This window comes from Neofelis nebulosa, chromosome 16 (genome assembly GCF_028018385.1).
Source record: "Neofelis nebulosa isolate mNeoNeb1 chromosome 16, mNeoNeb1.pri, whole genome shotgun sequence".
Lineage (NCBI taxonomy): Eukaryota > Metazoa > Chordata > Mammalia > Carnivora > Felidae > Neofelis > Neofelis nebulosa.
Window position 1 is genome coordinate 46,796,208 of NC_080797.1, and position 286,269 is coordinate 47,082,476.

General features: G+C 46.2%; 5 protein-coding genes and 7 long non-coding RNA genes across 19 annotated transcripts; 4 read left to right on the top strand and 8 right to left on the bottom strand.

The window, feature by feature from the left end:
* Positions 1-354: 354 nt before the first annotated feature.
* Positions 355-9,867, bottom strand: MRPS23 (mitochondrial ribosomal protein S23). 2 transcript variants are annotated; one of them, XM_058704381.1, is made up of 6 exons: positions 9,729-9,867; positions 9,000-9,170; positions 6,893-6,970; positions 6,519-6,645; positions 5,957-6,092; positions 355-619 (listed from the first exon to the last, which is right to left on the bottom strand). In XM_058704381.1, the coding sequence occupies exons 1-6, from the start codon at positions 9,770-9,772 to the stop codon at positions 609-611; spliced, it is 567 nt and encodes a 188-aa protein (XP_058560364.1). In that variant the 5' UTR covers positions 9,773-9,867; the 3' UTR covers positions 355-608. The 2 variants fall into 2 exon arrangements, with proteins under 2 accessions (XP_058560364.1, XP_058560363.1); XM_058704380.1 differs by lacking the exon at positions 355-619 and having other exon boundaries at positions 5,603-6,092; positions 9,729-9,864.
* Positions 9,868-10,009: 142 nt separating this feature from the next.
* LOC131497806 (uncharacterized) lies at positions 10,010-28,464 on the top strand. The gene is made up of 2 exons (XR_009255167.1): positions 10,010-12,601; positions 22,933-28,464. It is a non-coding gene; the product is annotated as an uncharacterized LOC131497806 (long non-coding RNA).
* CUEDC1 (CUE domain containing 1) lies at positions 20,695-104,149 on the bottom strand. Of its 3 annotated transcripts, none has more exons than XM_058704367.1 (11): positions 103,847-104,142; positions 39,309-39,952; positions 35,029-35,156; positions 30,047-30,173; positions 29,125-29,317; positions 27,906-28,013; positions 25,723-25,794; positions 24,803-24,896; positions 24,043-24,101; positions 23,157-23,227; positions 20,695-21,036 (listed from the first exon to the last, which is right to left on the bottom strand). In XM_058704367.1, the coding sequence occupies exons 2-10, from the start codon at positions 39,657-39,659 to the stop codon at positions 23,160-23,162; spliced, it is 1,200 nt and encodes a 399-aa protein (XP_058560350.1). In that variant the 5' UTR covers positions 39,660-39,952; positions 103,847-104,142; the 3' UTR covers positions 20,695-21,036; positions 23,157-23,159. The 3 variants fall into 3 exon arrangements, with proteins under 3 accessions (XP_058560350.1, XP_058560351.1, XP_058560352.1); XM_058704368.1 differs by lacking the exon at positions 103,847-104,142 and adding an exon at positions 49,401-49,592; XM_058704369.1 differs by lacking the exons at positions 24,043-24,101; positions 24,803-24,896 and having other exon boundaries at positions 103,847-104,149.
* A 15,290-nt stretch (positions 104,150-119,439) lies between these two features.
* Positions 119,440-134,972, bottom strand: VEZF1 (vascular endothelial zinc finger 1). 2 transcript variants are annotated; one of them, XM_058704688.1, is made up of 6 exons: positions 134,678-134,972; positions 129,269-129,963; positions 128,435-128,498; positions 127,154-127,355; positions 125,743-125,889; positions 119,440-122,864 (listed from the first exon to the last, which is right to left on the bottom strand). In XM_058704688.1, the coding sequence occupies exons 1-6, from the start codon at positions 134,708-134,710 to the stop codon at positions 122,437-122,439; spliced, it is 1,569 nt and encodes a 522-aa protein (XP_058560671.1). In that variant the 5' UTR covers positions 134,711-134,972; the 3' UTR covers positions 119,440-122,436. The 2 variants fall into 2 exon arrangements, with proteins under 2 accessions (XP_058560671.1, XP_058560672.1); XM_058704689.1 differs by having other exon boundaries at positions 127,154-127,337; positions 134,678-134,966.
* A 128-nt stretch (positions 134,973-135,100) lies between these two features.
* Positions 135,101-135,900, top strand: LOC131497951 (uncharacterized). The gene is made up of 2 exons (XR_009255233.1): positions 135,101-135,362; positions 135,696-135,900. It is a non-coding gene; the product is annotated as an uncharacterized LOC131497951 (long non-coding RNA).
* On the bottom strand, positions 135,644-144,240 carry LOC131497949 (uncharacterized). The gene is made up of 3 exons (XR_009255231.1): positions 139,614-144,240; positions 136,267-136,409; positions 135,644-135,854 (listed from the first exon to the last, which is right to left on the bottom strand). It is a non-coding gene; the product is annotated as an uncharacterized LOC131497949 (long non-coding RNA).
* Positions 144,241-150,224: 5,984 nt separating this feature from the next.
* On the bottom strand, positions 150,225-154,018 carry SRSF1 (serine and arginine rich splicing factor 1). 3 transcript variants are annotated; one of them, XR_009255230.1, is made up of 5 exons: positions 153,697-154,018; positions 153,103-153,287; positions 152,552-152,724; positions 151,668-151,786; positions 150,225-150,746 (listed from the first exon to the last, which is right to left on the bottom strand). XR_009255230.1 is itself a non-coding variant. In XM_058704691.1 (4 exons), the coding sequence occupies exons 1-4, from the start codon at positions 153,888-153,890 to the stop codon at positions 151,748-151,750; spliced, it is 591 nt and encodes a 196-aa protein (XP_058560674.1). In that variant the 5' UTR covers positions 153,891-154,018; the 3' UTR covers positions 150,225-151,747. The 3 variants fall into 3 exon arrangements, 2 of the variants coding, with proteins under 2 accessions (XP_058560674.1, XP_058560673.1); XM_058704691.1 differs by having other exon boundaries at positions 150,225-151,786; XM_058704690.1 differs by having other exon boundaries at positions 150,225-152,350.
* Positions 154,019-154,382: 364 nt separating this feature from the next.
* LOC131497950 (uncharacterized) lies at positions 154,383-158,187 on the top strand. Its single transcript, XR_009255232.1, has 3 exons — positions 154,383-156,212; positions 156,453-157,366; positions 157,588-158,187. It is a non-coding gene; the product is annotated as an uncharacterized LOC131497950 (long non-coding RNA).
* A 40,762-nt stretch (positions 158,188-198,949) lies between these two features.
* LOC131496997 (uncharacterized) lies at positions 198,950-201,375 on the bottom strand. The gene is made up of 2 exons (XR_009254708.1): positions 201,238-201,375; positions 198,950-199,742 (listed from the first exon to the last, which is right to left on the bottom strand). It is a non-coding gene; the product is annotated as an uncharacterized LOC131496997 (long non-coding RNA).
* Positions 201,376-201,392: 17 nt separating this feature from the next.
* LOC131496995 (uncharacterized) lies at positions 201,393-218,578 on the bottom strand. Its single transcript, XR_009254706.1, has 8 exons — positions 218,533-218,578; positions 206,672-206,906; positions 206,069-206,287; positions 203,900-204,144; positions 203,619-203,757; positions 203,084-203,224; positions 202,395-202,490; positions 201,393-201,705 (listed from the first exon to the last, which is right to left on the bottom strand). It is a non-coding gene; the product is annotated as an uncharacterized LOC131496995 (long non-coding RNA).
* Positions 210,032-227,322, top strand: DYNLL2 (dynein light chain LC8-type 2). Of its 2 annotated transcripts, none has more exons than XM_058702859.1 (3): positions 210,032-210,055; positions 223,187-223,325; positions 225,263-227,322. In XM_058702859.1, the coding sequence occupies exons 2-3, from the start codon at positions 223,194-223,196 to the stop codon at positions 225,398-225,400; spliced, it is 270 nt and encodes an 89-aa protein (XP_058558842.1). In that variant the 5' UTR covers positions 210,032-210,055; positions 223,187-223,193; the 3' UTR covers positions 225,401-227,322. The 2 variants fall into 2 exon arrangements, with proteins under 2 accessions (XP_058558842.1, XP_058558841.1); XM_058702858.1 differs by lacking the exon at positions 210,032-210,055 and adding an exon at positions 220,012-220,281.
* A 1,798-nt stretch (positions 227,323-229,120) lies between these two features.
* Positions 229,121-229,686, bottom strand: LOC131496996 (uncharacterized). Its single transcript, XR_009254707.1, has 2 exons — positions 229,565-229,686; positions 229,121-229,467 (listed from the first exon to the last, which is right to left on the bottom strand). It is a non-coding gene; the product is annotated as an uncharacterized LOC131496996 (long non-coding RNA).
* Positions 229,687-286,269: the final 56,583 nt, after the last annotated feature.

A 286,269-nucleotide genomic window follows, 5' to 3' on the forward strand; every position in this document is an offset into this window, starting at 1 on the left:
GCAGCGCCACCTAGTGGTTCTTGGGCCAATGGTCCCTGGCGGTGACATTTTCAAACAATCAATATCTCATTATTAACCATAATCACAACCTGATGTTTACTTTTGGAGAAATGTTCAGCGGCAAGGGATACACATGCACTTTTCTGCATGTTTCAGAGGGCTGCGATCTAAATGCCACAATGACTATTAAACAGTGTCCTGCCCGTGAGCAAACAGGAGGGAGCAGAGATTGATTGTATATCTTTTTCATCTAAGCTACTCACCAAAAACAAAGCATCCGTTGAAGCCACTGACCTTTCACTAACTGCTGGAAGGAAAATGCTTGATAAATAATAAATAGACCACTACTGGATGTTGCTTAGAACCATCTTTTAATTAAAAGAACGGAACAACTAGAAGGTCAGGTGACTGACATTTAACTTCCAGTCCAAGAAAAGCATCAATCGAGACTAAAACTATATCCAAAACGTAATTTCATTGTCAGCTACCATTCAGCAAAAGTCCTCTTCCCGTGATACGTCTGGCCGGAGAGGTCAATGCTGGGGACATCTTGGAGAAGAGGTAGCACTCACCTTTACCGCCTCCTTTGCCTTCCCCTAGCAACCTTTTCATTTGAGTGCTGTAGCAAAAACAGGAAACAATGGTTGCGTTTGGCATCTCCCCAGAAACCGCTCCAGCACCAGACTCACCCAGCCACAGACCCAGATGCCCCACGGAGCACTACCCTAGGAGTGACACGGAAGCCATTTCCCGTCTTGCCCACGGGAAGGCAGGTGCCCTTCCTCCACCACTCAAGGTGACCCCAAGTGGCCCACTGAACTTGCTCAGGCATCCATCTCACTGAGCACCGGCCAAGCTTCAAAACACGTGACCAACCCCGCCAGTCAGTCCTCTACCTTTTGGCTGTTCTGGAATAGAGCTCAGGAGCATGGAGACCCAGAACAAAGTCATAATCGCATGCCCCGGCCCACGCACACACACATACACTCACCTTTCCTCATTCCCAGCTCCGCATGCCTCTGAGGCAGGACCAGCACCTGTCAGAGCCACATCATGTCATATGCCCTAGTGCCCTGGCGGTCAGGAAAACTGACAGCTCAGTTCAGAGCCATACTTGGTCATAGCTGTGTGCCTGTCTGGATTCCCAAGGGCAGAAGTGCTAGGCTCAGAGAAAATCTTACCCTTCCACTTGAATGATTTTATGTTTTTATTTTATTTTTTTACACTTGAGACAGAGAAAGAGAGACAGCACGAGCAGGGGAGGGGCAGAGAGACGGAAACAGAACCTGAAGCAGGCTCCGGGCTCTGAGGTGTCAGCACAGAGCCTGATGCGGGGCTCGAACTCACAAACGGTGAGATCATGACCTGAGCCAAAGTCAGAAGCCTCACTGACTGAGCCACGGAAGCTGTAGGATGTTTTAAGTGGCAAGCCACCATTTACGTACAGGGAAGGCTATCATTTTAATAAAATCAGGAATCCTATGGGAGCACTGATTTTTCTGTAAAACCACTTTCATTATCAGAAAACACGACACTAAATATTACACAAAATTAGAAAACCACGGGGCGCCTGGGTGGCGCAGTCGGTTAAGCGGCCGACTTCAGCCAGGTCACGATCTCGCAGTCTGTGAGTTCGAGCCCCGCATCAGGCTCTGGGCTGATGGCTCGGAGCCTGGAGCCTGTTTCCAATTCTGTGTCTCCCTCTCTCTCTGTCCCTCCCCCGTTCATGCTCTGTCTCTCTCTGTCCCAAAAAAATAAATTAAAAAAAAAACGTTGAAAAAAAAAAATTAAAAAAAAAAAAATTAGAAAACCACTAGGGCTTGCCTTTTAAGGACACATGATCAAGAATCAGGCCTGCTGAACAAAAGGAAATGAAGAACTCTATAAAACCTTATGAATCCAAAACCACTTTAAAGTCTTGCTATGTAGACGATGGAAGATGTGGGACCTATTGCCTTTGTTGGCTTTCTTGTCCCTTCTGTCCTTTAATTAAGAGGATGCACCTGGTTCAGCCCCCAGCATCCCATACCTCTCTATCCTCCCCTTGGAGAGCTCATTCATTCTCCCACCTCCAACCTTTACCCTTTGCTAGGGACTTCCTCCCCATCTCCCAGACATCTAACTCATCTCTATCTGCCACTTGGATGATGCAGCATCACCCCCTAACTCAGTGTGTTGAGGACCACCCTCTTCCCAACCTTGCTGCCTGTTAGTGAGGCACATATTCCTCTGGTCACTCGGGTTTGTGACCTTGGAACCCGCCTCCAGCTGGGATGGCTGCAGAGACCAAGTCTGACGGGCCTCCTCTTCCCTCCCTCTCCCTTCCCTGCGCACTCCGCCAATCCCATTCTTTGCATCACATCTGAGCAAATCTTCCTTCCACCTGACGCTGCTTTCACTACATTACTTCCTGCTCAAACTTTCTTACAGCCAACGGAACAACTCTGAGTAGTTATTGGGGCCACGTGGTCTGACCCCAGCCTATCTGTTCAAACCTTTTCCCACTACTCCTCAAGAGTAATGAAAGCATCTGTAATATTACAGGTGAGCTTTACAGTCTGTCTCAATCTCCACAACACTATCTAGAAGCCAAAGGGGCAAACATTACCCCTATTTTGTAATCTGAGACTGCGATAGGCACGAGGTCACACCAGCAAAAACTGGAGGAACCAGATCTAGTCCCGGATCTTCAAACTTGTCTTCGTAAACTGCACTGTAACCTGGACGTGGACCCTTCTTGGCTTGAGTTCAGCAAACCCACATGGAGGGCCTGCTCTAGAAAAGCTCTGTTTAATGCTTTAGTGGGTACAAGTAAGAATTTCCACACTCGTTTACACTCTGGATGGGAAGAGGGACCCTGGGGCTCCTAGGCGGCTCAATTGATCAAGTATTTGACTCTTGATTTCCACTCAGGTCACGATCTCACAGTTTGTGAATTTATCCCTGCATCAGGCTCTGCTCTGACAGCATGGCACCTGCTTGGGCTCTCTCTCTCTCTCTCAAAAATAAATATACATTAAAAGAAGAAAAAACTGCTAGAAAAACAAAGGGAATGGGAGGGGAGGGGAGGGGAGGGGAAGGGAGGGGAGAGGAAGGGCTAGAGAAAGGAAGAAAGAGGAACCCTGGAATGACAACCAGGTAAGCAAGGACTGTAAACAGCGGGCCAGGTGTGCCAACTGAATGATGGGCATGAGTGCGGCCTGGAAGGGACTCCATAAGGGACTTGAGATCTGACTTGAACATCAGCTAACGTTTCTGAGCAGACATCACTTGGAAATGGCAGTGAAGGTACAGTTTCTGAAGACCGTGGTGGCAGGGAGGGCACTCCTGGCAGAGGAGACAGCATGAATTCTCCAACTGCTCCCACCTTGCAAGGCCCTCTGTGCATATTCCTGAACTGGTCCAGACCTGGCTCCTCCCCCCAGCTCTACTGTAATTTTCTATCATAATTTAAAAGGATTCCTGTTCATCTTATGGCTTCCAAAGTCACTCTGGTCTCCCAGCTGGATTTTAAGCTCTTTAAGGCAAGAATGAGGTCACACTTCCATTCTCTCCAAACATCCCTATAGGGACCCGACGGTGGCTTTTGCCCCCACAACTGTGGGGAAGAGCTCTGAAATCCCCGATAAACTTCACGACTTTCACCGTGTTGACCACTGAGATTCAACCTAAAGGAAGTTTGCCATAAGGGCTAGTCTCTCTCCCTTCTATCAGGCTTAGGGTGTCCTCACGGAAGAATCCTTGCCTGATTTAACAAGACTGGAATGTACTGGTGAGGATGTGGGGATACAGGCATCCCCCTATATTGCTGGCAGGAGTAGAACTGAGCAGTTTCCATGCAGGGCAATATCAGAAGTAAAGACGAGCTATTCCCGAGTCCAGCAGCACCACTGCTAAGAATGCACCCACAGCAACACTGGCCTGTTTACAGCACAAGAAAACACACAGCCACTTTTGTCACCTTGGCACTCACTAAATCACTGTGCATCCATACAGAGGATGGGAGAAAATGAGGTGCAGGATGGCAAGCATAGTGTCCCCATGCATATGCCCAAAATATTTCTGAACAGGGAATGGTGATGATGGTGGCCTTGAGGGAGCAAATAGGTGGCTGGGAACAGGTTTTGGAAAGGAGACCAGCTTTTTACCTTTAAATCTTGAACCATGTGCATGTATAGTTTTTTTAAAAAAGTACGTGAAGGGGCTCCTGGGTGGCTCAGTCAGTTGAGCGTCCAACTCTTGGTTTCAGCTCCTGTCATGATCCCAGGGAGTGTGGGATCAAGCCCCATGTCTCTCTCCCCCACTCCCTGCCCCCTCTCCTTGGCTCACTCTAAAATAGAAAAAAAAAAAAAAAAAAATTATGCAACAACTTTCTAAAAATGTTTTCATCACTATGGCAAAGAAACTGCCTTTTAAACCCCAGAAACCTAAGGTTTAGAAAAATAATGAGTGACTCTCCGGCTGTTCCTCTGAGAGCACGATCATCTTTTCCACCTGCTTAAGCCCTCCTCCCAAGGCTTGGCACTCACCGGTTGTCTACGGTTGTTGAATGGATGAGATTTACTTTCCCATCTAAAAGTAAAGCATCCCCAGGGTGCCTGGGTGGCTCCGTCAGTCAGGCATCTGACTCTGGATTTCAGCTCAGGTCAAGATCTCCCGGTTTGTGGGATCAAGCCCCGTGTCAGGCTTTGCACTGGCAAAGTGAAACCTGCTTGGGATTCTCTCTCTGCCCCTCCCTCTGCCCCTCCCACCCCTCAAAATAAATACACTTAAAAAATAAACAAGTAAATAAAATAAAAGTAAAGCATTCCCAAACAAGAGGAATTGCCAAACAGTGATAAAGGTGGCAGGAGGATGCAGCGTGGCTGAAAACTGCTCCCAGTCAGTGGGTTCGAGCCCCGTGTCGGGTTCTGTGCTGACAGCTCAGACCCTGGAGCCTGCTTTGGATTCTGTGTCTCCCTCTCTCTGCCCCTCCCACACTCATGCTGTCTGTCACTCTCTAAAATAAACATTAAAAAACAATAAATAAAATAACATAAAATAAACAATTTATGAAGCAGCTTATTACTAGTAGCTGAAAACCACTGGCCTGATCACAAATAAAAGGGCTACAAACTGAAAGGAATATTTCACATATTCAGTAAAAGATATGAAAATGAAGAAAGCAGAACAGTTGACAAGGTCGTGTAAGCACATTACACCACCAGGGAGGCAGGTGAACACTGGTGGACAACAGCATCTAAATTAGCTGGCCCCCTCTTGGCAATCCAGGTATCTACAGAGAGGTCCTCTGAGTTCAGTCTTTAGCTGGATGTAATCGCTTATTCACTCAAATCTCTACTGAGCAGACTACTATGTTCAGGCCTATGCTAACTGTCTCCAGCACACTCAATCTATGAAATTAAAGTTATGGTTCTGACCTTTGTCCATCGTCAGTGACAGATTCTCACTCTTACTACAAAGCACAAGTCAGCTTAGCCTCTCAAGTTGAAGATCAAGATAGTTCTAGAGCAAAATGTAAAGATTATCTGCAGACAGAAACAGTTGGCCCAGGGAACATACCACATGCACAAGTGCCTGATGGAAAAAAGACACCAGAGGATCAAATAGAGCCAACCCACATGTTAACACAGAAATCCAAGCAAACCTACTCAGAACGAGTCTCATTCAAACAATACTTACAAAGGTTTCCTTATGCTATTTACAATTTTAAAGTAAATTTACTTTATAAGCAGCCAGGGAATTCTTTATTTAATACCATCCTAACATAAAAGTTCATTCAAACCATGAAACTGAGTTTTATGACAACCTAGAAATAGGAACTGAAAGAAGCCAAACATAATGCCTTAGAGATCAAGAAACATTTACACAGTTCCACTGTTAAAAACAGTTCAACATTCATCCAGTGAATACAGTTTGGATGTCAGTATACACGTTTGTCAGGGAGGTGAGAGACCTTTCGACTGTTCCTCCGACGGCTCCATATGCTGGCCCTGTAGAGCTTCCGGCAGAGGCTTGTTGTTTTCCAACACTGTTTGGGATTTCACATCCGAAGGTTCAGATTCCCAGGAAACGTGACTACCTGCCTTTTGCTTAAAAGACCAGACAGAAATATGTCACACAGATGCTGTCATTTTCAGTCCACTGACTGGCTGAAGCTATATGACTAAGCACATTCTATCACGGAGTCAAAAACGGAACATTTATATTCCAGGTCAGATTCTATTATAACAAGCAATACCCATGATAAAAATCTCTACAGAACCATAATTTCAAAAGTCCTAACGACAACTCACTTGTTCCAAGCAGCAGTCATTATCACAAAATTTCAGTGTATATACGTGTGTGTGTGTGTGTGTGTATACATTTTTTTCAAGTTTCAGTATATTTAATCTACCAGTATTTGACCCGGTGTTCAGGGACATAAACCAAGGTTGGGGAAGGAAAACCAAGCCTTCCTTTAACCTCTAACGAACAGGCAGTTAATCTAACAACAATTTTAATAACAAAATACTCACAGTCCTTGTTTCTCCTACTCGTCTTAAAATGACACCTTCTGCCAATAAAGCCTTTCCTGTTTCCACAAATAATTTCTCTTCATCCGTTTCTCCAAGCTTCTGTAGCTCAATGTACTTCTCCACAAACCTGGAATTCCAAGCAGTCACATCTTAGGTCTGTGCATGGAGAGTCATCAAGATGTACACAACATCAAGCGGCTCAACAGGTCCGCCTACAGGAACATCTTTTTCCTCAAGTGGAATTCAATGAAACTCCTCACACTGGGAACTAAATTCCTTACAACAACAACAACAACAACAACAACAACAACAACAACAACCAACACAACAACAACAACAACAACAACCAACACAGGACCTGTAAGATGGCTTACTGTTGACAGGTAGACTTGAAGTTTGGATTGAACAGATCAAAAGCTTTCTGACCAGATCCATAGGCCGAATAAAATTTCCTAGAAAATACGAACAACACAATATAAATTTCCAACTACAGATCACGGCCGAGAGCAAAGTAAAGAAAAATTACTAGGCTAAGCAGAAGCTTTTTTTTTTTTTTTTTTTTTAAGTAATGCATATGGTAAATATAACAAATGTTACAAAAAGGTAGCCAGTGAAAGTGACATTCCTGCTCACCTCCTCCCACCCCCAGTACCCTCCCAGGAATCAATACCAATCTGTTTCTTCTGCATTCATCCAAGAATATTCTCCTAACATATAAGCATATACACACCTATCCTTCCCTGTTCCAAGCTGCGTAATTTAACCCAAAGGACAGGAAACACTCTAGTACATCTTGCCTCTTCTCCTTTTTTTTTTTTGCTTTTGTTTCATTCACCAAGTTTATTTTGAGTCTTACTAGGCATTGTGTTCAGCCCAAAAAGAATCAAATATTGAAGAATATTTCTATTGCCCTGGCTTGAACTATATTAAATTTGTTTATGGTGTTATAATCTTTATCAAAGACATCAACTAAAATATCCAGTCATGATAAAAAGGTATTTACCAGGAAAGGTATTTCTAGAGGAAATAAAAGGAGTTTCTCCATGCAATATTTTTAACTATCCAAGGGCAAATCTGAGTCTTGGAGAAAATTCTTCTAGCTGAGAGAGCAAGACAAAGATCACTAAGTTATTTTAATTAAAGTGATTCATTTGAGGACAAAGGGACAAATTCTATGGAAGACAGAACCCCAGATTTCAACTCCTGTTGTCAGTGGTGGATTCCACCTCAGAATGAGAAGGGGCAATTCATATTCTAAGCTAAGAGCAAATAACTTTAATTAAGCCTTTGCCTCTTCTCCTTAATAGTTCTTTTTTTTTTTTTTTTTTTAACGTTTATTTATTTTTGAGACAGAGATAGAGAGAGAGCATGAACAGGGGAGGGTCAGAGAAAGAGGGAGACACAGAATCTGAAACAGGCTCCAGGCTCTGAGCTGTCAGCACAGAGCCCGACACGGGGCTCAAACCCACAGACCACGAGATCATGACCTGAGCCGAAGTTGGACGCTTAACCGACTGAGCCACCCAGGCGCCCCTCCTTAATAGTTCTTAAAGATCATTTCAAATCACTGAACTTTTCTGTTTCCAATCCTTTGCTACTCTAGAGAGTGCTGCAATGATTACCTTTATCAATATTTCTTAGTACACTATGCAAATCTGGAATAGATTCATAATTAACAGTACTACTAGCTCAAGGTATGTGCATTTGCAATATGGCCTTGCAAACTGCCAAATGCTTCCAAGTGTATGCAATGAGCCTGCGCAGAAAAGTGCTGTCAAAGTATTTAATACCCCCAAAGATCTCATGTCCTACTCTGAAAATTTCCAAGTAGAGCAGAACATACTTGTTTTACTACCTCAAGGAGTGTCGGGGGCAGGGAGGGGGGTAGAGAGGAGATTCCTCAAAAGAAAGGGGCCTGGACCGCAAATGAGAATATAATGACTTTATAAGTTTTGTTTTCTTATAACCAGAAATAGAGATAAGAATAAGGCGTATATATTCAATTGACTAAAGTACAATCTCTGATCTTAATATTTAAGAGAAGCAGAATCTTACAAATTCTAGGTACTAAAAACTGGCATCAACATTTGAGGGAAAAAGTTCTTCCACTGAATTCTCAGCAAGCTCACTTCCTTGAACCCCATAGTCCTATGAATAAAATGGAGACAAAATACTGTAGGGTTAAAGTAAGGCCTAAATGAGAGAATGTTTTTGAGGGTTTAGCATAGTGTTAATCCATGCACAGAAACAGGCAGCTATAATTGCAATGATCAGTCCGTTGCTGAGCTCCAGACTCTACTTCCCAGAACTTGTTTCTCTCACATGTGGGAGGGGCACTGGTTCCCTCACCAGGCTAGATATTCAAGACTTTCTCCACAGGGAAAGCCCTGACTCAATTCCTGCAAGTCACCCGACTGCTAGCCAAACCTTTCCTTCTGAAATCGCGCTGCCTCCTGTCCACCACGGGGGCTTTGCACTCACGCTCTAATCCGATCCTCGGGGTACAAGATGTCCTGGATGGCAGCTTTGGCTTTGCCATATCTCAGGCGGGGCCTTCGGAAGACCGGCTCTCTCAGTGGAGGAAAAGCGTTATATATGTCAAACCAGAGGGGCTTCTCCTTCAACACCCCAGCCCGAATCAGGTCCCGAGTCCTTAAGGAAGGGAAAATAACGAAGGTCAGCCAGTTACAACAGCCCGTCTAAGCCCATGAATCAGTGTAGTGACAGCCTGGGGCATCAGTGAGATTGCGGAGTCCGAAACACAGAACCGGAAGGAGGCCGCAGCACGGGTGTTCCCCACCTACAGGTAAGATACTTCCATTTTCCAAAACCAACCTAACAACGCTCAGGGGTTAAGTCCTTCTATTTTCTCAGGTGCGTCCCACGCCTCCTCCCCCCATCCCCGTCCAGTCAAGGAAAACAGAGGCTCCAGCTGGGCCCATCAGCATCTTCCTCCCCTCCTCTTCCCAGAGACCTCCACCCCGGCAGGGGGAGAGGTGCAATCTTGAACGAGAAAGGTACATTCGGGGAGTGATGTCAAGTACACCTATTCAGAGACGGCGGACAGCACGAGAGGGCATCACCCGGCTCCCACTCCGCACTCTGGAGAATGCCTCGCCCTACTCACACCCACCCAGAAAAAGCGCGACCGGTCAAGAGCCCCCATCCCGGGGGAGGCGCCCCCAGCCCACCCCGCCTCCGAGCACACACCGCGAGAAAACGCTCCCCACGGTCTGCAACCGGCTCCCCGCCATGGCAGGCGCCTGGGATACACACTGCCAGCGGCTACCGGAACCGGAAGCGCCCGCGGCGGCGAAGAGGGCGTAGGCTGCTGGCCGAGCCGAGGATCGCGGCGCCCTCTCCGCAGCCCCAGCCGGAGAGCCGAGCCAGGCAGAAGCAAAGGATGGGCCGAACTGGCGCGGCCCTCGGCTCCCGGCCAGATTCAGACGCGAGCACTCGATAGCCGAGACGAAAGGAAGGAAGCCGGCCAGAGCCGGGCAGAAGCAATAAATGACCGATCTCGAGGAGGGATTCGCGCGGGTGACTGCTTTACCCTTTCTGGCCTTGCTGAGCCACCCAGTCTGGAAGGTGGGGCGGCGCGGAGGGAAGACGAGGGGGAGGAAGGAGGGAGGCGCAGCCTACGTCCGGGGAACCAGCCCGGCCAGGACACACGTAAAGGCACAGATAGAGGTCACGCTGGCGCTGGGCCCGAACTGCGCCTTATCTTGCTTGGAGCCACAGACTCCGCAGAAGGAAACCGAGGCCGGGACGGGCAGTCACTGGCCTGGCGTGACACTGGGACGGGCAGGCACTGGCCTGGGGTCACACTAAAGCTCAAGCGTCTGTCCTCCGTGCCCTGCTGTGCAGCGCGCCCCGTGAGTCCTTAGGCCCTGGAGTGCCTCCTGCATCTGCTCCCTTCGGGATGCGCCCGGCAACTAGTGTTTTCTCCGCGGGAGGCGTCGCGGGCTCGCTCCTCCGTGGGGCTGGCAAAGCGAAAGTGAACGAAACAAATTCCCAGACGGAGACCCAAAAATCTGGGAAAAGTAGCCTCTCGGGGTTACTTATTGGTCCAATAATCGTGCTTCGGGTAAAGTACCCCCAAAGAAATGAAAGCACAATTTCTTTCATGAGGATGTTTGTGCAAGGATCGTCACTGCAGTAGAGGAAAAAAATCAAATGGAAAATTATGGTTCGTGTGTCCCATGCAATCCTATGCAGCTGTTAACAATGAACTTGTGAATGCCCATGACTTAGAGTTAAATGAAAAGGAAAGTTGCAGAGAAACATCTTTTAGTGGGATCCTAACCTGTTAAAAGAAAAAAGAAAACACCTGTACATGCGTTTGTGTTTCTATGAAGATAGAAACTACTGTAGAAGGCCCACAAGGCTGTGAACCTTGGTTATCTCCAGTGAGACTGCCAGAGAAGACAGCATTTTTTCTTTATATTTCCTTCAGAGTTTGATCGGTAGAGTTTTTATTCGTGTTTGAACTTTTTAATCCAGTGCAATGTTTTGAATTGCATACACACAAAATATCTCCCCGGGCCCATTATCATCTTTGTCAGCCAGAAAGAGCAGCAGGTCATTCCAGAGCACTCCCACTCTATGGGAGGCTGGTGAGGAGGAGGAAACTAATGTTTCAGGAGCAGTTACTGTTTGTTTGTTTGTATTGTCTTGGATCCACACACCTAACCAGAAGGTAGCTATTATTAGCCTTATTATAGATGAGAAAGTGAGGCCATAGCAGGTGAAGTAACCTGTCAGACACCTAACTGACAGAGCCAGCTTTCCCACACAGCCTGGACCTTTTCCAGAAACCCACAACCCTCCTTAGCTATGTCTCAAGCTGGAGATTGGTAGACCTATGAGGTCAGCCAAAACTGGCCCCAGGGGCAGGAGAGGAGGGATTTGAGGCCCAGGGCTAACCTGAGAGGTGGGTTTCATGGCTGCTGCAGGACCCTGTGGCACAGGGAAGAGAGAGCACAGTGCTGGCTGCTGGGCCAGGTGTAGAGACTCCAGTCTCCCAGTCTTAGGAAGGTCTGGAAGGCTTTGCTCTAGGTCGAGCAAATATACTCCCAACTAAATATAGTCTTCCCAGGCCTCATAACGAGTTTCTAATTCTGTCCAAGTCCCAGCTAGCTGCCAGCCCAGACCACAGACACACTTCCCTTCTCCCACTCAGGCCTGCTCCCCTAGGCCACTGCAGTTACCACTGGTAAAGAATTAGGAGAATTTATTCAGGGAGGAGAGCCAAGGACCCAAACCCTCAGTGGGGGAGGAATTGCAAGATTGGAATTTCTCCTCTAGATCTTCTTAGGGAAGTTACTTCCTCTTCTGAGCCCTTCAGGTTTCCCCTCCTTGAGGCATCTGGGTGGCACAGTGGGTTAGGCTTCTGACTCTTGATTTTGGCTCAGGTGATGATCTCATGGTTCGTGGGATCAAGCCCTGAGTCTGTCAGGCTCTGCGCTGACAGCTCTGAACCTGCTTGGGAATCTTTCCCTCTCTCTCTCTGTCTCTCTGTTCCTCCCACTTGTGCACACGCACACACTCTCTCTCAAAATAAATTAATACACTTTGCAGTTTCCCCTTCAGCATCCTATTTAATGCCTCTGTGACTGAGAGAGTGCAATGTTGGTGGGTAGATAGGAAGACCTTGGGGATGTGACAGCAGGATGAATTGGGAACCCTCTGACCCTGCAACAGGAAGTGTGTGCCCAAGGGAGTACTCATTCATGAAAAGGAGGAAGCTGTGGGGCAGCCGGGGGCAGGCAAACTGGACATTAGAGGCCTCTGTCTTCTCACCAGGACCTCTCAAGGCTGCAAGGGGCTGATGCACTCATGCCTTGCACTGCAGCAGCAATCTGGATTTGTCCTATTCAATTGTTCAGCTACCTGATGCCATAGGTAACGTCCTGACAAATCTCACACAGAAGGAAATAGAACTTGTCAACTCTCCAAAAGGCCGTATTCCTTCTGCTACCCTGCTCGACCCCGCTAGATGTGCCCGCTAAATACTATCCACTACCTGCGTAGCTTGCTGCAAGAGTAGAAGCCACCATTCTGCAAAGACCAAACGAGGGCTGGTAAGTAACAAGTCTGATGGCAGTTACAGCATCGCTGTTGCTCTTGTGTTCTGATTGCCACCTGGGACTGCAGCATTTTGATGATATTTTGTAAATTGCCTTATTGTTTCATTGTCTTGTTAAATGATCCCATCCAGCTCACAAGCGCTTAAGCACCTGCCTGGCCCTGTGCCGAGTCCTGGACAAGCTGACTATCCAGTGGGGGAGACTGGCAAATTCATAACTGAGAACTTCTATGTTGAATAGCATGTGGATTATATCAGTTTGCTAGGGCAGTCACAACAAAGTACCACAGGCTGGGTGGCTTAGGCCACAGAAAGATACTTTTGCACTATTCTGGATGCTAGAAGCCCGAGATCAACTTGCCAGGGTGGGTTTCTCCTGAGGCCTCTCTCCTTGGCTTGCAGACGGCCACCTTCTCCCTGTGTCCTCGCATGGTGTTCCCTTTGTATGTGCCTGTGTGCTCTTATGACACCAGTCATATTGGACCTGAGCCCAACCTAATGGCTGCATTTTAACTTCAATACTTCTTTAAAGACTATCTCTAAACACAGTCACATCCCGAGCTACTGGGGGTTAGGACTTCAACATACAAATTTTGAAGGGACACTGTTCAGCCCCATGACACTGACTGATAAGTACTTGGCTGAACAGCATCCATGTGCCCTGCCAGGTGCACACGCACTCTGTGCTCTCCTTCACCCTGCTCTGTTCCCCGGGAGGCTGACTTCTAGGAACCGCAACCACGGCCCTCTGCTTCCAGTTGGGTTCCAGGAGGTACCACCAGTGGGAGGCATTGGCAGGGGAATGGAAGGAACGAGGAGAGTGAAGGTAGTCTCTATTCCCCTGGCTCCCTCCACGTACAGTGCAGGAACATAAAGTCACAGCTCTACAGGGCAACCTGTTCACACAGAGCTCTCACCGGGTTCCAGTCACTGTTCCCTCCCTTGCCCCTGAAGGGCGAGACTCAGCAAACTGTGCCCCTCTGTTACTAGCCATAGGTTCTAGGCCGTCCTTTGTGGCTTCCCTACACTCTGCCCACGTCTTTATAAATAGCACCCTTATTTAAGTAGTGCCTGGGAATTTGTCAGACAAAAAGTGGAGAAGCATCCCCGATGGCAGAACGGCCTTGGTGAGTGAAAATCCCAGCGTATTGATGAAATCATGAATACTGTTACCCATCTTTGGCAGAGAGCCAGGATCAGGGAGAAATTAGCTGCTCGACTCAAAAGAGGAGGAAAACAATAGTATACATTCAATACACAGTACAGGGACCAGGGGGAGGAGCAGCAGCAGGGGAGATGTGCAAAGAGGAGGCCGGAGCGTCGTCTCCCACCTCCAGGCTGTTGTGTGCTCTCTCTCCTGGCACGCGTGGGTTGGAGGCCCACACCTGCTCGGAGGCCCACGCCTCCGCTTCCTTTCGAGGGTCAGCCAGGAGGGCACATTGGCCCGCAGCGCACACTCTGCCAGACTCTGCTCCCTCGCTCCCTAAGCTTTTCCCTCTCGGAATGTGGTGTTGTAACTGTGTTCACTGGTCTGAGTCTGTCTAACTGGGCCTCTCTGAGGGCAGGAACTGGCTGTCTTATCTCTGCCTCCCCACGCCTGGGCTGCTGCTTGGCTCAGAGGTGGCTCTCAGAAAGTTTTGTCATCAACAGCATGGCTGAATCAGGCCAAGTTAGGACAAATGAGGGAGCCACCCCGGCCCTCCTTTCTGGAGGCCTTCCTCAGACACGCTATGGGTATGTGGGCAAAAGCTGTGGCTGAATGAGGATAACCCTCCACTCCTCCAAGAACCTGGTCATTTCTAGTCCTGGCTATCCTCTGTGGCCCACTGACAGATCGAGTTTACAAACCTCGGGGCCTCAGCTCCGTTACCTGTAATATGGGCATAATCGGATCACCCACCCTGTAGCCTTCTTATGAGGAGTCAGTGGGTTAATATCTGCCGAGTGCTTAAAACAGTGCCTAGTGTACAGGCTCAATAAATAAGAGTGATGATAATAACGTTTTCTGACCACTGCACGTTTAAGAGCAACAAATCACAATTTATTAAATCACACCTACAATTAAGTCACACCTAACAATTTGCAAGGCATGTTCACACAGCTGCCTGTTCATTTCTTCAGCAAACAGTCTTACCCCCAACAAGAATCTAGTTCAAGCAGAGGAAAGAAAAGCACTTTATGCCACTACCAGCCCTGTATCACTGTGGCTCCTTTTGTAGCCAAGGAAACAGGAGCCAGCTGGGCCTGAAGCAACAATCTGGCCTTTTATTATTAGAATTAAAGGCCAATTGGAATCACTCTGGAGCTTTCCCAGCAGAGGATGAGCCCCTTGCAGGCAGATGTTGCAGGCTGGTGTGGGCCCCCCTCTTCTTGTGGAAGGCAGAGCAAATCTATCTTTAATATGCTCTGGAACCTCCTGGATCTTGGGAAATTCAGATTCTGACTCGAGCGGTCTGGGGTGAGGACTGAAACTGAATTTCTAACAGTCTTCTTCCAAGCCGATGCCAGCGCTGCTAACCTGCAGGTAAGGTAGCCAACTGGCCTAAGTTTGCCCAGAACTTTCCCAGTTTTAGCACTGAGATTTCCGCATCCGAGGAACACGCAGACCTGGAAAACCAGGACAGTTGGTCACTGGAGCCACAGAACCACACTTCGAGTAGCAAGGACATAGCCAGCTGAGTTTGTACTGAGCTTTACAGCCCTTCACTTCAGAGTCCCCTGAATAATCCTCTTGACCTGATAAAGAATTGTGACTCTTTAATCTCTAGAAATGACAGGGTAGCTGCTGGCTCTGTAGGGCCTAAGGTTTATATAATCTTAGTGGCTCTTTTAAGAAAAAAAGTACAAAAATATCTTTGTTTTACAAAATTTGCAAAACATATAACCATGCAAATAGAGTAAATTCCCTTCTGTCTCTTTGGCCTCTGGCCAAACAGGTGCTCACTTCCTTCTGGGAAAACGGTGTTGGCCTCTCAATGGCCAGTTCTGTGAGATGACCACCAGGTGGCAGTAGATTTACACAGCCCCGTTTCAACCACCCGCCCTGCTCCCTACCCGCTCCCCCCCATCTCCAGAAATTTCTAAATCTTCCTCCAGCTGGCCTAGCCAGCTAATCCAACAAATTAATCTATGCTCTGATAATGGGCAAAGGAGTTCATGTGCTTCTCTCTAAATAGCATATTTTCCATTCAATGGGAATGCTAAGATCATTTTTAAAACCAAATAAAGAATGCTAATAATAGGTGACGTCCGAGCACACTGTTGGATCAGACATCACACTATGGAGATGTTTTTAAGCAGGTAGAACTTTCTGTGTTCGGCAGATCCTGTCTATGGCGAGGTTCTAGTTCTTACCACCTCTTCCCCCGCCCCAGCGTATAGCTTAGTGTTTAGGTAACAACTTTGGAGTTTGGCTGCCGGGGTAGTAAGTACTACCACTTACTGAGGGGCATGTGTGCCTCAGTTTCCCGATCTGTGAAATACAAATAATAATACTGATTTCATATAATAGTTGTGGGGATTATGTAAAATAATGTACGTAAAGCTCCCCAGAAAAGTTGCATACAATAAGCACTCAATGAGCAGCCATCATCTTCATCATCCTATATCTTGCCTGTCTTCTGCCTTCTTCAAACCAAATTGTCCTCCTGTCTTTCTTCCAATCTCAGGCCCCTACCAGGTGCCTCAAGTGAACAGAGGAAGGGTTGAGACTCCAGGTTGGTGATAAGCAGGCCAGTTCTTCTGGGCACAGCATTCTTCAGACCCATGATCTCTCAAGTTGGGGCTGAGCCCTGGGGACACTGAAGCAAGGAGGAGAGGCACTAGCTGGACCAGACTCCAGACAGCCCAGCTCAGCACTTTAGCAGGTCACTCTCCAAGGATCACTTTGTGGATACCAGGAGCCCAACATTTGTAGACGAGCCTGGCATGTGAGGGCAGATGGATAAGGGGGTTGCCTGGCCCAGCCTGACTCCCTCCTAGGTCCTATAAACACTGTTTGGCCCAGAGGGACTCATCACGGAGCAGAGGCTTCATCTGCTGTGCATCTCCATTTTCCAGGTGTATCTGGATCGCTTTCTTTGCCTTCTCTCCCCACATCCCCTCTCTGGATACAATTACCTTCAGTCAGTTAACTAAAAGGCAAAAGAGTGGATGGTTCTCAAACTTTGCTGCATATTAGAATCACCTGAGGCACTTTTACACTCTGATTCCCAGGCTAAATCCCAAACCAATGAAATCAGAATCTTTGGGAATGGGACCCAAGTTTCAGCAATAATTCCAGTATATGGTGCCTGGCTGGGAAGAGCAATGGAGAAATGTGCAACTCTTGACCTCAGGGTCGTGGGTTTGAGCCCCACATTGGGTGTAGGGATTACTAAAAAAATAAAAAAACTTGAAAAAAAAAAAGAATTCCAATGTATATAGCAAGTTTGAGAACTGGTGTTCTAGAGTAGTGTTTCTCCAGCTTCAATGTGCATTCAAGTCACCTGAAGAGTTTATTAAAATGGACATTCTAGGGGCACCTGGGTGGCTCAGTCGGTCAAGCGTCCAACTCTTGATTTCAGCTCAGCTCATAATCCCAGGATTGTGGGATCGAGCCCCACATCAGTCCCCATGCTCAGCATGGAGCCTACTTCAGATTCTCTCTCCCTCTCCCCCTCTCCCCTGCTCTCTTTCTCAAAAAAAAAAAATTACATATATATATGTGTGTGTGTATATATATATATATATATATATATATATATATATATTAAAGTGGACATTCTAGTCCAGTAGGTCTAGGGTAGACCCTGAAATTGTGTGTTTCTATCAAGTTCCAGGTGATACAGATGGTGCCGGTCCATAGACCAAATTTTGAGTAGCAAGTTGTGGAACTGTGCTTCTCAAACTTGGCATGTATCAGAATCATCTGGAGGGCTTGTTAAAATACTCCCAGTTTGAGATTCAGTAGATCTGGAGTAGGGCCCCATAACATGCATTTCTAATGTGCTCTGTGATGCTGATGCTGCGGGTCCACACAGCACACCTTGAACAGCATTTGGAGTCAGGCATCCCTGGACCGTGTTTCTGGCTTCACACCTTGCTACCTCTACAACCTTGCAAAGTTACTTTCTGAATTGTCATTTCATCATCCGTAAAGTGGCCATTATTGGGTCAGATTAATTGAGCTAATATGAAACACTACCAGACTGCCCAGTGTGCTGGTCCTCAAACTTGATTGCAAATTTGAATTACATGAGGAGCTGTAAAATAAATCACCCCATGGCTGTTGATTTAATTGATATGGGGTACTGAGCATCAGGATTTTTTTTTTTTTAAGCTACTCAGGTAATTCTGTGCAGCCAGTAGTAGGTAGGGGCCTGGCACTGTGGTTCCCAAACACAAGACTCAGATTGCTGGGCTGCACTCCCTGAGTCTCTGATTCAGTATGTCTAGGGTAGAGCTGAGAATTGGCATTTCTAACAAGGTCCCAGGTTACACACCTGAGGGTTACACACCTATCAGTAAAAAATGCACAACACTGGGGCACCCAGCTGGCTCGGTCAGTAGAGCATGCTCCTGATCTTGGGGTTGTAAGTTCAAGCCCCATGCTGGGTGTAGAGATTACATAAAAATATTTTTTTAGGGGTGCCTGGGTGGCTCAGGTCATGATCTCGCTGTTCGTGGGTTTGAACCCCATATTGTGCTCTGCACTGACAGCTCGGAGCCTGGAGCCTGCTTCAGATTCTGTGTCTCCCTCTCTCTCTGCCCCTCCCCTGCTCGCACTCTCTCTCTCTCTCTCTCTCAAAAATAAACATTAAATATATATAATATATATTATATTACATATATGTTATAATATAGTGTGTGTGTATATATATATATATATATATATATATATGTTTTGTTTTTGTTTTTTTTTAATGCACAGAGCCAGGGTTAGAGGATCAGCTTGGTTTGCCCACATCCAAACAGTATGTATGAAGAGCATCACCCGCTGTCTTACCTTGGTCTAACTGGGGGTGAAGGAGAACCTGTTTATAGGAGAGCAGGGAGAACCTGCATTGTTCCTCCAGACTGAGCTCAAATGTGGCAGCAGGAGTTAGAGCGGTGGCCTTGGCCTGGGTGACTGAGAGCCCAGAATAAAATGTGAGTGAAAGCCACAAGGAGGCCTATGGGCTCAACACAACAAAGAACCTTTTAACCTTCAGAACTGCCCTGTCTGCAAAGGGCACCAGCTTCCTCTTTGGGCTGGGAGTTCCCTGGCATGGGCGGTAGTCCTACACTGCTGGGGAGTAAGGGAAAGAAAGCTAGAGGTCCTTGAATGGGAAGATCTCTACGGGCCTTTGCACCTCCCTGCAGCCTCCCGTCAGTGTCATTCCTGAAGCTTTCTGGATATCTGGGTAAGCTATCGCCACACACTGGCTTTTGCCTTGGAGTTTTCCTTTGCCGAGGAGCTAGGGATTTTCCCCAGGGCAAACAGGAAGGCGACTGCGCAGAGCAAAGCAGCAGGTGGGCGAGGTTGCCCTGCGGGCGGCAGGTCTCTTCTCCGGAGTGCGCTGCGGAGAAAGCTGAGCCCTCGGGGCCTTACAGACACTGCGGGTTAACTGAGGCAGGTGACCCTCGGGGGCGAGGGGGGCTCCAGGGGCCAAACCCTGCCCAGGACAAGAAGAGAGGAGGAAGGGTCCAGCCCACACTGCCGGCCACATCAGAGCACCAAGAGAACACCAAGTCTTTATTACAGGAATTCCTATGAAACAGCTCCAAGAAAAAAACCCACACATAGGAGAAAAAACAACTAACAAAGCAACACACACAGACGTGGGGCTGGGGCTTCCCCGCCATGCGCCGGGAGGGTCACGGCCACAGCCCAGAGGCCCCTCCTCTGCCCCCCGGGCCCAGGCTGTTCGGAGCTCGGGCTGGCGGCCCAGGGGCTCCTCGGGGGCCACAGGCGGGTCGCAGGGAGCAGCAGAGGGCGGGCGGCCCCGCGCCAGCGCCCTAGGCCCCGCGCGGGTGCCAAACTTGGTCGGGCTCCGCGGCGGCGCTGCGCGTCCCGATCCCCACCCCCACGTCCTCCGGGGGCCGCCTCTTCGGAGCGCGCCGGGAAAGCTGGGCCACCGAGTGCGCCCGCCAAGTCCTCACTATCTAGGGGCGACTTGCGGCCACCAGGGCCCCGCCGAGGCTTGGCTCCCACTTCCAACCTCCCCACCCCGCGCGGTTGGGCTGGGCTGGTTGGTTCTCCACTGCGGGGGCCGCGACGCCTCGTGCCTGCGCAGGCTCCCGGGTTCTCCGGAGAGGTCAGCGCGTTCCCGTCTCGAAGTCTGGCCGGAGAGACCGGGCCAGCCACCCTCCCACTGGCAGTGGTCGGTGCCCGGTAAGGCTTGTAGAACCGGAGTGTGCCTCCTCGGATCATTCACCTTCTTGTTCTAGGCAAGAGACGCCCAGCAAGCCCTTCTGCCCCAGGCGCCCCGCCCCCACCCAGGCTGGCAGCCTCATCCCTCACGCTCCTCAGTCCTGCACTTTCTCAAGGATCACTTCAGAACCTGCTGCTGCTCACCCTTAGTGTCAGCAGGACTTCTGCTCAGGGCCCCCACCCCACCCGTGAACCGCACCCCCCCCCTCCCCCGCCTCCCTAGTTCCCATCCAGAATTGGTTTTTGTCTCCTGCCACAGTAAAGAATCCTCCTGCCTGGCCAGAGTCCTCCAGCTCCCTGGGGGCCACCCTCCCCGTCCCTGCTGGGGGCCCATGCAAACCCCAGGAGCAGCCGGAGGGGCGGTCAGTAGATACCTCTCTGCGGTGGCCCGTAACTACTCAGAGGGAGCCTGAGTGACTGCCCAGGGCTCTCCTACCCACGGATCTGTGCAGGGATGGTACCAAGGGTCAGCAGCCCTGGGGAAACGGCTGGGATGCAGGAAATCATGGGAATCAAGGGCCCAAGGTGCCCAAGAGGGAGCTGAGGATGGGGGGGGGGGGGGGTGTCGGGCAGTGTCTGCTGCCCAGAAGGAGAGATGGGGAAAGGAGAGAGGAAGGGGTTCTGCCTTCGGGGCTTCACCATCCTGCCCTCTTGGGCACCCCAACCTTTGCCTATTTTCCAGGATTTTTTTAAACAAGGTGGGTGGGGGGGGGGGTCAAGTTGATGGTGGTTCCTGCATTTCTGCTCATTGCCCATAGAACAGCCTGGCTACAAAAGGGGCCATGATTGGCTGCTGCCCCTAGGGGCCCCAGGTCCTTCCTCCAATCACAGCACAAAACTCCAAAGTTCTAAGTCCCGTGAAAGTGGCAGTGGCAGTGGCAGTGGCTGGGCTGGACTGGGGCCGGAGAATCACGAGGCCTCAGTACTCAAGCACCATCTGTCCGGCTGCAGCTGGGCCCTTCAGCTGGGGGCCGGTTTTGCTCTCCAGCCGCCTCTGCCAGGTCAGATCTTGTCCGGTGAGGAGGAACTGCTGGCATCTGGTGGGGAAGAGGGATGGAAGAAGTGTTTCAATGGTGCCCAGGGGGTCTTTCCTTGTCAGTGGTTCCTGGAGAGACAGTTTGGGGCAGAAGATACCAAAGACAGGTGCCATGTCCTTCCTCCGGGGAGTCTATGCCAGCCTTGAAACTCTGCCTCGGGTCATGCCCTACCCCCCCAAATCCAAGCTCCTACAACAGTGAGAGCAGAGCCTCCGGCAGCTAGAGATAGAGTAGGGGGCTGGGGAAGCAGCTGGATAGGAAAGGCCGAGAGGTGGGGAAGGGGCCAGCCCATTCCGGGACGCAGCTGTAGCTCAGATAAGCTGGACCCAGGGGACCTGGAGGGGCAGAAAACTAAACTGGGGTCAGAATTCAGCGGGCCACACACACCAGGCTGGGAGTTTGGAAGCCTGTACTCGCTCAAACAGCAAGAGGGGAATGGCAGGAGAGTGGTGTCCCGGAGATGGGGTGAGCAGAGCAGGGGCAGCGAAGAGACCAGCAAGTGTTAACCAGGCCGTGAGAGTTTGCCAGCGCGGGGCTGAAAGGGGTAGAGGAAATGAAATGGGGAAGTCAGGAGGAAGGTGTTGTTTGGCTGCCAGTGAGTTCATACCCAGGGCTGGAAAGACAATCCTGGGCACGGTGGGGATTCAGGGTGGATGTGGCAGACTGAGAGGGAGATTCAGATTCTGGAGCCCACTGCACAGAAGTATTGCTGTTGCTGTAAATGAGCATGGTGGACTGCCAGAGAGGAGTGAGAAGACTTGGAAGAGAGTCAAAGGTGGACCTCGGGGGAGAGCTGGGGCGGAGGGACCCAGAGGGGCATCAGGAGCAGGAAGCACACAGCAGAGAGGAAGAGAGGAAGGCGGCCCAGGAGCCCTGGGCCACAGAAGCAGGGTAGGGGGGCGGGGCATGGCACAAAGATACAGAACCGGAGAAGGACCTGGTCCTGCCGGTGACCTTCCTGGATCAACCTGGGGATGGTGGAGAGGAGGCCACTTTTTCACAAGTCGGGCAATGAAGGGAAACGATGAAATCGCTTGGCTTTTAAGATGAGGAGGAACAGGGTATAGACTTGAGGAAGAAGCTGGAAAAGGAAAAGCTCGAAGACTTGGAGAGAGAAATAAATGATGGCAAGGTCCTGATGTGGGGGGTGGCTCTGGACCAGACACAGTTTCCCGGAGAGAAGTGGAAAGGAGACCGAATGGCAGCAGCGGTGGGGCTGTGGGGGCCCTTCCCCGGCTGGCCGTATTTGAGCATTCCGGACCAGTGGAAATCGTGGGTGCAGCTCCGTGCATGAGGAAAGACTGAGTGTGTCCACATCGTGGGGGGGTGTGACAGGCAGTCACCTTGAAGTGATGTGAAGGCCAGCTGGCCAATCTCCCTCCACTACAACTATCCTGAGGGAGGCAAGTATTTCTTCAGTCAAACAGGGTCATACCTGCCACACCGTCAGCTCAAGGAGCCTTGTAGGACAGCGGCTAGGGGAAGGAAGCATGGGCAGAGAGGGAGTTGGAACAGGGACAGGTTCCACTGAGCCCTGGAGGAGGTGTTGACATTCCCTGATCCACACCCCCACCCCCACCCCCACCCCCCGACCCCCACTCCCCGCCAACCCCGGGGATGCACAGGTTAAGAGGAGGAAAAGCAGCCTGAGGGCCCAGGGCTGCAGCCAGAAACAGAGCTGCCTCCAGAGAGGCTGTTTCTTCATCTGGTTTTGGCCGATCCTACACCACCCAACCCAAGCAGGCAGTGGGAGGGTTCCGTGTGCTCGGCCGTGGTGAGGCCATGTCACTTTTTCTTAAGTGGCCCTCCCACTGTGCAGTGTGTGTCCTGGACTGTCTTCTCAATTTGGCTGTAAACTCTCAAGGTCAAAGCTGACTTTCCCCCCCTTCTTCCCAGGATCTGGCACAGGCAGGTGTGATTACTCTGCTAGAAGGAAGGAAGGAAGGCAGGCCAAAGACGAGTTCCATGCAGAAGACCATGTCCCCTCTCACAACAAGGGAAGAAAACCAGGACCTGTGCCATCCAGTTGCCTGAGCCCAATGCCTCCGGAGCCCTGGGAAGACACCTCGAGGAGGGCATGGCAGGCCCGGTCTCTGGGCAGCTGTGACTCCAGGCCTTACCTCTTACTGTCCTTCCCGTAGGGCTTCCTCCATCTTGGGTGCGTCCTGACGCCTTCCCCGGAAGTCTTCATCTGAAAAGCAGAGGGAAGTTGTCTCATCCTCCACCGTGCAGGGTGTCGCGCAGGCACGTCCTCCAGGCTGGGCAAGGGAACTGACCCAACTCTCTCCATCCCCCTTGTTTGCTGGGGCACAAGCTGACTCTGGGGTGGGGTGGGGGCGGGGGGATACGTGGGTTTGGTGAGGGCACCAGGGCACAGTGTGGAGTTAGAATACCTAGCTGCTGGCCTGGCTGCATCACTGAGCTCTGAGACCCTGGACAAGTTCTTCCCTCAGCTTCCTCATCTGTAAAATGGGTGCGGAAGTTGCACCCTCCATATGGCCTCTAAGACCCCCCTGGCCCTTGCTTCTGGGTGTCTCCTGACCAAAGGGCCCCTCTGCTCTGAGGCCTAAGGATCAGGTTCAGCTATGGGCCTGCTAGCATCTAAGGCAGTGTCTTTTGGGAGGGACTGCATGCACGCTGAAAGGTGTCTGGGCCCAGAGACTAAAACTGCACAGCGCTTGGTTCTCAAGGGGAGGCCCCTCCACGTGAGTAGGCCTGCCTGCCCCCTCCCACCCCAGGGAAGACTCCCCAGAAACAGCACCTGACACTTTGTGCTCCAGGGAGAGATCTAGGTGGAGGTGCAGCCGGGGCCCCCTTCGGGGAGTGGAAGGGAGAGGTGACAAGAACCAAGCAGGAGGACCCATTTCCTTGGGTCACCTGCCCACCTATCCATGATGTATCCCCCCCAGGTTGGGCCCACCCATGAAATAGCAGGGCCCTCCTCTTGGAGGATCACCCATCACAAGCCAACTTAGAGCTCCAGCTTCCCTGCCCTCCTCGCCTCACCACAAGTGTGACCCTCCACGTCGTCCAGCAGATTAGCCGTTGACACCGCAGCTCCCAGCCTGCCAGGCCATTCAGGAAAACGTCTCAGGGGTGGGGGGCACCGCCATCGTCCTCCAGTTGTACCGCCCCCTGCCCCTGGCTGGCTACCACCCACTGCGAGCCCAGGAGACTCCTTCCCTTCCAGCCTTCTCCCCCAGGGCTCCCCAAAGCCTCCTTTCCTTGGGGTGGGGGGAGACTTTCTCACCCAGCTCCCATCTCTGGGGTGGAGAAGGGGCTTCCTCCCTGCTCCCCACTGGCCGTTTCAGCTTCTAGTAGCCTGGGTCCCATGTGACAAGCATGGGTGGGAGTCTAGGTTAAAATGTGGAAAACCCTATTTTTCCTCAAGGAACCACTGAAAGCGAGGAGGCAGGGGACAAAGAGGAAAGTGGGGAGGTAGCAAGAGCTACAGATCAATTCAACTCAGGAAATCAGGGAGAGGTTTGCTGGTTTCAGTGGAAGAACCAAGTTTTCTCCCAAGAGCAGATTAGCCCGGCCAGAAAGTGGAGCTCTCTCCTTGGGAGCCCACAGAAGGCAGCAGGAGACGCTGGCCTGTCCCCAGGGCCGGTCACGGTGGTCCAGGCAGGGCGGTGGGCTGGCCTCGGGTGCGCGGAGGAGAGGGGTGGCCGCAGAGCCGGTCCCAGCCCCAGGGAGAGCGCAGCCCCGGCAGTCTGGCCAGGGGGTCGGCGCCCGCAGCCCCCCAGCGCCAGGCCGGAAAGGATACGACTGGTGCTTGGACAAGTGTTTCCTCTTTGACTTCCTCATCCTGGTCTTCTCGGAGAAGGCCCTGGCCAGCTCAAACAGCTTCCTCCGGGTGGCTGGGGCAGAGAGACCCGTGAGCGGAGAGCCGCAGCCACAGGGCCATCCCGCTTTCCCTCCCCCGGGTGGGAGGGCGACAGGAACTCAGCGGCGGTGGCTGCAGCGGCGGCGGGTGGCCGGGCATCCCCAAGCAGGGAGGCTGCCCTCCCAGCCCGGCCTGCAGGGGCAGCAAAGGCCACCGAGAGCAGGACCAGGCCCGGGCAGGCAGCCCGAGATCCGGGTATTCCTTCCCCAGCTGTGACAGACACCGATGCGTCTTGGCTGTCTTTCCCGCCGCCGCCTCTCCCGCCCCCTTCACCACCTCCAGAGTCGGTTCTGGGATTTCCATGACTAATCCGAGATTTTCCCTGAAATGGAGTCTGGAAGGATGGCAGCCTCATTCACACGTGGTTGGGTGGTGGGGAGGGGAGGAGGGGGGTAGGTTCGTCCTGGCCGCCAGGACTCTGCGGGGAGAGGTCACCGACCCCTCTGGCCTCCTGCCTGCAGACAGTGGGCTTAACACGGGCCTCCCCACTCATCAGGCCAAGTCCCCTCAAGCCACAAAGAACGTGAACTCTGAAACAGGGACGGGGTGGGGTGGGTGCAGCACATTATTATTTTTCTGCAGACAGCTGGCTCAAGAGGATTTAAAACTTAATTTGTATCCACACTCAGCCGCAGAGAGGGAAGCGAGGCAGGAAGGCTGAGGGAGCCAGCCTGCGATTAAAATGTCACTTTGGTTCACCCAGAGTCAGCTACCTTAAAAACACCCGTGCCTCCTTCCCTCCTACGAGGCCACAGGGCCTGTCTTAGAAGAGATGGGGAGGGGGCCTAGGCAGGACTCACATTTTCCCATGTGTTTTAACTTGTCCCTGAATAAGGCATCTTCAGACACAGCAGGATTGGCATCACCGGTTCCTGGAAGGGGAAGACACCTCTGAGGTCCGGCTGCAGAGGGAGAGTAGCTGCCCAAGGCCCCGGGGCTGGGGGCCCAGGGGAAGCAGGTCAGGGCTGTCCCCATAGGACAGGGGACGGCCCCAACCCTTCCATTTGAGGAGAGAGGCAAAAATCAGGCTTCTTCCCTAACCAAGAGGGAGCTTTAAGAAAGGAGGACACTAGGGGCACCTGGGTGTCTCGGTAGGTTCAGCCTCCAACTTTGATTCAGATTACGATTTCACAGTTCCTAAGTTCGAGCCCCGTGTCAGGTCTGTGCTGACAGCTCAGAGCCTGGAGCCTGCTTTCGATTCTGTGTCTCCCTCTCTGTGCCCCCCACCCTGCTTGCACTCTCTCTCTCTCTCCTTCAAAAATAAATAAACATTAAAAAAATTTTTTTAATAAAATAAAAAAAAAAGAAAGAAAGGAGGACACTAGGGGTTTGAGGAGGACTTCTTTATCTGCCAAGCCCTGCTTTGCTTTTTTGTGTAAAAGGCAAGACAGTGGTATGTCCTGTGTGCGCGGCTCACACACTCTTCCAACCGTCCACTGCTCTGACCAACTCCGTGTTCCGCAAAGCCATGCTGGTAGCTTGAAACCAGTATGGTGGGAGTGTTTACATCATGGAAGTCACAGATGCTAAGCACTGGGGCTGCCCCTGCACCCTGATCTGGCTGTTAGATACTCACCAGCACACAGAGGCTGGCCTGCAGCCCGACCCAGTGAGAGGGTTAATAAGGGAATGGAGACGAGGTGTGGGCACAGAGCAGACATTTGTCCGTGCTGATTCCCTTCTCCTTCCTGCCTGGGTCAGCTCCTCCATTAACTCCCTCCAGACAGGGAGTTCCTGACTCCTTAGACAATGAGTAGGAATGAGAATAGGGCCAGTTCCCAAGTCAAAACCCAGTTGGCCACCTAGAGTCTCCCCGATCACTCAGCACCCACTTGCATCTCTCGCTGCCCTTCTAAAGCCCCTGCTCTCCACCCTGCAACTCGGCTAATCCCGAGTCACCTTGCCTGCTAAGTCCCCTGTGAGTCATTATGATCCATCCCAGCAGCCCTGGTGTGTCTAGTTAATTCAGGATCAAGGACAAGAGACTGTCGTTAAGACTACCAGATGCACATCTGGTGGGGCCTAAGCTCCAAGCCTGTTGCTTATGAATCAGTTCCACAGGATTTTCTTCCTCTGAGCTGGGATCAGCTGAGCTCCCATCCTCTGCTCTACCACCCCACTCCACGGCGTGATGTGAGGTGCGTTTTGGGCAAAAGCCGCTGCTGCTTCTTCCTCTGAGGTGGGCAGCCTACGTACGCAAGGAAGAACTGACTGGCTGGGGTCCCGACGCACACACAGGGACACATGGGCAGGGTCCAGATGTCAAGTACGGAATCTAGGCCTCCTAGACCTCTCTGTTCCCATGTTCCCAGCTCCAGCCCGACGCTTCTTCGTGCATCCCAACAGCCTGCTGTCCCTTCCTGGCCCACCTCCAGTGGGTTAGGGCTCCTGGAGGGGCCTGCCCCTCTTTTGAGGCCGTTCTTGCTTCTTACCACCTTGTACATGAAACTCAAAGTTCTCTTCTTCCAACACTAGGGCAGGGCCTGGCTACGACGGGTCTTCCCCCAGCGACTGAATGAATAAACCCTTCCCTGCCCTTCTCACCATGAGCATTTGCTATAATCAGTGTGTCCTCAGCTTTGCTGGTTGGTTCTACCCCTTTCGGGGATGTTTCTCCTGCATTCCCCAGGGCGGAGATCAAGCCTTAGAAGTCTTTGAGTCCTTCCTGAGCCCACCCACCACGGGACATATGTGATGTGGTATGTCCCCTTCTTGGCCATGCTCCAGGCACTTTCTGAGCTCAGCCAGCCTGTTAGCCAATCCCAGGGGGGGCTCCAGCAGCCACTGGATTGGTAAGAGTCCAGGCCTGCTAAGTGGAGGGCCATGTCACTCACAGTTCTGACGCCACAGTGCGGTGGTGGGGTCAGAACCCTCCCCTCCAGCCTATTTCCTCACTCTACCTCTAAACTCCAAACATGCAAAGCACAGCTGGGGTGTGAGCCTCTATGCCCTCTGGGCCTCTCTCCTAGGAAGGCAAGGTTACCTGGGGCAGGAGAGGGAAAGCCAAAGTCATTTCCCACAGCCACGCTGCTGCTGCTGCTGCTGCTGCTGCTGTTGGATTTGGATTTCTGGGACTCGTATTTCAAACGATCTGGAAAAGGACCACATTCCTGTCAGGACAGTTAGCTCTCTCCCAGGGGCACCCTGGGCTGAGACACAGGAGGTCGTTGGCGGCTAAGGCCCCAGATCTCACATGACACACACAAAATATGTGCACACACACGTCAACCGGCTCTCAAAGAACCAGCCGTACCATAGAAACTACTGCCCTGACAAGCACGTGGATGGAATGTTAGAACATCAGAATTAGAAGGACGCTGAGAGATCATGTAGTCCAACCCTTCATTTAAAAGGAAAGGCCCTGGGGCGCCGGGGTGGCTCAGTGGGCTAAGAGACTCTGGATTTCAGCTCAGGTCATGATCTCACGGTTCATGGGATACAGCCCCGCGTCAGGCTCTACAGCTGACAGCATGGAGCCTGCTTGGGATTCTCTCTCTCCCCCTCTCTCTCTGCTCCTCCCCCGCTTGTTCTCTCTCTCTCTCTCTCTCTCTCTCTCAAAATAAATAAACTTTAAAAAAATAAAGTAAAATAAAATAAAATAAAATGCCAGGCCCTGAGACCCCAGCACCTGTGCTGCAGGTCTGGAGCCAACCTTCTCTCTGCACACCTTACTCCTCCCCAACCACACACTGTCAGTCACACACACACACACACACACACACACACACACCCTCACAAGACAGGCCTCCCACAGGCCTCTCACTGCACCCCACCACAAACACACTCCCACCCTGAAGGAGAAAGGCAGCCAGACTGGGAACTACAGTCCCCAGCCAGAGATAACCCAAACTGCCAAAACACTTGAGAGGCCCTGCTCTGATGTCCTCTGCTCAGAGAGCCCCTATAGACCCAGCTCCAGGCCACGGCCAGTGCCTGGCACAGGGGCAAAGAGAGGGCCTAAGAAGGCACATCCCTCTTGCTCTGAGTCCCAGGGGAGGGAGAAGAGTTGGCCACTGACCCATGTCCCTGTTGGCAGAATCCCAGAATCCCGGGGGGGCTAACTTGGTGGGGGTCATGTATCAACAGGACAGAAGCCACCTTGGCCTCCAGCTCAGTGCCTCATCTGAGCCCCAAGGCTAAAGCCAACTCCAGCCCCCTTCCCCACCACAGAAGTGACCGTGGCACCACGCCCGGTGCACCACCTCTCTCCAGCGCCAGGAGGAAGTCCCGGTTGCGCTGCAGCTCCTTCATGAACTCCTCGTTCTGCAGGAAGAGCGCGATCCTCTCGTCCTCCAGGTACTGCTTCCAGCGGTTCTCCTGGTCCCGGGACCCGGGCCCAGCCACGGGGGGCAGGCCTCTCTCTCCGCTCGTGGGCTTGGAGCCCCCAGTGTTACCCTGACGGGGGGGCAAGTACACCGAATGGCTTCTCGCAAGGGCACGTGCCGCACAGACATCCACGCACATCTGGGTGCACACGTGCTCTTTCCCAGGAGCCTCCAGCCACACCCTGGGGCCTGCACCTGCTACTGAGCTCTAGGGGTCAGCCAAAATCCAACTTAGCAGGCCAGAGGCCTCTCTGCGGGGAAAGTGGCTAGGTCTTAAAAACTATTTTTCCTTCCCCTTGGACCACCCCATCCCTCGTCAGTCCCGAGGGATCAGTCCTTAAAAGTGATCTGCAAACTGCTCAATAGCTTGGCTAGCTCCACATGGATTCCCAAACTCCCAACTCCCCCTGTCCTACCTGTCCCAGGGCGAGGCCCCCTTCTGCAGGGCCCCTCGGGCTGTGCCAACGTCAGGGGCAGAAGCTGCCCCTGGCCGTTTCCCACGGGAGGGAGGGAAGGTGCTCTGCCCTTCCACGGCCAGTTGCCCCCAGGCCCACCTCCCTCCAGCCTGAGCTGATGGCTGCAGCCACGGACTCCTCAGGGCTGTCACGTTTCCTGGGTGGAATAGGAAACCTGCAGGCCCAGACAGGAAATGAGGCTTTGGGCTCAGCGTTTTTTCCTTGCGAACCCAAGGCAACAGAAATAGCTCACCCGGGCTTAAACATCAGGAAGTAAAAACGGCTGGCACAAGCCATGGGCAAGCGGAGGTGTGGCACAGGCAGCTAGGGGCTTCCCCCGTTACCTGAATGCTGTCCAGCTGCTGGGGCAGGATGCGGAGAAAGTCATCCGGGAGGTTGCCCAGCAGTGGTGGGTTCCAGTTACGATAGTGCCTCTGGCTCGAAGCAGGTCCGGAGCTCAGCACATCGATGCTGGAGGATGAGAGGGAACAATGAGGAGGGAATGGTCAGACCCAAACACGGGTGTCCCGGCCCATCACACCGGGAAGCTGCTCAGAATGGTGTTTCTGCTCTGAAGCCTCCCAAGGCCTCCACTGCCTCCAGAACGAAGGCCGAGGGCTCCAGTTCATTTTCCCAATCAGGCCTCTGCTAACCTCAGTCTCTGGCCCCAGGGCCTAGCCTTCTCGTGCTCCAGACAGTCCCTGCTCTCCAGCCACCCTGTGCCCTCAAGATTTCTAGGCCTAGAGCACTCTGTGTTCACGGCGCTCAAGTTGCGTGTCATGGATTCACAGGTAGATGTTTACGAATGTCCTCTAAACACAGCAGCATTTCCCTAGCACCCAGGACAGTGTGCCCTCACGGCTGCTGAGAACAGGTGTGCTCCCAGTGACCAGACACATAAACCACCAAGCCCAGTCCGCCCGAATGTTGGTTTGCCGGGGTGGGGGGGACATGGGGACGGCAGGATCCCTACAGAGTAGAGCAGATCCAGGCTCCAGTTCTGGCTCAGTCAAAGCCAGCAGGACGGTCCTGGGCAAGACCTTGCTCCCCTCTGGGACTCAGCTTCCTCATGGAAAAACTGCCTCCCTGCCCAAGCATACAGGAGCCCCTCATGAGGCTCTGAGGCTATGTCTTGAACAGAGTTCTGAAAAGGCACATTGAAGGTGGGAATGGAAAGTTTCTTGTTCCAAGAGGTGCTCAGGAGCGGCTCCTCATTCGCAAGGTGCCTGGCAGGAGGTCCGAGGGCCAAGGCAGAGGCCAACGGTGGAGGGGAAGGTGTGTGCAGGCAGAGAAGGGGGGCCATGGGCCCCCCCTGACCCCCAGCCTTCTGCCCTGCCATTCCGGGCCTGAGGGCAGCCTGGGGCCAGGCCAGGAGCTCCCCACAGCTCCTCGGCAGCCTGCAGCGTGGCAACCGCAGGACACGTGTTCTGCTGAATCAGGGAAATGACACACACAGAAGGCAGTGGGCTGGGGGTGGCGGCCGCTCTCGCCTGGCTTTGATTTGTCTCCAGCTCCAGGAATCCCGCCCGCCCCCTCACTAGAGGGGAGCTTTTCCGGGCTGCCGCTGACTGTGGAAATAACTTCCTTTCCTTTTCTATTTTGGGCGGGTGGCCTGGCAGGACGAGGGGGGGTGCGGGGGCGGCAGCAGACGGGATAACAAGCTGCTAAGTGCGCGGTGGGAGCCAAGGAAACCAGCACGCTGTCCACCCTCTCGTGTACAGGTGAGGGACCGCTCCAGAAGAGCACACATCGCCACCCGGGACTCTGAGTCCTAGGCGGATCTCTCTCCACATCACTCTGCCACCTGTCACTGTTGGAGGCTTCATTTCTCCCAAGGGCCCGAGGCAGAGGAGAGGATGTCTCTTGGGGACTCGCAGACCACCCGGGTTGGTCCCAGCACAGAGAATTCCTCTCCAGCATCTTCCCCTAGGACACAGGTACCCACCCCAACTCAACCACACCCAGAGCCACCCAGGCAAGGGCAGAGAGAGACTCCCAGAATTGCATTGGGACCCCTCTGGCCATTAGTTACTGAGACCAAGAGGCAAGGGGGGACAGGAGCCGGAGGCCCCCTCCTCAGCCCCATTTCCCTGACTGCTGGGCCCGTGGTCCCAAGGAAGGACGTGCCCAGTCCCTCCCCAGCCCTTGCCCTGGCACCAGCAGAGATGAGGTCAGCCACAGCTGTGAGAGCCGGGGGGGGGGGGGGGGGGGGGGGGGGGGGGCTGAGCCCAGGCAACTCCATTGTGGTCGGAAAGGAATGTCAGAAATGAGCTGAGAGGCAAATAAAAAACTTCTAAGGCTGTAATTTCAATGGAAAAACAGCAGGTGGCCAGTGCGGAGGGGTGCCTTTGGGTTTGAGAGACCTCTTTCATCCCTCAGATAGAGGGAAGGGCAAGCTGGGGGAGGGGAAGGAGAGAGAAGGCTGGGAGGCTCTCCTGGCCCCTAGACCCCAAAACTAAAACCGCACACCCATCAGACCCGCAGGTTTACCCAGGGAACATCACACTCGAGGAAGATTTCAGACATAAACCTCCCAGGCAGGAATTTTGGTAAACACTGGACACTGAGGCCCAGATGGATCCAGGCCCTGTCCAGGGACACACAGATGGGGCCAGTGAAATCTGGGCCTAGGGGTCCTGACTTTCCGGGCACTTACCCCTCGGATCACCCTGCCTCTCTGTGTCTGAGCAAGGCAAGCTCCCAAACCCTGCCGCCCTGGCTGCAGTCCCTCAGGGACCTCCTGCTATTCCTCCCCCAAACCCCTTCCTGGCAGCCAGACGGAGATTGTTAAAACACTAACCTGATCCTGTCACTCTCCAGCTTAAACCTGCTGGCTGCAGGATAAGGCCAAAGCTCCTCAGAGGACCCAGAGGCTCCCCATGACCTCCAGCCTTCAAGGTCATTCCACATTTCCCGGAGTTCCCCGGACTCCTGAAGCTCCTGGATGGTTCCCCCTTTCCTGCCTCCTGGCTTTTGCACATGCTGCTTCCATTGCCTGAAATGCCCTCCTGTCCTCTACCTCTCCAGGACACAGCTCAGACATGAGTTCCTCTAGGCAGGCTTTCTTGCCCCAGCCCTGTACCTCCCCCAGACTCCGATCTCCTTGGGGGTCAAGGCAATGCTGTATTCATCTCAGCGTCACACACATGGTTCAGCACCTGCATGTTGCAGGTGACTCAATAAATGCTGGAAATGAATGTTCTAGGCCTGGAGATGACCTAGGGGCATATCTGGGCTATCCTGGGACAAGGGGGCACACGCTCAGAGCCTGGCCCCGCTTCTTCTGAACACTGGCCCCTGAGAGAAGCCTCACCACTGGTCTCAGTGTTCCACATTAGAGCTCAGAGGCCAGTGGTACAGCCAGGGATGGGAGGGAGCAGGAAACCACAGACAGTAGGTCTGATTCACGCCTGGGACTGCTAAGTGCTCCACGCACGGTATCTCTTTTAGTCCTTACAGCAGTGCCGAGGCCGGGATTAGTAGTCCCACTTCACATGTGAGGGGAGCAAAGCTCAGAGAGGTTAGGTAGTGAGCCAAAGCCCACACAGCAGAAGCACCTAAAGTATCAGAAGTTGGGCAGCTGAAAGACAGGGGTGGGAGAGCACTTTCCTTTTTTCTGACTGCACGACTCAAGTTCTCTTCCCTGTATCCTTCCCAGGCCTAGCGAAGCCTTCGTTTCCAGGTCTCAGGCCTCTGGAGCCTTGGTCTAGTGCTGAGGTCATCCTGCCCCCAACAGTGGCTTCAATCACTGAGCTGCACCGCCCCTGCCCGCAGCCCTACTGCACCCACAGCAGCTGAACACCCGGCCAAAGGAGAGGAAGAAGGATGTGGCCGAGGTCCCCCTGGCTTCGTTCTGGGATCCCATCTCTTACGGCCTCAGTTTTCGCTTCTGAAAAACAGGCAGAACCACTTTGCCTGACAGAAACTGCACCTTTTGTGAAAGCATCTCGGCCTATTTTTAAAAAAGAAAGAAAAGTCGAAGGAAAACTATTTAGCCCTGGGTTCCATGACCTGTGCCAGGCTGCCAGTCCTGCCGAGGCCTCACCCAGACCAACCCACTTACTCCCTGCCTCTCCCCCGCCCCACACTGCAGCCTCCTGGTACCCCCTGCAATCAAGGAAGGACCCAGCTCTGCTCCTGCCCCTGACTCAAGGCATCGTCCCCTCTGCCCTGTAAACGTCTAGGCCTCCATCAGCTCCTCTGAGCTGCAACCGCAGAGAACGTTCTCATAAAGGGAGGCAACAGACAGCAGCAAGGACATTGGTTGTGGACTCAGAACCAAATCAAAGCTCGGCTCTGTAGTCTTGAGCAAGTTACGAAACCTCTCTCAGGCTTCGCTTCCTCCCCTGTGAAATGAGGATGACAGTGCCTGCCTCCTAAGCGGCGAACGTACAAAGCCTCACCGGTTTCCAGCACTTAGTAAACGGTAGCTGCTGTTACTCTCCACGCGGGTGTGACAGAGTTCACTACTGCCATCGGAGGCTCCCAAGATCCCCAGAAGGAACGATCCACTGGCAAAGTCCCCTGTCCCATCATGTGTCCCCACTCCTCGGCACCCCCGCCCTGAGCCATTCTAAGGAAATGAAACTCCCGGACACAGAGGCACCTGGGCTCCCCCCAGCAGCCCCCCTACAGACACGAGGCACAGAAAAACAAGCCCCCGAGAGACCGCGGGACCCCGCTGGCAACGAGCTTCCGGTTAAACTTCGAAATTACAGAGTCCCTCACCTGCCAGAAGTCTCCAAGGACCCAGCAGTCCATTCCTCGGTCTCCAATTACCAGACCATCCCAGAAAAAGACTTAACTTGCTCCCATTGCCTGAAAATCCCCACGACATGCCTAGGCCAGGGACAGCCAATAGATCTCCATTCCATCAGTCACTGAGGACTCTGGGAGTGCTGTGTTGGAGAGGATTCTGAAGCTCTGTCTCAACGGAGCAGGAAAGAGCACAGTGATCAATTAGTAATGTTTGCCGACGGCTCAGGAGGGGAAGCGCCGGTACACGTTTCTCCCACGTGCATCAGCCTTGACTGTAAGATCCCAGAGAGCAGGGCTGAGCCTTATTTAACATGGCGTCCCCAGTCACCTTCAGCACAGCACTTGGCCTAGAGGATGAATTTAGTGAACATTTGCTCTTTCGATCCTTACGGCATGAAAGTTCTCCTTGGTATCTAGCTAAAATGTCTCTTGCTGCTGTAGAAGCCTGTTCTTGGTGGAATGATATACTGAGGGGTCCAGCCAAGTTTCCCACTGTGTTTGTTTCTCAAGCCCAACCCCTGATCCCTTGCCCCACCGCCCTGAGCCCGGAGAGGAGATGGATTCTCACCGGGGAGGTGGGGTGGGGGGAGCCAGCGGGTAAGGCCTGTCGAACATGTGCATGTGGTAGGCTGGCGGGGAGTATACGGGCGGGGGTTCTTCATCGGAGCTATCAGGTTCCAAAGTCCTCTCCAAGATCTATATCAGACACAATAAAAAAAAAAAAAAATGTTAACCATCCTTCCCTGAATTTACATAACATTCAGACAAAATCACAAGTGTGGGCAAGGATGCATAGTAAGGGAACGCTGTGTTGCTGGTGGGGGTGTAAAGGGACACGGCCGCCACTCTGCTAAACTGTTTGGGCTTCTGTAAAGCTAAACGCATGGCCGCCTCTGACCCTACGGTTCCAACATACTCAATGGGCATGAAAGCACACGTCCCCGAAAGAATGTTCAGAGCAGCATTACCCACCCAAGCAAGCTTTAAAAACAGGCGAAACAAATCACAGTGCTAGAAGTCAGAGCAATATGACCTCTGCGGGGGGTGGAGAAGGCTGCGAAGACACCCGGATTCCGGGCTCTGCTGATGTTTCTTGACCCGGGTGCTGGGGAAACTTCATCGAGCCACACGGCCACATGTACCCTTCGGTATGTGTGTTCCTTCTGATAAGTAACTTTAACGTCATTCATGCTCTCAGACTGCCTCTACCTCAATTAGCTCACCTTAACCTCAAACGACTTGGCAAGGTACGATAAGGATTGTTACTCCCATTTTACAGATAAGGAACTTGAGACCCAGGTTGACTAAGTGACATGGCAAAGCCATGTGTTCTTTTCAGAACTGAGTTTTCAACTTGGACATGGCGTCCACAGCAAAGACCTGTCTGTCAGGCACAACGCCTACACACCCTGGTTGGATTCTCGGGGGGGGACAGTGGCAAGGGGAGAGATCCAGGTCTCAGGGAGACCTGAGAGACCCAGAATGTCTCTCCCTCCTGGACTCGTCTCTTCATCCAGAAGCCAGAAAGAGGGGCAGGGAAAAGCCAAGGGCTGGGCCAGACCCAGGGCTCCTGCGCCGTGGACTGACCTAGATCCTTCCCCAGAGATCCACAGGGGAGTCCGGGGCAGGAGGCGACCATCAACCAGGAGATCCCAGGTCAAACCAACCCCAGCTGACCTACACCTTAGCTTCCCGTCCTCTGCTCCCCACTTCTGTTTCCATCTCCTCCAAGACCAAGGAACATGGGAAGGGCTCAGAGGCTGTCAATGGGCCTGAGGTCCCAGGCCCTGCCTTTTAGCCCCGAGCGAGTTTGCAGAAGCCACGCTAAACTGTTTCTGCGAGCCGAGGCTGCACTACCCCCTCTCTGCCCTGAGCCCACCCATGCCCAGGCGCCCAGGGTCTTGCAGGGACACCCTGGCAGGTGAGTGAGCACACACACGAGTGCATACACACTCACACACGCACTGCCACACTTCGTGCATGCACAGCCAGCCCGACCCAAGGAGGCCTCCCGCCCTGGAATGCACTAACGTTCTTTCCTTTGAGGCGGAAAGTATTTAAACAGATGCTTTTGCAGAAAAAGAAGAATGTAGCTGCTTTGTGGGCCACTGCTCTGCTTACCCCAAATTTCCACAAGAAGCGAAAAGAGAGAGAGAGAACACTGCAAGCTCCAGTCCAGTTCACTGGGGAGCCCCTGGTGCCTGGCACAGGACAGGGGCTCAGCAACTACCGGGTGCCCCCAGAGAACGTGTTGGTCCTGACCCCCAGCCCGTTCTTCAGACCGTGCTGCTCTGAGGGCCAGGGTTCCAGACCGGGGCCTTGAGGCCAGCTTCTCCCTCAGTGGCTGGCCGACCTGGCCCACTGAGGCTGGTGTGAAGGAGATGGGGGAGGAGGGGAGAGCTGGGAAGGAACTCTTCCCAGAAGGAAGCTGCTTGGGGTTTCCTAGACTGTGGCCTGCAGTGGCCGGTCTCCAGACTCAGGGAGAGCAGGCCTCGGGGGCTGCACCAGGAGGCCCCCTCCCCTGGCAGCCGCTCCGTTCCTCAGCACAGCCTCCTGGGGCCGCAAGAACCAGACGTTCATCAGAGGCTCCTGGAGCAGAATGAGGAAACGCCAAGGAGGCAGGCAGTGGGCCAGGCACGCTCCAGAAAGGCTGATCCCGAGTCTCCAGAGAGAGTAACCCCAGCCATGTTTCTGGCCTCCCTCTGCCGCTCTCCCTGCAACCCCACCAGCCACAATGAGGTTGTTCTTCTGGCTCTAAAGGTGCTGAAGTTTTCGGCTTTGTGGCCTCTTGGCTTAACTCCGTGTGGGTGATAGATGCCTGCCAGGTGCTCTCGGGGCTGGGGGCTGGGCCATTTGTCTGACAGGAGGTATGTTTCTGTAGCAAGGATCCCCCTCGGGCAGCCCACCATCCACCAGTCAGCCATTATTGTCATTCCAGCTGCTGCTCATAAATTTTCTGAAGCACTTTCCGCTGGCTCAGGAACTGCCTGCCGACGGGCCAGGCAGAGCTCCAAAGGTGGGGGCTTGGGGACACAGCCAAGGCAGGGTGCTGAGAAGGGGCTCAATTTGGAAAGCAAGGGTCTCAGAAAAACAGAAGCTCGCACAGTACAGGCCTAACTAGGGGATGGTGAAGCCCCACAAAGGTTCACAGCCCTGTGGGTGCCATGGACAAAGGAGGAAAGATTATTCTCCCCTACCTGCCAGACTGCAGGATAAATGAGACTGTGGAAGGGGTCAAAGTATGCAGAATACTTTCCTTCCTGCTCACACTTAAAGGATGTATTTGCAAACACACACCCACACCTACACACGCACGCACACACGCACACCCCTCTCTACAAAGACCATCTGGGTTTTCTAAGACTCCTTCCACTGGCTAATCCAGGCAGGTCAAAGAGTGGTCTCCTCACGAAAGAGACTAAAGAAAGCTGTGCAAAGACAGCAGCAACATTTATTCACTCAACAAACATTCCTTGGGTGCCTGCTATGTGCCAGGATCGTGCTGGGTGTTGCAGGTGACACGGGCGTGAGTCAGATGCCACTGCCCACAGAGCTTCTCCCCTGCCTGGAGACAGAAATCCCAGGCAGCACCCACTAAGGGAGGGCAGGTGGGCATCTCCCTGCAGCGCCGTGTTGACAGAAAGCGGGTGCCTGCGGGGCTGTGTTGACATTGAGACGGAGTCTGAGGCCAGAGCCGGGTCTAGGTTTTCTCTGTGAAAGAGGGTAGTAATGCCACCTCACAAAGCGTATGAGGGCTGGAAGGACCGATACATCTAAAACATGTAGGGTGGTGCCTGGCACAGGCTGGGACTCCATGAAGAGCGGAGTTAAATCCCACCTGCTCAGTCTTGCCCATGGCCACACGTCCCAGATGTCCCTGCAGGTGGTGACCTGTGTGCCCCTTCTGCACCCAGCACTGCAGGTCCTGCGGAGACTGAGGGGCCAAACATTTACTGGACTCTTGGATGCGGCCGGCTGGGCCCTGATGCAGCAGGGTGGCCCTTTCTCCCCCAGTGACCTCCCTGAGGAAGGAGGGAACCGCTTGGGCACTGCTTGCTCCCGCCTCCGGCATGGCTTGGCCAGAGGAAGTTAGTAAGTCTGAGGTCACTCCTCTTCCACGGCTCCCTGTGCTCTAAGGATACAGCCCTGCTCACTCTCAACCACCAGGCCTCCTCGAGCTGCCGGTCTCTGCTCATTCCAGGGTCCTGACAGATGGTCCCACGGCCAGCTCCCTAGTGACTCGTGCTCTGTTTCACCTCTTAACCTTTGCACGAGTGGTTCCTTCTGCCTGCACATCCTTTCCCTTGCTCCGTACTCTTTCTTCGGGCCTCAGCTTAGCCCTCCCTTCTCTGGGAAGCCACCCTGGAAGCCTCTCCTGCTTCCATTTCTCCCATCATAGCATTTGCCACTGGAGGCTGTCATTGCCTGATTCTTGTGAGCTCTGTGCAGGCCGAAACTTGGTCTGACGTGGCCAAGGTGGACACCCCAGAGGTTCGAAAGGAGCCTTTCTAGAAAAATACAGGCTAGAGGGCCCCAGCCTGGAATTGCGTTTCAGTATGTTGGGGTAGGGCCCAAGTGTCTGCATTTTTAACAAGCTCCTCGATTCTGATGACCCCTGAGTTGGCTCCAGTACAGTGCGTGGCACACCGCTGAGTAGGTATTCAATGTTGGTTGAATGACTGCATGATTTCTGCCCATAAAAGGCCACTGGCTGACTTGGGTATGGTGCTCCTAGGAGAAACCCGCTACCCGCGAGTTAGAACTCATCCAGGGGAAACAACCCAAGTCCTCTGTGAGGTTCAAACAGCGCTGGAGCTCCAGGCGAATGATCGGGGGCCGCGCCCCTACCTCCGGGGGGATGCTGTCCTCCGAGTCGGAGCTGTCCTCGTAGACGCTGCCGCCACCGCCCTCCAGGTTCATCTGCAGCAGCTGGTCGATGGTGGCGTCCACGGCGCCGCTGTTGGCGCGCAGCACGCACTCGATGATGTCGTAATCCATGTTGGGGAACATGGTCTTGAAGTCGTCCATGGCCTGGTTGAACTCGAGGCGGCGCACCTGGCGGGCGGGCCGGCTGTTGTTGAGCTCCTGCGAGGCGGGCGCGCCGCCCCCGGCCCCGGCCCCGGCCCCGCGCGCCCCGGCGGAGCCGCCGCCCCCGCCGCCCCCGCCGCCGCTGCTGCTCCGGCGGAACAGGCTGGTCATTTTGCCGAGCCGCTGGGGGAAAATGTTGGCGGCCGGCGCCGAGCTCCTGCCCCCGGGTCCCTGCGCCGTGGCCGCTCGCTCGGCGGGCTCGGGAGGCTCCTTCCCGTGGCTCCCGCTCCCCTGGGCGGCCGGGGCGGGGCGGGGCGCGCGGGGTCCCCGGGTCAGGAGGCTAGGGCGCGGGGCCACCGGCGGCCCTCGGGGAGCGGCCCTCGCGGGGCGGCGGCATCCGGGCTGGGCGGCTGGTCATCCACACCCCCGGGGCATCCTGGAGCCGGCTCCACCGACGGTCCCACCTGAAACCGAGGGAGGAGAAGTCAGGAGCTGAATGGCAAGGGACCAGGGGGGGGGGGGGGTGCTCCTGCCTCGCCCGCGGGAGAACCACTTCTTTGTGCTTTCTCTCCACCTGCAATAATTAAACAGCCACAGTTCTGTACTGACGCAGGATTGCTACCTGTTAGCCACGGCTTACTCTGGGCCAGGCACCATGGGTTCTGCGTGCGTCGACGCAGGACACCACTGTGAGGTAGGCCCTAGCATCCCCATTTCACAGGTAGGAAAACTGAGGCATAGATGCTGAGGAAGTGGAGTTAGGATTTGAACCCAGGACTGTGGCTGCTGGTTTCAATCACTGCTCCTACTGCCAAGGAGCCCTGAGGACCTGAGGGCAGGAGGGGCCTGTACAGGTCCCATCCTGACCCTCAGGTCTCCGACCCACCCAGTCTGCTTCTCACATCAGGGTCCCAACTTGATCCCAACACCATGGCCTCCAATTTGTGGAGAGTGCCATCATATCTGCGACAGAAAACTGTCCTGCCCACTCACCACCAAGCATGTAAATCACTGCGAAGGTCACAGTTTTGTTAGTGCAGTCAACTGAGAGGTGAGTACATCTAAAAACATCAAATTCTGAACTTCTCATGCTTACCCCAAGATTCACAGTAATTTTGTTAGTTGTAGAAAAGTGGCAGCTTTATTTCAAGGGACCGTTCCATCAAAGGGTATTTCCTAAGTTTGATGAAACAGGTGCAAACCTGTTTTCCCTTTTCTAGGACTTGGGATCATAATCCTTAACAGCTGACACTGAAACGTGCGTGTGAGCAAATCGACATGATGATCTTCCTTGCCATGATTCCAACAGTCAAACAGCTGATGGTATAGGAAAGACAAGAGCAGAGGAGCGTGGAAAGTGCAACAGATGGGCTCTCACTCCCTCTGGGGTCAGAAGAGCCAGCACTACTACGGATTCCCTCTCTCCCCTTAGGACAGTCTCCGCACAGGTCAAATGAGGCTGCATATTGTTCCCCAGTGCCACCATGCTGAGATTCTAACCTACTAGAAAGGTCTGCATCCTGAGAGGCACGTGGAAATTGTCCAGGGCTCCTGTTCTGGGGCCTGTCGGGTGGGCGTCTGCCCAGTCCAGAGAAGTGAGCTGTATTCAAGAACGGAAAACTAGAAGCACTTTGGCCCCATGCAACCTCTGGACACAGATGTTACAGAACTATAATCCCTCCCAGCTTCCGGAACACACCTGTGAACACTCTGGTGTATCTACATCTAGATACTTCCTTTATGCATCTACTCCCATATGTATGAATTTTTTTTCCTGAAATGTGATCAAACCATAAATTCTCTGCAACTTGTTTTTTCCGCTTAGTAATGTATTGTAGTCATCTTCTCATGTCAGAACATAGAGATCTACTGCATCATTTTTAATGCCTGAGTAGTATTCTGTTGACTGGGTAAAGCACGATTTACCATCCAACTTGTTACACGCCCTCTCTTCCCAAATGAGCAACTCACGTTCCAGAGAGGCTAGAGCCATTTCACAAGGAGAAACGGAGGGGTGACCTCAAATGATCAGTCCAGGAACTGTTATGAACATGAGCACAGGAAGGTCGCCAAGTACAACATGGCCTCCCACAGCCGGCTTTAGACACCCCAACCCCCCACGTCCACACCTCCCACCAACCCCGCCACATCGGGAGGTGAGGATGCTGGTCTGACTTTGCCAGAACGCTTTCCAGGGCGAGGCACTACCCCGAGCTCTGGAAACCTGCGCTGAGGCCTCTAACAAGGACCTCAGGGACACGGGGCCCGGGAGGCCAGTGCCCAGGGCCGCCGTCTGCTGTCCTGGTGTCATCACACATCCGAGTCAGTGCGTTGTGTGAACACCCTCTGGAGTAAAGCCACCTTCTCCCCTGCCCTGCAAGTAATTTACTAAGACAGAGACTTGGTTCTCACTTAGCCAAGGGGAGACCCTTAGAGATGGAAGCCAGGACCTGATCCACCCCTGGTGGAGGAGGAGGGAAAATGATGGGGTCCACATTTCCCCCTTAGCGGCCATCCGGACTGGCCCCTCGGGGTGTGACTGTCGGGAAGTTCCCTCACCCCCACCGTTTACAGGAAGTGCAGTGGCTCAGACCCAGGCTGCAATCCCTGCTCTGCCACTCCCCAGCTGTGGGACCTCCCAGGAGTGTCCTCTCCTCTCGGTGCCCAATGACCTCACCCGTACTTATGGGGCTTCAGTGAGAATTAAACCAGAGAGCCAGCAGTCGGGACACTGGCCGAACTACTACCCAGGGTTGGGTGGGGGGCGGGGGGTGGGGCGTCCTTCAGCCCTTGGAAGGAGTACTGATCCGTGAAGCCCCGGGGGAAGCCTGGCTGGCCTGGGCGGCTGGAGACACCGCAGGTCAAGCAGCCTCCTCTTCCATTTACCCCAGGTGAAAAGCCTGGAAAAACAGCATTTTTCTGTGTGTGCCCCAATATGTGATGGATGACAACTCTGGGCCAGCCCCACAGCGTGCTCCACATTGCAGATGAAGAGACTGACGCCCAAGACTTGTCAGAATTGCCCAAAGACAATATGGCCGGCAGTGGCAAAGCCTAGACTCTTCCATCAAAGGTCATTCTGTGAGGAGAAAGTGGCTCAGAAACGCTAATGGGAAGTGTGAGGGAACAGAGGTCGTTGTTCAGAAACACCATTTCCACAGGACTCTGCCGGAATGCACAGATCCAAAAGCCAAGTTGCCTATAATCGGCACCAGGTGGGGCCGTGCATGCCCCTCCCCCCTTCTGACAGGACCATCCCTTGCTAAGCTCAAGTGCAAACCGTGAGGCCAGGGCTGAGGTGGACTAGCACCACTGGGAGCAGGGAGAAGGACTGTCCTAGGGGTCAGGGTCATCTATGCCAGGCTGCCTTTTGCAATGAGCACAGCTCAAATGAAAAGCAATTTAAAACACATGGAAGAGGGGCACCCGGGTGGCTCAGTCGTTTGAGTGTCCCACTCCATTTGGCTCGGGTCATGATCTCACAGTTGTCAGGATTGAGTCCTGCATTGGGCTCTGCACTGACAGCTGGAGCCTGCTTAGGATTCTCTCTCTTCCTCTCTCTCTCTCTCTGCCCCTCCCCAACTCACTCTCTCAAAATCAAACTTTTAAAAAATTTTTTTTTTTTTTTTTTTTTGGGGGACAGAGAGAGACAGAGCATGAACGGGGGAGGGGCAGAGAGAGAGGGAGACACAGAATCGGAAACAGGCTCCAGGCTCCAAGCTGTCAGCACAGAGCCCGACGCGGGGCTCGAACTCACGGACCGCGAGATCGTGACCTGGCTGAAGTCGGCAGCTTAACCTACTGCGCCACCCAGGCGCCCCTTAAAAATTTTTTTAAAAACCACATGAAAGAATTAAGGCAGGTGACTTAGGTTTACAGCCCTGTGCCAGACACTTCCACATTTAATCTTTATTACAACTCCAGAGATAGACACTCTTGTCTCCATTTCGTAGCTGTGGAAACCAGTTCAGAGAAGTTAGGTAACTTGCACAAAGTCACACAGCCAGTACGTAGAGAGGCCAGATTTAGGAACCCACCTCCTAAGAGCCCAAAATGCCAAGTCAGGCTTGAAGGGCTAGGAGCCAAGGAGGCTCAGAAATGCAACCGTGTGTGGCCCAGGCTCAGGAGACAGGGCCAGGCCTGGCTGACATTCCAGCAGAGGAAATGTGACCTAGACAGCACTGGGGGAGGGAAGGGGAAAGGGTGTCTGTTGGCTCAGCCCCAGAGCTGGCTCTGTGACCTTGGGGAAACCACTTGACCTCTCTGAACCCCAGCTGCGGGGCTCTGGCAGGGCAACAGAGGGAGATAACCCCTGACCCACTTCTGAAAAAGGAAGTGAATGAAACCCATTGAGCCTGTTGGAGGTCTTGGTCTTGGAGGCCAACTCTAAGGCTCTCCTGAACTCTGGGCTGTGTGTGACCTAGGCACTGGGAAGCAGAAATCCCACACCTGTCCTCCCCCAGGTCCCAGGGAGCCAGGCCTTCCACTTCCCCATAAAGGAATCTGGGACTGGGGGGGAGGGGGGCAGCAGCCTGCCAATCCTCACTCCAAGCGTGAGGAGACAGCCAAGGCCTGAGTCACTCCTGGCCTGGCGCAGGGAGGTGGGCAGGCTGCCGGCAAGCTCGCCGCCTGACCTTGCCCAAGGTCATCCCAGCCCGTCTCCCGCAACACCAGATAGGGTCCACCTGGGAGACTTGAGCGCCTAGGAGCCAGAGTCCTGGGCTTCCATTCTCACTGGGCCTAGTAAGGCCGTGTGACTTGGAGAAATCATTTCACTTCTCTGAACCTCAGCTTCCTCATTTGTAAAACTCGGGAGAATACGCCCTGGAGGGGGTGCTCTGATGGAACTTACACGGGTGCCTGGAGCCAGGAAGCACCCAAGAAGACAGGTTGGTGTGGCCTCAGGCACAGGTCTTGGCCCTTTGCCTTGGCTACACTTGTGGCTTGAACAATGTAATCCAGTCCCATGATTTTATTTTGTAAATTTTTTTTCAACGTTTTTTAATTTATTTTTGGGACAGAGAGAGACAGAGCATGAACGGGGGAGGGGCAGAGAGAGAGGGAGACACAGAATCGGAAACAGGCTCCAGGCTCCGAGCCATCAGCCCAGAGCCTGACGCGGGGCTCGAACTCACAGACCGCGAGATCGTGACCTGGCTGAAGTCGGACGCTTAACCGACTGCGCCACCCAGGCGCCCCTCCAGTCCCATGATTTTAAATACATACCATCTACATGCTGAATAGCGGCTCCCAAATTTCTCTTGCCCTGAGGCCTCCTGGGAATATGCCCTTCAACTCTACACTTGCACATCTGACCTGCTGCCTCCACCTGGATGTCCAATAGCAGCTCCGACAGAATGGGTCATCTGAGTTTGACTCCCTGGTTCCTTCCAAGCCCAGCCTGCTCCCCCCACCTTCCCCGTCTCTGTTAACCGCAACTCCACAGGGCTCAGGCCAAAAGCTTGAGCGTCTCGAGTGCTCGAATTCTTACATCCCACACCCAGTCCCAGCAAATCCAATCTTCCCTAGCTTCAAAACCTGGCATCTGGCCACGCCCCACCACCTCCACTGCTACCACCCCTGCCTGCCTCTGTGTCCCCCATTGCCTTTCCGCAGACAACTCACCACGGTGGTCATGCCATTCCTCTGCTCCACCCCCCACAATGGCTCCTCATGTCCTCGGAACACAACCTAGAGCCTTACCGTGGTCCACCAGGCCCCACACTGTCCTGCCTGTGCCACCTGCCTTCACTGTCAAACCTCACTCTGTCCCCTCCCCTCACTCGCTCTGGGCATCCTGGATCCTGGCTCGTCACCCTGCAAGCCACACGCACTCCCATGCTGAACTTACTCTTTCTACTACCTGCCATGTTCTTTGCCCAAATATCGATGTGCGCCCTCCCTCCCCTCCCTCTGGCCCCTACTCAAGCACAACCTTACCAGAGAGGCATCACCACCCCCCTCTGCCACGTTCCCTCATGGAACAGGCCACCTGAGAGATTATTTCTCTGCTTGTCGCTGACCACCTCTGCCACTCAAATGCAAGGTCCGTGAGGGCGAGGTCTCCGTTTTATTCACTGTGCTGAGTAAAGTGCCTACAATAGTGCCTGGCACTAACAACAGAGGTTTGTTAGGTGGATAAAGAAGGGAAGGAAAGACGCAGGGGCACAATTAACTGTGGGTTGTCTTCCCTTCCCCTCCTCCCTCTGGCTCATAGCAAGATGGGGGTTAGCGGGAGGACTTTTTAGTTTCCAAAGCCCTTTCTCCTCTATGTTCTCATTTAGTCCTCACACAAAAAAGCTATAATTTCTATAGGGGCTTGCATTATTATCCCATTTCACAGACGAAACAGCTGAGGCCAAGGCAATCAGTGACATGGTTGAGGTCCCGTGAGCCTTCTGCTGCCTGGCCTGAGGGCCTCATCCCTTAAAAGGCACACAAGGCTAATGGCAGGATGGTCCCCTTTCCAAGCCAGCGTCAGTTCCAGGGGACAGGAGATCAACCCCCTCCAAGATCTGACTTGACATTCTACTGCACCCCGGGAGAACCCAACCCTGAAAGCAGGGATAGAACAGGAGGCCCTAGGAAGAGATGTGGGGCTGGGAAGCCAGAGGTCCCAATTGCCCGACCCTTTCTCTTCTAGAAGGAGGACGGACTGCCTGAGGCCAGCTCTGTCTCTGCACACCCCTGGCTCCCTCCTCTGAAAATCCCTGAGGGACAAGGGACAGACCAGGTCTTGTGACCCATCTGTAATTGCTGTGATCCGGCCCCGCAGAGGGGACTCAGAGGCCCAGCCCTGTGGCACTGCCATGCCAGGCCACTAGGTGGAGTTCTAGGGCTCAGGCCCCGGGGCTCCCAGGGAAAGGGCAAACGGAGCAGCTTCTCTCCTAGAACCCAAGAATCTGTCCCAACCCCACCTCCGACTCAAAAGGAGAGGAACCCAACCAGCCCAAGGGTCTCAGAATCCAAGACTGGAAGTTTCAAAATGACTTATTCTCCAAGTGGGAAATGCAAGGCACACAGGCCACCGATTTCCAGCCTATGTCCTTGGCAGACATCACTAATCTATCCAGGTATTCTTGTCCTCTGGAGCCCACAGAGCCCCTACCAGGTGATTAGAATTGGCAAGCAAGATAGGCCCTGCTTGCCAGCCCTTTCATTCCCATATGAGAAGCCGAGGCCCGGGCTTACTTCGTCTTATCGGGAATCCAGGCTGCAAAAGCCAGCGGGGCCAGAATGAGGTCATATGACCCCTGGGACGCTTGTGTAACCATGGTTAAGTCCCGGGGAAACCTCAGGCGGGTAATGGCAGTGCTAATGGAGAGGCTGCTGGACTCAGGGCAGCTGCGTCCTTGTCCAACTGTCACCTCAGACGCCATGGGGGCAGGGCGCAGGCTAGTCTGCTAAGCATCTTGGCTCCTGAGCCGGAGAGGCCGCAGAAGCGGGGGGAGGGGGGGGGGGGGGAGGAAGGAGGGTGGGGGCACAAGAGACAGAGAGAGGCTCTCGGGGGCTGCGTGTGGGTGCACAAGCGTATAAGCCTGTGTGGATGCGTGTGCGCACCCAGCGGGAGGAGGAGGGGCGGCCCTGACAGAGGCGCCTTGTCCTCCTGCCCCTGCACAGGCTTGTTTTCTTCCCAAGCTATTAATGTCGCTGCAGCTTCAAAAGCCGGGTGACCTTTAAATGCCGAGCCTCCTGCTCCTGCCCAAGGCGCGGAAAAGGCTTAATGGAAACTCAAACGGCCACAGCTGCTGGGGCTGTGACAAAGCCAGCCTCATTCTGAGGGACTGAGCTGCTGGGCGGCCACACCTGTGCCCACCTCTGGGTGGCACTAGGAGCAGAGAGGACCCTCAGGCATAGCCACGTTGGGGGGGGGGGGGCCTAGACCTGAGAGCAGCAGGAGAAAAAGAAGGAGAGACAGACTCAGCTCTGCCATGCCCTGCTGTGTGACCTTGGGTTGCCCACTTAGCTTCTCTGGGCCATGCCCAATCATTTAGTCCAGTCTAAGGCTGGGGCAGAAAAAAAAAAAAAAATCCCCTTTCCCCAGAAAAAAATCTTTTAAAAGTCTGTAGAAGAAAAAAAGGAGAAGAATGACATTTTCTTTCCTAATTTTTCCCTCTCTTGCCTCAACTCCCATGGCCAGGTCTGTGGCCAACAGGAACTATACACAGTAAGGACTAGGGCAAGAGGTTTCCAACGAAGTTAAAAAGGTCCCTCCCCTATGGAAGCATCTGCCCTGGAGCCTCAGTCCTAAGGACACCATCGTTCATCTCTGTCCCTGAGGCCCAAATACAGGGCTTGGCTGTGTGAACGGCACCACCAGGAAACCACTTCTGCATTCCAGCTGAAAAGGCCCAACATGAAGCTCCTCAGGCACGAGGGACATGTCACTTGTTTGGCACATCTTGGTAGGATAATGGTACATATGTTGCCTGCTTCTTTACAAGTCAGCCGTACTCCCTGTGCCTTATGCATGTTAGCTCTTCTCACCTGCTCTTTGTGCCCTACAAGGTGCCTATGTCACTGTGATTTCTACTTTACAGATTGAAAAATGAAGCACAGAAGAGTCGAGTAACTTGTTAAGGTCACACAGCCAAGCTGACATTTCAGCCCAGGAGGTCTGACTCCGGAGCCAGCACTGTAAATCCATCCAGCTCAACCACTCCTCTGTATTGCTAGAGCTGGGCACATGGCAAGAACTCGGCACCTGTGGACCAAATTGAGTCCTAACCAGGCAGAGTTGCCCTTCAAGAGGCTGGGGGTGACTGGTGCCTGTGTTGGGGGAGCAAGAGAAGAGGAAGGGGAAGTTTGCAGGCAAAGCCTCATCCTGAAGGACAGACAGAACCGTGGCAGTTTCCTTACAAAACCCTTTTCTGCACCCCACCAAGGGTGTTGGCCGGACGACCAACTGTTTTCCACTTCTCCTGAGCTGCTTAAAACCGATTTCTACAACAATCCCTCTCCCCATCAACAAATTGTACCAGCTTAGCCAAGACACTCAGCCCAGGAGACTGGGAGGAGATCAAACCTCAGTGGACAGGGCGGGTGCTACTCCCCACTGCCCTACCCAGGGGCCGTAGGCCCACCCCTCAGGGCTGGCACCAATGTATGTGTACCTGGGACCGAGTCCGTGGCCCAAACTGGGAGAAGGGAGCCACTGGCAGCTCAGGTGCAAGGTAGTAAAGCTGAGCTGGCTCCAGACATGAGCTCATGCTGGCCCAGATCCAGCGCCTTGGGAGAGATAGGCCAGCGGCCCCTCCCTGGGCCCCTCCTTCAGGCAGTCAGGCTGAAGGCCCCTCCGTAGGCAGGGCCTGTGTGGTCTGGGGCTGAGCTCTCAAGTCTAGACAGTCACAGATGTCTCTGGGCCCCTGGGGACAGATAGTCAGTCAATGATGCCAGACAATTTAGTATCTGAGCATGCCCAGGGAATCCAGCTCAAGGAACCAAGATTAGGGAGGGGTGCTCAGGGTGGGCAGAGGAGGGTCCTGGGAACAGAATGCCAACTCCTGCCCCCATTCCCTCCGCCCACTAACATACACTGTGCACCCATCCACTGATCCATGAACCCCTCTTCTATGGAATGCATATAATATGTATAATGGAATACTATACAAGAGTAAACTAAAATGAGGCATCTCTTTATGTCTCTCTGCTCAAGACCCATCGCTCAGGGGAGCAATACAAGGCCGAACACAGTGTGTACAGAACATACTATAGTGCGTTATGGCACGTGTATGTCAGTGTGTATGGAGAAGACACTCGGAAAGGATTCGTAAGAAACTGATTCCATAGGTTTCCACTGGGAAGGATTAGGTCATAAGAGACAGACCAGGAAACTTGTCTCTGTAAATCTTTGTATATCTTTTAAGTTTTGATTCACATTCATAAATTTAAAAGTAAAATAAGCAGAGGCACCTGGGTGGCTCAGTCGGTTGAGCGTCTGAGTCTTGATTTCAGCTCAGGTCGTGATCACAAGGTTGTGGGATCGAGCCCCGCGTTGGGCTCCATGCAGAGTGTGGAGACTGCTTGGGATTCTCTCTCTCTCTCTCTCTCTCTCTCTCTCCCTCTCTCTTTCTCCCCCACTCCCCTGCTTGTCTTTCTCTCTATCTAAAAAATAAAAACATAAAAATAAAATAATAACCTATAAAGAATAGCAAAATGACAGCATTACAGTGATTTTTTTAAATTTTCCTTTTGCATATGTATATTATTTACAATGGACGTGAATTACTTTTTAATAATTATAGCAAATGTCTGAATGTTCACTGTGTGCCATCTACTTTCTAAGCACTTGGCATGCATTATCTCATCCAAGCCTCAAAGTAAAGCAATTATTATACCCACTTTACAGATAAGGAAACTAAGGCCCAGAGAGTTCAAATAACTTACGTAGGGTCACACAGTCAGTGATGGAGCCAAAATCCGAGTCCAAACTGTCTGGCCCCAGAGTCCATGCTCTTCTTAACCTCCACCTTATACTGTGTCTCTAATCAAAACAAACCAGGGGCACCTGTGTGGCTCAGCCGGCTGGGTGTCCGTCTTAGGCTCGGGTCATGATCTCACGGTCCATGAGTTCAGGCCCCGCGTCGGGCTCTGTGCTGTCAGCTCGGAGCCTGGAGCCTGCTTCAGATTCTGTGTCTCCCTCTCTCTCTGCCCCTCCCCTGCTCATGCTCTGTCTGTCTCTCTCAAAAATGAATAAACATTAAAAAAAAAAAATTAAAACAAAGCAAAACAAAAACCGAATGGTGACAGAAGAAAAGTGTATGAAAAAAGCAAACCCCAGAGCCTCCAGGACTCTAGAACTTTTGTAATCCTTAGAAGCCAGCTCCATCCTTCCCGCCTCTACTATTTCAGCAGGTCTCCTGTAGTCGTGCCTCAGTGGGAACTGGGCGCCACTCCTCCCACTGCGCCCCTTCGTGCTCAGGGACCCGCGCGCCTCCTGGTGGCCTCACAGGGCAGAATGAAGGCCCATGAGCAAGGTGGAGGCCCAGGCCACAGCTATTTCAGAGGTTAGACCACGGCGTGGGGGATCCACTGGGGCAGGGCAGGGTCGGGTCTGGCCAGGAAGCTCCTTGCAGAGGGGAAACCACAGGTTGCTGTTTCTTTCTTTCTTTCTTCTTTTTTTTTTAAGTTAACTTAGATTTTTTTTTTTTTTAAGTTTATTTATTTATTTTGAGAGAGAATGTCGGGTGCTGAGCCCGACACGGGGCTCGATCTCACGAACTGTGAGACCGTGACCTGAGCCAAAATCAAGAGTCGGACGTTTAACTGACTGAGCCACCCAGGCATCCCCACAAGCTGGTTTTTGAATGGCGCGGAGTCAGGGGTAAAAGGCTGTAGAGCACGGAGGTTAAAAAGGGAGCTTTAGCTCCAAGCCAACCTCAGCTTACATTCTGATCACCACTGCTTGGGTGAGTGGACTTCCTGAGTGAGTTTCCTCACCTGTAGAACAGGACGCCTGTTCCTCTGAGGATGGGTTCCCCTCTGAGGGGGATTCATGCCATGGGCACACACAGGCTCCACACAGATGCTCTCAGCCCGGGGCGGCTGTTAGTAAGGCTCTAAGGCCACACAGTTCTCAGGGGCTGAGTCAAGCCTGGAGTTAGGATCTTGAATCCAGCCCCGAAGGGACAGCATACAGCACAAAGGCCTCCCCTCAGGGGCCTTCAGGACCTCGGGCTGAGGGGCTCTGTGGCCCCTGAGTGGAGTGGGGAGCTGGGCCAACAGCCCCACGCCTGTCCGTACTCTGCTGTGTTTCCTAGGGGGAGAAGTGACTGGAATATACCAGGGCCTGGGTCGCCCAGGCCCTCCCACTCCTCCTGGGGGCCCGGCTCTCCGGTAGGGGCTCCCTACCAGCAGGCAGCAGGAGCACAGGCATACAGGCTGAGTGGCCTTCTCAGAAGTGCCGCCTCTGGCAGCTGAGGAATGCAGGCTCGGCCGGGGAGCAGAGGCTTGGGGAGGGGGTGGTTGGCCCTGAGCTTCAAAAGAACAGGCAGCAGCTGTGGCTGGGAGGGCCGTGGCCCTCCCCCTCTGGCAGCCAAGACATCATCAGAAATTCCACCCCAGCAAGAAGGGCCAGCCCAGACAGCAGATGGGATTGTTTAGAGCCACTTAGCAGGCCAGCTACTTTCCCGACCGCAGGCTGCTCCCCTCTCCTCGCCTTGGCCCCTTCTTCATCTGTGCAGAGCAGAGCTCCCCTTCCACAGCCTGGGGCACCCAGTAGCCAGCTGTCGGGCATCCCCTCCCCACCTGAGGCCTTTACTCACCCACACGGCCTCGCCTCCAGACAGCCATGTGCCTACACATGCCCTCTAGAGAGGCCAGGCTGGGAAGGCAGAAAGAAATCTCAATGTTGTCACTTCCAGATGGTGCCCGTTGCCAAAGGTCACAGAGCCTGTGATCTGAACCCAGACTCCTGGGCAGGTGCTCTCTCCCCTGGTGGTGCACACGCTAGTAATTACAAAACAGCCCATACGTCTGCGTGTGCTATGCACACCGGCTCACCCAAACCCGTTCACTCATACAGCCACAGGACACACAGCCCTCATTAGATCTTTCCCGAACACTCCCAGCCAGCCTAGGTACTCAATCCGTTCCTCCCTTCACCTTACTCTGAAGCTGTGTTTTTAAAATTACAGCCACACTCTCCTCCCCACACACTAACTGCACTAACACCACCCTCCATCCCCCTTGCAGCCCACCACGCCAGCCACTCCCTTCACTAGGCTGACGGCAGAACCACGGGAGCCCCCAGGCCCTTCTCTCGTCCCCATCTGTGCCAGAATTTTTTTTTACAGCGTCTGGTGCAGCAAAGGTGAGGTCAGGCCGACCTGACCTGCAGCAGAACTGGCCAGAACCAGGAAGCGATGCACCCTGGCCAAGGCACTGCCTTCCCACTTGCTTGTAGGACCAGCCCCTGGAATGGAGTGCAGGGAAGGGCCTCAGGCCAGCTGGGGCTAGGAGCCCTGGCCCTGAAATCTGAAAGTCAGAGCAAGGGGGCAGGAACTCTTGGGTGTCTCATAACCAGCCTTCTTTGCCTGTAGGGGCCTCAGTCTCCACCGCCAGAGACAGAAACAGTCCCGATTCAGTCGACATTTCCCATCACTGAAATCTCCCAGGGATGCAAGGACGATGCGGGGGGGGCGGGGGGGGGGGTAGGGGTGAACTGGGGCCAGAGAAAGGCACCACTGCACTAGTTACAAACCATGATGGTATCTCTGCAGAAGGAGGTGGCTGGATCCCAGTACCCTAGGGCTGGAAGGACTGGCACCCTTTCTTAGATACAGAACCAGACCCCTTTCCCCGTACGAAATCCTCAGCAGAAGTCCATTCCATAATGACACTAAGCAGAAACCCACCCTTGCCCCCACCCCTAGCAGTTATGCATCGTCAGAGAACCTGCCATTTACTGAGTGCGGGCAATGTTGCCGGTGCATGGGGTCAGTTAATCCTCACGATCATCCAGAACTGTAAATCATCGCCCTCTACCATTATCAGAGCCACTTTCCGGAGTCATGTGTGACCTAGAGGTTGTCCAGGGCTGTGCCACCTCCAACCTGCATGGCCTTACATGGCAAAGACCAGTGTGCCTGCCAAGTCTCCTGACACCCTAGTTACCTGTGAGAGTTTTAAAGCCTGGGAGAGTAACCCCCATGCTCTCATCTCCTGAGCTGTTTGCATCTCTGCCTGTTTGCCCTACTGCTCACCACCCACTCTTTGGGAAGCATAATCGTGCCTCCCTATCAGTCTCAGAAGCAATTACTCCTTGCATTAAAGCAGCATATCCCTGGGGCACCTGGGTGGCTCAGTCGGTTAAGCATCTGACTTTGGCTTGGGTCATGATCTCACAGTTCGTGGGTTCGAGCCCCACGTCAGGCTCTGTGCTGACAGCTCAGAGCCTGGAATCTGCTTCAGATTCTGTGTCTCCCTCTCTCTCTGCCCTCCCCCACCCTGCTCGTGCTCTCTCTCTCTCTCTCTCTCAAAAATAAATAAACATTTAAAAAAAAGTGTGTCCCCAGAGGGTGGTAAGACGCATCAGACTCCCCCAAGGTGTTTGCTAAGAACACATATTCCCCACCCCACTACTAAAATCAGAATCTATGGGGGCACGGTCTTGGAATCTGCATTTTAACAAGCTCTCCCGATGATTCTGGTGCCCAGTAAAGCGCGACGACCACTACGTCCTGATGCAGTATGAAACCTTTCATTCTAGTTTTAGCTCCATCGATAACCAGCTAAGTGACCTTAGGCAAGTCATTTTACCTCCTGGGCCTCCAGCTTCCCTCCATTTTCCCAGAAAAATGGGCAGGGAGGATTAAATGATCTCCAGTCCTCTCTCTCCTCTGACATCCTCTGTGTCCGCCCTAAGTCCCCAGATGGTCCACAGGTGTATGAACTGAATTTTATGGACTGTTCATTCCCCGTAGCCTCCAACGTACACTGTAGGCACACATTAAAAAGAGTTCCAGTCTGATTGATTTAGGGAGATCTGCAAAAATACCTTATCTCTGGCTCCAGGCCCCAAACAAATGGCTTTTGGATTATCCATAACACTTCCCCCTCCCCTGAGTATCGACTTTCTTCATTCCAGCCTGAGCCAACCAGGACTCTGTAAACACTGGGTCTGCACACCTGGGCTTAGTCAACAGTCAGCACACAAAGGCCCTGCCAAGTCACCCCACAAGCCCAAACTCGCACCCGCTCTGTTTCTCAAGGGGAAGCACCCGGCCTGGGATGTGCGGACCCTGCACGCCCTTCCTCCCACCACAGAATGGTGGCTGGGTCAGATAGAGGGTATGGCCAGAAAGGCCTCAGCCATGGGAAGTGGGCCACAAGGTATCCAGACCTAAGGGGTGTGAGGCAACAGCCTGGGAAGCACCCAACGATTGCTGGGACCTTTGAAAAGCAGCTGGGCATTCCTCAGTCCCCGGAGTTCCTTGATAATCACCAGTTAAAATACAGTGTATCCAGCTAGTGCTCAAGCATTGCTTACTAGCAGCAAACATATGATTGATTTGTCCTTCAAGGTCTATGCATCTTTAACAGTGGAGTTGTGGGGATTATCAGGCCCACAGCCCATGGACACAGGGTGAATTCAGCTTTGTGCCACCTTTGCATATGGTGAACCTGTATGTGTTCTCACAAAATTAACCAAGGGGAAGGACAAACAAGAAAGGCAAGAATGAGGCGCACCTGGGTGGCTCAGTCGGTTGAGTGCCCGACTCTTGATTTCAGCTCAGGTCATGATCTCGGGGTCATGGGTTCGCACCCCACATTGGGCTCTGTGCTGACAGGGTGGAGCCTGCTTGGGATCTTCTCTCTCATTCCCTCTGCCCCTCTCCCCTCCTTGTGCTTTCTCTCTCTCTCTCTCTCAAATTAAAAAAAAAAAAAAAAGGCAAGAATGAAAACCCAACTTCTACAGTGGGAAACATCTGGGAATCACTGCTAGGGTCTGCTGATTCTACTCATTTAAGGGTACCGAAATAGATCATTCTCTCACTCTGAGCGTGCTGACTGCCCCAAATGACCGTGCCTTACATGTGCTCTGCACTTCACAGTTTATAATGCTGGAGAAAGAGTCCACAGCCCTTTCCATTCAGCCGGGCTCTAGGCTGGGCATGGATGCTCCGGTAGGGCCTCACCCTGCCACTGTGTGAGGCACTTCACCTACACAGAATCCTCGAAACAATCCTCCCAGGCAGGAAGTAGATTATTTTGTAGATGAGGAAACTGAGGTACAGAGGAATTAACTCGCCTGAGGTCTCATAGCCAGGAAGTGGTGAGTCAGGATTCTTCCCCAAAGCCCACACTCCCGACCACTTAGCGCACTCTCACTGTATTGCACCGTCAGAGGGCGTCTGACCTCTGCATGGGGCAAACAGGGAAACTGAGGCTCCGGTCAGCCTGGCAACGGTTCCCTACCCCCCTCCAGGTATCCCGGAGCAGGAGCAGAAGCCCTGCATGGAGTAGGCACCAGAGCAGGGAAATAGAAATGAAGTAGGTGCAGCCGAGCTGAGAGCTGAGCCAGTCCCGCCCATGCCTCCTCGGCTACGGCAGCCCCAGGCCCGGAGGGGACAGCGCCAGGCTCCCTCTCCCACCCGCTGCGCGACCTCCCGGTCAGGGTCTGGGCTGTCCTCAACAATCCGCTGCACGCCCCACAGGAGGAAGTGGCCACACTTGAAAATCATTAACATGCAGGGCTGAACTTGGGGCTTTTGTTCTTGAGCAAGGACTGTAACATTTCACTTTCAGGAAGGAGCTGGAAGGGTGGGGCTGGCTCGGAATTGCACAACGAAAAAAGCAGGCTCAGACACACACAGGTCCCACGTGGAAGTCTGTATAGACAAGCCCTTTGAGGAAAAGCACAAGCAAACCCACGGCCGGTCCACACAGAGGAGGCAGGCCAAGCCATCTCCACGGTCTTTTTTTTTTTTTTTTGTACGTTTATTTATTTATTTTGAGAGACTGTGTCATGCGAGCGAGCGGGGCAGGGGAAGAGAGAGAGAGGGGGAGAGAGAGAGAATCCCAAGCAGCCTCCGCACTGTCAGCGCAGAGCCCAATGCAGGGCTCAATCTCATGAAACCGTGAGATCATGACCCGAACTGAGATCAAGGGTCAAGATGCTTAACCGACTGAGCCACCCAGGCTCCCCTTCACTGCTTTTTAAATCAGGGCGTTGTAGTCAACCATCCAGGGAAGCCAAGTAAAGGAAGGAAATAACAAGGCAGCAGAGGGGGGTGGGAACTCAGGCCTCCAACCACCCCCTCGGGGGGTGGGAGCCCCAGGTCTTCCAGAGGGATGGCTCTAACACATCTGGCTGGGAGGGGCTGCCCCAGCTCTGGGAAGCCTGCCTACCATCCCGCCTCCCACCAAGCAGGTGCCACCGTGTCACCCAGAGGCAAGGGAAGTACAACAAACAGCCCTCACAGGCACCCCAGCAGTGTCTAGACCAACTTTTTCAGGGCGGCAGCTCTCCCCTGAGAGAGTCACATCCTGGCCACGGGCAGTGGCGGGAAGGGATGTAAAGTGAATTAGTTAATCCTGGGGGAGGGAGGATGAAGTTGGGGGAGGAAAGGGAGGGAAGGAAGAAGTCAGTCAGCAGGGGAAAACCTGTTTCAAAAAAAGTAATACAACAAGAATAGAACAGGTTTTGAGCAAGTCGCCTAAGCCCTTGGAACCAGGGCTGTCCCTAGATCCCTGGGAATGGGCCCCTGCTCCCCCCACCGCCACCTAGCAGGGGTCAGTCAGAGGCTAAGGTTTTCACCTGCTCCCCTCCTGCACCTCATTAAAGCTTCATCTCCAGGCCTTCAAGGAAATTGGTAGAAATGGGATCCTTGTCCTTTGTCAATTACAAAGTAAACAGCTCTCTGGGGGCTCGCCCTCCTTTGGGGGGTGTCTTCTCACACCCTCAGACAGTCCCCTAGCTCTCATCCTCCAGGGGGCGCAGTACAAGGGAATGGACTTGTTTAGGGCCCCCGCTGGCAGGGGCAGGCCACCCACCAGGTCCAGCTCACCCCCCTCGAAGGCGCTCTGTTTGTAAAGGGCTTTCGGGGACAGGAAGCAATAAACAGAGTCAAGCGGCCAAGATGCAGGGGCTGATTATGCAGTTTATGGATTTTCCAGGCCGCTTTGTACTCTCCCACCAGCTGCCTGGGGCTTTGCAGAAAAAGGTGCTGGCAAAAGACAGGCTGGTCCTTGGCTTAAAAGGTGGACTCTTGCCAGGCCTAAACTGGGTCTTTCCTAGTGTGTCAGAGCACTGGATGCCTTGCCAGCCTCACAAGCACCTTCTCTGTGCCCCTAAAAGAAACCCCCGCCCTGCCCCCCTCCGCACCAGAGCCCAGACTCTTTCCCTCTCTCCCTCTCTCCAGCCCACTGCTCACCTCTCCATCCAGCTCTAAGTTACTTGACTCTGGGAATTCCCAGAGGGGAGGGCGTGCCCGGCCAAGGCTGTCTCTTGGCTGAGGTGGGTGGCCCGCCTTCACAAAGAGGCTCACAGCTCAGCTTAGCTTAGCTGCCCTGGGAGAGGAGAGCAATTTGGGAAAAGCGGCCACTGGTGGGGAAGGTGGTTCTGGGCCGCATGGCCTCCCCAGTACCAAGCCCCGCTCACATTTTTCCCACATAGGCTGTGATCTGGTGAGATTGTGGCCCACGTGTGTGCAAAGCAGTAAGCTCAGTGCAGTTTGCTACAGCAAAGAGGGGAAAGCCCCCCACTTGTCGCTCAATACCCACTAACCAATAAATAACACAGGATACACCCCCAACACGGGAAAGCATGCAGCCGAGACGTTCAGGGGCCAACAAGGAATGACAGGAGAAAGCCAAGTTACTGGGTCACGTGCACACCCACTGTTTGCACTCAGGTGTCTTGAGTGTGTACTTGGCGTATCTAGACCTGCACAGGAAGTGCAGACACCCCAGCTACTAAGTAGCAGTTATAGTAGAGGTGGGGCTGCACCAGGGGGGATCTTCTGCTGTTTACTTCCCGCCTCCCTGCATCCTTTGAAGTTTTTCAACAAACACGTATTAGCTCTGTACTTTAAAATTAAGAATTAAAAATAACAGTAATAAAGTGCACTAGTGGTGGGAATGTAAAATGCTGCTGCGCTGGAAAACACTTTGGTAGTTCCTTCAAAAGTTAAACCCAAAATTAACATATGTTCTAGAAATTCCACTCCGAAGGTATACGCCCCGAAGAACTGAAAGCAGTGATTCAAACAGATATTCGTACACACCCATGTTCTTAAGAACATTATTCACAATATCCCAAAGGTAGAAATGACCCAAGAGTCCATCCACAGATGAATGGATAAACAAATTATAGTGTATACATATGGAACCGTGGAACATTATTCTGCCATGAAAAGGAAGGAAATTGCAATATATGCTACAACACGGACAGACCTTGAAAACATGGTAAAAGCCAGACACAAAAGGACAAATGCTGTATGATCCTACTTTTATGAGCTACCTAGAATAGAGAAATTCCGAGAGACAGAAATTAGGACAGAGGTTACCGGCGGCCGAGGGAACGGGCACCCAGTTTCTGTTTGGGATGATGACCAAGTTCTGGAAGTGGATGGTGGTGATGATCGTACACCAGCGTGAATGTACTTAATGCCACCGAACTGCCCCCTAGAAGTGGTTAAAATGGTAAAGTTTATGTTATAAAGATTTTACCACAACACGAAGTAAAGACCTAAGGAAGCCAGGCAGGAGGAGGTGGCGGAATCACCAGACAGAAGGGGGCGCCACTCGGGCTCTTTTCGGACACAGGGCAAACCAGCGCACAGGAAATCCTGCCAGCACAGAGGGACTCTGTCCCCATCTGCATGGAGTGGGCCAGGGGACAATGACACCCCTGTTGATGAGGACTGCTCACGTGGTCCTGCAGAGTCACACATGCCATGGGGCCGCGGGGAGATGGCAGTGCAGGGATACGTTCTGGAACATTCGGAATAGGTGGGTTACGACACACTGGGAAACAGCTATTGGAAAAGGTTAGCGTGCTGGAAAATGAAGCACGCGACTGAGAGCCTGGGACAGAAAGGGAGCAGGGAGGGGAGGTGGCTTGTCTGTACTGCAGGGGCAGAGGAAGAAAAGACAGAAGGAGCCTAAGACAGAGGAGGATAAGAAGAGGTCTGTCTTACAGGGTGCTCTGGCAGGGGGAAATCACTCTTTCATGCATTCAGCAAACATTACAGAGCGCTCCTGGGCGCTGGACACTGGGAACATGGGAGGCAGGGGGCAGGGGGTAAGAGAACCGACTCATCTGGTAAACATCCATGCCACCACCCATCCTGCTCAAAAATATGTACATATAGGGGTGCCTGGGTGGCTCAGTCGGTTAAGTGTCTGGCTCTTGGTTTCAGCTCAGGTCACGATCCCACAGTTCGTGAGTCTGAACGCCCCATCAGGCTCTGCACTGGCAGTGTGGAGCCTGCTTGGGATCCTCTCTCTCCCTCTCTCTCTCTGCCCCTCCCTGCTCACTCTCTCTCTCAGAATAAATAAACTTATATATATATATATATATATGGATATATGTGTGTGTATATATATATATATATATACACACACACATATATATACATACACACATATATAAAGCCGAGAAACCCAAAACTGCCTCCAGCCTCCACCTTCTTACAGAAAGGAAAAATCCTTTTTACTTGAGGGCCAAGCTGTTCAAAAGGAAGTAAGATCAAAACTGCCAGTGTGGGCGGATCACCCCGGTGACCAGGCCTCATTCACACAAGCGTTCGGGTCGGCGAGCTACCAGGCATCAACTGGTACTAGATTCATTCCTCCTGAAGGCGAGGAGCTGGGAACGGCAAGACCCTATGCCAGGGCGCAACAGCAGGCTTGTCTGCTGGATTGGGACTTCTCAGGTGCACGGTTTCCTGAGGTCTTACCCCGCCTGCCTTCAATTGTGCAAGGACAAAGGGAAGCCGTTCGTGAGGGGCACATTTGTGGTCCGTGGCTGCTCCGCCTCATTCGAGATAAGAATATTTAAACAGTAGCCTTTGTTATAAAAGGACATTGTATCCAGGGCCTTGCTGAAATGTGTAATGTGTGTATGTGGGCTTGTACGAAAGAGGGCGGCAGGCACTTCTGAAACATCTCGACGTGGCCACTATGGACTTCTCAGAGACCCATTCCTTCTAGAACTGTCCAAGAAGGTAGCCACTAGTCCCGTATGACATGTACATTTAAATTACAATTAATTAAAATGAAATAAAACTTAAAATTCCGTTCCTCAGGGCACCTGGTGGCTGAGTCGGTTAAGTGTCCGACTCCAGCTCAGATCATGATCTTGAGGTCTGTGGGTTCGAGCCCCGCATCGGACTCTGTGCTGACAGCTCAGAGCCTGGAGCCTGCTTCGGATTCTGTGTCTCTCTTTCTCTCTGCCCTCTCTTGCTCATGCTCTGTCTCTGTCTCTCTCTCAAAAACAAATAAACATTAAATTTTTTTTTATTATAAATAAAATAAAATTCAGTTCCTCACAGACCACATTGCAAGTGTTCAACAGCCACCGAGGCCAATGCCCATCATATTGAACAGTACATATTTTAGAACATTTCCAACATTTCAGGAAGTTCTATCAGTGCTATTCTAGAACCGAAAGGGGAGCCTTCCTCCTTAGCAGTGTGAAAAGCCCTGGAGCCCTTTGTTACAATTATCTGGGAGAGACCAAGGACTGTGGGCAGCTGATCCCCGACAGAGGACCAATTCCACATCCTTTCGGGAAGGGTGGGTAAGTGCAGAGACCCCTTCTCCTGAGCAGTCAGGGCTGGGGTGAGCCCTGGGACCCCTCCCCACTGGGGTCCTCACAGAACCTCAGCTGGTTCTATGAAACTTGCCAGTCTGGGCAGAGAGAAGCAGAGGTCCAGCTAGAAGCCCAAGTCCCAGGTTCAAAACTCGCAAGGCCCTGGCCTCAGAAGCCCAGATTTGGAAAAGGCCCTCCTATTTGTCTGCCGGGAGAAAGGGTGTGCTTCATATCATCAGGGCTCATCTTCTGTCCCCTTTCCTAGGTGTGCCCCGTGGTGGCCCTGGCACTGCCTCCTTGGGCTTGTCCAAAACAATAGAAAAGAGAAGAAAAGAACACCTGAGGCAGAGGGGCCACGTGTATGGGGGAAGGGGGGACGGTAAGTGCTTATTAAAGAAAAAAACAGTATTTTAAGAAAACTGATGGACCGGGCTAAGGAAAGGGATTCTGAGAAGTAAGCATTATTGGGTGTTTGGGTGTCTGTCTTTGAACCAACCGGAGACAGCAGGACTGGTCAAGGCACCCCCCCGGCCCAGCACACACCGCACAGGATGACGGGAGATGGTGTCAGACACACCTTCTCTCTTTTTTTTTTAATTTTTTTTTTTATGTTTATTTTTGAGAGAGACAAAGAGACAGAACGTGAGCAGGGGAGGGGCAAATGAGAGGGAGACACAGTATCCGAAGCAGGCTCCAGGGTCTGAGCTGTCAGCACAGAGCCCGACACGGGGCTCGAACTCATTGACTGGGAGATCATGACCTGAGTTGAAGTCAGACACTTAACTGTCTAAGCCACCCAGGAGCCCCTACACCTTCACTCTTAACGTGACCAATCTCCTTCAGAGTTCCCCCATTTCAGTCAAGGGCCATCACCGGTCTCCCCAAGCGTGTTCTGGCCTAGCCCTGAAAGTCAACCAACACGAACCATCAATCTGTAGTTTCTCCAGCAAGCGGCAGATGGAGGCTGGGGGCTGGGAGGCAGGTGAGCAGACAATGCACAAAGTGTGGGAACGATGGGGGACGGAGACCTGAGGGGAACCTCTGAGCCTGGGTTCTGCTCCTGGCTCTGCCACATAGCTCCTTGAGCAACACCTTCGTCCCCTGAACATTTTCCCTAAATAAATAAATTAAAAAATAAATAAATAAATAAATAAGAGAAAACTGCTCTAAACAAATGTAAGTTTGTTACATTCGTGCCAAGAAAGGAGACTTGGCCGGACTCCTGGGTGGCTCAGTCAGTTAAGCGTCCGACTTCCGCTCAGGACATGATCTTGTGGTTCATGAGTCCAAGCCCCATGTTGGGCTCTGCGCTGACAGTGTGGAGCCTTCTTGGGATTCTCTCTCACTCTCTCTCTCTCAAAGTAAATAAATAAACTTAACAACAAATTTATAAAAAAGAAAGGAGACGTGGCCAGCCACTCCATAACCCCTCCACATACCACACACTGACTTTTGCAGTAATCACTTCTGTGTACTTTATTGTTCAAATGTACATCCCTGGACACTGTACTTTTAGTCTTGCCTGTTGTTTGTCCTTTAAGCCCATTTTAATCTACAACTTCCCCCGTCATCTCCCCTTTTTTTCCCCCCTTATAATTTGTGAATTGATGAGCCCAGGCCATGTGACTATGGGCTTCCCTAACTGTCTGAAGTTCATGGACCAAGTTTCCTTTTCTCTCTGGGCCTCAGTTACTCCTTCCTTACCAGCAATGCCTCTGGGCAATTTACAGGGCTCTTACAATAAAAGAGACAGCCTGAAAGCACATCAGGAAATGCTTACAATATTTTGTTAAGTAAGAATGCAGGATGCAAATGGATACATATGGTATGCTTTCAGCCCTGTCAAGGAAACGCACATAGGGGGACGGGTGGCAGGAAACACGCTGTCTCTCGATAGCTGTCTTGGATGGTAGATTTCTGCGTCCCGCCCCTACCTTTCATTCCTTCTTACATTTTTTCCATGATCAGCATATAAGTGTGACAGGGCACAAGTCATTTTAAACGTTTAAAGAAAAGAGTGCTTTGTTTATTTATTTAGAGAGAAATAGACAGCAGGCAGGGGAGGGGCAGAGAGAGGGAGGGAGACAGAGAATCCCAAGCAAGGTCCATGCTGTCAGCACAGAGCCCAATGCAGGGCTCGAAATCACAAACCATGAGATCACGACCTGAGCTGAAGTCAAGAGTCTGACACTTAACCGACTGAGCTACCCAGGCGCCCTGAAAAGAATGCTCTTAAAGTGGGGCAAACCTCGTTTATCCCATGCCTGCTTCTCTGATGTCTCCTAGCGCTCTCCCGTCCCCCTCCTGTCTTCTCTCTGTGCTGCCAACAGAAGGACTCATCTACGATATGCCAATATGCCGTGTCACTTCCCAGCTCCTCTCTCCTGGAAAGACCAGACTCCTCCCTTTGTCTGCATCAGCAGTGGCCACACTCAGAGAGCATTGGGGTCACCGGCAGGGCTCTTGAACACAGGCTGCTGGGCTCTAACCGACGGCTCCTGTTCCCTAGGTCTGGGGTGGGGCCCCAAAATTTGCATGTCTAGCAAGTTCCCAGGTGATGCTGACACCACTGGTCCAGAGACCACACTTTATTTTATTTTTGAGAGAGAGACAGAGAGAGAGGGAGAGAGCGGGGAGAGAGAGAGGGAGACCGAGAATCCCAAGGAGGCTCCACTGTCAGCGCAGAGTCCAATACGGGGCTCGAACTCACGCGAGACCATGACCTGAGCTGAAATCAACCAACTGATCCACCCAGGCGCCCCCAGAGACCACACTTTAGAACACTGATTTGCACCTCTCCTCCGTCTCCTAAACAAGCCCTGTCCAGCTTTCAAGAGCTAGTGCAAGTTCCCCTTTCCATGAGGCAGTCCCTGGAAACGTCAGCCCATATCGATCTGTCTCTGTTCTTCTAGACCATCCCTAGCACTGAAAGTGTTCTGGTGGTCTGGAAAAGGGGAGAGAGCACTTAGTGGCCATGTGGATGGGCAACGTGGCACTTTTGCCATTCACTGCCTCCTTCCATCATATCAGCTCTTAAAAGCAGGGGCTGGGGGGAACATTTCTTCAGTGACCCCACATTATCCAGGAGGTATTCTAAAGGTCCCAGGAGAACTGAATCTGTTTCACTCACACACAGACTCCTAACGATGCACCCATTCACTGTCAGTCAAAAAATACTTAGGGGGCACCTACTGTAGGTCGGATACCCAAGAGGAAAATATCTTTTTTTCGTGGAGAACAAGAATTACAATAGCATACGTTGCCACAGAAGCCTGCAGAAAGGGCTCCTCCCACCTCTGCAGCCCCAGAGACGGCTACCCACACACCGCCTTGGCCTGAGAGGTGACCACAGCTGTGGTCACACCCATGTGTAGCCATGGTGAAGGTTTGCTTGCCGTTTGCAGGCTTCGTTTTTCCTTGGCTAAGCCACCCAGGACTTCCTGGAGACAAGATTTATGGGCAGGTATTGGTAGGAGAACAGATTTTCAAGAAAGTGGGCAGAACAATGGTTGTGAGATAAGGAAGCAGAAGGGACTCCATTTTAGAAAGGCTCCATTTACGCATGCTCCGTATCCCACCTTGCGTCTAGGTAAACCAGAGAAGCTACGTTCCCACTGCAAGGGGGAAACGAGGAAGTTAATCATTCTCTGAGTCTCGCCCCAGGCCCCCAAGACACTGACACCATCTAAGAACCAGATCTCAGACATGTTCCAGGACATTAGCTTCGAACAAACCTTGGCCCACGCTGGCATCAATACTCCCTCCCTTTGATGATTTATGAAACAACACCTATTGTTCACCTGACATTCACTTTGGATTGGACCCTATCCCGGACTCCTGAAGGAACACGTACCCTGGCCCCTTTCCAATATAAACCCCTAAGCCCAAGAGACAACTTTCCTTTCTGAGTCTTTCAGACAACACCGTCTGCTATACCCTATCACTTAAGCTGTTTAGTAAACCCTGCTTGCATTTGATTTCTATCCTGCATGAAGCCAAGGACCCTCTTGACTCGTCCTGTGCCCCCCTACCCCCTACTGCCCCGGGTCCCTGGACTGCTAGCCTATGTCAATTGTGATGACACAGGCCTGGAACCCAAGGGAGGGAGGCAAGAAGATACCCTGCCTTATAATAAAAAGGTAGCGAATGTCTGAGGAGCAGACCGTTGTCCCACTTCTGCAAACATCTGGGGCTCTGGGCACTGAGGCTTCTGCCTGGCGAGACATTCTGAGCAGGCTGAAGATCCCATGGATTCTATAAGGCAGATGTTGGCTTCTCCGTGACCTTGGGCAACTTCTACTTCTTTGCGCCCCCATTTCACTAGCTAACAGTATCTTTTTAAAAAGTAGTAAAGCCCCAAACAAGATGATAGAGATCCCCATTGGAAGAATAAAAGGAGAGATTTAAAAATAAGCAACAATAATGCCTCCTGTAAAAGTAAAATAAAAAAACTGCAAGGAGACCAGGCAGGGGGGTCTGTGCCCCCCGCCCCTCTGTGCAACAGGACCACGGGGTGGGGGTGGGGGGGTGCTTGTGAAAGACAAAGGTCCAGGGCCCCGTACTGAATCAGAATTTCCTGAGGAACAGGCAATTCTCATTCCCAACCATCCCCACCCCAAGCAAGTCAAAGAGGTTCAGGGTATTCTGGGGGCTTCTATTTAAAAGACACTACCCCTCCCCCCCACCCAGCTCCCCTGAAGTGAGTAGCAAATCATTATCTAAGAAGGGAGAAGGGAGGGGCAGGGGCTGTAGGGAAAAACATCACCAGAACCTAGAGATCAGCTGGAGAGGAGAAGGAATGTCAACATTGAGGTACTCTTAGTTTCCGCCCCCCAGCCCCACCCCGGGGCACACTCAGAGATCTGGTTCTGGAGAGGAGATGCCATCCTCCTAGTTCAGGTGGACCTGCCCTCCAGGAACCTGCTGATTTAGCCAGTGCCTGTCCGAGTCCTGGGCCACGGCTTCCTCTGACCACCGCTGATCCTGGCACATTTCCTGATGCTCCTTTTTTTTTTTTTTTTAAATGTTTATTTATTTTGAGAGAGAGAGAGAGAGAGAGAGAGAGAGCAAGCAGAAGTGGGGCGGGGGAGGGCAGAGAGAGAGGGAGACAGAGAATCCCAAGCAGGCTCCACGCCGTCAGCACAGAGCCTGACGTGGGGCTCCAACCCACAAACCGTGAGATTGTGACCTGAGCAGAAATCAAGATTCAGACGCTTAACCAATTGAGCCACCCAGGTGCCCCTTTCCTGGTGCTCTTAATGCCTTGGCCCCAACAGCCTCACCCTGATCAACTGCAACTCCTTGTCTCAGGATTCAGTTTGCAGTCCTCCTCCTCCAAGAAGTCTTCCCAGAGGCACTCTTTGGCTCACCCCCACGTAGCCTTGGCCCGTTAGATTCTTTTGCACCATCAGCACGTCACATATCAAGATTACCAGTGTGCGGCTGACCGGTGGCCCCAACAGGCCGGTGCCCACCTGCAGGGCAGGGATTGTTCTGGTCTCATTCAGCTCTTCCGCCCCAACACCTAGGTCAGTGCGCAGCATAAAGCAGACAAGCGATATGGGTATTTACGCTGACCAGGAGAAAGGGGGAGGGGGCTTTAAATCAAACAGCTCCACTAGGCAAATTTTTTTAGTTATAGCAAATACTTGTTTTAGCACGTCGCACGTGCCATGGAGAAGCCTGAGGCCCAGGGAGGCACAGTGGGAGAGCTGGGCAAGAACCCAGGGAGCATGGCTCCCCGCTCCTTGCTCTCAACCAGTCTGCTAGGGCATGTGGGGTTCAAAGGGAGAAAGAGTAACACCCAGAAAAAAACCTGCTACCTCCGAAGCCCTCGCTCCCTGAGGTGTAGGGGTCGCAGCAGCTCATACCTCGCGCTTTGGACAAAGCACGGATCCAGGTTGCGGAGAGACCAGGCGTCAGCGGTTCCAACTGGGAGCAGAGGTCAGGTGAGAAACAGGGACAGGGACAATGCCGTCCAAGACCTTGGCGTGGAAAGGCTTTTCTCCCCCACACCCACATCTCTTCGGGAGCAGCAGAGGGGTCGCCTGCACGTGCCCCACCCGGCCTGTCTGGGCCAGGAACAATGAGGAGGAGGTCCCACTAGCCCAGGGGCTTTACTCCAGAGAGGCTGTGCGAAAAAGCAGGAACGCTGAGTGGCATAACAGCAGGCAGGAAATAAAATGTATTCAGGCTCAACTGGAGTGACTGAAAATGAACCACAGGACAGGTGCACAGTGAGGTGTATTCCCAGAGCCTCCATTTAATTTTCACACCAACCCAATGAGACAGCTACTATACTCCTTGTCTTACCAACAGCAAACTCGGGCACTGTTCTGCGGGAAGGAGAGAAAGCGAGAAGGCAACCCTCCAAAATGGGGTGTGTCTGGCCAAGGCTGAGCAGAGATCTAAGGCCCTTTGAGTAAAGCATTAAGGATACTTGCTCTTTGTTCTCTATCTTTCCTCAAGCCAGGACAAAATGAGATGGGATTGAAGTTAGATTCCATTAGAAACTTGTTGACTATGGAGAGGCATTAGAGAGTTCACGCTCCAGCACAGAAACCTGAAAGTTGTAGCCCCACCATGTACCCATTCTGTAGGCAGGAGACTGGACAACTTGACCTTTACCACCATTAGCGAGTGTATCTCCTAACATGCTCAGGAGTCTCCTCAGGGAATTTTGCTCCAGGTCCGGTGTCGAGGGAGGCTTTCAGACAATGCAAAGCCAAGGCTAAATACAACCTTTGCTTCATTTGACAAGCAGCTGGGTAGAGTTCAGATATGAAAATGAAGTTTGGAGTTTGCTGATTCAATCAAGAAGTGGATGTGACCGGGGCGCCTGGGTGGCTCAGTCGGTTGAGCGTCCGACTTCGGCTCAGGTCACGATCTCTCGGTATGTGAGTTCGAGCCCCGCGTCGGGCTCTGTGCTGACTGCTCAGAGCCTGGAGCCTGTTTCAGATTCTGTGTCTCCCTCTCTCTCTGCCCCTCCCCCGTTCATGCTCTGTCTCTCTCTGTCTCAAAAATAAATAAACGTTAAAAAAAAAAAAATTAAAAAAAAAAAAAAAAAAAGAAGTGGATGTGACCGCCTTAAGGTTAGCACGAGTGCAGTATTGCTAGAAGCCTACTGTGTCGTCTATTGGATGACGGAGTTGGTCAAAGCAGTGGTGACCAGAGGTGACTGTGGGAAATACGGCAGGCAGGGCTCAGGCAGGACACTGCTGCTTCGAAGCCCACCCGCCCATGAACTTCTGGGAGGGTTTTGAGAACACAGAGCGGATCTGCTGTCGCCCCAGGCTGCTGGGGCCAACCCTGGGGCTTTGACCTGGAACACAAGGTTCACCTACTAGACTGTGATCAGCCAGGGATGCAGAATACCTTGGACAGGAGGAGGGGGAGCTTGGGAGGAGGGGGGCTGGATCAGAAGCACGAGGTTCAGTCTAAAGAGAGGTTCCTGATTCTGAAGGTTCATCGCAAATCAGGTAACTCAGTGGTTTGAATCAAACACAGCATTTACTCTTCACCATGGGACAATCATGTGACACTAATTTAGAAGAGTTTACCCAAATGTGGGGTTTCCTTAAGGTAAAAGGAGTCTAAGTACCAAAGAGGTTTAAAACCTCCCACCCTCTCTCTCAGAAGACACCAAGGCCCGCAAAGGTCAAAGTCCTCGCCCCGCAGGTCCTGCCAAAGGATCAGTGCTGTTGTCACCTTTCCCACCCAGCCTCCCGTCCCCCCCCCCCCCTCCGCCGCCGTGGCAACCAGCTGCCCCTGCAAATACAAACGGGGGCCCAGGAGGGATGAGTGTCTACAAACCACTGCGGGCTCCCCTCCCTCTGACAGCCTCATGATGCGGCAACCACGAAGGGAGGCCAGGCCAGGCTCCAAGTCTTGGAGTCCCCGCTGGAGGACTGATGAGAGCTCCCCACCCTTGGTGCTCCCGGCTACCAGAGTCCCCCTGTAAATCCCTGCGCTGCCCCCACCTCTGTCTTTGATGCCAAATTGGGGGGGGGGGGGGTGGAGAGCAAAGAAAAATCCCCACTAGGCATCGATTTGCCCCAGGCAAACGCAACACAAAGGCTGCACCTGTTTCCATGGAGACACGACTGGCGGAGCAAAGGAACAAAACAGAGCGAGAAACACAAACCCGTCACCACCTTCCGGGCGGCATGATCGATGTTGGCGGGCTAGAGCCCTGACAGGAAGACGGCGGAAGGATTAAAGGTAATCAGAAGATCTAGAAGCCATACCCTGAGCTTTTTCAGTTGGTAGAGAGGGAGGTGAGAAGCCTCTCCACCCCCCAGGCCTACGAACGAGCCTGGCCCCACTCTTGAGAAAGTTCCCCAACAAAAAAAATCCCGGATAGAAATCCAAAGTGAGCAATTATTCAGTTTACAAAAGGATTCTTTGCTTGACAAAGGGATTCCTTGGAACAGCAAAAGCCCATGGTGAATTGGAGCGTTTATTTTGTTTCACTATTTCCGTGTCTGAGGCTGAGGACAGAGAGCCAGGGAGTGACTTCCAGCTGAAAGTTTGTAAGAAAAGATGACAAAATTCCCAAGGGGAAGGGATGGAGGGGTGGGGACAAGACTCTTTATGAAATATCTGCTGGGAGGGGCCCATGAGAAATGGAGACGGGCCAGCTTGGAAACAGAAGGGTGAGTCGGCTGAGCGTCTGTGGCCCCACGCACCCCCAAAGAGCGCAGGAACCCGCAGCAGGAGGGGCCAGGCAGGTGGACCCCAAAAGCAGGGCACTCTCAAAGCTATTAGCTGAGGGGAAACGTGGGGAGCAGAAGGGGGCAGTCTTCAGCAACCCCCCACCCCCACCCCGCCCACCCCGGGCACAAGGCCGGAGGCTTGAAATGCTCCCGGGAGGGTGAAGGCCAGAGGAAGATGCCAACCGCAGGCTCAGCAGATGGCAGGGGCCCAGGGCAGTAATGAGAGCCCCCGGGCTGGCTCTCGTCAGTCATCAGGTGACACATATTAAGCGCCCCTCCGCACGTGTTGCCATCCTAGGAAGGAGACGATGCCACACACTAGCACAGCCCTGCCCTTGGAAAGCCTCAGCTGGGACTTCACTCCACTCAGTTTTTTTCTCCTGACTACAATTCCTACGGAGAACAAAAAAACAAGCATAACAGCAACAATAATATTTACTGAGCATGCTGTGTGGGCCAGACACTAAATAGCTTTTGTTTCATTGACCCTCTCAACCGGCCCAGGAGGGAGATACTATCCTTATCCCAGTTTCCTGAGAGGGAGACAGACAGAGAGAGGTAAGGAACTTGTCTAAGGTCACTCAGCTAGTAAATGGCAAAGCATGGTGTGCCCAGCCTCCAAGCCTGTGAACACTCGGCCAAATGCCTGCCACATCAGCCCATTTAGCAGAGATGCTGAGGACGAGAGAGTGCAAGTGACTTTCACTGAGGCAGGGGATGAGCCCTGAAGACCAGCTCTTCTGACCCACCCAAGTCTTTTTTGCCTTGTGATGCCCCCCCTGGGAAGGCCAGTGGCTTTCTTGGTGGGGTACGTGGACTGGCGTGTGGCCATGAAGTTAGTCTCCTGTTCTGGGCCTCAGTTTACCTGTAACAAGGAGGTATATAGTGTGAGCTCTTGCCATCTCACTGGGAAAAGGGGAGCTGGGAAGAGACAATGGGGCATGGGTCCAAGGTGTCACTGGGGAGCCCACAGGAGGAAGACTCCAGCTCCAGCAAAAGAGTCCCAAAGGCCCACAAGCTCTGGAGTGAGCAGTGTAACATTTGCAGAGCAAAACCCTGGGTAGCATCTCTGGTGGGGCACCTGGTTTAGTGTTCTTCCCACCAGCATACATCTGGGAAATGCGGGCACTTCCCGGGGTGTTGGCTTTCAAGGAATCAATTTCCAAAACCTCATTTCCACAGACAGTCTGCTCACTTGCTCGTCTTTTTCTTTCTTTCTCGTTCTTTCTTTTTCTTTTCTTCCTTCCTTCCTTCCAAAAAAATTTTTTTTTAATTTATTTTGAGAGAAAGAAAAAGCACCCATCAGGATGGAGCAGAGAGAAGGGAGAGAGAATCCCAAGCAGGCTCCATGCTGTCAGCACAGAGCCAACGTAGGGCTCAAACTCACAAACCATGAGATCATGACCTGAGCCGAAATCAAGAGTCAGATGCTTAACCGACTGAGCCACCCAGGCGCCCCAGGTAGTCCTTTCCAAAACGAGAAAAGACGGTGCTGGGAACCATCTGGATCTACAGCTCTCTTTTCATGATGGCCCTCCTAAACATTTCCCAAAAGAAAGACCCACCCCTAGCCATCCTAACTGCATGCTGGTGCTCTCCGGGGAGGGGGGGTGGGCGGTGAAAGCCACCAAACAAACAAAGGGACTACTGGAGAATGCAGCCCCCGTGGGTGGGTGGGGGGCGGGGGGGGGGGTAGTCCCCAGGGGATGGACATTGAGAAGGGAGCTGGCCTTATTTTACCAAGGCCTTATCTACCTCCTTACCTACCCATCTGTTTATTTCAGGGTTAGGATCGGGAAGCAAGGAAGCAGACACAGGGACACCCGTTTAACACATTTATTCAAATCGCAAAATGAAGTCTGACTTTTTCTGACACAAAGTAAGATTTGGCTGAGGGCTCGAACAACGAGGTCCAGTCTGCCCATTAGGAATTATGACAGACATTTTCCATAGTTGCATGGGCTGAGCCTGCTGTGTTAGGGCTATGTTTGACAAAAAATATATTCGAAGCAAGTAGGTGACCTACCGTCAGCCTGGTAATACACTCTACTTAAAGTTATGATAGAAGTCTTTACATGTGAATTTTAAAAATGTGTAAGGGGATACAGTTTTTCAAAATTTCCCTGGCACCACCCTCAGAGGCTCTATCTCCCGCTCCGCAGACAAGAGAAGTCAGCTACAGCGTATATACAACAAGCACCAGACCTGGAACCTGGGTGTAAGTTTGTTTCTGCTACTTCTTAGCTCTGTGGATCTGGTTAATTCACTCAAAAACTCCCCGAGCCTCAGTTCCCTCATAAGTAAAGAATACCATACAAAGCGTATTAAAAATCCTGATGATGACGATGGTGATTATGACACGGAACGAATAATGGAGAAGTGCATCAGTACAGACAGTTCCAAATACTAGCCAACCAGCAAGCGTTTTCTGTTTGGCTTAGACAACATAATGGTGTTCATCTCTAGGTCACACTAATAACTTATATTTATCGGGCGCTCACTACGTGCCAGGCACTGGAATAAATGCTCCACGTGCCCCAGATCATTTTGTTTTCACAAGAATCCCATGGATAAGGTGTCCTTCTTATCCTCTTTGTACAAGCACAGAAAGCTTACACACTTGCCCAGCTCAGTCACCTGGCAATGAAAGGCCCGGCAGGTGTGTTTGAGCCCAGGGCCTGTGCTCTAAACCCTTCCTGCTTAAAATGTGGCCTACAATTGGCAGAATCTGTGCCAACTGGGAGCTGATTAGAAATGCAGGATCTGGGGTGCCTGGGTAGCTCAGTTGGTTAAGCGTCCAACTTCAGCTCAGGTCATGATCTCACGGTTCATGGGTTGGAGCCCCGCGTCGGGCTCTGTGCTGACAGCTCGAAGCCTGGAGCCTGCTTCCAATTCTGTGTCTCCCTCTCTCTCTGCCCCTCCCCTGCTCGCACTCTGTCTCTCAAAAACAAATAAACATTAAAAAAAGAAAGAAAGAAAGAAAAGAAATACAGGATCCTAGGACCTATACCAGACCTGCTGAATCAGAATCTGCATTTTAGAACAATCTATGGGTGATTCATATGCACATGCAAGTTGGAGAATCACTGCTTTAAACCCCCAGTCCGGCTGATTTACCACCCTGGTTTTATCTTGCTGAAGGTAATATTAGAACGTTTGCTTTCTCTACACACATGCACTCACAGCTGGCAATTAAAGCAAGCAAGATGGTTAGGGATTATAATAATCCATCAGTAACACATGCAAAATGCATTTTTTTTTAACGGACTAGGAGCATTCACATCAAATTGTCATCAGTGGTTGCTTCCGAAGAGTGGGCTAGGGAGAGGGTAGCCAAAGGGGGCTATTTATTTGTATTATTTGAAATTTTTAATGAAAGTAATATAGTTGTGCATTGGCTGTATAATTTAAAAGGAAGCCATGTTTTAAAAGAGAAGTGCAGGGGCACCTGGGTGGCTCAGTCAGTTAAGCATCGGACTTCGGCTCAAGTCATGATCTCACGGCTCATGAGTTCGAGCCTCACATCGGATGAGCTCGAGCCCCGCTTCAGGTGAGCCCCGCTTCTCTCTCTCTGCTCTCACGGGATTCTCTCTCTCTCTCCACCCTCACTCACTGCGCCCTTTCTCAAAATAAATAAATAAGTAAAACACAAGTGCAGATGACTGAAACTGACTGTATTTTATGAGCTACACCTACACCAAGGCTATGACAGCATCCAGCTCCAGACCCTGGAAGGCCCAAGGAGGGAGTCACCAGAAAAGCACTGGTGGGACACAAGGACTGCTGTGCTTGGGGTCTGAAGACCCAGATTCCAGGCCAGGCTATGCCCCAATTTGCTGTGGGGCCTCAAGGCTCTCATTTAGCATCTGTGGGCCTGTGCGTCCTCTGCTACATATCGGGGGTCATTCACACACTCTTTGGGCCCCACAGAGATGGTGCAGGGATCAGCAATGCAGTGACATGCACAAAGGCCCCTGAGAATAGCAAGGTGCCATACAATACAAGGGCGAGGAGTTTTCTTAAAAAGAAAAGCAATGAAAGAAAAAAAAAAAAGAAGCAGTGAAACACCCACCCTTGCTCATTCCATTCCCTCAACGCAGCGATTCCATGACTTTATAAGGAAGATGCACACAGTAACCTGGATTTAGATTCCGTGGGAGCCTCAGGCTGATTTTCAAATCCTTATTCGAACTCAGAAGTTAGGTTTGGACATGGTTCAAAACATGAAAGAAAGGGCCATTTCTCAATGTCTGGCCCATTTTCTTTGCACTTCTCGCCTGGTTTCTCTGCAGGCTCACAACTCCCAGGGAGGTTCCGCTTCAGGGTTCTGTGTACTCCCCCCTCCACCGTGCGCTGACTCCCCCATGGCAACCATCCCCAGCGCGGTGGCCTCCAGGCTACTCCTGGAGCAGACGACTTAGGGTCTGCAGTCTGGCTTGCTTCTGGCCAGTGCCTCAGTCTCCCCACTGTTATCGTAGAAACTCAGATTTGCAGAACTGGAAGGAGCACTGCTCATCTGGAGGAGTGCGGAGTTTGGGTACACAGGGACACAGGGACTTGGTGGAACCCACCGCTAGCTTCACACAGACAGAGCTGGGCTGGGGCTCTATGACCTGTGGAAATACCTCCCTTCCCTGAGATTTCTCTATCATTGTCTGCCATTCACCCCACCCCTCCATCCCTTCATTCTTTTTTTTTTAATGTTTTTTTTTTAATTTTTTTTTAACGTTTATTTATTTTTGAGACAGAGAGAGACAGAGCATTAATGGGGGACGGTCAGAGAGAGAGAGGGAGACACAGAATCTGAAACAGGCTCCAGGCTCTGAGCTGTCAGCACAGAGCCCGATGCAGGGCTTGAACTCACAAACCGCGAGATCACGACCTGAGCCGAAGTCGGACGCTTAACCGACTGAGCCACCCAGGCGCCCCTTTTTTTTTCTAATGTTTAATGTTTCTTTTTTTTTTTTTTAATGTTTATTTTATTTTTGAGAGAGAGACACCAAGTGTGAGCAGGAGAGGATCAGAGAGAGAGGGAAACATGGAATCCGAAGCAGGTTCCAGGCTCTGAGCTGTCAGCACAAAGCCCGATGCGGGGCTCGAACCCACGAACTGTGAGATCATGACCTGAGCCAAAGACAGACGTTAAACTGACTGAGCCACCCAGGCGCCCCCATCCCTTCATTCTAGGAGACACATGAATCTGAGGGCTAAAAACTGCTGTGCCTTTCCTCGAACTAAATGATCCCCAAGCCACACCATCTGAAAGTATCATTGAAACTGAGGCAGGAAAGAAAAGAACCCGCTGCCGGATTTTCCAAGGAGAACCAGACCCATCTGAACCATCCCGAGCTTCAGTATAGCGTCTGGGCAGGCAGTTCCAGCCCCACCACTTACGTGGCCTTGGGGGCCTTGCGTCACTTCTCTGAGCCTCAGTGAGAGGGCTACAACCTTCAGGTTTAAGTAAAGATTCTAGATAAAGGTAAAGAACCTTCATGCAGGATTCTAGATAAAGCTAAAGACCTTCATCCAGCACACTAGGTAAGGGTAATGACCTTTATGCAGAGTAGAAGGTCAATAAACAGCAACTAGCACTCTCATGATCATCGTCATTTACGAACATCCATCCCAAAGATAAGGGTCTAAATTAATTCTCTGCTACAGCTGCATATTAGAATCACTGAGGAAATTTTTTTCTTTTTTAATACCAGTGCCCAGGGGAGCCTGGGTGGCTCAGTCTGCTAAGCGTTGGACTCTTGGTTTCAGCTCAGGTCATGATCTCATGGTTTAGTTCGCGGGTTAAAGCCCTGCATTGGGCTCTGCACTCACAGTGCAGAGCCTGCTTGGCATTCTCTCTCTCTGCCCCTCCCTCACTCTCTCTCTCTCTCTCTCTCTCTCTCTCTCAAGATAAATAAACTTAAAAAAACAAAACAAAACAAACAAACAAACAAAAAACCCACCAGTGCCCAGATCTTATCCACAGTGATTCTGATTCAGTGGTCTGGGGAAGGACCTAGGGAATCGGTACATTTTTTACAGCTTATACTTTTTTTTTTAACTGTATTTTTTAATGTCTATTTTTTTTTTAACGTTTATTTATTGTTGAGAGACAGATCATGAGCAAGGGAGGGGCAGAGAGAGAGGGAGACAGAATCTGAAGCAGGCTCCAGGCTCTGAGCTGTCAGCACAGAGCCTGACGCGGGGCTCGAACTCACAAACCACGAGATCATGACCTGAGCCTAAGTCAGGACACATAACCGACTGAGCCATCCAGGTGCCCCTATGTCTATTTATTTTTGAGAGAGAGATCGAAAGAGAGAGAGAGAGAGAACGAGAGTGAGTGAGGGGCAGAGAGAGAGGGGGGCAGAGGATCCGAAGGGGCTCTGCGATGATAGCAGAGTGACCAATATAGTGCTCGAACCCACGAACCATGAGATCATGACCTGAGCTGAGGTCAGACTCTTAACTGAGCCACCCGGGTGCCCCATTTTTACAGCTGATTCTAACTTCACCTGGCTGAGAACTGATCTAAATCAGTGCCTCCCAACCTCTAACATATACACGAACCTCCTAGGGATTTTGCTAAACTCCAAGTCCTGACTCAATAGGTTTGATTTGAGGCCTGAGATTCTGCATTTCCAACTAGCTCCCAGGTGATGTCGATGCTATGGATCCGTGGCCTCCAGAGGAATGGCATCCAAAACTCAAGGTCTTGGGAAGACGGCTGGAAAGTCTGTAAGATTCTTCTCTGGACACTCAAGAGCCAGCTCAGTCTAGCCAGGCTGGAGTTCAGTGCCTGCTGGAAGCAGCCAACTTTGTGACCTTAGTTAGGGTGGCAGGACCCAGAAGCAAAGCCTGTTCCCAGATGACTCTCTTGGGCTTCCTGTTGGCTTTTTTAGGTTCCAACAAGAGCCTGAAGACATGTGTGGCCACGAAGACATACTTGCAAATTAATCATGACACCACACCCAGCATTCATGTGGAGCTGCCTTCTCCAGACCAGCCAAGGATAAAGCCAAAAGGAAAAGGCCCCAGTTACTTTCACTTGAATGAGCGAGGTGTAGGAGAACATGGCCTGTCTTGGCAGAATGTCGTAGCCAGGAGCTGAAAACGATGTCAGCTCTGGTCTGCCATACTTCTCTGATCGGCCCAACAGGAAAGCTTCCTGCCTAGAGCTGGCTAAGTAAACACACAGTTGAAGAGACTCCAGGAAAACGTGAGCAGGGAGGGGACTGGGTGGGCAAGTCTCTCTGGCATTTTGTGACCCTGAACAATATCCACAAAACAACACTGAGGGGGCACCTACTATGTCACAGGGAATTTTACAGAAAGACTCTCATGCGATCCTTGTTATCAGCTTTGCAAGTCAGGCATCGCTGTTTTCATTGGATATTTGAGGAAGACTGTTTTCATTGGATATTTGAGGAAGACTGAGCAACAAGGGAACATCAGAGGACAGAGCCAGGACTGGAACCCAAGCCTGGCCAATCCTTCCTGCCTAGTTACACTATTGCACCAAACTCAAATCTCTCAACGCCTCAACTTATCCCTTCACTGGGGCAGGAAGAGAGGGAAAAGGGTCAACAGAACTAAAAGTGGCTGTGGGTCTCAAGTACAAAGGACACTGCTTATTATCATTATATTTATTATTAATCCTTATCACCATCAGATGTATAATTCTTTTTAAGCTTTATTTATCTAAGTAATCTCTACACCCAACGTGGGGCTCAAACTCATAACCCTGAGATCAAGAGTTGCATGCTCCTCAGGCTGAGCCAGCCAGGCACCCCCATCAGATGTGGAATTAAGAGGTACTGGGCGGGGGGTGGAGGGGACACCTGGGTGGCTCAGTTGGTTAAGTGTCCGACTTCGGCCTAGGTCATGATCTCGCTGTTCTGGAGTTCGAGCCCTACATTGGGCTCTGTGCTGACAGCTCAGAGCCTGGAGCCTGTTTCAGATTCTGTGTCTCCCTCTCTCTCTCTCTGCCCACCCCCACTCGTGCTCTGTTTCTCTGTCTCTCTCTCTCCCTCTCTCTCTCTCTCAAAAATAAACATTTAAAAAAAAAAAAAAAAGAGGCACTGGGAGAGAAGGCTGGTCTCTGCCCTGACATTTAGAGTGGCTAAACAAGGCACTGGCCCTAGGCAGTGTCCAGCAGCCCAGGCCACTGAGCTTCCCAGGCCGTCTGGGAAAGGGTAAACAGCACCTGATGACTCCAGGGCGAATACCCAGGAGGTCTGGAGGGATGGCTCTGCTTGTGGGATAGGGCAAGAGTCCAAAACAGCTCAAGGAAGGAGACCAAGCTGGGTCACAGCAGCATGTTCCTGGCACCTGGGCCACCATGCCAGGCCCAAGGCTGGAAATGAGACTCAACCAATTTCCTGATGGGTTCTGAGAGCCAGTCTAAACTTGTGTCCCACCGAGTTACCCCTGCATAAGCCACAGAAGCTTCCTGATGGCCACTCACATGAGTTCCCCCACTTTAAGGACTAGGAAGTTGAGGACTAAAGGGGCCATGCTAGGAACCTCTGTCGCAGCCAGACCTATACCATAGCCAGGTCCCTCCTCCCAGCACCTTGGCAAGAAGAGGCCTTGGCAGAGGTCCCAGTTCTGGATTAATATTACACCAATACAACCCAAACAAATGGCTCTTGACTGTCATGTTCCATAAAGTTCTGAGGCTCAAAACAAAGACGAGCTGGGGAGGGAGAGGTCAACAACAGTGGAATGTGCAAATAAACAATGGTATGACCATTCGATGAAATATCTTACAGCCATTTGAAACCACGTTTTTTAAAAAAATTTTAAATGTTTATTTATTTGAGAGACAGTGAGAGAGCATGAGTGGCGGAGGGGCAGAGAGAAAGGGAGACACAAAATCCAAAGGAGGCTCAGCACAGAGCCCAGTGGGGGGACTCAAACTCACAAACCACGAGATCATGACCTGAGCCGAAGTCGGACACTTAAGTGACTGAGCCACCCAGAAATCATGTTTTAAAATCATGCCATTTCAGGGGTGCCTGGGTGGCTCAGTCAGTTAAGTGTCCGACTTCGGCTCAGGTCATAATCTCAGGGTTTATGAGTTTGAGCCCTACAGTGGGCTCTGTGCTGACAGCTCAGAGCCTGGAGCCTGCTTCGGATTCTGTCTCCTCTCTCTGCCCCTCCCGACTTGCACTGTCGTGCTCTCTCTCTCTCAAAAATAAATAAACATTTAAAAAGTAATAATAAAATAAAATCATGCCATTTCATTAAAAATGCTCATTTTGCAGTTACACGAAAAAGCTACCTACAAAAAAAGTAGGTAATTAGTAAGATTACAACTATTTTTAAAATCTATGCGCATTAAAAAAAAAAAAGCAGAAGGAAATACAACCAAACGTTATCAGTGGCAGTGCTTAAATTATCAGAATGATCATTCTGTGTCAGAAATTAACCATTTTCCAGTTCTTCTTCAGTGAGCATGTAAAGTGCGCAGGAATAAGAGGAACACATTCTGACTACAGGCAGTGAGCCTGAGAGTCCGGATGCAGATCTGCGGGGATGGCATAAACCCCAGGCGACCCTCAGCAGTGACACAGAACTGGCCCAGCTGCAGTCCAGAGGCTAGCGGGCGCAATGCTGACACCTGGGCAACACGCCAGTGGGGTACCCTTCCCAAGGGGCTGAAATTCTCCAGGGAATGTTAACAAAAAGCCCATTAGCTCTTAAAGTGCTCTAAAAGATTTTGGTGAAAGACGCTTAAGTGAAACAGGGCCCAGTCAGGTGCCCCGCCCCAGGCAGAGAAGCAGAAGCCAGCTGCCACCCGCGGGGGCCCAGTGTCCCTTGGAGACCCCCAGCGGACAAGGATTCTTGCCTGCGCCACTCCCCGCCCGGCCACAAGGAGAGAAAAGAGACAAGCTTCACCATATGGGGCTCAGGAGCCTCGTGGGAATGTCGGTGGGAGTGAGAATGGCAGGTCCCTAAGCCGTGTGCAATTGTGAAGAAGGAAGGGGGTTTAAAGCAAAAAAAACTGCACCAGCTGTCTCCTGAAGAACACTAATTACAGGGGCTGTGCCGCCTGAGCAAGGCCTGGTTCTGCAAGCAGAGATGCTCCCCGGGGGATGGGGTGGGGGGGCAGCAGGCACCCAGCCGCCTGTGCTTAGCCGCCCGATGGCCGGCCCGGCGGTGGTGAGAGGGCATCTGGCTGGGGCCGCAGGCCTGCTGCCTCCCTGAGCTGGGCAGGCAAGCCCAGGTCCAGAAAGCAGATTCCACGGGTGCGCTTGCTGGCAAGCTCACGTCAGGGTCAGGAGGCCTGTGCCGCGTGCCAGGGCCGGTTGACCCTGGAATGTGGGGAGGACTAGAGAATTTCCTTCTCTGGAGTCTCAAAAGACCTAAGCATCTGGAATGGCTCAACACTAAAATGAGGAAGAAGCAGAAATGACAGCCTCAGCCCTTGAAGCTGGAGAAGGGGACAGAGTCAAGTGGAGAGATTGGAAATGCAACTTCTCGGAGGCCCCTCACTTGCAGGTCATGGCAAGGAGCTCCAGCTCACCAACACCAACAGTGCCCCTCCTGGACATCCTTCTGTGGCCAGCATTTCTGCTGAGGCACTGAGGAGGCCTGAAAAAGGGCCATGCTCATGAAGCCAAGGAGGCAGGGGGGCCTGGGAGTCCACCCTGGGTCTTGGCCTGGCTCTGTGGCTTCTTGGTCCCTGAGCTCCCCTGAATGAGGGGTCAGGGGTACCCGTCCTGGCCGCCGTACACAAAAATTCCCAGGTCGGTGAGACATGTATGGGACAGCACTTCTAAAAACTACCAAATTCTAAACAAATGGAAGGCATCATTATGATTAGTGGGGTGTCGTTATAAAGTGGGCATTCTGCTTCCCTTTCGTGACAACTTGCAAACTAGAACCAAAAACAGAAGAGCACATTAACCCCCCCACCGCAATCATTTCCCCCCACACGCTCCAAACCCAGACTGGATGGGGCGGCGTCCAGAGCGTGCGAGACGGGGCTCATATGGGCCTCCTGAACCAGAGGGGAAAGGGACCGCTCAGGGAGGCCAAGGGAGGAAACGAAACCGACCAAACCAGGGAAGAAGTAAGAAGGTTAGGACTGAGATTCCACCCTCCTGGGAATGCGCCCGCGTCCCTGGGAAAGAGGCCCAGATGAAAGGAGGCGCAGCTGGGGGAAAACAGGCCGTGAGAACAGAAGGGCAATTGTTCGGGGACAGGCCAGGCGCTGCACCCGGAGCAGCCGGCCGGCACTGCCGCTTTGTGCGTTAATGTAATTAAGGGCCCGGTGGGGGCCAATGTTTGGAGTCCTTTTACTCCTCACCATTCTCACAGAACAGCTGAGCCAGAGCGGGGAATGTAACGGGGGCAGCCTGGGTGTCTGGGCAGCTCAGCTGAAAGGGGTCGGCAAGGGGTAGGAGGGCCCCGGGGCAGCAGGAGGCGAAGCCCTCATTCCTGGCCTGAGAGGCACTTCCTCCGCCGCCTCCTCAGCACTGTCCCCAGGAGCTCCCTGAAGCCCTGCCACTGCCCTGACCCCAGTTAACACTCCCACTAATTGCTGGGGCTGCAGAGAGCCCAGGGAGCAAAAGAGCCAGAGTTAATTAAGGAGAGAAAAAAAAAAGTCTACTTCTCCATTCTTCATTTCGACTCCTCCCCAGCCTTCTGGGTTGGGCGTCTAGTTTCAGGGAAGCTCCCGAGGCAGGGATCTGTGCGCCTGCAGCCAAAACCAACAGCGCATGGCAATTACTGAACAGGAGCATCTGGGGTTAGCGGGTTTCTAGGAGCCTTGCTCCAAAGCTCCCCAGCCCTTCAAATTTCCAAGAGGTACGGCAAGGGGTCTGTGCCACCCGCCCCCCCCCCCAGCGCCCCATCCACAGGAAAGCCTCATTTTCTCAGTCCAAATACTGGATGCTGTGAAAAAGGGGTTATGTGGGCTCTTGCTACCGACGTGGGACTCCTCCAGAAGGCAATGGGACATTCTGTAGGGGAAACAATAGTGCAATATGTACATTTGACAAATGTTACCTGTTCTAATCTCACAACTACCCTACTGAGGTAGGCGCACTCTTATCCCCACTTTATCGATGGGAAAGCTGAGGCTTGGAAGACATAAGTAACTCGCCCAAGGTCAACAAGCTAGCAACTAGCAGAAGAATGATTGAGACCCCAGCACTCTGACTCCAAAGCCTGTGCATTTAACCCCTGTCCCATGCTGCGGGTCACTTAGATATTCTGGTACACGAGAAGCAGGCCTTGTGGAAGAGTCCTTGAGGGTTTGATGAGGTCCATGGACCCAACTCCCACCAGTCCCCCAAAATCGAACATAGTCTTGGTGTTTGTGTGTGCATTCACTGTTCAGGGTGGAAGGGAGTGTCAAAGTTCTCTTTAGATTATCCAAAGGGCCTGGGCCTCAAAAAGAGGCCAAAAACTGTATGCCAATGAGGTATTAGCCTTGCTAAGATGACTCTAGAACACAGATCTTCTGACTTGGGTCCTTTACATCTTCCCTTTACCTCTTTCCTCTGAAGAAATAGCCAAGAGGGCAGCCTGAATTTCCAGAAAGGAAGGATGAACTGGCAGTTTAGGATTAGGCAACTTGGCACTGAAAGTCCACCCAGGTAGAGGGAAGAGAAAGCTTTCAGAGCAAGGCCCTGCGGGACCATAGGGATTTCCTACAGTGCTTACTATTTCTTTCCATCACTTAAAAACAAGTTCTAACACTGTCCTAATTCTGATTTTGGGTTTCGCTTGGATCCATACAGAGGAAAATTCATTATCAGCAGCCCTAAACTACCAGAAGTTAGCAGGGGAAAAATGTTTCTGTCCCAAAGGAATTTGCTAGTTTTGAAGACCACTATATATCTAGAAACAAAGGCATCCTTTAACCAGCACTACTGTCTTCATTTTCAGATGTTCCAAGACATTAAACAATAACAATAGTGCCATTGGACAGCCAATATCATTAAGTGTGCATTCTGTGCGCTGGGCTCTGTGCTTCCCTCATTTAATCCTCATCCCAATCCTATGAGGTAAGGACATTATCATCTCTGATTTACAGATGACAAAATGAAGGCTCAGAGAGGTCAAACAGTTGCCCAAGAAAACACAGCAAATAAGTGAGAGAGCCAAGGTTCAAACCTGGATCTATCTGACCCTAAGCACGGGGTTCTAGACCAGAACCACTGAAAGCAAGTCCACAGACCATCCACAAACTGTTATGGGTCCCTGGCAAGTTAAGTACAGGAAAAGAAAGTAGATTTAAAGATGTTTCTAGCAATTTGACATTGCCACAGCAACCCAGCAGGTGGTGGTGGACTTGCCTCTTAGAACAGGGAACACATACAGAGCCGTTCAGACACTGTCAGACTTGTGCAGACTGGTCATACTCATTGGGACCCCATACCCATCCCTGAATGAATGAAAACAACCCATCCTTCACCTCAGCTGGTTGAGGAAGCCCTGTTCTATTTAAAAAAAAATTTTTTTTAATGTTTATTCATTTTTGAGACAGAGACAGAGAGCAAGCAGGGGAGGGCCAGAGAGAGAGGGAGACACACAATCCGAAGCAGGCTCCAGGCTGTGAGCTGTCAGCCCAGAACCCCATGAGGGGCTTGAACCCATGAACCATGAGATCACGACCTGAGCCGAAGTCAGACGCTTAACCAACTGAGCCACCCAGGCGCCCCAAAGAAGCCCTGTTCTAAAGCACTCTGCAAAGACGGGGGCATATGTGTGCGAGCCTCCAGCCATCCCCTCAGTTGTCCACTCAGCATGCAAAGTCTTCTAGCATGGTGCTTCTCAGACTTGAACGTGCACATGAACCACCAGGGATCTTGGTAAAATGCAGACTGACCCTGGCAGTCTGAGGTGGGGCCTGAGACTCCCCGTTTCTAATCAGGTGATGTGAGGCTGTCAGTCCGGAGTCTGGACTTTGAGCAGCAAGGTTCTAACTGCACAAGCACACCAGGGCAGATGAGGCAGGTGCCAGAAACTTCGCCTGACAAAGCCAGCCAGAGTCTAGCAAAGGGCCCAAGAAGAGGCTCACGACTTGGGCCTGGCTATGAGGAAGGTAGGATTGGGCTCAGCTCACAGGCAGCCCTTGAGACACACCCTTTACCACACCAGCCTGAGTCTGGGACATCCAGGGGCCCTTTTCTCCTGAATTGCACCAACAGAAGCCCTTTCTGTCCCAAGGGTTTGACTGAAGGCAGAGAAAAGCCAGCTCAGAAGCAGGAGCCGACATTCAGAGGAATGCTGCCTCTAAACATACCCTAGGAGAGGGGGTGTTTTGGCTGAACTGTGCTCACGGCCTCGCTCCGCTCGTGCCAGAGTGCCAGCCTGTGGATGTCCAGCAGTGATGCCCCAGGAGAATTACTACACGTGCGTGTTCGGACAGCACTTTTTACTCCTTATAAAAGGATATTCACGTCTACTCTAAGAGCTAAGAAATCTAATTAAAAGCTGGAAGCCTCAGAGGAGGGAACGTAATGTGGGTCACCCTGGGAGGGCAAAAATGGCCCCTCGGTGGCCAATCCTGCAGCCAGAAAAGGCCAGCTCTTCTCCAAAGAGGAACGGCCCCCACTTCCCTCAGGTGACCCTCCGGTTACGCGTTCTACTCCCTGGAAATTCTTGACAATAGAGACCTTCCTCCTTATTGCCAATCTCAGCCTCTCCTATTACAACTTATGGCACAAGGACTGAAGGACTATGTACTTATAAAAGGGGCAATTCACAGCGGAAGGCCCCGATCTTCCATTCATTCAAGGATTCATTCGTTTATTAAAAAACATGACAGACCAACTGCCATGAGCCAGGACAATTAGGAAGGGGGCAGACAGCATGGACTCAGCAGACTTGGGCCTCTCCTCACCTTCCCTAAAAAGCAGGGAGGACACGAAAGAAGGGGCCACGCACGAAGCCATTAACTAAGGCAAAGAGCACTGCCTGTTCCTGGTGCCAGAGGGATGGCGGGCAGCTTTCCTATATGCATGAGCTCAGGGAAAGCCAGCCCCAGAGTGGGACTGGACGGTACCTGACAGCGGCTCCTTCACTCACCCAGAGCGGACAGAGGCCTAAGAGTCACTGACATACACAGCCAACAGTCAGAAGGGCTTGATGTCCCAACCAAAAGTCCCTCCGACCCGATGCAAGCCCAACTCCAAGGGACACATGGCTGAAAACCTCCTTCTACGTCTCAGATGACTTTCATGCAACCATAAGCCTTTCTCCCTTTGCAAAAACCAAATCACATTCTCCTACCTCCAAACCCCGCCATGTGCTATCTCCCTGCACGATGCTCCCACCTGGCTCTTTTCCACCCGACCGCTGGTCCTTCCTGCTCTCAGACTTCTGCTCAACACAAATCTCCAGAAGGTCTGGTGCGGTCACAAGAGCAAGGTTTCTTAACATTGTCTTAACTTGACATTTGGGACCAGATCATTCTCTTTGAGGAGATATATTTCTGTATATTGGAAGATGGGTAGTGGCATCCCTGGCCTCTACCCACAAATGCCAGTAACCCCAGGAATGCCAACCGAAAATATCTCCAGACACAACCAATGTCTTCTGGGAAACAGAACCATCCCCATTTGTGAACAGTGCCCTGGGACACTGGTGGCACATGAGGAACACCCGGGGAGCTTATAAAACTCACCCACGCCAGGGCCCCATCCCACACCATTCTGATTCTGGCCCCAGATTCAACAAGCAAACAAGAATGTCTGTCACTTTACAAACCCTTAATGTTCTTTTCATGTGTTGGTTGGTTCATCCATTAGACCGGATCTCTCCAGAAGCATGAACTATATCTTCATTTTTTTTCTCTCTCTCCACAAAGCTCCATGCAGTTCCTCCTATTTTGTGTTAATCAGAAAAGTTTGGAAAGTTATTGAGCCTCCTCCACTCCATCTTCAAATGAAGAAGCCGCTTCGAATAGCACCAGCTCCCCCAAATTCAGCAGCTAATGACAAGGAGAATTTAGACCCTTCCAAGCTTTGAGAGGAGGAGGGGGCAGAAGACATAAGAGTCCATGAGAATCTAGCCACCTGCTTCTGCTCTCAGTGTCCAGCCTGTGAATGAGAACCCTTCATGCTCTCCCTTGGGTGTGAGGAAACTTGGCTGAGTGGCCAGGGCACCCACCTATGTTGACTCAACTTTGTGGATTCCCATCCCTCTTTTTTTTTAATGTTTATTTATTTATTTTGTGAGAGCGAGAGAGAGAGAATGAGAAGGGGAGGGGCAAAGAGACAGAGAAAGAGAGAGAGAATCCCAAGCAGGCTCCACAATGTCGGGGCAGAACTGGACATGGGGCTGGATCCCACCAACCTTTCGCTCATACCCTGGGCAAAAATCAAGATTCAGACGCTCAACCGACTGAGCCTCCCAGGTGCGCCCCGATTCCCACCCCTCTTGACCAGAACGTAAGGTGTGACACTGGGGGGTCGGTAGCAGTACCAGACAGGACCCTGTGGTCCTCAGACTGACAGTGACTTGAAAATAATATAAGCAGGCTCAGAACCTGCTGTCTGAATCTGAGCCTGAAAGGCTAGGGTCTTTTCTCACACGTCCCTCAAGGAGCCCCAGTAGCCTCAGAACTCACAGACAGAGGGCTGGCCAACCTTAACAGTTAAGAGAGCAGTCAGATCTGTGTTCTGCCTCCTCTCCTCCCCACACCTGCTGGATGCGTCTTCACACAAGGCCAGAGAGGAGGGCAGCGTCAAGGGGAAAGACTGGGTCACAACCCCACCTTCCCTAGTGGAAATGCATTCATCACTCATTTAGTAACCAACACACAGAAGATGCCTTATAAATGACGTGGATGTTTAGTGATCAGCCACGCATCCTTCCCGGTTTTTACACCGGGGTTACCTTAAAGACAAAATGATGGGAGGGGAACACAGGGCCAGGCTCCCCCAAAGACAGTGGAGTCTATTCAAGCTCCAAAGATCAGCCTTCTCACAAAAATTCACCGGCTCATACATAAGCATACACACTGCCCATGAGGTTACATTACACTTAATGAATGATTCGACGTTTTCTGTGAGATTACACTCATTTGATATTCATTGCCAAAAGGATCTGCTTCCGGTGGCCCTGGCTGGCTTGCTGAAATCCGTCTGGGGACTGAGGGCTTCCGTTCTGAGGTGGCCAGAGGGAGAGTGATTTTTTTTTCAAGCTTCCTTCCCTCCCCTCAATTACACACACACACACACACACACACACACACACACACACACACACACACACAAACACACACACACACACACCCTGTTGCCTGGAGACTGAACGGATTCCTGATGCTTACGCTTCTTTTCATTCCCCAGAAGCAGGAGCTCTGGAAACTGGGGCCTCCAGGAAACATTCCTAGGGCGGGGGAGAGGGGGGGACTCAGTGACACTTCCTCACCAGCACCAGCAGGCCCGCCCCTCCCCGCTGCCCTCCCTTTCCTCCCCAGGCCTGAAAAGCCCCAGCGGACTGGAACTGAAGGGCTCCCGCAGGGAACAAGGCCCCCTTTGAAAGCCCGTGTTTACGCAGCCCTGGGCAGGAGTTGCCATGGCCACGGTCCACCCCTGGCAGGACACAGCAGGCCTCAGCCCCAGGACACCCTCTCCGGGGCCCCGTAGCTGCTGGAGGCGCTGCTTTTCCTCAAGTCTTCGGCTCAAAACATAATCCTGAACCAAACGAAAGAGGATTAGGGCTTCCCCCCAGCAGCCCAGCGGCAGCCCCCCTCGGTGGCTCCCTGGAGGAGGGCAGGTGACCCGTCCACGCTGGGGGTGACACTGCCCGCCGGCCCCTAATGGGGTCACTTCTTTATGTAACTCATTATCGCCTCGCACCGGAGCCTAGCAGGACCCGGGAGGCCAGCCGGGGTCGCCGGGCTGCGGGAGGCCACCGCCGCGCTGACCCCAGGACAAAGGGGCAGCCCAGGCCGGGTCAGGGACCTTCGGCCCCAGCGGGTCCTACATTCCTCCCTAGCCCCCCTTCCCCCAGGACCGGCCGGAGGGATAGCAGCCTCTAAATAATTCAGCCCTCAAATTGCTCTGCGCTCAGAAGGGTTTCTTCATTTATTTTTCAGCTCTCCGAGGTCTGCAGTTTCACAAAGGGAAGCACTTTTAATCCCAACCCTGAGCCCCCTTTTGCACCCAGAGCCTCCCAAACCTCCGCGCACCCACCCCCCCAGGGCTGAAAGGAAGGAGCCCCCCAACCCCCGAATTCAACAAATTGCTGGAAGCAGATGGGGCGTGGGAAGAATAGTGGGCAGGCAGGCACTCCAGGGGCTGTAAGCTTCACCTGGCACCTGGCAGTGCTGGCAGAACTGAATGAATACAAGGACCTGAGCGTCAGCCTGCTAGACCTGCCTCTGTCAGCAGTCTCCCCAAGCTCCCTCCAGCCCCCTAGCCTCTCAGGACTTCTGGCTGCACCCGGCCCGCCACACCCCTATATAGCCCTCATGCTCATTCCAACGCAGAGGGTCTGCGGGCACAGAATTACCAGGTCACAGGTCCCTGCAAGTGGCCAGCTTTGGCTTCTGTTAATAGTATTAGCTGATATTTTATGGGGCACTCATTTCATATAATCCCCACCATAACCATATGAGGAAGGTACCTCAAATATCATCATTTCACAAGTGAGGAAACCCAGACTCAAGGAGGTAAAGACATTTCCCCAGCTCATACAGCTTAGCAGAGTGAGAATAAGGACTCGGCCCCAGCTGTCTTAATTCCAGACTCCAGGCCTTAACCCCACCTTGCACAGACACACACATATACTGCACTTCAGGATCTTCAGAGAACTCAGCCCAGAGAGGTGAAGTGACTCGTTCACAGTCACACAGCCAGCTGGGACAGTGCCAGACAAGGAACGAAGTGCCATAACCTGGGCTCAGTTCCTTTCCACATCACAGTTTCAGCTACAGAAGCATCCATATTTAGGCAGGTGAGAGCACAGTCAAGGTACTCTCTGTTTCACCATGTTAGGGTCTAATGGCCTGTGAACCTAGCTTGACCCTGGGCAATGCCCCAAGCCAGTCCTGTCCATTCCCTCCCATCCAGGGTCCAGGCTCCGTGACCTTCCCACACACAGCTCCTCTGCCTCTAGGAGAGTTTTATCTTTTGTTTCTGTTTCAAAGTCGGCCCCTCGCTCACAAGATTACAACCTCTCCCATCCCCCTTCGGGGCAGTGCAATCTCCGAGATTCCTAATGAGAAACCGCACACCAAAAGGCCAGCTCACGTTAACGCAGCACTCCAGATATTACCCAACCAACTCGCCAGTCCTTGAACCAGCTAAGCACAGGCCCCTTTCTGAGGACCGTCTCTACCCCCCTTCACAGGGTCACCCCCCAGGCCTTGGTGGTACTATACAGTCCATGGCCTCCCGGCTCCAGCTGATGAGACCAACAGGAGACAGCTGACACGAATGGGCCAACCAGCTTCTTTCACCAGGAATTTGAATCAAGGTTCTGAGCTGCTATTCAGCCTGATGGTTACTGGAACCAGAACCGGTCTAGTTGGAAGCTGAGGGCCCATGACCTCTGGCACACACACACGGAAGCAGTGGCGTCCTGCATTTGTAGGTACTTGGGAGGCCAGCCGTAGTCCCTGCCCTCCATCTTCCATTCCCCTGTGGTTTCGAATAGCTCAAGCTAGGTTTCTGTTACTGGCTGTCAGTAGAGTCTGAACTAAGAGATGGGCTGCGCTATTATCCTCCTTTTATAAATGACGAAAGAGGCTCACAGAGGTGAAGTGACTCAATGGAAGTCACATGACCAACGTGTAGTAAAGGAGAGGTTACAGTCGGTGCTGTGTGACTCTCCTTCAGTCCATCTCGTGCCTCCTCCCCTTAAAGGATTAAAGGAAGTGGCAGGTAAAAAACAAAACAAAACTCAGATAACTGAGGATAAGTGATTAGGCTGGGGGCACTCCAATGGACTAAAGCCACCGGCAAGAAATACAAAATCCTTGCCTCTAAACTGGGAAGACAGCCCTTTGCCCTGCTGTGTTTCCCAGCCTCGCTAGCGGTTAGGTTGAATCCATGGGACTAGTTCCCGCCAATGAAATGTGAATGGAAGTAGGGGTGTCTGTTCCTTGCGAGGCGGCTAGAAGCCAGGGGCTGTCTCCATCTCTCTTCCACTCCTGTGATAACTTTTTTTTTTTTTAATTTTTTTTTCAACGTTTTTTATTTATTTTTGGGACAGAGAGAGACAGAGCATGAACGGGGGAGGGGCAGAGAGAGAGGGAGACACAGAATCGGAAACAGGCTCCAGGCTCCGAGCCATCAGCCCAGAGCCTGACGCGGGGCTCGAACTCACGGACCGCGAGATCGTGACCTGGCTGAAGTCGGACGCTTAACCGACTGCGCCACCCAGGCGCCCCTCCTGTGATAACTTTAAAGGTCCCAGATTTCAGACGGTGTGGATAGGGGAGGACTGCTGAACGGCACCAGACTCTCCATGAGCACAAATGAAACCCAGATTGTGTCAAGCCCCTGGCACATTAGGATTTGATTATTACTACAGCACAGGTCTAGCCTCTCCTGAATGTTCACAAGTTATTCGACCTGTTGTGCCCTTCAGCACATTTGCCTGGTCTGCAGGATGCTACATTTGTTTGTTTTAACATTCATTTGCTTAACAAATATTTTTAGAGCACCAGTGCCAAATGCTGTAATGGGGAGAGCCAAAAGCACTGCACCAAAAAAAAAAAAAAAAAAAAAAAAAAAGACCCAGTCCCTCCCTCAAGAAGCTCCTCATCTGGTGACCCACATGCCCACACTGGGGCTTTTTTTTTTTTTTTTTTTTTTTTTTTTTTTTTTTTTTTTTCTGGGGCTTTTTTTAAAAAAGAACAGTTCCACAGGTGTGAAAGCAGCTGCCCCCTCACCCCCCCAACCCCCCCCAGCCCCCCACCCCCCCCAGCCAGCGCCTGGCTACACTGAGCTCTGAGAAAAGGTAAGCTGCCAGGAGGGAAAGGCAGCTGGTCCCAGCAACTCCAGGACGGTGGCAGCCAAGAGTGAGTTCACAGCAGGTTTTCACACCCTGCTCCCTCCCAGCTCCCCTCCCACTGGCCTCATGGCCACACACAAGTGCTTCCCCTGCCCTGGGCACAGAACATAAGAGAGAAGGCATCAGGGAGGAGTCACCAAGAGAGCAGGTGGCTGGTAGAAAGCAAGAGCAACGGAAGACACAACTCCTCTGCCCGCACCCTCCTCTGTAGCAGAAGGATCTCCTCTGGGAATCACCGCCCCCCACTTCATTTATCTTAGCCCCAAAAGTCTCCAACGACTACGCTTTTCTCTCCTGACCCCACATAGTTGAGGACCAACCAGAGAAATCATCATTGTCCAGAACTGGTATCTCGCTATTGTCCCCTTCCTTTATGCCAGAAGTTAGATGAGAAGTTAGCTCGTAGGGTTGCCATATACAGTTGTGTGAGCTGTTCACTTCACAAGGTGCCCATCCAAGGGGGCAAATGGGGCTGGAATCTAGCCTATGCTCTGCTTACCAAGCTCGGTCCCCCAAGAAAGGGTCCTGTCTTCTAATTCACACGGCGGTATCTGCTGTATGCTGAACCCACAGAAGCACAGAGACAGTGCTTCTCCATAAATAAAGCTTGGAGAAGTCTGATGATGAGGATATGCGAATGTACTATACTGGTCTCTCTACTTCTGTGTATATTTGAAAATTTTCACAATAAGGGGCGCCTGGGTGGCTCAGTGGGTTGAGCATCCAACTTTTGATTTCAGTTCAGGTCATGATCTCACAGTTCATGAGATCGAGCCCCGAGTTGGGGTCTACACTGACAGAGCTGAGCCTGCTTGGGATTGTCTCTCTCTCTCTCTGCCCCTCCCCTGCCTCTCTCTCAAAATAAAGAAACATTAAAAAAGAAAAGAAAAGAAAAGAAAAATTTCCCAATACAAGTTTAAAACCAAAAACCATCCTACCTAGTAAATGGCTGCATTATTTGGACAAGTTACTTCACACCTTAGTCCTTAGTCACAGCTCCTACTTCTAAACAGACAACAGTCCCGGGCTCACAGGGCTGATACAGGACTAAATTGAATTACTTAAGTGAAATGCTTGACACAGAATAGGTCCTCTTATGAATGGGAGCTGTTAACAGTGGCGGCTGCTGATGGCTGGGGCAGGAAGGAAAACGAGGCAAAATGGGGACAGAGAGACATTGTTGAGAAAAGCCAACACTCTGGAAAATGTGTGCCACGAAGCCAGAGAGAGTCTGAAAACGCGACCACCCTTTTAACATTCCAGGGGCTGGTGTGAGGAGCTTCCTTGCAACCCTCCCCACCTCTCTCCAGGCAGACTTCACATTCCCCTGGCGACCCCAGCCTCAGCTCAGAATCCAAATTAAGGTCCACAAAAAGGTCACAAAGAGTGGCTCAGAAAAGGATGTGTTCCCCAGCCTCTTGGCAAACTCAGAGAACAGGGCGACTTGCCGGTGGGGCTGGGCAGGCAGGATGTGCTCACACCTGGATGCCTCCTGTCTGGAGTCCCGGAAGAGACCGAGAGATCCCCAAAGACGGTCCAAGGCATCAGGCATCAGCACAGGGAGGGCCCCTGCCACCTTCACAGGACAGGGGTCAGAAGTAGCCATTCACATCCCTGAAGGTCAAAAGCTGTTTTTGAATTGTCTAGTTTTATGTAATGAATTTGTATGTTAATGTCTTCAAAATTATCACTGCTGTGTGTGAATTTCACCAGTGGTTTGTCATTTAAAAATGACCCTTACACCCCCTATTCATTTCCCCTTAAGGCCTGTTCATTCCCCAGAGCCTCACAGGGATGGCAAGGGCTGAGGGTGGCAGTGACAGGAAGCTGGGAGCTCTTCCCAGAGCCCCTGGAGGGACCTCAGCCTTGGCTTGAACCTCAAGGCCCCTCGTGTCCGCCTGGCCTCTCTGTCTGGGGAGACTGCCACAGAAGGCTTCTGGTTTTGGTCAAATGCCATCCCACTCTCTTGCTCTCTCCTTTCTTTTTTCTTTTCCAGGACGATAGCTAATAGGATGATTCAGTCCCTTATTAAGTCGATTCATGAGAAAAAAGGAAGTCACCCAAGTTTCCAATCTTCTCTTCATTAAACGCAAGCCACTCTATGGCTCATCCCCATAAGTCCTTGATAGAAATCTGGTAACAAGGAAGAAATTCACTAAAAAGCCCTTGCTTCACCTTTCCTTTCACGTCCCAAGAATTCACTATCCTCGGCTCGTTTTCTAAGTTTCTATAGCTGTCACAGCTGAGGGCTGAGTTGGGATTTAAAGACAGGCTTCCAGATAAAATGTGATAGAAGGGGAAAGAGGCACGTGGCTCTTAAATCCATAGACGGGGGGCGCCTGGGTGGCGCAGTCGGTTAAGCGTCCGACTTCAGCCAGGTCACGATCTCGCGGTCCGTGAGTTCGAGCCCCGCGTCAGGCTCTGGGCTGATGGCTCGGAGCCTGGAGCCTGTTTCCGATTCTGTGTCTCCCTCTCTCTCTGCCCCTCCCCCGTTCATGCTCTGTCTCTCTCTGTCCCAAAAATAAATTTAAAAAAACATTAAAAAAAAAAATTTAAAAAATCCATAGACGGTGCACTCCCTCATGGCAGATAGTAAAAATCCACCCAGAAAACGTCCTTCTCTGTCCCTGCGGCTCTCCTCAACTCTGTCCCAAACTTAGAAGCAGCTGTTTCCCTATAACTCCAAAAAAAGCTCTCATATGCTCCGTCCCCTCATTCTTTCCAACACTGTGATCTGTACACTTAATCTACCTCCAGGCTCAGCTTATCCGTCCCTCGGCTCCTCAGATAAAAGGAGAGGAGCAGTGAAAGAATAAAAAGTCCAACGCTACCACAGAATAAAGCCCTCTTGTAAACACCATCTACAGACTCAGCAGCCTGGCTTTCTGGGTTCGCGGCCCACTTCCTCAACTAACTAGCCGAAGGATCTCGGGCGAGTTGATTCAACCCTCTGTGCCTCAGTAAAGTGGTGATAATACCATAGTCGTCTAGGGCTGAGTAAATAAATTAATGTGCTTAAGAAGGTGGCTGGCAGGCAACAGGCATGTAATAAATGCTAGCTGTTATTACTGGACCATCACAACGATCCTGCGCGATATGCATTATTATTCACAGCTCTGTTTAGCAGATGTGTTTGTTCAATAGGCATTTGTTGTTGTGGGTGTAACAATAGCTTAACCTCAAGAAAAGTACAAACCAAGAAGTTAGGTGATCTGCTCAGAACGACACGGTCCATTCGTGGCAGGGGTGAGACCGGACCTCTGGTCTTGGACTCCAAATGACATGCTGACGAGCTTCACACTTTCGCACGCTCCCTCCCTCAGGCACAGAAATTTAAGAAGTGCCATGGATCAGCATCAAAAACAGATTTCAGTTCCGTAGCCCCCAGAGAGTGGCAGTATCTCAAGGGAAGGGTGCAGGATTTGCCAAACAAAATCAATTTCCATTTGTTTTCATATTCCAAGAAAACACACCAAAGCGGCCTTAGGAGAAGGTGCCACCCCATCAGAGGTGTCAAAAGACCACTCACGGCGGAGGCTTGTACGGGCCTCAATAATGTTTCAGACTAAAAGGGCTCCCTCGGGAGGCTCCTAGGCTGTCAGCGATTTGCAAAAAAGGTCAGTGCAAATCATTTGGGAGCACATTTATGCAGGCCTGGCCTAAGCCGTGTGGACTTCTGCCAAGCCCATAGTTTTTTTAAACACGCACTGTCTTCACCCTTGATAAATAGCAGCCAGGCTACAGAAATATTTCCATTACGCCCAAAGCCTCACTTGCCGCCACAACTCATCGAAATGGAGGTTTCCAGTTTGAGACGAACTCTTCCACAAAAACATCAAAAAACACACCAACCTTTCCAGCAGAGGTAACCAAGCTGGCATTTAGGGAACCTCCAAACACGAGTAAATGATATTTGTGGAAACAAATTATTTGGTAAGCATATGCTCCTGCCCAAACTCTTAATTGTATCTAATCAATGGATTAAGCCCATCTCTTCTAGCTCTGTTATGAACGCTCGTTACAAGATTTCTTTCTACACATGCGCTTCCATGAATGCTCTTCACGTCGTATATCAAGACTGATGAAGTCACCTTCTGGCCATGCTGGAGAGCTAGCAATGAAAAGCGTTTCACATGTAGCCCTGGCCCTACCACCAACTACCACGTCATTTCACGAAATGATAATACAAACAACAACTGGCACCAGCAACAGCAGCTAACACTTACGTGTTAGCAAATATGCTAACTTGCAAATATGCTAAGCCTTGCGCTAAGGACTCAGTAAGTATTTGATTCACGGGGCACCTGGGTGGCTCAGTCCGTTAAGCGTCCGACTTCGGCTCAGGTCACCCTCTCACGGTTCATGGGTTTGAGCCCCGCATCAGACCCTCTGCTGTCAGTGCAGAGCCTGCTTCAGAGCCTCTGTCCCCCTCTTTCTCTGCTCCTCCCCCCCCCCCGTGCTCGCTCTCTCTCTCTCAAAAATAGAAATAAACTTTTAAAAAAAAGTTAAAAAAACCATTAAGTATTTGATTCTCATTAGCAATTATTAGGGAACAGCGATACCCTCATTGTGTGGGTCAGGAAACCGAGATTCTGAGAAACTAACTTGCCCTAAAAACCCAACAGCGACTGCAGAGGCGGCGTTCAAACTCATGTTTGTAACCACATACCATAGGTCTCTCTGAGCTGCCTTAACAACCCAGGATCACAAATTCTTCCAGGAACGGGCTGGGCGAGCTTCAAAATCCTTTCTGGCTTTAAAATTCAGTGATCCTCAAGGGCTACCTGGGTGGCTGAGTCAGTTAAGCCTCTTGGTTTCAGCCGAGGTCATGATCTTGTGGTTCCCGGTTCGAGCCCCACATGGGGCTCTGGGCTGAGAGTGCACAGCCTGCTTGGGATTCTCTCTGCCCCTCCTCTGCTTGCTCTCTCTCAAAATAAAAAAATAAACTTTATAAATAAACGAAATTCAGTAATTCTCTCTTATTTATTTATTTTTAAAGATTTTTATTTGGGGGAGGTATGTGGGTGGCTCAGTCGGTTAAGCATCCAACTCTTGATCTCGGCTTAGGTCATGATCTCACGGTTCATGAGTTCGAGCCACACATTCAGCTCTGTGATGACAGCACGAAGGCTGCTTGGGATTCTCTCTCTCTACCTCTCTCTTTCTGCTCCTCCCCTGCTCACGCTCTATCTCTCTCAAAATAAAGAAATAAACTTAAAAAAAAAAAGATTTTGGGGCACCTGGGTGGCTCAGTTGGTTAGGCATCTGACTTCAGCTCAGGTCATGATCTTGTGGTCCGTGAGTGAGTTCAAGCCCCTGCCATCAGGCTCTGTGCTGACAGCTCAGAGCCTGGAGCCTGCTTCAGATCCTGTGTCTCCCTCTCTCTCTGCCCCTCCCCCGCTCATGCTCTGTCTCTCTCTCTCTCTCTCTCTCTCTCAAAAATAAATAAAACATTTAAAAAATTTTTTAAAAGATTTTATTTTTTTAAGTAATCATTACACCCAGTGTGGGGCTCAAACCAACACCCCCAAGATCAAGAATCACATGCTCTACCAACTGAGCCAGCCAGGCACCCCAGTGATTCTCTCTTTTAGAAATAAAATGAATTTATGACTTGGAGAAATAAAATGCAATGATGTGGTGGGACTGCTAAGATGGACTGAAACATCTGTGTGTGCCTTCCCCAGATCCCACCAGCGGAGGAGAACTCCTGGTTTTCCAGGATAATGATACCCTGTAAAACAACCAGACAGGCCCCAAACCGTCTCTGGAAAAATGACAGCTTGAAGTTCTTACAGGACACCCCAAACTTGCTAGGGTCTGCTAATTCTCAACTGTCAGCGCGCAAACCTTAATTTGACTTCTTCTTCTTTTTTCTTTTTTTTTTAAGGAAAGTCAAATGCAAGAAAATGTGCACAGTGGGGGCTAGTTTCAAGGATGTCAGTCCAAGGTGTGTGTAGGCCTTGTGGCATACTTACACCTGCTCTCCTCTCAGGTCTACACCTGCTCGTGGAAAATCCACCTGACGCAGGTAATGTGTTTCACAGCTTCCCTGTGACCGCCCAGCCCGGTGGCTCAGCAGTCAGGTAGCTGCGCAACATTGTGTCCTACACACTCCTGTTGATATCTTCATACACTCCCTTCCTCATCACGCATCCCAATCCCCAGACACACAGACCCTCCACGGCTTCCTAGCCCGACTCCATCTCTGATTCATCTTCTTCCTCTCCCTGCGCAACCCAGGGGCTCCCTGTCTGGCCACCTTACCACGGGCCCACACGAGGCCAGCGGGGAGGCTCTCTCCCAGCTCACCCCTCCCGCCGCTCGCCCGAGCTCGCTGGCTCTCTCAGCTCCTGGCACAGCCTGAAACCGAAACTAATCTCAGACCTGAACAAAATGAAATCATTTCCTATGCCTGATCACCCTACATGACCACTGAAAATCTTCTCAACAGAGCTCCAAACCAGAGCTCTGGAGAATAGCCCCCTAGTACCTACTGCTTCCTTAACAAACAAGGAACAACAAGGTTAGAGGAGGAGGCAGAGTGATTTCTGTTGCTGCTTTGTTTTAATTTGCATGAGTCCATTTAAACTGATCCCAGCAAGTGAAGCCCACCACCCAGTATTTCAAAGCCACTGTTCAGCATCTGTTCATATTTGTCTCATTCTTTTTTTTTTTTTTAATTTATTTATTTTGACAGAGAGAGCACAAGTTATGGAGGGGCAGAGAGAGAGAGGGAGGGAGAGAATCCCAAGCAGGCTCTGCACTGCCAGTGCAGGGCTCGATGCAGGGCTCGAACTCACAAACCGTGATATCACGACTTGAGCCGAAGTTGGACGCTTAACCGACTGAGCCACCCGGGCGCCCGTTGGCTCATTCTTAATCAGATTCCCTTCTGAGAGCAAGCCTTGTTTCTCTTAAGAGATCTCTGTGGCCCTCTTGCTGAATGCAGTTTAGATCACTATATCCTTATGCTTTTTCTCAATTTGGAAAATTCAGCCTTTACTTTTGTGCTAGGATCAATGACAAACCCAAAGCAAACGAAAAAAGCAGGTCATTATAAATGAACATAACGTCAGCCCTTGATGTTCTTTCAAAGAACTGTAAGTTTTGAGGAAGATCCTAAACTGTGTTGTGTCAATTCCCCTCACCCCAGCACGCTTTGGGACACCTTTCTCTGCGCCTGGGGGGATTAGACAATGATTCTACTGTCGGCCTATGCTACACAGAAGTGCAAGGACAAGGGTGCTGGCCCAACAAGTGTATGGCAAAAGAGTAATGACTTCTGCTATTTACTTTTCATTCGGCAAGGTTCGCCAAAGGCGCCAAATGTGCACCCAAAGCTCTTCTGGGTGCCAGGCCAGCAGGGTGACCTGGATGACCCAGTAGCTCCAGCAGGGAACAGGCATCCTCAGAAGCATCTGAGCACAGCTGATGCTTTTCTCTAGTGCCAACAGCCCAAAGGTCAACTCCTTGCGGGTTTCCCGCAGGCCTCGTCACAAGGCTTGGACCCCACCCCGTGGGCACTCCCGGTAAGCATCCCCTCTGACTGGGATCAGCGCAGGGCAAGACCCCAGCTGTTGGGCAGATGTGCTTCGTGTCCTGGCTCACTGACTAATGGATGAGCCGCTCCGTGTTACGGCAAAATAAGGACCTAGGCCAGATTTGAGCCATCTTCTAGCTCAGAAATTCCAGCTCCTTTCACCCTCCTATCGCTGAGCTGACACAGACCTCTAGGGGCCTCTACTTCATCTTCCTGTCTCCAGATGAAATCTCTGAAACCACCAAGACAAATGAAACTCGTTCCCATTTCTAAAGACCTTCAGGGGAGGCCATTCCCCTCTGCTCCTATGAGTCACTTGTTCTCACATCTCACATCCTGTCTGCAAGGAACGTTTTCCTCATCCCTTACTCGAGTCCTTCCTCCACAGCTTACGTTCATTTGCCTCTGGTTCTGCTTCTAAGTTCGGAGAGACAGGAGTGAATCACTGTGCTCTGAGCAGTAACTCTATTTTTTTTTTTTAAAGTAATCCCTACACCCAACGTGGGGCTCAAACTTACAACCCCGAGATCACGAGTCGCATGCTCCAGTGGCACCTGGGTGGCTCAGCGGGCTAAGCATCCAACTCCTGATTCCTGCTCAGGTCATGATCTCACAGTTCACGAGCTCGAGCCCCACATCCGGCTTCGCATCGTGCTGACAAAGCAGAACCTGCTTGGGAATCTCTCTCTCTCTTTTATCTCTCTCCCCCTCCCCTGCCCCCCCCCCTCTCTCTCTCTCATTAAATAAACTTAAAAAGAAAAAAGAGTTGCATGCTCCACCGACAGAGCCAGCCAGGTGCCCCTCTGGGCAGTAACTCTTAGAAGATTTCTATTTCTTCTTCAGCAAGTTCACTGCAAGCATTACAGGAGATGACTCTTAAAAACCACAAAGACATCAAGGAAGCCAACTGCACTTCCCAGTTCCTGCCTCACCCCAGCCAGGGTGTTGCAGGATCCAGAAAATTTGACCCTCGGTTCTAATCAAAGTTCACAGAGTGGGAGAGTGATGTCCCGGAGACAGCGGCCACCTTTGCTCTCACTCGGCTCCAGTGCCCTCTCTTGCAGGCAGCCTTCCCCACCCCAGCTCTTCTGGACGGTAGAGCGTCCCCTCTGCAGTGCTTTGTCTCACAGCAGTGCTTGCCGTGGAGTTCTGGGCTAACCTGTCTCCCCTACAAGACCACAGGCATCTTGCAGGCAGGGGCCTCAATGACCTTTGTACGGGGGGGTCAGCCCCAGCAGAGTGCCTGGCACTTGGCCAGCGGTTCTCGGCAGACTGAACACTCCAGGCACCTTCTGGTGATGTCTGAGTGTGGCCTGGGCTGCCCTTCCAGCAGAGCACGAAGCCCTTTAGCCCCAGCCCCACTGTCCTCGCCTCTCTCCACCCCTAGCCCAGAATTTCTCTAAGGATGTAAGCTCTACAGAGACAGGCCTCGTGGATTCAAATCCTGGCTCTACCACCTTCTAGACATGTGATCTTGGGCAAGTTATTTAACCTCTTTACGTCTCTGTTTCTTAACTGAAAAACAGATCTGACATCTCATAGAGTCTTGTGAGAATTAAATGAGCTGATCCGTGAGAAGCACCTGGAACAGGCTTTGAGCCATAGCAAGTGCTCAGGGAGTGCTAGAATTATTCAGCAGATCTATTCCTTCCTGAAACCCCCTCCACCTTGCAGCTTCCACTCTTGACTGCATAGGGGGCCTGCCCCCCATCCCCGCTACACTCCCTTTCTCCAGAACCAATGTTAGCATCAACATAAAAGTCATGCAACTCTCCTACCTTATTATGACCCTTTCCCAACTCCCCTACTCTCATCAGCTTATTCTCTTACCCAAAAAGAAGGGAGAAGAGTCGGTTCCACAGCAGGGCTACAGATGCTGAGTCATTCTGTACCCAACTACGCTTCTCTATCATCACCCTTGACATTTCAGGCTCCCATCTCCCCACTATGCAGAACCCTTTGCTCATAATTTAAAAGCCTGAACACACTTCATCCTACTCCTCCTAAAGCCAGCTTCCACCTCTACAGTCTTTAGACTGTAAAATCTTTACCAAAGATTTTCCTTAACAACAAGGAGCCTCAGAACATTAGCACCCATGTGCAGAAATAATAACAGTAATAATAGGGGCACTTGGGTGGCTCAGTCCGTTGAGCGTTGGACTTTGGCTCAGGTCATGGTCTTGTGGTTTGTGAGTTCGAGCCCCACATGGGGTAGCTGCTGTCAGCGTAGAGCCCTCTTGGGATCCTCTCCCTCTCCCCCTCCCCCACTGCCGCACACCCTCTCTCAAAAATAAACATTAAAAAAAAGTTAACAAAAATAATAGTACTAATAGCTTCTACACTAAAGAACATTTATTCTTTGGCATACACATTAGTTCTCCTTCCACGCTTTCTAAAGCTGAGAGACTGAGGCACTTATAAAATCAGAGAGGAAGAGAGAGGGCTGGGACTCTAACTTCGGATCCTACGCTCTAAACCACTGAGCTAGGGGGTGGGGGGGGGAGGGCACCAAAGGGCCCCAACTGCCTCTGGGGGAAGGAGGTTAGAGGGAGCTGGAACTTCTTTATCCCACCAATCATTCCTCAGAGACACTTGGTGCCACCATAACAGAAATGGAAAGGCCACATTTTACAAGGGAGTTTCTGTTTACAGGCATTGTTACAGCATTTGCCATTTATGACCTGTTTTAAAAATAATAAGAGAGGCCCCTGTGGGTGGCTCAGTCAGTTGAGCGTCCGATTCTTGGTTTCCACTCAGGTCATGATCCTTGAGGCGTGGGATCAAGCCCCGTGTCCGGCTCCACACTAAGCGTGGAGCCTGCATGAGAGTCTCCCCCACTCCTCGGTCCCTCCCCCACTCATGTGCACTCTCTAAAAAAAACAAAAAAACAAAAATTAAAAATAAGCGTAATAGCCGCGTTATTAGGAGCCCATTATAACTGCTGTGACAGATCAGACGTGCTCACTGGGAGGCTGAAGGCAGAGATCAGAGAAGCACTGAGTGAGCCACCACAACCAGCATCCTCGACTCGCCAGTGCTATCCAGGGCAGCAGCAGTGAATGTGAAATTTTAGTCACTGCCACAGGACCCTGACATCTCACCAAGACAACTTCCAAGTCCCAAATTCGGGGACTTGGACTGTGGCGTCTCCAAGGCCTCCTGTGGCTCTTCCTGTAAGCAAAGGAGCCTGTCAGAGTCAATGAAATGGTGGCATCTCCTCCTCCGGGCCATTTTGCATAGTTAGAGGTGACCCCTGCCTGACTCCAGCTTCCTGCCCCCAAGGCTTTAGAATACTCCTGAGGAAATGTAGGAAGCTCTGAAGGAGGGAACAAGTGTGGGTACTGCTGTACCCCAAACACTGTGCTGGCTACTTAAATAAAGCAAAATGCCCATGAGCTACCACTGTCTCGGGGCACTTGAGCCTCAGAAGTGCTTCTCAACACCAAAGCAGAGAGGTCAGAGATGGCAACCCCTACTAAAGGCCCTTCTAGATCCGACAGCAAGCGTAGGTGCCACGAACACCTAAGCAGCCAAACTAGGGCACTTTGGTTAAGAAACCAAAAAGGCAGGCCACACTTCCTGGGGTGCACTGGGGTCGGTGACATCTGTCTCCTCTGGGCCCCCCACTGTCGTTTAAAGTCCAAAGGAACCTACAGTACCTGGATCCTGGCCTTGGACAATGGTGCCCCAAAACTCCTCAAGAGGGGCAGTGTTTTCACACTTGCACTCTCCACTGAAGCTCCTCCTTCCACCTCAAGCCCTCTTCGCCAAGAATAAGCTGGGGCTCTTAAAGCGCCTGGCTCCATACCCAGTGAAATTATACTTGCCTCTAATCCGATAGAACTGTGGTCCCCACGCAGCGCCTAGAGCCTTCTCGCCACACAGACAGCCCCTGGAGAAGCCCCCTGCCCCAGTCATCTGCCCCCATCCTCTGGCTGACTGGAGCTGGGCTCTGGTCCAGAGTTTCCAGGTCACCGTGGCCACACGCCCAAAGTTGCATGAGAAGGTCATGAGAAACAACATCCTGAGAAGTCTACTCTTCGCACACTGGGATTACTCACTGACTGGCCACAAAGGAGAGAACCGTTCTGAATGGACTTTGCTGGACCGAGACTGTAGATCAGGGGTCTTCCAAGGGGTTCCAGTTCCAAAGGGTATGGTAACATCGTGATAGCGTATACAAAATGTGTCCCTGCACACGTGCACTTTGGAGACAGCAGGAGCTGGGGCTTTCACCAGATTCTCAAAGGGGCCCATGACCCCAGCCTCTGGCCCCAAGTCCCCTCCCTAGTCATGTTACCACTGCTGGGCCATCCTAGTCGTCCAAGTTCTCTCTCCTGTTTAAGGATGTGCCCAGGCCTGACGCACCACTCCTGTTCCCTTATCTCCTGCTCCTTCCAGCAGCAGAAAGGGGACAGGCGGATTTCAAACCCAACCCTCCTGCACACACCCTTCAGCCTCCTGGTGACGTGAGCCAGGTTTCTCTCTCCATCCCAGAGATGCCACCCTCCATTCAAAATAGAGGTCCCAATGGCATCGACCCCTGACAACAGAGAGGGCCCAGTTTCACACTTGATTCCACAAAGGGGTCAAATCTCATGGTAAGGTGACCTCCTCCATGAGAATTCCCTGTGTCCCTCACTTCTTCAGGCATACATGGCTAACTCCACCAGGCGGTAAAGATGAGCATGCCTGCCAGAGAAAGAGCATGAGAGGCCCAGAACATCTCCCTGAGTCCCTTCTGCAGGACCAGGTGGCTCAGGATGCTCAGAATAACCAACAGGCAAGGTTATTCCCCATGTGGGGTGGTGTTCCTGCCTCAGGGCCAGGTGGGGAGTGAGATGGTCTCCTTGCATCCCGTACCACCTCTAGGACATCTTACATCTAAACTCCCAGTCATTCCCCTCACTCTCACCAAAATACATACATATGTGTGTGTGTGTGTGTGTGTGTGTGTGTGTGTGTGTGTGTGTGAATGTACACACACACACACACACACATATAATAAAATTAATAAAATAAAGGAAAATCTAAAACCTCCTTTCCCCTAAAACAAGTCCCTCTCCAGGAATTTCATTTCAGTAAAAATTTCCTGCAGCCAAAACTTCTTTTAAGGAGAAAAGAAAAGGCCAAGCCAGTGCCGGGTGTAAGGCAACAATGCAAGGAGAAACTGAAGAGGAAAGAATGAATAAACGCCAACACCAACCCCCTGGAGCTTAGAGCCCGGGGCATACCGAGCCGAGGGGCGGGGGAGCAGGGGCGGGGACAGTGCGTTCTGAACTTTCCCTAGCGAGCCACCGGGAGATGCAGCTCCCAGGGGACCGGGTGGGACCAGAAAAGGCTGAGCCGACCTGTGACATCGGCGGGGACGGGAAGCCAGCCTCCCCTCCTCCTAGGAGGAGCTCTGCCCTCAGCAGGCGCCCCCCGCCAGCCAGCGCCCCCAGGCCCGGGCAGCGCTGCGAGGGGCGCCCACACAAAAGGGGGAGCGGCCGGGGCAGGGGCTCAGGGCGGCGCCGGCTCAGGGAGGCCTCTCAGCCCATCCCGGCGCCGCCCGCCCGCCCGCGACCACCCCTCGAGCCCCGAGCCCCGCTCCCCGCCCCCGCCCCCCGGTGCCCGCCCGCCTCGCGCGCCCACGGCCTGGGTGAGGAGGGGGCTCGGGGAGGAGGCGAGGGCCGCGACCCGGCGCACGCGGCTGGGGCGGCGCGGGCTCCCGGGAAGCCGCGGCGGCAGCGCCGGGAATCAAACTCGCGCCGGCCCGGCCCTCCCGGCGGCGCCGCGGCGATCGGCGCCCGAGAAGGTGGGGCCGCCGGGCCGGGCCGGAGCCGGCTCGCGCGGGGGAGCGAAGGGAGGGTCTTACCGAGCAGCCGCCACGCGCGTCCGCTGCCCCGCGGGCCCGAGGGGCCGGCGGGCGGGGGAGGGGCCGCGATCCCGCGCCGGCGGCGGTGGCGGCGGTGGCGGCGGCGGGCCCGGCGCGGCGGCGCGGCTGGGGCGCGGGAGGCGGAGAATGCGAGGCGAGGCCAGCTTCCTAGCGGCGGGCGGCGAGAAATGCAGCTGTCCCTGCGCGGCCGCCGGCGGGGCCACAAGTGGGGCCGCGCGGGGAGGAGCGGGACCGCGGGCGGGGCGCCGGCCAGGCCGCGGCGCCCCCAGACCCGCTCGGAGGTCCGACCCCCTCCGAGAGAGGAGGGAAGCCGGAATGGGGGGGGGGGGCGGGAAGCGGCACAGTCGCGGGGCTGGGGGGCTCCGGGGGACGGTTGGCGGGGTCTCCCCTGCGTCGCCCCCGCACCAGCCGCCGTGAGCCCCCACCGGCGGGCCGGAGGGCGTGAGCTAGGAGCCTCGGTCTCCCCCGGCTAGTGGGGTGCGGGGCGTCCTGCCCCTCCCTGCTCGGGGACCGGCGCCGGGAAGGCGCTCCCGGAGACGGGTCGGGGTGGGGCGGGGACCCGAGCGCGTGGCTCGGAGGGCCACCTAAGAGCAGAGCTGCCCGGGCGGGTGCAGAGGGTGGACGACGCGCATCTGGGCCTGGGACAGCTGCGGTGTGGGGGAAGGGTGGCGCCTGGGAAGCTAGGGCTCCGGGAAGGAAACAAAATGCCGAGGTCGGAGGAGATGGTGAGGAGGGGGTCAGGAGATCAAAGCTGTTATCCATCACATCACATCACATCATCAGATACCTCCTGCCATCTCCCCATCTCCCAGCATCCCCGGTCACTTTTGGGGGCTTCTGAGCCCTGAGAAGATTTTCCACAGAAGAACTTGTCCAATAAATGGGAGATCAGATTTGACTATTCTTTTTCATGTGGTTTGGCTTCAAACTCCAGTGTGGGGCCGGGGGGGGGGGGGGGGGGGGACGGGGGCAGGTGGCGACAGCCCAGTATTCTGCGTTGAAGAGGAGCTACATAGGAGGTCTGAGGAGGGTGCAGTTCCAGCCCCGCCCCCGACAGCTTGCGAAGGGTCTGCACCCTCCTCTTCCACAGCCTGCCTTGGAGGCCCACTTCCCATGTGGGCCCAGACTCCAGGGAATAGCCCCTCTCCCCTCTTCCTCTGAGGGCTTCCCCCTAGCTCTGCTGAGACAAGTCAACCTGCTCAGCCACAGAGACATCTGATGGTAAAAACCACAAACCAGAGTGCCCCAGACACCGTGTGTTTCCATCATTTGCATGTCAAGGGAAGGTTTCTTTAGCAAGTTGGGAACTTGTGAGGAGGAGAAACCTCAGAACCACACCCTCCTTGGGGAGGTCCAACATCAGGTTAGCATTTGGAGTACAGCTCCAGGGTGGGGTGCCCAGACCCTCTGAGGATCTCCTCTCCACCCCACACCCCACCTCATGCTCCTTCACTTGGTGGTACATGCCCTTGCGGGGGGGGGGGGGGTGCTTGAAACCTCAGGAGGTAGTCCCTAGACCCCAGATCAAAGACCCTTAATCTAGACCAACTGCCTCCTGCCTCCCTGCTGACTCCTGGCTCCTGTCCTGAAGTTGTAACTGGGAGCTTGGGATTGATCCTCTTTGCGGGTCTTCTAGATTATGTCATCATGAGTGTTACCTTATTCCAGCCCACAGTGCGGTTCACTTTTCTGCCTACTTGCAAGATGCTTCTGCAGTTCCTCCCTGTCACCTGCAGAGCCCGGAAAACGCATCCGCAGACTTGGAGATACCGCTATTTGCATTTGCCCCTGAGTGTTCATAAAATCTTTTAATACGCTATTAATACAGTCATCAAATGAAATCAGTCACTCGAATGGACGCTCTTCATTGAAGGACACTTCTTGGGCATTGCTACCTTATCCTTCCTTTCAGGGCTGTCTTTCTGGAAGCTTTTCCTCAGACCCCTCCCCTGCCTCTGATACCCACCCTGGGTAACTTCCCTCACTCCTACCACTGCCTCTGAGCCATAAGGGCCCAGAGGCTCCCAGGCCAGGCCTGCAGGTCCCTCGGACACCTCACAGGCAAGGAGGCTAAAATCGAACTCGGAGCCTTTGCCTGTCCAATCCTCCTCCTCCTCCTCTTTGGCAGCTGGAAACCTCAGGTCTCAAGTGTCCCTTGCCCTATATTCTATTGGTTACCAAGTCCTGTTCCTTCCTCCTCCACCCCACCCCCACCTCATTCCCCCAGCTTCTGCCCTGGGTTGGGCCCCTGTTGTCCCTGCTCAGCTCAGAGGATGACATATGCTCTCAGGCACAACCCCCACGCTCCAGGAGGCTCCATCGGTTCTTTCTCCCCTTCTCTGCTTCATACCTTCACACCTGAGGGATGCCCCCCTTTTTAAGAAGCCTGTAACCCTGCCCTGCCCTCCGGCCATTGCCCTGGTTCTCTCTTGCCCATTCCTCGATAGCTCAATAAACTTCTCCAGAAAGAAACCAGACATGCTGTCTAATCCCTCAATCCCCATTGGATCCTGTAGTTGAGACCCTGCCCCCAGCATTCCAGGGGCAGTTAACACCCTGAAATGACTCCCACCCCGTGGCTTCCCACCTTTGTTTTCCTACCAGCTGCTTCCTTTCTTCAGCCCTGCTTGCCCCAGGAGCTTCTCCAGGGTACAGTCCTCTTGCCTTTTCCTTAAATCCCACAACTCCCAAGATGTTCTCCCAGTGGGGCTAGAGTGGAGCAGGTACCAAGCCCCGATTGCCCCCCACTTGCGTGCTGCATGACTTTAGGGCAGTTACTGAACTTTCTCTGGGCCTGTTTTCCTCACCTGAATTTGGAGCTCACAACAGTGCCTTACCTCCAAAGATCGGGGTGAGGTTTACACAAATCCACGCATGTGAAGCGCCCAGACCACTGCCTGGCACATCAAAATGTTCAGTGACGGCTAGCATCGTTACTGATGATAGTAGCACAGCGTCTGCCGCCAGCTGTCTGGGGTGATGACCCATTCTGGGGTCCCCACTCCCTCTCCTGAGCTCCTGCCTGGAATGTGTAACTGCCATTGGACAGCCTGGCGCAGAACCACCTCACCTTCAGCGTGGCAAGCCTGGAAGCCGTGAACTCCACATCCTCCTTCGCCAGAACTCTCTGTCCTGAAGAAGGGCACCTCCCATTCATCTGAGCTACCAAGTTCATATGCTGCGAATTCAGGGCTTTCTACTTCCTGAATGTCTCTGGAATGTGCCCCCTCTGCATTCCCACGGCTCTGCCCTTGTTCTGCTGGTGCCACCAGGGCTCCTGACTTTCAATCCATCCTTCTCGATGCTAGCAGGTTATTTTCTAAAGCTTAGACTGGTGATGTCTCTGTCTTGTTGAAAAGATACGAATGACAACCCATTGCTTGGAGAATAAAATTTGAACTCTTTCGGGAGGCCCTTCCCAGCCTGCCCTTCGCCTACACTCCAGTCCCTCCCCTTTCCTGTCCTTGCCCCTTACCCCCATGCTAGGACAGTCAAGACCACTTGCTGTTCCCACTGAGCAAATGGGAAGGTGAGGAAAGCTTCTTGCCAAGTCTGTGGCTATACTAAGCACAGATAAGTGGGAGCATATCCGCTGTGACCCACCTCTGCAATGAGGGTGAGGCTGAGCTGTGGGGCTCAGGCTCGGAAAGAGCGGGTTCCAACTGGACCCCAGGGAAAACCAGACATTGCCCTTCTGGGATTTCCGCAACCCCAGACAAATGCTGGGGCACAAATCGTGGACAAGAACACGTGGCTGCGGCTTGGGAAACAGCCCATTCTCTTGCCCTAAAGAGAAGCCTTCTAGCATCACTGAAGCTTAGTCAGGTCCAAGGTGGAAAAGAAAGTGGCGCAAACATCCAGACAACTGGGGTAATCCTATCCCTTTCTCCAGCTTCACCGATCTGAGCAGGAAACTCAGAGGACGCTGACAAGTAATTGGCAGTAACACGTGGGGGTTTTGAAAGAACACATGAGAGAAACACGGAAACAGGGGAAACATTTTTTACTCAAAATAAATGAGTACGCACCTCCCCTCCCGGGATGGTAACTAGATGGAAACCTGTGGGATTGCCAACCTGACTTCCAACTGAGAGAAGGATTCCCAGGCCCCTCACCCCTTTCCCGGGACACCAATGCCAATGTCACGCCTGTAGCACTTTCTGCGAACTCTCCTTCTCTTGAGTAGCCCGCTGCTCCCCAGCGGTCCCTCTGTCCATCCTGCCTACATACAGCTCAGGGTAAGGTAGTAGCTCTCCGCATGAGCTCCTGGGAGACAGGGGGTGTCCTCTGTCTCAGTGCTTGCACCACCCAGCCTGGCAGCGCCATGAGTGAGTACAAATCTCCCCCAACTTAGAGTAGCTACGTCCCGACAAACGCATCATAAATTGAAAGTGTCATAAGTCAAAAACACATCGAATACATCTAACCTGCTGAACATCACAGCTTCGCCCAGGCTGCCTGACCTGTGCTAGGAACACTTAACATTAGCCTACAGGTAGGCAAAATCATCTACCACAGGGCCCATTTTATAATAAGGTGCTGACTGGGGCGCCTGGGTGGCTCAGTCGGTTAAGTGTCCGACTTCAGCTCAGGTCACGATCTCGCGGTCTGTGAGTTCGAGCCCCGAGTTGGGCTCTGGGCTGATGGCTCAGAGCCTGGAGCCTGCTTCTGATTCTGTGTCCCACTCTCTCTCTGACCCTCCCCCGTTCATGCTCTGTCTCTCTCTGTCTCAAAAATAAATAAACGTTAAAAAAATTATATAATAAGGTGCTGTCTCACGTCACGTATTGAATACTGTACTGAAAGTGAGGGACAGAACGGTTGTATGGGTACAGAATGGTTATCAGTGTATGGGTTGTGACCCTCCTGATCTTGGGGCTGACTAGAAGCTTCGTCCTGCCACCGACATCACGGGAGAGCCTCGTATATCACGAGCCCGGGAAAAGATTCAAATTCACATTTCAAGGTAAAAGATCCAAATTCACAATTCGAAGTAGAGTTTCTACTGAATGTGTATGTGCTTTGCACCATCATAAAGTCGAAAAATCACAAACTGGACCACTGAAAGGCAAGGACTGTCTGTAACTATTTGCCAAAGGACTGACTTCTGACAGGTGGGTGAGACGCGTCTGGTTTGCCCTTACAAAAACCACATGTCCTCCCTTCACGGGTAGCAGTTTGTCAGGCTGCAGGGGTCCTGACCTCCTGTACAAAGTCTGCTAGCTTGTCCTCTACAAGGCAGTGGGGTGGAGATCAGGGATACATAAATGGAATTTCAGGTAACCTTTATCCAGGGGCCTCAGGTGGCTCAGTGGGTCAAACAGCCGACTTCAGCTCAGGTCATGATCTCGTGGTTTGTGAGTTCGAGTCTGGGTTGCTGCTGTCAGCACAGAGCCCGCTTTGGCTCCCCTGTCCCCTCTCTCTGCCCCTCCCCTGCTTGCACTCTCCCCAAAATAAACAAATAATAACAAACGAACAAAAAGGACATTTAATGTCTACAAAAATGTTCACAATGTGTTTGGAAAAGGGAGGCTATGAAACAGCTTATGCATTATGAGCCCGTTTATTTATTTTTATTTATTTAGTTATAAGCATAGAAGAAAATTTGCCAACATATTAACAAATTGTTGAATGAGAGTTTTATAGATAACTTTTATTTTATCTTTTTTTTTAAGTTTATTTATTTTGAGAGAGAGAGAGCACTCAAACACATTTGGGGCTCAAACCCATGAACTATGAGATCATGACCTGAGCTGAAATCAAGAGTCGGGCACTTACCCAACTGAGCCACCCAGGCACCCCAGATAACTTTTGTTTTATTAATAATTATTATTAATTAATACTTTTCTGGACTTGCCAAATTTCCTACGTTGAATGTACATTCCTTTGTAATCATATATATGTATATGTCTGTGATAGTTTTCAGGGTCACCTTGATTGGAAGGAGGAAAGTTAAACATAAATACCTTTCCCTCCGTAATTACATTTAACTTAGGCAATTTCAAGCCAGTTCTAGGACCTTTTTCGCCCACTTCCCATACTGAGACCCCCAAAATGAACAATGTCTAGCCCTTCCTCACCTCACCTCCCAAGTCGAAGGGGAAGGTAGATGTGGAGCAGCTGGCAAACAAGACAAGGCAGAGTGTGACACGAAGGTCAAGGTGTAAGCAGATCTAGGGAGGAAGGGGTTCATTGTCACGGGGGAGAGATCAGAGAGGGCGCCTTTGATGAAGTGGCTTTTGAGCCTGCACAAAGATTTCACGAGGCTAGACATTCAATCCTGGCTCGGAGCAGCAGATTCCTTCTTCCTCGTAAACTCCCTCTAAACCTGCTCCGTCCGCATAGTGTGGTGACCAAGACCTTGGCGCCAGTCAGACCAGGGCACAAGTAAATCCCTGCTGTACTACTTACTGGCGAGGTACTTAGCCTGAATCTCGGTTTTCTCATCTCTAAAACGACAGTAAGAATATCACTGTCTTCCTCACTAGATTAAAAATAATAATGGTGTGGGGCACCTGGATGGCTCAGTCGGTAGAGCATATGACTCTTGATCTTGGGGTTGTGAGTTTGAGCCCCACATTGGGCGTAGAGATTACTTAAAAATAAAAACAGTGAAATAAAAATAATAATAGTAAATGATAAAGTTTTTTGAACAATTTACAATGTGTCTGACCCTGTTTTAAGCACTTTGGCACATTTTACCTCATTTAATCCAGAAACACCCTAAGAGGCAAGTGTTGTTTTTCACTCCTATTTCACAGATGTGGAAACTGAGGCAGAGGGAGGTCAAAAGCTTTGCCCAAATTCCAACCGTAAGTGGGAGAACCATGGTACAAACCCAGCCTGTGACTCCAGAGTCCATACCCTTCACTACGCTCCTGGAGTTAACAATTACAATTATTATAAAAGCAAACACATGATGCTTACTATGTGCCAGTTAACCTTTACATTGTTTTTTAAAAGTCTTTTTATTAATTAATTAATTTATTTTAATGTTTATTTTTGAGAGAGACAGAGCACCAGCAGGGGAGGGGCAGAGAGAGAGGGAGACACAGAATCTGAAGCAGGCTCCAGGCTCTGAGCTGTCAGCACAGAGCCTGAAGCAGGGCTTGAACCCACAAGCTCTGAGATCATGACCTGAGCCAAAGTCAGATACTTAACCAACTGAGCCACCCAGGCGCTCCTATTTTTATTATTATTATTTTTTTTTAATGTTTATTTATTTATTCTGAGAGAGAGACACACACACACACAGAAAGAGAGAGAGGGAGAGGCAGAGAGATGGAGAGCGAATCCCAAGCAGGCTCCATGCTGTCAGCACAGAGCCCTATATGGGGCTCGATCCCACGAACTGTGAGATCATGACCTGAGCCGAAATCAAGAGTCGGAAGCTTAACTGACTGAGCCACCAGGCGCCCCCCTATTTTTATTATTTTTAAACTCTACCCCCAGGGCTCCTGGTGGCTCAGTCAGTTGAGCCACTGACTTTTGATTTTCTCTCAGGTCATGATCCCAGGGTCCTGGGATCGAGTCCATGCTGAGTGTGGAGACTGCTTGAGATTCTCTCTCTCTGCCCCTCTCCCCCACACTCTCTCTCTCTAAAATTAAAAAAAAAAGGGGCGCCTGGGTGGCTCAGTCGGTTGAGCGTCCGACTTCAGCTCCCGTCATGATCTTGCTGTCCGTGAGTTCGAGCCCCGCGTCAGGCTCTGTGCTGACCGCTCAGAGCCTGGAGCCTGTTTCAGATTCTGTGTCTCCCTCTCTCTCTGACCCTCCCCCGTTCATGCTCTGTCTCTCTCTGTCTCAAAAATAAATAAACGTTAAAAAAATTAAAAAAAATATTTAGGGGCTCCTGGGTGACGCAGTCGGTTAAGTGTCTGACTCTTGATCTCGGCTCAGGTCACGATCTCACCGTTCTTGAGTTGAAGCCCCGCATCCGGCTCTGTGCTGACGGTGCAGAGCCTGCTTGGGATTCTGTCTCTCAAAATAAATAAAAAATTAAAAAAAAATTTTTTTTAAACGTTTAAACTCTATGCCCAATCTGGGGCTTGAACTCAGGACTCAGATCAAGAGTTGCACGCTCTACTGCCTGAGCCAGCCAGGCTCCCCAACACTCACATTCTTACCTCATTTACTCCTCAACAGCCCTCAGGTAGGTACTACCATCAGGCCTTGTTCACAGATGAGGAAACTGAGGCACAGAGAGATTAAGTAACTTGTGCACATTTGTTTTGCAGAGCTGGGATCAGGAGGAGGTGGTCTGGCTGCAGTGTCCGTTCCTCATCACTGTAATACACTTAGACAATGATGCCTGTTCTGCTTACTGTCATTCTTATAATTCAAAGAGGCCTGCCCGAAATCAAATTAGTCTAAGACGTTAGATCTGGTCCATCCCAGCAATAATGATTCATGGAGGGGGTCGGGGATGGGGCAAGATGAATATTCCTGAGTCGCATTTGGGGAGCAGACCCACAGGTAAAGGAGCATCTGGGGAGGACCCCTCGGGCGGGCCGGTAAATGGCCAAGGAAGGAAAGAGAGGAAGCTGGCGCTACATCATCGGCCCCTGAGTGAGGCTCTGGGCACTAGTGGAAAGGCAGGAATGTCTTCTTCTTTGGCAGAAGAGCTTCCCTGGGGTTGTACCATGGCCAGTTCCAAGGTGGTGGGCAGGGGACCCTCCCTAGAGGGCTGAGTGATGTCTTTGAGGGAGATTCCACTTACTGGGTGTCTCTTTTATTTTTTAAGTTTATATTTATTTATTTATTTATTTATTTATTTATTTATTTATTTAGAGTGAATGAGCAGGGGAGGGGCAGTGAGAGAGGGAGAGAGAGAATCCCAAGCAGGCTCCACGCTGTCAGTGCAAAGCCCAACGTGGGGCTCGATCCCACAAACTGGGAGATCATGACCTGAGCAGAAATCAAGAGTTGGATGCTCAACTGACCGAGCCGCCCCTACTGGGTGTCTCTTTAAAAGGGAAAATAGAGCCCTCTAGCAGAGCTGAACCCTTGGGACAAGGGGACCCTGAGGCTGTGACTCAGTTTCCAGGGTCCAAGACCCTCAGCTCCAGGTCCCATACCTGATCCTGCAGGGCCTGCTTCCCTTGGGGCAGGAGGAGATAGAGGCCAGGGCTCAATTCAGCTCTGTTTCCTAATTAGGAAAGTGTCACATGATGGTGGCGGGTCAGAGGAGAGGCACAGCAATATAGTAGCATAGAGGGGCATAGCTACCACTGCACGGTGGGGTCACTGGAAGCCCAAACTGAGATTTATGCTGTTGTTTTTTTTTAATGTTTATTTATTTTTGAGAGAAAGAGCACAAGAAGGGGAGACACAGAGAGGGGGGGAATCCAAAGCAGGTTCCAGGCTCTGAGCTGTCAGCACAGAGCCCAATGTGGGGCTCGAACTCACAAACTGTGAGATCACGACCTGAGCTGAAGTCGGATGCTCAACAGACTGAGCCACCCCAGGCTTGGTTTACTGTGGGTTCGTGGATTATTACTTTCCTTCAATGTTATAATTTATTATCATTATTTATTTCAGTGCTTAGATTGTTCCTGATTTTGGCCATTTCCTTGCTCCTGTGTTCTTTCAGTATGTTCCCATTTTATCTGATACATTCCCATCTCTACAAACTTGTGCAAAGAGATGTTTACACCACCATGGTAAACCCGAATTAGACCATCAATGGATGCTAAATCTAGGGGGAAATTTTGATGCGGAGGATATTTGAATGGTCTTAAAGTGTTTTCCCATAGACTGCTTATTAGTTGCAAGGGGGAGAAAAGTAATCATAAGTGGAGAAACTGGGCAACACCTTGACTGGGTGATCTAAATTAACATCATCTATGGGGGACAGAGGGACATCATGTGCCTCAAGATAGGATATCCTGAGGACACATTGCCTCAGCAGTATTCCTGCTGAGAATGCGTTATCTCAATTTAACCATGGGAAAACATCAGATAAACACAAAACGAGGAATATTCTATTTTTTAAAATGTCTTCTCGTTTTTTAATGTTTATGTATTTATTTTGAGAGAGAGATAGAGAGCAAGCAGGTGAGGGGGAGAGAGAGAGGGAGACAGAAAATCAGAGGCAGGCTTCGTGCTGTCAGTGCAGAGCCCCATGCGGGCCTCGAACTCATGCACTGTGAGATCATGACCTGAGCAAAACCAAGAGTTGGACGCTTAAACGACTGAGTCACCCAGGCACCCAGAGGAACGTTCTATTAAAAAAAAAAAAAAAAAAAAAAAAAAAAAAGCAGGGGTCTGTAATTTAAAAAATAATAAGAATAAATAAAGGTAGTCCAGTTTTAAGGAGTCTAAAGAAACACAACAACTAAACACAATACCTGACCCTAGACTAGACCTTATACTGGGTGCCGTCAAGGATATAATTAGACCATCTGACGAAATTGTAATATGGATGGTAGATTAAATGAAACTATTATATAGATGTAAGTGTATAAAGTTAATAAGAGTATAAGAGTGTAAGAGCATTATCCATGTTTAGGAAATGCATACAGAAGTATTTAGGGATAAGGGCCGTGATGTATGAAACCCTGCAATAGTTTTTAAAAAATTAGAGAGAGAGAGAGCCTATATGTAATTAAACACGGAATAAAATGTTAGCAATAGGTGAATCCGGGTAAAGGGTATACAGGTGTTTCTTGTACTATTTTCATTTTTGCAACTTTTTGTAATTTTGAAATTGTTTCCAAATAAAAAGTGTTTGAAAAATATTTCAAGCTCACTTTACGTTTTCTGTGTCCAAGCCCTGCAATCAGGGTTTTCTCCGGAGGATTCTGGTAAGCAGGAATATTTAACCACATTTGGAAAAAAAAAAAAAAAAAAACAAAAGTGAGTGAGAAAAGCATTCCCAGCATATGGAACAGCATGACAGAAGGCAATGAAATGTGAAATGTAAGCGTAGGCGGAAGAACGGACTGGTTTCTAGCAATAGCGAGTCTTCTGAAAGGCCACCCAGCAAAGGGCATCCCAGGATGAACGGCGGCCTTCCCAAGGGCTGCAAAACGCAGTCCCCCCAGCTTCCCACAAGCCTCTCCCGACTCGCCGCACCTGTGTGATTTGGGTGCTGGCTACAATAAAGTGACAGCTCCGGCCATCCTTCAGGGGCCAACGCTATTCGGCGGCACTTCACCTGCGGAAGCATAGAGCTGCACTGTACCTATTTACATAGAAAACGTACAACTACCGTGCGGGGAGAAGAAAGTGAAGCAGCACTGGAGAAACTTCTGCAGGAGGACGGCTCGGCGTGAATGAGCACCCTGACTCGACCAATCAGAACGCAGGAGATTTCAACCAATCCCGGCTCGGCGGTGCTCCGGTGGGGGCGGGCCGTCACGCCCCGGGTTGGTGGCTCGCAGCTGCTCCCCGCAGCCCCGCGGTAACTCTGGTCGGCCCGGGGGCGGGATCGCGGAGGGGAGGCTGGCAAAGTAGATCGGGCCAAACGGTGGAGGGCACCGGACGCTAGGCATGGCAGTTTGGGGACCACGGGAGCTTGACCGATGCGGCCCTGGCAAAACCCACGTTTGCCTCGCTCTCTGCGGGGGGGGGCCCCCTCTCCGAGCGCGTGAGCCCCGGGACGCCTTCCTTCGAGAGAGCAGGTGGAGCCGACTGGGACTGACTCGGGAGCGAGCAGGTGTGAGGAAGCTGTCAGGCTTCTCTCCCCCATCCTGCCTGGGCAGGAGGCGGTGCTTCCTTTCTTCTTGAGAAGGCAGGAGGGCAGGCCCGAGCCAGACTTGCAGTCCACTGTAAGAAGAACTCACTCTCTGGTCAGGAGGTGGGACCGCGGATCTTGTGTGAATGTAGTGCGTGTGGGGGCAGGAAGCGAGATGGAAAGACTTCTCTGAAGCAGGATGCACCGTCCCCAGCTGGGCACATGTCATGACCACTTTTCCAGGTCTCCCAGCCCCGTGGTTCTTCCCTGGGTCTAACCTGAGCCCTGTCTGCCACATCTCCGGCCAGCCATCAGCTGCTTTTCCGAAGATGCGTCTTCCATCTAACTGTCTCATTCTTGCATGAGGCTCTGGTTCCTATGCTGGATGCCAGTCCTCAGAATCTGAGAGTCTGAGGTGGGGAAGCCATGCAGGAAAGCACCCGGCTCCTTTGTAGGTTTTAGGGAGAATGCAGTTAGTGTCTCTGAGCAAAGTGATGTTGCTGTTCCTGGGATAGGAAAATAGGAGGACCAGGTGGAGGGGGGGGGGGTCCATTCTTACTGTCATTCTACAGCTGAGGAAAGGGAGGCCAGAGAGGTTATGTATCTTGCTCAAGATCACACAGCTCCAGGTGGCACAGCCTGGATTTACACCCAGGCCTGTCAGATTCCAACTCTGCTTTTGATTGCAACCCTGTATTTCAGGGACAGTCTGCCAGGTCTCACCCTCCACTGGATCCTCTGGGGGCCACACTTACCTGTTGCTGTTGTTTCTGGTCTTGGCACTTGGTTCTTTGCTGTGTTTCAGGCTTCCCGGACACTGGGACTCATCGATACAGGGCAAAGTCAGTAAAACCACAGGCTGTCACAGCCCCACTAATTTGGAACCAGAGATTTAGGGGATGTGGAACCCACAGTCGGACTTAGAAACCAGAGGGTGCTCGCCTACCTCTACTTTATTTGGGTATCTGCCAACTTCTCCTGTCACACTGAGGAGGAATGAGCCAACCACCTAAAGTTACAGGGGAGGTTTCAGAGGGAGCCACATTTACATTGGTTTTGCAAGACCTCTAGGGGTTCATAATGGAGGAAATGGGAAAGTTGCTTGTGGGGAGGCCGTTCTAGGCCTAGGGAACAGCACATAGAAAGGTTCCACCTCCTTTGACTCTCTTTCCCCACCTCCACCCTTGCCCCATTCTCCCTCAGCGATCCTTGATGGCCACAGAGCTCCTGGTGTTGACAAAGTGGCAGAACTTCTCTTGTGTTGGACAGGCCACCGTGAGTCAGGGCCTGCTCTCCTGGGATGACGCTGTGGCATTCCGGGAAGGATGCCCACCTCTTCAGCTAGAAGTGGCTCATGGACCCCCACCATAGGGGGATTCCATACTAATCACTTGAATCTTGCCTGTTTCTTCAGCTACTGATTTCATCCTTTTTATGGCTGAAGACACATCTTTCCTGCCCCTTGACTGAAGCTGAAATGATCACAGCTGGCTTGGACTAGCAGCCTGTCTCTGAGGCCTCGGAGTCATCATGTCCAACCCAGGGCAGATGAGTGGAAAGGGGAGGGGACCGGGGTGAGGGTTACACCACAGGAAGCACAAGGACATTTTCTCCAAAATCTCTCTCCCTGCCCTGGGCCTCTTCCTAACCTCCAAGTCTCCCATTTCCTTCCTCCCTCTCCCCTTCCCCCCACTAAGCAAAGTTGATGTCTCTCTGGCTCTTTTCCCCGCTAACAAAGCGAGGATTCCTTGGCTCCTGAGCAAGGGCCTTGGGGATCCAGGCTCCAAGTCAGATCTCTGAGTGGATTAAGCGGACTCTGTAAAGACTGTGCCTTTGGTGGCCCCTGACTGCCCCTAAGATTGACAGAGATTTAAATTTGCATCCCAGTCTCTGAGGCTGGCTCCTCTCTCCATGAGCGGCCTCTAGAATTGGTACATCTGCTCCCAGTCTTGGACCTGGCACTGACTTTCAGACAGAGCTGATGGGCATGATGGGCAGCACGTCCCTTCCATTCCCCCTTGGTCTCCTTGTCCTCTCCATTTGCTTCTGCACCGCCCCCCCACCCCCACCCCCGTGCCAAAGGAATAGTTCACTGGCAGAACACAATGTTGTCCTCAAATTGTCCCTCTTTAGCCTGGTAGTTCTTGCTCCAGGCCCTTTCTAGATGTGTTTAGGGAAAAGTGACATACAGGTAACAAGGCTGATGCAGCCAAATGCATATGAACCTCACTTCTGAGAAAAACCCATAAAGAATATAAATTTACAAAATACTCCAGAGAATTCCTCCTGCATGGTTGGCAGGTACACACTCAGAAAGGATTCATTCCCATAAGAAGAGTGATTTTAAATTCTTATTTTACGTCCTCTTCAAAGAGATATTTAGGATTGGGAAGGAGATGGGATGGCAATTTAAGATAATCAAGGATGAAGAAAATTTCTGAAATTATGATGCAAGTCAGGGGTGATACAGACTCTTAAGTGTGAAAATCCCTTCTCTTCCCATGACATGGCAGTTTTTGTAAAGTGAAGTATACTTGACCCTCATGGTCCAGGGCCAAGATCTGGGTCAAGTGCCTGTTTTGGGAAGGGAAAATCTAACGAGCCAACCCCTGATGGGTTGCCTCAAGGAGAGGGCTAGATTACAGAAAAATCCAACAAAGCAAAGCCCTTGACCCTCTCTCCATTCCTTCCTTGGGAACCACATGGGTCTGATTGCCCAAAAGTGGGCAACCAAGAGAAGCTGGTGTCCAGATCAATGCACAGTCAGCCAGTCAGTCAGTACTGAGCCCTGAACCATTACACTGACGTGCTGCCCGCCCCCCCCCCCCGCCATTTTTACAAGACCAGGGGGAGATTATCCAGTAATCTGTCAAGGTCAGACCAGCTGTGGGGGAGATTTATAGGCCCAAATGGGGACAAATGGCATTTGTTCAGGCTACGAGACTCCTTAAGGAGGAAATGCAAAGACTGCAGGACTGAGGGCGAGATTTATTAGAGCAGGGAGGGGAAAGTGATTACATCCCATGAGCACACTGGACTTTTAGTCCAGTGATCCTCGAGGACACTTCAGGGAAAACCTTCACTATCCCCTCTCCATCCTGCACCCAGGTCTCTTTGGAGAGGACTAAACTGCAGAGTCCCTCAAGAAGAGCAGAGAGACTTGTACACCCAGGACTGTAAAGATTAACTAGCAACTCAGTGAAATAACACTTCTTGTTTCCGGACAAAAACACCAGGAACACTTTTCCTCCAGCTGTTTTCACGGAGTCCACAGAGACTAAAGCAATCGTCAGAAAAAGTTTGAAAAGCCTCGATTCTATATAAAACAGAATTTGGGTGTAGGTACCCAAAACTTTTTCATTAAATGAAGTGTCGGGTTCATCTTGATTTGCTATCTGGTGATACTGTCACTGGAGTACTTGTCATGTCTCTTAACAGCCTCCTTCAAGGTGGCAACCACATGGGAACCACCTTTACTGTCCTTTAGTGCCGGATGGTGTCTGGCACATTGTTGGCACCTAACGGACATCTGATGGATCTGGTTGAACACAAACGGGCCTAAGACCCTTTACAAGTAAAGAAATTGGCTTCTAGAGCATGAGAAATGTTCTAAATCCATTTTCTCTTTTGGGTGGAAGAGGGGCCTAAGCCTGGGCCACTGCCCCAAGGCCTGGCTGCCTAGACTTTCCTCAGGCGGACTGGCAGTACTTGTGGGGTCAGTCTGGTGCATTTCCACCCTCCCTTCTCTGCAGGAGCTCGGTACCAACCAGCTGGACATCAGTCCCTCCCCGTTCCTCCAGCCCCGTGCTGATGCGTACTACCTGGAGAAGCAAGTGCTTTCAACATTGCTCTACCATCACGGTGAACCGGTGAAGCTTCTGAGATATTAAGCAATCCATAACATTTGTGACCGGTTAACTTTAATTTGTCAAAATAAATCTGCAGTATTTTGCATGTTAGTAATACAGTGCTGGTATTGACAGGAAAAATCATCATCTGCTTACATAGAAACCTTCGTTTAGGAGCACACCTTAGGAGGGAAATGGGTATACAATAAAAGGCGAATGCAGGCCAAGCAGCGAGCCCTAGAGCATAACAGGCTGATGTCAGATTTGAGGATTATCTAATACAACTGTTTAGCTGCCAATCTGATAAAGGGAAGCTCTCAACCAGGTTACAACCAGAAAGGAAAAATAAACTCTGTTTTTCTCGTAGCGCGGTGGCCGTCGTGCCTTCAACACTTGGTTGAATCAGTTCATCAGCATCAAAACTCAATTCCAGTTCCAAGACACAGGAGAATCTTACCACACAACCTATCGCCACCCCCCCTTCAGTGGCCCGCCGCCACCCCCTTCCTGCCAACTCTCTCCCTCCCAAAAGAAGACACGACGTGGCTTTATTATTGCAGACAAGCTTCTTAAGTGAATAAAGAATGCATACAAAATAGCATTTTAACTGAACTCATACAATGAAGTCTCACTCCTGTTTATTATACAATGAATTGATAAAACAATCATTTCTAGTATATATCTTTTTTTTTTTTTTTTTTTTTTTTTTTTAAGAACTAATACTTTCAGGGTTCTGACGACCACACTCTAGCCTGGGGGTAGGGTCCACACCTGCCCCCACTGAGGACTGCTCCTTGGGCCACTGTGGAGAAAGCCTGGGCTGTCTGAATCACGGTGGACGGTGATTGCCAGCCCAGCCAAAGAGATGACAGGTCCCAGCAGGCAGAGCCAGAACCCAGTCCTGGGGCTGCATGCCAGGAAATTGGGCTTCCTCCAAATGTGGCCACCACCTGCCCAATCCAGGCCTCAGCAGGGCCATGTATGGGCCTTCCCTACACAAGTCCTTCCAGTAGTCCACACATAATGCTCTACAGATTAAAAACAAACCATCTTTGTACTGTGGATAGAACAGTTGTAACAAAGTCATAGCTACATATTTTTCTCTACATTTTGTTTATTGAGACAAACTAATTAAAAGGCACAAACATAGGGCATGTTTACATGGACATTATAACAAACATATACATTAAAAGTGTAGGAATGTGTTGCCTTCCTGCTAAACAGAAAGTTCCTAAGCTTTTATATATACAAAAGTTGTACAATTTAATGTCCTAAAGTACAAAAGATCATTTATAAAATTATTTTACACTAAGTACTATTTTATTTTTTACTACGTAGTTCAACCCCCTCGAACTGTTTTGTATAATGACACACAGATACCTGTCCCTGATGTAGGAAGTCTGCCTCAGATGTAAGGTGTTTGATGCTTGAACTGACACAGTGGGGTATAAACGGAAGTCATCCAGTTTGATAGTCAGTCCTGCAAACATTCTGCAAGATTAATACAACTAAATTCCACTTCTCTTAACTGCAAGATTAAAAAAGAAAAAAAAAAAACAAAACCCAAAACATATTGCAACTTAAAAAAATCACAGCGTCTTGGTTTTAGTAACTTTTTTTTTTTTTAAACACAATGCTTTCAAAACATGTGTGGCATGATGGTGTAAAGAGTATCTGTTTCCCTAACTTTTGGTTTCTACTTTATGTACAGAGATAAAACATCCTGCTAAGAAATAAAAAGCACATGTCTTAACGTGCACAATCATTGCTGGGTTTCTACAGGGAGTACAAATAGCTGTCTCCCTGAAAACACCACAAAGCTGATACAAGTGTTTTTTCAAAGAAAAAAAAAAAGTGATGTCCATATTTACAAAGTTGAACAAATCTGCACAATACTTGATTAAGAAACGGAAGGAGAAATTAAAAAAAAAAAAAAAGATACACTCTGCTGTTCTGAAGGGGCATACTACCTAGTTAGTGGTTAGAATAAAAACTGTATACAATTTAATATAAGACATAAACTCTAGTGAGCAACTAACACATCTTTCCCTGTTGTAACATCAACAGGCTCTGATTGGGAGAGAGAGGGGCATATCACAACCCAGTGCCTCCAGCATCTTCCAATTTAAAGCAATATATTTTAACTGTTCCAAAGTACTCCTTGGCTCCTGAAAGGAGTCCCACTGGCCTCTGTTTGTTAGGAGTCTGCCTGTCCACACACTTGACTTCTCCGCTGTCAGTTGAGGCCTTTTCTTACCAAAACACAATTTGTATATTTTGGTTGTTGTTGTTGTTGTTTTTTTAATTTTTTTTTTTTTTTTTAAAAAGTCAACTACAATGCTATATTCCATCAGGATTAATATGCTGAGCAATATTTACATCTCCAAATATCAGGTCACAATCCCTATTATATGTTGAAGTTAGAATGATAAATTATCATATGCTTTGCATATCAGAGCTGGTATCACCTTTCCCATAGGGAATGCTGCCTGAAATTAACATATTCCCAAAGGTAAAATGCATATTCTCTGAAATGCATTTTATTATGACAATGCATGTATTTACTCATAAAAACAATAAACACAGACAATTCTACACTAGCTCTCTATCTGTGGATTTAGGACTTCAGGTTAAAATCAGCCATCCACCCATCCACTTTATATGGGGAGAAGAGTTTTGCTAGTGTTTAGAATAAAATGATTTCTTGGGATTAGAAACAATAATGCTGTTTTTTTATTTTGAAATGGGTTTTGCTTTTTTATGATTGGTTTTAATTCTGGCATTTTATCTTGCCAACTACTATCCTGTTTAAGCAATGATGTCAGCTAAAAGGAATTTCTGATTAGACTAAAGTGGTCCAGTGATAAGTTACATACACACCCTACTTTGAATAATCCCAGCCAAATTGGAGAAAAATGCTACTACACTATTATTAACTAATGTAATAAAATCTCCCGATTTCATGGTTTACTTTTTGCTTTAATAAACTAAAAGTAAGTTGCTGGTAAATATTTACTTTAACCCATATTTTGATTTTATAATACTGTTTACCAAGGTGGTGATGTAGGCAAAGCTTGGGGTAAGAAAGGCATGCTCTCTACAGGCCTCATTGCTATATTGAGAGGGGCAGCTAACGTCATAGGTGTGGGCAGGTTCATTGGAGATGTGATCGTGACAGGGTGTGCTATATTCACTGGAGCAGTGACAGGGGTGGGAAGGTTGACTGGGGTAGTGAGTGTTAAAGGAGAGGTCATGGATAACGGACTGGTTATAGTTACAGGGTGCCCTATGTTCATTGGGCTGGTTATGTTAACTGCACTTGAAACATTTACTGGACTTCTCATGCTCATTGCAGCTGCCACTGTGACTGGGTTTGACATCGTCCCAGACGACACAGAGGACGTTATATTGAATGGAGTAGTGAGAGTCACAGGTGTCGTAGCAGCCGTGGAGGTTTGGCACAGGTTAGCAGCTTCTAAAATAAGAAGACAAAATGGCCTTTAGACTCCCAAAGCAACGAACAAAATTCACAGTTTCTGAATCAACTTTTTTTAATTAAAAGGACAAACATTTTATGAATGAAAATACAGTTTTCTACCAAGTGGTCATCAGGAAGGGAGGCTCTCTGAACACAGAACTGGGGGGGCGGGGTGCATGAATCTCTTTTCTGATGCTGTACCTCCCACAAGGACTTGGGTAACCTGTTCAGCCTGGTGCTTTTGGTTTCAAGTTTAGATTTATGTACCTACCTCACAGTGATGCTGGGAAGATCAGTTAATTTCTGCAAGGCACTCTGGGGGGCAGAGATAGCAAGCAGGGCTTAGTATTCTCACTACAGCTTCATGCAGGCAGAGCCAACCATCGGCAGGCCAGGAGAAAGAGCCTGTTTTACACAGCACTGGGCCAATGGTCACACAAGAACAGGTAATCAGAAAAATCTTCTGGTAAGGCACACTGTAACTAGCGGAGAGAGTTGTGCGTCCTCACTGCTATGAACTCTAAAGATTCAGAGGTGAAGCTACATTCTGTTAAGGTTTTAAAAATCTGTAAGTAGGACTGGTAAAAAGGCTATTTTAATATCATGTTTATTTCAGTCTTAGAAAAATTGTTTAGTTAAATAATCCTGTTTCTGGTTAGGTTTCCTAACTATGTTAAGACAAAATATCTCTCAATGGGTTTATATTCTCCTTCCCAAACTCCCATTTCTTGTGTTTCTGATGCTGACACAATTTTATGCCTAGTGTCATTTAATTGCCTATACACACACACACACACACACACACATATATAAATCAACCATATCAAGGAGGAATAATTAAGCAAGGAGCCCTTGCAGTGATTTGGGGGACCCTGGTCCTTGTTATCCAGCAATGCCTGGTCATTTCTTAAAATTTGCCTCAGAGGTGACCCCCCCACCCCACCCCTCAACAAAATTCAGCACCACCTGCTGGTGTGTCAGAAAACAGCAGTAAGAAGACAGGTGGGTGGGCTAGCTGTGTGTAACCTGGCTGTCAAAATGGAGAAATACATTTGAGACTAAAGATGGAGGTCTGCATACTCCCACACATATGGGTCAAAGCACCTCACACGGAACCTGGGGTCAATATGCAGCCCTTCCTTGATCAGTATGATGGAACTCCATACTCTCTGTCAAGAATTCCCAAACCTGACTGATCAAAATCATTTATCTAGGGAGCTTGAAGGAAACAAAGAAAAAAAAGGCCTCCCAGGAAATTCAATAGTGAGATTTACATGAATCTTGGAAATCTGGGTTTGTTTTTTTTTTTTTTAAATGTTTATTTGAGGGAGAGCGCACACACACACAAGTATGTGTGCAGGGGAGGGGCAGAGAGAGATGGAGAGAGAGTATCCCAAGCAGGCTCTGCAATGTCAGCACAGAGCCCGACATGGGGCTCAGTTCCACTAACCTCAAGATCGTGACCTGAGCCGAAATCAAGAGTCCGGACGCTTAACCCACTGAGCCACCCAGGCGACCCGGAAATCTGTATTTTTAAAAAGTTCCCAAGATGGTGATCTGATTGTCACTCAGGTTTGGGAACTTAACATTATCTTATTTAAAAAAGAGACACGTTGATTCAAGTTTACATTTTCAGGGCAGGAGTCTCCTCTGCCCCCAAATGTGGCATTTTACTAACATGAATATAGAAGTTTCTAACATCAGTGGTGGTTTCCAGAGATATTCATGCTACAAATGGGACTACAATAGCATTTTGTTTCATGGAGGTCAGAAGATGAGCTAAACAATCAAGTCTTATTGTGCAAGCAAACTGAAATACAACACCAAATGGAAGAGTGCAGAAAGAAAGAGAAAACCAACTCACTTTTGAGGTGATGGTAGCACTGCTAAGGATATTCTTGTTTATACCAAAGAGGGAGCTTTCACCCTCACATGCGCCACTTTCCCAACCCTGCACATTTTCCTTTCAGTCTGACATCATCCTTTTCCAGGACTTCAACAATTTTACTCTCAACTCCTTTAAGTAAAACATCCTCCGTAACATGCTGTCTTTCACTCACTGGGCAACTGTCATGGCACGTATACATGACACGTATACATTCCCCCCACCCCCCAACCCCTTCTCCTAACCATATAGCATTTTATTAGAACAATGACAAATTTTCATTTTCAAGAGAGGAGCAAGCGGCAGCTGAGGAAGGGTGGAAAGCCCATCTGGCTGCGATGCCAGTACATGTATGAGAAAGGAAGCTATTCCTTTTATCTTTATCCAAGTACAGGGTGTTTAGAAGGGATCTGTGCAAGGCAACAGCCGTACTACATGAAAGCGAAAGAGGGAAAAAACCACACAGCAAAGGATTACAAGAAGCCTACATCCAGGGGATTCCTTATGAATTTAAAATAAAACAGGAATAAGACATGGTAGGGGTCAGGAAGCAAAGAAGGAATTTCGGGAATCTCTCCCGTGGCTGATGGTACATAGACAAAAAGATTGATTTGAAATGGCTGCACAACAGTCTAGAAGCCAAAAGCTATAGGTATGAAGTTAAAAAGCTATGTTGAAAAGTGATGCTCTGATTCTTTAGAAGATACATGAAAGGAAAGGGAACCATTCTCAATTTTAGTAACAACTAAAGTTCCTGACAACTTGGTACATATATGTTAAGCTAATGCCAGCCCCAGTGACAGACTGAATGAGACTAAGGATAAGACCAAGAGAAAAGATTATCAGCACTATAAAGTCGGAAACGTGTAATGAATAATACAATACAGAAAGAACACTACAAAGCAGAAAATAGCAAAGCTTTAAGAAAATAAACTACAGAACGAAAACACTCCTTTAGCCACACTTGGAGCACTGACTGCCTCATCTTACCTTTCTTTCTTGCTTTGACAGCTTCTTCCCACAGTCTCAGTGTCTCCACCTGCTTCCCTGGCCAGCTCGTCACATGTTGCTGCTGCTGCTGCTGCTGCTGCTGCTGCTGCTGCTGCTTCTGGTTGCTGGTCTCTTCACTCATGCATGCTACTCCAAAGATAAACCAGAAACGCTACATTTACCTTGAAAAAGTGCAGCCATTTTCTTTCAAAACCCCAAACTTGGATACTTAGAGACTCCTCATGCTTCTCTGACCTTTATCATTGGACTTGATAGTTTTTACTACAGAGCATCTTCTTTTGCTGCTTCTGTCTATATTGGTCAAAGTAGATAAATTAAGAAAGGAATCTAGGAAACTAGGGAAAATCAATATAAAAGAAAAAAAGAATTCTTTGCTATATTGAAAAGCAAGTGTCTTTTGGAAGGGAACTTCGTTAACATTAGAATGGACAAATTCACACTCACCAAAATATCTAATATAGTTGGTTACTTGACCACAACAACATGCACTAGAAGTCAGTTTTTGTAAAGTTAACAAAGTGTGACATGCTAGATAATAAACCCAACGTACTTACAAAGAAGGAAAATGGATGAGATTAAAACACAATAAACGTTCTTTCCCACTCACTTTTGGCCACCTATTTTGAGAACTTAATGTTTCTGCTGCACAAAGTGCATATATAATGGGATACAGAATGAGAAATATACTTTCTCCTGGTGGTTAGGGCAATCTCAAAGAAAAAGCCTGGGTAGATGCAAGTATCAAGTTTTATCCACAAGTCCCTGAAAGAGTCTCTTTTCAATTCCGAATTTAAGGTGGGCAAAGCACTTACACCTTCAAATGGGTAGGATGTCCTATCTCTACAGATCTGGGTCTGAAAAGCAAACTTAATAACACTCCTTTCATCTTTAAGGTTATTAAGGGCATGTTATTAACTCAATCAGTAGTTAGGAGACATTGATGCTTGAGAATCTTCCTAACACTGAATAAAAACAATCAAAATTGCCCAGCATAAGATGCAACTTCCTAGTGTGGCTTCTGCTGCCGCAATCCTAAAACACTAGAGCCTTTTAGTCAAACTCCATAGAAGAAGGGACGCATTGAAAAACAGCTACGGGAAAATTATGCTTTTCTAACTTGGGTGTCGTTAGTAGACAAGCACAGGACTGAAAGCAAAATTAGCGGAGGGCTTGTCAGTGCTGTCTGTACATATGCAGGTGAGGTCTGTTTCTAACATCAGTATCTACTCTGCACTGACGTGTGTTTACGCGCTTTGGTGATGGGAGGGAACATGTAAGATGAACGTGAACGTACTGACAGCACAGTGAAAATACCTTCAGTACATTATCAAAACACTCAGATTTCACCAATCTCAAATGCGACAGAAATATAATTTGAAGTGTCACCTACTTTTACTGATGCCTTGTTTACATGTATTACAGTTGATACTTTGGCTCTGCCCGTGTGTCTTTAAGTGGCTGGTGATGTACGCTGCACTCAGAAGCTTCCCACAGATGTTACACGATACCTTGCCTTCGTGGCGCACCATGTGTGTCCGCAGTCTGTCTTTGGTGGCAAAGGCAGCAGTGCACGTCTGCATGAGGGAGGAAAACTTTTTTTAAATATAGACTATCCTGTTCTACTCATTTTAAAGTACGTTATATTCTAGGCATTACCCTATCCATGTCCGCAAGCAGACTGAGTTGAATCTGAACTGCATGTGTTACCTAGAATCGCCATCATGACAAAACACTCGATGAATTTTAGACCCTTACGTTTTGAGGGAAGAAAAAATATCAACACAGAGTAAGTACTGAAAAGATGTGAGCCGTAGAGTCAGTTAAACCTGGATTTAAATCCAGCTCCTTGATTCACGACAAGGTAACACTGAGCAAATTAGTTAACCTATCTGAATGTGTTTCTTCATCTGTAAAATGAAGGTAAATAATACCTACCTCACAAATTTATTGGTGGGATTAAGAGACTGGCCCGAGGCCTCGCACATAGCAGGCACTCATTCAAATGACACTAGCTTCCTTCCTCGAATTGGATTTTTCTTACAGTTCAAATCATTTACTTAATAAAGTCAGTCATTAACACATTTAACTGAAAGGAGCACAAAAAGACTTCCAACAACAAACTAAAATTACTGAGGTCTAAAAAAGTCATTTGATTTAGCAAGATTCCTAACCTTTTCATTATCACAACTTATGTGAAATAAAATCAACAGATTTTCAAACAACTAGAAAATACCCCAATTTGGCAGACAAACATCCGGTAAGTGATAACATTTGGGAGAAAATTCCTAGTTTTCTTCTATTACAGTTAAAACAACCTCAATCGTCAACCCAGCAAATAATTTAAAGCATTTCATTCATTTATTTCATTCATTCCAAACACATAATGACCTTTGCCAGACTATACATTTTTTTCTTATAACAATAAATACTGTTGCCTAAGGAAAGGGAAATGTAGCTTAACAAAAACAACACATTTACATTTTTAAATGCTCTTGCCTCACAGAAATAGAAGCTGTCATTTATCTCGTATAAAACCAGAATTCAAATGGACCACATTTACTCAAGTCAGTGATTTTAAGACTATTCAAGAACGGTGAGATTTGATTGGCTCAGACCTTTTGGATAATGTGCATTAAGTGCTACACTAAGGATAAGTCATTTTAACTCTTACTTGGCATTTGAAGGGTCTTTCTGTTGAATGGACATGTTTTACGTGACAGCTTAAGTGGTCAGGCCTGTGAAAGAGAGAGTTTCAACAGAAGATGTAATGGAACACACATTGAGAAATGCTACTCACTGTGATGTTTACATGCTTGGCAGCTTTGGGTGGGGGGCATTTTAAAGAAAGCTAGCCGAATTACCAACTCCCCCTCCCCCCAGTGCAAGCCTCCTTACCTCTCTTACCACAAACAAAAGTCTTAGTCCTTTACCTGTTAATTTTTCTCTCCTAGTCAACATCAAATCATGTTAGGTCTTGGTTCTTTAAATTATAAAATACCCAAAGTTTTAGTCCTAACACTTGCCAGAGACAGCTACTACTCTATTAACTTTAAAAGCCTTGAAAATGAAAATTAGTGAAATGTTAGTAACCACAGATACACGGAAAAACGTCCTCCTACAACTTTTACTAAGAGTATCCAAGGTCATCCCAACTTCCAGGAAATAAGTTTCTTTGATTTGCACAGTGAACCTCATATCTAGTCACCCGACTGAATTGGAAACTGGTGGTTTTGCAGTGACAAGAATTACTGATGTGCCAAATGAAGACCCCAGTCCACCAAGGCACTTCTCAGCTGAAATATTAAGCTAATCACTGTGTCATCGCTTGCCAACCACACCACACTGAAATGAGACCTGGAGGTGTAATACTTTATCTATCACCAATCTCCTCTAATAACACAGGCCTGCCCACAGCTATTCTCACATAAACCTTCTAGATGGCAAAGAGACAAAACTGAAGTTCACTGATACCATAATGAAAGCAAAGCAAAGCAAAATGCAGTACCTCGAGAAGCCTTTCCCACAAACACTGCAAGTATAGGGTTTGGTGATGCCTCCTTCGTGAGACCTCACATGGTAAGTCATCCGGTCCTTCCTCTTGAAGCGCTGATTACAAACAGGACACTCGAAGGGCTTTTCGTCCGAATGGGAGAGCTTGTGCCGGTTGAGGTGGTACACGTCTCGGAAGGCCTTCCCACACATCTCGCAGGCATGGTTCTTCTTGACAGGCTTACTGGGTTTCTTGACAGACTGGGTCACGGGCATAGCTGTGGTGCTGGCACTGCTGCTGGGGTTGGTGCCCGAGGAAGATGTAGTGACTGTTGATAAGATGCCAGCAATGGTTGAGACCAACGAAGTTCTGCTGCTGTCCCCAGCGATGGTGGAGATGAGGGGAACCACCGTAGTGGGAGTTTTCTTTGACCGGGACACCAACTTGATCCCTGTGTGGCAGGACTCGTGGCGCCTCAGGTGATAGCTGTCCCTGAAAGCTTTACTGCAGTAAGTGCACACAAATGAAGTTTTGGGTTTTTCTTTTTTAATCCCAATGGCATCCTTTAATGTTTCTGGTGCCGCTTGAGGTTTCTGAGTTATTGGTATTGGAAGCAATGGTTTCTGATCAGGGGGTTCCACAGCAGAGCTCAGGAGGGGCAGCAAGCTGTTCTGTGCTGCCTGCTGTTGGTGATGGGAGGCTTCATGGGCCTAAAACCAAACATTTACACTTCAGAAACTCAGCCTCTCACAATGGCCTTCAAAATTCAACATGTCCCACAGACAACAGAGACCAGAAGAAACAATCAAAGAGCCTGTAAGCTACTCCCTGCAGCAGTGAGCCAGCAACCACCTAGTGACCCTTAGAGCTTCCAGTACAAAGCATTAAAATCACTGTGCAGACACAAAACTTGTACGACTAAGTTGCTGACAGTGATCTTGCTTTCAAACAGCTGACTACACACCACCCTGGTTCATAAGGGACATACCAGCGGATGGAATCAGTTTGCATTAGTCTGTCAGTGCTGAAACCAAGTTTAAATAACTTGTCCAAAAAAAAAAAAAAAAAAAAAAGTCACACTCCAGACTAAGTATCTACGAGTACCTTACTGCAGTAACACACACACAACACATTCATACACATACACATGTATACACATAATCATCTATTTGTCTATTTTACCTAGGAAAAGAAAGGCACTGTCTCTCCCTTTCCATCAGAAAACTTAGTGCTGGAGGAAGGAGGCTGTTGCTAAGTGATAACAGGAATCTAGCTCTCTGAATACATACGTGGTTTGGTAAGTTTCCTTTTAAAGTTTTTACTTTACTTTATTACTAAAAGATTGACTGAAATTAAACCTGCTATTAATCAGCCTGGAAGGCATGTGTGAAGGTAGCCCACAGCAAAACACCTGTCAGTTGTTTCCCAGTTCATTTACTCTTACGCTAGAAATCTGCATCCTTTAACAACACTAGTTGTTCAAACCTGAAACTCTCAAAGACAGACTAGCAAGAGAACACAAACCGTAAATAATTAAAATTCCTTTCATTTTCATCTTCTTCCAGCACTTGGATGTTTCGTTAAAGTATTAGACATTTGCTGTTATAATGTGCTTCTCCACTCCAGAACTGGACGCTGTCTAGAAATTTTCTTTAGCTGCACTGAAACCAAAATTTCGTCGTGGATCATGTTCTTGGTATTTATGAGTAGTTACTCTCTTGGTTTTGCTTCTTTTAAAATTCTCCATACTGATAAACAATTAGGAAATGATGGGGAAAATTCCTGAAATAGTTCTTCCTGATACGTTGTACTTTTTACCACCACTATTTTTGCAACTTTTGATAGTGGGCTCAAGCCCCTACGCTTGAGTTTTGTAATCCTAAAAGGATACATGCATTCGAAGGCAGGAGTTCCAAATATCTTAAGCATACAACATCCTAGGAGGGCCCATCCCATCATCTTAGACACCCTAGCCACTTATTTACCCTTCTCACTCTATAATCACAAATCCTACAGTTAACTTGATTAAGAAGAAAATAACAAGGAGACAGACACACATGCTCAGAGCTTCTCCCCTGATGGATAAGAGTGTCTATCGCACATAGCTGTAATATTTACGTGATGGCAGCACAGCAGCTAAGCCTGGAACCAGTCTCCCCAAATCATTAGGAAGTGTGGTATCCACAGCTACCAGTTTCAATTTAATAATTTTGGTTGAATCACCCTTTCGGTCCTGGAAATACAGAAATTGTGTGCTTACTTATGAGTATCTTTCTGGACTCAGGGATCATACTGAATTACAGTCCACTTTTAATTTAATTTATGGAGCTACTGTAAATGTCAGGGTCTGCCCAGGAGACATTAGTAGAAACTTTACAGAATTTGGATGCAAATCTTACCCCCTTTCCAACCTGTATACCCAAGTTTCCATACAGTATACAAACAGTTAATAGCTGAAGATAGCTCACGATATACAATTTCAAAGGCTAACAGATCAGATAATAGAGAATGCAAATCTTCTGGCCAAAGTTCAGACTTATAGTGTTTAGAGGCATTTTTCAATTCTGAACAACCATTAGTTCGATGGAGTACTAAAAGCACTTACTGCCATTTTACCAATTCAGATGTCTGTGGCAACATAAAGTATTTTTACAGCATTGCTGAAGCTCACTCTCACACGAGGTCACACCAGGTCCCTGCTTCTTGGGTGAAATGCTGTAGAATGCCTCGATCACTATGGGAATCACTCTCTGAGGATTCCTAAGGTCCCCACACTTCTACATGAAGCCTTCTAAGAGGGGAACTGGATTCCCCCAACTTGTTCACTGAGGGAGAGACAGAGTAAAATAACCACCATGGCCTGCCTTCAGTTAAGTGATTAAAAAAAAAAAAAAAAAAAAATTCTGGGTAGACTTTTATTTGACTAGTATCATCAAACCAAAGCTTTCATTTTATCTCCCATCTCTTTCAACTTGAAGGCTTTTTTAACCCTGCCCAAGCTTTCCTTTTTCTGGGGTTGGCAAAAAACAAAACAGAAATGTTATTTCATCACCCAGGGTGATAGGATATAGCACCATGAAATCTCCAGTGCCAGAGGGCAAAAAATTTTGTACTGAAACAAATTAGCATCAGTGAGTCATATCTTGAATGCCCTGTTAGGAGAATCATCCATCAAACATCTTAACAGCTATGGCTTTCACTTTCCACCAGGTTATCTGGAAAGCAAGCAGGTATTAAACTGTTTTAAAATATAAATTCCACAGTATGCTCTAGGAAACAAACGAGAGAGTTTAACTCTCCCATTTCCCCAGGGAAAATTACTTAAAATTGAAACTGAATAAGTCTATTCATACCTTTCTATAGAAAAGACTGAAATATTCTCTTAACCCATTCCACTGTCTTTGGCTCTAAATTATTTTTCCAACAATTTTCACTGCACACATTGCCAAGCCCAGGATCAAATATTAGCTTTCACACTTCTCCATCAGGTGGAGAAAAAGATTTTAATTGCTGAAAAAAAAAATTCAATAATATAAAGTCTAATTAACAAGTTGATCAATAAATGATTGGCATTTGTCTTATCCAGGAAAAGAATAAAAGTATTCCAAAAAAACGTTCAACTAGCTTTCCAAAAATTAGTTATAGGTTTTTTCTTTACATAAAGAACTCTCCTTTTTTTCAATCACCATTAAGTTTACATACAGCAGATTTAATATGGTAAATCAAAAGCATTCTTCAAATGAAAATCACTTAGGTGGCCCATTAATCCCATGTTTTAAAAAGACCATTTGAAAGCGTTTTCTAGAGAGGGCATTTGCCACCTTTACACCAATCTGGATGCCAGGTAGTTATACATCATATCTTCCCCAATGCATTTTTTAGGTAGACTTAAAGCATGATAAAACAATACTAGATCAGGATGAGAAAAGAAGTTTGACAAATTTTGTGTGTCTTCAATTTTAAGAAGCCCGAATATATTTCAATAACTACTTACAAATCAAATTTACTCACATTTGAAAGAAAATATGTTTGAAAACAATATACCAGCTCTACACAATAGGTAATGTCTGAATTATCCAATTCCCTATATCATCTCCACTGGGATGGGTCCAGTGGCTGGGATGATTTTTTGAGAATTCTGCATCCATTCCTGGTTAGTTTCAAAGGTCTCCAGCGCCCAAGCAAGGCGTTTGGGATTTCACAAAGTTATTCAAAGAAGGAAAATAACCCAGAGAGGCGGGAAGAACGCATTTAAAGTGACAAGCTTCTTAACCTCCTCCGGTTCCGAAGTTTTCCCGTGAGCTCATCACTACTGCCCACTAAGTGATTCGTTTGCAAATAGAAATGAGGCAGGGAAAAAATAAGTTCCAGCCTAGGTCTTCCCAACAGGGGTCCCCCACCTAAAACAGACGGGCAAGAGGAGTGCCAACGTATCGGCTACAGTCACTTTTAAGTTTCTTGCAGAAAGTGTAGACCAACACCCCAACGAATGACTCATCTGGGGGCTTTGTAAGCGGACTTTGTTTGCTGTCTCCACTTTCCGTCTCCCCCACTCGGTAGGAGGAAACGTTCTAGGTGGGACGAGAGGGAAAAGCGCTCCGGGAGAGAAGGTCGGGCCTCCTGGAGTCCCGGCCCCCACCGCTCCCCCCGCCCCGGCCCGGCTGGGGGATTCCCCGGGCTGAATGGGACGGCGGGAGAGCTGGACAGAGGGAGAGGGTGTCAGCTGCCAAGGTTCGGCAAAGGCTTGCGAGAGAAAAAATGTAATCCAGTGAAAAAGTTTGGGGAGGGGAGACTCACTCAGAACACCCCCCAACAGGGTAAACACGGGGGGGGGGGGCGGGAAGGGGGAGTGGCGGGGAACCCAGGGATACCCGCTATTCGCGGGGATGGGGGGGTCAGAAAGTCAACACACACACAAAAAGAGGGGAGGGAGGTTAAACGGCAGGACAGCGAAAGATGGATGAAGTGTGTGTGTGTGGGGGGGGGTGTCTCAGAGTAGGACCTAGGGACCCCCCCCTCACCCCACGGTGCGGGCCCGGGCCGAGCGCGCGGTGGCCAAGCGGCCCGCGCTATCCAGCGGCCCGGCGCCCTCCTTTCTCTGGGCCGCGGGTGGTGACAGCGACCGGCCTCCTCCCTTCCCCTTCAGGGCGGGAGGGAAGGGTGTGTGCGTGTGCATGAGTGTGTTAGGGGGGGCCCGGGGTTCACCCCGAGGCCTGCTCTCTCCCCCGCACCCCGTGAGGCCGCCTCCTTTCACCTCAGCAGCCCCGCTCCGCCGGGGCGGGCGGGCGGAAAAACAAAGGGGGATTAAGGCCGGGCCGGAGAGCGGAGCCGGGAGGGAGGGGAGGAGGAGCGCCCGCCCGCCCGCCAGCCCGGGGCCCGGCCCCCCTGTCCCCCCCGTGCCCCCCCCGGGGGGGCCCCCAGTACCTGGAACAGGAACGCGGTCCAGTTGGCCTCCATGGCTGCGGCGGCCGACCCCCCTCCTCCCCACTCCCCCCGCTCGGGGAGCCTCCTCAGCCGGAGGAGGCGACAACAAAGCGGCGGCGGCGGCGGCGGCGGCAGCGGCAGCGGCGGCTCCTCAACATGGCAGCGCCGAGCGCGGCCACTTCCGGTAACCTCCGGGACGCACCACCGCCGCGGCGAGCGCGGGCGGGGGGGGAGCCCCGACCCGGCCGCCGCCGCCCCCAGCCGCCCGGACCCCTTCTGGGCGTCCCCGCCGCAGACTCGCCGCCTCGGAGCTCAGCCAGCGCCAGCCGGCGGTGGGGTCAGGGCCTCCGCGGGGGGGCTGGGGTGGGGCCGGGGGCGGGGATGGGGCGCGGCGTCCCCCCCCGCGGGGGTGTGTGGTGCTGCGGTCCGCGGCTCAGGCAGCCGGAGCAGGGGGAGCGCAGGAGAGAAGATGGAGGACGCCAGGGTCTGGCGCGGACTCGCTGGGCACTGCGGCGCCGTCTCCCGGGACTCCAACGCGGTGCCCAGCAGCGTCGCGTCCCTGTCAGACCCTCGGCGGCAGGCGCAGGCCACGGCGGTCACCTGGCTCTTCAGTCCCGTATGCGCCGCACTACCGTGCCTCCAAATTGGGGGAAGCCCCCAGGACTTGGAGTGTCTCTCCCGTCTGGTATTTCATCCCCAGCGCGCTAACCCCTCCGCACTCCTGCTTACGATGTGCATCTACCTCGGAGCGGCCCTCCAGCTCTAGCAAGGAATCCCACTGGGGTGCAGCCTCAGATCCTCCCAGCTGAGGGAAACACTTCCCACGCGTAGAGATGTCATTACTGGCTTATTCTTGGGCGAAGGGCTGAGCTTTCCCATCCTCCCCTTAACGCCAGAGAGGATAGGAAATTTTGCCCCAACATCCCCCTCTCCCGCCAAAAAAACAAACAAAAACAAGTGAGGAAGTATAGATAAGAAATTATTTTTGTCTTTTAGTACAGTCTTTCTCGCCCCACAGAACAAAAATCGAACTTGTGGTTGGACGGCGTCAGATGTCACTGAGGTGACCCCAGCCTCTGTTTGCAGTTCCAAGTCTTCCGTGTAGGCGTCACTGCTGCTGGAACTTTGTAGGATGATGTCCTGAACGTTTGCTATCCTCTCCTCAGAGAGGTAGCTACTGGGAATATCAGAGACAAGCTATTATTAAACCAATGTCTCCAGTCCGAGAAGTCTCCTGTGGCGGGCAGTGAGGGGGCAGGCTGTATTGGTGATATTTTTATAAACTCTGGCTTAAAAAAATTCCTCAGATGGTCACATTATTTCAGGACTTCAACATCCTTCATAACCAACGGTCTCTTATCTCGCACACTCCATTTATTCCTCTCCAGACATATTCTAATCAAGGTCACCATCTTGGACTTCCCCTATATTGACACAATAGTGATAGTATGGTTGCAGAATTCTATTCTAAAAGAAACTGAAGAGAGATAGTAATTTGACAGTCTGTGTTTCCCTTCCATCCACTACACATGTATACCCCCCTCCCATTCTTTCCTTCCCTCAGTCACCACAATGAAAGGGCTGCACACCTTTTTGGTCTGGTCTGGTCTGGTCTGGTTCCTTTTAGAGTCGATTCCCTATTGGACATTGCTTGGAGGCCTTGGGGATGAATGAGAAGTCTGCAGTATGGGTCGGTAGCAGAAGCAGGTAGCACATCAAGGGACAGATCAGCCTAAGACAGGAGAGGACAGAAAATGAACAGTTTCTCATACGTTCCTCAGCTAAGCTGCTGCAGTGGCCCCTATGTCTCCTATAAAATTAGTCTTATTTGGGGAGAAAAATAAAATGGCTCAGTAAGCCTAAGTTTATATGCACATGCAAGATAAGGAGGGAACTAAGATGTAAATCTAAGGAATTAACTAGGTAAACTAAAACCTTTCAGTTCTGACTGTAGACACTGCCTGTTCTTTCATTTTCATTCAGTGACTCCACGTCTCTGCTTCTTGATCACAGATTCACCTCAAGGTCTATGTAATTTATCTACTAAGTTTTCCTCCTCCCCAGTTTAGCCTTTCCTACTTTACAGCCTTTCAAAGGGTGTTAAAAATGAAGCTTTAGGATCATGAAAACTAGTGCTTATGAAGACCATTATTCTAATGACAATATTGCCAGACTCTTGAACTTATTCCGAGATCTAGAAACCCTTCTCCAGCAATTTTTCTCACAGCACCTCTGTTTCCCACCAACAGGAAGTAGAGGTCAAGTGAAAACAGTCCAGTTCTCATTAATGAAGAGCTGGGATTCAGAAGTATCACTTTTCTTGAGGAAAATGGCTAATTTTATCTCTATCCATGAGAGGAAACCCAAATTCCTGATTGCTCCCCAAAACCCTCCCTTAAAAAGAAAATTTAACAACTTTTTAAATTCAGATGAAATTTTAAACCTTGGGATATTTTCCAGAGGGAAAATATCCAAAAGTTTGGAACAATTACTCAAAAACAATCAGGTCCAAATGTTTTGAGGAATATAAGGAGGTTAACCAATAAGATTAAAGACTCCATCCCTAGAAGGGGCATTTCTACCCTTAGGACAGACAATATCCTTAACCACAAACAAATGAGCCTCTCCTCAAACCAGCTTCCACAGACAGTACTGGAGAAAGTGAAAAGACTAAGGATGTCTAAAGACAGTAAATTCATCCTGATTACTGTGAACAACTTTCAGTGGGTGAATCAGTGGTGTTACCTTAGAATATGATAACTGAAATGTTTGGTGTCTAAGCAAAAAAAGAAAAAAAAGTGTGCCTACATCCACCCAAATAAAACTCAAGATCCCCTCCTCCTCATCTTATTCAGGTTCTTCTTTCCCACTTCCTCTGCCCCAGCTTATATAACCTGTCATTTAACCTTCCAGGGATTTATTTCCTCATCTGGAAAATGAGGACAAAATAAATGCGTTATCTCACAGTGATGACTCATGAATTAAATGAGAAATGTATGTAAAATGCTTAGAACATTTCCTGTAATATAAGAAGTCCTAAGTAAATATTTTTATTGGTGCTATTAGTTGGTTCTAGATTAATTTTGGGGCTGTGAACTCCACAAAAACAGTTAATTATTCCTCTCACTTTCTTTCAAAGTAACAGGTTTTTCACCATGCCTCATCCCTCTCTCTTTTTAAGAGCTCTAATGTAAGTTGACAAAAGGCTAATGACACATGACAAAGGAATATACCTATTAAGATCAGCTTTTCTAGGGGGTGCCTGGCTGGTTCAGTTGGAGGAGCATGTGACTCTTGATGTGGGGGCCATAGGTTTGAGTCCCACGTTGGTGGTAGAGATTACTTGAAAACTTAGATCAGCTTTTCTAAAGACAACTTTTAGCAAACATTAGAAAGTAACAGGATATTGCCTTCCTATTTCGGAGAGAATTTTAAAATCCTGTGAGTACATTGGGGTTATAATTAGATTTAGAATCCCAGGAATAGGAAACATCTCTGCTGTTGTCAATTACCTGTCCCCAAGTAAGACTTCTCAGCAAATTGAAAACAAATCAAATCCAAAACTTTCAGTAGGGAATATCTACTCCAAAGAAGTTAGAAGAGGCTTCAAATCTGTCAAGTTAATGGACTTATTCTTCATGCAAAAAAGCTAGAACTGACAACAAATCTAGGAAAAGCCAAGAATGGAATATTTGCAAATACCAAAAAGACATTGGCCAGAGAGAAGTGTTTACCCTTCATTACCAGCCTCAATGCAATCAAGGAGGAAAGGAAGAACATTTTACCAAAGGAAGCACCCCGCCCCCCTTCTCCAAACCAAACCAAAACAACAACACCCAGCCAAGCTTCTCAGGAGGAAAGCAGAAGTAATCTCCCCACCCCCTTCCAGTCCACCCCAACTTCATAACCACACTAAGGGCTTAAGCCAATTGCCTGTGGCCCATGTGGTCAGAAGCTGGGTTTGTGTTTCAATTCTACCACCTAAAGTGTCATCACTAGTTATTTCTGCTTTAACTGGTAAGGTGAGGAAGGGGAAACAAGGGAGAATTTTTTTCTCTGAATACCTATTTAAGTTCCTTGACAGCTAGACAATCACAGAGAACAAAGGTAAAGGAAATAAATCCACTCATTTTCCTGGTAGACATTTAGTTCAGCTAGTAGTTGAGGGTTCTAAAACACTTGTTTCTAAGAAGGGTCTCATCCCCAAGATGCCAAAAACAAGTCCAAAGCCATAGAAACACATTTATCAGTTTAACTCTTCTAGAAAGAAGCTACCAGAAATCAATGTTAAACCTATCAGTTCCATCCACAAAGCATTTAAGTAGAAAAGCTAACTTCCGTTTCACAACTCCTAAATGACAGAGAACATCTAACAAATAGCCAGCAAAATAGCATAGCACATAAGAAGGAAAGAAAGTAAGACAGGTCAAAAATACACCAAGTAAGAAATTCAATACAACTGGAAAACATACTCTCAGGCACCAAACATTTCTCCTTTGGCCACCTGTTCCTCCCTGCCCTCAGATGCCCCAAGCCCCGGGTAATGAATGGCTCAGCTTGGAAAAAAGTTGATACCTAACAAGTCACACAAACTTGGTGGGCCTAAACCCAACTAAAAGCTTAGCTCAGTTACATCATCATGCTAATAGTCAAAAACATAAATTAAATCCTTACATGAAGCTATTCTGGTACAGAGGTAAAACTCTTTTCAGTGGCTTTAGCCTCCACCCCACACACATTCCACTAGTTAAAAGATGGATGTAATGAAACTGAACAGCATTGTGCTGTTTCATCTGCATTACCAGAAAAGCACTATTCATTTGCAACAAGAGATCACTACTTATTAATGCCTGTCCAAATGTCGTGAAGAGTAGGGGCGGAGCAAATACAGATAAATCAAATGAATATTCTTTAACCCGAACCCTGATAGACACACCTCATTGATAATTTCTTCACACCAGATTTAGTAGTCCAGAATTCAGGAAGGATTGTTTCTCAGAAATCTCCAAAGAGTTAGCATATTAATTAATACAGGCGGATCTTATGGTTCCCTCTTTCTGAGTCCGTAGTCCTTCCTCTCCCTTTCATGGACCTAGAATTAAGAAAAAGCCTCATCGGGTCAATCTGATGTTCTGCTGTAGATCCCTCCATTCCTGGTAAAAAAGGGAACAGGGAATAATGAAACAGGTGTTGAGGAACTGATGTATTATGTTCCCTGCATGAGGGAAGTGAGCAGTAGTGACCTAAGACACTGAAGCGGCATCACAAGACTAGCTAGACTAAGCTTTAGGAAGGCTGCTCCACTCTAGAAAGTAAGCCAAGAGATGGCAACACAAGGCCACGACAGCATAACATCTGGCTAAGGAGGGAATTCACTCCTTTAAAGATGTTTCTTGACCCTGAGCAGTCCCTGAACTAGACACTGCCTAAAGCTCAGTCATTGGGTCCAGGCCTACAAGCAGGTGCAGGAACCTGGCAAGCTGTTAAAGCTCAACATAGGGACAACAGCTGTACTCCACAGTTGCTCCTTAAGCTGTGAATAAAACATCAAGCTTACAGCTATCCACAAATACTACTCGAAACATTGTATCCTTGATTGCCTGAGCAGAGACAACAGGCTCTTTGCTAGAACTGAAGAGGACCAGAATCCCTAGAAGACAGTGTAGGTTGACTTGATGAACAATTTACTCTGGTAAACAGGGAAGATGGGAGAATCTAGATTTTTCTCCTGAAGTTATCTTTTCAACAAAGCATACAAATCTCTACTAGTTGACAGAATTAGCTCTCTAGCCCCAAGGCCTGACCCTGTCCTCTTCTTTTTGTTTTACTGACCTTACATAAGTACCTCCCACCCCCCTTCAGCTCCCAGCTATTTCGTCGTTTTTCCAGCTTACTCTGCCTGCCCCACCTCTCCTTTCACTTTCTCTCACCTTTCATTCAACACTTAATCACAAATAGTCAATCTAAGCCGGTGGAAAAGTTTCTGGGAGCATCAGGTAGGTATAAAGTAATCCCAGAAACAGGCATTCTGGGGGTTAGGATACACATTTCTGCCTTTTAGTAGTTTGCACTTTAGATAGGAAAGGCAATATACTTACTCTTCATATATGGAAGTGCATCTTCAGAACAATCTATTAATGCATTTATAGAATTATAATTAAGGGATGAAAAAAATCCTTTAGTGATGCTTCTCAGGAACACTGGAACTAGTAACTTTTATTCCCAATTATTCATCCAGTCCCCTACACAGTACACTCAGAAAAACTCATGAAGCTTGAGGAAGCCCCCATATGTTTGATATGTTAATTTAGCTCAGTTATTCTGATCACTTAGGCAAAGCAGACAGAAGGGTCCAAATTGGTACAGTAATCTGTGATTAGCCTCTCACCAAAGACATGAGAAAACTGAAAAGGGTGCTGGACTACTACAGATAGGTTTAGGATTTATTCCAGTTATTTCCTTAAAACCACAAGAATTTGGGGATGGGGGCACACTGGGAAGACAGGCAGCAGTTAAGGGAAAAGGGCACTACCAACCCAACATCTGCCATCAGTAATGTTTAACTTAGTAAGCCTATCCCTGTAGCTCTAAGAGCCCTGGTGAACACCTAATCTTAGAGATATTGCATGGTTAAGGTCAAATTCAGGCTGTGCTAATTTCTACCCAGAATGACTTATTTCATTCATATTTTGCAAGGCAGTCCAGGACCTCTCAGGGACTACTTTCCCACTTCATAAAGGGTTGTAATCAGCTTAAAGACAAATCAAAGTGCTCACTAACTCTCTCCTTACAGAAATGGCTCATGTATAACCATCCCATAGCTATTATGGAAGTTTTGCTATTTCAATATATAAGTATTAATTGAGCACCTATTAAATGTCTGGAACTGTACTAGCCACTGGGCATACTTTTATGGAGCTCCTCCCAGTAGAGAAATTAAAACTTGAAAAGAATCACAGACATTTGTATGAAGTGCTTAAAAAGGATTGGAAGGAAAAAAAAATTTAAAGCAGGCATTTGATTTCTTTACTACTAAATAGACTTCACCTCATTAGTTCTCACATAAATTATAGCTTTAACACCAAAGATCATCATAAAGGATTGTTAAATATCAACACGGATGCCTAAGAAGTTGTATACATACTCAGGGCTAAGTGTAATGCAGACTATTACTGAAGTCGCCATACATTGGCTTTTAAAATTCATCTACCTCGAGTAGTAAAGCAATTCAATCTTTCTGTAGTGGATCTCTTTCACTAATACAAATTTGTGTTAAGTGTATATTCAGCTACTAGAACAAATGCATGTTTGTGGATTACCCATTCACAGGGTCTTTTCTATCTTACTGTCCTTTGTGGCCTGCCCCCAGTTAGGAGTGGCTAGCCAAGCCCTGGTTGTGCCCTGAGGCCAGCCTGACTAGTAGGAGTTAAAAGAGGGCGAGGGCATTTCTGATGCTGGCTTTGCACTGCATACTAGAAAGTCAGGGATCACCTGACCTTCCTGCTGCTGAGCTCTAGGCCACAGCCACTAAGACTAAAACATGGATCAAAGACAGCACCATGGGACACCCTGGTGGCGTCAGGTGGATATTACAGGTGATTTTCACTTAAGCCCCTAGAAACCACCACAGAAAAAGGCAGGCTAGCTTTAAAAAAAAAAAAAAAAAAAAAAAGCAATGTGGTAGTAAAATGAACAAATTTTCACAAGATTCAAGTTCTGGGCCGGTCACTTTTAGTATCTTTCAGCCTATTATCTCAACTGCAAAATGAGGCTAATACCACTCCAAGATTAAAATGAATCAAAGTATTTAATGGAATAGTTAACTACTACTTTCATTGAGAATAAGGTATTTAATGCCTTTGCATTTTTCCTTTAAAAAAGGTAGCAAGGGCATGAACCCTTGAAGTCACTACTTTGGAAATAAGCCCAATCTGATTTAGAGGACCATACTACTTAAGCCATCCAGTGCACCTGTATAGGATTTTATGAACAGATTTATTCATAAACATTAAGGCATTAGCATATGAGCATCTTGGAAGTGTCAAAAAGTTAACAGTGCTTGCTCAGTTTACTATGTAGCCAGGGGAAATATATGTACACAAAACAATTATACAACAGATTAAAAGCAACATGCAAGCGCATACATCATATGCAACAATATATAAATGTGAAGAAAAGCAAAGCAGAATTATAGTGCAATTAATTAGTCCAAGAATGCTTAAGTCTTTAGCTGATCATGAAGGGGTGGTTGAATGAGAGGCAAAAGGAACGGGGATGCTGGTAGTGAAGGAGAGGTTTATTGAGTCTCTTGGCTTTGAGACAATTAACCAGGGCAGGGTCCCGAAGTCATGTTAAGATTCTCCCAAACCAAGGAAATATATTATCCATTTCCTAAATTCTATATAAATCTTCACATATGAATGCCTTTTTGGATAAATAACCACCAAAAGAATCCAACCCCAAAGGGAAATCTGCAGGAATTCTCATTGAGGTATGACCACAAAGTCTGGAAGTAATTTAAAGCTTCTTCTGTTAAGAATCATGACTAAGAATGATATAAAAAGGAGACACAGGAAGAAGCACCAGGAGGGAACCATTCTACCCTTAGGGAGACAACAGCATCAATTCTTGATGATCTATTCTCAGAGTGTGCACAGCTTACCAAAAAAACAAAAACAACTTTCTTCTGGACTTTGTAAGACTGATCTTGGGGCAACATTATAATGGGAAAAGTTACTTGGATTAGGTTAGAAGTTAAATTTGAATTTCCTAGTTTCACATCTGAGGAGCCATTATTTGATGCAGTGTTAAGAACACAACAGTTTTCTCAATCCAACCAGTTAACCCAAGTTTGTGAAATAGACTTCTATAGTGTGTTGCTTCTAAGGAATAAAAGTTCTTTCAGCACTGCATTTGGCTGAATGGGAGATACAAATACTTCTACAGAAACCTCACTGGGTACTAAAAAACCACAAAACTTCCAATAGTAATAAAATAAATTTGTGAGATTAAATGCATCACAGAGAAGAAATGTGAAGTTTATAGTTTCAGGAATGAAGTTTAACAGAGGATGATCAGGACTTGGAAGCTTCAGGGTGACTAATGGGGAGGGAAGGAGAAAGGTCTACAAACACACAAAAGTAAAAACAAGCATGGTCCGTTATTTACCAAATCAACCAGAGCAAGGGAAGATGTGATTGAGAATAGTGATAAATTGGAAAGGTAGACCTATTGTTGATTCGTATTAAGGGAGTTGACATGAAATCAGCTAAAACACTTCAGTCATGAATTTGGGTGTATAGATAAGGATGCTGGTATGGCAAATGGAGATGGAACACAAAACTGAACAGCATTTTGAACTGTATCTGGCAAATAAGCTCTAGTTCAAGTTGTAGATACAATGGTACTGGGCTAAAAACTGGTTACACAGAAAGTGGTATGCAATTCTACTACCTAGTTTTAGAGGACAAAGGAACCATTTTCAGTTGTCTTTGTTTTAGTGCCAGCCAACATTTCACGCCTTAAAACGTGGATGTCACTTTTGGTTTATTTTATAACTCAAAAAAAAAAAAAAGTCTCCAAAAATAATTAGAAACACTCCAGGAGGTCACAGAATGGAAAATGATATTTTAATGTTACATACAAATATTTAGCTTCTACTACTACACAATCAATAACAAAGATTTATTCCCAACTTAGACACAGAAAAAATATAGACCTATATTTACTGATTACTTATTCAAGATACTCAGAATGGGAAATCATTCAAATTTCTAGGTTTCTCTTCCAAAGCAATTGAATGATTATCTTGAGTGTCTATTCAGTGCATAGCTATTTTGTGCTATACCTGGAAGGGGGAGGAAGAAAGGTTATGACCTGTTAGAAAAGACAGATACATAAACAACTCACTGATAATCAAGACAGAATGGCAAAAGTTAAGATACAGTAGAAATACTCTGTGGGAACAGGGGAAGGACCAATAGTGCTCATTCAAATAAGTTTATTTAGTGACTATCGTGCCAGACACCACCTTGGTTCCTCAGGAAATTAAAATTCATGAAACAAGGAAGTTGAAGTAGATGGCTGGATAGTGCAAGCAAGCTAGGTGACCTAACTATACTCAAGGTACACACACACAAGTCTGTGTCCACACACAAAGGAATGATTCTGTCCGTATGACGGGCATTAAGTTTCCAGGAGGTGATTTTTGACATACTATCCAATGTTAAATCTCTCTAAATGAAGAGATGGAAGGCACTGCAGGAGAAAAAAAACACTAGGACCAAATGCAAGAAATGCTGGGGAACGCCACGTCCTGGGATATGGAGCATTATCAGGGGAGGGCTAGAGATGAAGCTATAAAGGTAGGCTGGGGGCTAGGTTACCAAGGGCCTCAGGTGCCTTATTTCTAAGACTAACCTCCAAGCAATGAGGTTTCAAAATACTCTAGTAGGGAGTGACAGGATAAATTTTTCATTAAAAATAAATAAATAAATAAAAATAAATCACCCTACCAACAGTGGCTGGTGGACAGTTGGGGCTTGCGGTGAGGATACTAATGAAATTCTAACCACACTTAAAATTTACTGACCATACAGTAGATGTTGTTAACTCAAATTTCCAAGTAAGCCACTTTAAGGGCAGGAGAGATTCAGCCCAGTACTTCCAAGTCCTATTTAAAGGCTGTCGGTTGTCTTTTGACCGATACAGCAGTCCATTCCTAAGTTTTACACCTTAATCGTTGCCACAACTTGAAAACTTATCCCAAACTTTATGTGTTAAGGCTTCCCTAATAGCACCTCAGCACATAATTCTACCATGCCTCTGGCAATTTACAATCTCCAAGTTCAGCTTTTTTCTTTTACAAAGTCAATTCTGGAGTTCCAATTGTACAATTTTGGTTTCAGAGTGCTTCTTCACAAGTTCGGCTAAGGAGACCCCATAGCTAACACTGCTAAGATTAAAGACACAGGCATAACCAACCTAGAGTCCTCTCAATCCAACCTGCACCAAGCCTGCTAGTCAGCAACCACCTTCTGTGGCTACACTTGCCACATAAAATGTTAGTTAAGCAGGCAACCTCTGTGTAAACTTGATTCTGCTCTCTCTTGAAAAATACTTTTATTTGCTCTTTTAGAATCTTATTCTTCAAAGCATACACGTTTCTAACATCAATGTTTTAAGGTGTGTGCTCCCATACCCATTTTCTTGAGTAAACTGTATCATCGACTGGATCTAAAAATTTTTAACAGTATTTTTATAGTGAATTTAAACAAGAGTTAAGTTTGTGTCCTTTGAGTTTTTTTTGCAATATAAGGTTATAGAGAGGGGAATGATGGGAATGACGAATGCTGAAATTTAAGCTTTCTTAATATAAAATGGCATTAAGTAAACATGACAGAACTATGTGTACAGACTTTATGGTCACAAGATACTCTGTGTCTAGTTAAGCAAAGCCTAGAGAACAGACAAATGTAAACAGTTAACCTGATGAATAAGCAGGATTTTAAGACACACTAATACTCATTAAGTCTTTCAGTAATGCTAAGAAAGAAGATTCCAGAAACCTGTTTCACGCCATATAAACAAGCAATAAAGGTCCCAGAATACATATTTGTTTTTCCTAGTATAGGACCAATTTTATGCCTAGATTGCTTTGTGTAGCACATCTACTCCTGTATCCAATTCTTATACTTCTGGCCTTACTGATCTATACCTGTAGGTGTACAAGGGAAACAGGGAAACAAGCAAATTCACATCTACAGCGTTTTCTCCTAAGTCCCCAAACCTAGACATATTTTTCTCTATAGGTTCGTTCGGTACTAGTAAATCTCTATTCAAGACCTAAATGGATTCCTACTCAACAGATGGGAAGGCAAAAGGTAAAGTTATAGTAAGGAAACTTACTCAAAAAATCCCACTTAACTTTGAAGCTAATAGGATTAAGGCAGTTGCTTTCCACCTTGCTTTAGGGATGTTTTACAGTAGGGATAATTTCCTGGTTGATTTTGTGTAATAGCCCCCTCTAGTGGCCATACGGTTTTCCCTAGCATTTATTCAAACAGGAGTGGAATATTAAAAAAAAAAAAAAAGAAAGAAAGAAAGAAAGAAAATTAGACATCTGGCATCCCTACAAGTGGTTTTGTTCATATTTGGTGAAGATGAATATAGCATTCTATAGAGGCTCTCAATTTCCATTATCTTCACACCGATAGTTCTATCAATAGTTGACAGATTACAGTCCTAAATTACAGGAGTTAAGACATTTAACTTTGTTGACCGTTAACTCCTTTGTGCTTAAGAGATAAAGACAAACACCCAGGATCTGCAGAACTCAAGATCTTAAGTATTGTTTCATCTATCTGTTTTGCACACCTACCTACAACTGCAACCACCTTATGCAAAGGTATGCGTTAAGTGTAAATTTTCTCTCCCCAATAACCCAGCTGCAGAACTTATTAGAATGTTTATTATGAGGTTATTTCTGCCTAAATTAACTTCTACATGACAAATTTATTCAATTTATTTTTTCAGAAGCATCAAGTGCTTTTTGTAACAAAAATTCGATTCCTACAAAATCACAACCACCTTTAATGTAAGCCTGTCAGGTATAGCTTTTGAAGTTAATCAAGAAGCATACCCAAAGTCCTCAATCACGGGAGTAAGTCTAACTTCCTGGGCCTCTTTTTAAAGTTTTTGCCAGGATTGCTATTTGTTCAATAGGCAATCAAAATGAACACAATGAACAGATGCTTCCTTATAATCTCATTACTTCATGCCAATCCCAGCTTCTCATATAGGATCAGACTGATCAATGTAAAGTCCTGTAAAGTACTGAAAAAAATTACCCCCCAAGAATAAAATGTACCACTACATACACTAGGATGGCAGAATTTCCTTCAGTGGAGTACAATTGTTGAGTCCACAACAGCGACAGAATATAAAGAAATGTGGGTCATACCTTTTTTCTCGTGGCTGCTTCAGCCTAAAAAGATGGGGAACTTACATCTCAATAAAGGATCCACACTTAACAGGTTTTTCACTCACAAGCCCAAAGTTATACAGGTTTAGCTCTTCATTCTATTAGTTCTACAATCTCTTACCCAAACTTGTGGAGGCAAATGTATTTGAAATTTAGAGTCATTTTCACTTTATAATATTAAAATATATGGTATATAGCCCCTGTATCATGTAACACCCTCAGCAAAGCCTAAGGTAACTGTGTAACAAAACACCAATATTTCTGCAGAAGACAGCGTAGCCCCAGAAAGTGCAAAATGAAGGCATCAATTCTGGTCAGGTTTTACATTCAACAACAAATTTTGTTTTCAGAGTTTTTTGGGTAAGAGATTGTGAACCTGTTTTCTGCCTTTGCACTCTATACCGGGATAAAACTAAGTGAAACCAAAGGATGGTTATGTAACAACAGAACTTCAGCCTAATAGCTTTTACTACTACTTATGAAAAATACATACATAACTTAATTTGTAATTTCAGCGCTTCATGTACAAAGTGAAAAGACGCAGTTCATCTACACAGAAAACTTGAAAAAAACAAAAAAACCCGTCAGCCCTAATGAGCAAGATGTTTCAAAGACAAAACTGAGAAAGCTGAAATTCTAAATCAATCTTATTCAACTTAAACACTACAATGAGTGTCCATGGGAACACTCAAAATTTATAAAAGTATAAAACTTAGGAGAAAAAACATTTTAAATGAGGAAAATCGGTTATACAAAATTTAAAAAAATTATTAAACAAAATTTTAAAATAAAATTCAGATCCCAAACAATTACGAATCAGAAAATGGGTTTCTTACCTTTTGTTTCCAGAAGGATGTGGGCTGAACAGCAAGGTGGGTTATTCAATCTGACGTTATGAAAAATAATTGCTTCTTAGAAAGACTTAGAGGAGTTTTTCCTTGGTTAGAAAATAACAAACTAATTATAGGTTCCCTACACTATTCTAAGGAGACACAAATAGGGAGAGAAAAGGGGAACAATACAGGGCAGCTTTTTTAGTTCTAAAACAATGTGACTTTCTTCTAGTAGCTGCCAAAACAGGAGAGGTTTAGGACTCATTTCCTAAGACTGGAAAAAACAAAACAAAACAAAAACAACAAAGCCTACATCTCCCCTCACAGCTTCCAGCAGTCTGGACCCGCACCCCTCTATCTTTCATAAATATGCAGTCAAGTTCTCTCATCTTCAGACAGCCTATTTATGACACATTTCCCATCTCACTTCAATTCTGAGGTTGGAACTACTACGATTTTTAGTAGAGTACATCTTTCAACTCAGGTTTAATGCACTCAATCTTGAGTGAAGGCATTTTCATCTTGGTCTGATTTCCAACACATTCAATGAACACAGGCTTAAGCCTAGCTCACATTAACCTTCCCAAAATTAGTTGTTTAAAATACTTATGTTCTACACATAAAACAGAACTTGTCAGTTTTAATAGTAAAAATCTTTCCACTTCTTGAACATTGGATTTTAAATTCTTGCATAAGAACTAGTAATTTTCTTAGTCTATACCAAGCTCTTTACTTAAATAAAGAATCTGTTTTGAACTTAAGATCCCTTCCCTTCCTCCCTACATTCCACAAGGTTCATCTACTTGTTTTGGTTAGGTGCCCTTATGCAAATCTCTCTCGGGGCCCATTTCCTCTACCACCAAGATCAGGTCTAGTTTTTTCTAGGTCTGAAATTATGTCACCTGCATAGTGGTCTTAAATTCAGCTTCCAACTCTGATTAGCATCCAAGGCAAATGTTAAGATTTAGTTATTTCTTTTGGGTGCAAAAAATGTGTTTTGATGGTTTTTGACTAGCTATGAGGAAATCAAAAGAAAAAGATCAGGGATTTTAACTAAAAATCTACTTCCCCAATTCACTGAAAATTTAGCACCAAGGCGCTGTCAAGTAAAAAGACACAAGAAATAGCAGACTAAGCTATAAATCACTGCTTTGGTAGGTTTTGGATACAGAATAATCTTATGGTTGACAAGGGTTCACAGGCAAAATTTTAAAGCCCAGCTTTTTATTAACAATAATTCACTCAAATATAAGCAGTTAATATTCTAGTGTAGTATTCACATTTCAAAACAAAGTAATTTGTTTTTAATCTGTGAATTGAACATTTAATACTTACCAATTTTTGAGAAGAGCTTGACAATCTCCAACACTATCCCCAAGTTAACATTAACTAGTCACTACCCAAATTTTGCACAAAAACCTATGCTGTCTAGATTATCACCAAAAAATAAACATCTATAAATTTCTAATCATTTTTGTCAAAGTATGGGAAACTTATCTTTCAGAAACTAGATCATCCCATTTACCATATTATATACACCAAATTCCTTCTTATCTCCCTGAAGACTTTTACAATTAACATTAAGAGATGGCTAATACCATTTATTAGAGATTACCTTTCAAGAAGCTTTAATTTACTAATACATAACACAAGAATCAGTATCTTATCAAAGTATTAACGGATAGTCACCCACTTAAAATTTTACATGAAGAGGAAAAAGGACAACCATGCATAGTTTTTTAAAAAATGTTTATTTTTTTTTCAAAGAAAAACGGCAATAGCCAATTGGAAACCTACTTATTCTTCAACTCCAATTTTGTTCTTTAAATTTAGAAGTGACTTACTGATTTACTATTTTAAACAAACCCCCCCTTTCCCCTTTAAATGTTTACCATCTACTCGTGCTGAATCCTTCCAAGGAGATTGCTCCAGCGTATTATCTCCAGGTCCTCGCTTTGCTCCTTTTACCAAAAAATGCAAAACACAATTCCATCGTGCATCTTAAGGGCTCCAATCGTCAAAAATAGGAAAAAAAAAAATCTTTGGAATAGCCAATTAAGTTGAATAAAAAAAAAAAAAAAATCCACACGAATGCGGTTTGGTTGGGGCAGGAATCCACTCCTATGTTCCTGGTAATCTGATCCCGCTCCATGAATCCTTGTAATTCATCCTCCCTATCCTATCCACATTATGATTTGAATCCAATGATCCAGCTCCAAGGATTGGGATCCAGTGAGCCCTCTCCAATCCAAACCTTTATAACCAGCAAAACCAAAAAAGAGGAGGCAAAATGTTAGATACTGTAATCAAAAAAGGTTTCTGGGGAATGATGAGTTATGTCTGTCATCAGTTTAACAGATGTACATCAATAACTATCAAATTCCCCAAAACAAGTTTCTGAATGGTGTTCAGATAAATTTTAGAAACTTAATCATCATAGAGACTAATTGGAAGAAGCATTTTATATTTACAGTTCAACTGATAATGCCAACACTTGTTACTGTACAGCGTATTACAGGTTTTGTGGTTGCAAAAAGTTATGTAGTTGAAAAGTTTACTGGTATTGCTACCCACCCTAAGTCTAAACTAAACCTAATGCTCCCATCTGCAATTTAATTTGTAAATTAAAGTGTTTTAAACGAGTCAATTATGAATATTAGTTAAAAGGGGAAGGTGAGACTTAAAAAGTATTCCCAACTAGATTATCTACACCAATACATTGGAATTCTCTATTTTGCTTTCATTTTGTCTTAAAAAAATGAAATAGCAACGCTATATCAGTCACACAGAGGACATGCAGATTTAGCAGTATTGATATTATACTCTATCTGGTTGGAATTAAAGACACCCTGTACCCACATGTACACCAACAGCAGGTCACACATTAACAGTTGTAACTAAGCACTGTGACAAATTAGCCAGTTCTTCCCACATTAGTCCCTATTAAAACAAAAAAGGGGGGAAGGGAGCAAAATAAATTGTTACAAAATGGGCAATGTAACATTTGCCACAATTGCCAAGGTTTAAAGAGCAAAGCAATTGTAGCTAAAGATAACTGCATAAGATGTTTGCAAGTGTTTTAAGGTAGATGTATATAATCACTTTAAACCCTTGCCTTTTAGTATAAGGTCAATACTGCCAATTTCATCTGTGACAATAGCACTTGGAGTCATACCATTGCCTCCATTATTGATCTGATCCTCCTCAATCCTCCTTTTGACAATCCTAAAATGATTGAAATGTGCTCCACAATCCTTAATCCAAAGCATTCTTAATCCATCTCTTCAGATATGTCTACAGAAAGACACATGAAAAGCAAGATAAACATAAGAACTTCCCCAGGTAAGATAACCACAAACACCCCCCAACATCCCCAGTTCACACAAACCAGAGCAGAATAGACATTTACACAATATCACAGTCTGAAGAGCATGGAGAGTTAACTAAATTTAAACAATCCTGTCTATGACATCACTTAAAATACATTTTATCAGACATGAGGGGAATGTAGATGTTAGGAGCAAGGGGATATTACACAAGAATGCAATTCAACACTTTAGCCCATTCTGAACAAAACAGTTTGAATTAAAAAATGAAAAGATTGTACTGAGTAAAGGAAAACTGTATACAACATGGGTTCTACAAAAAGTGTCACCAATCATCTTATGTACGAGAGCGAGATCTGCTATGACGGGGAGAATAGCGTGGTGATCCTCTGCTTCTCCTTGGGGAATAACTGCGACTCCTGCTGTTGCTTCTGCTACGGCTTCTGCTACGACTACGGCTTCGAGATCGTGATCTTCCATAACTTGGACTTCTGGGCCCATCAACTTTAACCCGGATGTAGGCAGTTTCTCCCTATTGAATAGACAGAACTTTCGATTGAAAGATCTAAGCTTTCACCTGTCTTCAGGCATGCTGAACGAATACAATGTAACTAAAACCAGAAATCTGGTACTTTACTTGGACACCCTTGCCTGAATCTTACCTTCAAATTCCACTGTTAAGACCACTGTTTCCAATTCTGGCCAAAGAAAAGAGTAAGTGTAAAAAACCTACCTCATGGGATCTAAACTTAGTGTTATCCAGTTTTCGAACTGCATAGGTCATATCTTCTTTCCGTACAAACTCCACGACACCAGTGCCATCTCGGTAAACATCAGCATAACATACATCACCTGCTTCACGCATGTGATCCTTCAGATCCTGCCAGCTTCCACTTGGAGGCAGTCCTAAAAAGGTATTTTTTCAACACCACTCACTCTATATTTATTTCACATTAAACTTGAAATTTACACTAGAACAAAAACTACTTTAAAATTAATTAGACTCAAGATCCTAGGTTAAGAGCTGCTAAGATCCTGGAATCCAGAGTCCAAACTTACTTGCAAAGCAAAGATGTTCGTATTCTAGGTACTCAACCTAATAGTAAATAACTACGTGGTAACAGGTATATCTCCACTACAGTGTTCCTTGTTACTAAATTTACCCGAGCAACTAATTTTAAGACCTATCACAAAAACTTGCATTTGTCAACACTGCTCACGCAAAGAAAAACTTAAAAGTGGTTTCTGTCCCTTCTCAACAACCCACACGAACAGTAAACTCACCAGAGACAACCACTCTGTTTTCAGAACGCCTGGATGGGGGGCCATAGCGGCCTCGGGGAGCCCCGCCACCTCCACCCCCGCCGCCGCCTCGGCCGGTGCCACGGCCGCTTCGAGGAAACTCCACCCGCAGACGGTATCCATCGTAATCATAGCCGTCGCGACCATATACCGCGTCTTCCGCGTCTCTGCGTGATCATAGAAAGCAAAAGGCGTAAGAAAAAGGACCGGGAGGGGCAGCTAACTCAGTCGGGAACTAGCGGCCCCCCGCACATGCGCACCCAGCATGGAAGAGCCCACATGCGCTGCATAATAGGAATGGCCCCTCCCCCACCCAGAAGCACGCCAGGTTCCCGACCACTACACCAGCCCTCAGCGCCTCAGTTTCCCGCTCCGAGACCGAAAGTCCGCTCTGGGGACGTCCATGGGCCCAGTCACCAGAGAAGCCACAGCGACTCGGCTCCTTACTCGACTCCTGCATGGGCGACATCGTCTTACCCCCAACCTAAGAGCCCACCTCCCCATTCTTTGTATCAAGGCCTTTCCCAACTACTCCCAACTTATTGCCTCAAGGCCGCAAGCCCCGGGCCGCCTCACCGAGGGTCCTCGAACTCAACGAAGGCGAAGGGCGGTCCTCCGCGGCGATTCTTGAGATCGATGTCACGGATAGCACCGTATTTGTAGAACACGTCCTCAATGTCCTTGGTTCGGATGTCTGGAGGTAAGTTACCCACGTAGATGCGGCAATCGTTGTTCCCTGCCGGGCCACGAATCACACCACCTCCCGACATGGCGGCGACAAAAAGCGCGGACTCGAGAACAGGCCTTCCCACCAAGCCTAGCGCACGGCAGAGAGAGCCCGCAGCGACACCACGTCTCCCGCGGCCCCTCCAAAATGGCGCCTTTATCAGCTCGGCGCACGGATATGGGGGGAGGGAGGAAGAGAAGCGGAGGGAAGCAGCTATTCGATCTCAGTACGCACGCGCAAGAGCGTAACGGGTACTGCGATAGGTACGCTCACGCACGTGCGACGTCACCCTCCGCGCGAAGGGAGAAAAAAGTTCCCCGCGTTCCCGATTTGCGGAGTGGCTTGCCAGTGAAGTGACCAGTCGTTTGGTAAGAATTAAACACAGATCCATCGGTAAACGGGCTACTAATCCCTGACGAGTCTTCAAGGATAGTCAACCTTCCCAGGAATGAGTCCCTTTTAAAAACAAGTCCGCGCCTTGAAAGCCTTTGGTGAAACCTAGCCTTGAGCTGTGTCCCACAATGCTCTGCGGCGTTAACGGCCTTTGGCGGGAAAGAGTGCCGGGGGCGGAGTTAAAGGGGAAGGGACCTGGCCGTTGCTCCGTAAACGCGGACATTCTCGGAGAGTGCGGCTAGTCCAGGAGTTCCGCCGCTTGTGATTCAGGCTTGTGATTCAATCAGGGGCCGAGGCTTGACTTTGTATTCCCGCCCCTTCTCCTGCGCTCAGGCGGTGAGCTGCGTAGACAAGCGTCTAATTTAGGGCAACCCAGCTTGGACTCCTTGGTAAATACTTTGCACCAAGTACCGTTCCACCGTCGGTTTAAAACTTAACTTTGTATGGCTCAATTCAGCACACCTTGATGTAGTGGCGGTGGTTTGAGCTGTATTTAGTCAGCCAGGACTCAGACCTCAGCTTCTCTTTAATTGCCTAGCCCTACCGCAGAGGAGAGGTCCAGTGAAGGCTTGAAGAGTGACGTGCCTGTTATGCATCCAGCCCTTTGAAAGAACGAGAAAAGCGTGTGTGTGTATGCAAAATCTTGAAGTTTGTTCCCTTTTATGAACTCCTTCCGGGCCTCTCCGGTAATATAAACGAGCAAAATGGATGTGTGAGAACTGTGACCACTGGAGACCACTGTTGCTGCTCAGGACTGAGCCCTCTTGCCTGCTGGCCCAGGGAGTTAGAACTTTTTTAGAGAGACCTCTGAAGTCTGGATTTTTATGTGAAGTGTTGGGATTTTAAAATATTAGTAATGAGTTCAATTTTTAAGAAAACTCTGCAGTCATAAATATGCTAAAACATCTGCACCCTGTGTTTAAGGATGATTTTCTTCATATTCTGTATTTGTTTGCAACAGTCCCCAAGGATGTGTGTGAGGCAATTTACAGAGATACCATAACACATTATTAGAACTGGACCAAGAACTCAGGGCGAATGGGAAAATAAGCAGGGAGGGATTAAGGTGAAATCAGGGTGAGGTTACTACACAAAATGCCAGCAGTAATATCCTGATCGGTTCCTAAAGATGCACTGCAAGTCTCACTCCGCTCATTCCGGAAGTCATGATAAAGAAGGGAACACAAGTATATTCAAAAGTCTAAATGCCTTTGAAATTAGAAAATAAATAGGTTGTTTAGGAGAATGGCAGTTTTCTGAGTTCTAAAAGTTGACAGTGCATTTTACAAACGTCTGAGTGATCCCAAAATACAAATTCAATTTGATCCTCAACGGACCCATAGAGGATCTCTGGTTGTGTTTGAACTCTCTGTGATGGTTTCCAAAATTATGTGTATATGTGCATGTACTTTTTCTTCAAAGAGGATTTGAAATTGTAATCAGATTCTTAAAGGGGTGTCTAGATTCTCACAGGGGAAAAAGAAACCTCTGAAAATTTTAGAGGGAAGGACAGATTATCTTTCAGACCGTCCTTCACTGAGTATCCTTCAATGATATTCTTTGACAGTGAGCTTTTAATAAAAACAAAAGAACCTGATCATTTTTAAAATGAGAAGCTGACCAAAAAAGACACTATTTCAACAAATTGATTCAGTTTCTAGCCCTGTCCTATTCAGTTAGTAGCAGAAGAGATGAGAGTTTTTTAAAAAGTTGCAGGCATATCATGTATTGATTGGTTCGTTCAATAGTTATTTAGTTAGCACACTTTGTTATTTTATACCTCCACTTAAGAGTTATTCAAGTTCATCTGTTGAATAATGTTAATGATAACTGAAGTGATTTAAACATAGTTGCTTTTAATTTCAAGACATTTTTGTTCCAGAAAAATAAGAAAATTGTGAATTGGCTTTGATTTATTCTTTTCCAATTTAATGCAGTCATTTCTGATTTTGTTCAGTTCAGAGGAATACAAGTAGAATTTTTTTTTTTAATTTTTTTTTTCAACGTTTTTTATTTATTTTTTTGGGACAGAGAGAGACAGAGCATGAACGGGGGAGGGGCAGAGAGAGAGGGAGACACAGAATCGGAAACAGGCTCCAGGCTCCGAGCCATCAGCCCAGAGCCTGACGCGGGGCTCGAACTCACGGACCGCGAGATCGTGACCTGGCTGAAGTCGGATGCTTAACCGACTGCGCCACCCAGGCGCCCCTAGAATTTTTTTTTTTTTAATTTTAAAAAATTTTATTTATTTTTGAGAGACACGGAGTGTGAGTGGGGGAGGGGCAGACAGAGAGGGAGACACAGAATCCAAAGCAGGCTCCAAGCTCCGAGTTGTCAGCACAGAGCCCAACGCGGGGCCGAACCCGCAAACGGTGAGACATGACCCCAGCCGAACATGACCCTGACGCTTAACCGACTGAGCCAACCCAGGCGCCCCAAGTAGAATTTAATATAGAGTGAATGAGACATTCTTGTTCCTCTGTTGGCTCCTTTTATTGTATTTGAACGTAACCAAATTATAGGTTCTGGGGTCCATGATGAGTTCAGGATGTAGCAGGAAAAGTCTGGCCGTTTATCGAGATTTCCCAGGATGACATTAGTTTGGTGATTATTACAGTTCAGGGTGTGATAGTAATATCAATGTCCCAGAGTTGATTAACATATTTTAGTCCACAAGAACAAAAAATAAGAAAATAAACCAAGTCATTTGTTCATTTGTTGGGGACAGATTAATTTTTGGTAGCCAGAATGCTCAAATTATACAAACCAAAGATAACTATTTTGGCGGGTCTGGAAAGCATATCAGACAGTTGCTTAGTAAATGAGGAATCAAAGCAAAATGAGACGAATTGTTTTGAGAGATTTCATTCAGACAATGGCGAGGCCTGAAAAAATCCCTGCCCCATCTCAGAGTATGCCTCATCAAAGACAGGAAAACTCATACCCCCATGGGTTTTGTGGGTCTGTTTCCTGACAATGCTGGGTAAAGATTGGCAATTCTCTTTCTGTAGGCTAATCTGCACATAAACTTTGTCTAAACAGTATACTAGACAATGATTAGATTTCTGTGGACCAAATTACAGCCACTTCCACCTTGCCTCCTGAGATTATATCCTCATCTTTCTTGTTTGTTTGTTTGTTTGTTTTCAACGGTTTTTTATTTATTTTTGGGACAGAGAGAGACAGGGCATGAACGGGGGAGGGGCAGAGAGAGAGGGAGACACAGAATCGGAAACAGGCTCCAGGCTCCGAGCCATCAGCCCAGAGCCTGATGCGGGGCTCGAACTCACGGACCGCGAGATCGTGACCTGGCTGAAGTCGGACGCTTAACCGACTGCGCCACCCAGGCGCCCCTGTTTGTTTGTTTTCAAGTAGGCTTCATGCCCAGCGCAGAGCTCAGTGTGGGGCTTGAACTCAGGACCCTGAGATCATGGACTGAGCTGAGATCAAGAGTTGGGCCACCCAGGCACCCCCATCTTCATTTTAATTAAGGATTCAGAGTGTTTGTAAACTCCTCACTTACACATTCACTGGCAGTTTTATGGATTGCTCCCACAACCAACTAATCTACTAAGTATAGATTTTACTAGCTTAATTCTCAGAAACTGCCTTATTTTCAGCACTGTTGCTATTTATGAAAACTTCCTCAAAAAATTTTCAAGCCTTTTGATTCAATTTACTAAGTATATACTAGTGTCAGCACTATATTTTATTCTGGAAATAATTACTTGAAAAAAAAAAGAAAAATTCAAAGAGTTAATTACCATGAAAGTTGAAATTACAAGATGCAGGTTTTCAGTGATTTGCCAAACACTTAAATCTCTATACCTTTGGTGATAGTTATGAAACTCTGTAAACATACTGGAAATAATTGAATTGTACACAAAGCGAATGAATTGTATAGTATGTAAATTATAACTCAATAAAATTGTGTTTTTTTAATACCATTTTTAGTTTTTTAGTACCATTTCTCTAAGGGCATTGGGGATTAGGAGTGTTCTAGAGTAATTTGCACTGAAATACGTCTTTCCAAATCTGGAAATCCTGTTTTCCATACACACGTGTCAATCCCTACTGTCTTCCTTGGGGATAACTGTTATTTTTCTGGGCGAAGAGACCCAAAGATTAGGAGCACTTGATTCTGCTGTGTATAGGAGTTCCCTCCAGGAACAGTTCATTTGCATGACTCTATTCCCTTGTTCCGCTTGTTTCAGTGATAAAAATATTCTCTGAAAAAGGAAGAAATAGTATATATCTTTTTATTTCATTTATATTTGTCTCCTCTTTAATAAACTATATTGAGGACAGATTTCTACTATAACTTCCTACCAGTAAAATCTCTGTTAAAATGAATATTACTGACCATTTGCTGACTGCTTTTTGAAAGAGGTGGGGCATTAGATGAGCAGAATTAGATGAGAAGGTTTCTATGGAAACCTCGTCATGTTGCTACCAGTGGGTAGACCCAATGGGTACAAGCATTATTTTTCATTTCACAGCATAATAATGATGGCCACTTTACAGGCCCAAATAAGTCATCTAATAATACAGTCTTGGTAATCTTATTTTTTTTTTTAATTGTTTATTTTTTATTATTCTTGAGAGACAGAGAGAGACAGAATGCAAGCTGGGGAGGAGCAAAGAGAGAGGGAGAACAGAATCTGAAGGAGGCTCCAGGCTCTGAGCTGTCAGCATAAAGCCCAACACGGGGCTTCAACTCATGAGCCGTGAGATCTTGACCTGAGCCGAAGTCTGGTGCTTAACTGATTGAGCCACCCAGGTGCCCCTTGGTAATCTTATTTTAGGACTGGCTTCCCTTATTCTTTGATTCTTCTTGTTTTGTTTTTGGCTAATTCTTCCCATCTTTAAGGTCCCATTATTAATAACAATAGAATATGATTTTGCCAGAAAACAGCTCTTAAAATTGTCTGTTACAAAGATATATTTTCACCACGTCTTCTTCCTGTTACTATTATTACTCCCTTTTCCTGCTTAGTTCTTTCTCTTAAAAATTAAAACTCTATTCATGTTGTACATTCCCTAATTGGGGTAATTGGCTCTTTAAGGAATTTTGTTAAAAAAAATATGGCAGACGGGCACCTGGCTTGCTCAGTTGGTAGAGCACACAATTCTTGATTTGGGGGTTGTGAGTTTGAGCCCCATGTTGGATATAGAGATTACTTAAAAATAAAATCTTCAGGGGCACCTGGGTGGCTCAATCGGTTAAGCGTCCAGCTCTTGATTTCAGCTCAGGTCACGATCTCATGGTTCATGGGTTCAAGCCCCACATCTGTGCGGATGGGGTTGAGCCTGCTTAGGATTCTCTCTCCCTCTCTCTCTACCCCTCCCCCTGCTCACTCACTCTCAAAATAAATAAACGTAAAAAAATCTTTTAAAAAATAGCAGATATGCTTTATTTGCTAGAAATGCTACCCTTTTTTGACAAATAGTGTGAGTCCTATGTAAATATTAGCTATGATTATTAGTAGTAATAGTAGTATTATATGTTAGTGCTGCCAAGTATTATATTGGAAATAATTTCTTTTTAAAATTTCTTTTTAATATTTATTTTTGAGAGACAGACAGAATGGGAGCTGGGGAGGGGCAGAGAGAGAGGGAGACACAGAATCCAAAGCAGGCTCCAGGGTCCGAGCTGTCAACAAGACCCAGTGTGGGGCTCAAACTCACAAACCCTGAGATCATGACCTGAGCCAAAGTTGGACGTTTAACTGAGCCACCCAGGTGCCCCAAAATGTATCTTTTTAAAAAATGTGTATTTATTTATTTTTGAGAGAGCACCAGTGGGAGAGAGGCAGAGAGAGAGAGAGAGAGAGAGAGAGAGAGAGAGAGAGAGAGACATAGAATCTGAAGGTGGGCTCCAGGCTCTGAGATGTCAGCATAGAACCTGACGTGGGGCTCAAACCCACGAACCATGAGATCATGACCTGGGCTGAAGTTGGACGCTTACCAGATGGAGCCACCGAAGCGCCCCGAAATAATTTCAATAAAATTTTTTATTTGAAGTTTTGAGAGTATGACTATTTTTTCTTTATTGTTTTAAAAGATATTCCAGGTTAGCTGAAAACTCTTAGAATTACTTTTCTAGACTTACTTGCAGAGTGGAGTAGCTGCAACATAGACTCCGTGGCCCACAAGCCTAAAATATTTACCATGTGGCTCTTTACAGAAAAAGTTTGCCAACCTCTGACTGAGAGGAAAAATAACCTGCTTTTGTTATTTTTTTTAATACTTAAACCTAATTCAAAAATTCAGTTTTGTCATGGTCTCTCTCTCTCTCTCTCTCTCTCCCTCTCTCTATAGTGTTTTTGTCATGGGTAATATCTTACTTACATTGCTAATATTTGTAAACATAAGTAGTACGCTTTTCAAGTGACTCATTGTTTACTCACGCTTCATCAGCCATTACTGCAGTTTAGGGATAGGGTACCAAGACCTGCTGGCAACCAACTGCCCTGCCATTTGGACCAGCTTTGAAGAGGAGCTGTTGCTCTGCTTCTTTGGGCTACATTCTTTTGTAGCCTAGTGGACTCAGGATTGCCAGTGCAAGAGTGCAGGTCTTTGGAACCATTCTTGCATGGAAGTAATGTGACCTGCAAAGAGTTCATAACAGGCTTTGGTCTAAGGAAGTATCTGTTAATGTCCACTCACTGTGGGGTTTGCAGATGAAATTTCTAAAAGTTGCAGATCGTCTTCTACAGTTCTAGGATCCCACCGGCTTTTAGGCTGGTGTTGGTACCATCATGCTGGACTTCTGGGTAGTCTATAATCTAGACCCATGCCCATGAGGTTCTTCCTTGTCTGGCTCACACCTGCTTGCATGTGTCCAGGAGCCACTCTGCCTCACCAGCTGCGATTTCTTCCAAGTTACTATCTACTCTCCATAGAATCCAGACTGCAGGGGAGAAAAATTCTTTCCCTTGGCTCAGAGTCTGCATTTCCTGTCTTGGAATCTGTCTTTATATAAGATGATTGAGAATGAGAACGTTTGCCTTTAGAGGAACTTCCTCTCTTTTCTGCAGAAATATAACCTCTCCCTCCAACTCCACCAGAAAATTTCATCAGGTCATAATGGGCTGACATTGATGTATTTTCTGAAGTCTGGATTGTTCACAATTTAAACCACATGTAGGACACTCTCAGTACATAGGCAAGGACGAACCTTGCCAGCCCAACATAGTCCAGTACATTTTTCCTTTTCCGGTTCCTCTAATAAGAGCTGAAAAACAGGTCTCAATAGCCTTTATGTAACCTTTTGGATCTCAGTTTGGACAGTGCAAGCAACAGCTTAAACAAGCCATCCCCACAAAAACATATCTACATTAGTAATGAGGTAAGAAGTATTTCTATCCATACGTTCCTAAGCCTGTATAATAATTTTATAGAGGCATGGCACGAATTCACCGAAAACAATTTATATGCCCAAGCAGTATTTTCAGCTTCTCAGTCTAAAATATCTGCATTTAGAAAAAAGCTTTCTTTATAGTTTTTCTCAAAATGAGCAAGTGGGTGTTGCTTTAAATTGGTGCAACTAGAAAGCCCCATTAGGTAGGCTTCTTAACACAAAAGAAACAGTCTAAAAGATTACTCAGATCTTTCACCTTTTTGGATACAATAACTGCTTATCACTCTAACGTGGTTTTTTAAGCCTCAACTAAATCCAGGTTTTAAAAAAATTGTAGAAATTTCTTTTAAAAAGTTTATTTCTAAGGAATTTCTACACCCAGCATGGAGCTTGAACTTTAACCCTGAGATCAAGAGTCTTATGCTCTACTGACTGAGCCACCCAGGTGCCCCTAGGCATTTCTTCTAATACTGTTTTCTCAAGTCACAGTTCCAGAAAGTTTCTTATAAACTCTTAGTTTGCAAGTACACATAGGAATATTTGGGGCTCCAGTTACAATTCCATGTGACAATGTATTCTTCAAATACTCTAATTGCCCTTCCAACAATTTATTTATCTAGATGTTGATGCAGCAATTTATATTCAACTATTTGAATGCCAAAGCCATACTGCCACAGATTCAGTCTTCCCTGTGGAGTGCCGATCATTTTTGAGCCTTTCTCCTAAATCAAAGGAGGTACTTGGGGATAGTATAAAGTAACAGAGGCTCTCACTAAGCATGATTTGCACAGTACCAAGTTAGTAAATCAGTTTCCAAAGTTTACACCACTATAAACAAACAGTAAATAAACATGCTTCAACCAACTTCTGTTTGGTAAGGCTGCAGTAATACAACGGTCCCAGAAATTTCAGTGGCTTAACAAAATAACCAAGGTCTCACTTGTTACGTAATGGCAACCATGGGCAGGCAGTGGCATTACTCTCTGTGTCCTATTCTGGAATCCAGGACTCTGGTGTGGTGGAAAGATGGGCTTCTGTTGAAATCCCCTGTACTATTTACTAGCTGTGTGATTTTGCACAAGTCCCTTAACGTAAGCCTCTGTTTCTTCATCTGTAAAATGGGGATAATAATAGTACTTCCCAGCGTCGATGTAAAGATTAAATGTGATAGCATGTAGAAGTCAACTAGCAGTAGAATGCCCTTCACACAGAAGTTCCCACTAATTTTACAGGGGTTCATATTCAGGCTCTGAAGACCTATGCCCTTGGATTATCACCTTTTGTGGTTCAGTTGGTGGTCCCCTGTACTATTCTTTGGGGAAGGAATAAGTGAAACTCAACTCTGTTTTGCGACTAACTTGATATTGTGGGTATATAGCTTAGTGGAAAGTAGGTTGAAGTTCTTGTCTTAATTAAATTTCTCTGTTTGTTTTCAGGGGGGAGATATGGCCTATGCTGTGGGGGAAAAAAAAAAGTTCTGAAATTCCCTCCACATATCACATAGAGAAACAAAAGTGTCCCTGGCCTCTAGTCAGATGCAGGATGTAGCCTCTAGTGCTAACCAAATATATAACTGGAGGGAATGTGATGTAGCTCTTTTGCCTTTCTATGTTTCTGAAGAATGTCTCCCTTGTGGAAAAGCTGACAGGATGATAAAAACCTCCTGATTAACGTAATGCTTTTCTCTGTTGCTCGGGGCTTGTGTGTGTGTGTGTGTGTGTGTGTGTGTGTGTGTGTTTTAAAACTAACTAGTTGGAAAAACATCTTCGGTTTCTCCTTGCTGATCTGTTTCTGAGCAGTGACATGTTCTTATAACAGTACGGACTTTGGAGGTGAGCAGATTTGAATTTGAATCCTGACACCTTCACTTACTAGTTATATTATCTGGACTAATAAATAAATGTCCTTTTGTTCACTTATTCATCTGTTCGTGGATTCATTCTCATTCTGAACACTTATGGAACACCCTTACTCTGTCAGGCCCGAGGCTGGACTTCAGGGGTACATGACACTTATCCTGACAGTGTGCCTTTGGTCTACCACGGCTACAAAGTTTCCTGACCACTCACACCATCATTAAAACATTTCTGAGCACAAATCTCTCACGTATGTATGTTTTTATATATTATATGCATGACTTTTACACTATTGTGTACATAATAAGACATTTGATTAAAAAACATACAGTACTGGGCCGCCTGGGTGGCTCAGTTGGTCAAGTGTCCGATTTCGCCTGCGCTCAACTTTTCACCTTGGTTTTGGCGCAGAAGGAGCTATGCTCTGCTATGCTGTGCTATAGCTATTGCTATAGCAATAGCTATGCTATTTCATTCTTCTTCACCATTTTCCCTTGCGAGGGAGACACCATAACAGGGCCCGTATTTACCAGTGATTCCGACCTTCTTGGTGCGTTTAGCCCTGTCCCCACAAACTAGGTTTGAGCCCACAGAGGAAGAGACATAGTTGAACTTCACTTTCTTCATCATGAAAATCGTGGCGATGAAATCTGTCTCATGTTATTGTTGCTCGTTTATTCTCTCAACAGATTTCATTGAACACTCTCCAATATTAGATTCTGAGGGACCGGAGAGGTAGTGCTAAATGTTGTTTTTAACATCTGAGGGGAGATTTCTGTTGGAAGGGGTTACTATTCATACTCACTTATGTTTCAGTTGATATTCAACATATTAAAATTCTTAAGTTTTTTTTATTTTTAATATATATATATTTTTTACCGTTTATTCATTTTTTGATAGAGACTGAGAGTGACTGGGGGAGGGGCAGAGAGAGAGGGAGACAGACTCTGAAGCAAGCTCCAGGCTCTGAACTGAGAGCACAGAGCCCGACGTGGGGCTCCAACTCACGGACCATGAGATCATGACCTGAGCTGAAGTCGGACGCTTGACCGACTGAGCCACCCAAGCGCCCCTTATTTTTTTATTTTTTTATTTTTTATTTATTTTTTTATTTATTTTTTTTTTTTATTTTTGGGACAGAGACATAGCATGAATGGTGGAGGGCCAGAGAGAGGGAGACACAGAATCGGAAACAGGCTCCAGGCTCTGAGCCATCAGCCCAGAGCCTGACGCGGGGCTCGAACTCACGGACCGCGAGATCGTGACCTGGCTGAAGTCGGACGCTTAACCGACTGCGCCACCCAGGCGCCCCTTATTTTTTTATTTTTAAATGTTTTTAATGTTTATTTGAGGGAGAGAGAGACAGAGCGTGAGCAGGGGAGGGGTAGAGACAGAGGGAGACGGAATCCCAAGCAGGCTCCAGGCTCCGAGCTGTCAGCACACAGCCCAATGCGGGACTCAAACCCATGAAGTGTAAGATCATGACCTGAGCCGAAGTCGGACGCTTACCCGACTGAGCCATGCAGGCGCCCCCCAAAATTCTTAAGTTTCAAAGTTTAGTTTTTCTTAAGTCTTTAAGATCAACCTTAGGTTGATAACATCCATTATTTTTACTTATTCTATGACTAACGTTCAATTAATATTTATATTTAAAAGATAAAATCCTCAACATTTTGCATGCTAAATAAGTAGTTCATCAACTTTTAAAGTAATTATATATCGAGGTGCCTGGGTGGCTCAGTCAGTTGAGCGTCCAGCTTTGGCTCAGGTCATGATCTCATGGTTTGTGAGTTCAAGCCCCACGTCGGGTTCTGTGCTGACAGCGTGGACCCTGCTTGGGATTCTCTGTTTCCTCTCTCTCTTCCCCTCCCCTGCTCACACATTCTCTCTCAAGAATAAAGAAAACATTAAAGAAATTAAAGTAATTACATGTTTAACTGATTCTCTCAAACCCTTCAGATTCCTAATGTTACTCCTACATCAGTTAGGATTCAGTGCAGAAAACTGAAACACTCTGGGTGTTTTAAGCAGAAAGGGGTTAAATACAGGAAATTAGGTACTTGCAAAATTGTTGGGAGCAATGGAGGAGTGGGTTCAAGGCATACCTCTTGGTGTGATTCCCCGAGCATTGCAGAACCCATCAAGAATGTTGCTTCCCCCGCCACAATCAGGAAAGCGGAGACAAGGAGGCCAGAACCTGAACTACTGAGACACAAAAAATCCAGCATCCTGCCTAGGATGCCATTCGGAAGTCATAGTAGCCACCATCACATTGCCTTGTCACTGAATTGTGCTATCTGACTGACACTGATGCAACTGCTTCTCAACACTCGAGAAGCTAGAGACTGGACACTGGCAACCTCAGATTTTACCAGCACTACACACTGCAAAGTGTCTATTAGGAAGATGGACCTTGCCACACTTCTATCTTCTGTCTTACTTGGTCGTTGTCACTCAGGGGTCGGTCGTGATTCTTCTAGTAAATTGAAACCCTCAAGAGGAAAGGTGTCATGCCTTCTTCTTTTCAGCCTGTAGCACAGGCACAAAGAGGTTGCCCAGTAAATACACACCGATGCTTGGGTATTCAGTATATTGATATTTGATACTGTCATTTTGATGTCTTGCCTTTGACTGATTATCCCAATCTTCCATCTCCTTCAGCTTAATTTCTGGTATGCCAACCATAAGCAACTGAGCGTGTGCAGTAAGTATTATTGAAGTGGGAGAGAAGAGCTGGATCATTTCCATTGGCAACTGGTCAGAGACCTTCAGTGTGGACATTACTATGTAGCTATTTTGCTGCTGATAATAGATGTTTAGATAATAGATGGTTGTCTGTAGCAGAAAGTTTTACGGTTTGTTGTATTAGGGCTTCAGTACATCTAATTGATATAATTCATTGAACCCAGAACCCTGGGTGCAGAAGTGTGCTGGGAATGGTACCCATATATACCACTTATGGCCATCATGAAAATCTAATACAAAACGAAATTTCCTAACGTAACACTCCTTACCAACCCAATAATTATACAATTCCATGTAGAAAATTAACCAAATTCTCTTCCACTTTTCAGATTAAAATCATAAATATTAAACCTTTCTAAACAAGCAGGATTCCAGAAGACTCCAGATTTTCAGACGGTACAGTATGGACATTTTGGTCCCATTCTCATCTCAAAAAACATGAGGATAAAGACCAAATACAAGATCAGTCTTGGATAAAACGTACAAGACATCTGAGGCCTTAAGCCATCCAGGGAAGTAGAAAGTGGGAAAAGTAGAAAATAGAAAATGGAAGGGGGCAGTAGATGACTCAGCAGACTGGTAGAGTCCCAGAAGGGCAAACCTAAGCACCTGAACCACAAGCCAAACTCCCTCACACAACCCATGAAAGAGAAACAGGGTACCATGTTCGTAGGTGGTAGAGGCTGACACCATGATAGAATCTCTGGAAAATTTCAGTTTGACCAAAAGCAGAAGAATTGTAGCCAGTTCTTCCTACGGTCAAGTCCTACTCATATATATGCTGCTTTCAGTCAACTATGTGGTGCCTACTTATAAATATGAATGGCCAGTCAAGAACTCCCAGATGTTTGTTTGTTTATTTATTTATTTATTTATTTATTTATTTATTTATTTTTATTTATCTTTTAATATGAAATTTATTGTCAAATTGGTTTCCATACAACACCCAGTGCTCATCTCAACAGGTGCCTTCCTCAATGCCCATCACTCACTTTCCCCTCCTCTCCACCCCCCCCCCCAACCCTCAGTTTATTCTCAGTATTTAAGAGTCTCTTATGGTTTGCCTCCTTCCCTCTCTGTAACTTTTTTTCCCCCCTCCTCCTCCCCCCTGGTCTTCTGTTGAGTTTCTCAGGATCCACATAAGAGTGAAAACATATGGTATCTATCTTTCTCTGCTTGACTTATTTCACTTAGCATAACACTCTCCAGTTCCATCCATGTTGCTACAAATGGCCAGATTTCATTCTTTCTCATTGCCAGGTAGTATTCCATTGTATATGTAAACCACATCTTCTTTATCCATTCGTCAGTTGATGGACATTTAGGCCCTTACCATAATTTGGCTATTGTTGAAAGTGCTGCTATAAACATTGGGGTACAAGTGCCCCTATGCATCAGCATTCCTGTGTCCCTTGGGTAAATTCCTACCAGTGCTATTGCTGGGTCATAGGGTAGATCTATTTTTAATTTTTTGAGGAACCTCCACACTGTTTTCCAGAGCGGCTGCACCCGTTTGCATTCTCACCAGCAGTGCAAGAGGGTTCCCTTTCTCCACATCCTCTCCAGCATCTATAGTCTCCTGATTTGTTCATTTTAGCCACTCTGACTGGTGTGAGGTGGTATCTGAGTGTGGTTTTGATTTGTATTTCCCTGATGAGGAGCGACATTGAGCATGTTTTCATGTGCCTGTTGGCCATCTGGATGTCTTCTTTAGAAAAGTGTCTGTCCATGTCTTCTGCCCATTTCTTCACTGGATTATTTGTTTTTCGGGTGTGGAGCTGGTGAGTTCTTTATAGATTTTGGTTACTAACCCTTTGTCCAATGTGTCATTTGCAAATATCTTTTCCCATTCCGTCGGTTGCCTTTTAGTTTTGTTGATTGTTTCCTTTGCAGTGCAGAAGCTTTTTATCTTGATGAGGTCCCAACAGTTCATTTTTGCTTTTAATTCCCTTGCCTTTGGGAATGTGTCAAGTAAGAAATTGCTGCGGCTGAGGTCAGAGAGGTTTATTCCTGCTTTCTCCTCTAGGGTTTTGATGGTTTCCTGTCTCACATTCAGGTCCTTCATCCATTTTGAATTTATTTTTGTGAGTGGTGTAATAAAGTAGTCTAATTTCATTTTTCTGCATGTTGCTGTCCAGTTCTCCGAGCACCATTTGTTAAAGAGACTGTCTTTTTTCCATTGGATATTCTTTCAAGAACTGCCAGATGTTTAAAGAAAATGTCCAACAAGAAAGAGGGAGACTAAAGAAAATAAATAGGAAAGAAGGAGATCATGCATGTATATATGGTGTATATATGAAACAATCATGGAAAGGAACACTTTTTTTTTTTTTTTTAAGTAGGCTTCATGCCCAGCACAGAGCCCAACATGGGGCTTGAACTCATGACCCTGAGATCAAGACATGAGCTGAGATCAAGAGTGTGGCAGCTAACTGACTGAGCTACCCAGGCGCCTAAGAAAGGAACACTCTTGAAACTTCAAAGTATGATAGTAAGAATTAAAGAAACAAAACATGGGGCACCTGGGTGGCTCAGTCGGTTAAGTATCTGACTTCTGCTCAGGTCATGATCTCATGGTTCACAAGTTCAAGCCCTGCGTCAGGCTCTGTGCTGACAGCTCGGAGCCTGGAGCCTGCTTCAGATTCTGTGTCTCCCTCTCTCTTCCCCTCCCCTACTTACACTCTGAATTTCTCCCTCCCTCTCTCAAACATTAAAAAAAAGAAGAAGAAAAAGAAACAAAACAGAAGAATTGAGAGATAAAATCAAGGAGACCTCTCAGAAACTAGAAAAACAAATAGATGACAATAAGGAGAGAAAAGGTAAGAAAATCAGAGAATTCAAGCAGGTTAAAAAGTACTACTGAGTGTCCTCCCCCCACCCAAAAAGGCAAAATGGTAGGGAGAATGTTATCGAGATAGTACAAAAACACTTTCCAGACTAAAAGGTATGAGTCTTCAAATGGATAGAGACCACCAAATGCCTAGCACCATGAACAAAAAGGAAACTCTTACCAAATTATATCATTGTGAAATTTTAGAATCCTATAGATAAAACATTCTAAAAGCTTTTAACAAAAAAAACAGGTCACCTACCCCCACTCCCAGCCCTGAATCGGAACATTATTAGATTTCTCATTAACAACACTGGAAGCTAAAACAACAACAATGGAACAATTCCTTGACGTTTCTGAGTAAACATTTGTTTTCAACGTTCAATTCTTTACACATCCAGACTCTTGATCATGAGTGAAGCCAGAATTTTCAGTGATATACCTTCCATTCATTATTTCTCAGCAAGGTGCCAGAGGATATGTTTCACTAAAAGGAGTAAACCAAGAAAAAAGAAGACATTGGTTGCAGAAAACAAGAAGTTTATGTAGAAAGAGACAAAGGAATTTCCAGCATGATGTCAGAGGACAAACCCAGGAGGACAATTCTGCAGCTCTTTTGAGGACAGCTAGTTTAGATTGGAGCAGGACTGGAAAACTGCTGGTGTGGTGTCTCTAACAGGAAAAAAGTAACAGATCATCTAAAAAACTTGACCATGTTAAACTTCTACTGAAACATTTCAGGTGTGCCTTGGTGGCTCAGTCAGTTAAGCATCCGACTCTTGGTTTCAGCTCAGGTCATGATCTCGAGGGTTATGAGTTCGAGCCCCACATCGAGCTCCGTGCTGACAGTGCAGAGCCTGCTTGGGATTCTCTCTCTTCCTCTCTCTGCCCCTCCCCCACTCACTCTCTCTGTCTCTCTCTCTCAAAAATAAATAAACAAACTTAAAAAAAAGAAAAAGAAACATTTCTTTTTTTTTTTTTTTCAACGTTTTTTATTTATTTTTGGGACAGAGAGAGACAGAGCATGAACGGGGGAGGGGCAGAGAGAGAGGGAGACACAGAATCGGAAACAGGCTCCAGGCTCCGAGCCATCAGCCCAGAGCCTGACGCGGGGCTCGAACTCACGGATCGCGAGATCGTGACCTGGCTGAAGTTGGACGCTTAACCGACTGCGCCACCCAGGCGCCCCGAAAAAGAAACATTTCAATACTGAGGAGTATTACAAGATTTAATGGTAAGTTCAGAGAAATTTAAGTGCATGAAAAATGAGATTTGTGTGCCTATACAATGGGTGTACCTATACAGTGGGATAATTTAATTACAATTAAAAGAAATGAGCTATGAAAAGACATGGGTGAGTCTTAATGCATACCGAGAAGGGAAAGAAACCAGTCTGAAAACACTAAATACTGTATGATTCCATTTATATGACATTCTGGAAAAGACAGAACTACAGAAATGATAACAGATTGGTGGCTGTCAGGGGCTCAGGAGGAGGGGAATGAAGCTATTAGGGTGATGAAACTATCCTGTATGATACTCTAATGGTGAATATAAGACATTAAAACCTGTAGAACTTTTTCAAAAGCCCATAGAACTTTATAGCATAAAGAGCATAAAGTTTAATGCATGCAAATTTTAAATATCACTTAGGAGATTGAGGGAACCCAGTACAAAATGCAGAATCTAACAAACGATTCTAAATATATTGCAAATATATGAAGCAACTTCTCTGAAGGTGGTGGGAGAATGAAGATCTGACCTAAGTAACTTTGGAAATGAGTGCAGTCTGTAAAACTAAAGACAAAAGGAACTGTACATAAACTAATTGCTTCCCAGGTTAATCATTCTGAAAAAAACTGTGTGTGTGTTGGAATTGAACCAGCAGGTAAGTGGATGGCTGATAGTGAGAGCTATGTTGTCCTTGTCAGAATAGGAGCTTACAGATAAGCAAGGGGAAGAACTAGAATGATCCCTGTGGTAACGGGATAGAGTTGGAGATGGTATGAACTCATGTTTATATAGCTACATAAAAAATATTTATAGATATGTATGTATACATGGTTTAGTACACCATGTGTATCTCCTATCTCTGTCAGCTGAGAGGGCCTAGAAGCAAGACACCCCAGTGGCAGTGAGCACACCAAGCATCCAGATCTCGGCTTCTAATACTATTCTCCAGTAGAAGGAGCCGGGACTCGTTAGGGAAACGACTGATTCCAGAACTGGAGCAGGAAAAACACAATATGAGCCTGTAGCATTTTCTAGTGCCAGAAAGTAAGAGAATGCTTTAAAAAAAAAAAAAAATCTTGCTACGATGGAGATATGTCAAAGGAATACAGGTGGTACCCGACAGAACTCCCAATGGCCAAGCTGGGACAATTTAAACAATAATGAAAAAAAAAAAAAACTTGTAATGGATTATAACCCAAAGTATAAAAAATATATATCCACGGGGCCCTGGGTGGTTTAGTCAGTTACACATCTGACACTTGATATTGGCTCGGGTCATGATCCCACAGTTTGTGGCCCTGTGCTGACAGCAGGGAGCCTGCTTGGCTCTTTCAAAACAAATAAATAAACTTAAAATATATATCTGTGAGTCCATACTGTACAAATAAATGATTGAATAAATGGGGAGAATAGATACATCTCCCATATAGAAGAATTCCAAATAATTTATGTAAAGCTAACTCCTCATTCATTAAGTGTGGGCTGAACATAGTGACTTCCTTCCAAAGAGTACAGTATAGAAATGGGGCGGGGGGAAGAGTTAATGTTATAGCAGTAAAGCTGGTAAATATTCCCTTAAGCCAGGGGGTCAAGGTTAATGCCAACATATCAATAACATGATATGCTTGATGATAACATACTCTTGGCATGATGTGATGAGAATGGTCTTCTTCCCCAAAATAAATTACCCCGGCCTAATCATAAAAACATAAGACAAATCTTAACTGATGGTTTCCTACAAAATACCTGGCTAACGTTCCTCAAAACTGTCGAACTCATAAAAAGGAGGGTCTGTGAAGCTCTTAGGACCAGGAGAAGTCCAAGGATACAGGATTCTGGAACAGAAAAAGAAAATTAGGGAAAAACTGAGGAACACTGAATAGAATATTAAGTTTAATAATGCATCATTACTGATTCATTAATTGTGACAACTACACCCTAGTGTAAGTAATGTAAGTTGTTAATAATAAAGGAAACGAGGTGAGGGCTTTATGGGATCTCTCTGTTATATTTTTGCAATAGTTCTGTAAATCTAAAACTGTTCTAAAATAGAAATGTTTATTTTAAAACTGAGTTAATTATTAATTCCAGGAAAACCAAACAGACTTACAAGAGATGAAGTAAAATCATTGTATACTATTGGATCAGCCTTGAACAATATTTACATAGTCATGGTAACTAAAATGTGAAATGTGGATCCGAGCAAAAATTGTGATTTTACTATATTTGGAAGTTGGATAGGGGATGTAAGAAAGTAAACACTCTCATACATCATAAGAAGTCACTGAATATCATCTGCAACTGATGAGTCAAAAGAACAGTATATCACAGAAACGTGGAGGCAATTACAAGAAGAGCTAAAAGAATGGAAAATGTTTACTACTGGAATTGACCAGGAGCAATTGTTTTTTGTTGTCTCAAGTTGCTGTTTCACTTTTTAAACTACGTTTAAAAACATACTTTACATTGGGGCACCTGGATGGCTCAATTGGTTAAGCGGCCAGACTCTTGATTTTGACTCGGGTAATGATCACAGGGCTGTGGGATCGAGCCACACATCGAGCCCCATGTGTCTGTCTGTCTGTCTGTCTCTTTCTCTCTCTCAAATAAAAACAAACAAATAAAATTTTAAAAAGAGCATAGTTTACACTGCAAAGCATGGAATACTTTTTTAAAAATTTATTTTCTTTTGAGAGGGAGGATTGGGGCGGGGGGTGGGGGGGGGCAGGCCGTGTGCTGGTGCATGCACCAGCAGAGGAGGGGCAGAGAAAGAGAGAGAGGATCCCAAACAGGCTCCATGCTGTCACCTCGGAGCCTGATGCCGGGCTCCAACCCCATGACCCGTGAGACTATGATCTGAACCAAAATCAAGAGTTGGAAGCCACCCAGGTGCCCTGGCATGGAGTACTTAAAAAGAAAAAAAAATTTTTTTTAACGGTTATTAATTTTTGAGAGACAGAGAGAGACAGGGCATGAGCGGGTAAGGGGCAGAGAGAGGGAGACACAGAATCCGAAGCAGGGTCCAGGCTCCAGGCTGTCAGCACAGAGCCCAACGCGGGGCTCAAACTCACGAACTGAGAGATCATGACCTGAGCTGAAGTTGGATGCTCAACCGACTGAGCCACCCAGGCACCCCATAGGCATGGAGTACTTTAATAAAAAATTTAAAATATCTAATGACAGGTTTGTGAGATGGAGCCCCACGCTGACAGCAAGGTGCCTGCTTGGGATTGTCTCTCTCTCCCTCTGCTGCTTTCCCCCGTGCTCTCTCTCTCTCGCTCTCTCTCTCTCTCGCTCTCTCTCAAGATAAATAAATAAGCTTAAGAAATATAACTTAAAAAAATCCAATGACATTAAACATTTCAAATTAAAATCACAAATTTGATAGGTTAAATTCTCTAATATGTTAGCTTTTCTAAAACGTTTCAAACATCTACATCCTCTATACCTTTATAGGATGGTAAGATCTCTTATCTAAGAGAAGCCAACCGACCAGACTTATTTAAAGACTGAGGACCACAATATGGTTATAGATTGGAATTACAATAAGATATTCTGTACTGAGACATTGGTTCCTAGTTACTAATTCCACAATGATTCTACCTAAACTTCAGGTTTTCATGCTAATCTCTTCCTGTCCCAGGAATGCGGCCTTCAGACACAGGCAGGAGAGGCTCCTGCTCTAGTCTCAGCACATAGCACAAATACACATTTATTTTAAAAACACAGGCACCTTGGGGCACCTGGCTGGCTCAGTCATTAGAGCATGTGACTCTTGTTCTTGGGCTTGTGGGTTCGAGCCCCATGCTGGGTGTAGAGATTACTTTAAAAAAATCTTAGGGAGGTGCCTGGGTGGCTCAGTCAGTTGAGTGTCTGACTTTGGCTCAGGTCATGATCTCACAGCTTGTGAGTTCGAGCCCTACGTCGGGCCCTATGCTGACAACCCAGAGCCTGGAGCCTGCTTCTGATTCTGTGTCTCCCTCTCTCTCTGCCCCTAACCCATTCGCATTCTGTCTCTGTCTCTCTCAAAAATAAATAAACATTAAAAAAAATTAAAAAAAAAATCTTAGGGGCATCTGGAGGGCTCAGTCAGTTAAGCCTTCAACTTCAGCTCAGGTCATGATCTCACGGCTTGGGGGTTTGAGCCCCAGGTCCAGCTCTGCGCTGACGACTCAGAGCCTGGAGCCTTCTTTGGATTTTGTGTCTCCCTCTCTCTCTGCCCCTTCCCCACACGTGCTCTGTCTCTCTGTCTCTCAGAAATAAATATTTTTTTAAAACTTCGAAAAAATCTTAAACAAAACCACAGGTGCCTCGATTTTGTTATGTAGATTTTACCAAGTATTAAAAAATCCCTTTTCCCCTTAGGAAAGGGGATATGCCTATTTTAGGCATAAACAGGCCTCTGAATGTGGTAACTTTCTTTCTTTCTTTCTTTTTTTTTCCACATAAGTGGTAGTACCTGCTACATATAGAAGAAGAAAAAACCAAAAAACCCCATGAGTGCCTCTGTTACTCTCGATTCTATGCTCAGTGTGGAACCAGCATGACTTCTAAATATCGACCCTCGTGTCAGATGCTCTTCAGGCCCCAGATTGGCACTTCTCCACAGCTTCTGCCCAGTGTCTGTGAAACAGAATGGGTTGTGCTGCTCTCTGTGTTGGGGACAGAATGCTGTGGATTTGAGTGGCAGAGGGTTTAGGTAAGAGAAAAGACAAACTAACTTGTTAAGTCCTTTCTCTCAGACGGCATAAATGCAATAGATTTTTACATAATGTAGCATTTCCCAGTCGTGCTAAAGATCCATTTCTCTTGCTTCATGTTCCTTTTGTGGTTCACACTGGTTAGTGTGGCATTTGCCAAAGTTACACAGAGGGACTGAGAAATATGTTGAAATATTAAACAACTCCTATTACTCTTAAATGGGCATGTATGTAGGTAATATGACGTGAAGCATGATAAAGATAACTTACATTATCACTAGATGGACAATTGAATGCTAGAATTGAGAACAGTTTTATTTTTGTAAAAATATTACAGTTTGACACTCCTGGCTGGCTCAGGCAGGTAAGCCTCCAACTCCTGATTTTGGCTCAGGTCATGATCTCAGGGTCGTGAGATGGAGCCCCGCATCAGGCTCCTCGCTGGGCATGGAGCCTGCTTGGGATTCTCTCTCTTTCTCTCTCTCTCTCTCTCCCTCTCCCTCTTCACCCTTTCCCCCACTCATGCTCTCTTTCTAAAAAAAAAAAAAGGTTTAATTAAAATTTCCAAAAAAATTAAATTAAAACATCAGTTTGAGTATTTTAATTTATTTAAAAAACATTTTTTTAATGTTTTTGAGAGAGAGAGAGTGTGAGCAGAGGAGGGGCAGAGAGAGAGGAAGACTCAGAATCCGAAGCAGGCTCCAGGCTCTGAGCTGCCAGCACAGAGCCTGATGTAGGGCTTGAACCCATGAACCGTGAGATCATGATCTGAGCAGAAGTTGTATGCTCAATCAACTGAGCCACCCAGGCACCCCTAGAGTATTTTAATTTAAAGGTTGGTGTTTATTTATCATAATTTTAATTAAAAAAAATTTAATGTTTATTTTTGAGAGAGAGAGAGGCAGAGAAAGAAGGAGACGCAGAATCAGAAGCGGGCTCCAGGCTCTTAGCTGTCAGCACAGTGCCCAACACGGGGCTCGAACTCACGAGCTGTGAGATCATGACCTGAGCTGAAGTCGGACACTCAACCGACTGAGCCACCCAGGTCCCCAATTATAATTTGGATTTGAATTTCAATGGATAATTTTTAATTTTTAGAGGAAACTCCGAAACATGACTATAACTTTACATTTTAAATATTTGACATTTACTTTAACATTTTTGATGAAATGTATATATTTTGAATACAATTACATTTTGTTTTTTAATCTTTTTTTTTTTTTAACGTTTTTTATTTATTTTTGGGACAGAGAGAGACAGAGCATGAACGGGGGAGGGGCAGAGAGAGAGGGAGACACAGAATCGGAAACAGGCTCCAGGCTCCGAGCCATCAGCCCAGAGCCTGACGCGGGGCTCGAACTCACGGACCGCGAGATCGTGACCTGGCTGAAGTCGGACGATTAACCGACTGCGCCACCCAGGCGCCCCATGTTTTTTAATCTTTTAAATTGAAAGTTGGCAAGGCTTTTCTGTTTAAAGCCAGATAGTAAATATTTCAGGCCTAACGGGGCCTGTGATATCTGCCGCAACTATTCAGCTGTGCTTTTGTGGGGAAAGCTGCCATAGACGACAAATAAATGGATGACTGAGGTTGTGTGACAGCAAATATTAACTTACAAAAACATACGGTGGGCTGAATTTTCCCAGTGGGCCTAATTTGCTGACCCTTGCTTTAGATCATTACTGTCAATACAATGTGAATTGTGTGAAAAATATGGATTATAATGATATAACTCATGATTTTGCTGACATAAAGGCAAGAAAAATTAGTTTTATAGAACAAAGATATAATAATGCATTAGTTAACTCTGTCTCTATTTTATAATTGACCCAAAATTGCCACACATCAGCAGAATGCCCAGAGAAACAAATGATTATCTTCGTGACTCTTGGTTGGTTGGGCAATGATTTCTTAGCTATGACATCAAAAGCACAAGTGATAAAAGGGAGAAAATAATGAAATTGGACTTCATCAAAAGCCAAAACATTTGCTTCCAAAGGACAACATCAGGAAGGTGAAAAACCCTACAGAATGAGAGAATATGTTTGCGAATCGTATCTTTGATAAAGGAGCCTGTATCTAGAATACATAAAGAACTCTTACAACTCAGTAAGAAAATGACGAATAACCAAAATTTTAAATTGTCAAAGGATATGAATAAACATTTCTTCAAAGAAGGTATATAAATCGCCAATAAGCACGTGAAAAGATGCTCAACTTTATTAGCATCGGGGAAAGCAATGAGATACCACTCCACACCTACTAGGATGGATATAATAAAAAGGTCAGATAACAAGTGTTGGCAAGGATGTGGAGAAATTAGGAGCCTCCTATACCACTGATAGGAGTGGAAAACGGTGCAGCCGCTTTAGAAAACAGTCTGGCCCTGCACCACATGGTTAAACATCGGTTATCCATACAATCCAGCTCTTCCACTCCTGTGTATGTATTCTGGGACACAGGAAAACATATGTCCACGTAAAAACTGGTACATGAATGTTTATAGCAGCGTTACTCACGGTAACCAAAATGTGGGCTAACCCAAAGGTCCATCAACCGGGGAACAGATCAACAAAATGCATATCCAGACAATGGAATGTTACCTGGCAATAAAAAGAAATGAGGTAGTGGGGAGCCTGGCTGGCTTAGTCAGTGGAGCACATGACTCTTGATCTCAGGGTTGTGAATTTGAGCCCCCTGTTGGGTGTGGAGCTTTAAAAAAAAAAAAACCAAAAACCCTTAAAACTTAAAAAAAAACTATAAAAACAAAAGAGATGAAGCAATGAAACTTGAAAACATTATTGCTAAGTGAAAAAAGCCAGTCACAAAAGACCACATATCTTATGATTTCACTGACATGAACTGTCTAGACCAGACAAACAAGACAAAGTAGATTTGTGGTTGCCTAGGGTGGGGATTGGGCCAAAATGGTGTTGGGGGCATGACTGCCTATGGGTATGGGATTTCTTTTTTAGAGTGATGAAAATGTTCTGGAATTAGATAGTGGTGATGGTTGCACAACTTTGAATAAATGAAAAACCATTGAATTGTATATTTTATTATTTTAATTTATTTTTTAAGTTTATTTATTTTTTTAGTAATGTCTACACCAAACATGGGGCTTGAACTCATGACCTCAGATCAAGAGTTGGAGGCTCTTCCAACTGAGCCAGCCAGACGCCTCTGAATTGTCTATTTTATCTCTGTTTCTTTTTTTTAATAAACTTTTTAAAAAGTTTATTTATTTATTTTGAGAGAGAGAGAGAGAGAGAGAGTATGAGGAGGGGCAGAGAGAGAGGGAGAGAGATCCCAAGCAGGCTCTGTGCTGTCAGCGCAAGCCCTACTCGGGGCTCCATCTCACAAACTGAGAGGTTATGACCTGAGCAGAAATCAAGGGTCAGATGCTCAACAGAGCCACCCAGGCACCCCCTGAATTGTATATTTTAAGTGGGTGAATTATACGGCATGTGAATTATATCTTATTAAAACTGCTATTTTAAAAAATGCCATCTATGGGGTGCCTGGCTAGCTCAGTAGATACAACATGTGACTTTTTGTATCTCAAGGTTGTGAGTTCGAGCCCCACTTTAGGGATAGAGTTTACTTTAAAAACAAAACAAAACAAAACAAAACAAAACAAAACTGTGCCTGGCCTACGGTAGAGGCTGAAATAAAAGTTTGTTGTGTTTTTTTTTTCTCTTTCCTCTTCCCCAAACTTCCCTACCCAGGTTATCCCTGAAAGAACTGTTAGGTTATTTCACCTCTGACAGGACTTTTACCCACCACCGTCTAGGTGATCAGGGTTTTCTCTCTCCAGACACATGTCATACCCTTTAGACTTTGCCCTTCCTTTTTTCGATACCCGCTGGCCACCAGTCAGCAAAGGAATTTCCCAGGATAGGACAGGCTTTGCTAGCACTCATTTGATTGCTAAGGAAGCAGCCACACAGACTAGCTTAAAACAGCTTTATCCCCCAGGCTCTACAGGGACTGCTTCTGTGGACCCCTCTCCCTGGGGTCACTTCACAGTTTGAGCTGGAGACTTCCATGACTCATGCCTGCCTCACCTTCACCTCTCTTTCCATTTCTCCCCCCAGCTCCCTTCCTGACTAAATGCTCTTTCTGTCTGGACATCAGGTAGGCCCACTGGTAAAAACTTACTTAAAGTTGAATACAACAACAACCACCAGTAAATATTAATTTCTTCACAACTGCCTAAAACTTGATGGGACAGTGTTTCCCTGAGTCTGTAATTTACCAAGATCTCCCTGAATCAGTTCTGTTGTTGACTCGGTGTTAGACTTTGGGCTTTGCTCATCTGTAAAGAGAGGTGAGTGGAGGGTAAATGGAGTCCAGATTCTCTGAGGATCCTCCAGTTCTTACGTTTCATCTTCACGTACTCGCAAACTTTTCTAACAGCGACTAATAATAGCTGATCATACTGCTGCCTGTATGTTACTTCCGATTTTTATAGCATTGGTGCCGGATGGGAGAGCCTTGGAACTCATGTTGAAAGCAAGGAGATGAGGGCAGGAATAAGAACCTGGGCTCTGTTCTCTCGGTGCATCTGTTGTCACCCAACCCCACTCTGGAGCGAGCACAAAGCCAGGTGACCATGAGCCCTTGGTGTGGTTATTCATGTTATTGTAATATGAACCACCAGGGCCAAGCATAGTGCTAAGAACTTCACAAGCATTATTTTATTTAATCCTCAATATAATCCTAATGTTACTTCTCATGTTATAGACAACAAACTGAGGCACAGATGGGTTAAGACCCTAGCCCAAGGGCAACCAGCTGGTAAAATAGCTGTCTAGGATTGGTACCCGGAGATGCTAAATCCTTAAGGCGAATGTTTGCATGTCTGAGGATTAATGTCCATTCTGATGATCCTATGTCCATCTGAAAAGGGCTTCTCAAATGGGTTTATGTTTGGGAAGGAGAATAGGTGTTATGACTCTTGATACTCAGAGTGGGACCCAAATAGTCACTCAGTAGCAGGCAAGCAGGCAATCCTAACATCTGTTGGCAAGATGCCTGGAATGTGGGGGTCTCCAGCCTTTCTGTATATTTTTTAATGCTTATTAATTTATTTTGAGACCAAAAGCGAGTGAGCGGGGGAGGACCAGAGAGAGAGAGAGAGAGGGAGGAGCAGAGAGAGAGGAGAGAGAGAATCAATCCCAAGCAGTCTCCATGCTGTCAGCACAGAGCCGGACATGGGTCTCAAACCCACAAACCTTGAGATCATAACCTGAGCCGAAATAAGAGTTGGACACTCAACTGACTAAGCCACTCAGGCGCCCCCTCCAGCCTTTCTTGAGTGATGAAATTTCAGTCTGGTTTGAGTTTTGAAAATATCATTGCAACTAAGTAACTAACATACTCTTCTTTAGAATCCTGTTCTGGTGGCCCCAAATGAACCCAGAGTCTTTTGTGTCCAGGTAAAGCTTGGAAAGCAGAACCTTTAAAATACTTGAACCATTTGAAGCAGGGCCTCAAGTCAAGTTGTTGCCATAAAAGCATAAATATTGGGACCCAGAAGATACTAAGGGAAAAAAAAAAAAAAGACGAAATTTCATTTGCTGTAGAGATGCTCGTAAAAGCAAAGCCAGCCCATCTCTGGCCAGGGCCCAAGAAGATAAAAATGTACATAAAGGGTAACAGAGGAAAAGTGATGACATGTCATTAGATTTAGGTCACTCGAGCCTGGGAATTACCTGAGAGGCATAGGTTTGCGTAAAAGCCTGGTAAATGGGAGAATCACTGAACCTTGAGCTAGGGGGAGAAAAAACAAAACAATGGTTCAAAATCATTCAATTTAGTAATTTTGTGACAGAAGAAAGGAGACTCGCTCAGAGAGTGAGGTGATTTCCTGAAGGTCATGGATCTGAAGAGAGGCAGTGGCAGAGCCAGAAGTGGTGGCCAGGCCTCCTTCGGGCTCTATTGCTAGCAGCTACCCACCAGGCTGACCAGGGGAAGCCTGGGAATAAGTAAGGAGGAAAGGACAAAGCATCCTCGGGGACCAGTAAACACAGAAGAGTAGCCACAGAAGGAGAAGGGTTGTGTGGAAGCAAAGTGCCATAGGAGGTTGAAAAGGTAGGTGATTTAAAGCCCTTCTAGGTCTTGGACTGGAGCCGGAAGTTATTGGGAGGAATCTGGGAGATTCACGCTTGACGAAGGAGTGAGGTCAAAAGGGGGAGGAAAAATCTTAGTCTGGTGAAACTGTGCAGGCTGCCTTTGAGGAGGGATATTTTAAGGCAGGGAGGCCAGTGAGGATACTGTGGAGGAAGGTGTGTACATGGGGCGCCTGGGTGGCTCAGTCAGTCAAGTCCTTGATTTAGGCTCAGATCATGATCTCACAGTTCGTGAGTTTGAGCCCTGAGTCCGGCCCCTCGCTGACAGTGTGGAGCCTGCTTGGGATTCTCTCTCTCTCCCTCTGTCTCTCTGCCCCTCCCCCACTTACTCCTATCTCTCTCTTAGAATAAATAAAAATAAACTAAAAGAAAAAAAAAAGAAGGCGTGTGCTAGAAGTCCTTTTACTTCTTAAATATACGAGAGAGACAGAGAGAGAGAGACGGAGAGGTCTCAGCCTCACGCTCAGCTAGAATTCAGACTTGTTGGGACATGTCTGATGAGTGGTTTGGGCTGCCTTCCAGAAGAATGACTTCTAAACCCCTTGAGGAATTTCCAGATGGTCCGTTTCCATCCTCCCCTGCCCACCTGCCTGCCTCCAGTGGAATGAGTCCACTTTACCCCAGGCACTCAAATGTACGAAGAGGTCTATTGATGGTACATTGTGAACAAGGGAACAAGTGGCAACTGCCCAGTGCCCCCTCTCGCCCAGCCCAGGGTGGGATTCCTCCCACCTGGACACTTGGAGCGGATTCTGTGCTCTTGGGCCCTCCCGCACCGAGCCTCAGCTGCATGACCCTCCACGTCTCCTGTCCCAGGAGAGCTGGTGGAGTCTTGGGACTCAGGGCGTCCTCAGAATGGGCTGGCAGTGTTCCATCAGCTGCAGACTGTGACCAGGGCCCGACCGTGGGTACCAGTTCCCCCAGCTCCACTCTGTAGATGCAGGCCTACCCCTGACTGGATGGTTCCCGAGAACAGAGGCCTGTCTCTCATTGGCTAATCTCCCCACCAACCGCCGGCCACCAGTCTGAAGAGCAGGGTCTATTTATGAATGGCATAAGTGTTTCTAGCTTTCTTAGGGAAGCAATTTAACAAATCAGTACATTTTTTGAGCAATTGTTAGGTTAAATAAGCACAACTGATGAGATGTAATTATAAACTTGGGTTCTCTCTCTTGTTAACCGTTTAAATTCAGTGGGGCTGTAGGATTGCTGCACCTGGATAAAAATTGAGACAGTCCCCATAATTTTCTTGTTTTTTTTTCCTTTATTTTTTAATGTTTACTTTTGAGCGAGAGAGAGACGGAGTGCAAGCAGGGGAGGGGCAGAAAGAGAGGGAGACACAGAATCTGAAGCAGGCTCCAGGCTCTGAGCTCTCAGCATAGAGCCCGAAGGGGGGCTCAAACCAAATTGCGAGATCATGACCTGAGCCGAAGTCGGACGCTTAACCGACTGAGCCACCCTGGCACCCCTCTTTTTTTCTTCTTTCTTTCTTTCTTTCTTTCTTTCTTTCTTTCTTTCTTTCTTTTTTTTTTTTAAGATTTTTAAAATTACGTTTAAGTAATCTCTACCCCTAATTTGGGGCTTGAACTTACAACTCTGAGATCAAGAGTTGCACACTCTACGGATGGAGACAGCCAGGTCCCCCTCCTGGGGCACAAAAAATTGTAGTCTGTGTTCACCCTAAATCTGAATATAGATGCAATTCGGTGACGAAATATTTATATAATCATTAAAATTCCAAATATGATGTAAAATTAAGGCTTTTCCCCTGTCCTTTAGGTCAGGTTGGACATACCTGGTCAGCAACCCTTTTGTCCCTCCTCTCCCAGCTTTCTGGCTGTGGTTTCTGATGCTTACAGTGTTGGAATGGACAGAAGCAGGAAAGTTTCCACTTGATTGGTCCTGGCATGGGGATCTGGCGTTGGTGTTCTCTGCACTTGGCAGGTGTTTTAAGCAGATACTTTTATGTACTTTATATCCCTCTCTGTCTTAATCAGTTAGGGCCACTATAACAGAGTACCAATGGGTGAGTTATAAACAACAGAAATTTCGCACAGTTCTAGAGGCTAGAAGTCTGAGATCAGGGCACCAGCAGGGGTAGGTTCTGGTGAGAGCACTCTTCTGGGTTTCAGACTGCTGACCAGTCTCACTGTATCCTCAAGTGGCAGAAAGACAGAGAGCTAGCTCCTTGGCCTCTTCTTATGAGGACACTAATCCCATTCATGAGGGCTCCACCCTCATGACCTAACTACATCTCAGAGGCCCCACCTCCAAAATACCATCACATCCTAGGTAGAATTTCAACATAAGAATTTGGGTGGGGGGCTCCTGGGTGGCTCAGTGGGTTAAGCGTCCGACTCTTGATCTGGGCTCAGGTCATGATCTCACGGTTCATAGTTTGAGTCCCCCCTCTCCCCCACCCTGTCTTTGAGCCCCTCGTCAGGCTCTGCGCTGACATCGAGGAGCCTGCTTGGAATTCTCTCTCTCTCTGTGTCTCTCTCTATCCCTACCCCAATCATGCTTACTCTCTCTTTCTCTCTAAATAAATAGGTGAACTTAAAATTAAAAAAAAAAAAAGAATTTGTAGGGGACACATTTTGTTCGTAACACCCCCATTGCTGGGGACCTCTCACCTCTGGTTCTCTTCCTTTGGGTGATGCATTTACCTCTGGTTCATTGCTTACTGCTTTATCCATCCTTAGAAATCCAGCCATACCTCCAGGTTCCTGCTGAAATCTCTTTGCCCTTCTCGGCTGCCCTCTTAGATAGCACCTTTGACTCTCCCAGGCCAACCATCTGTCTCACTCACAGCTCTTCTTCTGCCCCAACAACTGTGAGGATAGCTACTTCCCAAGTATAACCCCTACTGTGCCTCTTGCCATTTTGGTTTCTCAGACTTGACACCTGTGAGATGGGGGTGGAAAGGAACTCACAGCACAGCTTTCTCCATAGAAACTCTCATCTAAAATCTTACTCTCAGCTTGTTTATACCTTAAATACTCTTTGCCACTTACTTTGTAAATCCTGGTCTAACACTTCATTTTGGAAATTGGTATTTCTTGTGCTTCGACTAAAGCTTCTATTTTAATTAATCAATTTATTTATTTATTTATTCATTCATTCAGAATATAATTTGTCAAATTGGTTTCCATACAACACCCAGTTAAAGCTCCTATTTTAACATCTGATTTTGTTTCATCTAAGACACGTCTTGAACCAAAATGCTTCTCTTATCTGAATCCTGAGCATTAATATGATATTTACTTCTACTTAAAAAATTTTTTTTCATCTTGATAAGTGTACTCTTCAATCCCCATCATCTACTTCCCCCGCCCCTCCACCCACCTCCCCTCTGGTAACCATCACTTTTGTTCTCTACAGTGAAGAGTCTGTTTCTTGGTTTCTCTCTCTCTCTCTCTCTCTCCCTTGGCTCATGCATTTACCTCTATTTTTCAAGCAAAGGATACTGTCTACCATTTGGATTTATTTCCCCGGCTCCACCCTTATAGATCCAAATCTGGATTATAGTGTTCTAGTGAGAGAAGGGGGCTCTAATTTAAAAGAGAGAGAGAGAGAGAGGCAGCACTTCAACCAAACTGTAAGGCCCTTGGAGGGAACACTTGTATGGTCCTCTAACTCTGGAGGAGAGTTGCTCTCCCTCTCGGATTTCTAGCATCTCTGGGATGTGGCGAGAGGTGATAGAGAAGTGGCAAAGGGAAACGTCTTCAACCGAAGACTGAGACACTGCTGGGGATTCCCTGCAGGAACAGGCATGAGCAAAAAGCATTCAGAAACGTAGGGCATATATGACCTTGAGCAAGTTAATTCTCTAAGCCTTGGTTTCCACCTCTGTGGGATGAGAATAAGACTCTCTGTGTTGCTGAGAGCCAAGAGCCTATGAAGTGCATCTGAAGTTGAGAAGTGGGTCACGAGTGTCCAGAATTGGTATCGACAGTTAGACTCGATTTAGTCTCCCATCTCAGACCGTGTGGACCTTGAAAGTCAGGGCCCATGTCAAACTGTTTTCCTTCTGTCTCAATGGGAGCACAATTTACTGGATGGAATTGTGGTGCTGTTGGCCTGGATGTTTGTGGTGTGGATTTGCTCTACAGAGCCACATGTTTCTTTCCCGTGTGCTCTCCATCAGGCCGAACCTGCAGAAAGTGAGTGAAGGACCAGTAATTACCCCAGCTTCATCACATCCCAGAAAGCCCACTCCAAAGCCCCTTTAATGATTGATGTGATTACTTTGTTTCCTTTTCCAAGATATTTTTTGAAATGTTGAGCCCAATTCTCTTTGCTTCTGCTTTTGCTGCAACTCAAGGTGTATTTCTCGAGTTTCTTTGCTTTTCCCCCTATTCTCTTAATAATGTTCTTTTTACCTTCACCTGCCTCTGGGTTTTTAGTGTGCCCTGTGACCTGTATTCATTTGCTCAGACAGGGGTGTGGAGAAAGCGTAGGCCAGGAAATCCCAGCAACCTCCAGCTAATGCACAGAGTCTTTAGTTTGGTGATTACTACAATTGTTGCCTCGTGGAACAGTGAGCCATTAGCTGGTTCTCACCCCCCTATTAGTATTACCCTGTAATTTAATCACAATTAGACTCCTAGAAACACAGACATAGAAAACAAGTGGGCAAAGGAGGGAGATGGCAGAAAGCAACAGCAGCCAGGGGTTCCAGTCGAAGGCACTGTTTTCAGAGGGTGCAGGGCCAGAGAAGAGGGAGGTTTGGGCTCAGAATGAGGTAACTGGGCAAATGATTAAAGGGACTTCACGTTTTACTCCTTGGTATTGGGGTTGGGGTCTACGGGGGCATTGATCTGATGGACTAGGCTGAGCTGGGCTTGTTTGACAGCAATGGGGATTGAAAGAGGTCTTAAGAAGTGACCCCATGTCCCCTTCACCTTCTCTCCTTGGAATCTGTGGGAGGAAGGTCTCAGAGAGGACCCCAGAGGAGGTGTTTCTTTGTCTCATCTGGCTTCCTCTCTTGGGGCCCAAAGCAAGCTCTTGAATATATGTTGAAACCAACCTACTTTCTGAGGGGCTCACAGAGATGTGGAGATACCATTCCCATTGGCTATGTGTCCTACCGGGAAGTCTGGATGTAGGCAGTGGACACAACCAGGGCTAGAAGTAGGAGGCATCGTGAGGTAGAGGAGATTTGAGGAGGGTGTCCTTAGACCTTTCCACAGTACTGCTGTCCTACTTAAGCCTCAGAAACCTGGAGTGCAGTGTAGAATGGAGGAAGCCCAGTATTGAGCCCCCAGATGACAAGGAAACTATTATATCACACTCTGACGTGGATTGATCCAGGAAGAAAAGAGCCAAGTGTGCAAGTTCAGCGCAGCCCTGTCCCCTCATTCTTAAATAATAGCAGCCGCCTTTGGCCAAAGTCAAGTTGCACAGTTGACTGAGGGCACGATGAAGATATGGCAGCGGGCAGGGGGAAGGGTGACTGGAGCAAGGCAGGGTGAGCAAGAAGCTGGGAGCCCAAACATGTGTGAGCAAAATTATAAAATGCCTCGGAGGCCTCCCAGTTCCCTTTACCCTACCTCTCCTCTTACAGTTAGGATCCAGTCTTCCTACAAATCCACTAATCTGTTTAATAACTGAATATCCTCAAGGGTATTAAGAGAAGTTTCTGGTACTCCAGAACGTTCTGGAAGTCCAAGGCTCCTTTCCCCAAATCAGGAGGCAAGACCTGGGTGCATGGGAAAGAGGACTTCTTCCTTCTGACTCTCTTGGTATCAAATTCTCCAGTTCTCATGGTAAACTTGCGATCCTAAGTTGGAGGCTTTCCAGGACAGTTCTAGTTTTAAATATTGTATCCTATTGTCCTCACAAGTACTTGTGAGGCCACATGCCCTGATTTTGTTATGGAAAAAAACTGTAAGTACAGTTCTAGCTCAGAGCATTTCCTGTCCAGCTGAGTCTACATAAATCTTGCCCTTCCCTGGCACCTAGGCGTAGTGGCGTTTGTTTAGCAGACTCGCTGGAATCCCAGCTAAGGAAACATTAGCTTGCAGGTTGGTGTAGGAACAAACCTCCCATTTTTTGAAGCTTGATTCTGAAGCCCCCCAAAATGGATGCAAAAGCCCACCCTCATTATGGATGACGATTAAGACTTGTTTTCACCTGTAAACCTCAGATGTGGTCATGTGGCTTTCAGCTTTTCAGAATTCTCTCTCCCCCTGGCTCCCTGATACAAGTCCCTTTAATAGAGAACAGAGCCTTTTACTCTCTAACGAGAGACGAGAGTTAACTGGCCTCTTCCTTCTGGGGCACCGTTCTTCACACCAAAGGTTTCAACCCAAGGTTGGGTCATGAAATCAATTTAGTGGGTCCTGACCTTTGGCAGCACTTCAAAACTCTATCTAAAAATGGATATAGAGGGGCGCCTGGGTGGCTCAGTCAGTTAAGCGGCCGACTTCGGCTCAGGTCATGATCTCACAGTCTGTGAGTTCGGGCCCTGCGTCGGGCTCTGTGCTGACCGCTCAGAGCCTGGAGCCTGTTTCAGATTCTGTGTCTCCCTCTCTCTGACCCTCCCCTGTTCATGCTCTGTCTCTCCCTGTCTCAAGGATAAATAAAACGTTAAAAAAATAAATAAAAATGGATATAGATATAGCTCTACATATAGATGTGGGTGCAGAATGGAAGGGAGAAGGGAAAGGAACACATTAGTACACACACTTGATTCGGGTAAGTACGGCTTCATGAAACGTTTGTTTCTGTTTTATCTACCTGTATGCATATGTATGTGTGTCTTACATGTGGGTCACTATGTAAAATGTAGTTTTTCCCTGTGAGTCACAGTAAGAAAGTTGGAGACCACTCTCCTAGGAGAGGTCACCTTGACACTGAAACCGCTAAGGCAGACCGTCCCCGAGAGCTGGTTCCACCGGGAAGGCAGAAAGAGTAGCAAGCTGCCCAGCACCTGTGTGGGAGGAGCCTGGCCAAGGGCAGGGGGACAGAGGGTGCAGGAGGAGAGAGGAAAGGGCCTGAGCCAAAGCCCACTCCTCGTCACCTCCGCCAGAGCAGCCAGGATGCACTGAGTGCCAACAGCGCCCCAGGCGCTCCGCCAAGTGGCTTAAGTGAATTATCCTTTTCAAGTCTTACCACATCCCCTAAGGGAGATGAGTACTGTCCTTACCATCCCCATTTTTTTTCCTATTTTTAGATTTTTTAAAGTTATGTCGATGCCCAAACACAGGGCTCGAACTCACAATTCAGATCAAATGCTCTACTGATTGAGCCAGCCAGGTGACCCTACCACCCCCATTTTAGAGATGAGGAAACTGAGGCTCAGGAGGCTCAATAACTTGCCTGAAGACACACAGCTTGTGCCTAGCAGACAAAACTTGGTCTCACACCCGGGTGTGCCCAATTTTTCAGCCCACGCTCTCTTGCAATCAGAGCAGGCGGTTCTCTCTGGCCTGAGGAAGGGGTCTGGTATTGGCCCGGTATCAATGATCAAGTTCTGCCAGCCAGGGGCCTTGGCTGTGGGCGCAGGGCAGGCGGGGCCAGGGCGTGAAGGAGCTCAGGCTTGGGAGCCCCGGGGCCAGGGGCTGGTGGCTGCGAGGGTGGCGGAGCCCTCCCCCAGCCCCGCTCCTGCTGGCAGTAGGCTGCAGCTTTGCCGCCGCAGAAATCGCTGCTAATTATAACCAAACAATGAGCAATCACAGCCTGCTGGCGGTTAAGCTCTCGTTAGAGGTCTGGCAGGCTTTTCATTAGAACCTCCCGGCGGCCTGAAGGCGGCGGCAGGAACTCTGGGCTCCAGCTCCCTCCTCCCCTCCTCCCTTCCTCCCAGCCTGGGCCCCCGGTTGCAGTGGGGCTTAAGCTAGCTCCTGCCCCGTGTGGGTGCTGTGTTCAGTGCTGCAGGGCGTACCGGAGGCAGAACTTTGCTCTTGGCTTCAGTGAGTTCACCGTCCCCCCAGCAGTCTTGTGATAGGAATCAAAAAAAGCCAGGCCCACTTGAGCCTGGCAGAGAAGAGAAAGGTTTTGGAAAGTTTTGTGTCCTTGGCCGCTTCTATCTTGAGGGCCTTTCTTGGATGCTGCGAAAATTTATTTTCTGCTGTTCAATAATGTGGAGCACAAAAGTGCTTGCTCTGGGTAAAGGATGTCTAGTGGTGCTCATTTCTACAGGACGTCCCAGGGAGAGGGACTCTCAGAATTTTGGGAAGTGTAAAGTGGGGTCAATAAAAGAGACACATGGAGGCACCCGGGTGGCTCAGTCGGTTGAGTGTCCTACTCTTGGTTTTGGCTCAGGTCAGGTCATGATCTCATGGTACACGTGGGACTGAGCCCTGCATTGGGCTCTGCACTGAGTGAGGGGAGCCTGCTTGGGATTCTCTTTCGCCCTCTCTCTCTCTGCCCCTCCCCCGCTTGCACTCTTTCTCAAAATAAATAAACATTTAAAAAAAAAAAAAGACACACATGGAGTCATTATAGGCCTTGGAACCCAGAAGAATTCCTCAGATGCCTAATTTGAGGGCTCAGGACTTTGGGAAGGGTGTGAGGGAACAGACAGCCCCAGATGGTGGAGCATCTGCTTCTGGTTGGGGGGAAGTTTACGCTGTTATCCGGTCCTGGGCTGAATTGTGGACAGGTGGATCTTTGGCCAAACTTCAAAGTAGATCAGGTTTATCTTTTGCCCCTTCATCCCCCTCTTACCTTTCCTGGTATCTAACTTCCCTCAGGTGTGCACTGGGGACCATCCTTCCTGCCTCCATATTAGGGCTTCCTTGTCCGCTATCAACCAATCACGCAGGTCTCAGCTGAAAATTCATCAAGATATTCTCCCTCTGGGGAACCATCATGGATGTTCGGGATACTCGGGTCCCATTCCCCGAGGAATCTGTAATGCCTCCCTAGCAGAACACCTGCCCAGAGCTGTGTAGCATGGTACATATTTACGGGGTGAATGAAGGAACATCTGAGAGGGACATGTGAGGGCCTCTGGTCCTCATTTTGCAGGTGAAGATCTAAGGCCCAGAGCTGGGCGACCAGCTGTCTCCATTTACCTGTGACTGAAGGGATTTCAGGACATGGGATTTCCACTTTTAAAACCAAACTAGTTGGTCACCTTGTCAGCAGCGGTGATAAGTAAACCAATGTGGGCAGAGTAGGAAGCCAACAGGAATTGGCTGGATTTTGTTCATTAGAAAGATGGGAAGCACCAGAGAGAAGCCTGTGGGAAGGCAATTCTTTTTTTTTTTTTTAATGTTTATTTATTTTTGAGAGAGAGAGAGAGAGAGAGAGAGAGAGAGACAGAACTTGAGCAGGGAAGGGGCAGAGAGAGAGGGAGACACAGAAGCAGGCTCCTGAGCTGTTAACACAGAGCCAACATGAAGCTGGAACTCATGAACCACAAGATCATGACCTAAGCCAAAGTCAAATGTTTGAGCTGCTCAGGTGCCCTGGGAAGACAATTCTTAAAAGAAGAAATAGATGCATCCAATAAACACACAAAAAAGTCTTACTGGTAATATCAAAATACAAACTAAAGCAATTTTCATCTATGTGTTAAAGATTTTAAAATATATGAACACCTTGGGAAACTGGAAGTCTCATTGCTGATAGAAATATAAACTGTTTTGATTTTTTAAAAATATTTTAAATAATCTCTACACCCAATGTGGGGCTCAAACTCACTGCCCTGAGATCAAGAGTCACATGTTCCATGGACTGAGCCAGCCAGGCACCCCTAAACTGTTTTGATCTTTCTGGAGGGCAATTTGGTGCCAGGTGAAAAAAAAAAAATGTCTTTAAGATAGCCATGCCCGGGGCGCCTGGGTGGCGCAGTCGGTTAAGCGTCCGACTTCAGCCAGGTCACGATCTCGCGGTCCGTGAGTTCGAGCCCCGCGTCGGGCTCTGGGCTGATGGCTCGGAGCCTGGAGCCTGTTTCCGATTCTGTGTCTCCCTCTCTCTCTGCCCCTCCCCCGTTCATGCTCTGTCTCTCTCTGTCCCAAAAATAAAAAATAAAAAATGTTGAAAAAAAAAAAAAAAAAAAAAAAAGATAGCCATGCCCTTTGACCACATAATTCTATGTCTTAAAATCTGGTCTGAAGGAAATAGAGATATAATCAAAGTCTTGGGTACGAGGATGCTTATTTATTCATGATGGCTTCATAATAAAGTCAAGTTGGAGGCAACCTAAAATTTCCTCGTAGGAAACCAAATTATTAAAAAAAAAAATTCCTCTTGATTTTTAAGCAAAACAATTCAACTCCCCTTTTGCCTTGCCCTCAATTTCCAGCTTATGTCCAAAAGCCCGTATTTTAGACTCAGACAATTGTTTCTTAAAGAGGAATTTTGTCATCGGCCAGTACAATATTTTTTTTTAGCCACTCAGAGCTTGTACCACTCACATAGACTCTTCTGCCCCTTGGTGTAGTTACTCTGATCAGAGCATTTTTCGTTGTAAATAACAGAAACAAGCTCAAGACTATCTCAAGAAGAAAAAGGAGGAGGAAGGGGAGAAGGGGGAGAGAGGCAGGGGAGGGGGAGGAGAAAGAACGGTAGCAGGGAGGGTTTGCCTAAAATCCTCTGCGTAGGCTGCATTTCCAATAGGTTGTCTCTTTCTCTCATTTAACATAATTCTGAGTTTGAGTCCCTAACTCTGGCCCTTATTGGCTATGTGCCCATAAAGTTACTTAACCTCTCTGTACCTTAGTGGCTTCATCTGTAACAAGGGATTACTGATACCTTATACAGCATTTACTACATGGCGGGCTGTGGTATAATAAATAAGTACCTGGTTGTGGCACAGAGCTCCTAAAAACCATGGAATTTCCCGAGTGATAGGAGTGTGTTATGTTATTCCTAATGAGCCCTTTCTGACCACTTCTGAGTTTATGCTGAGATGGCTCAGGGTGGGGCCCCTAGATAGCTTCAGGATGGAGGCTGGCCACCACCAGTAAGACTAACAGGTATGATTAGAGTAAGGAACTTTCAGCTCCACCTCCCAATTTTCAGAGAGGGAGGAGGGCTAGAGGTTGTTCAGGATCAAAACTCTTGAACAGCAAACTTTGAAGAACTTCTTGGTTGGTGAATGCACCATGTACGGGAAGCATGGTGCACCCCAACTCCACAGGGACAGAGGCACTTGCATTGGGATCCTTCCGGATCCACTCTATGAATCTCTTCATCTGACCGTTCATTTGTATTCTTTATAATGAACCAACAAAGCATTCTCCTAAGTTCTGTGAGTCATTTTAGGAAATTACTGAACTTCAGCGGGCATTGTGGGAACTCCCAAGTTTGTAGTCATCTGGGCAGAAGTGTGGAAAGTCTGGGCACCCCATTCACCGTTGGCATTTGAAGTGGGGGCAGTCTTGTGGGACTGAGCCCTTTAACCTGTGGGATCTGATGTTAACTGCATGTTGATAGTGTAAGAATTGAATTGTTGTACACCCAGGTGCTGTTGGAGAATTGGTTTGTGTCAGAAAAAAAAACCCACACAAGCACTGTCTAAACATGAAGTGTTAGCTCAGTTAGTCCTTTTTTTTTAATGTTTATTTATTTATTTTGAGAGAGAGTGCCCATGAGCTGGGGAGGGGCAGAAAGCAGGAGGGAGAGAGAGAATCCCAAGCAAGCTCCTCAATGTCAGTGCAGAGCCTGACACAGAGCTCAGTCCCGTGAACCATGAGATCATGACCTGAGCCGAAATCAAGAGTTGGATGCTTAATCAACTGAGCCACCCAGGCACCCCACTCAGTCCTTTTAACAACCCTCTGAGATATGTACTATTATCTGGTTGTTTGTGAGTGTGTGTGTCTGTGCTCAAATCCTGTTTCTCCTCCTCTTCTGTCAAGCTTTTTCGGAACCTTGGCTGTGCACTTGGCTCCTTAGTAGCCACTTCAGTACTAACACCACAACCCTTCCCCCAGACTCTCAGACTACAACCTGAAATGTCCCTTTGAGTCCCACCTGCTGTCAAGTTCTGCCCCCTGCTACTACCCTCTTCCTCATTACTCCCCATTCATTGAAGACCTTACGCCTGGTTCACTGTGTTTCTCTCCATCCCTATACTCGGTATCATCCTGGTCCCTTCAGCATCTCTTGAATGATCTTTCCAACATTCTGCCTCTCTGCTAATTAGTCTTCTTGCCACCAAAGATCTTTCTTTTCCCTCTCACCTGAGTCACCTCCTTCCATCATCTCATCCTAGATCTTGTCACCAGCATCAGCTGTGCCATGTCCAAAATCTCCATTTCGAGTCACTATTTTCTGGCCACTACCTCATATCTGTTCAGTTGCTTCCCATTCCTACATTTCCCTACCCACTCAGGGACTTCTTCCAATCAGTGATTCACAATAAACACATTTGCACATACCCTTGTCCTTTGTAATATTAAGATATGTCTTCAAGTTCTTTGACAATTGTTTAGACTTCCTCGTGCTGCCATAATGAAGTATCATAGACTGGATGGCTTCTACAACAGAAATGTATTTTCTTGCCATTCTGGAGGCTAGAAGTCTAAGGTCAAAGTTCTAGCCAGTTCAGTTTCTGGTAAAGGCTCTCTTCTTGACTTGCAGATGGTCACCCTCTTGCTATGTCCTCACATAGCTTTTCCTTCTTGTGTGCACATGGAGGAAGCAAGCAAGCAAGCTCTCTGTGTCTCTTCTTATACGGACACTAATCCTATCAGATCAGGGCCCCACTTTCATGACCCCATATAACCTTAATAACTTCCTTAGAGACTTCATCTCCAAATACAGCCACACTGGGGGTTAGAGAGTCTATGTATGAATTTTGGGGAGACACAAACATTCAGTCCATAACAATACTCCTCTATTCAAAAGGTGGAGTCAAATTCTCCTCCCCTTGAACATGGATTGGTCTTGGTGACTTGCTTCTAAGGAATGGAATGTGGCAAAAGTAATGCAGAGTGACCCAAGTCAAGGTCATAAAAGGACAGCTTCTGCTTAGTCCTTCTTTGGATTGCTCGTTCTTCAGGAAGCCATATGTCAGGTTGTGAGGACACTCGAGCATCCTTTGGAGAGGAACTGAGTCTGATTGCCAACAACCACCCCATGACTCTGCTAGTCATGAGTGTACTATCTTGGTAGCAGATTCTCCAACCCAGTCAAGCTTTCAGATGACTGCAGCCCAGTTAACATCTTGGCTGCAGCCTTATTAGAGATGCCAAGCCAGAACTGCTCAGCCAAGCTGCTTCCAGATTCCAAGTTGTGTCTCAAAGAAACTATGAGATAGTAAATGTCTATTGTTTTAAGCTACTAAGTGTTGGGATAATTTGTTTAACAGCAATTGATAACTGCAACCATCTTGACCTTTTTCCCTCCCAACCTAGAAGTAGCAAAACCCCGACATGGATCAAATCTTTTACCTCTTCCACACCTGCACCCCAGCTGCTGAATGTGGTGAAAGGTATCCCTTTAAACTCATGAACTTTAACCTCAGGAGGACCACATGCTGCCCAGCAATCCTATAATCTGTCCCTGAGGAAGTCATTGTCCTTGGGATAACTGAGTCTTACTCCTCCCTTCTCAGGCCCTCACACAACTCCCCCTGCTTCTCATTTTCAGCCCTTGATATTATCTTTTCCTCACTGAGAAAACAGAAACTGGGGTCGGGGTTGGGGGACAATCGTTATCTTCCCACCACCCAAAATACCAACTTTCCTGATTCAGGCTCTCATAATCTACCTTCCCTCCTCTTATGATGAATGGAGAATCCATGTGTCTGAGGCCAGGCCCTTCCCTTGTGCACTAGATCCCTTCCCTTCTTGCTTATTAAAAGGTGTCAATCCAGTAATTCTCTGCTTTCTCATCTGCATTGTTAAATTTTCTCTCTACTGGATCATTCCCATCAGCAACTAATGGGACATAATTCTCATCTTTAAAAAAATAAATCCTTGGCTCTACCTTCCCCCTTTAGTTACTTCATCATTTTTCTGCTAACCATTCATAGCGAAACTTAAAAAAAAGTTTTTAAGGCTTGTACTGTGTTGGGGCATTAGTTGGAGGAACATGCAACTCTTGATCTCAGGGTCCTGAGTTCAAGCCCCACATTGGGTGTTGAGATTAGTTAAATAAAAAATGAAAACAAAACCAAAAACACTTGTGCTGTTTTTATCTCCTCCCCTCCTATTCTCCATCACACATCATCCAATCAGGCTTGTTCCCCTTACCATGACAGTGAAACCACATTTATCAAGGTTCCCAATGTGCTGACAAATTCAACAGTTGGTACTGTGTTCTTATTTGACCCATCAGCAGCAATTTCTGTCATTTGATCACTGCCCTTCTAGAAATACTTTCTTTAGGTGCTTTCAGACACCCTAGTCTACCAATTTTCCTCCTACTTTACCAGCTGTTTCTTGTCAATTTTCTTTTCTTGGTTCCCTTGTCCCCTTTCACTAGCCCTAAGATTGGAATACCCTGGGGCTTAGCTCTTAGATGTCCTCTTCCCTCTTCTCTTCCCTGCCCTTCCCCTCTCCTCTCCTTCCTTCCTTCCTTTGGGATGGCCTGATCTAGTCCCACGGCTTTAAGCACCATCTACACACAGTAAGATTCCCTCGTTATATCTCTCACCCAGAGCCTCTCTCCTGAGCCAGGATGATTAAAAGGCAAAGCGTGTCTTCAGCTTCCTCCCTTTAGAGCACATTTCTCCCCACCTCTCTGCACTTCCTCTTTCTTCTGATATCCAGTTTATTCATACTCAAGTGTAACTGATAGGATTACAATGCTAACTAGCGCTCAGCACAGTGCCTTGCACATAATGGAAATATTAATCAAATGTAACTCAATTGCTCCTTTCAGGAAACAATATTTACATCCGGCCTAAAGGCAAAGTTACGCCTCTCTACTGATGAAATTTCAGATATGGGTGGGTATGGTTTCTTCCTAATCAGGCCTGGGATGGACAAGGAGGATGTGTGTGGATTTTTGTCGATCGCTGACTCAGTCTTTCTGTAGGAGGTACTCGATGTTTCTCTCTCTTTTATGGTCTTGCTGTGATCAGGAGAAGGTTGAGAGCAGCAAAGCCACACACTGAATTTTAGTGGTTGCTGCCTGGTTGTGGCAGTCCATCATTAGATCGCAGTAGTGACAAGCTTTGGATTCTTTTTCCACTTAGCTTTTCAGAGAGACATTGTTCTTCAACCACAGACTAAGCCCTTAACTTGGCCCAAAATGGTGGATAATCCAGTCCAAAGATGCAAGTTAGACCTTGACAGTTGACTGAATCATTTTTGTAAGTTTCACATGTTAGATCCTCCATGAAAAAAAAAAAAGCATAATCCTCTCTCCCTTCCCTCTCTACTTTACATTGATAAGATGAGACTCAGTGAGGTGACAATGCCGTGGAGGTCAGGGGCACACTTAGGTAGTGAGCAGGCTTGGATGAAAGAGCTGTTCATAGGGCTCAGGGAAGCAGCAATGGGGAGAAAGCAAGGGAAGGTGGTAATGAGTTCCAGGAACCAGAAACAATAGGGAACCATTGCTACCTCTAGGCTGAGGGGCAGATGGGGAGTAGTGACAAGACCCCAGGGGTAGCTGCAGCTGGGAGAGGGCCTGGGACGGGAGCCTTGGCCAACCATCAGCTCACCAGGGTAGGATCTGGCAGAATAAATACCCTGACCTCCTTCTCCTTCCCATCTCTCAATGCCTCTCAGTGGTCAAAGACAACCAGAAACCAGAGGACGAGAAAGCCTCTTGGTATGGATCACCAGCTCAGCCTCCTGGATCTCAGAGCAGGGTGGACACAGCTGGAGAGTGGAGAAGGAGAGGCCAGTGGAGATTATTCTGCAGACTTTTTCTGAAAAATAACTCCTGGTGTCGAAGCTATTATAAGGTAATATTCTCAAGATGGATGGTTTATGACCCCTGTCCCCACTAACAAAAACAACTAAAGCTGATGTTCTACTTCAGGATGGAGTATGTGATTGTTAATTTTATGTGTCAACTTGATTAGGCTGAGGGATGACAAGATAGCTGGTAAAACATTTCTGGGAGTGTCTGTGAGGATGTTTCTGGAAGAGCATCAGTAGACTGAGTAAAGAAGATCCACCCTCACTAATGTGGGCTTTCATCATCAAATTCTTTGAGGGCCCAAATAGAACAAAATGATGGAGGACGGGTGGATTCTCTCTCTCTCTCTCTCTCTCTCTTTTTACTTAGTAATCTCTATACCCAACATGGAGCTCAAACTCACAACCCTTAGATCAAGAGTCACATGTTCTACCAACTGAGCCAACCAGGCACCTCTCCCTCTCTCTTTTTGAGCTAGATTTTATCTATATTTTCCTGCCCTTGGACACAGGAGTTCTTGGTTCTCAGGCCTTCAGGCTTGACCTGAATTATACCACCAGCTTTCCTGCTTCTCCAGCTTGTAGATGGCAGATCATGGATTTCTTGTCCTTTATAACCATGTGAGCAATTCCTTTAATAAAAATCTTATATGTATCTGTCTATATCCTATTGATTCTGTTTCTCTGGAGAACCTTAATACACACTATGAGAATAATCTATGCATATATGAGACTGGAAGTCTGTTCCCCAATAATGCTTATGTGACAGGACAAGATTTATTAAAGTGTGAGTATTCTACAGAGAGTTCTGTGTTAATAACTTTGATATCCAGATCTTCTCAGATGTAGAATTGGGGTAATGGGTGTGAAGAGAGACTGGAGGAAAAGAGGAAGGAACTGACACAAGAGGCTAACTTGACTGACCTCCATAATAAAGAGCTCGGAAAGAAGGGAGACATTTGGGTGCTGGAGAGACTATGGGAGATTTTGACGTGTAAAAGGCCCTTGAGTAGCTATCTATGTGACAGAATTAAGGAGGACAAAAGGGGGCTTCAGACCAACTTTGCAAAGTGTTTATATCTTTTCAAAAGACATTAATAAATAATTGGAATTCCTTTTGAAATGACTTTCAGTTGCTGAACCATATTTCTTTATATGAGTGTCTGAGCAGAGCCAGGGCCCACACAGAGCCCGTAATTTTATTGGAGTTATACTAAAATACCTTCTGGATGGTATTGGCAAGTGAGGACTGGTCAGAAACCACTCCACACACCATGATCTCTATGCTCTGAGCAGTTGCACACAAGCCTGGAATCTTCTGAGGACCCAGCTTCCTCCAAACTGTTGCTCCTTACATATGGAAGGGATGACAGTTTGACTCTTTCTGGGGCCAAAGAGGGTAAACAGGTTGTTCATGATCACCCAAAAGCTTAAAGGAGAAAGGAGGCCCATCCCAGGCCTCTGAACCCCTGTGTGGCCTGCATTCTGCTCAGCTGACTGGCTGTAGATTGTGTTTCCTTCCCTTTCTCTAGAAAATGAAAATCCATTCCCCCTTACCTCCTTGAGAAGGTCCATGCTCTTGTCAAGGGGCCAAGTGTGGGACAAGACTGGAGCCTTAGCATTTATAAAATCATTTCTTTTGAGTTATTAATCTCTCTCTGGAAAGCAGTTTGAATTGTGTAAGGGTGGGAGGCCAAGCCCAAGGACCTGAGGTCTGAGCAATGAGGCATGCTGTTTATACTATGTTCTGAATTTCCCAGCCATGCAGTCCTGCATCATCAGAGGCTCTAATCAGGATGGGATGTTTCCCAATGTAGGCTAATAGGATGTGGGAGACACTGACTGAGGGGTTCTGGAAAGAAGCTTCCATTTTCTTTCATGGGTACTGTCAAAAAAGCAGCTTGCTCTCTCTCCCAAGTAGGAATGAGGGTGCGTACAGTTTTGGTTGCTGCTGGCAAGACCACATTGCAACCTTGAAGGCTGGAAGTTTTTGGATGAGGTTGATGCCACAGAGGAGGATGGAGAGACCAAAAGCAAGCAAGCAAATGAACAAAAACAGCTCAGAGCAGATGGATCTCACCTGGATGGGCAAAAAGTCCAGCCACCTTGAAATTTTTTATTGTCATGGACCAATAGATTCCCGTTATTGGTTACGCCAGTCTGAGCTGTGTTTTCTGTCATCGTAGTAAAGACCATCCATCCTCCTGATACCTTATGGCAGCTTAGACCCTGTGCTGCAGGATCAGGAACAAGGAGGAATTGTCTGGGTCTGAGAAGATTCTGTTCAACGCAGGTGATGTGTCACTGTGTCACTGGGTTTTAACTCTTTCGTGGGGAGGGAGGGGAGGTCACTCAAGTTCATCTCACAGCTTGTGGTGAGGGGCGAGAAGTCAGACACTCAGCCAAGGCCCAGCTGAAAGGATGCCTCATGTGCTTGAATGTGACCCTCTAGAAGCTCAGAGGTCTTGGGCTGCCAGAGCCACGTGGGGCAGGGGTTGTTTACGAGGGATTCCTTGGACTCCTAGAGGGTCCATGGAAAGACATCAGGAAGTCCATGAAACCCTGAAACCATAGGGGGAATTTTTGTGAGCACATTTTCACCAGGTTTTCAAAAGGAAATAATCACTGCTCTATGTTTAAGTAGTACAAAGCCCTCTTTATAAACCCCCTTGTTTGGGTTTCCCCTTGTCATAAAGCAGAGGAGTGACTCCTCTTCCTTCTTTCTCCCCAGAACTGATGAACATCGGAGAGATTATAGATGGTAGATAAACCCATTAGATGGAAAAATCATGCTTCAGTGATCAAGGACTGTGCCAAGCTATTAGGAGAGGTGAGCAGAGCACATGTCCTGGAGTGAGAAAGTCCATCTGGAAGTGAAGGCAGACATAAGCTAAGGTGAAGGACAGTGATGAACACCAGACCTGCCTTCTCTGTAGGGCATCCGGGGACATGGATACCCATGAATGTGTATCAGTGCATGCCATGTGCCATGTGTGTATGGGAAAACAACCAATTTTGCAATGTCAGCTGGTTTTCAATGGGCATTTCTGTAACACTGCCTCATATGAGCCATGGGAACTGGGTGTTTCCCCCAGGTTCAGAGAGTGCAGGGCCCAGGGTCCCTCAATAAACGGCAATGCTGTTACTCAAATTCAGGTGTTCTATTTTCTCTTCTGGTGCTCTATGCTTTCTGTCAGTGGTTTCTAAACCTGACTGATCAACGCGGAAACTTGGGCTCTGCTCCAGCCCTAGAAATGCCGATTCAGTATGTCCAGGGCAAGGCCTGGGCACCTGCATTTTTGGAAGTATTCCCAGGTGAGTACGAACATCACTTAGGTTTTGGGAACAACTGCTGTATATAAAGAGCACTGTGTGTGTGTGTGTGTGCGCACGCGTGCTTCTATATATGCACACGGTGTATCCAATAGGCAGGCCTAACAAACTGTAAAATAGGTAACATTTCTTGGATGCCTCTCATCCACTTTTTTAGGGCTCTTCTATCCTTTAGCCATTTTTCCTGATGCCTCATGGTTCTTCTGCTAACCCCTCATCAGATGGCAGCTTAGTCCTTTTAGGGGTTGGTGCATTGTCACAGTAGACTCTTAGGGATGGATAATCACCCAAGTTCAAAAGTAGTAAATCTCTAATGATAGAATTTCAGGCTTTGGAACAGGCAAATGGGTGTGAGAGATGTCTTAGGGAGGGGAGGCATCTTACCGTGCTGTGTGGTGGTTGTGTATTTGCCAAGGCAGCTTTCCACTACAGAACCCCCACGTGTATTATCATATGCTTGTGTGCCTACCATACAAATATAATACCCACAAAACTCTCAGAATGAAAAGCAAACACATATAATGAGCAGGTGGATTTTTAGAGTGTGCAATCTTTTTTAAGGGGAAAAAAACATGAAAGCATTTTCAGTGTCAAGTCTCAGCACAAGGCATGCTCTTGAAGCTGGAAGAGAGGCATCCAGAAATACGAGTTTGTCATGGAAACGCTGACAGAGCTTCAGCTGAGGGATGCTCACAGGTGCAGCCTAGAATGGTGCAGCCTTTTATGGCTTATTTACATCCCAGCCCACTGAATGAATTCTCTTTTCCTGTTTCCTGGCCATGGAAATCCAGCTGGCCCTCTGGGACCTAGGGAGTTCCTACCAGGAAATGGCTATCCCTAGAAGTATAAGCATTGTCCTCGTGTCTTTATCACCATCAGCTAGAACCCAGTGAGTTATGAAAGATTATTGCTGTATTACAGAGGAGGAGACAGGCTGGTAGCACATAAAGATTGGGAGCATACAACTCATCCTTGGGTAGACTAGTTGACTGTGTGGTGTGAGCGTTAGGAAGTTTCCCCTGAACCTACCACTTTTGTTGATGCCAAAAGCAGGGCACAAAGGTCTTCCCTTCACGAGCAGTGACAAAGCTAAGAAGGCCATGCCTCCTGGGAGAGGCCACACGGTGACCACCCCTGGTCCTGTACTGTGAGCGGACCTTGCTTGAGGTGGAGTGAGTGGACCTTGCTTGAGGTGGAGCACTGGGCCCCTGGAAATATGGGTTCTTTCTTCTTCCTAACTGGGTCCCAGGAGTCCAGCAGGGGCTGAGAAGGGCATCGGCTGCTTTATGGAGACAACTAGGCAGGGTGTAAGAGCCTGGGGAAGAGGGTTGGGAAAAGGAAATATGGTTTCTGTCTGTGAGAAGTTTCCATTTGGGGGTAAAAGGTGGCCCCTTTGGGCCTCCCAATCCAATCTGACAAGGAGGGCAAGAGCTCTGCATGAGTCCAAGAAAGATGGAAGAAAGGAGGTACAGTCCACACACTCCAGGGCTTCATGGCCTGTAGAGAGAAAGACCTGTTTCTTCTATCTTGGCCATAGGCTGCCCCACCCCTGACCAACCATGTCAGGAATCAAGCTACCAACCCACCCTGGACTGTGGCAAGTGCCGGGGTGAGACAGAACCCCTTCCTGTGCACCTGCCCGGCCTGGCAGTCCCTTCTCTCAGAGCTGCCTGCTCCTGGGGGCTGCAGCTTTGGCCAGGCCCAGGCACTCTGCTGGAGCCTGGCTTGCAGTGGGGGCCTCTCTGCTCAGGCCCACCTTTCCTTCCCCACCAGGAGCCTTGGGAACTTGGGAGACATTCTGGGGCTGGCTCTGACACGAATTTGCTGCTCGGTGTGCCAGGCGATCAGAACTCACTCCTCTCCCTCTTCCCTGGGAGGTGTTGATAGTAACAGCAGAGACGAGCTGCCAAGTTGGCAGGAGAACAGAGCGACTGTGCACTGCGGATTGAGGGGGGCGGGGAGCAGCCAGCCGGCAGAGGGCTGGGCCAGAGCCACAGTTTGTTTATCCCTCCCGTCTCAGCAGCCGGCATCTTGCATGAGGAGGGGAGACTGTGCGGGAAGGTGGGAGGCTCTAAGCGAGACCCGCCCGGGGCAGTGGTGCAGAGGGAGGCCTCTGGGAGGCTCCTGGGTCTGGGTTCTGCCAGAGGCAACAGTAGATACCTTCTGCCCCAGGAGGCAGGCCTCACCGGCAGGATAGAGGTCCATCTTTGTTCCTGCTGTGGAAGCAGCCATGGAGTCTCCAAACTGGAGTGGACCTGGGTGGGAGCTGGTGAGTTCTGGAGCTGCTTCCCGAGACAGAGAGAGAGAGAGAGAGAGAGAGAGAGAGAGAGAGAGAATCTTAGGATGGCACCCATGCTATCTGTCAAACAGACCTGGGACCTTTGGCAAGCATTTGACTTCTTTGAGCTTCCGAGATTAATAGCTACTCTAGGTGAGAGTTCAACAAGGTAGTAATAGCAAAACTTAGCTCACTACATGGCAAACACTGTCCTAAGAGTTGTGAGTGAATGCACTTAATCTTCAAGTGACTTTATCAGGTAGGTACTGTTAGTCCCGTTTTATTAATGAAGTAACTGAGGCACAGAGAGGTTAAGTGACTTACTCAAGGTCACAGAACTAGTGAGTAGCCAAGGTGGATTGAACCCAGTCATGAGTCACTTAGGCCGTGTTCTCAGCCCTTATACAAACTGCCTTCATAGTACAATAGAGTTCTTAGCACAGTGCCTGGCATACAGCAAGCATTTAATAAATGTTAGATCTCACCATTAGCCCAGAGCAGCCCCAAACAGGGGACCCAGGCTCCTGACATCCCCCCCCGCCAGGGACGCCATGGGGCCCTACTGTTGTCTTCCCTGCCATCTTTGGCCCACACTACCTGGCTTATTTGAGGAGCTGGAACATTTCCTCCTTTGGAATGAGAGCCACTGGCCTTCCCATTTCCCCTCCTCCTGTCCCCTCTTCCTGCCGAGGCAGAGCAGAGCAGAGGAATTCTCAGCTTCCTCTAGTTACCCTCAGCCTGCGAAGAAAACAGAGTCTGCTGTGTCGGCTGCCAGTTCCTCTCTGGTGACAGCCACAACCCATTTGCTCAGCACCAGCCCCAACCCATGCTATGGGGAGAACGGGAAGCCTAGGGCCAGACCTGGGTGCCCTACATTAGACCCTGGGCCTGTCACTTCAGGGCTGGACCTTGGGGGCTGCTCATGGGGAGAGGGCCGGGCCAAATAATTTCTTGAAGACCCTCTTGGCTCTACGAACTGACTGAAGGCTGGTGTACTGCATTCATAGTCTCTTCCCTAGTGTAGGAAGTCCATTGCATAAATGTGTTCCTCGTATTTTGGGGCAGTTCATTCATGCAGCCTTACAAATTAGTAACCAGCTCTACGAGCCCATTACGCTGTGCTACTGGCTACCTTTGCCTCTTAGAAGGTACCAGGGAATGAGTCCTTTGCCACGTTCCGGGCAGCCAGAGCTACGTCTGTCAGCTGTGAGATAGCCACATCAGAGCCAGGAGTCTGGATTACCGACTGCTTCTGAGGCCTGAATTCCTCCCTGAGACAATGAAACCCCAATTATCAGTGCTCGGGGAAAGGAACTGCAGTGTAGATAATCTGAAAACAACACTGTTATGTTATGTGGGGCGGCGGGGCGCAGGGAGGGGAGAACATTGTGGGTATCTTAGCTACAGATTTACCCTCCTAATCATTTCCTTCAGGTCATGACTGATGGCAGGCCGGCCCAGAGGCAGGGGGATGCCCAAGATGACCTGTAAGTGTTCCTTCCCTCTGGAGGCCTCCGTAGAAATCCAGAATGAGCGAGCAGAAGTGGGTCGAGGTTCGATTTTCCTGAAGAAGCTCTGAGCTGGAGACAGGATGCGTTGACTATTTATTTATTTACGAGGCTATCGATTATAATGCAGCTTTTCCACAGGATCCTGGGCTGGAGTTGGGGGAAGAATCCTCTTATCATTTAGCTTCCTTTGCCCTGAGATGTCAGGTGCTCAGATAGGCTGCTCCTCCCTCTCCTTGTTCTTCCTCCTTTTCCCACCCCTTCTGCGGCCCTCACACCTGAGCACACTGAAGGTTGGGGGCTCCGGACAGCCTCCCTAGTTTCCTCTTTTCTCATATCTGAATGTTCTGGGTTTCTTCCAATATTTAGGATACACACCCCAAATCTTAACAGCAGGGAGTTGCTTAACTCAGGTACAGGCTGTGAAAGACCTCTGAGATCCTTCCAGCAAAACCCTTTTGTTTTACTGAGAAGGAACAGAGGCCAAGGGGAAGTGATTTCCCCAAAGTCACACAAAGAGAGACGCACAAGGTGGACAAGAATGGAGGCCTCCTGATACCCCCCCGGGTGAGGACACTTAGCGCCTTACCACGTGGCCTCCCAATCTGGCCCCTCAACCCCAGGTTGGGGATGGCACTGAGCTAGGAATCCCTCTCTGGGAAGGTGGCCCCTTTTGCAGCCGCTCCTTAGTTTGTTTTGAGCTCAGTGAAATCTCGCTCTCAGTCTCCCCCACTCTGACCTGGGATCGAAGGGTTTGTGTATAACCCCAGAGGAAGACGGAAGCCAGTGACAATGATAATGAACCAGCTCAGCCTCTTCCGGCTGAATCCACCCTCCAGTCCTCCCTCCCTCCCCATCAGCCACCTTTCCAGAGGCCTCTCCCAGCCTCTGTGCTCCATCACTGGCCTTCAGATTGGCACAGCTACCCATGTCTGCTTGTCCTTGTGAAAGAAAACCAGGGCTCTCCCTCAGCCCTGTTTCTCGGGCTCAATTTGCCAGAGAGGCAGGAACAGGCCTCCCTCGGTGGGCAGAATCCAGGACGCAGGCCAACACTGCACCAAGCCCCAAGGGCTGGCTCCCCACTTTGGGGACCCTCCCCACTTTGGCCCAGTTGAACTTGGCTCTAAAGATGAGGACAATTGCTTGGGGCTAGGTGGGCACTCTGCCCTATGTCATTATACTTCACACGTGCGTTTTGGCATCCTGTGTTCCAAAGTTTACCCCCAACTGAATTCACCGACTTCAACTCTTTTTCTTCCCTTTTCAGAGGCTATGCTGTAGCAAAAAGGAAATCCTTCCAAGCACCACACTCTCTCCCTGTGCCCCTATCATTCTAGACTGCCTTTCCCTCCTGCTCTACACATGCAGAAAAACCATATTCTATGCCACTTTCCAGCTGACATCCATAGCAGGTGGACCCCTGAAAATTCTCATTTTTCCATGGGGTTACATAGTTAGTAGGTGACAAAGTAAGGATTTGAACCAGGTCTGTTGTTCCAGAGTCTGTACTCTCAGCCATTGCACTATATTGACCATCAAGAAACAGCCACCCTTCCCAAAATTATCTTTCTCTCATCTAGGATTTTACCTGCACTTTCCTCCCCCCGCCCCATGTTTATTTATTTTTGAGAGAGAGAGAGTGCAAGCTGGAGAGGAGCAGAAAGAGAGAGTCAGAGGATATGAAGCAGCAGGCTCTGCACTGTCAGTGGAGACCCCCTACACAGGGCTTGAACTCACCAACCATGAGACCATGACCTGAGTGGAAGTTGGATGCTTAACCGACTGAGCCACCCAGGAGCCCCTTACCTGTGCTTTCCTTATCACACATCACTTTTTGATTTTTTTATTGTAACTATTTATATCATATACCTTACCTTCCTTACTAGACTATGATCTCCTCAACAGTAGGGATTGGGTCACATTTGGTGTGTCCCCAGCACCAGGCCCTGTGCTAGCACATGGCAGGGGGCCATTAAATGTGTGTTGGATGAGGGAATGAATACACGATTGAATGGATTTGAATCGTAGTGAGGTCTAGTGTTTGCCCATGGTGGAGCAGGGAGTCAGAACTCACTTTTCTGATGGGCCCAGCTTCCCGCTTCCTTGATAAAGACACCGTGGGAAGTGAAGGGGACGGAAGTGTTTCATTGATGAGTGAGGTCAGGAACACAAACCCCTGCATGTCTGTAATTACAGAGCTTCTTCACGCTGGCAGCATGCTGGGGAATGTTTTCAGTTCTCCAGGTTGGGAACTGCAGGTATTCCTGATGGCTTTGTGTGATCTCACACAGCTCTGAAAGGAAAAGAGAGAAGAGGCTGATAAAACTTGTGAGTGATCGCTTTGTCAAGTATAGGGTCTGCCCATAGAGCAAGGGCCTCCAGCATGCATCCCACCTTCAAGACCCACTTCATTAGCTCAGAGGGGTCTCCAGCAACCCTTTCTGTGCTGGCTGGCCTCTTTGGGGGATCAGGGACTCCGCATGGAGCAGCTCATGGTCTCTAGCTGGGTTAAGGGCAGGGTCAATCCACTGGGAGTCCTTCCAAGTTGAGAAGGAGTAACAGGAAGCTCTGAGGTTCAAGGCACTGGGCAGAGGACCTGGAGTGTGTGTATCATCTACAAAGGGTGTGTATTTGTGTGTGTGTGCACATATGGGTGTTTGTGTGTGCTCATGCTCACCTGAATGTGTCAGAAGCAGTGAGGGGGCCCTAAAGTGGGACTGTGCTTTCTGCAAGGCCTTGAGGATAGCTGCTGGGTGCACTTTCTTCAAGGCTCTGTTCAAGATTCAGCTTTTCTGGACATGTCTGGGTGGTTCAGTAGGTTGAGCCTCTGATTCTTGATCTGGAGTCAGGTCTTGATCTCACGATTGTGAGTTTGAGCCCTGCGTTGGGCTCCATGCTGGGCATGAAGCTTACTTAAAAAAAAAAAAAAAAAAAAAAAAGAATAAAAAATAAAAGATTCAGTTTTTCTGCTCCAAGGCAAAATAGGCAGATAGGCTGATCAGACTCCTGGGAGGATCATGGCTGAGAGAATGGTTTCCGGCTTTGCCTTCTGCTCTCACTTTTGTTGAGAGAATATAGGTTCCTAGCCAGCACTCCCAGCCTCATTCCCACAACTGTGGGAATCTCCTGCCCAAACAGAACCACAGCCTAAAAACTTTGCCTGTGCATGGTAATTTTACTCTGATACTTGTCTTTTCAAAGCCCATTTACATCCATTATCACCTTTCATTCTTACAACAACCCCTCCAGAGGTGCAGAAAGCTGATTCTTTTTTTTGACTTTGTTTTAATGTTTATTTATTTATGTTGAGAGAGAGAGAGAGAGAGAGAGGGCGCATGCATGTGTAAGTGGGAAGGGGGCAGAGAGAGAGAGAGAATCCCAAGCAGGCTCTGCACTAACAAGCATAGAGCCCAATGTGGGGCTCGAACTCATGAACTGTGAGATCACGACCTGAGCCAAAATTAAGAGTTGGATTCTTAACCGACTGAGCCACCCAGGTGGCCCAAAAGCTGATTTTTTTAATTATAAATGTTTGTTTATTTATTTATTTATTTATTTATTTATTTATTTATTTATTTTGAGAGAGAGAGAGAGAAAGAGAGAGCAAGCAAAAGTGGGGGGGGGGCGCAGAGAGAGAGGGAGAGAGACAGAATCCCAAGCAGGCTCGCATTGTCAGCTCAGAGCCGGACAAAGGGCTTTATCTCATAACCATGAGATCATGACCTGAACCGAAATCAAGAGCTGGATGTTTTAATGACTGAGCCACCAAGGTGCCCTTCTTTTGATTATAGATGAGGAATTAAAGCCCAGAGCAGCTATATGGGCTTGTTTTGGGGCACACAGTAAATTAACAATGGAACCCCAGGCACTCCCTCTCTGGCTTCTTGACTCCAATTTCTTTCCTATCTTCAGTTCTGGGTCCCCATCTCCCCATCTCCTCCACCTCCTGTCTCCTCAAAGGAAATCTTCACAGAGAGGCTCACACTTTATAAGAAACATGCACATCAATTCTCCTGGTGCTGGGTAGACAGCAATCAAAATGGGCACCCTTCTCACCTCCTTCCCTCATTCTGACCCACCCCACTCCACCCCACCCAGGAGGAAGCTCATTTCTGGTAAGTATCCTCAATATAGCTCTTTCTGAAAATGTTGGGGGCACATGCCAGAGAGCTTCCTTAGGAGGAGAGCCAGTATTGTTTGCCCTTCTTGGGAAGGGGGAAGAGACAGTGGTGGCTTGGGTCTCTATAAATGAACATATGTGGGCCTGGAGCAGGACTGGAGACCGGCAATGTGTTGCAAATTTCCCTTTGCTTCACTTCCCAGACTGGAACCAGGAACCTAATGGTCACCTGGCCATTTCTTTGAGGCTTAGAAGTCATGAGGTCTGGTGTTACCCTACCTGAAATTTTGTTTATTTGGCTTTGGGGTGAGTCATTCATTGACTTGTTCATTGGCTCAGCAAATGCTTGTTGACTACTGGCCACATGTCAGTAGTCTTTCCTCTGGATACCACAGTGAATGCAACAGGCAAGATTCTAATCAGTCTGGAAAAGGACACAGCTAGTTGGCAAAACTGTTAGTTGGGGGTGGGGTAGAGTGGGGTCAAGGTAGAGATGTAAAGGGAGCTCAGAGAAACAGGGTAGCAGGGAAAGCCTCCTGGGGAAGAGACCTCTAAGGAGGATGGAAAGATGAGTGGCACTTTAAGCACCCAAGAGTATAAAGAGTGTTCCAGACACAGAATAGCATGTGTGAAGGCCTGGAACCTAGAGACAAGAGGCAAGAGGCAGGGGGAGGAGGTAAGTAATAAAAGATGAGGCTGAAAGGTGAGGCTGGGGCTGGGTCACGAAGCCTTGAAAACCGTACTGAGTGGAATGAACTTTACCCTAAAGATAATGGCTAAGCCACAGACAGGATTTAAGAAGATCGTGACGTGTTCAGATTTGTGTTTTAGAAAGATCTATTTTGGTTTTGTGTGGAGAGGTGCTGTTCACTGGAAATGTGACAAGAGCCACAAATGTGAGCCACATGTGTAATTTAAAATTTTCTAGTCATCACCTTAAAAATGTAAAAGGATGTAAAAAGAAATAGGTGAAATTTTTAAAAATAATAGATGCTATTTAATCCAATATATCAAAATACTATCATTTAACAGATAATCAATAGAGAAATCTTAATAAGATATTTTACTTTTTTTTCATATTAAGCCTTCAAAATCCAGTGTGTATTTGACACTGATAATGCATCTCAATTTGGACTAGCCACGTTTTGAGTGCTCAATAGCTACATATGTTTGGTGGCTACCGTGTAGATGCAGAGAGTGTGCTTGAGAGGAGCAAGAATGGCAGAGCTGTTGCAGTGGACCTGGAGGAGGATGGTGGCTTGGGGACAGAGACAAAGGGACAGATCTCAGAGAGATGACTCCCAGGCTGCCATACCAGGCTGGAACTTAATACCTATAGACTCCTTTTATCTGAAAGAGAAATAAACTTCTATCTCATTTGGGCCATTTTACTTGGGACTTCCCTTCTAGTCACATCTGGACCTAATTTTATTTTATTTATTTATATTTTAATGTTTATTTATTTTGAGAGAGAGAGAGAGAGAGGCAGAGTGCACACATGCACACATGCACAAGAACAGGGGAGGGGCAGAGAGAGAGGGAGAGAATCCCAAGCAGGTTCTGCCCCAGCATAGGGCTCAGCCTCACAACAGCGAGATCATGACCTGAGCTGATATTAAGAGTCAGACGCTCAACTGAATGAGCCACCCAGGCACCCCTGGACCTAATTTTAAAGAATATAGCACCTCAATGGAGATCTCTAATGGATAGTTAGATCTGATGGGTCTAAATAAGTAGACAGGTCTGAGAAAGCTACACATAGATTGGAATTTCCAGTCCATAGTTGGTCATGAAGCCATGGTAACATAGAAGATCTCCAAGGGAAAGTGGTCCAGTGAGAAGAGAAAAGAATCTAGAACAGAACTCTGAGGAACACCAGCACTTAGGATGGGCAGAAGAAGAAGAGCCTGCTAAGGAGACTGAGAAGGAGCAGCCAGAGAGGTAGGAAGGCATCAGGGAAGTACTGTGCCATGGAGCTTAAGGAGGAGAGAGTCCCAAGGAGGGTGTGACCAACAGTGGTAATGGCAGCTGTCACTGCTTGCTTCTGTAGGTGTGGATGGCACCAGAGAGTCTGAGTAAACCAACTTCGGTTTCTGTTGCAGCCCGGAGTTCCAACAAAGGCTGGTCACATCATCCTCCTGCTCAGTGCCCTTCAGTGGGCTCTGGGTTTCTTAAGGATAAAGTTCTAGCTCCACAGCGTATCCTTTAGCCACCTCCAAAGTCTGGCCTTAACTTTTCTGTCCACCCTGTTTCCTTCTCCAGAACACTGCTCTCCTGCAAGTCCTGACTTCCTACAATTCTCTACCTTAGCCAGTGAGCTTCTCTCTAACTAAAGAAACGTACTTCCTCCCTTTTCTTTTTTTTCCTTCAAAACCTACCATGCTTCAAGACTCACCTCAAATGTCAACTCTTCTGCTCCCTGATTCTTCCAGAAAGATTGATTACCACCCAACCCTGTGTCCCCCATGAGCATTTGTTCACTCTTGATCACAGTTCTCATCATAGTCTAGCCTGGGGTCAAGTTGGTTGCGTACACGTGTGTCTCCCCAGCTAAAAGGCTGTGAGGGTGGAGAAGTCTGAGGCTACTTCTGGATACTCATCCATGTCCCGTTTCCACAGAGCTTGTTACAAATGTTTAAGAAATGTTTATGGATTTAATGAAATTTTGTCCCTCACAGCCCTCAATTAATAGTGTGGTTTCTGGGTTTTTTTTTTTTTTCCATATCACTTCAGGGATTGGGGGGGCAAGGGAGACACTAAAATAGAGAGAACTCTGATTTAATGGAAAATAGACAAGGAACTGAGTTTAAATCCAGCTGCTCAAAGAAATAGTTCCAGTCTGAGCTTCTCTTGACCCAGGAGCTTTTATCATCTGAGTGCTGGAGAACCACCTTATTCATAGGAAAGCAAGAGAAAAATTAATGCAATAAAAGTTGGTACCTTGAAGAGGTGAACAAAGGTGACAAATCTCTAGCTAGACCAAGAGAAAAGAGAAGACTCAGTTACTAAAGTCAGGAATGAAAGAAGGGACATTTCTACAGATCTTAAAGAAATAAAAAAGATTATAAAGTAACACTATGAACAACTATATGCTATCAAATTAGGTGACCCTAGATAAAATGGACAAATTCTTGAAAGACACAAACTACTGAAACTACTTCATGAAATAGATAATATGAATAGACCTAAAAGAAGTAGATTGCTTTGGTATTTTTAAAACTTCCCACAAAGAAAATTCCAAGCCTAAATGGCTTTACTGAATTCTACCAAATGTTTAAAGAATAATATCCATCCTCCACACTCTTCCAAAAAAAAAAAAAAAAGAAAAGAAAAAGAAAAAGAAAGAAAGAATAGCAGGGAACACTTTCCAATGCAGTCCAGTATTATCCAGATGCCCAAACAAGACAAAGACATCACAAGAAAACTATACATCAATATTGCTTATGTATATAGATACAAAAATCCTCTGTCAGCACAGAGCCTGATATGGGGCTAGATCAGTACCTGAGCCAAAGTCGGCGCTTAACCAATTAAGCCTCCCAGGCACCCCATAATAACATTAAAAAAAAAGAATGAGGGGCACTTGGGTGGCTCAGTTGGTTAAACATCTGGTTCTTGATTTTGGCCCAGGTCATGATCTCATGGTTTGTGAGTTCAGGCCCCGCATCAGGCTCTGCACTGATGGTGGGGAGCCTGCTTAGGATTCTGTCTCTCTCCCTCTCTCTGCCCCTCCTCCACTCATACTTTCTCTCTCTCTAAAAATAAATAAATAAAATAAAACATTTAATAAAATACAATAAAGAATGAAATACTTAGGAATATATTTACCAAAAAAGTGAAAATTATAACAAATTATAACACAACTGAAAATTATAACACATTATTAAAAGAAATTAAAGAAGACCTAAATAAATGGAAAGAAATCCCATGTTCATGGATCAGAACATGTTAATATTATCTTAATTATCTTAATATTGTTAAGATAGCAATACTCCCCAACTTGATCTATGACTTAACATAATCTCTATTGAAAGTCCAGCTGGCTTTTTTACAGAAATTGGTAAGCTGGTCCTTAAGGTAATATGGAAATGCCAGGGATCCAAATTAGACAAAGAATCTTGAAAAAGAAGAGCAAATTTGGAGGACGTTTCCAGATTTCATAACTTACTAAGCTATAGCAAGAATACAGTATCATACTGGCATAAGGATAGGTAGATCAATGGAATACAATTGGCAGTCTAAAAAAGAAACACATTTATGGTCAATTGATCTTTGATAAGGGTGTCAAGACAATTTAGTAGTGAAAGGATAGTCTTTTCAACTAAAGATGTGGCACAATTGGATATCCACAAGCAAAACAATGAAGTTAAACCCCATCTCACACCATACAAAAATTAACTCAAATAGGTTCATTTAGAAAGAGCTAAAACTCTTAAAGAAAATGTAGAAGTAGATCTTTGTGATCTTGGATTAGGCAATGATTTCTTGGAATGACATCAAAAGCACAAGGGACAAAAAATTTGACAAATTTGTCTTCATCAAAATTCACAACTTTTGTGCTTCAAAGGTCACCATCAAGAAAATGAAAATACAACCGAAAGGGACGCCTGGGTGGCGCAGTTGGTTAAGCGTCCGACTTCAGCCAGGTCACGATCTCGCGGTCCGTGAGTTCGAGCCCCGCGTCAGGCTCTGGGCCGATGGCTCGGAGCCTGGAGCCTGCTTCCGATTCTGTGTCTCCCTCTCTCTCTGCCCCTCCCCCGTTCATGCTCTGTCTCTCTCTGTCCCAAAAATAAATAAAAAACGTTGAAAAAAAAATTAAAAAAAAAAAGAAAATACAACCGAGGGAAAAAAAAGAAAATCAAAATACAATCCACAGAATGGGAGAAAATATTTGTAAATCATATCTCTGGTGAGGGTCTAGTATCTAGAATATATAAAGAACTCTTACAATTCAATAATATAAAGACAATATAAACCTAATATAAAACATAAAAATGGGCAAAGTATCTGAACATATTTTTCCAAAGAAATATACACACTGCCAATTACATGAAAAGATGCTCAAGATCATTAAACACCAAGGAAATGTGAATGAAAACTACAGTTGGCTTCATACCCTCTAGGATGGCTATACTATAGAAGACAATAATAGGTGTGGGGTGAGAATGTGGAGAAATTGCAACTCTCATACACTGCTGGTAGGAATGTAAAATGAAGCAATTGCTTTGGAAAATAGTCTGACCATTCCTCAAAAGGTTAAGCATAGAATTGCTATGAAACCCAGCAATTCTACACCGGGGTGTATAGTCAAGAGAATTGAAGTCATATATCCACCCCAAAACTTGTGTAAGAATGCTTATAGAGGCATTGCCCATAACAGCTAAAAAGTGGAAACAACCCAAATGTCCATCAACTAATGAAGGGATAAACAAAATACGGTACGTTTATATGATGGAATATTAACCAGTCATAAAAAGGAATGAAGTACAGATTCATGCTATAACATGGATGAACCTAGACAACATTATACTAAGTGAACTAAGACAGTCCTAAAAGACCAGGTATTTTATTATTTAAAAAATTTTTTTTAAATATTTATTTTTGAGAGAGAGAGATAGAATGCAAGCAGGTGAGGGGCAGAGAGAGGAGATACAGAATCTGAAGCAGGCTCCAGGCTCTGAGCTGTCAGCACAGAGCCCAATGCAGGGCTCGAACCCATGAGACATGAGATCATGACCTGAGTTGAAGTCAGATGCTTAACTGACTAAGCCACTCGGGCAACCCAAGACCATGTATTTTATGATTCAATTTGTAGGAAATGTCCACATTAGGCAAATCTATAGAGACAGAAAGTACATTAATGGGAACTGGGGACAAATGGAGGAGTGACTGCCAATGAGTATAGGGTTTCTTTTTTGGGTGGTGAAAATGTTCTAAAGTTAGGTAGTGGTGATGGTTGCACAGCTCTGTGAATACTAAAAACCATTGAATCGTGCACTAAAGCTGCTATATATGTAAAAACAGAATTAGCTTATTACGTTGAAATGTAAGGTGGGCCTCCATATCCTAGTGAGAAGATTTTTTTAAAAAGTTTTTGCCAACTGGAATATACTTCAATATGCCTAGCAAGGCAAAGTTTTTCTTCAAAATTGTTCTCAGAGAGGAAGGCAAAGTTGTACAGACCTCATTTTTTAGGACTCCACTCACCATTCCCCACCTCACTCTATGGGACTGAGGGTGTGAGAGCTTAGTGTTTGTTTTTATGACAGTGGGAACAAGGTTCTCCCTCATAAATAATCTTGCCTCCCACTCTGGAGGCTCTCCAAGAGTAGACATCTGTGTTTCTGCCTGCCCAGCACCCACTCTCTTGCTTCTTGCAACTTCATGTGGATTTTCCTTCTGTCAGATATTCCCCCCTCGATCTCAGAAGGTCTTTCAGGCTGCCTTCACTTCCAGGGCCAAAAAGTGGACCTGTGAGCCAGTCTGTCCAATGAGATGCCCTTCTTTGGGAATTGAATCGACAGTTGGTCTGACTCAAGGAAAATGCCAGTGATTTGCCCCACTGAGATGCCCTGGGAAACTATTCCATGGTTCCTACTCCCTGGAGTCAGGGGTCTACTCTGGTCCTGCTTTTTTCTTCAGATGTTTCGTGCACTCAAGAACCCTAACTTGATCTTTTGCACAAGGACTGACAAATTCCATATTACTCTTTTGGTTCTCCCATGGCAGGGGCAGGGTTCCTCAGGATTGTGCAGACAATGAAGGAGGAAGACTCCTAAATTATGAGGAGTTGTGATCTAGAAACCACTACTTGCATTGGAACATCTTTTTTCTGGTTCTTTCTTGATGACCACTTGCTTTAATATTTTAATTGAAGCTCAAACATTAATTGAACTTTAGGTCAAGGCACTTTGTTAGTTGAGAGAATACAAAGATGAACAGAATGATATCCCAACTCTGTTGGGTGGTGGGAGTATAGAGGAATGCTCTCTGAATTCTAAGAGGATCAGAGAGATCAGAAAAGAGGGTATTTAAGCTTGGCTACAGGTAGAGAAATTTCTCTAACCCACAGGGCAAGTATCCTTTATGATGGGGTATTGAAATCAGAGAATCACAGACCTGTGAAATCTGGGGGCTGACAGGGACCTTATAGATTATCCAGTCCTACATTTTCTAGATGAAGAAATCCATATTCTGAGGAATAAAATGATTTGACTGAGCCAATTTGGGCTTAGGACTTCTCCTCTGACTCCTATTCTAGTCTCATCTCACTAGTCCTTGGGCGCATGGTTGACCTTGGCTGGCTCCTCCAGGTTTTGGGGGACTTGGGGAGGAGGAAAGGCAATATTTAGGACTTGGTAAATGGTTGCCTAGGGAAACATGTTTTCCAAGGCCACTCAAGAAATCAGTGGGGAATTGGGGCAGATTCCAGTCGTTCTTGTCACATTGCTTTCTTCCTTAGGTTCCCCCCCACACACACACACAAAATGGGGACTTGGCAGAGGGAACTGGCACCAGGGTCTGCACTGTACTGAGTTTGAGGGTGTATCTTCCCACCCTTCTCCATCCTCCTGAAATCCTTGAAGCAAGTCAACAACTCAAGGGCTTGGTGAAACGACTTTTGTCATTGCCATGCTCTATTTCCTCTCAGTGACCTGGTCAGCTGGGGTGGAAGAACCTTTGGTTATTTTACCTATAAGGGTCAGGATATCAGCCAAATACCCAACAGGGAGTATGAGGAGGAAATCAATTCAGACATCAGGCCTGGGTGTTCCCCAGTGCTGACAATGGTTTACCTTAGCCAGCAACTTGTTCTGGGCAGGAAGGGCCCCAGTGTAAATAGCATGCTTTGCTAGTTCTAGGGAAAGAGAAAACCCAAATACGGTTCTTTGGGTGGAGGAAGGGATGGAGTGTCCTTCTAATCCATATTTTTCAGCCATGGAGTAGTTTCATCCACATTCATGGTTTTTATCATGATGTGGGCCCTGATGGCCCCCTAAGTCCTGACCTCTCCACTGTGGGAGTCCCGCAGGCCCTACCCTAATAGAAATGATCAATGTAACCAATACTTCTAGAGAACTTCCCACGTAACAAGAACTGTGCTAGATTCTACAGCCCATACATAAATAAGATGTAATCCCTGTCTGCAAAGAACTACAGACAAATTTAAGCCTCACAAGTTTAATAGAATGTGGTCAGTGATAAGCCCTGGATGTTGTCAAAGCATCTGGGATTCAGGAAGGCTTCATAGAGGACACTCATACCAACGAGTTAGCCAGCAAAGAAAGCCACAAACCTCACAGGCAAGGGAACCACATGAAAAAAAGGTGTGGAATCTGGGTGTGAGGAAAACCACAGGCAATAGACAGTGTTAGTAGAGCACGAAGAGGGAGATGGAAAGTGTGGGGAGATAAGGTAGGGGTGTGAGATGGGGGAGGTAAGTTATGGGAAAGAGCAGTCTTTTTTTCTGAGCAGGGAAGCAGGATGTGCCTAGGAGATTTGCATTTTAGACAGAACACTTCAGTGTGGATTTGGGGAGGAGGAGCCAGGATTGAGGGCAGGGAACCAACTAGAAGAGATGATGAGTGCCCCATGCAGGGTATTCATGATGAGAGGGGGCACGGACTGGAGAAATAGCCAAGAGGTGGGTGATGACAGACCTATGGTGGGTTCTAGGGAAAGAGAAGATCTCGAACACAGTTCTTTGGGTGGAGGAAGGGATGGAGTGTCTTTCTAATCCATATTTCTCAGCCATGGAGTAGTTTCATCCACATTCATGCTTCGCAGGTTTCTGACTTGGTGCCTGGGTAGATAATAGGGCCGTGAACTGAGGTAAGAAATACAGGGAAGGGAAACAAGTCTGGAAAAGAAATGTGGATGATGGCTAACATTTATTAATCACTTATATGGACCAGGCATCATGCCAAGAGTTTTTCCAGTATTTTCTCCTAACTATGAAGTAGATACTGTTCTTGATTTACAGAGGAGGAAAATGAAAATCTGAGATGATGAATAGTTTGACTAGATCTGCACAGCTGGTAGACTGGTGGAAAGAATTTCGAATCCAGGCATTCTGGCACCAGGGCCAATGCTTCTAATGACCAGGCTTTGTATGTGTGTATGTGAAGAGTCTGAGGAGCCCGTGGGACACCCACAGTGGGGAGATCTGAGATTTGGGGGGGGGGGACCATCAGGGTCCTAGGGGACCCTTAGGTTAAAGAAGGGAGCAGGGGATAGGGGGCCCACAGATAAGGCAAGAATGAAAGTCCCCTGTGATTTTTACATTTGAAGACACGGTTATGTCATCTGGGCAACAGATAACTGGGCAATCACGAATGTGTAGTGGCATCAAATAAAAAGATCCACCAAGTTAAGCTGACGTATTAATTACAGCAGTTCCTGTGTTGCATAGTAATTACCCTAAACAGTACGCATTTCACATAAATAGCAGTAATTAGTATAGCACAAGTTTCCCAAACTGTGTCCTGTGGAATAGTAGTTCCTGGAGACGTTAATAAACGTTTGGATGAAAAAGGGCTTAGGAGTAAGGTAAGTTTACGAAATGCTGGTATAATTCAGATAGAAAACCAAACCCTTGGTTTACAGTTTTTTCTTTTCTCGGTTAGGAGGCAGGATAGCGGAAGGCTAAGAGTATAGGCCCTGGGAACAGACAGCCTGGGGCTGAATCCTGCACTGACAAAAGCTGGGTAACCTTGGGCAAGTTACTGAACTTCTCTAAGGGGTAGTTTCTGCGTCTGTGCAGAAAGATGGTAATACATATTCACTGTAATTGTTTCAGATTTAAATGCAACAACACATTTAAAACACTTAGAATAGAGCCTGGCGCAGAGTGAGGGCTCTATAAATATTAATTATTGTCTATAAACCATACTATTATTAGCAAGTCTCCATGATATCCCACAGAGTCAGTCTTTCTCACACGTATTTCACACACACACTGACATTCATATTTCTTAACAGCAAAGCACTGGTTCTAACTCTGTGCCCTTACCTCCACCCCACCACAGCCCAGGACCGGGAATGACCAAATCCTTGCCTACTCTACTCTAAGCATTGAGGCCAGGGAGAGGGAGGATTTATATATACATCAGCAGTATAGCCTTGGCAGGGCCACCACTAGTTCAGTTTCCTCTGTGCCCACTTGAAAAAAAAGTACGCATCTTTTGGGTGAACGTTGTCCTGTACCAGGGCACGCAGTTTAGCAAGTGAAGTGTAGGCTATATTTTAGCTCTCACTTGCCTTTTAGCCTGAATGTCATTGTACAATGAACAACCTGCACAACCATACATGGCTGTTCTGATCCTTAGACCATAGAAGGGGCTGGAAGCTAATGACCATTGGAGAAGGAGGGTAAGAGTTCTCCTCCCAGTAATTCATGAGATTAGCTCTCCACAAACCTTGAGGTGATAAAGCATCCTTCTTCATCTCCTCCCTCTCTGCCCACATGTGCCCCGCCCCCCATTCATTCACACAGAGGCTGACATCAGAATACCCTGGGTGTGAGGGGATACAGCAGGCCTCGTCTATTTCTCTGAAATACCCCGAGTTTGGGAGATGATAGAACTGTGGCCAGCAGAATGGGAGGGCATGATTTCTAGGTTTTCCCTAACACATAATGAACATTAAATTATGATGCTCCTCACCAGAGAAGACCAGGGCCAGAGCAAGTCTGACTTCCTGACCATGGTTTGGGACAGTGAAGGGAAAATGGGAATGGGAGCTTCTTAATCCTCACTGTGTGGCCCAAATGCATAGCTCCCTATACAGATTCTCACCACCCCTTTAGGTAGATACTTCCTTTGTGAAACAGAAGGGAAGAAAAATGCAGACATTTCCTGTTCTCTGGAGGTGGGTGGGGTAGAGTGTAAGGCAGGCACCCTCCCAATGGGCACATGCATTAAGGCTCACTCCCACAAATAGCCCCTTCAGCCACCAGAGGGGCTGCTGCCTAGAAGCTAAGACCAGGCCTGACTTGCCAGTGATCTGGTGAGGGCTTTGGTTCTCTCCTCTGTAAGGTGAGAAATATGGATGGCCTGAATTTTAAGCTCCTCACATCTCTGCCATACTTTGGTTCGCACGTCTAGGGGGTTCTATTCACTCCCCCTCCAGTCTAGACTGACTAGAAATGGCTTATTCTCACCTCTATCCCAGGAGCCTGCGTGCCAAAGACCAACCTCCCTTCTCACAACTGTGCTTAGGGTCGGCCTCCATTGCTCTTGGTGATAAAGAGCAGCTGGAGCTCCAGCTGGGAGTTTAGGTCCTGTGGCCTTGAGACTCGGGAACAAAGGCTGAGCTGCGTGGGGAAGGGACTTTTCCTGAATGTAAGGGGAGGGGGAGCCCTTGGGGCTGTTTGTGCCTATACCTCTCTGTGGAGCAGGCTGTTCCTCTTCTTCCTACAGATCTGGGGGGAGAAAAGGGGTCCTGTCTTTTCCTCTGAGGCTGATGACTTCACCTCCTTCCCTGCTTCTTCCTCAGGTTAGGATCTCTACCCCTTCCCCAGCTGCTCCCCGGGTCTGAATCTCCTTCCCTCTCTCTTCCTTTATTCTTCTTGGGATTGGGGTCTTTATACCCCTCCCTCTGTCTAAGCCTTGCCTCTTTATTCCTTTTTAGGCCTGGCCTCCTAACCCTGGTAGAAGGGTCTGCATTCTTCCCCTTCTTTCTCTTCTTAAGGCCACATTCCCTCCCCCAACCCTTTCCAGCTCCCCCTCCCTCCGCCCCGAGGCATTGTGGGAGGAAACAAGATGTGGGGCGAGAGAGGCGCCGGGAGAAGCCCGCAGTGCGGGGCCGGGCGGGCGCAGCCAATGGGGAGGGCGGACGGCGGCGCGCGCGGCGGGGGGGCGGGGGCGGGGCGCTATTTCAGTGGGGGCCGCGCGTCGGCCGCGCTCAGCGACAGAGCGGAGCGGAGCTGTGAGGCGCCAGCGCGGAGCAGGCGGGCGGGTCGGCGGGCGAGAGGCGGAGCGCGGGCGGCCGGGGAAGCTCGAAGGGCCGACGGCGACGGCGAGCGCTCGGCCCGGGGCTGCGGGAACCGGAGACCGCAGCGGCGGCGGCTGCTGCCGGAGGAGCCGAGGGGACACCGCCCCTGCCCGCGCCCAGCCTCAAGCCATCGCTGCTCTCCCGGGGCCCCGCGCAGACTAGCCTCCGTGAAGGTGAGCGGTGGGTGGGGGCGTCCCCGGGGCGGCGGCCCGCACCTGTCGCGTGTAGGCCCACGCGCCGGGCCCAGCCCCGACGCCCGGAGCAGGGCTGGCCTCGGCGTGACGCCCCCGGCGCCCCTCCTTCCCGGGGCTGCGCCACCCCGTGTCCTGGCGACCCCTGGGCGCGGCTGGAGGCCCTGGGCTGCGGAGGTGCGGCTCCCCGCCTCCTCCCCGCCCCCCACCCCTACAGTCTCTGCGCTGCGTGGAGGCCTCTGGTGTTTGGGGCCGAGGGAGAGGGGGTGGAGAGGGCTCGGGCGTGACGCGGCGCCTCCTGCCGCCGCCGCCGCCACCCTCTGGGGCGTCCTTCCTGCAGCGAGGACGCCCAGTCACTCCGGCGCTGCTCCAGGCCGGGCGGGGGAGGGCGGCTGACCGGCCGGGGCGGAGGTGGGGGGAGGATGCTTTCTCCTTCCCCAGGTGCTGGCCTTTGGGGACCGCCGCTCTCTGGAGGATGGCACGGTGGAGGGATAAGCCCCCTTGGAGATCTCAAGGGAGGAAATACAAGCGTTTGTGTGTGTTGGGGGCTGGGGAGGGTAGGGTGGTCCGTCTTTCGGAGGCTTAGCCTTTTCTGTTGCAAAACCGGGGTTAGAGGATGGGGAGCTGTCCTGGAGTGCCCTCTTCGCTTTTCACAGGATCCCCTGGCTCTTGACTGAAGCAGCTGGCCTGGGGCCTTCTGGTCATTCTTCTGTCTGAAGGCCCAAGTCCCCTTTTTTTTTCTCAGGAGGGAGGGGTTAGGCAGGGCACCTCCCTGTCCTTTTCTCATTGGCACCTTGGACAGGGCAGGTTGGGGCTAGGCCTCTCCTCTCAGACGCCTGGGGGGCCAGGGGTGAAGAATCATAGCATTGTAGTCACAAGACCCAACGTTATGTAACTGCAGGCTCTCTCCTACTAGAGAGTAAGGTGGCTTTTAATTATTGTGACAAAGTTGTTCCTTTGGACTTTGGTGGTGAGGCACTGGAGCAGGTGAGTTTGCTGGGAAAACCGGTGCCAATTTCATGCTTTAACTTCGCAGTCTCTAACCAGGCCCCACCCCCACCCTAGCGTTTGTAAACAGTGCCCCCTTCTGAGTGGTAACCTGGCATAGGGTACCAGGTGATACTAGTTTTCTTCAAATATAAAGAGCCTTATAGTATCAGAACATTCTTCCTCTGCTGCTGTTGTATATCTGCTCAAACTCCTTAAAGTTGCCCCATATCATATTTCAACCATTGGTTTTTAAAATGAAGATGTTGTTTTGCCCAAGGTCATGTAGCTCGTCAGGCCTTGAACAGGGTTCTCCGGACCTTTCCTCAGCACCAGGTGGTTCACACAGACTCCTTGAGGCTCTTTTTCTTTCGGGTGTGGGGCAGAGGATGCTGGTCCACTAACCCTTTGCTCTGCCAGTCTCTGCTGAAGTGGAACCAGCCCTGCTTAGTTTGAAAGTGCCAGACAGAGGTGGCCTTGGGTGCGGTCAAGGGCTGTGTGGCTGGCAGCTGGCATGTATACTTTCTTTGCATCTGGTGCAGGCTGAAGGAGTAATCATGAGTTCTGCTTTCCCTTTCAGTTCACCCAGCTCACAGGCTAGTGTGGACTCAGAGATCAGGGTGGCCTGATACCATATCAGGGTATCATTCCCATATCAAGGTATCATTCCCAGGGGTCTCTCTTTGAGTGGGCAGCTCCCCCCACCCCCGCCTTAATATCAGACAGGGCTGGAATGACGACATCTTTTGTCCACTGGGTTGGATGACAAAATTCCTCTTTGGGGGGAGGTGGTCAGTGTGATGGGACTGTGGTCAAGGACAAGATTGGATTTTGCAGCTCATCTCTGTTCTTGCATCTCACCTCACATGCTATAGACTGCCAGGTGGATCCTGACTAGTTTTATCCGGGTTCCTGTCATTCTAGGAATGGACCATGCAAAGTGTATCCCAGAACTCTGGTTGCTGTAGGATGAATGCCATGGCTTAGATAGCAGAGATATGAAAAAAGACTGTTAATAATTTCTTGCCTTTTGTTAGCTCTATCACTATCACTGGGCATTGACAACCTTTTTCTGTGAAAGACCAGATAGCAAATATTTTAGGCTTTATAGGCCATGCATTCTCTTGCAACTAACTACTCCATTCTGCCATTGTAGCCTGTTTCTGTAAAACTTTATTTACAGAAACAGATGGTGGGCTGAATCTGGCCGACAGACCCCAGTGTAGACTGTCCTTGTTTGCAGGTGTTCTCATATTAACCTTAATTAATCCTTATAGAGGATAGAGAGCTATCCTCATTGCTAAAATGGAAGTAATGAATGCAGTAAGGCTAAGTGACTTGCCCTTAGACTACAAGACTTCATAGTCAGGACCAGAAGTCAGGCCTACTGATTCCTAGTCCCATCTTGTTTCCAGTATGATACCAATGATGCAATAATGGTCATTAAATTAAGGATTTATTGTGTTCAGGTGTTAATGCCACCTAGTTTACCCTTGATAACCCTGAGTCTCCATTTTAAGATGATGGTATGAAAGCACAGAGGTTAAGTAACTTGCCCAAGGACACAGCTAGTAGGTTATAGATACGTTGTAATGTCTTGGCAATTGATGCTTTTGAAAATATCAGAAATAAATAAGTTAGAAACACCTCATTTTACAAATGATTAAAAACTGATGGCTAATTATGTCTTTTTTTACTATCTACCTTGTATTTCCCAGGCTTGGGAACCATGTCTTTGCTTAAAGCTTAGGACCTCCTCCTAATTAATACCTCATGTCTTTGTTTTCTGTTGCCCTCACTCTCTGTACTCAGCTCTCCCACTGAGGCTCCACATTCAGCTGCTAATGCTCATTGCTTAGCGCATGGGGCTGTCAGCTTCACCTCTCTGCTTCTTCTGCAGTGTCACGATGTCTGACCGGAAGGCAGTGATCAAGAATGCAGACATGTCTGAGGACATGCAACAGGATGCCGTTGACTGCGCCACGCAGGCTATGGAGAAGTACAACATAGAGAAGGACATTGCTGCCTATATCAAGAAGGTGCGCCCAGAGAGCTGTGCCTTTTAGCCAGGGATGGGGATGGGCAGCTGAGCTGGGACTTAGGAAAGCAGGTATAACCCGTGTAAACAAAACCCAGGAGATTGCAAAGCAGACAAATTAGGGAATGATTCTTACCAAAGCCTTCACCTTAGGAATTCTTAACAGGAACTCTGCCAAAGTGTGCGTGTGCGTGTGCGTGTGTGTGTGTGTGTGTGTGTGTAGATGGTTATGTGATAATAGATAATAGATAATTTATAGATAATTATTGCAAGGCATTGGGGAGAGAAACTTGGGATCAAATATGACCCCATTAATTCAGAAGTATTCAAAATGTAGATAAGGATATTTGAACAGATAATATAAGATCATACAAAAATTTTCAGGGAACTGCATCATTTAAAGTGAGCTATCCCTATAATAATCCCTATCATGTGGTGGTTTCTTTTTCTTTTAAAAAGGACACAGGTACTATATCATCTCTTTCTCCTCACCTTCTTAAGAAAAGGGTGGGCTTGAATATATAATATTGGATGAGCAATATGGGCAATAGGTTTAGTCCCTGAAAAATTCCTGAGTGAATGAGTGAATGGATATGGTTAACATGGTGAAGAAGCAGCTGAGCTAGAGGTGAGAAGTGGTACCCAGGGTCTCTGATTTTGTTTCGAATCTATGTCCATTGGTGACGTAATCCAGTCTTTGATATTTTCAACTCTTATATCCCAAAAAGGATGTCTAAGTACAGTGGTATTCTGGTCCATAGAGGTGGTGTAGGGTATCCTTAAGTTTTCCAGAGTTTTGCTTCTCTATGCAGGTAAAGAGGTAACTCTGGAGTCCTGAGAGACTTTCTGTGTAAGGAGCCAATGGGTGCAGACCCAGCAAGGCTGCTGGGGGTGCTAGCTCCTTGCTGAGTGATGGCCTTATCTGTCCTGTACAGGGAATCTGGAATTATGGACTTTGAGGGTCAGGAGAATCCTTAGATTATATCTGTCCCAGGTTCCTTGTTTTGCTGATTGAGAAAATAAGACCCAGGGAAGTGACTATGGCTCTCCTATCTTACACAGAGTAAGAGTCAGCATTAAGTCTAGATTTGGTGATCCATGCCCTTTCTACTGTTCCCTAATACCTCTTGGAGTCCTGTGGTATAGGGGCTGTGAGGAGTCCAAACAAGTTGAATGTTGAGCACCTAGGGGACAGTCCCAGGGTTGGCAGCTTTGCTAGGCCCATGGTGGAGGGCTGCTGCATGGCAGGGTGCATCTACTCAGCCATCTGTTTCCTGCTGCATGCATGGAGTGACCGGGAATTGCCTGTCTGATTAGGTCATAAGGATTTCCTAGGTTGCTTTGGTGCTGAACTTGTGCCCTTGAGAGAAGTGAAGGAAATTGCCTTGATCTCCTGGCCGATGTCCTTGTTCTGCATCTTACAGCCCACATGGTGTCTGGCACATAGGAATGGGTTTAATGTTGACTTACAAAGAACTGCTTCCTGGTACTCCTGACTTTGGCTGTAGGGTCTTGCTTCTTGGCATTTGGAAATGCTGGTTTAATAATGTGGGAGGCAATGGGTGTCCAGTCAGGGAGGCTCTTCTGTTTTCCACATGCTGCGTGACTCTGGAGTGGTCGTTTATGCCTCTGGCTTCCCTGACTCCTTTGCTAAAGAATCACAGGGTGGGCTATGGAGTAGGGTAGCTAGGAGGAGGGGAGATGATCGGGGTGTAAAGTGCTAGAGAGAAATAACAGAGCCTTTGCGGTGTTCCATTATTAATGAAGGAAGGAGTGTCCTAGCCAGCCTTAACCTGAGCTCCTGAGGTTTGGGGAGCTGAGGCCATGGGCTAGGGGTAGGTGGGGGATGATAACTAAATTAATCAGATTCCTATTCTGATTTCTCATCTTCCAGCTGTCCTAATCACCTTTCTTCTCTCCCTTTTATTCTTCTTTTAGGAATTTGACAAGAAATATAACCCTACCTGGCATTGTATCGTGGGCCGAAATTTTGGCAGCTATGTTACACACGAGACAAAGCACTTCATCTATTTTTACTTGGGTCAAGTTGCAATCCTCCTCTTCAAGTCAGGCTAGGTGGCCACAGTGAAGGTGTCAGTGGCGGCGGCAGCGATGGCAAGCAGGCGGCGTTGCTGGGACTGTTTTGCACTGGGGCCAGCATCAGGATGTCCTCTCCAATGGCTGTGCTACTGCATGGACTGTATACTCGATTTCATGTGTATGTCGCAGTAAACAAAACCAAACTTCTTTCTGTTTAGTTGCCTGGGGAAGAAGGCTGCTTTATGTTTATTTTTCAAGACTTAAAATTTTTTTCTTTGGTTGTATTGCACTAGAAAGTCTCTCCCACTCCTCCCTCTTCTCTTTCTCTCCCTATATAAAATAAAAAGCCCTCCACAAAGTCTGTAAGCCTAGGAGGGCTGGGGAAGGAAATTGGTTTCTGGAGGTGGAAGTAAATGTAGCAGCCTCCTCCTGGCAGCGGATGCTGCTTTGGGAGGGCCAGGGGGGCTGCAGGGGGGGTGGCATTAAGATTGGCAGGGAGAGAGGGATAGGAAGGAGGTAGGGGGATTGATCTAGTACCAGGGAGAATATTCCACTGAACTGTGATTTCACGGCTTGGGGCAAAGGGTGGGGTGGGGGGTGGATTCTTTAAGGGGCCCTGAGACGTGTTTGTCTGTGGTGTGTGGGAGTGGGGAGCAGACTTGTCTTGCTGTCTTTGTCAGAAGAGTTTCTAAGTAAGGGCTGTGTCTTTGTGGATTACCTTCTTTTATTCTTCCTGCTGGAGCTCCTGCTAGGAGGATGTTGGAGGTAGGATTAGCTTGATTTTTTTTTTCCGATTCATTCTTCTCTCCTTCTGTCTGCTCCCTGCTTAGCCCTTGGTTTTCTCATTCCTCTGGAGTTCTCTTAGAGCAGCCCCTGTTAGTTGGCTGGCAAGGGAATTTCTGGTGACTGTAGTACCTTAGTTAAGTCTTAGCAATCAAACCAAATCAATGTCTCCCTTGATTCTCCTCTGTGTATATGTATGTATGTGTGTGTGTGTCTTGGTTTGGGGTAGAGGGGAGGGAGGGGCAGGACAGTGTGGAATCTCTAGGGTGTATGGGTAGATAGGCTGCACAGTTAGTTCTAATTGGGTCTTTATGTTAAAAAATCTCTGGGGCTGAAGATAGTTGTCAACTCCCCAGGCCATCTGGCCCAGACACTGCTTGCTCTATGGCTATCTGCTCCCCAGAAGGCTTTGGGAGGATTATCCATGAGGAGATGGCTATGATGCCATCTGCCCTGGAACTGGTTCTCCATGGAGAGGGAAAGTGACGTTGTGGGTGGTTGCAGCCTCTTGTGGGAGGTAGGGATAGAAGTGATAAAGGGCTGTGAGGACCTTTGGGGGAACTTTGGAGGGGATTAGTCTTGCAGTGGTGAAGCTGGGTATCAGGCGATGGAGCAGGGCCGCTAGTGGCAGGAGATTCCAAGGAGAGTGTGGGGGGAAATCTTGTCTGTTGATCAAACAGGGATGGTGGAGGGAGGGCAGTCATTGCTGACTGAGCTGCTGATTCTTGTAAATCGCATTTAAAACTCTCATGTGTAGGGTTGACACTATGGGAGGGGGGTGGTTGGGATCCAGCTCATTCTTTTTTCTTTGTTTTTCTAAGTCCATCCTTGGGGCTGGTGGGGAGGCAGGAGAATGCCCCCTCCCTAAGCCTTTAGTGTGTGCCGAGTTTTCTTTTTTGATGCTGACAGGGGAGGGTGGGTACGGGGATGGTGAGTGAGTTCCCTATATCAAACCCTTCGGTGGGCACAAGATTGAGTGCTTGGTTTTAGGTTTTGTTTTTTTATGATTGTCCAGATCTGTGTTTCCCCCTGCCTTCCCAGACTTGTGTGGCCAGTTGGAAATGTCTGGTTTGTGTTCATCTCTCCCTCATTTCTGGAGCAGGGGCTGAGACCCCACCACATCTTCTATGCTCTGCATCCATGCCTCTTTTGGACATTAAAGGTCGATTGATGCACTTCTGAGCTGTTTGGGTTTTTTTTTGGGGGGGGGGATGGTGGGTAAAAGGGTTGCCCTGGTGGCAGTGATACCACATGGGTGGGGGTAGAGGGTATCTAGGGTGGAATAGAATTGGGGCTGAAGAGTTAAGACCAGGCAGAGAGACTGATTGGCTCGAATTAGGTCTTAGTTGTAGGGTCTAGTCTGTGGCCCCTTAATGGCATGGGGTGGGGTGGGGAGAGGACTAACCAGTAGTACTCACCCACAGGGCTTTCTAGGTATCTTGGTGGAGATGGCCAGATGAGCCACTTTTTGGGTCTTTGGTGTAGTAGATGTTGCCTCCCCAGTTTCCAGCCCCAGGTCCAGATGGCGGTTTCCAGCTGCTGTCTTAGACCTGAGGAGCTTCTTAGCTTCTTAGAACTTTTGGCCAAAGCTCATAGCCCTCCTACTCCTTATTCTATGCTTCCCTGAGACCTGGACACTGTTAGCTAAATGCTGCTCTAGCCACTTAGAAATGGAAAAGTAGGGGATCTTTAGAAAAGTGGAAACACTTTTGGGGGAACATGAGTGATTCCCCAACTCCTAGGTTGTCCTGGTTGTTCCACATGGGGTCTCCTGCTCCCACACACCTGAAGAAATCAATACTTCTGAAAGGATGTGCCCACCCCGAATGCCAAGCAATTATTAACAATCCTCATGGAAGTGTCAGGGAACAGAAGTGCTTCGTACTCTTTTCCGTTGCTTCTTACTCAAAAACATGCCCTGAGTTTTTGTGTATGTGCACCTAGGATGCTGTCACACAGAACAACACAAGTTCTGTGTTTCCAAGGCGTACAACCTTCTAATCAAAGCAGGTCTACACATTGAAAAGCTTTTTCCAATGGTGATAAATGTACAATCAAGGAAATAAACTGGGTAATGAGCTATTAATTATTAGAGATAGGTAGATTGAATTCCCTCAGCTAGGAAGTTGGTGGGCTGGATCTTGGAGAAAGCTCGGTCTCTGGGGGCAGTGAGGTCCTAAGGGGCTGTCAAACCCCAAATTCTGTTCTGGCCTTTGGTGTGATGAATAATTTGACAGCTGGAGCACTGCGGGATGAGCGAGGCCGTGGTCCACATTTTGTCTGTGATGGGTGTCTCTAGGGCCCAAACCCCACCCCCTTCCTGCCCTGGTGGGAGAGGCAGTCCAGCTGGCATCTGTGGACAACACATCCCTGCACAGGTAGGTACACTGTGCATCTGGAAGGCTAATCCTGCAACGCTTTGTGGTGAGGATGACCCTGTGGGGCACAGGAAGAGCAGGATGGGAGGATGGGTTACAGAGGGAACTGTGGAAGGCAGATGGACATTGTGGCGTAGAGGAAAGCAGCCACTGTCAGAACTGGGGCCAGGCAAAGAGTGGGATTGTCCATCTTCTTCTACCTCTTTTATCCTGTGCAATCTCTGGGGCCTTTGGCTGGGCCTAACTGAAAGGCAGATGGCAAGGCTGAGCAATCTGTAAGGGTCAGCCCCCTCTCCGGGAACAGAATGGAGAATAAATCGAAGGGGGACAAACCAAACCAACATCGTAGGGAGCTGTCTCTGTTGCCATGGATATGTGTGTCTGTCTCTAGAACTCTAGTGTCCACAGGCCTAGGCCTAAGAGGTGGCTGTCCCCTTAACTCTCCCCTCACTTCCTTCATGTCTTTACTCAGACATCCTGTTACCCATCAGAAGGGCCTTCTGACATCCTATATGAAATTGCATTCTCCACCCCCCCACCCCCCACTTCACTACTAACCTTATTACCCAGTTTAATTCAGCACAGAACCTGCCAATGCTTGACATGCATGCTGTTTACTTGTTGGTCTCCCACAACTAGAATATAAACTCTGACAGCAGAGCCATTTTCCCTTTTCTTCACTGCCTTCTTCGAGCACACACAACAGCACTTGTCCTGGAGTAAATGCTTGATAAATGTTGGTGGTTCACATGAAAAAGGAAGAGTGTAAGTGAGCCTTAGGGCAGCTCCCCTGCCCTAGGACAGCCCGGCCTTTCCTGAAGAGACTTCTGTCTGGCTTCATGCCCTCTTGCTGCCCAACCTGTGCATCGTCCTGCTGCCTGGAGAGGAGTGAGTGTGTCCCTCCCCAAGTGTGCTCAAGCTTCAGCCCTTTGTGCCTGCCAGCTATGGAAGAATGAAAGCATGTGTTCACTACCCTCCCTTCTCGCTCCTCCCATATACTAAAGATTGAGGAGCTGCCCCTCCCTCCTTGAGGTCTCACCTAGTAAGTCTTCTGGACTTAGGAGAAAAAAGAGAATCCCAGAGTCCTGACCTCTTAGGCCTCCCCTGAACTAAAGGTACAGCTTCTCTACCATCCTGGTAACAAAGAGTGACCCATATCACTTGTTGCAGAGGTCAAGTGTACCTGCGTGAATATCTTTGTGATGTAATGGGCCTGGTGTCTAGATCCACGTACAGGCATAGTCCTATGCATAGACAGCTGCTGTGCCAATATAGACAGGTTCATAAGGAAAGATCAAAACCCCAGGTCCCTGTGCCTCTCCTTCCTTGCTTTGTCTAAACAAAGGTGTGCAGTGCTTGTGGTGAGGCTGCTAGACGTTGTTCTCTTGAGTTTCCAGAGAGAGGCCAAACATGCAAAAACAGTGTGGTAGTGTGGGTTGAACCCAGTTCTAGAATCAGAAGATCTAGGGTTGAGTCCCAGCTCAGATCCACTCTGAGGCTCAATTTCTTCATCTGAAAATGGGGATGATACCTATCTACCCTAAAGTATATGACATGTATGCAAAAGTGCTTTGAGAGTGGAAAGCAATGATGAAGAGGACACTGATTATTAGGCTCTGTGACAATAAAGCTTGGGGAAAGAATAAAGGATTCTGGGAAGTCAGGGCCTTCAGATAACCCCTCACACCTTGTACCAGCCTTCCCCTTCACGTCCAAATATACCTGTATTATAGAGAAGGAAATTAAGGACCAGATAAGGAAAGAAACTGACCTAACATCACATGGATGTTTGGGACAATTGGGATGCTGACTCCCAGGCCAGTTCTGATGTAAACATTCATGTATATGGTTTTAAATTCTCTTGGGGCATATTTGATTATTTACTTACTTAAAATGTCTTATTGAGAGACAGAGCTTGAGTGGGGGAGGAGCAGAGAGAGACGGAGACAGAGGATCCAAAGCAGGCTCTGTGCTGACAGCAGAGAGCCCGATGTGGGACTGGAACCCATGAACTGCAAGACCATAACCTGAGCCAAAGTTGGACACTTAACCGACTGAACCACCCAGGCGCCCCTTGAAGCATCTTTTATTTTTTTAATGTCAGTTTACTTTTCTATTTTTTAAAAATCTATATTGAAATTGCCAATTTTTTTCTGTAAGGGTCAGATAGTAAATATTTGAGGCTTCATGGGCCATATGACATTGTATACGTAGTTGTCACAACTGCTGAACTCTGCCATTGTAGCATGGAAGTGGCTGTGGGCAATATGTAAACAAACGAGCGTGGATGTCTTCCAATAAAACCAAACAGGCAGCGGGCCAGATTTGACCTGTAGACCATTGTTTGCCCAACCCTGATTTATTTTTTCTAATGTTTATTTATTTATTGAGAGAGAAAGAGAGCATGAGCAGATGAGGGTCAGAGAGAGAGGGAGAGAGAGAATCCCAAGCAGGCTCCATGCTGTCAGCACAGAGCCTGACATGGGGTCTGAACTCACAAACCACAAGATCATGACCTGAGCCAAAGTCAGACGCTTAAGGACTGATCCACCCAGGCACCCCTGCTAACCCCTAATTTAGATAGATTAACATGATTCAATATTCCAAAGTAGAAAAAGTGGAAATTCTCCCTCCCACTTCTGTCCCTGAGCATTGACTGGGTTTCCCTCCTTAGAAACAATTAACATTATGAGATTTGTGTGTCCTTTCAGATACAGTTGATAAAAAGTGTATTTTTAAGTGGCTGTACAATATTCCAATGTGTTGCATGTAGTTTAATAAGCATGAAAGGACTAGGACTCCTGAAGACATGTCCTGAAAGACAGAACACTCTTCTAGGTGTATTGTCCTGACTTGCCCAATGGACTCCTTCATCAGGATAATCTTTTGAACAACTAGGATTTGCCTGGGAGTTTTGGGGATCATGCCTGATGAATATGCTGGGTGATCCCTTTTGGGTCAAAAACAACTCTGACTCTTGGGAGTGCAATATTTTTTTAGGTGGTTTGTGTACCAGTTTCACCAGTAAAATATAACTGGTAGGAAGGATATCTATTTGTTCTATCTATCTATCTATCTATCTATCTATCTAATCTATCTATCTATCTAGTTTCTTACTAGGAATTGGTTTACTTACTTGTGGGGGACAGGTAGACCAGTCTGGAAAATAGTTCAGGCTGTAAGGAAGGTCAGACTGGAAGCTCAGGCAGGAGGTAACACTGAAGTCCACAGATAGAATTCTTTAGGGAAACTTCAGGCCTTTCAGCTGATTGGAAGTTGGTCCACCCAGATTATCCAGGATAATCTCCTTTACATAAAGTTAACTGATTGTAGACATTAATCACACCTACAAAATAATTTTACAGTAATATCTAGATTAGTATTTGGTTGAATATCTAGGTACTAGAGCCTAGCCAAGTTAACACATGAAACTGATAATCTCAGTCCACATCTGATCAACTCAGCACCATATGCCTCTCCTCAAACTATACTTAATCTCTAGGGCCACCTGGGTGGCTCAGTTGGTTAAGTGTCTGACCCTTGATTTGGGCTCAGGTCATGTCACTGTTCATGAGATCGAGCCCTGCATAGGGCTCTGTGCTGACAGTGAGGAGACTGCTTGGGATTTCTCTCTCCCTCTCTTCTTTGTGCGCCGAAGAGATAAATAAACATTAAAAAAAACTATACTTAATCTCTAAATAAAAACAATAACAAGTCATATTTCCACATAACATTATACAATTATCCTGTGTACAAAATAAAATGTGCTAACCCTTTCCCCAGAAGAGGATGCAAAGTCTTTGGGTGATGTTCATTCTTCTTCTTGATAATCCTGTAACTTCAATAATTTAATGTAAAGTTAGCTATTATTAATATGTTTTATGTAAAAATATGAGAGGGATAAGAAGAAACACACAAAAATAAATACATGTATTTTAAAATAAAATAAGGAATAAATAGTCATAATATTTATAGTCCCCATTTCTGCAATTGGTCAGGTGGTTGTAGCCCCAAAACCTTCATTCTTGAAGGGTCTGTGCCATTAGAAGTTTTGCCTAAAATTGGGTCGTTATAGTTTCCCATAGGTTTTAATCACGGGACCTGGGAGTACTAAGAGATGCCTTAAGGGCTATGTTATATCCAGACATACTTTTCTTTACCTCCATTGTATGGTAAATGCCCAATTTCCCCTCAGGGGTCAGAATCAATCACCCCAGCTAGTACAGTAACTCCCTATTTGGTCTGTTAATTCAGAGGAATGAGGAGCCCAAAGTGGCAGTTCTAATTCAATGGAACCATTGTGTCTTCTGGTGAAAGTGTTCTTCCATTTGGAATAAAGCATATCTTTATAGATAGAGCATAAGGTTGCAAGGATGGGAAGCAAAAATTTTGCTAGTGGATCACTGGGGGTACAGTGAGTGATAACATTCTATTTCCAATCCTTAATTCCTGGAATCATGAGTCCTTCCTAGCTGTGGGAGAGACTGCCATACCTGGATTGCTGATTTCGAACATATGCGTGCGGTCTCTGAAGTACATTGCTACAGTCCTGCAAAGCATTGTCACCTAGCTGGTGCTGTAACTAGATCTTCAAAAGGCTATTCAACCTTCCTGTCAAGCCAGCTATTTCAGGGTGATGGGGTAACATAGTGAGACCAGTAAATTCCATGGACATAGACCCACTGCTGCACTTCATTTCCTGTGAAGTGAATTCTTTGATTAGAAGCAATGCTGTGTGGAATACCATGACGGTGGATAAGGCATTCTGGAAGTCCACAGATGGTAGTTTTGGCAGAAGTGTTTTATACAAGGAAAGCAAATCCATATCCAGATTAAGTGTCTGTTCCAGTAAGAGCAAAGCACTATCCCTTCCATGATGGAAGTAATCCAATGTAATCAACCTGCCATGAGGTAGCTGGCTGAGCACCCCAGGGAATGGTGCCGGCTCTCGGTATTGGTCTCTACTACTGGCAGGTTAGGCACTCAGCATTGGCTGCAGCCAGGTTGGCCGTGGTGGGTGGAAGTCCATGTTAGCCCATGCATAACCTCCAACCCTGCCCCCTGGCTGTTATGTTCATAAACCATATGAGTATACATATCATATATCAATATATCAATATAGATATCTATATCTATATATCTATAGATATATCTATCTACCTATATATATATCTAGATATCTATAGATATCTATAGATATGAGATAGATATAGTATCTATATATCTATGGATATCTATAGATATGAGATAGATATAGATATGACATAGATATAGATATCTATATATCTATATATCTCATATCTATATCTATCTCATATATAGATATAGATATCTATATCTGTATCTCATATACAGAACCATTATCATATATATGATACATACGGATATATAATTATTGATAATATAGGATCAATAGAACAATAATATATGATCCTAATAGACATATTGGATATATATACTATAAAAATATAAAATGTATTATATATTATAAAAAATATACATACAAAGAGATTTTATTGCAAGCACTTGGCTTATGTGATTGTGAGGGTCGAGTAGGCAAGTTTGAGGTCAAGTAGACTGGCAGACTGGGGCTCTGGCAGGACCTGAAGCTACAGTCCACAGACAGAATTTCTTCTTCCTCAGGAAAACTTCAGTTCTGTTCTTAAGGCTTTTCAGCTGATTGCATCAGGCCCTCCGTATTAGCCAGGATAATCTCCTTCCATAAAATCAACTAATTGTAGATGTTAATCTTATCTCCAAAACACCTTTCCTGCAATACTGGGATTAGTGCTTAATTGAATAATTAACTATATGGCCTACCTAAATTGACACATAGAACACCATCACAGTTTGCAAGCTGTATATGTGAAAGTTGTACCTTCTCATAGAGGAATCCAAACGTACAAAGAGACAAATCATTCTTTTAAATGTTTATTTGTTTATTTTGAGAGAGAGACAGAGCATGCAAGCAGGGGAGGGGCAGAGAGAGAGAGAGAGAGAGAGAGAGAGAATCCCAAGCAGACTCCACAATCAGCACTGGAGCCCAACGTGGGGCTTGATCTCATGACTGTGAGATCATGAGCCCAAGATCATGATCTAGCTGATATCAAGTCAGACAATTAATTGACTGGGCCATCCATGTGCCCTAGAGGCAAGTCATTTTTAAAAGCAGCTTTATTGAAGTGTTATTGATATACACTAAATTGCACATATTTAAAGTGTACAATTTGAAAAGTTTTGACATATGTATACGCCATTAAAACTATCACCACAATCAAGGTATCAAACATTCCTATGAAACCCAAAAGTCTTCTCATGACCCTCTGGAAACCTCTCTCTCCCTTCCTTGCCTCCTTCCAGCCCCAGGAAACCACTGATCTATTTTTCATCAACGTAGATGAGTTTGCACTTTCCGGAGCTTTTTAAAAATGGAATCGTATGGTATGTATTCTTTTTTTTTTTTTTTTTTTTGGTTTAGTTTCTTCCACTCAACATAATTATTTTGAGATTTATCCATGCTGTTCTTCTGTGTAGCATAGTTTATTCTTTTTTTATTGTTGAGTAGTCCTACTATATAGATATACCAAAGTGTAGTTATCCATCCTCCAAATCAGGGACATTTAAAGTTCCATTTTGGCAATTATGAATAGAGCCTCATAAACATTTGTATACAGGTTTTTGTGTTAATGTAGGTTTTTATTTTATTTGGGTAAGTAACTAGGAGTAGGATTGCTGGATTTTATGGTAAGCATATGTTTAACCTTAAAAGAAACTGCTGAACTATTTTCCAAAGGGACCACGCCATTTTACATTCCTACCAGCAGTGTGTGAGATTTTCAGTTGCTCCCTATCCTGTTAACACTTGCTATTGTCATTTTTTCTTTTTATATTTAACTTTTCAAAAGGTATGTAGCAGTATCTCATTGTAGTTTTAACTTACATTTCCCTAATGATGTTGAGCACCTTCTCACATGATTGTTACCTATATATATCTTTGCTCATCTTTTTATTGGGTTGTTTGTTTTTCTCATTGTTGAGTTTTAAGAATTCCTTCTATGTTCTGGATATGAGTCTGTTATCAAATATATGATTTTCAAGTATGGTCTTTCAGTCTGTGCCTTGGCTTTTCATTCTCTTAATTGTCTTTTACAAAGTAAACATGAAGTCTAATTTATTTCTTTTTTGCATTGTGCTTTTGGTGAATCTAAGAACACTTTGATAACCCAAGGTAACAAAGGTTTCTTCCTCCTTTTTCCTAAAAGTTTTAAAGTTTTACATTTTAAATTTAGATCCATCATACATTTGGAGTTAATTTTTGTGTATGATGTGAGGTATGGATCATGGTTTGCTTCTTCTCTCTTCTCTCCCCTCACTTCCCCTTTGCATATTGTCGTGTCTTCCAATTGTTTCCACATCATTTTTGAAAAGATTCTCCATCTCCTGTTCAGTTGCCTTTGTACCTTTGTAAAAATTCAATTGGCCATATTTGTGTGTTTCTGGACTTTCTATTCTGTTCCATCAATCTGTGTGTCTTTCTATTTTCCGATACCATACCATAGCTTTATAGTAAGTCTTGAATTTGGGTAATGAGAATCCTCCAAGTTTATTCTTTTTTTTTTCAAAATTATTTTGTCTATTCTAGTGTCTTTGCCTTTGCATATAAATGTAAGAATTGTTTTATTAATATTTACAAAATATCTTTCTGATATTTTGGATTGGATTGCTTTGAATTTATAAATCAATTTGGAGACAATTGACAGCTTAACATAATTGAGTTTACTGAGTCATGATCATAGTCTTTCTCTCTTTTTTTGTCTTTTTGATTTTTTCTATGACTGTTCTGCACATATTTTGTTTCCTTTTTCTGTGTTATTGTAATAGTATTTCCTTTTTCTGTGCTATTGTAATAGTATTGTTTTTAAACATTTATGTTTCCAATTGTTCAATGTTGTTATATAGAAATGTGATTGACTTTGTATCCTGTGACTTTGCTAAACTCATTTTTAAGTTCTAGGACCTTCTTTGTGTATTCCATGGCATTTTCTATTATCTGTGAATGGAAACAGTTTTATTTTTTCCTTTCCTTTCTGTATGCTTTTTTTTCCTCTTTTCTGCAGTATATATTGAGGACTTCTAGTATATATTGAGTAGGAACAGTAAGAGTGAACATCTGGGCTCCTTCTGGATCTAGAAAGCATTCAATATTCAATCTTTTACTGTAAAGTATGATATTAACTATAGGATTTTTTTGTTTTGTTTTTACAGATGACCTTTATCAGGTTAAGGATTTCCCCTTTTATTCCTAGTTTCTGAGAGTTTTTGTAGACATAGACATAAATAAATTTCTATTTATTTATTTTGGGAGAGAGAGAGAGAGAGCAAGCAAGTGAGGGGCAGAGTGAGAGAGAGAGAGAGAGAGAGAGAGAGAGAGAGAGAGAGAATCCCAAGCAGGCACCATGCCTTTGGCACAGAGTCTGACACAGGGCTTGATCTCAGGTCATGAGATCATGACCTGAGCAGAAATCCACAGTCAGCTGCTTAACCCACTGAGCCAGCCAGGCACCCTCTGAGAGTTTTTACATTGAATAAATGTTGAAATCTGCCAAATGCTTTTTCCACACCTGTTGAGATGATCCTGTGGTTTTTCTTTTTTACTCTATTAGTATAAGGGATTACATTGATTGATTTTTGAGTTTTAAACCAAACTTGCATTACTAGGTAGAATAAATGCTGCTTGGACATGATGATTATCTTTTTTTATACATTGTTGAATTTTATATGCTAAAATTTTGTTAAGAAGTTCTGCACTTACGGGGTGTCTGGCTGGCCTAGTCAGAAGAACATGCAGCCCTTGATCTCGGGGTTGTGAATTCAAGCCCCATGTTTGGTGTAGAGATAATGTAAAAAAAAAAAAAATCTTAAAAAAAAAGTTTTGTGCGTATTTTCAGGAGGGGTATTGGCCTGTAGTTTTCTTTCCTTGTAATGTCTTCACTTGGTTTTGTCATCAGAATCATGTTAGCTTCATAAAATGGGTTAGGAACAATTTCCTCCTCTTTAATTTTCTGCAAGTGTGAAGAATAGTTATTTTTTTCTTAAATGTTTGATAGAAATCATCAGTGAATCCATCAGTGTCTGGAATTTTCTTGTACATAGGTTTTTAACTGCAAATTCAATTTCTTTCTTTTAAGTTTATGTATTTATTTTGAGAGAGAGAGAGAGAGAGAGAGAGAGAGAGAGAGAATGAACAGGGGAGGGGCAGAGAGAGAGAATCTGAAGCAGGCTCCACACTGTCAGCACAGAGCCCAGTGTGGGACTTGAACCCACTAACCATGAGTTCATGACCTGAGCCAAAATCAAGAGTCAGTCGCTTATCTGACTGAGCCACCCAGGCACCCCTATCATTTTATTTTCATAGAATCTATATAGCAATGTCATTTGTCACCCCTACTATTGGTAATTTTTGTTTTCTCTCTTTTTATCCTGATTAGTTTGGCTGGAAGTTTATCAACATTATTGATATTATCAAGAAACCAGATTTTGGGGGCACCTGGGTGGCTCTGTTAAGTGTCTGACTCTTGATTTTGGCTCAGGTCATGATCTCACAGTTCAGGAGATTGAGCCCTGCATCAGGTTCCATGCTGACAGCAAGGAGCCTGCTTGGGATTCTTCTCTCCCTCTTTCTGCCCCTCCCCTGCTCATATTCTCTCTCTCTCTCTCTCTCTCAAAATAAATAAATAAACTTAAAAAAAAGAAAGAAAAAGAAAAATCAGATTTTGTTTGCATTTATTTTTCTCAAGTTTTATGTTTTCTATTTTATTTATTTCTGCTTCAATCTTTCTTATTTTCTTTTTCTGCTTACTTTGTGATCAATTTACCATTCTTATTTTTGTGGAAACTGAGGTTATTGTTTGAAATCTTTCTCTTTTTCTCATATAGGCACTTAGTGCTATACATTTTCCTCTAAGCTTTAGCTGCATCCACAAATTTTGATAGGTTGTATTTTGATTTTCATTCAGTGAAAATTACTTTCTAATTTCTTTTTTATTTTTCTTTGACCTATGTATCATTTAAAGTAAATTAGGGGCACCTGGGTGGCTCAGTCAGGTAAGCTTCTGACTCTTGATTTTGACTCAGGTCATGATCTCGAGGTTTGTGAGTTCAAGTCCCGCTCTTGTGATTCTCTCTCTCCCCCTCTCTCTCTGCCCTGCCCCGTTCTCTTAGTCTCTCTCTCTCTCTCAAAATAAATAAATAATCATTTAATAAACAAACAAATAAACAAACATATAAACAAAATTACTTAGTTTCCAAATATTTGGGGATTTTCAGGTTATCTTTATGTTATTGACTTGTTAATTCTATTGTAGTTAGATAATATATTTTTATGATTTGAATCCTTTAAAATTTATTTAGATTTGTTTTATGGCCCAGACTATGGTCTACCATGATAAATTTTCAATATGCATTGAAAAATAATGCATATTGTACTGTTACTGGGCACTGGGCCAATTTGATCCATATAGTCTTCTCTATCCTTACTGGTCTCTGTCCACTTGTTCTCTAAATTATTGATAGAGGAGTTTTGAAAATTCCAACTATAATTATGGACTTTTCTATTTTTCCTTAAATTTCTAGCATTTTTTGTTTCATATATTTTGAAGCTCTTCTTAAATGTTTAAGATTATTATATCCTTTTGATGAACTGATTTATTTATCATTATGAAATGATTCTCTTTATCCCTGGTAATATTCTTTGCTTTGAAATCTATTGTGTCTTCAGCTTTCTTTTGATTAGAATTAGCATGGTATATCTTTTCCCCACCCTTTTTATTTTAACCTATCTGTGTTTTTATATTTAAGTGGATTTCTTGTAAGCAGCATATAGTTGGGGCTTACTTTCCTTTTTTTTTCCAATTGAGGTATAATTTATATGTAACATTGTATAAGTTTAAAGTATATAATATGTTGATTTGAAACATTTATATATTGCAATATGCTTATCACCATCGCTTAGCTCTAACACCTCTATTATTTCATATAATTATTTTTTTTTGTGGTGAGAACAATTAAGATCTAGTCTCTTAGAAACTTTGAAGTTTGTAATACAGTAGTAATCACTCTGCTTTGCATTAGACCTCCAAAACTTATTTATCTTCTATTTGCATTCATATTTTTATTTGCTAAATGTGGCAACCCTCAATGGAGAGGAACTGAGGTCCCCTGCCAACAGCTAGCACTGACTCTTCATGTATGTGAATGAGACATTTGGGAAGCCCCACTCACACCTTCAGATGACTACAGTCCTTGACAGTATCTTGACTGCAACCTCATGAGAGAATCTGAATCAGAACCAACTAGCTAAATCACTCCAGAGTTCCTGATTCTTAGACACTGTGTGAAATAGCAAACATTTATTATTGTTTTAAGTCACTAGATTTTGGAGTAATTTATTTCACAGTGATAGATAAGTAATACGGATACATATATATTTGTGCAGAGAAAAGTTTGGATAAACTTCAATCCTCTAGGGAGGGAATTGGCTTGGCTGGAGTGTAAGGCAATTTTAATCTTATCTATAATTTTTTAATGTTTTATTTATTTTTGAGAGAGAGAGGGAGAGAGAGCATGAGCGGGAGAGGGGCAGAAGAGGGGGGGACAGAAGATCCAAAGTGGGCTCTGCACTGACAGCGGAGAGACAGATGCAGGGCTCGAACTCACACACCAGGAAAGCACGACCTGAGCTGAAGTCGGATGCTCAACCGACTGAGCCACTCAGGTGCCCCTTATCTATAATTTTTAAGAAGGAGAATGTAGAGGGGCACCTGGGTGGCTCAGTTGGTTAAGCGGTCAACTTCGGCTCAGGTCATGATCTCGCAGTCCGTGAGTTCGAGCCCCGTGTCGGGCTCTGTGCTGACGGCTCAGAGCCTGGAGCCTGTTTCAGATTCTGTGTCTCCCTCTCTCTGACCCTCCCCTGTTCATGCTCTGTCTCTCCCTGTCTCAAAAATAAATAAAACGTTAAAAAAATTAAAAAAAAAAAAAAGGAGAATGTAGGATGGAAAAATATGTGCTTTGTAAATATTAATTAAAAGAATCTCTATTAAGCAGTAACAAGTGTTGGTGAGGATGTGGAGAAAAAGGAACGCTTGTGGACTGTTGGTGGAAATGTAAATTGGTACAGCCACTGTGGAAAACAATATGGAGATTCCTCAAAGAATTAAAATTAGAAATATTACATGATCCAGTAATTCTCCTACTGAGCATACCCAAAGAAAAGGAAAACACTAATTCAAAAGTATATATGCATCTCTATGTTTATCGCAACATTATTTACAATAGTCAAGGTATGGTAGCAATACATTGTCCATTGGGTAAGGTTAATGGATAAGGAAGATTAAATATATATATACATATATATATGAATATATATACATATACATATATATATGAATATATATACATATACACATATATGTATACATATATATACATACATACATATATATACATGTATATACATACATATACATATATATGTACATATATATATGTATATATATGTATATATATGTAATATTGTGCAGCCATGAAAAGGATGAGATCTTGCCATATGTGACAACATGGTTAGACTTGGGGTATTAGGTTAACTGAAATAAGTCATTGAGAAAGACAAATGCCATATGATTTCACTTATATGTACAACCTAAAAAACAAAACACGAATAAACAAACAGAAAGCAGAACCAGACCTATAAATTGATGGTTGCCAGAGGGAAAGGGTAGGGGGTGGGCAAAATGGGTGAAGGGGAATGGAAGATGCAGCATTCCAGTTATGGAATGAATAGGTCATTATTCATAAGGTACAGAATAGGGAATATAGTCAATGTTGTAACAGCATTGTATGGTGACAGATGGGAGCTACACTTGTAGTGAGCACAGCTTAATGTGTAGGGAAGTCGAATTACTATCTTGTACACCTGAAGCTAATGTAACACTGTGTGTCGACTATACTGAAATTTAAAAATTTGTAAAAATAAAAGAACGTCCATTGCCTGATGTATAGATAAAGAAAAGTGTTGTATTCATCCAATGGAACATTTTTTGGCCATAAAAAGGAACGGAGTACTGACTCATGCTTATAATATGGATAAACCCTGTGAACGTTATGCTACGTGAAAGAGACCAGACACAAAAGGTCAAATAAAACCTTTAATAATACTAGTAAGATAATAAATGCTTATTGTTTTGGGCCACTAAGGCCTGGGAGGAATCTGTTACATTAGCAATAGATCGCTAATGCAGTGGTTTTGTAAGAATTAATATGTTAAGGGGATGTATGTGAAATGTCTAACACATAGAAGGCCACCATAACAAATGGTGGCTAGTATTACTGGGAAAAATGTCCTCCAGCTCCAGAGATTATCTCTTGTAGGCAACCAGGGGTGAGAAGAAGAGTGGGGCCAGGGTCTCAGCCCTTGCCCCAGCTGGGCATAGCCCCCTCTGGTCACTCTCTGCCTGCCCTCATCCTTTATCTATATCCACCTCCTGTTTAGGGTACTATCACTTTGTCTGTTGAATAGAGTTTTATAAACACAGTTATACAATATGTAGCTAGTATTAATTGTTATCCATATAACTAATATATATTCGTTGTATAAATACTCCTTAGTATTTATATGGCTGGAGGGCAAAGCCTTGTCTTGTTTGCTTCTGCACATCCAACACAGTGCCCTGCACACAGCAATGAATATTTGTGAAAAGAACAAATGAAGAATAACTTGGGAAGTAGTTACTGAACTGAAAAAGAATGACCCACATGTATTGACCTAGCTCACTCCTGGGAATCTATCAGAAAGTGGGTGTAGGGAGAAAGCCATATATCCGAAGATGATTATTGCAACATTGCTTGTAATGGTCAAGAAGGAAACCTTGGAAACAACCAGACTGTCCATCTTTAGAGAAGTGGGTGAATATATTGTGTTACATCCATACTTTGGGATGTTATGCAGCAATTCAGAAAGGATGAGTTGAGGGTCTGTCCACTGACTTGATGTCAGGTGACATGAGCAAGTGGCAGAGACGTGCTTATGGCATGGTCTTATGTTGTCACACAAACAAGGCCAAAGTACCCTCTAAACAGGGTATGTGTGTCTGGACACAGCTATGTGAGTGTGGAGTTGAGAATAGAGAGCCATGTCCAAACTGCTAGTATTGAGCAAAGTTGGGAAGAGATTAATTACTTTTTTAAGTATGTGGTTGTCTCACTAGATGTAATAAACATGAGTAATTTTTGTCATTTTTTAAGGAAAAATTCTAAAGGAAACCAATGGAAAACTTGGGCCTAATTGTCCACCTCTCAGTTGCCTGGAGGGGGGTCCCGGATCAGTGAGTTAGGTGAGGGGAATGTGGACTCACTTCACCCTCAATTTTGAGGCCACCACACTCTTGCCTTTGTGATTAAACCAGGGAGAGTTGCCCATCTCTCACAGGAAACCCCTTTTTAGCCTCAAAGCCAACATCTTCTGGCAAAGAAAGACTCAGAGAGATGGGACTGCCTTTCTCCCACCCAACATCGGGCCTGGGAGTGACCTCTTCCTGTTCTCTAGGGAGAGGTCTCCTTCCTACCCAGAGGAAGAATGTCTGTGGCTACAGCCCCCTTCGTCAGGGAAGGGAGAACGGCCAGTGTTTCTCCAACCTGATTTTGTGCACAGTCCTTTTAAAGGGGGAAAAAAAAAATTCCCAACACTCCCAGTGTTGACTAATTTTGTTATAATATTACTTAATATGTATAAGCATAAAACCAGGTATAAATGTATGCTTATAGCTCTTATGTGACCATGAAACTAAAAGCAAATGGGTAAATTAAATACCAACAAAATTGCAAAAACCTATAAAACTCAAGTGAACGACATTAATGGCAATTTGTTTTCTTTCTGTGTCTAAGTCACACTTGCTGCCAGGAACATGTGTCTGCCAGCCACAGCACGGGGTCTTTTAACTAGCATGCTGTTCTGGGGTGGGCCAGGAGGATCCCTCGTCTCTTCCTCCACTTGGTTTGACGTGAACCCTTACAAATCCTCCCTGCTAACAGTGCTTCTTGGGGTCATTTGACTTTCCCGTGGTATGAGTGCATTTTCCTCTCATTGGCTCTGAATAATTACAGTAGCCACAGCTACCAGAGGCATTAAAATGGGGAGGCAGCTCTTAGTTTTACTCTCTGTCTCAAAAATAAACAAACATTGAAAAAAAAGGGAGGGGGCACCTGGGTGGCTCAGTCGGTTAAGCGTCCGACTTCAGCTCAGGTCGTGATCTCACCCTCCGTGAGTCTGAGCCCCGTGTCGGGCTCTATGCTGACAGCTCAGGGCCTGGAGCCTGCTTCTGAATCTGTGTATCCCTCTCTCTCTCTGTCCCTCCCCCGCTCATGCTCCATCTCTGTCTCAAAAAGAAATAAGCATTAGAAAAAAAATTTTTAAGTGGACACTCAGCGTTCATTAAAAAAAAGGAAGTTATCATTGACACAATATGGATGGGCCTTGAGGGGATTGTTCTATGCGAAATAAGTCAAACAGAGAAACACAAATACTACCTCATTTACATGTGGAATTTAAAAGCGTCAAAGTCATAGGATGGAGTAGAAGGGTGGTGGCCAGGGGCTGGGGTGTGGGGGAAATAGAAGATGTTAATCAGAGGCTACAAACTGTGGGTTATAAGATAAGAAAGTTCCAGGGATCTGATGTGCAGCATGGTGACTACAGGTGACAATACTGTATACTTGGAAGTTGCTAGCGGAGTAGAGCTTTAATGTTGCCACCATAACAACAACAAATGGTAATTGTGCTAGGTGAAGAGTGTATTAACTAAGCTCATGGTGGGAAACATTTCACATGAAATACGTGAAACAAACTATCCCATGTTACATTGTCACAAAGTTACTTATACAATGTTATATGTTAAACCTATACAATGTTTTGTCAAGTGTATCTCAGTAAAGCTGGGGGAAAAAAAAGATCAAATGAAAACATAAAGGAAAAAAATTATTCTAGTGAATTCTTGTAACCCCAAGGACACTTGAGCTAAACTGATTTAGGGGAAGAGGGGCAGACTCAGAGGCTGTGGACCCCAACTTCCGATCTGCTCCTCAGCAGTCATGTGTACTTGGGCAATCTTGCTGAGTCTCAGTTTCTTCATCTGCAAAATAGAGCTAATAATGCTTACTCCTCAGGGTTCCTATGAGGATGTAAATAAATGAGTGTATATGAAAGTGCTTGACGAATTAGCAAGAACAGTAGAAATATCAACTATTATTCTTAGTTGCGGGCCACACTGTGCTTTGGAGTTACCTGGTGATTTGGCCAGATCCCTTATGGTTGCTTCAGTTCTCTCACCTGTAAAGTGGGGATTAAAAACTACCACCTTGCCGCATAAGTAATGAGATAGGCAAAAGCACTTTATCTATTAATTCAGCAGATGTTTGGGGAGAATCTGCTTTGTGCCAGGCACATTGTTCTTCTTCCCATCTCTCTCTGGGCCTCATTTTGCATCTAGAGGACTGAATGCTCTTTTTTTTTTTTTTTAATAATTATTTTTAAATTTTTATTATTTTTTTGAGAGAGGGCGCAAGTGAGCGAGGGGCAGAGAGAGAGAGAGGGAGAGAAAGAGAGAAAGCGCGCGAGAGTCCTATGAGGGGCAGAGAGAGAGAGAGAGAGAGGGAGACGGAGAGGAGAGGGGCTCACCCGGAGCGGGGCTTGAGCTCACCGGACTCGAATCCACAAAGTGTGAGATCATGACCTGAGCCGAAGTCGGATGCTGAAACGACTGAGCGACCCAGGCACCCTGAATGCTCTTTGATCCTGCCACTCTGGCCTTAGGCTTTGGGTCTCTATCTCCAGTTAAAACTCACTCAATCAATACAAACTTACCGATCATCAGCCAAGTGCCCCATGCTGTGAAGACTATAAAGAAGTGGAAATCAACATTTACCAAGCACCTACTTCATACTTTTATCATCTCTGAGCATAAACAGAATGCCAAGTTTTTAAAAGAAGGGCTGTCAAGCAAACTCGCTCTGTACGCAGCACGTTTTGTGCACAGAAATGCAGTTGAACGGGCACGGAGAAGCAGCACCATCTTCTGGCTTACGTGGGTAATGCAGGGTCGGGGAGCTAATTCTCTCGGGTGCAAGAAACCTCTGAAGGGAGCGCAACAAGAGGCTGGGTGTGTGTGTGTGTGTGTGCGCGCGCGCGCGCGCGCCTTTGTGTTAGCACTCTGCTTTTCCAAATTTGCAGCCCTCCACCATTAGAATTTTAGCCTGGCAATGGTTGAGGCATCCTGGCCGCTAGAATGAGAGGGTTGCTTTGACGAAATCGAATCTAAACCATCCCCAGCCTCCCTCCTTGCAAATAGGGGAATCAGGCTCAGGTGAAGGGCTGGCTCAGTGTCGCCATGTCACCGTGCAAGGTAGTGCAGTGGCAAGACTGGAACCAACACTCCTGACTCTTTCTTCAGGGCTTTTCCCAGAACCCCAGCCAGAGACTACTTTCCTCCCGAAGGCTGTATTTTTGGCTTGTTTTTTTAAAGCCACAATCTCTTTGAAGTGGAAGTGGAACTTGAAAAAAGTCATTTGGCTGTTGGTTGCACCAGGGAGCAAGGGTGGGGAGTTGAGGGAAATACCACTTACTGAACACACTATGTGTCAGGCACTTAATATGTACTGTCTTAAACTCCATCATCTGTACAATGGAGATGATAATTGCAGCTATTTGAAGGGGTCATTATAAATAAAGTAATATGAATATAATAATATACGTAAAATGCTAACATACGTAAAATTGCTGGAATATAGTAAGAGTAAGCGTTCCATCAGTTTTAGGTTTAGGTAGATTTTCTAGGATGCAGTGAAGTTACTTATAAACAGTTTGGTTTAGAACTTGCTTTTATGAGGCAGGTCTGGAGGAGTGGTCCATCTAGGACTAAGTGTTTTCTTCTACAGAGGCACAAGCTTCTTGAATATTCTACTCAATGCCCTGTGAGTATGAGTTTTTGTAGTCTGGCTGGTGGCAGCAGACTTCATTTCTGGCCCTGCGAGAGTGCAAGGCACTGCTCTTTCCTTTCACAGGGTTATCTCCCTGGCCTCGGGTAATTTCCTCACATGCATGTGATGATCAGTCCTCCGAGAGGGACCCTCTGCACATCTCCAGGGGTCTGTCTCCTCCACGCTCTGTCCTGAGAGCTTTACCTACCTTGGTCTCTTTAGACACTCAGTTATGTCTCCTCAACTCAGGGCTTCCCCAGGCTTCATCTGCCTCTCCCCCCCCCCCCCCCCACCATCTGCACTGCCATCTGGAAACTTTCTAGGCAGTAATCTGAGGCAATCTTGGCTGTCACATCACTTATTTTGCTGTCTTTTGGGGATCACAGTCCTTCATTACCCACCCAGTGTCCAGAGCCTTGCTTGGTTATCTTGGTTGCTTCAGGTAGGAAGATACATCTAACTCCTGTTACTTCATCTGGGGCAGAAGCATATGTCTATCAGTTAGATCTTGCTGCGTAACAAACTACCCCAAATATGGTGGCTTAAAACAGCCATTTACTTCCTCATGTTTTGGCAGGTTGGTAGTTGGGACCCAGGCAGTTCTGGTTGGGCTAACCCTGGGGTCTGCAGTCAGCTGCGGGTCAACTATGTGGCTTTCCATCCTGGACATTTGCTGGCTGTTGGCCAGGATGATGGGGACAGTTGGGCCATGTGTCTGTCATCATCAGGCAGGCTAGCCTGGGCTTGTTCATACGGCAGCTGGGTTCCAAGAGAGCAATCCCCCGTGACGAGCAACATTCAGGTCTATTCTAGCATTACCTTTGCTACTGTCCCTTTGGCCAGAGCATGTCACGAACTCAGATTCAAGAAGCTGAGATATAGTTTCTTGGTGAGATGAGGCACAAGGTCACAGTGCAAGGGCATAAATATGGGAAGGCAAGAATGTGTAGCCATTTTTAGAGGTTCGTCTTCACAGCTATTATTATTTCATCCAAGCCAGGTGGTAGATCTTATTGTCATGTCACAGACAAGAAAACTGGGGCTCAGAGAGGTTGAGAGACTTGCGTAAGATCTCACAGCTAGCTAAAGGCAGAGTCAGGATTTAAATCAGCATCTGTCTGACTGAGCCTTTGCTCTAGTCACTGCCCTGTGTGCTTGGGGTGGTGTATGCTTGTCCATGCGTGTGTGTGCATGTGTGTGATTCTGATTAAGTATATCTGTATTCAACACCATTAAGTGTCCATGCCCACTTTGGTCCCTGTTGCCTCTGGGGCTGCCCATGCAGCTTCCTGACACTCTCTCCCATCCCCCACAAAAGAAAGGCCCTGGCCCAGGTCCCGTCCTCTTGGGCCCTGTGGGGGTGACAGATGCTCTGAAGGAGACATCTGTGTGTCAGTGTCTATGTGTAGGGGAGTTTGCAAGGGCTGATGACCTCTGTCCCCATCCAGCTTGTTTCTCAGTTTGTTGGCCAGTCCCTTCCTTTCTGTGCTGCTCCAAAAGCATCCCTGCCTCCATGGTCTTCCGTGTCCCCATTCCTCATTCAGGTTGAAGATGGTGGGCCCTTGAGAGGCCCATGTTGATCACACCACTCTACTGTCTTTAGTCTTCACTGGCTTCTGATTGGTTTTGCTAGAAAAAAGCTAAATTCATTTTCCTGGCACTCAAGCCCCATATGATCTCATCCTAACCGACTTTCCCATCCTATTTCTTACCACACATGTTCAATTGCTCCATAAGTTAACCAAGGACACCATGGCTTTGTCCCCTCTGGGCTTGGTCCCTGGATCATCCTTCTCCATCCGTACATAGCCAACTCCTACTCCCTTGTAGCACCTCCCTCCTTTGCTCTAATTTGTGTGTCGTGTCTGATAATTCCTTTCAGTCTGCACCTTCTTGAGGGGACATACCTTGTCTCATCTGTGTTTGATCAATCACAGAGCCTGTTTCTTGAAGTGCTCCAGAGAAAGATGATTCAAAATACACCAACTTACTCTCTGCCCCTGGGAGGTCCTGCTGCCATGTTCTGTGTCCTCACAGTAAATTTTCCTTTTCTGCCCAAGATAATTTGGATGAGTTGCCATTTATGTAGAATCTGAGAATTCTGGAGAATCTTGGTTAAGGTAGGGAAAACGTATTTTAGCTTTCCTGGATAATATTTACTAGTAAATATTTACTAAATATTTACTATAATATTTACTAGAGTCTTGGAAACCTTAGGCACAGAGATGATTTTTTAATGGTGAAAACCTTGTGGGGGTAGAGGCAGTGAAGAATAGAAGGTACTATTTGGGGATTAGAAGGGTGCCCTTTGCTGCTTTTCAGATCCTGGTCTAACCTCCAGGGTGAAGTCTGGGAGCTCCTTTGGCATCCAAGGCCATGTGTACTGTCCGTGGTCCTGAACTGCCATCACTGATCTTTAGGATATGACTTTCTTCTAACCCAGGGAACACTAGTGACTCTCATGGGACATCTCTCAGGGATCCTGAAATAGGTAAGGAATAAGAGTGGAGAAAAATAAGAGATGAGGGAGAGAGATTGAAAGTGTGTGTGTGTGTGTGTGTGTGTGTGTGAGAGAGAGAGAGAGAGAGAGAGAGAGAACACAAAGAGGCTGTTAGAGTGGCACAGGCCAAAGGGTTCTTTGGTTTTGAAATATTTATTCCTACTATGAAAGAAATCACCTTCGACCTAGACTATGGCAAAAATACTGAAAAGCTGAAGAATATGGAGAAATTTGTACCCAAAGCCAAGCTAATGTGGATGAGTGTGAATAAGATTGGGAGAATAATATCAAGATGGTTCAAGTGAAATAATATCAGTTATTATGCTAAGGAGCCCACAGTTTTTATTTCTTTATTATTAAATTAAAGCCATATGAAAAGTTTACATATTATGTAATATGCATATTTATAACTATCATGTGATATTATATATGTTTTATGAACATCATGTATAATGTATCATATATTTTATATAATATATTGTGCATAAAATATATTTGATATACACTTAGAATTATATAATATTACATGTAAGATCAATAATGTTCCCTATCATATATTTCCTACAAAATTGAGCCATATGGAACACCTTAAAGAAGAAAGCAACAAACTATCCAGTTGTATCACACAGAAATAGCATATATATTTCATCAAGTCTAGGTTTTGATTCTAAGACAAATCATTTTTTATACTGATAAAAAATGCTTCCAATTAAACCATGACACAATACTTTTTATCATAGTTTTTTTATTGAAAGAATTCCTTTAGACTTACTGAAACATACATTTTTATAATATATTATTCTTATGCAAACATAAAAAGACAAATTGAAGTGAAATAAATTGGACAATATATCCCTAAACTATTTCACATTTAGAGTTTAACTCTTGAATCACTTCTTGACCCTAAGTCACTGTGTGTGTGTGTGTGTGTGTGTGTGTGTGTGTGTAAATATAATATAACACTTTGTGCTCCAAGAGTACAGGTAATGGAGCATTGCATTTCTTAAAAGAGTGCTCAGCTAACATCTCTGGACTTTTCCTTCAAAGAACTGATACCCAGGTATGAAATTCTGATGCTGGTATTTTCTTGATCTTACCAGAAGATGTCAGCAAAAACAACTACTTCACTACTGGCACCTGGCCAACAGCCTTTGTAGGATCTCACTAGATTTCACATTTGTTTACATGAGAAAAAAATAAATCTGTATTTTAGAATGGATGAAAACAAACTCTGACAGACATTATTTCAAATCTCTGTTCATGCTCACAAAGAAGGATGAATAAGTGAAAGAAAGTTTTCAATAAAGTTAGACTGAAATGGGGGAGCCTGGGTGGTTTAGTTGTTTGAGTGTTTGACTCTTGATTTCGGCTCAGGTCATGATCCCAGCGTTGTAGGATCAAGTCCCACGTTGGGTTCCATGCTGAGCATGGAGCTTACTTGAAACTCTCTTTCTCTCTCACTCTGCTCCTCTCTCCACCCTCACTCTCCAAAATTAAAAACAAAATATTTAAGGAGTGCCTGGATGGCTCAGTCGGTTAAGCATCTGACTCTTGGTTTAGGCTCAGGTCATGATCTCGTGGTTCATGAGTTTGAGCTCTGCATCGGGCTCTGTACTGACAGTGTGGAGCCTGCTTGGGACTCTCTCTCTCTCTCTCTCTCTCTCTCTCTCTCTCTCTCTCTCTCTCTCCCTCTCTCTCCCTCTCCCTCTCTTCCCCTCCTATATTCTCTCTCTCAAAATAAATAAACTTTGAAAAAAATAAAATATTTTTTAAAAAGTTAGACCAAAATGATTTTGTAAAAGTTGATCCCCACTCTACATTTTATCAACACATACGCTTAATTGTAATTAAATCCAACAGAAGAGAAAGAAATTGAAGTAGTTCTGAAGGAAATGATGTACTTTAAATATTTTTCCACCACAGGAGATATTAATTACTAAAAAACCTCCCGAAGGTTAAGACAAAATGATTATGAAAACCATAAAACCATAAAGAGGTTAGAGTCATTGATTTTTCAAACCTCACATTTCAATTTGAGACAGTATTGATTGATTTTTTGCTATATAAGTGCCATGGCTAGTGCAGTTACACTTCCTCTCTATCAACCTCCCAATTTTGTTACTTCTGTTGCTTTTCCTTTCATCAGGGTTTATAGTATTCATATTCTGTTCTGTAATTATAATTTCCATATTATATAATTAAATGTATCTAAAGCTGACTGCCTAGTCTTTTTACACTGACTTCCCCATTCTCAAGTTCTTTTGATTTTGTAATTCTTTCTTTTCAAAGTAATACATGCACATAGTTTAAAAAGTCAAGTTTTACCACTTGGCTCTATGTGCAAGATAGCATTTCTCTGCTCCATGTCCTTACACATCCAAATCTCCATGCTTTGAGGGAGTAATCCCCATCTCCTACAATATTCATATTTATGAAATTCAAAATAATTATGAATTGAATCAGTTTCTGGATTCGCAATATTGCAAATGACTGCAGGCTCTCCGAAGTTCCTGTAGGAAAAAAATCACAACTATTTATCTATGAGTTTATATCTACTTAATAGACTTTGTAGCTTTGGGATATAGTCTGGTATAATAATATTTTAGGTAAACAATTGTCCAGTAACTATTAGGTGATTTTTAAAAAATAAAACTGAAATGTCTCCAAAAGGTACATAAGAAATTAGTACTCACACTACTAATGTCATTAGTTTTCTGGATCCATTCTTTAGCTTTAAAAAATTAATAATTAGGAAGATACATTTTAAATTATTCAAATTAAGTAAAAAATTATGAACTAAAATTTGTATTTATCAACCAAATATATTACACCTTGCAGTTTACAACGTTTCACTGTTTTATATTTTAATCACAAATAAAAACTCTGAGTAATTGCATGAAATGATAATTAAGGTAACCCAAATTCTGTTTCTTTGCTCTTACAATTACCATGATTGTTTAAGAGCAAGGATATGTGGTACCACAAGATTGGAGACATGAAGTGTACCTAAAATGAACTTGAACAATGATTCTTAACCATTAGAAATTTACTCTCAAAACAATTGCATATAACTGACCCCATGTGTGCTGGAGACCATCTGTACAACTGGAAACTCCTCAACCTAACTTTCATATAAGATAAAATGTTCACTAAAAGATAAATAATAAAAATGTGTTAATTTGAAGCCTACAAATGTTATTAAATCTCAACAGTAATTTAAAATTTTATTTATAAATTAGACACATAAAAGATATTTTTTGTGTGTGGGGGGAGGAGTGTTTTATCATTGACATTATCTAGAATTGCTAGTACACAGGGACAGTGAAAACCATACTGACTTTTAATAAGTTATTGTTTTTAAGTTACCTGCAGAGAATTATTGCTGCCCCTTATTGCTTGTGCTTGGGGCAGGTTGTTCTCATCATCCTGCTTTAGGTATGCTACTGGTTCAGTGCTTCTATTACCAACATAATGCAATTAATATTGATAGGCAAGGCATACACTGTACTGTAATTACGTTTCAACTTTTTTATTTCCTGGAGATGATGATTGCCTCCTTTTTATTTACTTAGGTCTCTATACACTAATTCATTTTTAAAATTGTCACCAGAACTGAAAATCTTCTTTGAGCTTATGTCCAGACACACCAAATGAGCTATCTATTCCACTTTTTTCGTGATATCGATCCTCCAGGACCTCTATGTACTCTTACTACACTTACTACAAACTTGACAGATCACTTCATAGACCTGTTGCATGTCTGTCTTCTTGGCACTTCTATTAAATATTACTCAGAAAGTTTACATTATTTTTCTCTTGCATTGATCCTCATGTTGTCTGGATACCATGTTTTCCTTTTTCTTGTTTAATCTTTTCATCATGATATTATGAAAGAACATCTTTCAGTAGCTTTTGGAGAAAGGGTATGTTGCGGTAAATTTTTAAAACGTGACACATTTGAAATGTCTTTATCCTCCCAGCTTTTTTATTTTTTAATTTTAGGTTTAAATTACATATAGGAAAGTTGACTTTTTGGGTAGACAGTTCTATGAATTTTAACACATGTGTTGATTCATGTAACACCACAGGATATAGAACAGTTTCATCACCTCAAAAAAATTCCCTGATGTTAACCCTTATAGTTACACTCTCCCCCAGCCCCTAAGCCCTGACGACCACTGATGTGTTCTTTATCACTATAGATTTGTCTTTTTCATAATATTATGTAAATAGAATCACATAGTATGTATTCTTTTGAGACTGGCTTCTTTTACTTAGCATAGTGCCTTTGAGAATCATCCAAGTAGCTGCATATATCAGTAGTTCATACTCACTGAGCAGTATTCTATTATATGGATGTACTGCATATTTTTATCTATTCACCCACTGAAGGACATTTAGGTTGTTTTCAGCTCTCTTTTACTCTACAGTTGTTATAAATCTGTAAATTTATAGATTTTTGTATGAACAGGTTTTTTTTCCCCCCCCCCAGGGTCAATACTTAGGACTGCAATTGCCAAGTTATATGGTAAGTGTATGCTTAATTTATAAGACTGCAAAACAGTTATTCAGAGTGGCAATGTCATTTTGTATTCCTGTCAGCAGTGTTTGAGCTTCACATTCTTGTCAACACTTGGTATTGTCAATATTCTTTTATTTTAGCCTTTCTTTTTTTTTAAATTTTTTTTTTAACGTTTATTTATTTTTGAGACAGAGAGAGACAGAGCATGAATGGGGGAGGGTCAGAGAGAGAGGGAGACACAGAATCTGAAACAGGCTCCGGGCTCTGAGCTGTCAGCACAGAGCCTGATGCGGGGCTCGAACTCACAGACCGCAAGATCGTGACCTGAGCCGAAGTCGGCTGCTTAACCGACTGAGCCACCCAGGCGCCCCTTATTTTAGCCTTTCTAATAGGGGGATAGTAGTATCTCATTGTGGTTTATTTTGCATTTCCTTAATGGTTAACAATGCTGAGCATCTTTTCATGTACTTACTGGCCATCTGTAAATCCTCTTGGTGAAATGTCTTTTGCTCATCTTAAATATGGATTGTTTTCTTACTGTTGAGTTTTGTAAGTTTGTTATATATACTATAAATCCTTTTTTTGGATATGTGATTTACAAGCATTGTATCCCAGTGTGAGATAGTCTTTTCTGTTTCTTACCAGTGTCTTTCATAGGGCAAAATTTTAGTGTTGTTTGTTTGTTTGTTTATTTGTTTATTTTGAGAGAGACAGAGTGAGAGCGGCATAAAGGTGCAGTATCTGGGAGAGAGAGAGAATCCTTAGTGGGGCTCAATCCCTCATATGACCCTGGGATCATGACCTGAACCAAAATCCAGAGTTGGACACTTAATTGATTGAGCCACCAAGGTGCCCCCAAATTTAAGTTTTGATAAAGTTCAACTTCCAATTTTTTTTTCTTATATAAATCATGGTTTTGTTATCATGTCTAAAAACTCTGTTTAATTCCAGGTCACAAAGATTTTCTTCTATGTTTCCTTTTAAGAGATTTATAATTTTATATTTATAAGTCATTTTGAATATGTTATGTATAAATTGTGACGTTTAGGGCTTAGTTCATCTACTTCTTTATGGATGTCCAATGGTTCCAACACCATTTGTTGGAAAGAATATCCTTTCCCACTGAATTGGCTTTGCATCTTTGTCAGGAATAAATTGACCATATTTATGTGGGTCTATTTCTAGGCTCTATTCTCTTTCATTAATCTATGTGTCTATTATTTTATCAATACACACAATCTTGATTACTTTGACTTTATAGTCTTAAAATCAGGTAGTGTGATCCCTCCAACCTATTCTTTTCAAAATTGTTTTGGCTATTCTAGATCTTTTGTCTTTCCATGTGCATTTTAGAATCATCTCACCAACGTCTACTAAAAAATCTGCTGGGATTTTGATTGCGTTTCATTGAATCTATACATCAATTGGAGAATGATTAACATCTAAACAATACTGAGTCTTTTGGTTTATGAAGACAGTATGTCTCTCCATTTTTTTTAAGGTCTTCTTTGATCAGCATTTTGCAGTTTTCAGCATACAAATCCTGTACACATTTTGTTAGCTTTACACTAAATACTTCATTTTTAGAGCTATTTTAAGTTTTTCCTTACATTTTGGTTTTAAATAGTTCATTGCTAATACACTGCCATCTCGCTAAACTCATTTATTAATTTTAGGAGTATTTTTGTAGATTCCTTGAGAATATCTATACAGACAATCATGTTTTCTGAGAATAGGGATAATCTATTTGATTTTTTTATTTCTTTCTATTGCTTTTATTTGCTGGCACAGACTTCCAGTAGGATGTTGAATAGGAGTGATAAAAATGAGCATCCTTGCTCTTTTCAACTCTCACAGCTTCTTACACATAAATGCCTAGGCAGGGATTATTAAACATTTGAAGCAAGAGGTCAATAGGAGTCTTTCTTAGTCAGTTTGGGCTGTTATAACAGAATATCATAGATTTTGTGGCTTATAAACAACAGAAATTTATTTCTCACAGTTCTGGATCCTGGCCAGTCTAAGATTAAGATGCCAGCAAATGTAGTGTCCAGTGAGGTTCACTTCCTCATTCATAGATGACTGTCTTCTCACTGTGGCCTTACATGGTGGAAGGAGGGTGAGAGAGCTTCCTGGGGTCCCTTTTATAAGGGTATTAAGCCCATTGATGAGGGCTCCATCCTCATGGTCTAATTACCTCTTAAAGGCCCTACCTCCTAATACCAACATGTTGGGTCTAGGACTTCAACACATGAATTTGAAGGTAACTCAAACTTTGAGTCCATTGCAGAGTTCTTTCATTAGTTCTTGACACTTAATTGATGTTTTGGCTGAGATTGGAACTGTATATTGAAAATAATTCCTCTCTTCCCAAATGTTGAAGACATTCTTTGATTTTCCTCCAGCATCCAGTATTCTCTGAGGATTCTGAAGCTGTTCTGTTTGTTCTTTTGTGGTGGCCCATTTCTTATCTCTTATTCTTATCCTTTCAAAATCTCCTTTTTGTCTTTAGTGTTCTGAAATTTTACAAGGAAGTGTTTAGTACGAGTTTTATTTCTTCTACTGATATTTAATGGGCCTTTGCAATCTGGAAAAATTCCTGTATTATTTCTTCAATAGCTTTTTCCACCTCTGTGATTGCCATTCTTTGGGGAAATTCCTATTGAATTACTTTCTAAGCCTCTTATGTATTCTCTCCAGTTCTTTACCACTTCTTAGCTTTTTATTCTACATTCAAAGGTAATTTTAACTTTATCTTCTAACTCTTCTGTTGAAGATGTATATTTGCATCTGTAAATATATTTGAATTTCTAGGAGCTATTTCTTGTTTTCTATTTTTTCTTATTCTTATTTTATAGATATATCTTCTTGCTTCTCTCTAAAGATACCAGTTATATGAAACAGAGATTTTTTTTTAAGTTTCTTACATTCCCTGTATCATTTGTTCTCTTCTCATTTACTTCTTTTCTCATTTACTTATTTTCTCTTGGAGGCCTTCCTTAAATGCCTGTTGATCCTTGATTGTTTATGTCCGCTTAAGAAGGCAGTGAGGGGTGCCTGAGTGGCTCAGTTGGGCATCCAACTTCAGCTCAGATCATGATCTCATGGTTCGTGAGTTCAAGCTCCACATCGGGCTCTGTGCTGATAGCCCATAGCATGAAATCTGCTTCAGATCTGTGTCTTCCTCTCTCTCTCTCTGCCCCTCCTCTACTCATGCTCTGTCTCCTTCTCTCAAACATAAATAAACATTAAAAAAAAGAGTAAGACATTGAAATGTTGATTGAAACCCCTATGTATAGGTGGGGCTTTTATAGTGATAGACTTCTCTTTAGGCGATCAAGTGGGAAATCAGCAATTCAGTAGAGGACCTCCAAGTGCCAGTACATTGAGGCTTATGTTTCTGGGGTTGTTGCTTCTCCAAAGAGAATCCTTGGTTCTTTACCTTTTAGTTAGATGCTAGAGTTTTGTACTGGGTTAAGGAGTGAGATGAAACTAAATTTTCTTTTAGTCAGAGAAGTAAACTCTCACCCACATCCTCTTGTTTACGTTATCAGCATTTGAGTTTGTGACCCATGGTATTCTGTACAAGGTAGTCTTTGTACCATTCTCAAGATTCTCTTGTTTTTGGCCCACCACCTTCATTCTTGTTGCCTGGTACTTTACAACAACATGACAGATACTGAAAGTTGCCTATTCAGCAGCCATTCCAAATGTCTCTCCTGTCTCCTACCAAAGTAGCTGAAAAACAGGTATGTATGTTCCCAGACCACTTAGAGGCCAGTAGTAGTCATGTGATCAATCTAGTAATGACCAATAAGACATAGGGACGCTCACTGGGGAGTTTCAGGGAAAGATTTTTCCTCCATGATTTAAGGCAAGAGATGCAGGAGGAGAAAGAAACTTCCCCACACCTCTTTATTCACCTCCAGACTTTGAATGAGAGTGTGTGAGGATACACATGATGATTGAAGCCATGGAGTTCATCTGGGCTCATGAGGGAAAGGCCAGGAGCATCACAGGGTCACTGAAGTGGTGTCTTGATATTATTGGGCCATAGATCCCAGCTGGCTCACTGGCTTTACTCTCTGATTTTTCTGAATCACCTTTTTCTCCTCCTCCTTCTTTTCCTTTTCTTTCTTTTTTTAAAAAAAATATATGTAATTTATTGTCAAATTGGTTTCCATACAACACCCAGTGCTCATCCCAATAGGTGCCCTTCTCAATGCCCATCACCCACTTTCCCCTCTCCCCCACCCTCCATCAACCCTCAGTTTATTCTTAGTATTTAAGAGTCTTTTATGGTTTGCCTCCTTCCCTCTCTGTAACTTTTTTGCCCCCTTCCCCTCCCCTCCTTGTCATCTATTAAGTTTCTCAGGATCCACATAAGAGTGAAACCATATGGTATCTGTCTTTCTCTACCTGACTTATTTCACTTAGCGTAATACTCTCCAGTTCCATCCATGTTGCTACAAATTGCCAGATTTCATTCTTTCTCATTGCCAAGTAGTATTCCATTGCATATATAAACCACATCTTCTTTATTCTTTCGTCAGTTGATGGACATTTAGGCCCTTACCATAATTTGGCTGTTGTTGAAAGTGCTGCTATAAACATTGGGGTACAAGTGCCCCTATGCATCAGCACTCCTGTATCCCTTGGGTAAATTCCTAGCAGTGTTATTGCTGGGTCATAGTGTAGATCTATTTTTAATTTTTTGAGGAACTCCACACTGTTTTCCAGAGCGGCTGCACCAGTTTGCATTCCCACCAACAGTGCAAGAGGGTTCCCATTTCTCCACATCCTCTCCAGCATCTATAGTCTCCTGATTTGTTCATTTTAGCCACTCTGATCAGCGTGAGATGGTATCTCAGTGTGGTTTTGATTTTTATTTCCCTGATGAGGAGCGATGTTGAGCATCTTTTCATGTGCCTGTTGGCCATTTGGATGTCTTCTGTAGAAAAGTGTCTATTCATGTCTTCTGCCCATTTCTTCACTGGATTATTTGTTTTTCGGGTGTGGAGTTTGGTGAGTTCTTTATAGATTTTGGATACTAGCCCTTTGTCCGATATGTCATTTGCAAATATCTTTTCCCATTCCGTCAGTTACCTTTTAGTTTTGTTGACTGTTTCCTTTGCAGTGCAGAAGCTTTTTATCTTGATGAGGTCCCAATAGTTCATTTTTGCTTTTAATTCCCTTGCCTTTGGAGATGTGTTGAGTAAGAAATTGCTGCTGCTGAGGTTAGAGAGGTTTTTTCCCTGCTTTCTCCTCTAGGGTTTTGATGGTTTCCTGTCTCACATTCAAGTCCTTTATCCATTTTGAGTTTGTTTTTGTGAATGGTGTCAGAAAGTGGTCTAGTTTCAACCTTCTGCATGTTGCCGTCCAGTTCTCCCAGCACCATTTGTTAAAGAGACTGTCTTTTTTCCATTGGATATTCTTTCCTGCTTTGTCAAAGATTAGTTGGCCATACATTTGTGGGTCCAATTCTGGAGTCTCTATTCTGTTCCATTGGTCTATGTGTCTGTTTTTGTGCCAATACCATGCTGTCCTGATGATTACAGCTTTGTAGTAGAGGCTAAAGTCTGGGATTGCAATGCCTCCCGCTTTGGTTTTCTTCTTCAATATTACTTTGGCTATTCGGGGTCTTTTGTGGTTCCATACAAACTTTAGGATTGCTTGTTCTAGCTTTGAGAATAATGCTGGTGCAATTTTGATTGGGATTGCATTAAATGTGTAGATTTCTTTGGGTAGTATTGACATTTTAACAATATTTATTCTTCCAATCCATGAGTATGGAATGTTTTTCCATTTCTTTGTATCTTCCTCAATTTCCTTCATAAGCTTTCTATAGTTTTCAGCATACAGATCTTTTACATCTTTGGTTAGGTTTATTCCTAGGTGTTTTATGATTCTTGGTGCAATTTTGAATGGGATAACTTTCTTTATTTGTCTTTCTGTTGCTTCATTATTGGTGTATAAAAATGCAACTGATTTCTGTACATTGATTTTGTATCCTGCGACTTTGATGAATTCATGTATCAGTTCTAGCAGACTTTTGGTGGAGTCTATCAGGTTTTCCATGTAGAGTATCATGTCATCTGCAAAAAGTGAAAGCTTGACTTCATCTTTGCCAATTTTGATGCCTTTTATTTCATTTTGTTGTCTGACTGCTGATGCTAGAACTTCCAACACTATGTTAAACAACAGCAGTGAGAGTGGACATCCCTGTCGTGTTCCTGATCTCAGGGGGAAAGCTGTCAGTTTTTCCCCACTGAGGATGATATTAGCTGTGGGCTTTTCATAAATGGCTTTTATGGTGTTTAAGTATGTTCCTTCTATCCCGACTCTCTCGAGTGTTTTTATTATGAAAAGATGCTGAATTTTGTCAAATGCTTTTTCTGCATCGATTGTCAGGATCATATGCTTCTTATCTTTTCTTTTATTAATGTGATGTATCACATTGATTGATTTGCAAATATTGGAACAACCCTGCAGGCCAGGAATGAATCCCACTTGATCATGGTGAATAATTCTTTTTATATGCTGTTGAATTTGATTTGCCAGTATCTTATTGATAATTTTTGCATCCATATTCATCAGGGATATTGCCCTGTAGTTCTCTCTCTGTCTCTCTCTCTTTTTTTTTTTTTTTGCGGGGTCTCTGTCTGGTTTGGGAATCAAAGTAATGCTGGCTTCATAGAATGAGTCCGAAAGTTTTCCTTCCCTTTCTATTTTTTGGAACAGCTTGAGAAGGATAGATATTATCTCTGCTTTAAATGTCTTGTAGAATTCCCCAGGGAAGCCATTTGGTCCTAGACTCTTATTTGTTGGGAGATTTTTGATAACTGATTCAATTTCTTCACTGGTTATGGATCTGTTCAAATTTTCTATTTCTTACTGTTTGAGTTTTGGAAGTGTGTGGGTGTTTAGGAATTTTTCAATTTCTTCCAAGTTGTCCAGTTTGTTGGCATATAATTTTTCATAGTATTCCCTGATAATTGCTTGTATTTCTGAGGGATTGGTTGTAATAATTCCATTTTCATTCATGATTTTATCTATTTGGGTCATCTCCCTTTTCTTTTTGAGAAGCCTGGCTAGAGGTTTATCAATTTTGTTTATGTTTTCAAAAACCCAACTCTTGGTTTCATTGATCTGCTCTACTGTTTTTTTAGATTCTATATTGTTTATTTCTGCTCTGATCTTTATTATTTTTCTTCTTTTGCTGGCTTTGGGGTGTCTTTGCTGTTCTGTTCCTAGTTCCTTTAGGTGTGCTGTTAGATTTTGTATTTGGGATTTTTCTTGTTTCTTGAGATACGTCTGGATTGCAATGTATTTTCCTCTCAGGACTGCCTTCGCTGCATCCCACAGCATTTGGATTGTTGTATTTTCATTTTCATTTGTTTCCATATATTTTTTAATTGTTTCTCTAGTTGCCTGGTTGACCCATTCATTCTTTAGTAGGATGTTCTTTAACCTCCATGCTTTTGGAGGTTTTCCAGACTTTTTCCTGTGGTTGATTTCAAGTTTCATAGCATTGTGATCTGAAAGTGTGCATGGTATGATATCAATTCTTTTATACTTATTAAGGTCTGTTTTGTGACCTAGTATGTGATCTATCTTGGAGAATGTTCCATGTGCACTCAAGAAGAAAGTATATTCCATTGCTTGGGGATGCAGAGTTCTAAATATATCTGTCAAGTCCATCTGATCCAATGTATCATTCAGGGCCCTTGTTTCTTTATTGATTCTCTGCCTAGATAATCTAACCAGTGTTGCAAGTGGAGTATTAAAGTCTCCTGCAATTACCACATTCTTATCAATAAGGTTGCTTATGTTTGTCATTAATTGTTTTATATATTTGGGGGCTTCTGAATTTGGTGCATAAACATTTATAATTGTTAGCTCTTCATGATGGATAGACCCTGTAATGATTATATAATGCCCTTCTTCATCTCTTGTTACAGACTTTAATTTAAAGTCTAGTTTGTCTGATATAAGTATGGCTACTCCAGCTTTCTTTTGACTTCCAGTAGCATGACAGGTAGTTCTCCATACCCTCACTTTCAATCTGAAGGTACCCTCACTTTCAATCTGAAGGTGCCCTCAGATCTAAAATGAGTCTCTTGTAGACAGAAAATAGATGGGTTTTGGTTTTTTATCCATTCTGATACCCTATGTCTTTTGGTTGGAGCATTTAGTCCATTTACATTCAGTGTTATTATTGAAAGATATGCTTAGAGTCATCGTGATATCTGTAGGTTTCATGCTTGTAGTGGTGTCTCTAGTACTTTGTGGTCCTTGCAACATTTCACTCACAGAGTTCCCCTTAGGATCTCTTGTAGGGCTGGTTTAGTGGTGATGAATTCCTTCAGTTTTTGTTTGTTTGGGAAAACCTTTATCTCTCCTTCTGTTCTGAATGACAGACTTGCTGGGTAAAGGATTCTTGGCTGCATATTTTTCCTGTTCATCACATTGAAGATTTCCTGCCAGTCCTTTTTGGCCTGCCAAGTTTCAGTAGATAGGTCTGCCACTAGTCTTATGGATCTCCCTTTATATGTTAGAGCCTGTTTATCCCTAGCTGCTTTCAGAATTTTCTCTTTATTCTTGTATTTTGCCAGTTTCACTATGATATGTCATGCAGAAGATCGATTCAAGTTACATCTGAAGTGAGTTCTCTGTGCTTCTTGGATTTCAATGCCTATTTCTTCCCCAGATTGGGGAAGTTCTCAGCTATGATTTGTTCAAGTATACCTTCAGCCCCTTTCTGTCTCTCTTCTTCTTCTGGAATTCCTATGATAAGGATATTGTTCTGTTTGATTGCATCACTTAGTTGTCTAATTCTCCCCTCATACTGCTGGATTTTTTTTAATCTCTTTTCCTCAGCTTCCTCTTTTCCCATAATTTTATCTTCTAATTCACCTATTCTCCCCTCTGTGTCTTCAATCCTTGCTGTGGCCACCTCCATTTTATTTCGCACCTCATTAAATTGGTTTTGATCAGTTTGTCAGCTGTCGTTACTTCCTGGAATTTCTTTTGAGGAGAATTCTCCCGTTTCATCATTTTGGCTAGTTTTCTGTCCCTTAGGCATTTTAAAAGCTTGTTGTGTGCTCTTCACCTGCAAGCACTGTTACATTAAAGGAGGGTCATACACCGTCCAGGGCCTGGCCCTTCAGGAGGTATTTTTTCGGAGCTTGTTACTTGCTCTCTGTTGTTGTGACTTTGGTTATTTTATTAACCTACTCGTAGTGATATTTTGGACCCTCCACCAGGTGTGCTTTGATTTGTTCCTTGGAGTAACCCTGTAAAGGAAAACAGACAAACAGGAGACAAAACCACACAAACACACAAACAAACAAAGACAAAACCTTAAGTCTAAGAACAAAAAAACCCAAAACTCTGACTACAAGTAAAGAAGAGGGTGGAGGTGGTGCTGATGGAAGAGCACATACAAGGAGAGAAATGACAGGAACGGGTTGGGGGGGGGGGGATAAACATTGACCAGGAGAGAGACTAAAAGACTTAATCCAGAGAGAGAGAAAGGAAAATAAAGAAGGAGACAGGGAAAACAAAAGGAAGATAAAGTTACCCAGACAGAGAAACTCTATGGCTTGATTATTCCAGAGAAAGAGAAGGGAGTGTAAAGCAGGAGCTGTAGAACATGTATCAAGACAATGGATTAAATATGTCTATTTAGACAGACCAATAACCAGAGTAAGCAGCCTAGGGGTGGGAAGAGATAAGGAGGAGAAATGGGGGGTGGTATATATCTATATATCCAGAATTGACCTAGAGTTAATCCAGGCATGGCTTGTCGGGAGTAGCTGTCCACAGGGTCTGTGCCACTCTGGTGGATGCGCAGTTACCCAGTGCAAGGGGGCGTGGTTTGGAGTAATCTGAACCCACCTCCACTATGGGCCCCGGGACTGATCCCTGAGGCCCTTGGTGGTGGTGGGGGGGGGGGCAGGGGGGGATGGTGACCCCCCAGTATCTTCTCCATGGAGCCGGACCCAGTGAACTCCGTTTGAGTCGTCCTCACTGTGCCGGGGCGGTCCTTCTCTCTCCGCCAACTCCCCTGACCCTGCTCTAGGCTAAGATTCAAAGTCCTGCTCGACGCTCTGGCGCTGGGAAAGCACCTCTCAGCGCGGCGATATGTGGTCCCAGCTGGCTTTGTCTATGCCCCCTGCACTTCAGGGAGAACGGCCTTCTACTGCGGACTGAGCCGTTGCCCTCGCTGTGAGACCCGGAGTGGTGGATGCAGGCAGGCTTGGTCTTTTCCCACAGCACTCCAGGGAAACAGCCACCTTATCCTCCTGCAGACTGCGCCCTCAGCCCAGCCACTGTGCTGGCGGGGGGGGGGGGGGGGGAGGGGGGTGGCGGACGCAGGCAGATTCTGTGCTACCACGCAGCCCTCCAGGAAGGGAACCACTTTCTCCAGCTGCTGGACTGAGCCCCTGACCTACCACCGCACCCTGGGCTGGTTCCCCTCCTCCCCAGGTGCCAGAAAAGGGAGCTGGCCCCAGTCCAAAGAAAGCCCTGCAGTCACAGATCAGATCCCTCTCAATCTCAGTCCAAGGTCTTTCTCCTGTCCAGATACGGTCCTGCACTTTCCTAGCCACTCTTTCTTTTCCCTTTGTCTCTCCGCAGAGGGGGTCCCCCCTCCGTGCCCACGCGGCCTTTTTTATTTCTCCCAGTTCGCAGTTACCTACCCATCTTCTTTCCAACTTCCCCATTTTCTTCCTGAAGATTCAGTCTCTTATCCTCCCAGACTCTAGTGTTCAAAGTCCTTTTTGACTTCTGCACTTCCTTGTTTGAGAGTCGCGGAAAGTATGCATCCCCCTATTTCTCCGCCATGTTGGCCCCTCCTCCCTAAAATAATCCCTCCTCCTTCTTTTCTTATCTCCCATCTCCTTTCCTTTATCCTCTCTTCTCTTCACTCTCCTCACATCTTTAAGGGTTTTTGTTTTTGTTTTTTAATTTTTTTTTAACGTTTATTTTTGAGACAGAGAGAGACAAAGCATGAACGGGGGAGGGTCAGAGAGAGGGAGACACAGAATCTGAAACAGGCTCCAGGCTCTGAGCTGTCAGCACAGAGCCCGACGTGGGGCTCGAACTCACGGAAGGCGAGATCATGACCTGAGCCGAAGTCGGCCGCTCAACCGACTGAGCCACCCAGGCGCTCCTCTTTAAGGGTTTTGAAGCTGGGATGGTATGAGTCGAGGACGCAGGCAAAGTTACAGGCCCTTACTGCCCTCGTTAAGTCTTTGCTGAAACAAGATGGGGTGTGAAGAAATGGAGGAACAGCTCCCCCATGTCTGTTCCATCCACCCTCTCATCTCCTTCCCCCTGTGGCTGTGGAGGCCTTCATCTATAGGTCACTCTCCTGCATCATGCTCTCCACTGGCTTCTCATGTCCTGTTAGATAAATCTAAATTCATTAACCTGGTTCTTCCAAGCTCTCCAGAGTCTGATCCCTGCCTCCTCTCCTCCCTCATCCCCCACCACTTGCCCTGTGCTCTGGCCTTGCTGAGGTGCTCGGGGTTCCTGGAGTAGATGCTGTGCCATTTCATCTCTGGGCCTCTGTTCTTCCTGCCAGAAACACACTTCTGCCTACATGCATGAACCGTCCCTTTGTTCAAATGTCCCCTCCTCTGGGAAGCTTTCCCTTCTCTTCCAGGCATGGCTAGGTGCTCAGTCCTTTAACCTTTGAGTCCTTCCCTGATAGAGCTGTTTTCTCCTTGATGTGAGTGCATTTATGTATTTCTGGATCTGTTTTCCGCACTAGACTGTGAGTTCATTGAAAGCAAACTGTATGCCTTATATTTGTGTCCCCAGCACTGGGCAGAGAGGTGGACCCAGACATGTCTCTTGCTGCTTTTTAATTCTTCAAGACATTTCATTTCAAATGAATTTCATACTTCACAAAAGTGTGCTGAATGCTCACAATAGACCAGATATGATATACCAAAATAATTAATCACTTTGTAATCAATTTGTAAAATAAAGAAAGGAAGAGGATAAACAATCCAAAGCTCCACATCCCTTAACACATTTATTGTTGAGTTTTGGGTATTTACTGCAGGTATTTTTGAAAAAAAACAACTTTTAAAGTGGTTCCAGTGAGCCTTATTAGCTGCAGTGGCCATGGCTCTCTGCCTGGTACTTACATTAAAAGTTTACAGGCCCAGGAGAGTTGGTCGAGCCAGCTTAGCCCTCCCACGGGTTCTGACCTTCCACTGGGGCCCAGCAGTGAGTCATTTTCCAGTGGGGATTGCCAGTGAGGTTGATAAGCTATCGTTTGAATACAACTTTTTATTTTCCACGTTCCTACAGTAGCAGTAGTTAATTTGCTCTCATCTATAATCCTCACTGTGCCCACTGCATAGATGAGGAAATGGAGGTACTCAGTGAAGGGTGATGGAAACAGCATTGGTATAATAGTGCTGTGTGTAAGACCCACTATGCCATTAACCAATCACCTGACTTGGAGCAGATTATATCATATCTGCAGGATTTGGTTTCTGCATATTTGAATGTAGAACGTTGGATTAGATGACCTCTCAAGGCTTCACAGAGCTTCAGAATTCCATGACTTTTTGTGCTCTTCAAGGTTATGTAGGAGCCAAGGGCAAGCTTCCCCAAAATGTGCCACTTTGCCATATTGATTATTTTATTTTATTATTTAAAAAAAAGTCCATTTGTTTTTGAGAGAGAGAGAGAGAGAGAGAGAGAGTGTGTGTGTGTGTGTGTGTGTGTGCAGGAGCAGAGGAGGAGCAGAGAGAGGGAGAAAGAGAATCCCAAGCAGGCTCCAGGCTGTCAGTACAGAGACTGACATGGAGCTCGATCTCACAAACGACAAGACCATGACCTGAGCCAAAATAAAAAGTTGGACATTTAGCCAGCTGAGCCATCCAGGTGCCCCCAATTGATTATTTTAAATAAATGTTACTTAAGAGACACCCTGTGCAAGAAGGACACTCAGCTCCTCCTCTGCCCCCTGAAAGCAGGAAATCAGTCTCCCATATTAAAAGTACCCTCCCTATACCAGGAAGTGAAGAGACACCTTTATCACCACAGACAAGAAATTTAAAGCCAAAAAGGCAGTATAAACAAGACTTGTTACTTTTACTAATTTACTACCCCAGCCCAAATTCTGTTTAGAATTCCTTACTAACTGAGGCTTGCAATGTTGTTTTCTTTGTCCTGTCAATGCCTCACAGATTTATTGTCTTTGTCTAAAAATTGTTAAAACTTCCTGCCTTGGTTATTTCTTTAGTTCTCAATTTCATTGTTGAGCTTCCATGCACACATAATAGCACTTTATTTTTTTTCTCCTGTTAATCTCGCTCATATTAATTTAATTTTTAGTCCTGCTGGAAGATCTTGAAAGGTAGAGAAAAAATTTTTCCTTCCCTACAGTTATATGGCTTGTTTGTGGCAGAACCATGGCAAGAATCCAGGTTTTTTGGCTTCTGGCCTAGCGCTTACCCAATCACACCACAAAATAATCTGAGTTCTTCTATGAGAATTTCCTCCAGAATGAGTGGATGCTGTGGCTTCAATCTCTCCACCACCCCCCCGCCCCCCACCCATTGCTGGGATAGAAAGATTTGGTTAGGAGGAAGGAACAGGGAGTGGGTCAGGCAGGCTAGAGGGTAAATGAAATAAAAGAACAGAGCTGTAACACTTTGCACTTAAATCTGGGTTATAAGAAAAAGTAATGCAGGGTATAAGTGGTGGAAATCTTGGGGGAAAGTGGCCAAGCCACTTTTTTGGAGCATTTTGAGGAGGAAAAGAATGAAACTCAGTCACATTTCTTCAACCTTGAGTAGTAAGGCAGCTTTAACAAGAATGAGATAAATATAAATCTGATTTTAGGGCGCCTGGCTGGCTCAGTCAGTAGAGCATGCAAAATTTGATCTCAGGGTCATGAGTTTGAACTCTTTGTCAGGAGTAGAGTTTACTTAAAAAAAAAAAAAGTTTGAATCCATAAACAGAGATATCTTTGAAAGATAACATATGGCAAGGGGACAGGAAAGCCACCTAAAAAGGGCAGAGGTGGAAGTTTTGTGAATCTGTAAAATAGCCTTGAGGTTAAAGCAGAAATGAACTGAATCTGGATAAGGAATGAACTGGATAAGGAAAACTAATCCAAGACAGTTGACCAGAGAAGTGAGAGACCACAGAGCTCTTGAGCTCCTGTAACTCCCATTCACTTTATCATGGGGTGACTTTTACAGCAGAAAAGGGCCAGGAACATGCACCCATGCACATGGAAATGAGACCCTGGAGAGGTGGGAAGATGGTAAATCCACATTATCAGGCCTAGACAAGCTCATCTCTCAAAACTCCAACTACGAGTGAAGTGAGCCAAGTTTGTGGTCTTTTTTCTCTGTTTTCAGACTGGATAATTTCTTTTGCTCTATCTTCAAGTTCACAGACTCATCCTGCTGTTATCTCCATTGAACCCCATTCAGTGAATATTTTATTTCTATTGTATTTTTCAGTTCTAAAATTTGCATTTGGTTCTTTTTCTACAACTGTCATTTCTTTGCTGAAAACTGCTGTCTTTCCACACGTTTCAAGAGTGTTCACTTTTACCTCTAGGAACATGTTGATAATAGCTACTTTAAAGTCTTTGGTAATTTCCACTTTGGCATCATGTTAAAGTTGGTGTTTGTTGGCTGTCTTTTCCTTGCAAGTTGTGGAGAATTGCCCCGTTTCCTTTTTCTTTTAATGTTGAGTAATTTTGGATTGTATCCTGGAAACATTACATTGTGAGACCTTGAGTCTGTCAATATCCTGTGGAGAATGCTGATTTTGTTTTTTGTTTGTTTGTTTATTTTAGCTGTCAGTTAACCCTTTAGTCCTGACCTGTATTGTGTGAGGTGTGCTTTCAAATGTCAGCAGACTTTTCAAACCCTTTACACTGCTATTTGGGTCTGCACCATGTCTCTGGCACCTAGGAGCCAGTCTGGGACCTCATCGGTGGTATACACTGTACCTCAGTTCCTAAAGCCTTTGCTATGCTACTTCATATCAGTGTTGCCTGTGGGGAGATTTAAGGACCCCTTTTTCTCTGTGATTTATGCCGTCTGGCTCCTAGGGACCCCTCTTCCTGGTGCCCTGGCTACAGAACCAATGTTTTCACATCCTTGTGCTGTTATGAAATTCCTATGACTAAATCTGGTTTGGGGTAAAGTGGTGAAAATTGAGAGAGAGAAAAAAAAAGCATGAGGATTTCTGCCTCACACTATTTGGACCCTGTGAGCCTGTTGATCCAGGGCCTCTGGCAAGAGAGGGCTTTTGGTCAGAGTTTTACATGCCTGTGCAGCTGCTGCAGGATTGTAGTTCTATGACTGGCCTTTTTACTTGGGATAAGGCCAAGAGAAGAAATGGAGAAATGGGGGGAAATGGAGATTTCCCCACATATTCTCAGTTCTGCAGTGGCCCCTTTCCCAGTCCTCTGACTGTAAACACAGAGCTTTCCTTGGACTTTTTTTGGGTACACATCCACTATATCCTTCTGCGACTCTTAGAGTCTAAGGCAATAGCTATGGAAGGCAAAAACAAATCAGGGAACCGGCTACACTACTGGGGAGTATTCAGGTTTCTACTTCCCGTCCCAAACTGCCTGCTCTTGCTTTCAGTTTGGTGTCCTCAGATTTTAGTTTTTGTCTGTGATAAGTGGGAGAAGTTGGATGATGCCTTAGAACCTCTACATTGTACTTTTGATTTGCTTGGTGAACACCTCCTTCTGGTGTGATCATATTGTCCTCGGGCTATCATTCTGCTTTTTAGTCTTTTATTATTTTTTTATTTTTTATTTATGTATTTTTTTAGTCTTTTATTTCTTATAGCTACTTTGGTTTTTTTTCAATATATGAAGTTTATTGTCAAATTGGTTTCCATACAACTGCTCATCCCAAAAGGTGCCCTCCTCAATACCCATCACCCACCCTCCCCTCCCTCCCACCCCCCATCAACCTTCAGTTTGTTCTCAGGTTTTAAGAGTCTCTTATGCTTTGGCTCTCTTCCACTCTAACCTCTTTTTTTTTTTCCTTCCCCTCCCCCATGGGTTTCTGTTAAGTTTCTCAGGATCCACATAAGAGTGAAACCATATGGTGTCTGTCTTTCTCTGTATGGCTTATTTCACTTAGCATAACACTCTCCAGTTCCATCCATGTTGCTACAAAGGGCCATATTTCATTCTTTCTCATTGCCATGTAGTACTCCATTGTGTATATAAACCACAATTTTTTTATCCATTCATCAGTTGATGGACATTTAGGCTCTTTCCATAATTTGGCTATTGTCTTGTAACTACTTTGTATGGGATTTTCCCTTGATTTTTTTTTTTCCCCTGTGGCTCATTTTTAGGCAGAAATAGTTTTGCTGAACTTTTGGAAGAGGGCATGGTTCACACATCCTCCCTTCTTTTTTCTTTCTTTCTTTTTTTTTTTTTTTGTAGTATTGAAAATGTGGTTTCTTGCTTTCTGAGATTTACTAGCTCTGTTAGAGCTAGCTCTGTCTTCCCCACCGTTTTTGTTGATAGCTCTATTTCCTTAGTCTCTTTTGTCTCATCTGGGTCAGTTTTGATCTCATTTCCAGCAGCTTCTTTTCTGTGTGGGGTGTGTGCTGGAAAGAGGCTCTGGTCTATCAGTTCTGGGAGATTTGACTACAAGCTTCTTGCCTTTGTCCTCCACTAGATTTGGAAGAACCACTCTGTTTTAGCTGCTGTTTTTGAAGTGGTCTGCCATCTTTTCCAGATAATACCTGTTGGCTATTTTTACTTCCTTCCTTTTAGCTCTGCCCATTGCTTCCCTCTGCTTCCTCCTTCACAGATGCTGATGCCATGCAGCCCTTATCCAGGGATTTTCTTCACTTGCTTGTCTGGGTCTGTGGAAATACCTCATTATCCAGTTTTATTGTAAATGTTGTCCATGGACATTTACTTTGCTATCTGTTGCTCTGCTGTTTTTTTTTTTCTAATTCTTTTATTTTGGAAATTTGGAATAGAAGTTGAGAAAGCCTAAGTGGCATTCCAAAGGACATACTGTTAACTTGTAGTGAAGCTGACACTGTAGCATATGTCTTCTGAATGCTCGTCCAACATTTTGTTGTTGTTGCTGTTAATTGAAATTATTGTAGATTGATATGTAGTTGCAAGCAATAATAGAGACTTCTTGTACACTTTCCACAATTTCCTCCAGTGGTAATGTTTTGTAAAATTACAGTGTAGGATCTCATCCAAAGTATTGCTGGGTATTTTAAAAGAGTGAAATCATGCAAAGTATATTCTCTGACCACAATGGAAAGAGGCTAGAAATTAATAATAGGAAAAGTGGAACATTTTCAAATACATGGAAATTAAACAGTCTTAAACAACAAATGGATCAAAGAAGAAATCACTAGGGAAATTAGAAAATAGCTTGAAATAAATGAAAACAAAAACTCAACACATCAAACCTTAGGAGATGCAGTAAGAGCAGTACTTAGAGGGAAGTTTATAGCTATATATGCCTACATTAAAAAAGAAGAGGGGTGCCTGGCTGGCTCAGTTGGTAGAACATGTAATTCTTTTTTTAGAGTCTATTTATTTATTTCAAGAGAGACAGAGACAGAATGCGAGTGGGTTAGGGACAGAGAGAGAGGGAGACACAGAATCCGAAGCAGGCTCCAGGCTCCGAGTGGTCAGCACAGAGCCCAATGCAGGGCTCGAACTCATGAGCTGTGAGATCATGACCTGAGCCAAAGTTGGACGCTCAACTGAGCCACCCAGGCACCCCGCAATTCTTTTTTTTTTAAGTCTATTTATTTCAAGAGAGACAGAGTGAACAATCAGGGGAGGAGCAGAGAGAGAGGGAGAGAGAGAATCCCAAGCAGGCTCCTCCCTGAGAGTGTGGAGCTTGATGCAGGGCTCAAACTCATGAACCACAAGATCATGACGTGCACTGAAACGAAGAGTTGGATGCTTAAACAACTGAGCCACCCAGGCTCCCCAAGAGTGTGCAACTTTTGATCTCAGGGTTGTGAGTTCGATCTCTGTGTTGGGTATAGAGATTGCTTTAAAAAAATTTAAAAAAAAAGAAAAATCTAAAATCAACAATCTAACTTTATACTTTAAGGAGCTGGAAAAAGAAAGCAAACCAAACCAAAGCCAGCAGAAAGAAAGAATAATAAAGATTAGAGCAAGATAAATTAAATAGAGACTGTAAAAACAAACAAAAAAAAGAATCAACAAAACCAAAAGTTGATTCTTTGAAAAGATGAACAAAATTTACAAACCTTAGCTAAACTAAGAGAAAAAGAGAGAGGATGCAAATAAATAATATCAGAAATGAAAGCAGAAGCCAACCTTATGGAATGAAAAGAATTTAGTAGAATAGAACATATTACCACCTTTATAGAAATAAAAAGAATTAAATAAAATATGAGCAGTTATATGCAAGCCAATTAGATAATCCATATTCAATGGACACATTTTTGGAAACACAAATTGCAAAGAAATTACTCAAGAAGAAATAGAAAATCTCAACGGATCTATACAAGTAAAGATTCAATAAGTATTAAAAAACCTCCCGGCAAAGAAAAGTCCAGTCCAGGAGCAGATGGCTTCACTGAATTCTACCAAACATTTAAAGGAGAGTTAACAACAATACTACTCAAATGCTTACAAAAACGGAAGAAAAAGGAACACTTTCTAACACATTATATAAAGTCACCATTACCCTGATACCAAAGTCAAACAAAGGTAACACAAGAAAATAAAACTACAGTCCAACATTTTTTTATAAATAAGGAAGCAAAAATCCTCAACAAAATACTAGCAAACTAAATCCAACAGTACATGAAAAGGATTATATACCATAGCCATATGGATTTATGCTGGGAATGCAAAGATAGTTTGCCATAAGAAAGTTAATCACTGAATGCACAACATTAATAAAATGAAGGAAAACCCCACATAATAATGTCAATAGATGAATTAAACACCTTTTTATGGTAAAAACACTAATAAAATTTGGAATAGAAGGGGGCATTTATGAAACTCACAGCTAACATCATACTCAATGGTGGAAACTTGAAAATTTCCCCTCCCCTCTCCCAACTAAAATCAGGAACAAGAAAAAGATGCTCACTTTAACCACTGCTATTCAATACTGTATTGGAAGTTCTACCCAGAGCAAATGGCAAGAAAAAGAAATAAAAGGCAGGAAGAAAATAAAGAAGAAGTAAAACTACCTCTATTTTCAGAGGATATGGTTCCATATATAGAAAATCCCATAGAACCCACAAAAAACTATTAGAACTAATAAACAAATTTAGCAAAGTTGCAGTGTGCAATATCCAAAAACACTTTATAGAAACATCATTGTGTTTCTATAAAGTGGTAAAAACCAATCAGATAAAGGGTTTAAGAGAACAATTCCATTAACAATAGCAACCAAAAGAATAAAATCCTTAGGAAAAATTTAACCCAGGAGGTGAACGACTTGGGCAATGAAAAACGAAAAACATTGCTGAAAAAAATTAATAAGGGTTTCTTTTTTTTATAAAGATGTAAAATAAATGAAATGACACTCCATGTTCACACATTGGAAGGATCAATATTGTTAAGATGGCAATATCTTCCAAGGTGATCTACAGAATCAGTGCAATTCCCATCAAAATTCCAATGGGCTTTTTTTTTTCAGAAATGGAATTCACAATCTTCAAATTCATATGCAACTTATAAGAGGCCTCAAATAGCCAAAACAACATTGAAGAATAAAAATAAAGTAGGAGAACCTCACAATTCCTAATTTCAAAACTTACTACAAAGCTACAGAAATCAAAACAGTGTGGTACTGGCATATAAGAATAGACATATAGGCCAATTGAGGGGAATTGAGTGTCTAGAAATAAACCATAACATCTATGTCAATAGTACCAAGGACATTCAATGGAGAAAAGATAGTCTTTTCAAAAAATAGTTTGGGACAACTGGATAACTACATGCAAAACAATAAAGTTGGACTACTACTTCACTACACATAAAAATTAACTCAACATGAATCAACTACCTACATAGAAGAGGTAAAACTATAAAACTCTTAAACAAAAACAAGCAATTTAAGAAACAATAGATATATTAGATTTAATAAAAACTAAAATCTTTTTGCATCAGCACATTATCAAGAATATGACAGGATAACCTATAAAATAGGAGACAATATTTGTATATCACACATCTTTATAATGGTTTAATATCTAGAATATATAAAGCATCCTTAGAACTCAACAAAAAGAACTCAGTTTATAAAAGGACAAAGGATTTGAATAGACATTTCTCCAAAGAATATATACAAATGACCAATGATCACATGAAAAGGTGTTCAACATCATCAATCATTAGGAAATGCAAATCAAAACCACAATGAGAAGAACAAGACAAGGATGTCCACTGTCACCACTTTTATTCAACATAGTACTGGAAGTCCTAGCTGCAGCATTAGATAACAAAAAGGAGTAAAATGCATCCAAATTGGTAAGGAAGTAGTAAAACTCACTATTTGCAGATGACATGATGCTATACACAGAAAATCCTAAAGACTCTGAAAAAAAACAAAAACCCAAACCCGACTAGAATGAATAAATGAACTCAGTAAAGTCACAGGATACAAAATCAATGTGCAGAAATGTTGCATTTCCATACACTGATAATGAAGCAGCAGAAAGAGAAATTAAGAAACAATCCCATTTATGATTGTGCCAAAAGTAATAAGAGAGCTAGGAATAAACCCAACCAAAGAGGTGAAAGACCTGCACTGTGAAAACTATAAAACACTGATGAAAGAAATTGAACATGACACAAAGAAATGGAAAGCCATTCCATGTTCATGGATTGGAAGAACAAATATTGTTGAAATGTCTATATTACCCAAAGCAGTCTACTGATTTAATGCAATTTCTATCAAAATACCAATCACATTTTTCACAGAACTAGAACAAAAAATTCTAAAATTTATATGTAACCACAAAAGACTTTGAATAGCTAAAGCAATTTTGAAAAAAGAAAAACAAAATTGGATATATCACAATTTCAGACTTCAAGTTATATTACAAAGTTCAAGTAATCAAAACAGTCTGGTACTGTCACAAAAATAGACACATAGATCAATGGAACAGAATAGAAAACTCAGAAATAAACCCACAATTATATGGCCAATTAATCTTCAACAAAGCAGGATAGAATATCCAATGAGAAAAAGACCGTCCCTTCAATAAATGTTGTTGGGGAAACTGGACAGCAACATGCAAAAGAATGAAACTGGACCACTTTCTTTCATATATATATATATATATATATATATATATATATTTAGAGGGAGAGTGTGAGTGGAGAAGGGGCATGGGATGGGGGGGAAGGTGGTGGATGGAGGATCTGAAGCAGGGTCTGTGCAGACAGCTTCCATGCTGACAACAGCTAGCCTGATGTGGGGCTCGAACTCACAAACCATGAGATCATGACCTGAGCCAAAGTCAGATGCTCTGCTGACTGAGACACCCAACCACCCTGAAACTGGACCACTTTCTTATGCCATACACAAAAGTAAACTCAAAGTGGATTAAAGATCGAAATGTGAGACCTGAAACTATAAAAATCCTAGAAGAGAGCACAGGTATTAATTTCTCTGACATCACCCATAGCAACATTTTTCTAGATATATCTCCTGAAGCAAGGGAAACAAAAGCAAAAATAAATTATTGGGACTACATCAAAATAGCTTCTGCATGGCAAAACAAACAATCAACAAAACTAAAAGACAACCTACTGAATGGGAGAAGATATTTGCAAATGATATATCCAACAAAGGATTAGTATCCAAAATACATAAAGAACTTCTATAACTCAACACTAGAAAAAGAAATAATCCAATTAAAAATGGTAGAAGACATGAACACACATTTCTTTAAAGAAGACATCCAGATGGCCAACAGATACATGAAAAGATGCTTGACATCACTCATCATCAGGGAAATGCAAATCAAGACCACAATGAGATATCACCTCATACCTGTCAGAATGGCTAAAATCAAAAACACAAGAAACAAGTGCTAGTGAGGATGTGGAGAAAAAGGAACTCTTGGCACTCTGGTGGGAATGTAAACTGGTACAGCCACTGTGGGAAACAGCATGGAGGTTCCTCAAAAAATAAAAAATAGGAATTTGGGGAGCAAGACGCTGCAAAAGGTAGGGAACAGCTTTTGTGGGCAGAAAGAGGACGGAGACTGGGGAGGCAGGGAGAATATGGGAAAAGCACTCCTCCCCAAAAGCAGCTGGAGAGAAAGTGGAAAATTGGAAACAGCTGCAGAGACTAAACTAAAAAGGGAGAAAGGAGAAAGGAGAGGGTTTAAATTCCATTAAGACTGTAAACAAGGGGAGCGCAAAGGCTGCAACTCTGTAGCTCGATACCTGGTGGTGCTCTGGTGGGAAGGGCAAATCCCCAGGAACAGGGTGGAGTCTGGGAGGTTCTCAGGCCACACGGGGAAAAGTGGTTCCACTGCTGGAAGGACATTTGGTAGAGACTGTTGAAGCTACCTGGTCCCAGCAGACCCTGGAAGGCGGCCACATTTGCTGGTGCTGGGGCAAGGCTGTTAAGGGTGAAGCCTGGTGGCAGATATGTGTTGTGATTTTCCACAATCCCTGAAACACTGCTGCTACACTGTCTCACAAACTTTTTCTGGGGTGGGCTGGCACCTGGCCGCAGTCTCAGGACACCAGCAGCAGCAGGGTCCAGCGGGGCATTCCCGGGTGCAGCCAATATTCAGCATTGCTCCTTCAGCTGTTGCTCGGTGAGACCCTCCCACAGAGGGGCAGAACGGGTCAAAGCCTCAGTCCTTCAGAAGTAAGGGGCCGGGGAAAACAGCTGCATCTGAGACAAAACTTGGGAGGGAGGTACTGCCTGGGGCCTGATCACGGAGAGTGAAAAGTGGTGAGTGGACGAGAGCTGAAGACAGAGGACCTGTGTGCGATTGCTGATCTGGCAGAACAGACTGGGTAGCTGGGTGGCGCCATTTTCACCACTCCCGTGCATGCACATACGCACCTATGAGTGCCACAACAATCCACCCCAGTAGGCTAGCAACACCATCTAGTGGAGAGCTGAGCCGTTACATGAGCACCGCCCAACTGGGCTAACTTCACTCTTCAAGAACACAAGTCTCACCGCCGGCTTAATTTATGGGCTATAAAGAGCTACATAGACTGACCTCTAGGGGAAAATGAAGTAATTTCAGTCCTACTTCAATCTGTTAACAGGTTCATCTATTCAATTTTCTTTCTTTTTTTCCCTTCTTTTTCTCTTTTACAATTCTTTTCTTTTTCTTGAATACAGAAAGAAAAAATTCATCTTTCTAATTTTTATTAAAATATTTTTCTTTAATTTTTGTTACTATATTTTTTACTTTTGTGTGAATTTTTTCAAATTCTACTTTATTTCCATCATTTTATTTTAGTCTACTTCAGTGTATTCACCTTTTCAAATTTTCAAATAATTTCCTTTTTTGTTCTTTCTTTTTCTTTTTTTCTCTCTTTTGTTTCTTTTCTTTTCCTTGGATGCAGAAAGAGAAAAACTTCATTTTTACTTTCAATTTCTATTAAAAATATTTTTATTTAATTTTTATTACTATATTTTTTGCTTTTATGTAAATTTTTTCAAATTCTATTTTACTTCCATCATTTTACTTTAGTCTACTACAGTGTATTCACTTTTTCAAATTTTCAAATGATTTCTTTTTTCTTTTTTTATCTTTTTTCTCTTTTTTGATTCTTTTCTTTTTTCTTAAATACAGAAAAAGAAAAAATTCATATTTATTTTTAATTTTTATTAAAAATATTTTTCTTTAATTTTTTCTACTATATTCTTTACTTTTGTGTATATTTTTTCAAATTCTATTTTACCCCCATCATCTCATTTTAGTCTACTTCAGTGTATTCATTTTTTCAAATTCTCAAATGATTTCCTTTTTTTTTTCTTCCCTCCCTTTTTTTTCTCTAATCTGTCAAACCACTTTCAACACCCAGACCAAAACACACCTAGGATCTAGCATCATCTATTCGATTTGTGTGTGTGTGTGCTTAATTTTTAATTTTAATATTTTTTAATTTTAATTTTTTTAATTTCAATTTTCTACCTCATTAATTCCTTTTCTCCCTTCAAAATGACAAAATGAAGGAATTCACCCCAAAAGAAAGAGCACGAAGAAATGACATCCAGGAATTTAACCAATACAGATAAAAGCAAGATGCCTGAACCAGAATTTAGAATCATGATAATAAGAATACTAGCTGGAGTTGAAAATAGATTACAATCCCTTTCTGCAGAGATAAAAGAAGTAAAACATAACCAGAATGAAATTAAAAATGCTATAACTGAGCTGTAATCATGAATGGATGCAGCAGCGGCAAGGATGGATGAGGCAGAACAAAGAATCAGCAATATAGAGGACAAACTTATAAGGAATAATGAAGCAGAAAAAAAGAGGGAGATTAAGGCAAAAGAACACGATTTAAGAATTAGAGATATCAGTGACTCATTAAAAAGGAACATCAGAATCATAGGGGTCCCAGAAGAGGAAGAGAGAGAAATAGGGGTAGAAGGGTTATGTGAGCAAATCATAGCGGAAAACTTTCCTAACCTGGGGAAAGACACAGACATCAAAATCCAGGAAGCATAGAGGACTCCTGTTAGATTCAACAAAAACCGACCATCAACAAGGCATATCAGAGTCAAATTCACAAAATACTCAGGCAAGGAGAGAATCATGAAAGCAGCAAGGGAAAAAAAGTCCCTAACATACAAGGGAAGACAGATCAGGTTTGCAGCAGACCAATCCACAGAAACTTGGCAGGCCAGAAAGGAGTGGTGGGATATATTCAGTGTGCTGTATCAGAAAAATATGCAGCCAAGAATTCTTTATCCAGCAAGGCTGTCATTCAAAATAGAAGGAGATATTAAACGTTTCCCAAACAAAAATTAAAGGAGTTTGTGACCACTAAACCAGCCCTGCAAGAAATTTTCAGGGGGACTTTCTGAGGGGAGAAAAGAAAAAATAAATAAATATATATCTATATACACACACATACCAAAAGCAACAAAAGATTAGAAAGGACCAGAGAACACCACCAGAAACTCCAACTCTACAAGCATCATAATGGCAATAAATTCATATCTTTCAGTACTCACTCTAAACATCAATGGACTCAATGCTCCAATCAAAAGACATAGGGTAACAGAATGGATAAGAAAACAAGATCCATCTATATGCTGTTTACAAGAGACCCACTTTAGACCTAAAGACATCTTCAGATTGAAAATAAGGGGATGGAGAACCATCTATCATGCTAATGGTCAACAAAAGAAAGCCGGAGTAGCCATACTTATATCAGACAATCTAGACTTTAACATAAAGACTGTATCAAGAGATGCAGAGGGCATTATATCATAATCAAGGGGTCTATAGACCAAGAAGACCTAACAATTGTAAACATTTTTGTGCCAAATGTGAAAGCACCCAAATATATAAATCAATTAATCACAAACATAAAGAAACTCATCCATAGTAATACCATAATAGTAGGAGACTTCAACACTCCACTCACAGCAATGAACAGATAATCTAATAAAAAAATCAACAAGGAGACAATGGCTTTGAATGACACACTGGACCAGATGGACTTAACAGATATATTCAGAACATTTCATCCTAGAGCAGCAGAATATACATTCTTCTCCAGTGCACATGGAACATTCTCCAGAATAGACCATATACTGGGACACAAATCAGCCCTAAGTACAAAAAGATCGAGATCATACCGTGCATATTTTCAGACCACAATGCTATGAAACTCTAAATCAACGACAATAAAAAATTTGGAAAGGTAACAAATACTTGGAGACTGAAGAACATCCTACTAAAGAATGAATGGGCTATCCAAACAGTTAAAGAGGAAATTAAAAAGTATATGGAAGTCAATGAAAATGATAACACCACAATCCAAAACATCTGGGATGCAGCAAAGGCAGTCATAAGAGGAAAGTATATAGCAATCCAGGCCTTTCTAAAGAAGGAACAAAGATCTCAGATGCACAACCTAACCTTATGCCTTAAAGAGCTGGAAAAAAAACAGCAAATAAAACCCAAAACCAGCAGAAGACAGGAAATAATAAAGATTAGAGCAGAAATTAATGCTATCAAGACCAAAAACCAGTAGAACAGATCAATGAAACCAGAAGCTGGTTCTTTGAAAGAATTAACAAAATTGATAAACCACTAGCCAGTTTGATCAAGAAAAGGAAAGGACCCAAATAAATAAAACCAAGAATGAAGGAGGAGAGATCACAACCAACACAACAGAAATAAAAACAATAATAAGAGAATATTATGAGCAATTATATGCCAATAAAATGGGTAATCTGGAAGAAATGGACAAATTCCTAGAAACATATACACTACCAAAACTGAAACAGGAAGAAATAGAAAATTTGAAGAGACCCATAACCAGTAAGGAAATATTAGTAATCAAAAATCTGCCAAAAAACAGGAGTCCAGGGCCAGATGGCTTTCCAGGGGAATGCTACCAAACATTTAAGGAAGAGTTAACACCTATTCTCTTGAAACTGTTCCAAAAAATAGAAATGGAAGGAAAACTTCCAAACTCTTTCTATGAAGCCAGCATTACCTTGATTCCAAAACTAGACAGAGACCCCACTAAAAAGGAGAACTATAGGCCAATTTCCCTGATGAACATGGATGCACAAATCTTCAACAAGATATCAGCCAACCGGATCCAACAATACATTAAAAAAATTATTCACCACGATCAAGCGGGATTTATACCTGGGATGCAGGGCTGGTTCAATATCCGCAAAACAATTAACGTGATTCATCACATCAAGAAAAGAAAGGACAAGAATCATATGATCCTCTCAATAGATGCAGAGAAAGCATTTGACAAAATATAGCATCTTTTCTTGATAAAAACCCTCAAGAAAGTAGGGATAGAAGGAGCATACCTCGAGATGATAAAAGCCATAAACTAGTGACCCAACACTAATATTATCCTCAATGGGGAAAAGCGGACAGCTTTCCCCCTAAGGTCAGGAACAAGACAGGGATGTCCACTCTCACCACTGTTATTCAACATAGTATTGGAAGGCTTAGCCTCTGCAATCAGACAACACAAAGAAATAAAAGGCATCCAAATCGGCCAGGAGGAGGTCAAACTTGCACTCTTCTCAGATGGCAAGATACTTTATATGGAAAACCCAAAAGATTCCACCAAAAACTGCTAGAATTGATTCATGAATTCAGCAAAGTGGCAGGATATAAAATCAATGCACAGAAATCGGTTGCATTCTTATACACCAACAATGAAGTGACAGAAAGAGAAATCAAGGAATCGATCCCATTTACAGTTGCACAAAAAAACATAAAACACCTAGGAATAAATCTAACCAAAGAGGTGGAAAATCTATACACTGAAAACTATAGAAAGCTTATGAAAGAAATTGAAGAAGACACAAAAAAATGGAAAAAGATTCCATGCTCCTAGATAGGAAGAACAAATATTGTTAAAAGGTCGATACTACCCAAAGCAATCTACATATTCAATGCAATCCCTATCAAAGTAACACCAGCATTCTTCACAGAGCTAGAACAAATAATCCTAAAATTTGTATGGAACCAGAAAAGACCCTGAATAGCCAAGGCAATCTTGAAAAACAAAACCAAGGCAGGAGGCATCACAACCCCAGACTTCAAGCTATACTACAAAGCTGTAATCATCAAGACAGTATGGTACTGGCACAAGAACAGACACTCAGATCAATGGAACAGAATAGAGAACCCAGAAATGGACTCACAAACGTATGGCCAACTAATCTTTGACAAACCAGAAAGAATACCCAAAGGAATAAAGACAGTCTCTTCAGCAAGTGGTGCTGGGAAAACTGGACAGCGACATGCAGAAGAATGAACCTGGACCACTTTCTTACACCAGACACAAAAATAAACTCAAAATGGATGAAAGACCTCAATGTAAGACAGGAAGCCATCAAAATCCTCGAGGGGAAAGCAGGCAAAAACCTCTTTGATCTTGGCCGCAGCAACTTCTTACTCAACAAGTCTCTGGAGGCAAGGGAAACAAAAGCAAAAATGAACTACTGGGACCTCATCAAAATAAAAAACCTTCTGCACAGCGAAGGAAACAATCAGCAAAACTAAAAGGCAACCGATGGAATTGGAGAAGACACTTGCAAATGACATATCAGATAAAGGGTTAATATCTAAAATCTATAAAGAACTTATCAAACTCAACACCCAAAAAGCAAATAATCCAGTGAAGAAATGGGCAAAAGACATGAATAGACACTTCTCCAAGGAACACAACCAGATGGCCAACCGACACATGAAAAAATGCTCTACATCACTCATCATCAGGGAAATACAAATCAAAACCACGATGAGATACCACCTTACACCTGTCAGAATGGCTAACATTAACAACTCAGGCAACAACAGATGTTGGCGAGGATGCAGAGAAAGAGGATCTCTTTTGCATTGTTGGTGGCAATACAAGCTGGTGCAGCCACTCTGGAAAACAGTATGGAGGTTCCTCAAAAAACTGAAAATAGAACTACCCTATGACCCAGCAATTGCGCTACTAGGCATTTATCCATGGGATACAGGTGTGCTGTTTCAAAGGGACACATGCACCCCCATGTTTATAGCAGCACTATCAACAATAGCCAAAGTATGGAAAGCGCCCAAATGTCCAACGATGGATGAATGGATAAAGAAGATGTGGTATATATATATATATATATATATATATATATATATATATATATATATATACACACACACACACACACACATACACACACACACACACAATGGAATATTACTCGGCAATCAAAAGAATGAAATCTTGCCATTTGCAACTATGTGGATGGAACTGGAGGGTATTATGCTAAGTGAAATTAGTCAGAGAAAGACAAAAATCATATGACTTCACTCATTTGAAGACTTTAAGAGACAAAACAGATGAACATAAGGGAAGGGAAACAAAACTAATATAAAAACGGGGAGGGGGACAAAACAGAAGAGACTCATAAATATGGAGAACAAACTGAGGGTTACCAGAGGGGTTGTGGGAGGGGGAATGGGCTAAATGGGTAAGGGGAACTAAGGAATCTACTCCTGAAATCATTGTTGCACTATATTCTAACTAATTTGGATGTAAATTTAAAAAAATTAAAAATTAAATTAAAATGTAAAAATAAATAAATAAATAAAAATAAAAAATAGAACTACCTTATGATCCAGTAATTGCACTACTGGGTATTTACCCAAAGAATATGAAAACACTAATTTAAAGGGATATATGCACTCCTATGTTTATAGCAGCATTATTTATACTAGCCAAATTGTGGAAGAAGACCAAGTATCCATCAGTAGATGAATGGATAAAGAAAATCTCATGTATAATATACACAATGGAATATTATTCATCCATAAAAAAGAATGAAATCTTGCCATTTGCAACAACATGGATGGAGATAGAGAGTATAATACTAAGGAAGTTAGAGAAAGACAAATACCATATGGTTTCACTCATGTGTAAAATTTAAGAAACAAAACAAATGAGTAAAGGAAAAAAAGAGAGAGCGACAAACCAAGAAACAGACTCTTAGGGGCACCTGGCTGGCTCAGTTGGTCAAGAGCACACAACTCTTGATCTCAGGGTTGTAAGTTCAAGTCCCATGTTTGGTGTAGAGATTACTTAAAAATAAAATTTTTAAAAAATATTTCTTTATTTTGAGAGAGAGAGAGAAGAGTGAGTGGGAGGAGGGCAGAGAGTGGGAGACAGAGAATCCCAAGCAAGCTCCACACTAGCACAGAGCCTGACACAGGGCTTGATTTCACGTCATGAGATCTCAAGACTATGAGATCTTGATTTCGGCTGGCTGAGCCGAAATCAAGAGTTGGATCCTCAACCGACTGAGCCACCCAGGTGCTCCAAAAAATAAAATCTTGAAAAAAGATAAAGAAATAGACACTTAACTATAGAGAACAAACTGATGGTTACTAGAGGGGAGTTGGGGGGGGGTAATGAATGAAATAGGTGATGGGGATTAAGTTTTTGTTGTTGTTCTTTGTTCTTCTTAAAGTTTTATTTATTTATTTTGAGGGAGAGAGAGAGAGAGAGAGAGAGAGAGAGAGAGAGAGAGAGAGATCACACAAGGGTAGGGGCTGAGAGAGAGGGAGAAAGAGAGAATCCCAAGCAAGCTCCCCACCAGCAGTGCAGAGCCCAATGCGGGGACTGAACTTATGAACCGTGAGATCAGGACCTGAGCCAAAGCCAAGAGTCAGACACTTAAATGACTGAGCCACCCATGTGCCCCAGGAGTGCACTTGTGATGAGCACTGGGTGATGTATGGAATTGTTGAATCACTATATTGTACATTTGAAACTAATATAACACTGAATGTTAACTATACGGGAATTAAAATTAAAACAAAACCACTATGAAATACTTTATTCCCACTAGGATGGTTATAATAGAAAGACAGATAATAAGAAAAGTTGGTGGAAAAATTATCCCTGCTTGTACACTGCTGGTGGGAATAGAAGATGGTGTAGCTGCTGGAAAACACACCGGCAGTTCCTTAAAAGGTTAAACATAGAGTTATCATATGACCCAGTATTTCAACTCCCAGGTATATATTCAAGATAATTGAAAACATATGTCCACACAAAAACATGTGTACAAATGTTATATAATAGCAGCATTATTCATAATAGCAAAAATTAGAAACAAGCCAAGTGTCCACAAGCTGACTAGTGGTAAACAAAAGTGGCATGTGCACAAGTGGAATATTATTTAGTCGTAAAGAGGAGTGCAGTACTAACACAACATGGGTGAACCTTGGAAACATTGTGCTCAGAGGAAGAAGCCAAAAGAAAGAAGACTACATATTCTATGACTCCATTTATACGAAATGTCCAAAATAGGCAAATCTGCAGGGACAAAAAGTAGATTAGTGATTAGTGGTTGCCAGGACCTAGGGAGAGAACAGGCTGGGTAGAAGGTTGCTTTCAGAGTGAGGAAAGTGCCCTGGAGTTAGATAGTGGCTGGTGATGGTTACACAAACCTGTGAATATGGGAAAACCCATTGAGCTGTGCACTTTAAATTGGTGAATTTAATGGCATGTGAGTGATATCTTGAGGGTAAACTTAGCCAAGTTGTTTTTGAGAAGGTCACGCTGGCTGTGAGGAGAGCAGATCAGAGACTGGGGTGAGAGATACCTTAACAGTTGGACACGTGAAAAAAGGCTTTGGAGTTTACTCTACCGAAGCCCTGACCTGCACCGTGTCCTAGAATAGAGTTCACTTTTTCAGTTACTGTGGTGGTAGCAGAGGGTGGAGGCCTTGCACTGCCCATGGTGCTGACCTGAAAGGCTTTGGTTCTTATAAACCTCCCTGGGAATTCATTTCCTGAAAGGGCTCTTAATCCTCTTCATTGTGGTCCTATGATCAGCGCCCCCAGAGCGTTGGGTCCCAAGACAGTTTCTCAATGATAATGTGCATCTGATGCAACAGTTCACACACTTTTTAATAACTCCCATTGCTCTTGCCCTCAACAGCCCCAGCCCAGCTTCACTGCATGAATTAAGCCCAAGTTTCATACCCTGAGGAATGTCCCTTCCCTTAATTAGGCCAATCCTCTGTGTGTTCTTGGTCTGAGATAGGCCAAGAGAAGAATGGAGCTGTGGGAGAAGTGTGACCTGGAGGGTGGAGGCTCTAAGTCCCCTTGGCCACTTTGGGCTGAAGGTAGGTGATGGCCCCAGTGTCCTTCCCATGGACAAGTCAGCACTGAGAAGGCTCCCGCAAAGTCTATTGTAAGACAAGCATGGAGTGGAGGGAAAGCGTGGGGCAAGAATGTTGGGGCAAAGGGATTGGGGGAACAGTTGATTTTATCTGGAACTACGACTTTGGTCTGTACTAGCTTATGTGTTGTGTAGAATTTAGGACAGAGGGTGGGAGGGAGAGCAGAATATAGACACAGCTGGTTTCTCCCCCATCTCCCACACACATGCTCCAGCTTCTTCCCACACCTAGAAGAAAACACACCAGGTCTTTATCTCACACTTCCCACCCTCTAATGTTTCCCTTTAAATCCCCTCTTCCACCCACTCTGAGTTTCCATTCCCTCTCTATTGCTATACCTCTATCCTCCTTTCTCCTAAATCTTGTGTTAATAAACCTATTAATACTTCCAAGATGACCCCAGACTAGATTCACCTCCATTTTTGGAATTGCTTTTTCTCCCTCCCCTCCTCTCTTTCAGTCCCGTGTGGATGGATTTCCTAAGAGCAAGAGGGATGGGAAACAAGGTTGAGCAACAACAGAAAAGTGTTTGGGATCCATCTCTTTATTTATTTGTTTGTTTGTTTAATTTTATTTTCCATCTAAATCTATTCTCTTTGCATGTAGGTGGAAGAATCATTTCCAAAGATTCTTACGAGTTTGTGCTAAGCATGCTGGCCATGCTAAGATGATGCTTTTGTAAATGTGGCGATGCTGGGAATTAGGATTTTGGGTTCCTTTCAAATTCCCTTGAACTGAACTCTTTCATTCGATGGCTACTC

Excerpts from the sequence above, each read along its gene's own strand:
- VEZF1 (XM_058704688.1), bottom strand. The coding sequence starts at position 134,710 with ATGGAGGCCAACTGGACCGCGTTCCTGTTCCAG. Across the intron at positions 128,499-129,268 it reads TGTGGGAAAGGCTTCTCGAG|GCCTGACCACTTAAGCTGTC; the intron begins GTACTGCATTTT and ends TCTCTTTCACAG. Across the intron at positions 125,890-127,153 it reads TAAACAAGGCATCAGTAAAA|CATGCATGAGTGAAGAGACC; the intron begins GTAGGTGACACT and ends TCTTTGGAGTAG.
- CUEDC1 (XM_058704367.1), bottom strand. The coding sequence starts at position 39,659 with ATGACCAGCCTGTTCCGCCGGAGCAGCAGCGGCGGCGGGGGCGGCGGG. Across the intron at positions 30,174-35,028 it reads CCCCCCACCCCACCTCCCCG|CATCGATGTGCTGAGCTCCG; the intron begins GTGAGAATCCAT and ends CTCATCCTCCAG. Across the intron at positions 25,795-27,905 it reads CTTTCCCTCTCCTGCCCCAG|GAACCGGTGATGCCAATCCT; the intron begins GTAACCTTGCCT and ends TTCCCCTTCCAG.
- MRPS23 (XM_058704380.1), bottom strand. The coding sequence starts at position 9,772 with ATGGCGGGGAGCCGGTTGCAGACCGTGGGGAGCGTTTTCTCGCG. Across the intron at positions 6,971-8,999 it reads CCCGAGGATCGGATTAGAGC|GAAATTTTATTCGGCCTATG; the intron begins GTGAGTGCAAAG and ends CGTATTTTCTAG. Across the intron at positions 6,093-6,518 it reads GAGTAGGAGAAACAAGGACT|CAAAAGGCAGGTAGTCACGT; the intron begins GTGAGTATTTTG and ends TGGTCTTTTAAG.
- DYNLL2 (XM_058702859.1), top strand. The coding sequence starts at position 223,194 with ATGTCTGACCGGAAGGCAGTGATCAAGAATGCAGACATGTCTGAGGAC. Across the intron at positions 223,326-225,262 it reads TTGCTGCCTATATCAAGAAG|GAATTTGACAAGAAATATAA; the intron begins GTGCGCCCAGAG and ends TTCTTCTTTTAG.
- SRSF1 (XM_058704690.1), bottom strand. The coding sequence starts at position 153,890 with ATGTCGGGAGGTGGTGTGATTCGTGGCCCGGCAGGGAACAACGATTGC. Across the intron at positions 153,288-153,696 it reads GTTGAGTTCGAGGACCCTCG|AGACGCGGAAGACGCGGTAT; the intron begins GTGAGGCGGCCC and ends ATGATCACGCAG. Across the intron at positions 152,351-152,551 it reads CTAAGTTTAGATCCCATGAG|GGAGAAACTGCCTACATCCG; the intron begins GTAGGTTTTTTA and ends TCTATTCAATAG.